This window comes from Myxocyprinus asiaticus, chromosome 9, assembly GCF_019703515.2.
Source record: "Myxocyprinus asiaticus isolate MX2 ecotype Aquarium Trade chromosome 9, UBuf_Myxa_2, whole genome shotgun sequence".
Taxonomy (NCBI): domain Eukaryota; kingdom Metazoa; phylum Chordata; class Actinopteri; order Cypriniformes; family Catostomidae; genus Myxocyprinus; species Myxocyprinus asiaticus.
Window position 1 is genome coordinate 6,210,485 of NC_059352.1, and position 204,035 is coordinate 6,414,519.

The 204,035-nt window shown below is 37.8% G+C and overlaps 7 protein-coding genes across 12 annotated transcripts in view; 4 read left to right on the forward strand and 3 right to left on the reverse strand.

Annotated features, from left to right (window-relative positions):
* The first annotated feature begins 36,380 nt into the window (after positions 1–36,380).
* LOC127446440 (14-3-3 protein beta/alpha-A-like) lies at positions 36,381–49,447 on the forward strand. The gene is made up of 6 exons (XM_051707344.1): positions 36,381–36,532; positions 39,286–39,586; positions 41,141–41,264; positions 42,847–43,010; positions 43,256–43,351; positions 47,667–49,447. Exons 2-6 carry the CDS (start codon positions 39,293–39,295, stop codon positions 47,721–47,723), a joined length of 735 nt encoding a protein of 244 aa, XP_051563304.1. The 5' UTR covers positions 36,381–36,532; positions 39,286–39,292; the 3' UTR covers positions 47,724–49,447.
* A 2,612-nt stretch (positions 49,448–52,059) lies between these two features.
* On the reverse strand, positions 52,060–66,305 carry LOC127446434 (mitochondrial import receptor subunit TOM34-like). The gene is made up of 8 exons (XM_051707336.1): positions 65,944–66,305; positions 65,224–65,360; positions 63,987–64,086; positions 63,686–63,838; positions 57,045–57,202; positions 54,250–54,394; positions 54,012–54,138; positions 52,060–53,852 (listed from the first exon to the last, which is right to left on the reverse strand). Exons 2-8 carry the CDS (start codon positions 65,351–65,353, stop codon positions 53,751–53,753), a joined length of 915 nt encoding a protein of 304 aa, XP_051563296.1. The 5' UTR covers positions 65,354–65,360; positions 65,944–66,305; the 3' UTR covers positions 52,060–53,750.
* A 362-nt stretch (positions 66,306–66,667) lies between these two features.
* LOC127446445 (cytochrome c oxidase subunit 6C-1) lies at positions 66,668–73,180 on the forward strand. Its single transcript, XM_051707350.1, has 4 exons — positions 66,668–66,762; positions 67,369–67,480; positions 72,722–72,876; positions 73,068–73,180. The coding sequence occupies exons 2-3, from the start codon at positions 67,376–67,378 to the stop codon at positions 72,845–72,847; spliced, it is 231 nt and encodes a 76-aa protein (XP_051563310.1). The 5' UTR covers positions 66,668–66,762; positions 67,369–67,375; the 3' UTR covers positions 72,848–72,876; positions 73,068–73,180.
* Positions 73,181–75,623: 2,443 nt separating this feature from the next.
* Positions 75,624–85,661, forward strand: LOC127446429 (zinc finger CCCH domain-containing protein 10-like). Of its 3 annotated transcripts, XR_007898212.1 has the most exons (4): positions 75,624–75,809; positions 78,028–79,335; positions 83,667–84,554; positions 84,686–85,661. XR_007898212.1 is itself a non-coding variant. In XM_051707330.1 (3 exons), the coding sequence occupies exons 2-3, from the start codon at positions 78,172–78,174 to the stop codon at positions 84,171–84,173; spliced, it is 1,671 nt and encodes a 556-aa protein (XP_051563290.1). In that variant the 5' UTR covers positions 75,624–75,809; positions 78,028–78,171; the 3' UTR covers positions 84,174–85,661. The 3 variants fall into 3 exon arrangements, 2 of the variants coding, with proteins under 2 accessions (XP_051563290.1, XP_051563291.1); XM_051707330.1 differs by having other exon boundaries at positions 83,667–85,661; XM_051707331.1 differs by lacking the exon at positions 75,624–75,809 and adding an exon at positions 75,839–76,113 and having other exon boundaries at positions 83,667–85,661.
* A 2,192-nt stretch (positions 85,662–87,853) lies between these two features.
* Positions 87,854–172,840, forward strand: LOC127446426 (uncharacterized). 4 transcript variants are annotated; one of them, XM_051707323.1, is made up of 88 exons: positions 87,855–88,500; positions 89,464–89,505; positions 99,015–99,149; positions 101,724–101,797; positions 103,043–103,115; positions 104,251–104,340; positions 105,809–105,864; positions 105,955–106,075; positions 108,047–108,223; positions 109,337–109,419; positions 110,982–111,030; positions 111,167–111,256; positions 111,562–111,657; positions 114,370–114,441; positions 114,561–114,647; positions 116,763–116,912; positions 117,040–117,156; positions 117,277–117,453; positions 121,403–121,488; positions 121,577–121,625; positions 121,896–121,985; positions 122,070–122,165; positions 122,851–122,922; positions 127,825–127,911; positions 128,209–128,355; positions 129,335–129,441; positions 130,404–130,566; positions 130,663–130,839; positions 131,138–131,220; positions 132,569–132,617; positions 132,849–132,938; positions 133,585–133,680; positions 133,793–133,864; positions 133,956–134,042; positions 134,146–134,292; positions 134,468–134,634; positions 134,729–134,846; positions 136,011–136,135; positions 136,279–136,387; positions 136,476–136,652; positions 136,949–137,031; positions 137,792–137,840; positions 138,065–138,154; positions 143,797–143,892; positions 144,005–144,076; positions 144,168–144,254; positions 144,358–144,504; positions 144,680–144,846; positions 144,941–145,058; positions 146,261–146,385; positions 146,529–146,637; positions 146,726–146,902; positions 147,199–147,281; positions 147,997–148,045; positions 148,275–148,364; positions 149,097–149,192; positions 149,305–149,376; positions 149,468–149,554; positions 149,658–149,804; positions 149,980–150,146; positions 150,241–150,358; positions 151,127–151,251; positions 151,395–151,503; positions 151,592–151,768; positions 152,067–152,149; positions 152,877–152,925; positions 159,300–159,389; positions 160,120–160,215; positions 160,328–160,399; positions 160,491–160,577; positions 160,681–160,827; positions 161,003–161,169; positions 161,264–161,399; positions 162,216–162,340; positions 162,470–162,578; positions 162,667–162,843; positions 163,138–163,220; positions 163,519–163,567; positions 163,687–163,776; positions 163,864–163,959; positions 165,517–165,588; positions 165,677–165,763; positions 166,007–166,153; positions 166,333–166,472; positions 169,060–169,191; positions 169,635–169,743; positions 170,382–170,431; positions 171,193–172,840. In XM_051707323.1, exons 1-88 carry the CDS (start codon positions 88,153–88,155, stop codon positions 171,218–171,220), a joined length of 9,492 nt encoding a protein of 3,163 aa, XP_051563283.1. In that variant the 5' UTR covers positions 87,855–88,152; the 3' UTR covers positions 171,221–172,840. The 4 variants fall into 4 exon arrangements, with proteins under 4 accessions (XP_051563284.1, XP_051563286.1, XP_051563285.1 ...); XM_051707324.1 differs by lacking the exons at positions 151,592–151,768; positions 152,067–152,149; positions 152,877–152,925; ... (7 more) ...; positions 162,216–162,340; positions 162,470–162,578 and having other exon boundaries at positions 87,854–88,500; XM_051707326.1 differs by lacking the exons at positions 151,395–151,503; positions 151,592–151,768; positions 152,067–152,149; ... (7 more) ...; positions 161,264–161,399; positions 162,216–162,340 and having other exon boundaries at positions 87,854–88,500.
* On the reverse strand, positions 172,830–179,349 carry LOC127446439 (eukaryotic translation initiation factor 6). The gene is made up of 7 exons (XM_051707343.1): positions 179,221–179,349; positions 178,448–178,579; positions 177,488–177,573; positions 177,100–177,275; positions 176,746–176,922; positions 173,330–173,511; positions 172,830–173,204 (listed from the first exon to the last, which is right to left on the reverse strand). The coding sequence occupies exons 2-7, from the start codon at positions 178,552–178,554 to the stop codon at positions 173,195–173,197; spliced, it is 738 nt and encodes a 245-aa protein (XP_051563303.1). The 5' UTR covers positions 178,555–178,579; positions 179,221–179,349; the 3' UTR covers positions 172,830–173,194.
* Positions 179,350–189,472: 10,123 nt separating this feature from the next.
* LOC127446427 (matrix metalloproteinase-24-like) overlaps positions 189,473–204,035 on the reverse strand; it is a 55,133-nt gene continuing 40,570 nt past the window's right edge. Inside the window, exons 6-9 of the mRNA XM_051707327.1 lie at positions 203,074–203,291; positions 202,440–202,578; positions 196,247–196,513; positions 189,473–190,246 (exon numbers count right to left, since the gene is read on the reverse strand). Of these exons, the coding sequence (XP_051563287.1) occupies positions 189,909–190,246; positions 196,247–196,513; positions 202,440–202,578; positions 203,074–203,291 (962 nt within the window). The 3' untranslated portion in view covers positions 189,473–189,908. The remainder of the gene's footprint in view (positions 190,247–196,246; positions 196,514–202,439; positions 202,579–203,073; positions 203,292–204,035) is intronic.

Consider the following 204,035-nt stretch of genomic DNA (forward strand, 5'->3'; position numbering starts at 1 on the left):
AGGGTCAGGAGGGCTAGGAGGCGGCCGCAGGGCCGAGACAGGGTCAGGAGGGCTGGGAGGCGGCCGCAGGGCTGAGACAGGGTCAGGAGGTGGCCGCAGGGCCGAGACAGGGTCAGGAGGCGGAGCCGCTGTAGGAGGAGTCTCTGGGGGAGCGGGCGGAGCTGCTGGGGAGAAGACTCTGGGGGCGGAGCCGTGGGAGGCTCGAGACAAAGAGTGCTGGATGAATGGGAAACGACCTCCTCCTTTGGATGGCCGAAGTTGGCAACGCAGGCTCTGGGATGGACGAGGCTGGCAACGCAGGCTCTGGGTTGGCCGTGGCAGGCATGGGCGTTGGCTCGTTGGCCATGGCAGGTGTGAGTACTGACAAGCTGTGAGGAAGGGTCTTCATGACCCTACGCACTGACATAATTGGTGGATAATTTAACTTGGAAACAAGGGCCGCGGGAGGCTTGACTGTGACATGGCGTGGAACAGACTCAGGCGTAGCTGTGACATGGCGTGGAACAGACTCAGGCGTAGCTGTGACATGGCGTGGAGCAGGCTGAGGTTTGACTGTGACATGGTATGGAGCAGGCTGAGGCGTGGAAGACTCGGAAACCGGAACCGGGATTGAGAGAGGAGGATCCTCTGAAGCGAATGTCTCTAATATTAACTCCACATATTCCTCCCACATATAATCTCCGGTCTCCGGCAATTCCCTCCACTTGTGAGCTATGAGTCCAATCTGATAGAGGGATTTCAGGTGGGAATCGGTAAATCCCGTGTATCTGGCGATGGTGCTAAACAGATGAGAGTATTCCCTAATTGGCAAGTTCACTCGGCTCAACTGGATAAAGAACCCTGCTAGATCCATTTCGGAGGGGTCAGTCTTTCTGTAACGAGTCAGGAGAGCATGTAGGATCTAAATGCAGCGTCTTTAATAAAACAAAAGTAAACCAGGTAACTCAGAACATTAAAAAAACAAAACACAGGGAACAACCGTACAGAGCATAGCATAATACATGTAAAGACTGACAAAGTAAACAGGGAAAACAAGGGCTTCAATACACAGGGGCAAACATGGGAATGAGGAACTCCTGTGGAAACAATCAGGGGAAACCAATCATAAAATGAAACTACAAAAGTACTACAAACTAACAGGAAACAGAAACATGGGAACTAAACAAGAATTTCAACATAAAAGTCAATACAAAAAACAGGGAATATGTGACAATGATTATTTACTGTACACCATAATGTCAAACATACAGACAAACAAAAAGCAGTTAATAAGTTGTAAACAGATGTGTCTTTTGTCACATTTTCACTTCATGAAACATAAACAGAATTAAAAAATAGCAAATGTTCCCAATTTAAAAGAGGCCAAATATAATGTCATATGATGCACAGATCTTAAAATAATCTTGGAGAAAATGCGTAGCTACCTCAGATATATTTTTATCATCCTGAGGGATGGTATCTGGTTACAAAGAGTACCAATCACAGCTTTTGTGGTCTGCATCGCCGCGGCGCTTTGTTACATTTTTAGAGAGGTGCACGTCAGGCTACGGCGTTTCAAAGTTTTGATGCCACTAACCGAGCAAAGATTGTCAAATCCAGCGATTTCCCCCAAAAAAGCTCTTCAGATCAACTCAGTAACTTGTAAACACATCAAACCTTTGTGCACAATAAACCTAGAGCTTGCCAGATCGAGAACATTCTAGTTTTGTGTGCAATATGCATCAGACATTCAGTGAACAGATTGTGGGTGTGCCATGTGAGGCTGAGCCTGTTGATTTCACAGACATAATCCCACAATCACAACCACTGTTGACTGATGTCCGTAAACATAGGACAAACTTACACAAGATGCAAGAGGCCAACCTCGTTAGACAGTTTCAGACTGTGAGGCATTTCAAGCTGTTAAGTTCAATGAGTCACATGTAATTTCAGGTGTTTAAAGTATGTATGCACTCAGCAGGAAGTGTGATGTCACAGACCAACTCAAGAACTAATTCTTGATTTGTGGTTTCTACATTTTTCAAAGGTATTTTAGCCAGTCTGACCAAGCATAATCTGCTAACTCAAAGACCAGCTACAGTACTTCAACAAAAATTCACATTTTTAATAACAAAAGTTTCACCCAAGGCATTTATTGTTAATGCTAGATGTTTTGTAAATTCCTCAAAACTCTATGCAACACATTTAATGCATTTTGACAACTTTCAGTGTAATTAATTGTAAATGGACTGCCATTAAAAATCGTCTTTGTGCTGTCAGCAGCTCCAGTGTCTTAATGGCTACAAACCCTTTCAGGCTGTCAGTTATAAAGACTAATTAGTTGTTTATGCCCCAGACTCAGTATATTATCTTATAGCTCTAAATTGGGGTGGCTGGGGCTAGTTGTCACACTTTTTACTGCAATGAATATTTTTAAGGCTAAGTTTACTTTTGAAAGTCAATTTTTGTTTAGGCACACAGCCTAAAGTCTTGGCTACAAAAAAAGCTATTGAAAATGTCCACTGTTACTGCCAAGAAAAAAAAGATACATTTCATTTTAAACATGTTGACCCCTATGGTGGGGCATGTTGACACAGACCAAGTTTTGGAACAGACCAGTATGTTGGCTTTGTGTTTTGAACTGTGTGTTCAAAACCAACATAGATAACCAGTGCTAGAGAAAATACACATTTGCAGAAGTGGACTTTTGACTAAAATCTTTATAATTACAGAGTTATGGTTACTTTTGACAACTTCCTTGTGTGAAAACAAGCCGCAGTCTCCTCTGTAGCAGAAAACCTGAAATGCATTTATGATTTCCCTTGCTCTTTATATGTGAGTTCTGTGTGTCTATCTTTATTTCTTAGTCCATTCAATTATTTTTTTGTACATTTTTCTAATACTTATATATATATACAGTATATACACTCACCAACCTCTTTATTAGATACTCTAACCAGCCTGTCTGGCACCAACGATCATAACACGGTCGAAATCACCGAGATCAAATTTCTTCCCCATTCTGAAGGTTAATGTGAACATTAACTGAATGTCCTAACCCGCATGATTTTATGCATTGCACTGTTGCCACACGATTGGCTGATTAGTTAATCGCATGAATAAGCAGGTGTACAGGTGTACCTAATAAAGTGGTCGGTGAAGGTATTTATTGTATATATAGTATATATGCACAGAAATGTTGTAGTAAAATCTGTAGATTTGTGGGGAAATGGTCATAGCATTTTGACATGTTCTGCCACAATGCTGAGCTATATCAAGCACTAATGCAAGGGCTCCAAAAATGGGCACAGACCACCTGTCTGTTTACATGTGAAATCAGTTTCATGCAGAGATACTCTGCTCCACATGATACTAGCAAGCTATTCACATCCTGTGGATAACAAATTTGTGAACCCAAGTGAAAAAAATAACAATATTCTTCCCCCTTTCATCATATTTCTGATCTGTTTAATCGCTTTTCTATCATATTAAGATGGTGTTTTTGGAATGCATGCCACCCACAATGCTATAACAGCATATTAAGAGTGTCATTGTACATTTATTCATTTGGCAGACACTTTAATCCAGAGTCATTTATGGCGCATTCACTGTATGCATTTGAACATTTGGGAATTGAACATTTGACCTTGGTGTTGTTAGCAGCATGCACTACCAGTCGAACTATAAGAACAGGGCAACAATGCACTACACCAAACTTACACCGTGCATATGTGCAAACGCTTATGAGTACATATACGCAAACGCTTGTCGCTACGCAATGTTCCTTTCACGCGACCTTGCTTTCTAAAATGGGTCAGAACATAATTCAGAATATAGTGCATCGTTAGGGGTGTATAGCGGGTATAAGCGTAAACTCTCTTTTCTCTTTCATATCAACTACTGTCATGGCAGAGTAACAGTTTGAAGAGGATCTTGCTGAGCAAATTTGTTAATTTAATTCCAATCCGAGGGAAAAGGGTTATTTTTCTTACCATATTTGCATATATATATATATATATTATTTATTTATTTATTTATTTATTTATTTTTTGCAAGTGTAAACCTAAGAAAAAAAATATTTTACAGTAATGTATTACTGGAATTACTGGAAAACAAGACAAAAATACTAATGCTAATGCTGATTTCTAATTTAATGCCAGAATAAAACAACGCAAAGTATTTAATAATAAAAGTGCATTGAATATTTGTTATATTCAAAATGAATATATAGTATTACAATTTTAATCAAATTAATTGCATGATGTGCCGATTAATTAATCACAATTAATCGCATATCATTATTTTCTTAGAATATCTAAAATAATTATAAATATATAATAAATATTATAATTCAGACAATTAAATTACATTATATCATACACATATATTGTGGCAACAGACGAGTACATACAAAAAGTAGCTTTTATTTCCATATCATTGAACATAATCCTATTATTGGCCTACTTCTGTCTGTGCTGTTTTTAATTGTTGGTCTATGTACTTATGCATGAGACGGACTCTTTTGGAATGTCTTACTTTGGTTGTGTCGCGTCTCACTTGTTTTCAGCGTCTCTAGTCACAAGCGCTGTGTTTTTAGAACATAAAGTTTAATGTAGTTTTAAACTTTGAAAAACGCATCACAAGATCGCTGCACACGTGTATAATTTTACTCTCTGCTAAATTAAATGCATCACAAATGCGTCATCACAGTCTGTAAAAAGGGTTTATTGAGGGAAGTACAGTATCTATTTTCCCTCCATCTTTGCCATTACCTTCCACATTCAAAGACGTCATCACCTCGCAATCAGGTAGTTTGCATGTATGCGTGTTTCTTGTCATCAAACAATGCAAAGCAATTAAACAGGTCAACCCAAGAGACACAATTCTTGGGCAGTACGATCTTTGTCGATTTTGTCCCTGTGACATCTGAGGTGGAATGGTGGAGGGAAGAGAATCAGAGAGACAGAGGTTTGGGTGCATCTGGCTGGTGAACAGTTGCTGATGTTGTGGGATTTGGGAGAGAGACTAACATAAATCATTCCAGTGTAATTTGTGCTTACACTCACTGTCTACAGTAAAGGTCGAGCTCTCTCTCTCTCTCTCTCTCTCTCTCTCTCTCTCTCTCTCTCTCTCTCCCTCCCTCCCTCCTTTATGGTATTATTTTAACTTTAAGCAAACACCTAGCAACCATCCAGTACACCCTTAAAAACCACCTAGTGCCCTGGGAATCACAAATAACACCATAACATCATGCTCATTTTTTTAAGATTTACTGTGGAAGTTGAATGCAGTAGAGCACATGAGCTTTGTGAGAGAGTTTTATTCGTTATTTGCAAGGCCAAATTAACCATATGGGCAACTGGGCTCGTGCCCAGGTGCACCACATCCAGTGGGGCACCGCGTGATGGGATTTCTAAAATTGTTTTAGGTCTGTTTTTATTTCAGTTTTTCAGTTTAGTTATTCAGGTGTAAAGTATTGTCCAAAGGTCTGGACCGCTAACGAAGCACTGCATAAATTGAGCTGTCACGTGGTTCCAGTTACTTTTCTGAGCGATGGCTTGGTTGGGCAAATCATAGTTGTTTATTATAACTGGATGACTATTTAAAGTAAAATGCTTCTGATGAGGCAGATTTCTGTTCACACTTATAAATCCTTTCAATTATCAGTTTTTATGAAAAAATTACTATCCAGTGTCAAAATGTCTCCAATAAGATATAAAACTTTCAGAGGATTTGGTTTTGTGAGCTGTCAAGCCTGCAGGAAGAAAACGTTGTGTCCCATAGGACACATTCAGTGGCTGACAACATTTGCAATTTCGGTCTGTTCCTCACACAAAACTATTCATCAACCATCAAAATGAGGAAAAAATGTGATCTCAGTGATTTCTACCATGGCAAGATTGTTAGTGCCGGACAGGCTGGTTTGAGTATTTCTGAAACAGCTGATCTCCTGGAATTTTCAAGCACAACATCTCAAGAGATTATTTATAATGGTGCCAAAAACAAAAATCATCCAGTGGGCAGCAGTTCCTGGGCACAGGCTCACCAAAACTGGACAGTTAAAGACTGGAAAAACATAGCATGATCTGATTAATCCCAATTTTTAGATAGTAGGGCCACTGCAGCCTCGGTTTTCTGTTCTTGGCTGACAGAAGTGGAACCCGAACTGGTCTTCTGCTGTTGTATCCCATCCGTCTCAAGGTTTGACGTGTTGTATATTCTGAGATGCTATTCTGCTCACTAGAATTGTGCAGAGTCCTTATCTGAGTTACCGTAGCCTTTCTGTCAGCTTGAACCAGTCTTGCCATTCTCCGTTGACAACCAGCCCATCTGGCACCAACAATCATGCCATAGTCGAAATCCCTGAGATCACATTTTTCCCCATTCTGATGGTTGATGTGAACATTAACTGAAGGTCCTAACTCGTATCTGCTTGATTTTATGTATTGCACTGCTGCCACATGATTGTCTGATCACATGAATAAGTAGGTGTACAGGTGTACCTAAGAAAGTGGTCGGTGAGTGTATCTCACCCTGGAAAATATGTAACACTGTTATAGAATATTATTTGTAACCATTAGTAATTTATAAGTAATTACTAAAGTAAAAATTGTTTATAAAATTTCTTGATATTATGTGGTCCTGTTTGCATTACTCCATGGCCCCATTTACACCTTGCATGAATGTGTTTTCAGTGATCGTTATCGGATAGCACTTGACCACATTAAATGACAGGTGTAAATGCACCCAAAACGCATTGTGATCGGATCGTAATCGTATCACTAAAACCACATTCGGAGGTGGTCAGGGTTACGCTACAGTCAGTTAAATTGTCGTGTTGTTGTTTGTGTACATATATGTTTATGTGTTCATGCCCAGGGGCACTAATGAGTCTTTTTCCGGCCCTTGCTGTTATTCCGCTGATAATTTATAGTGTATCTATAGTTTGTTTAGATGCAAAGAAAATATGGTCTTCTACAAATGACCATGTTCACAACGACTGAATTTGAACATAGGCTTACACACACATACACAGCACATCTCCACAGAATCATGCATCAGACTGACCTAGAAAACTAGAAAGCCATCGTCCTCCGCTGCCTCTACAAAGAGCGCACACAAATGTAGCAGCTACCTGCCCCTGACATAAGCAAAGCACATAGTGATTATACACTTCCATTAGTTCTGTCACTCCATTATGAATCTACACTTTCCCTCATATGCTTCTTTATACCCCAGGTTTGATTGGCCTCTTTCATTGTAGATATGACAGCTGGAATTATTTATTGTATTTCACATTAAGGCAAGATAAATGAAATATATTTTGAAACCATTTAGACTAAGAATAAACTAAAGCACTAATTCTGACAGTTTGTTTGCAAGCCATGTGCAAACAAAAGTTGGTATACGTTATTTAAAGATATAATTAATGTGACTTTTTTCTGGTTGTTATTTTCAAGTGTTTACAAGACTTAGGCTATGTTCAGAATGGAATACTAGCTTACTGCATACCATGTAGCATACACTATATTCTATGGATGGGACGATATGGTTATCTCACGATTCGGTTCGATATGTGATATGAGGTTCACGGTTCGAATCTAGAATCTAGAATCTCGATTCAATGTAATAACACTTAAATTACAAATATTACAGAAAATGTTCTGAAAAACTGTTTGAGCAAAACACACATTATAATTTCTCATCAAAATAAAGTTCTTTCAACTTTCTATATTCTATACACAATATAAATGCTCAAAGTTTAAATAATAAGAGTTGCTCATATACCTTTCTCTATAAGAAAAGATCACAAACAAATACATTTTCAAAAATAGTGGGATACATTCAGGCTGATCAGGTGCAGAACAAGCAATAGCACTGAACAGAACCTGTCATGAAAAAAATGATTTCATTTTTTAAATTATTTTTTTGACAACATTACTATAATCACATTTTGTCTTTGTAAAAAATACAAAAATTCTACATTCTATTAATATTATATCATGAAATGGTATATATAATAATGATATGAGCTATCACTGTTTGAAATAATGTGCACAAAATCAAAGTAAAAGCATTGAGTTTACATTCATTTGTATAAGAAATGCTAAAAAGGTTAGTCACTTTATTGCATATCGAACCGAATCGTGAGATAACCATATCGTTCCATCCCTAGAATATAGTGTATACTACACAGTATGCAGTAAGCGGCTCACAGTGTTCCGGTTCAGTAAACATCAGCGAGAATCTCGCGGTTTCTTTAGCACATCAATGAAAGTAGAGTGTGCCTAATTTTTGATGGACACACATATTATATGGAGGAAATGATCCGCTTTAATCTCAAGCACTTTTCATTTAAAAAAAAGGGTGATTTTCCAGGTATTCCAGTAGTTACATTTCTAAAAGCTAAATTCAAGCACTTTAAGCACTTCAAGGACCTCGTGTGATCCCTTTAAATGGCGCAGTAGTGGTAAAATCAAGCAATAGAGAGATTATGATGTTTGATGGGTCATTTCATTCATGATCACATGGACAGAAAACAGTGATGCAAATTTCGAAATATTGAGTTATGATGAACCATATCATGGCATATAATTTTTCTGGTTCACGATATATCGAATTTCCCATGCCTACAATATACTGCTTACTATTTTATATAGTGTGTAATAGTATGTGAAACAGAACACATTATGCAACAATACTCATTTCACACAACTGAATGCTAATGTTGTTGTCACATGACCTCACTACCTTGATCACATGGGAAACATGATCACATGGGAAATCAACATGTTGCTTCCTAATGTTCATATACCCTGAAATCAACCCAATTCTTTTAAATTACTGACAAGCGCCATGCCCATCAAATGTTATTGCATCATCTCAACCATGGTCACCTTTCACGAGAGCAACCTCAGAGAGATGGGTTCTGGTCCTGTGGGAACCAGGACGTAATTGCATTCACATAAACATTGGTGAGTGTGTATTGGAGGTTGCATTTTCGCTCTAAGATTACATTTTTACTTCACTGGCAGTTATGTGTAGGGCTGGGGTTTGGGTTAGGCCGGGAAGTTCAGAGTTTACTGTTGACTGTATTACATCATTTACAACTAGAAAATACAACTTGCTTTTAGTGCCACTCTGTGGACATTTCACCCTGAAACTGAACCTTACATGTGCCCATCCGTGCAACAACACTTCCTGCTTTGGCCACTGGAGGCAGTGATTTGAATTTCGATAAGCACAGACTGGTTTCAGTTATCAAGTTTCAACCTACTGTTGCCGAATTTGCAGTAAGATCAATCTGACCTTGCATGGTGAATGCGCCTTCTAGTTATTATCTTTTTTTAAAAAACTGTAATTTTGCCTCTTTTTTTTTATTCTTTTTTTTTAAAACAAAAATGACATATATTACAAAGAGACAGGAATAAAATGAGAAGAAAGAATGAGAGATGGAGAAGAAAATGCTTTGTGGAACAAGCTCTCACCTGTGTGTTATTCACAGCAGATGCTACATGTTTCACAAACACCTGCTAAAGCCACCCTGCCTTGTTCCTGTGGTAACCTCATTTGTTGGTGCCTTCTCACCTACTGGGTCGTTTTTGTGCGCATCCAAGGACACCGATGCATGCAGGCTGTCTCTATTTATCTATGACAACCCGTGCGAGAGAAGCAAATAACACAGCCAGCTGTTTACCCCCAAGGGCCCGCTACCTGGTGTAGTGTGAATTAATTTTACCAGGACATGCTGAGTAAGAAAGCAATTTACAGATGGCTTCCCACCACAATATATATATATATATATATATATATATATATCTCCAGTTGGCACTTCTTATGGGATAAGCATTGACGATTTAGACCAAAGATGGATATGAGCAAATAAATTCTCAATATTGCATTTGGGAGCTGCTGAATATTTCATTTCTTTAATCTAATAATCTTTTCACTGCAATATCAAAATTGTGGTTTTATTATCTAATGATTCTGAAGTAGTGTTTTAGATTTGTATGTGATACTGTTCTATTATTCCTATGTTTAATTTAGTTTTATCAAGTTAATATAAAGTATGTGAGAGGGCCTGCTACCATATTTATGGATGCCATGCAGTGAGTTGTATGCTTGCACCAAAGAATGAATAAAGAGCAAAACTACAAAATGTAGAAAATACAACAAAATCCAAGCTACCCAACAAACAGAACCACAGAACAGCCTGATCTCATGAAAATTACAACGTTTTTGCAAAAGGACATTACGTTGTTGATACACGTATTGTGGCAGTTGCCAGGTGAAATGTACACTGTGTGGTGCTAAACGCAAGTTACATTTTCTCCCGAACAGATGAGGTTTTTAAGGTTAACTCTGATCAAGTTTTAAATCAACAAAACCTACCTTCCTTCCCTAAACCTTAAACCTAACAGTGTCATAAAAGCAAATGTGAGATACAGTTGTGCTCAAAAGTTTGCATACCCTGGCAGAAATTGTGAAATTTTGGTATTGATTTTGAAAATATGACTGATCATGCAAAAAAACTGTCTTTTATTTAAGGATAGTGATCATATGAAGCCATTTATTATCACATAGTTGTTTGGCTCCTTTTTGAATCATAATGATAACAGAAATCACCCAAATGGCCCTGATCAAATGTTTACATACCCTTGAATGTTTGGCCGTGTTACAGACACACAAGGTGACACACAGGTTTAAATGGCAATTAAAGGTTAATTTCCCACACCTGTGGCTTTTAAAATTGCAATTAGTGTCTGTGTATAAATAGTCAATGAGTTTGTTAGCTCTCACGTGGATGCACTGAGCAGGCTAGATACTGAGCCATGGGGAACAGAAAAGAACTGTCAAAAGACCAAGTAACAAGGTAATGGATCTTTATAAAGATGGAAAAGGATATAAAAAGATATCCAAAGCCTTGAAAATGCCAGTCAGTACTGTTCAATCACTTATTAAGAAGTGGAAAATTTGGGGATCTCTTGATACCAAGCCAAGGTCAGGTAGACCAAGAAAGATTTCAGCCACAATTGCCAGAATAATTTTTCGGGATACAAAGAAAAACCCACAGGTAACCTCAGGAGAAATACCGGCTGTTCTGGAAAAAGACGGTGTGGTTGTTTCAAGGAGCACAATACGACGATACTTGAACAAAAATGAGCTGCATGGTCGAGTTGCCAGAAAGAAGCCTTTACTGCGCCAATGCCACAAAAAAGCCTGGTTACAATATGCCTGACAACACCTTGACACACCTCACAGCTTCTTGCACACTGTAATTTGGAGTGATGAGACCAAAATAGAGCTTTATGGTCACAACCATAAGTACTATGTTTGGAGAGGGGTCAACAAGGCCTATAGTGAAAAGAATACCATCCCCACTGTGAAGCATGGTGGTGGCTCACTGATGTTTTGGGGGTGTGTGAGCTCTAAAGGCATGGGGAATCTTTTGAAAATTGATGGCAAGATGAATGCAGCATGTTATCAGAAAATACTGGCAGACAATTTGCATTCTTCTGCACAAAAGCTGCGCATGGGACGCTTATGGACTTTCTAGCACGACAATGACCCTAAGCACAAGGCCATGTTGACCCTCCAGTGGTTACAGCAGAAAAAGGTGAAGGTTCTGGAGTGGCCATCACAGTCTCCTGACCTTAATATCATCAAGCCACTCTGGGGAGATCTCAAACGTGCGGTCCATGCAAGACGACCAAAGACTTTGCATGACCTGGAGGCATTTTGCCAAGATGAATGGGCAGCTATACCACCTGCAAGAATTTGGGGCCTCATAGACAACTATTACAAAAGACCGCATGCTGTCACTGATGCTAAAGGGGGCAATACACAGTATTAAGAACTAAGGGTATGCAGACTTTTGAACAGGGGTCATTTCATTGTTTTCTTTGTTGCCATGTTTTGTTTTATGATTGTGCCATTCTGTTATAACCTACAGTTGAATATTAATCCCATAAGAAATAAAAGAAATGTGTTTTGCCTGCTCACTCATGTTTTCTTTAAAAATGGTACATATATTACCAATTCTCCAAGGGTATGCAAACTTTTGAGCACAACTGTATAAAACCAACCACGTCATTTTGTGGTGCTTCTATTACAATTTTGGCTAACATGTCGACTTGCGTGCTCTTTGCTGCTTTGCTACTCCAGTCCTTCGCGTTGCACTTGCTACTTGCTTTGCACTTGAATATGCTTGTAAATATAGTTGGTTATGTAATGCAAACCCTAAAATGTGTCCTTACAGGTCATGCGCTATAGTAAAGTGTTTAGATAACTTTTAAAGATAGCATTCGTACAGAGCAAATATTCTGCCTTTTTACTCGTGATTTGTGTGAAAGTGAATAAAAGTCATTGTTGTTGTAGCATCTCTAGTGTTCATTTTACCAGGAAAGTGCCGCGATACATACAACGAGCCACATTCAAATAATTTAGCACAAATTTAGGTATAGTAATGTGATTCTAAGAGATTGGATTGCAAGTATGAAAGGTGTTTAGTAACGCTGCAACCAGTATAAATACATTAATAAAGGACAACATGTGAGTAGCCCTATTACAAAACATGAGGCTACTACTCATTAAAGAATATGAAGATAGACAGCATACTGGATGTTAAGTCATTCACTAAATAGGGAGCAAGGGAGCATCCAATAGCTTTCCTATGAAGCCAAGTGCGCTGGCGGGTCCAAAGGGGGGTGCTATATTATGAAAAAAGTTTACGCTTAAAACGTTAAAGTCTCCGTATACATAAGTCAGGCATATGAGGTATCATTTGAAAGCTTAGAATCTCAAATTCTGCATTTATGACTGCACTTAAAATAACACAATAAGGCCTCAAAACATTTGCGTTGAAAATTAGCATCCCCCCAGAGGTAATAGGGTAGAAATATTTTGATAAAAATAAAAGTCCTTCACATAGCACATAAATGGACAAGTCATATATCAATTGAAAGCACTCACTCTGACTGTACAGTTTATGTTGTTGTCCTAATACCGCAGATTGAAAGATTTTCAAAAGAATCACAAAGTGAAATATGATTTCTGTAAGTCATCAAATACAAACATCTCATTTATGTTCCAATAACTGCTGCTGTAAGCCCAAATAGCTAAAAACTTTATATCTGCTTTTACCTTAGGGAGTTCTCCAAAAAAATAGCCATTGTTTACTTGTCTGTGAGCTTGCTTGGCTGAATAATCCAATGTTATATCTTAGATGTCCAGAACAAAATATGCCATCCAGAAGGAAAAGCATGCTAAACAAATCATCAGAAAATATGTGAAAATTAGACTGAATGTCTGTGGATGAGCACATCTGTCTGGTCTAAAATGCGTTAGAACGCCTCCTACATTACAAATCTTTTTTTTTTTTTTTTTTCTAGTGCTTTCTGCTACCTAGTTGAATAAAATTAGACTTTTCAAAATGAGGTTGAGTGAACAGAGCCAGAATTGCATGTATACAAAGTTAGGACAAAAAAAAAAACGTTTTTTGTTTCCAAAAATTCCTGTATATCATAAGATTATAAACACATATAATATTATTTCTGAATAATGGCTTTTTTATTATTATTATTTGGGCAGTTCTCTGAAAAATTAGACCCATTTTTTGCAATTTGTCCAAAGTGTGAATGATGAGCTTTTAAATTTGTGTGTGAAAAATTGCGGGTGGCAGCCCAAAAATGCACCAGAGACAAACTTCATATCAAAAGTTCAGTTTCAGGCTGCAGATGATGTTTGAACCACTCAACATGTTTGGCTGACATGGGACAATGGTAATCAGTACATAGATTCAGAATTTATTATGTTCCATTTTATTTTAGCATGGTTGGCAGTGATTGGACGATGCTGACAATCACTTATATCAGAATTAATTATGCTTATTTCTGATTGGTAAAACGCTTCAGCACTGGCTATCACCAAAGTAGAAAAAAAACATTGTAACATAAAAGTCAAATCAAATACATTTGTAGAGCTTTTTATTTGTACTTTCCCAATACTCCAAAGCAGCTTTACAGAAAATCAGCTGTGATGTATGTAACGTCTCAAAAAATGGTTAACCAACACTCACTGAAAACATAAAGAATTTGTGAAAAAAGAAAATCTAATTGGTATTATTTTACAATTTCTCAACTTAGTCTTGCTGTCCATCAATCGACATAAATATTTAGGAAAACTATTTGCTCTGCTTTTTTTATTATTATTATTATTTTTTTTCATGTTTATTAGGTGTTACTAGTTACAAATCAAAAAGGGACATGGAAAATACATACAGCATGTTAATGCTTAAAGTTTTTTTCTGATACTCATTTATTATACATTATCATTAACTAGTATACAACTGCGAATACAACTGCATTTAGTATAAAGCTGACCACTGAATTTATTTACAGTCCCTTATGTACCTTTGTTTGTTGTTAGTGACGCCATTCTTATTTGTTCTTTTGTCAAATGGTTTAAACATTCAGTGTAAAATCCTTTGGACTGACACATTATTTAGCTTTTTTCCTCAATTGTATTGAGGAGTATTTTAAGATGCACATCCGATTCATACATCTGACATTTATAAACCCACCAGACTTATTATGCAATGACTTGTGCAGAAACACTCTATTTCTTCCTGCATGTGCCAAGCACAAGTCTTGGCACTCGTTTTAAGAGTGCCATCGGTTTCCTCCAGTACATATCAACCTAGATTACTGAAAATGGAGCAGCCTCCTGCCAGTTATTATTGAAATTAGGGCTTTGAGGATGATTTTATATCTGAGATCCTCTGCTAATCATGAAACACACTGAATGAAGAAGGACAAGCTACAACTAAGTGTGTCAAACATCGGTTTATGACATAAGACGGTGACTATAAACACAGAGGCAGGAAAAATGCTAGTGTTGGGGAGTAACTAACTAAAAGTAGTGAAATTTTTCATTAGCATGACAATAGTTCAGATGTTCCAAAATATGGTGTAGCTTTTACAGTAACATGTTACTTTTTCCAACAATTAGACCACGTCCACACTAATAGGATTTCGTTTGAAAATGCATTAATTTCGCTTTTCGAAAACACTCTCCCAAATGGAAAAATGCCATCTTCGCGTTGTAGTGTAGACAGGGAAAATGGAGATATTTGAAAACGATGATATATTTGTTGTCATGTGACGCAGTCATGTAATCCACTCAACCCAAAACAATCAAGATGGCGGCCCATGTTGTAATGGCATTGTTGTGCCTGTTATCAACTTTGATAGTGTTCTTAAAGGTGCAGTATGTAAGATTAAGAAACCCTTGTTATTAATGACACCTGTGGCCATTAAGTGCTACCTGTTGCTCGTGCTCGCGCTCGTGCACACACTCCATAGGGAGCATTGGCCAGAACAATGACGTAACATACAAAGAGACTGAACGTGATTCACCGGCATCATGCTGACAGATGAGGTAGCATAATTAAAATTAAACAGTTATGATTGTTTTACTACAAACTTTGAGACTAAACTAAAACTACTTATCAGCTAACATAGCATACTGATACACACATACAGCTACATACTACCGAACTATACCAGACAGTTTACTGTTGCACTGTACTGTTATGTTGTACTATTGTATGTTTTGTATGTTATTTGTTGTACTATGATCAAGAAACCAACGTATTTGCTTAAATTAATCCTGTACACCTGACTTTTAGTATAAAGAGAAGATTGTTGAAATTATTTGAAAGTTACGAAGCAAGGTAGCTTGCAATTCGTCAGCGTTAGCAGGTAAGATCAAGTTAGCTAAAATTACAAAGATCAATCCTTATGGCACTATATTTCACATGCTTTGCAGTTATGTAAGCTTACCTGTCCAAGGTAATTCAGGGTCAGTTTTGATCCCCAAAACCGGTTTTTATCCCCAAAACTGAACGTAGGTCCCTTCAGGAATCAAATGCCCTGCCAATGTTCACTCTAGTTTTTGCTCGACCACGATCACGTTCCCACTTAGCCAGACGGGATTCAGTAGATAAATGTTTTTTTCTTTTTTTTTTTTTTTGGCTTACTCTGAGTTTGTGTAGGAGTCGGTGTTGTGCTGGGAGCCGGACATTTGCTGGATTCCATTTCTAAAATAACGTTACCTAGTGTTGCAGACTGTCTCTTGACACTGATGAAAAGCGGAAGAGAAGCTATTACTGAGGCAAGGCTCTCGGGAGCGCACATAAACGTCACATCCATTGGATGTTCCCGGCAAAACTGACCCGCTTCATTCGCATGAAAATCAGTCTACAGGCTTTAATAGGCAACCTAGGAACCGGGAAAGGCTCATTTTTTAAGTTGCGTTACAAGCCGTTCACACACACACAAAAAAAGGTGAATATTACATGAAAATTGTTACATATTGCACCTTTAAAAATAAATGTTACTTTGTACAACCAACATTGCATTACTTCAAAGGTGACAGAAAGTTTACTCGTTATGTCTGGCGGTAGAACATGAGGACAATTGCGTTCCAGACCATACATGGAAATGACGCAGGGACAAGTTTTTTTCTGCATTCTCAGTAAGAGGATTTAAGCGTTTTCAGACGTTTCAGTGTGGACGAGCAACTTTAGTAAATGTTTGAAAACGGCAGTGTTGACAGAGAGCATTTTGAAAACAATTTGTCCGGATTAATGTGGACGAAGTCTAAATTTAACCGATTGTGTAAAAAAAAAATCATTAATTCAAGTCCTTTTGTTTTGTTCATTTATTGCGAAATATTTTTTTAAGTGCTGTTATCTTCACTATGTTTTTGACTGTAAACTGGGTGTTCACTAGTTTTTTAGTTGAAGTGTATTTAATGCATCAAATTTAACGAGTTCACCCTTATTGAGACTATTCATTTAAAACTGGATTCCTGGATTCTTGAGACTGCTGATGCAACGCGCTATCAGTAGCACTACAGGAAAAGGTACACATTTGAAATGATGCAAATATGTCTGATGCTACTTGAGATGCTGCTTGTCAGTAAGTCCCCGTTCCTGTGTGATCATGTTGTGAACATGTCGAATTCCTGTGTGATCACGGTGAAACCTGAAGTACAGTTCCATTACTTCAATAAAACAATAAATGCTTAGATGCTTAGAAAAAAAAAAAAAAAAAAACAGTTACTGAGAAACACTACAGGAGATGCTGTTAGGAAACCCATGAGATCAAACAGTAATGATTGCATTATTGCTAACGTGATCTTGCAGGCAAACAAAAAATATTGTTCAATACCTGTGGCCATTTATTGATCATTCTTAATTGTTTTTAAGGCAGTTCATCCATTTCAGCTGTTCAAAAGTGTTTCTTAGCCCCTCTTGTCCCCCATAATGGTGGAGTGCAACTAATGTGTGTATAGGCTTTGCAATCTGAATTTCTGTTCTTCCAAATGTAATAAATAAGGATTATTTCACAGGTATAAGTCAGAAAACAAAGCGGAATACACATTTCTGCTCATGCATATCTAGTTTACTTGTTACAAAAACATGATCACGCGGGAAGTTGGCATGTTGTTTCCGAGAGTTCCGGTACCCTTGGATCAGACGTATTAGTGCCATCTCCTTTCAGACATTTTTGCATCAGTTCCAGTATGTTTACCTTCCCTTGTGGTGCGACCGGAAGCATTTTGCATCATCGGCGTGGGAGACCCTGGTTCAGATCCCGCATTGAAACTAGGAAGTAATTGTGTTCTCATAATCAGTGATGAGCACGATTCGGAGGTTGCATCTTCCTTCTAACATTCAATTTTTTCTCCACTGATGCTTAGGTTTAGGTCTGGGTTTTGGGTTGGGGGGTTCATTTTATAAAATATGCATTCCTCTTCACTACAGCCTGTACAGCTGAAAACAGCTCGCTTCTGGTGCCCCTCTGTGGACATTTTACCTGGAAAATGAGAAGGATATACAGTGCATTCAGGAAGTATTTAGACCCCTTCATTTTTTTCACATTTTGTCATGTTGCAACTTTATGCTAAAATGATTTAAATTATTTATTTTTTCATATCAATCTACACTCCATACCACATAATGACAAAGCAAGAACCAGATTTTTGATAACTTTGCAAATTTCTAGTAAAGAAAAAATTGAAATAACACATTGACATAAGTATTCAGACCCTTAACTCAGAACTTAGTTGAAGCACCTTTGGCAGCGATTACAGCCTCAAGTCTTTTGGGGTATGATGCAACAAACTTTGCACACCTGGATTTGGGGATTTTTTGCCATTCTTGTCTGCAAATCCTCTCAAGCTCTGTCAAGTTGGATGGGGACTGTTGGTGGACAGCCATTTTCAGGACTCTCCAGAGATGTTCAATTGGGTTCAAGTCCGGGCTCTGGCTGGGCCACTCAAGGACATTCACAGAGTTGTCCCTAAGCCACTCTTGCTTTGTCTTGGCTGTGTGCTTAGGGTCATTGTCCTGTTGGAAGGTGAACCTTCAACCCAATCTGAGGTCCTGAGTGCTCTGGACCAGGTTTTCATAAAGGATATCTCTGCATTTTGCTGCGTTCAGCTTTCCTTCAACCCTGACCAATCCCCCAGTCTCTGTCGCTGAAAAACACCCCCACAGCATGACGCTACCACCACCATGCTTCACCGTTGGGATGGTATTGCGCAGGTGATGAGCGGTGCCTGGTTTCCTCCATACATGATGCTTGGAATTGAGGCCAAACAGTTTAATCTTCATTTCATCAGACCAGAGAATCTTGTTTCTCACAGTCTGAGAGTCCATTAAGTGCTTTTTTATGTGTCTTGCACTGAGGAGAGGATTCCGTCTGGCCACTCTGCCATAAAGCCCAGATCGGTGGAGTTTTGCAGTGATGGTTGTCCTTCTGCAAGTTTCTCCCATCTCCACACATGATCTCTGGTGCTCAAACAGAGTGACCATCGGTTTCTTGGTCACCTCTCTTACCAAGGCCCTTCTCCCCCGATTGCTCAGTTTGGTCAGACGGCCAGCTCTAGGAAGAGTCCTGGTTGTTCCAAACTTCTTCCATTTAAGAATTATGGAGGCCACTGTGCTCTTGGGAACCTTCAAAGCAGCCAAAAAAAAAATTTACTCTGCAGGCAGTTCCTTTGACCTCATGGCTTGGTTTTTGCTCTGATGTGCATTTTAAGCTGTGAGACCTTATATAGACAGGTGTGTGCCTTTCCAAATCATGTCCAATTAATTGAATTTGCCACAGGTGAACTCCAATCAAAGTGTAGAAACATCTCAAAGATGATCCAGAGAAATTGGATGCACCTGGGCTAAATTTCAAGTGTCATAGCAAAAAGTCTGAATACTTATGTCAGTGTGATATTTCAGTCTTTTTTTTTATAAATTTGCAAAGTTATCAAAAATCAGTTTTTTGCTTTGTCATTATGGGGCATGGAGTGTAGATTGATGTGAAATAAATAAATAATTTGAAACATTTTAGACCCCCCAAATGTGGGGGTCTTAATCAGGGGCCGAAATTACAACTCGCCAAGCACCAAATTCGGGTACATTTTCCATTTGGCTAGTTAATTTTGTGGTGTCATACTGTAGGCCTGCAGTCAGTAAGGTTACAGGTGTTTACATGGAACGTCTCTCATTAGCTAGTCCCGCTACTCATTGAAAGTCTCAGTTAAAAGTAGGGATACCTCGCTCATATACTTGTACTTGTAAAATGCCCTGATACCATCTGACATACGAATGTCATTCCGTAAGCATTCAGGACACAAATTAAAATCACGATATCTCCTAGTTTGATTATTAAACTACAAATACGGAGAGTAAATAACAGAAATATATATACAGTAGTTTGCATATTTTTATCTGTGTGCTCTTCAAATGTGAGCGCCTGTGAATGTGTGGAGTCGGTGTTGTGCTGACACGGGCTGCTCTCAAGCCTGGTTTATACTAGACGCAGCTGCTTGATCGCCTGGCCTCCACAAAGCTCAATTTCACGCAGTCGTGCACTGACAATTTTTTTAACATTTTGCGTGGTGCGTGCACACTTCTACAATCCCATTGGACGAATCTGAGGAAAGGGGCAGGGCAGATGTGCCTGTACTTTTGAGGCATAGTAAAACTGCCAAAATAATGTTAAAAGGACAATGTTTTCACAGCGGTATTACCTGTTGTAGCTCCTCAGGTGTTGTTGTTCAAAAAGACAAGTGAGCCTATTTATCTATTACCTTTTGCATACTGAATAAAAAGGTCTAAACAATACACTAAAGTTTGGTTTCATTAACTGAACAGCTCTTGTGCATTTTATATAGTGTAAAAATAATAGTGTAAATGTAATTGGAGTTTATACAATTATAAACTTATTTAACCACTGAAGGACAGTGTGAATAGCCTACTAATGGTTTCTAAGTGTTTTTTTTTTTTTGTTAACCTCTTGCATATGACCAGCGAACATGAACTATTATTTTAATAACTGGCTAGGTAAATGTAAAGCTCATCGAAACTCTTCTTCGCTGTGGTTTCCTGCTGGATTAGCTGATATTTTCTCTGCACTGACGTCTATCATTTGGAGAACAGTGCAGCTGCCGTGCGTGTCAGGTATCCACCTTTTTCCTGAACGCAGAAGTGTTCCACGATTCGACTATTTTCATTTTCTGGTCTCCAGTGTTTTCACCCAAATCAATGTATATTCTTAGAGGCTAATGTAATGTTTAAGGTATTCTATTTTTAAAAATTGTAAAAAAAATAAAAAAATAATACAAAAAACATGCCGATATTTCACAGAGTCGAGATGACCATTTTTTTATAGACAGTCCCTCACTTGAGTGTGTAGATGACATAAAACAATGGTCAGAGATAAGTTACGTTGATATCATTCATTATTCTGAGTTGTAATGACAGCCAACAATGGCACAAGTTGAGCCTGAAATTCATTTTCATTTCATGTTCTTCTCTGGATCGCTCATTTTGGCAGTTTTTACTTGGCGTCTCAAGACCAGAAATACAAAACAGGCAATTAGAATCGTCATGGCGTCGCCCAGTAGTTGCTCAGAAAAACTGTGGATAAGTGCCTGAAGCCGCCGAGAGCTGCACGTGCAAGATGCACTGCAGTGCCAGGCTAAAGTATAAATGAGGCTTTACGAGCTCCTTGGCTCACACTCGTGCGCTGTTTGTAGCAGATGACCGTGACAGAGCCATTCTTAAATGGAGCCGACAAGGTTAGCATCAAAACGCATAATGCAGTGGTACACTTGCAAGAAGACGGGGCCATTTATTTTATTTTTATGGATGTCTATGGAGGAGATGCTGTGCTGAATAAACTGCTTTTGTGAGGAAACAGCTCACCACTTATTGAAGTGACCGCCTGTCAGCTAACCTTCAACATGTTTTACACTAAAAATCCTTTTGAGATGAACTATGTGTGTTTACTATGATAAAATTGCTGTTTCATAAGAGTTGTCGGAGTAGGTAATGAAGCGACAGGTAGAACTCATTTATGTTGTTGCAGTTCAACTGGTTTTCCTGTTAATACCAGCCACAGATTCGTCGATTCCAAAAATCATGCTTCTGACTCAATATTTTTCTCTCCATTAAAGGTAAAATTACTACATGATGCTGGCATCATTGTGCAGATTAAAACAAGTGGTATTATTAGATCAAATGGCAGAAGTACGCAAGATTAAAAATAAAATAAATAATCAATGTAGGAGATTCGAACCTGGCCATCAATAATATGAACAGCACAACACTATAGTGCACTATTCATTTGAGCTACTAGACAGCAACAGTTTAAGTGGGCATCTTTGTGTTTACATGAGAGTGTGTTTGGTGTGAAATGGTGCATATAATCCAGCAGTGTGTCCATGTTAACTTGCGCCTCAGTTTACAAGCTGATGGTCTTGTCCGATTATGGCATTGTATGAAATATAAACGTCATTTTCTCGTCTAAACGCTACACCCAAATATTATGCGATATCATAAAATCAGTCAGTAATTGAGACAGTAGTCTCAAGCTCGCAAAAATTGCATTGATGAATTAAAATAAGTGTTTAGTATTAAAATACATTTTGTACATAATTGTACATTATCTAATAAAAACAAACATATTTTTATTTATTTTTTTCCTTTGGCTTTTAGGATTCAACAGTTAAATTAGACTTAAATAAATTGTAATGATTAATAGATTATATATGTAATTATATTAATGTAATGACTATTATGACTGCTGTGTGTACACTCGTTAAAAACGCAGAGGTTGTTATCTCTGTATAGAAGATCTCTGACCGCGAGCAGAGCGCTAATTCACTTTATACAGACTACATATTTATTTAATTACATAGCCGTTTGCAGTTTAATAATCACTTTGAGTCACGTAGCTTTTCCGGAGCAGAAAACTTACCTTAAAAACACACAGAAACGGAAAGGGCTTCAAAATAAAAGCTCTACTGCATAGTTAAGTTATATTCACTGCAATACTACTACTACTACTAATAATAAATCAATAGTAATTTTATAATATTTAAGCAATATCTCACACCTGTTACGCTCAACCTGTTATGTAGAACTTTATTTGACAAAAATAACTCCAGTGTTGTATTTTGGATTAAGCTGTGAGTTTCTGAATAAAAGCACTTAATTTGATTAAAAAATTACAATATTATGTTAATTAATTGTTCTATTTTAATCTGATTAAAGTTTAATTTATTCATTTATTAGGACACCATTTTGATGATAAAAATCAAATAAACTGAGAAGGATTTCTGAAAAAATAAAACAAACAAAAAACAGGTATCTGTATCGGCAAGTACTGAAAAGGAAGTTTCGGTACTCATTTATAAAAATAAAAAAAAATGGTATCGGGACATCCATAGTTAGCAGTAAATCTATGAGCCGGCTCTTTTTAGTGAATCAGAAAGACTTGTGAATCAGTTGGAGCTGACTGATTTAATTGACTAACTCCAAATAAACCACAAACTCTTACTGTGTTATGTGATACTTACGAGATTCATGAGAGTTACTTACTATTCTTTCATATGACAACATGTAGTTTAAAATACAAATTTAGTTTTGTTGTAAGTAAATAATCTGAAAAATAATTCTAAATGGACTATCTGGCTATTAAATATTTCATGAATAATAAAACAATACAATTCTTTAAAAAAGTAGTTCACTTTTAAACATGCGTACAGTATTGTTTATTTGTCTCTCATGTCTGTAAAATCCACTTGTCAAATGCAATAAAATTAATAAATAAATAAAAATGGCTGGTAAGAAATCTGACTGGCTTGTAAATTTTTTCATCTACCAGCCACCTTGGCTGGTGGGCTAAAAAGTTGATTTTGGACCCTGGTGTGAATACTTTCTGAATGCACTGTAGCTGCTGGCGGATCTCCAAAGAGGGGCGGGAGCTTCAAACTGCCAGCAAAGATATAGGCAGGGTTGGGGAGTAACGGAACACATGTAACAGGATTACGTATTTAAAATACAAAATATAAGTAACTGTATTCCACTACAGTTACAGTTTAAATCATTGGTAATTAGAATACAGTTACATTCAAAAAGTATTTTGCTGAAGAGATTACTTTTCATTTTATTGTCATTTGTTTCATTTAATATTTAGTCCTTTCAGATGGAAAACATTTATACATATAAATGAAGCGATCCAAAGTGCATTTGAACAGCGGTGAAACACTTTCTTATGATGTGTTACATTCATACGAGCAGACAGAGAAGTAAGTTTGAAGTAGGTTTGGAGCAGAAGAAATAGAAATAAACCTTGTGTAAATTGTCAGCTTTACGATAAGCTAAAATGCTTTTTCTAGCCATTTTACATGCACGTTACCAGGCACGAACATATTTTTTATCAAGAAAATTCACGTTGGATCATCATTTCTTTTTTCTAGTAAGACCTTTGATATTAGGACAAAAGTCATATTCTTGATAATAATGTTTGTATTGTTTTCCTGTAAAAATATCTAAAAAATCCTTAAAACAAGATAAATTTGATTGATCTTGTTTTAGAAACAACACTGCATAAGATGTTTAGGTTTTTCAGAGAATGTATTTTTAACATGTGTATTTTGTCTTACTGTACTGGCAGAGTTTTTATAGTCAAAACAAGTGAAAAAATCTACCAGTGCTGAAGAAGTAATCCAAAGTATTTAGATTACGTTACTGACCTTGAGTAATCTAACGGAATACGTTACAAATTACATTTTACAGCATGTATTCTGTAATCTGTAGTGGAATACATTTCAAAAGTAACCCTCCCAACCCTGGATATAGGGAGCCCCTAACCTAACCCTTTCCCTAACCCTAACTGTGTGTGGAAGTGACGCCCCCTTTTGGAGTTGGTGCAACACCCTTTTGGAGTAACCCCGTCCCTTCTGGTGTAACCCCGCCCTGTTTTGGAGATCCCGCCCACATTTGGTGATCTCCGGCTTGCAGTTATACCTACTTGGGGGAAATGGAGCTTACACATGCCCATACGCCCAACAACAGTCAACGCTTTGTCCACTGGGGGCTGTGTTTTGCATTTCGGTAAGCACAGACCAATTAAACTGTGAGATCATTCTGGTTACAAAGTGCCTCAAACAAAACTCAAAAATTTGACACAATAAACCTCGAAAACTTTGGTAAATCCAGTTATTAGTACGTCCTCAAAAGTGCTTGTTGTAGCAACGTGGTACCTTGTAAACACAACTGCTCAGATTTTCCTTAGTAAAAATCCAGTTTCTCATTCATATGTCATGCAGATATGTATGACATGCTGCTGTGATTTGATTCTTCCTTTTAATTGTTTGATTGTCAGTAATTTATGTACATTTCTATTCAGTAAATGATTAGGAGATAAAGATGACATGCTAACATAAAGACCATATCTTGTCATAGTAGTGTTCAGTCCCTTCTCTCAAAGCACAGTAAATCATTTCTACCCCTCTCTGTTATGTTGTTCCCTATTGTCCGACTCAAAAAGCAAAACAATTGTGTTAGCACTCCAACATTAGACAATGTGTCTTGTGAAGCTATGCCTTTTCTTAAATAACAAATGTATTTAATAGCTCTTGGCTGTTATTCAGTATGTCATTTTGAATGAAATCAAAAATATAAAAGCAGCTATTTCATATAACTTTTGTGCAGAGCTTACATTTATAAAAACAACAACAACAACAACACGCACCTTATGTCCTTAGTTTATATATACAGAGGCGGTGACCATGTCTTCATCAACACATGCTTCAATCGCTAAACAAATAAATCTGCTTGAACATGCCTTTAAGCAAGTCTGTATAGATTTCCCTGGAGACTTGCAGCTATACTAATCATTCTTAAATCCCTTTAGGGAACAAAGACCTGTCACAGTACAGCAGGCAGTCTTTCTTTAAAGGAACAGTTACGTAAAAAAAAAACAAAATGTCTGCCTCATTTTGTTCTGAGTCATACATGATATTGCTTTACTGAGAAAGCCCTAAATTGGTCTCAGAAACATCCTCTCAGATTTTAATATCCACTTAATCGAACAATTTCCTGAATATACCTTTGCAAATACTGGGAGAAAATACATCTGGTTATTCATGCACTAAATTTGTTTGCTGGTTTGTTGAATGAGCAGTTGAGTAAAATGGGGTACTGAGCCCGCGTCTTATGCTTTGTCATATGCAAGCAAAAATGACAAAAAGGACATGATTACTTGTGTATTTGCAATCCCTTGATTTACCTCCTGGAAGAATGTTTTGAAGACTTTAAAGGTCAAAAGGTCGCTCTGATCATTTTTAAGTATTGAAGTGGCTGTTAATGAATTACCTGATTGAAAATTGACTTTTGTGTATCAGATAATAAGAAAGGCATTGGTATTGTATATTGATTTAAGCTGCTTTTAAATCAAGGTCTTACATCTGCACATTGTGCTTCAAATTTTCCTTTGCAATTGTTTTATTTTTATTTCTTTTTTAAGAATTGTTCACACTATATGTAAAATTCTGTCTAACCTGTATGCTTTATTTTTTTCCGTTGAATAAAAAAGGAGATATTTTGAAGAATCTTCATGTAATGGCCATTCATAGTGACCATAAAAACACTATAAAAGTAGATGATGCAATTTGTGCATAACATTTACATTTTACTGATGCCATTCAATAGCTTTGTGTGAGGAACAGACTGAAATTTAAGTCATTATTCACTGAAAGTCTTCCCCTCTGTAGAAGCTCTAAAATCTTATGTGCGGATGAGTTCAGATTCATATGGGCTACTTTTATGGCGCATTTATAGTGTTTTGTTTAGCTTGAGATCTGTGGTGACTAACTATGAACTGTCATTGTCAAAAACCTGCATGTGCAATAGCATGAAAAAGGATACGAGTGCTGAAAAAAAAAAAACAGCATAAGAGCTTGGAATGACGGTAAGTAAATTTTGATTTTTCTTTTTTGGGTGAATTAATCCTAAAGTGAGAAGGTACTTGTGGACACACCCAGACACACAAAATTAGTGCATGAACAAGCTTAAATTCAAAAGATATTTGCATGCTTATTAGTTTATTTGAAGCTGAAATTTTACAATTGTTCTCTCAAAGGAGCATAATACCTGGGGACTTTCACACCAGACACAAGATAGAAAAAGCATCAGACTTGGTTGTTCAGTTTGATGCCTACATTAGAGCAAACCTGCTCTTTGAATGAACCTTGGTTAGGTCACTTTATGTTACTTGACATCATACTTTTTGTACAATTGACAAGATACAACAAATTTTATTTGCAATGAAGGAAACAGCAGCAGGCTAATTGAAATGAGAGTTCATCTGGAAAACAACAGTTTTGTACTTTTTCTAGGGGCAAATTGGTGATCAAAGAAGATTTTGATCTTTGTAACTCCTCCCATTTCAGAGTCCCTCCTATTTTGAGCTAAACCTGCTAATTCTATACTTATGGAGGACAGAATGTGACAATATTAAAAATAGATAAAATAAATATATTTGCAAAGAAATGTAAAAAATGAAAAAATTGTGCTTAGAAATAAATACATTTTAAAATTGTACAGAAATGAGTATTTATACATTTATATCCTTATTTATGCATTATTGTATTTATTTATTTCCACATTTATTAATTTATTTCCACATTTATTTATGTTTTTATTTCCATATTTATGTATTTCTATATTATTTTGTCCACATGGTAATAAGGGGCCGTGTTTTCTACTTCAGGCTCAGCAATCAAGTTCAGAGTGCTCCAGAGTGAAGCTTGTAGGCCGCAGTTATATCCTGTGGTTAGTCAAATAGGTCAAATAGGGAATGAGTGATCTCTATTGAATGAATGACTTAGAGCAGGGCTACTCAACTTTGGAAAGCTCAGTGGTCACAAAGCTGGATCCATGTAGCCTCGAGGGTCACACTATTAATTTTTATAGTAATTTATATATATATATACAGTTCTCTGGATTTACTATTTATAGGTATGTGTTTGAGTAAAATGAACATTTTTGTTTTATTCAATAAAGTACTGACAACATTTCTCCCAAATTCCAACTAATAATATTGTCATTTAGAGCATTTATTTGCAGAAAATGACAACTGGTCAAAATATCAAAAAAGATGCAGTGTTTTCAGACCTCGAATAATGCAAAGAAAACAAGTTCATATTCATTTTTTAACAGCACAATACTAATGTTTTAACTTAGGAAGAGTTCAGAAATCAATATTTGGTGGAATAACCCTGATTTTCAATCACAGCTTTCATGCATCTTGGCATGCTCTCTAACAGTCTTTCACATTGCTGTTGGGTGACATTATGCCACTCCTGGCGCAAAAATTCAAGCAGCTCGGCTTTGTTTGATGGCTTGTGGCCATCCATCTTCCTCTTGATCACATTCCAGAGGTTTCCAATGGGGTTGAGGTCTGGAGATTGGGCTGGCCATAATAGGGTCTTGATCTGGTGTTCCTCCATCCACACCTTGATTGACCTAGCTGTGTGGCATGGAATATTGTCCTGCTGGAAAACCAATCCTCAGAGTTGGGGAACATTGTCAGAGCAGAAGGAAGCAAGTTTTCTTCCAGAATAACCTTGTACGTGGCTTGTTTCATGCGTCCTTCACAAAGACAAATCTGCATGATTCCAGCCTTGCTGAAGCAATCCCAGATCATCACAATACCGACTGATATACACCGATCAGCCACAACATTAAAACCACCTGCCTAATATTGTGTAAGTCCCCCTCGTGCTGCCAAAACAGTGCCAACTAGTGTGTGTGTGTGTGTGTGTGTGTGTGCATGCATATGTATGTGTGTGAGCATGTGTAAGTGCGGGTGAGACAAGGGAGCGCGAAGGCTCTTTTTAACCGAAATTTTAATAAATGTAGGATATTTTAGACATTGTTTGACATTCTTAAACGATTTACTTTAACCAATTTCTTTGCACCTCTCTTTCTTTGCCCTATTGCCTCCCTCGCTGTGCTGCTGCCCTACGTACAAACTGGCCCTGAATAAACGCAAGCTTTTATCACCAACATCCAACACGTTTACATTCAATATAATTAATACTTGATAATTTCACGTTTGCTGCCTTTTGTCCATGTCAAAGTGTCTGTAATCAGTTCTGTTGAAGTTGCGGTTTCGTTCAAAGTGACTGTCAAGATTTTCAGCCAAATCCTGAATTGCTGAGGTTTCTAAAGAGTACATACCGGTATGGTCACCCTAGGTATATACAGTTACTGTGATAAAAGATTTTTGTCATATCACCCACCTCTTAAGTCATTCATTGAATTGAGATCATTCATTCTCTATTTGACCTATTTGACTCAACCACAAGATGTCACTGCGGCCTACAAGCTTCACTCTGGAGCACTCTGAGCTTGATTGCTATGCCTGAAGTAGGGATGGCACCGATCCAATACCTGGATCTGTATCAGGTCCGATACTGACGTTTTTACCCAGATCGGGTATCGGTCAGAGGAGCCTGATCCAAATCTGATACCACATGTTGGTCATTGAAGTTATTGTCAAGCTCAAAGAATGACATAATAACCTTCAAATCACCATTAAGTAGTCCATATAACTCATGCATTTTATTCAGGCTCTTACAGTCATCCAAAAGATTTGTGAATTGCAAAAGGCTGTGTTTAATAATAAATATACAGTCAGCATGCAGTAGTCACTGGCACCACGCTTTACTGAACGAGCGCCACTCTACCGACACACACACATAAACGTGTAGAGGCTTGTGATGTGTTGCTCAACTCAATATGTGGTCGCTCCAAACAAACTCCATCTCAGAAATAAATGATCAATAGTTCGGTCCGCTTATAACATGCATTAAGAACAGCACCGGACATGCATTTTACCAGATGTTGAATGAGAAGCATATTACACTACTGTGAATTAACCTCCGAACAAACACTCAAACTTCCTGGAGCGCTCAGCGCCGGACTTTCAAAATAAAAGCCTTAAGAAATTACAACTGAAATGTATTACCAATGTATAGTAAAATTATTATTATTATTAGAAATTACAATAAAAACAAATTGGGTTCCAAAAATTACTGTGTGATTGAAAAGTGGATTAATATACTTAATAAAACTCAATTAAATAAATAAATAAATAACAGAGAGAGAGAGAGAGAGAGAGAGAGAGAGAGAGAGAGAGATCTGAAACCATTTACAAGTCCAGATACAAGTTAAAATGTGTAAAGAGAACTGGCTTCTTTTCTACTGAAGACTTTCACTGGAATTATTGTTATTTTTGCAGCTGCATCCTGCAGACTAGTTAACAATAAAGTTTTGCACATGCTCTTAAGTAAAAAAAAAAATTCTATTTTATAATGAAATAATGTATTGTTAGTGGTTTTTGTTTCTTTACACAAAGAGTACCCCCAATCAGTTCCACACAGTGAATTATAGATGTTCTAAATTCATTAAGAAAAAAACAACACTGTCGATTCGGGATCGGCCAGTACTGATAGTTCAGGTACCGGAATCAGATCAGAAGAGAAAAAATGGTATCGTTCCATCCCTAGCCTGAAGTAGAAAACACACCCCTTATTACCTTGTGGACAAAGAAATGTAGAAATACATAAATGTGGAAATAAATAAATGTAGAAATAAATGAGAAAATAAATAAATATGGAAATAAAAACATGTATAGATAAATACATGTATAAATAAATGAGGAAATAAATAAATATGGAAATAAAAACATGTATAGATAAATAAATGTATAAATAAATGTGGAAATAAATAAATACAATATAGCATAAATAAGGAAAATAAATATATAAATACTAATTTATGTACAATTTAAACATTTATTTATTTATTTGTAAGTACACTTTTTTATTGTTTACATTTCTTTGCAGATATGTTTATTTATTTATTTATTTATTAATATTGTCACATTCTGTCATCCATATATACTGTCTATGAACGTTTTCAGTCATTTTAGGAAGTTGGGTAAAATCACAAAGGTTTGTTTGCTTTTGTCTATGACTGACCTGTTTGTGTAACTCTCCACTACACCCTACTGGTGACTTCTGTGTATCACAAGTGTTGGCAAGCTTGTTTAAACCTGTCCTGTCAACAGAGTACACGTAAAAAAACATCAACTAACATGACATTAAAATGTGTTAACAATGACTACATGCCTTATTCTATGAATAGAATCCACATGAGATCAGTAAAAGAAGCTGTTTCAACCACTCATTGATGACAGAAAGGAATATTTATGCAGTACATCAGTATTCAAGAGGCGGACTCTGGTTCCAGACCGAAGGACATTTCAGTCCAGACCGAGCTCTAAATCTTTGTGCTAGTTATCTGACACTTGGCTAAGTGATTGTGTAAGCATACTTGTACGTGACAATTACTGGCTTCTGTCACACACAACGGCTTCCTATCATGTTTACACACTCTACTGACTGGTTAGGTTTAGATAAGGGATTTGGTTAAGGGCATAATATTAATAAGCATGTCATTAATGCCTCATGCGCGAAACTTGCGCTTACTTCCGCGTTAGACATCCGGGAATTTGCACGTGATGAAATCGTACAAATTTATTTGAACGAACTCGTACGAAATCATACGAAATAGCCAACTAGTAAAATATGTACGAATTTTCATGAGACTGGGTTGCTGGAGCGGGAATAAAGCGTGTTCAGCGCTGGAGAGAAATATTTCTCTCTGGAGCGGGAATAAAGCACGTTCAGCGCTGCACGCTTTATTGCCGCTCAACCCGCATTGCCTTTCTCCCTGCTATAGACATGAGGCTCTGCATAAAGCCTTATTTACTGTACGTATGAGTTGCAGGTGTGGTTATTTTAACATACACAAACATTAACATCAATAACATTAATATCAAAAAATTTATCGTGGCGCCTTTAGACTATAAAGTTTTTTTTCCCCATCTAAATTTAGTTTTATTAATCAGCATGTTATGAGCTTTTCATAATAAACAAACAGATCATGGATGGCAAGGAAAGCCTATTTATACTTATTATGCAGACAGTATTTTAATGCTTCACTGTTGTTATGTAAATTGTTTGTTTGTTGTTAATAGATCCTCACTTTAAGGAAAATATAAAAATGGTCCATTCAGACTTTTTACATTTTTATAAATGTTCTCTCAGTGAGAACATGTTCCCTCTTTAGTGATTAAAGTCAACAGGGAATGGTGCACCCTTTTCTAAAGTGGTTATTTTCAATAAGTATATTAATTTGTTACTCAAAAAGCATCATGCTGTCTCAAAAGTTTTTGCATTTAAGGTTCAGAACAACCTTTTGTTATTATTTATTTTCACACAAATTATTGTTGCATAAATGTTCAATAATTATTATTATTTTTTTCAATCTTGATACACTTTGCGACCAGAAAAAAAGTACATTTTCCTTAATGGGCACCTTTAGACCCAATTTAACCTATTATCAATAGAATAGGTTTTTTGTTAAATTAAATTATTGGATTTTATGTTGTTAAATTATACAATGCACTACATACACACACACAAAAGATTAAAATATAATCTGGAAAAAAAAACGCAGTATGTTGTTTGCAAAATAAATTATTTTATTTTTATATTGTCATTGTACTAAAGGAAAAAATAAAAAAATATCAGGAAATTAAATTTACTACATATCTTTTTTTATATACCTACTATCAGAGTACTGTGGAAAAAAACATTTTCAGTTATGCCCATATACAGGTGCATCTCAATAAATTAGAATGTCGTGGAAAAGTTCATTTATTTCAGTAATTCAACTCAAATTGTGAAACTCGTGTATTAAATAAATTCAATGCACACAGACTGAAGTAGTTTAAGTCTTTGGTTCTTTTAATTGTGATGATTTTGCTCACATTTAACAAAAACCCACCAATTCACTATCTCAAAAAATTAGAATACATCATAAGACCAATAAAAAAAAACATTTTTAGTGAATTGTTGGCCTTCTGGAAAGTATGTTCATTTACTGTATATGTACTCAATACTTGGTAGGGGCTCCTTTTGCTTTAATTACTGCCTCAATTCGGCATGGCAGGGAGGTGATCAGTTTGTGGCACTGCTGAGGTGGTATGGAAGCCCAGGTTTCTTTGACAGTGGCCTTCAGCTCATCTGCATTTTTTGGTCTCTTGTTTCTCATTTTCCTCTTGACAATACCCCATAGATTCTCTATGGGGTTCAAGTCTGGTGAGTTTGCTGGCCAGTCAAGCACACCAACACCATGGTCATTTAACCAACTTTTGGTGCTTTTGGCAGTGTGGGCAGGTGCCAAATCCTGCTGGAAAATGAAATCAGCATCTATAAAAAGCTGGTCAGCAGAAGGAAGCATGAAGTGCTCCAAAATTTCTTGGTAAACGGGTGCAGTGACTTTGGTTTTCAAAAAACACAATGGACCAACACCAGCAGATGACATTGCACCCCAAATCATCACAGACTGTGGAAACTTAACACTGGACTTCAAGCAACTTGGGCTATGAGCTTCTCCACCCTTCCTCCAGACTCTAGGACCTTGGTTTCCAAATGAAATACAAACCTTGCTCTCATCTGAAAAGAGGACTTTGGACCACTGGGCAACAGTCCAGTTCTTCTTCTCCTTAGCCCAGGTAAGATGCCTCTGATGTTGTCTGTGGTTCAGGAGTGGCTTAACAAGAGTAATACGACAACTGTAGCCAAATTCCTTGACATGTCTGTGTGTGGTTGATGCCTTAACCCCAGCCTCAGTCCATTCCTTGTGAAGTTCACCCAAATTCTTGAATCGATTTTGCTTGACAATCCTCATAAGGTTGCGGTTCTTTCGGTTGGTTGTGCATCTTTTTCTTCCACACTTTTTCCTTCCACTCAACTTTCTGTTAACATGCTTGGATACAGCACTCTGTGAACAGCCAGCTTCTTTGGCAATGAATGTTTGTGGCTTACCCTCCTTGTGAAGGGTGTCAATGATTGTCTTCTGGACAACTGTCAGATCAGCAGTCTTCCCCATGATTGTGTAACCTAGTGAACCAAACTGAGAGACCATTTTGAAGGCTCAGAAAACCTTTGCAGGTGTTTTGAGTTGATTAGCTGATTGGCATGTCACCATATTCTAATTTTTTGAGATAGTGAATTGGTGGGTTTTTGTTAAATGTGAGCAAAATTATCACAATTAAAAGAACCAAAGACTTAAACTACTTCAGTCTGTGTGCATTGAATTTATTTAATACACGAGTTTCACAATTTGAGTTGAATTACTGAAATAAATGAACTTTTCCACGACATTCTAATTTATTGAGATGCACCTGTATATTCCCATATATCTATATCATTATAAGTGTAAAGGACTTTTTCAAAAGACTGATTTTTTTCATCAAAATAACCTTTTGTTATTATTTCTTTCACACAAATTATGTTGTTGAATAAATGTTCAATCATTTTGTATTTTTCATTTTTTTTACCAGAAAAAAAGCAAATTTTCCTTAATGGGCAACTTTAGCCACAATGTTCCCTATTATAAATAAAATATGTTGTTTGCTAAATTAAATTATTGGATTTTATTTGTTATATAATGCACTAAACCAAAACAAAATAAAAAATAAATAAAAAGATAAAAATACAATCTGGAAAATATTTGGCAATATGTTGTTTGCAAAATAAATTATTTGATTTTATACTGTCATTGTACTAAAGCAAAAAAAGAAAAAGAAAAAGAAGAAGAAAAAAATTCACTTAAAACAGAATGAACAGTAATAATGTAAAACTTAGTAAATGCTTATTTATTTATTTTTTATAGTGATGTTGTGCAATAGTTGCAGTGCAATATTTATCAGCTAATGCAAATCATTTTAAGACAGCAAGATGCTTTTTGAGTAACAAATGAAGATAACGCTTATTATAACTACTTCAGAAAAGTGTGCACAATTTCCTGTTAATTTCAAACACATTTGGCATTTTATAACATCTAAAGTATTCTATAAACAAATTAATCTCCATTGTGATTGGATCAGTCAAAATAAATTCAGAACAAATTATTGAACAAATTTGCATGTGTTTAGAAAAGTACTGTGGTAGTTTTTGTTGCTATTTAGTGTTTTGGGAGAAAATAAAATCAAAGGAGACTTTTACCGCGTTATACCATCTTTGTGTTTTTAATGCTATCACTTTCTTAATGTTTTCACATTCTGACTTATGAAGCACTTGGGCCTGCTTTTTACGTGTCAAATGTGCTATACAAAAACAAAGTATTATTATTTCTATTAAAAGAAAGCGAAAAAAGACACTAAAATTAATGTTACAAATGAGATGTGTCTCAAAAGGAAGGAATGACCAGGGGCCTTGTACATGCTTAAATGCTTTTATTATTATTATTATTATTATTACATCACAAGAAACATGCAACATTTACATAACATACTGGGGGATACGAAACAGATCTTCACATTTTCCATGGAAATTTTAGTGTGGCAAAAAAACTTTTTTATTGAGCAATTTACACCTTTTCTTTGTCATACAAAATTAAATCAAACAAATTACTTTTTTCAATAGAAGAGACGTTTTAGTTGATTTCTTATTACTGGTCTGCATTCACTGAGTCACAAAACATTTTCAAGTCTATACAAAATAATTAAAACAGGGCTTAATAGACATTGCCTTAGCTTTATGCAAATAAAATTTCCCAAGAAGACTTATTAATTTTAGAGTGTCATCAATTATGGGAGATCCAGTGTTACAGTCCATGGACAGAATCATGGTGTCCTCTATTGCAATTATTTTACTAAATGCATCAAATATTAGCATAGATACCTGGGTCCAGAAGTCTTTATACTTACAGGTGCAAAATAAATGTATAAAAGTTTCCAATTTAAGATGATAAAAAGAACATTGCGGTGAGATGTCTACCTTAAATTTATTAAGGAAAACCTTGCAGGGATAATATCTATGCAACACATTATAATGAATTTCCTTTACCTTATTGGGCAGTAAAAATCTATTAATCTCAGACCAAATCTTATCTGTGGAAAGCATGGGGAAAATGTGTTTCCACTTCGCAAGCTTTCAGGGAACAACTCAAATCTTGTGTGAGACACTTTCATATGTGAAAATTACTACATTTTATAAACCAAGATGTTAAAACATGCTTAAAGTTGCACTCAGTAACGTTTGTCTTTGTGTCATCTTGGACTTACACTGACACCTAGTGGCTTGGATGCAACATCATTTAAAATCAATAGTTTTCAGTTTCAGATGACTTTGTAGAAATGTATTATTCACAGTCCGCCGTGATTAATCAATGAGTGAAAGTGTCAAATAACAGGACGGTCACTGAGATTAAGCGAGTAGTATTGGGCTGGTCATGTGATTCTAACATGGCAGCCCCCATGTGCGGACCCTCTCCATGTAGAATAAAACAGCTTTTATAAGGTTACTGAGAAGACTGGAGTCTTTATTTTAACGTGAGCGGTCATGATTTTATCCATATATTGCAAAATTACAATTCATGTTTTACGGAGGTAAACTTTTTTTAATGAGGAAAAAATTACCAAGTGCACCTTTAACAGAAACCGAAAAAAGAGGTTTCAAGGAATGTTACAAATTACATTTGTCTCATATGGGAGTGACCAGGGCCTTGTCCATGCTTAAAGCATGCAATGAAGAGGAAGGAAGGTGACAATTATTATTTTTTTATAACTGTGATAAAGAACAGGACTAAGATTTGAGGTTGAAGTAAGGAAGTAGGCCGATATTCCTGTTTGCCTTGCCCAAAACGAAACATTCTCTCTTACAGTATGACGATAACGATGCATGATTAGACAGTTTTTCTCCTTCAGAGAGAGTAAACATGACTCATGGGCAGTATTATTATTTTCTTGTTGTTCTGCCAATTCGCATCCTGCAAGCCTCCAGCGCCTCCTGGCAACGGTTGCTATGGTGACTAACTACGTCATGCACGATTTGGTTAACATGGTCCATGTGACGTAAGCGACCCTGTAAAACAGTGTAGGAAACCCCGGGTAAATGTTACCATGGGTACTGACGGGGGGGGGGAGTTTAGAGGAAGCGGAAGTGTCAGCGCAAGCGGAAGTGGTACTGCCCTGAATACCCCGAGCAGCGAAACGGAGGACGGCTTGATACCCCCATCTTTAAGAGACAGAAATCAGGACTCGATATATATTTAAATGTGAGTTACATTGCCCATTAAAACTATTATGAATGCATTCTGCTGTGTTATAGCTCATATAAGCCCCACCTCATCATTGTCAATGGCGGAAGGTATCTATTGTGGTTTGGGGCTTGGGACAAGGACTTAGGCCGAGGCGGGGGATGAATAACGACTATTCCCGATTTCTTTCCGATTTTGTCCGATTTATGTTCGCAGCGCGCGCTTCCCGCTCGGTTATTATAGAACGGCGTAACCAGCTTGCCATAGCGTTAAACGAGCCTCATCGCTTCGGTAGGAAAGACAAGCGACTCCCGCGTCTATTCAATGCCCGGGCGTCGTGCAAGCTAACAGGCTAACCAGTGTAATAATAAAATATACTTCAGAAGTAAAACGCGGGCTCTCGCCGCGCGCGTGCCGATGAATTGCCACCAATAACCGCTAGAAATGAATTCGACTCGAATGTTCCGCGAGAGGCGGCGCGTCCGAGTAAATTCAACAAGGGAATGTTAGTGAGAGGGCGTTGCATTGGATGCTAACGCTGTTAGCATGGGCTAGTGTATATGCTGCAGTGTAGTATCTGCGAGGTTCGGTGCTATAAATGACTCCAATGAATAATTGAATGACATTTAAACTCATTTAATGACAATATAGTGGAGCTGGATAAGTAGAATTCGCGAATATCGTCGCCTTGTTGTCAGGACGCCCCGTGAGGGCCTGAAAGCTGTGTTTAGTCAGTGTGACACACCTTTTTAAGTAAATTTAATTCGACACCTGCTTATGTCATATACTAAAGTATCAAACTAAGACATTTGACTGTTACCCCAAGGCACTTTAGTCACATTAGGCAGCCGATTGGCTAGCTGACACAGATGTGCTTCGGTCTAGAGGAACCGAACGCGCTGTGTTGACTCGCCTGACACCGTTACCTGTGCTTCGGGCTCGGATAAGAGTTGGCTGGGCTCAGGCGGAGAGATCATGACACTTCATGTATCGATAGCTGGAAAGGTTAGCGAGAGTTAAGATTCCCAATACGGCTTCAGGGAATCCCGATTTCCTTAAAGCTGAGTTGCATTTGCATTTAATGACCTTGCTTGAGGGTAGGCGGACAAAATGAATACATCTAATATTAAACTATTAGAGCCTTATCTGTCTGTTTTGAGAACTTGGATTCAATTTGAATAAGATTGATGCGTCAGGCCTTTAGCTCTGTGTGTTTTAATGATAGGAGATACAGACTTTGACCGGTCACAATTTTCAGAGTTGGATAAGCTCATGGATGTTTTAAAAATAATAGATTTTGACCTACTTTTTAATTGGGTTGGTCTGTAGCACTCCAGAAATGACAAAACCACTGCATCACAATAGAACACGAGCTAAAAAATATGAGCTGAGTAATGACGTCATGTTTAACAAAGAACATTTGTGAAGTACTAGAGGGCAGGTTTGCCATTTTGATCACGTTTGCTGAACTCTTATTGCAATTTCAAATCGGATGAATCACGTGTCCTGTGTTTTCTGAATAGTTTGCATTTCGATCACTGAAATATTGAAATATGTTAAGTTTAACATTTGAGGTTAGAAGACATGTACAAATATAATTATGTATGGGTGAAGCTGGTTTATTACGCATAAAAGCACATGCATTGAATGCCAAAATAAGCACAAAATTCCAAAGAAAACTCATTTTAATTTTTTTTTTAATGTACTCTTAACATGCTAATTTAAGTGCTGTCAATTACCACTTAAGATAATTTAGCCTCGTCCCTCAGTTTGAAAAACCGAGCAAATATTGTGTTTACAAAAATGCACTTTCAATGGAAGTCTATGGGGCAAGACATCAGGATTAATGTTAAATACACGTCTTTTCGAAAGTATAGCCACAATACTTTAAAGTCAACATGAGGCTAGTGTGAAAATCACTGGCCAACGTTATCGGTGGAATTTTTTCAACATTTAAAGCCAGTAAACCTGTGAACTTTTGCATGAAATGCACAAGTATACCAAAAGGGATGAAAAATCCACTCACACAAGAATTACGCAGGTAACGCCTAACTAGAAGTTCAATTTGGACTGCTTCATCGCTCATAAAACACAGTTTTGTATGGACGAATTTAAAATAAGTGCTTAAACAAAGATACAAGCTGCGCTTTTTCCCATTTAAAGCCTCTCGAATGCTTTGCCCCATCGACTTCCATTGTAAGTGCGTTACTGCAAATACAATTTTAGATTGTGGTAATCGATAGCAATTCACAGATTTTGTTGATTGAGCTAAACTTCTTTTAAAGAGAGGATGATACTCGGGACTTGGGTGTTTTGGAGTCATGTTTTGTCTGCGTAATGCCTTCATTTAGGACTTGTTTAATTTTATACAGTGATTCTGTGATTAGTCGATGTAGATGAACAACCTCCTCATTGAATGACCTACACGAAGTGAACAATAGAATTCAAAAGGAAGAAAACATATGAATAAGCCTTTTCATTGGGCCTCTTTCGTGCGATTAGTCATTCATGAGAGCCCTGGCTAGCCTTTGGTATGACTTCAATCTTTGTAAGACCCAAATGTAATAATAGTATCTAGTGCAGGTCAAAGTAGGCCCCAACTTAAAGGTTGACCTCTTTACAACAAAAGGAGGTCAGCCAACCCCGCTAAGCGAAACCAAACTTGTCTTATATATTTTTATAGCGGCACCAGGGATTAAAGAATGTAGCAGATTAATGAAACTAGCAATTTGAAGTTTTCTAACTGTACACTCTTCCCTTTTCCAATGCAGTCGCATCATGGACAAGAGCGATCTAGTGCAGAAGGCTAAGCTCTCTGAGCAGGCCGAGCGTTACGATGACATGGCTGCTTCCATGAAGGCCGTCACGGAGGGAGGCGGTGAGCTTTCCAATGAAGAGCGCAACCTGCTCTCCGTGGCCTACAAGAACGTTGTGGGTGCCCGCCGGTCATCCTGGCGGGTGATCTCCAGCATCGAGCAGAAAACGGAGGGCAATGAGAAGAAACAGCAGATGGCGCGCGAATACCGCGTGAAGATCGAGGCCGAGCTTCAGGACATCTGCAACGATGTGCTGGTGAGAGACAGGACACGTGGGAATGAGAGATTGAAGGAGAAAATGTGTCAGGCCTGTTTGTCTCCCAGTTAGTGTTGAAAAATGAGTCGGCAATTACATACATGCAAGGGTTCCATAGCAGGGAGTTTTAAATTGGTGTTTTCCGATCCTGAAAAAGTAGAGCGAAATTTCTATAGTGAATATACATTTTACCAGTTCTGCTCTGCTCTTAAATGTTTCATCAACCAGAACATTGCTCTTGTGTAGAGGAAATGAATAGTTTTTTATAATCTCTGTCCATTTAATTACATTTCCTTTCCATTTATTTACTCACCAAGTATAAAATATATAAGTGACTTTTCTTGGTGCATTTGGAGACCGTACAGACAACAACAATAGCCACAACCAACACAGCAAAACATAAAAAAATAAAAAATAAAACGTTTTAATGGGATAGTTCAGCCAAAAATGAAAATTCTCTTCATTTACTCAGTCATACATATCTGGGATGGCATTTCTGCAGAATGCAAATTAAGATTTTTTTGAACTTTTCAGCTCTGTAGGTCCTTACAATGCAAGTGAATGGTGTCCAAAAAGCATATAAAGGCAGCACAAAAAAAATCCATAGAACTCCAGTGGATTAATTAATGTCTTCTGAAGAGAAACGCAAGGTGTGTAAGAAATGCATCAATGTTTAACTTTTTTTTATTTATTATTTTTTTTTTTTTACTAAAAATGTTCACTTCCGGCCAATATGTTGACAAGGGTGGAATTCAAACTGCCTCTTCACGTGACGTAAGCACTTAAGCCTCCTCTGTATAGATATTAATTTGAACGTACCTTATTAGCAGCTGTTTCTTTGGACCGCCGAGACCATGCAGCGGTGTGAGCAAGGAGGCATCTCCTCCCTTCACTTGCATTCAGACTGTTCCAAACAGCTCTCCTTGTTGACTGTTCCAAGATGGCGCCGCAGTTGACGTATCCAAACTAGCCGAATAAGGCATCTGTGTATGAATATCTGTACTCCTTATGTAAACAATGCAGCACTTCCGTATTATTTCACACATTAGTTCTCGCTTGTGTCACGCGAGAGGCTGCGTCACCTCGACTCTTTTTTTTTTTTTTTTCTTGTTGAAGTTTTAAATATCTATCTGTTCTTTACACACCTAGTATTTTGCTTCAGAAGACATTAATTAATCCACTGGAGTCATATGGATTGCTTTTATGATGGCTATATGTGCTTTTTGGAATTTAAAAATGTGGCACCCAATCAAATGCATTTTGTGGACCTACAAAGCTGAGATATTCTTCTAAAATCTATGTTTGTGTTCTGCTTAAGACAGAAAGTCATACACACATGGGATGGCTTGAGGGTGAGTAAATGATGAGAGAATTCTTTTTTTGGGTGAACTATCCCTTTAAGGCTCTATAAAGTGCACAGTCAGAGAATTGAGGGAAAACCAGTAGCAACTTAAGGCAATACTTACAAACAACTGGAAAGGTCTGTTTTATAAAGTTGATCTTGTAACTTTCTGTAACTGTAACTTGACGTCAGTTTTTTCTCTGTTCTCTTAGAATCTCCTTGACAAGTTCCTCATTCCTAATGCTAGCCAGGCAGAGAGCAAAGTCTTCTACCTGAAAATGAAAGGAGACTACTACAGATACCTGTCCGAGGTGGCATCTGGAGACTCAAAGAAAAGTGAGCTCATTTTATTTGTTAAGGGTGTGGGCATTCTCTTGTCATTGGCATTTTAGTGTTGGCACCAATCTTGTTTCATAGGTGTTTGGGTAACAGCCATGGGCTGTCATGTTTATGAAATTTGGCTGACGATTAATTGTCAAACAAATAATTGGGATTATGGCGATTCATTGTCTGTTTTAGGGCTTTCACGATTAATTGTAACATAAATTGTCATATTTCGTAAGGTGCATGTGTGCTTCATACAGCTTAAGAAGTCATTGTTACATATTTAACTTCAAATATATAAATCAAATAATAAAAAAATCTTTTAAAGGCTTTAAAAACTTCTGAATGACATGAACAATATTGTTTTAAAAATCAAAATATTTCTAAATATTAAATGTCTCTTTTTGGTCAACTTTAGTTTTGGTTGATTTTACACTATTGTTTTTGGAACTCATATATTTTATATTATACTTATTACATAAATAATAAAATATACATTTTTTTGTATATTATATTATGCAATAGTACAATATTGCTATCCTAATTTCTTAATTTTCACATGTTATTTTAATGCTCTTTGATTAAACCCACAAAGCCCTTATTTCTAATGAAGCAAAACCTTTGAGATTTCGTTTCATAATTATATCACTCCACAGAAATAAAGTGTGCGTCGTCTCCTTAGTCACTGCATGTATGAACCTGCTATGACCAGGAACATTTCCATTACACAATCATTAAATTAATGTGAAACTAGAGCGCTTTGCGTTATTAAAGTTTATATTTTCATGGGAGTTATGCGTGAGCCTCTACTGACTGCGCTCGCATCAGAGCGATTGAGAAGCACTTCACTCTCTTCTGGACAGTAGCTGCTCTGTTTGACATCCGTGGTGCAGATTAGTGACTCAAGGAGTTCAGTTGAATGACACACAAACGTGCCATTGATGGCATTTATATATATGGCCACTTATTTGGGCCATTAAAATGTGATTTGAATTTGAAGTGCACTATAATCGGTTATGTCAAATAACAACGATCAGATGATTATTTAATAATCGCAAAAGTCCTAGTAACAAGTGATTCAAGAGCTAAGTCTAGTCATTAGGGTGGAGGTCATTTAGTACAGTAAAGATCTGGGCTGCTAATACGGAAGTTTAAGGTCTTAAAGAGAAATGACATGAGCATTGCTGAGATCTTCTTCACGATTAGTGGTTGAAATGGTTTTTATAATGGCCAATGCCCAGATCAAGAGTGCAGGGTATAACATATAATGACAATATAAAACAATTTAACAAAAGTGACACGTACACATTTTTTTAAATTTAAACAAAATCATATTTTACACACAATTCACTTGAAAATATTTGAAAGTGCACAGAACCCATTAATGCTGTTGGGGAAATACCACTTCTCTAATCAGGCACAGTTCTCAGGCAATGCTGATAACCTCAAAATATTGTCCAGATATTGGTTGATTAATCTGCCATTTATCTATCATTCTTCACAATCACACAACAGTTTTATAATATTTCAAATATAGTATTTGTTTGATAGCAATAATGTTACATTCTTAAAATTGACTTTATCAAATCAACAGCCACAGTGGACAACTCTCAGCAGGCATACAAGGAAGCATTTGAGATCAGCAAGCAGGAAATGCAGCCAACACACCCCATCAGGCTGGGTCTAGCTCTCAACTTCTCCGTCTTCTACTATGAAATTCTCAACACCCCAGAGCAGGCCTGCAGTTTGGCAAAGACGGTTAGAGAATTATCTGTTCATCTCAAGCTAGTTTTGAGGATACATGATACTCTATTTTATTTTTCATCTGGGCTGATTTATGCAACATTCTGTGAATATCGTTAAAATTTGTTTTGGGAAAACTAAATCAGTTTATTCTACATACTACGATGAATATTTGAAGTGTGCTAGGGTTTCCAGTATACAAGAAGAAAAGAGGTCCTTTAAACAGAAGATGTGACCCTCTTGTTTTACCTTCACATCAGGCTTTCGATGAGGCAATTGCTGAGCTGGACACCTTGAACGAGGACTCTTACAAAGACAGCACTCTGATCATGCAGTTACTAAGGGACAACCTCACTGTAAGTTCCAGTTTTACTTTTTGTTAAATCTGGGCAAGTTTCTTGGGTCTAAAAAGGGTCCACAATTAACGCTTGCCAATGACTGATAACAATAACATTTACCATCAGAAGGTTATCTTGGATGCTTAAACATTTTTTTGTTTTTCTCCAAAACTACATATGATGTCTCATATGTGGAATATTCTACCAAACTGAATATGTTAGGAACAAAATCACGATGTGTCATGACGTATTCATCACGTGCAGTTTTTCAAAGAGACAAAGACTAGGTCATATTTGATATGTGACACATCGAGCCAGTCTGTTGGTTACTAATATGCAAAGGGGGGGAAAAAAAGCTAAATAATAGTGGTGAGGGGGGGAATTCAATTCACCAATGTATCGTGATTCTCAAATTATTCTGGATCAATTCACAGCAATTCAGAATTTTAAATGAATAATTATGTAAGAAAACAACAAACAAACAACTGGCCTCATACACTATATTTAAAGGGAATATTAAATGTATTTGCACAGGAGTGTTTTCCACAGAATTCCTTTTATAATTTTTATAAAATTCAAATATCATTAGTTTAACTACTGGTTGTGACAAGTTACACCACCAACTTTTTCACAAAACAGATATTGCTTCGTTTCAAATAGTTTGGAGCGATTCATTTAAAGAACTGTCTCATAAGAGTCACTTGTCTGACAAATTCTGATTCAAAGCAATAACATAAGTTAGTGAGTCGATTGGAGCGATTCATTAAGAACTGTCTCGAACTGGATTAAAACACAGCATTAGTCATGCTTTATGAACAGCAGGGCAGGAAACACTGTTACACAGGGATCACAATTGCAACACAACATGCTGCACACTTGAATGTTAATGATTCTCATGCACAGCCACAAAAAATAAATACAAATAGTAGAAATGCACTGATTGATGTTGAAAGTTTAAGGTCACTTTGATTTGGTTGCTTTTCATTTAAACCAAACAAAAGCCACTGATACTAGATTGTTATACCTGCTTATTTCTATTGTGTGTTCAGAGCACAGATGATGTATTGGAACAGATTCATGTTAAATCTTTACATTGAATTTAGCATAGAGTGAGCTTAACTCAAAGATTTGCACCCCTAGGCTTTAGGCGGAAGAATTGAGATGCATCAAGAACAGTTGATTTAGTTTTAGTCTTTTGATGAAAACGTCCTTTAAAATTTGTCAGTATGTATTACTCTGATGAAAATTACATATCATTTTAGTCAACGAAAACAATATATTTTATTTGATGTGCAAAATGGACAAAAAAAGTGTCAAACTGTAAAAGACAAAACTTTAATTAAATAATCAAACATTTAGAAAAAGAAATGTATGAACGTTTTCTAATGTGAACATGTATCAAACATGTAAATATAAATACTGTCCTTGTTGTGGAAAACCTGAGCTCCAGAAATAATGAATATACTGAACTATTAGCTACTTTTTAGAAGTTAGACCACTGTATTCTGAATTGTTCATTCTTAAGAGACTTTAATTTTCCGTGAAAAGATAATACTAGCACGTTTCTTACAGAATCAGTGTTTACGCTTCTCAAATTACGCATATTCTGACTAGTCTCATTTAGTTCAAGTTCACCTAGTTCGCTTCACTGTGCAGATGTTAGTTGTAATATTACATATGTTGCAAGTATAGTGATTAATCTCATGTATAAATAGGATGTGTTAGAGGTAATTAACCCATTTTACAGCGGTTCATTTTGCCGATGTTAGCGCGTTCAAGCGGCAAAATCCTCAACATACTAGATAATTGGATTAGATGAATCATATCTAATATATTCTTCTGTAAACAGATGTTTCTTTTGTTTGCACTTAATAATTTGCTGGATTTCATCATATTTTTGTCAACGGTATGCTTTAATAAAATAATTTAATTCTTTATGATGTGCCTTTTTCGTCTTGTCTTTGTTATTGTTGATTAAATAAAACCTTCGTCAACATACGTTTTCATCAGTGATTTCGTTGACTAGATTAACACTGATCGAGAATTATTTTGGAAGTGTGACTTGAATTGAATTAAATCACAAGGTTACCAATAAGGGGTGTAACAGTTTATCGCAGTACGTTATGATCGTGGTTAAATGTGATTTAACCACGATCATAACGTACTTTTTTTAAAATTGTTATTTTAGCGTCTGTTTTATCCACTATGCACAATGTCCTATGCCTACGTGAGGTGGGTATACAGTTGATGTCAGAAGTTTACATACACTTAGGCTGAAGTCATTAAAACTCATTTTTGAACCACTCACCAGATTTCATATTAGCAAACTAGTTTTGGCAAGTTGTTTAGGACATCTACTTTGTGCATGACACAATTTTTCCAACAATTGTTTACAGACAGATTGTTTCACTTTTAATTCACTATATCACAATTCCAGTGGGTCAAAAGTTAACTGTGCCTTTAAGCAGCTTAGAAAATTCCAGAAAGTGATGTCAAGTCTTTAGCCAGTTAGCTTCTGATAAGATGTGTACTGAATTATATGTGTACATATGGATATATTTTAAGGCCTACCTTCAAACTCAGTGCCTCTTTGCTTGACATCATGGGAAAATCAAAAGAAATCAACCAAGACCTCAGAAAAACAATTTTAGACCTCCACAAGACTGGTTCATCCTTGGGAGCAATTTCCAAACGCCTGAAAGTATAAACACCATGGGACCACAAAGCCTTCATACCGCTCAGGAAGGAGACGCAGCCTGTCACCTAGAGATGAATGTAGTTTGGTGTGAAAAGTGCAAATCAGTCCCAGAACAGAAGCAAAGGACATTGTGAAGATGTTGGAGGAAACAGGTAGACAAGTATCTATATCCACAGTAAAAGGAGTCCTATATTAAAAAAGCCAGTCTACAGTTTGTAAGTGCACATGGGGACAAAGATCTTACTTTTTGGAGAAATGTCCTCTGGTCTAATGAAACAAATATTGAACTGTTTGGCCATAATGACCATCGATATGTTTGGAGGAAAAAGGGTGAGGCTTTCAAATCGAAGAACACCATCCCAACCGTGAAGCATGGGGGTGGCAGCATCATGTTGTGGGGGTGTTTTTCTGCAGGAGGGACTGGTGCACTTCACAAAATAGATGGCATCCTGAAGAAGGAAAATTATGTGGATATATTGAAGCAACATCTCAAGACATCAGCCAGGAAGTTAATGCTCAGTCTCAAATGGGTCTTCCAAATGGACAGTGTCCCCAAGCATACCTCCAAAGTTGTGGCAAAATGGCTTAAGGACAACAAAGTCACGGTATTGAAGTGGCCATCACGAAGCCCTGACCTCAATCCGATAGAAAATTTGTGGGCAGAGCTGAAAAACCGAGTGCAAGCAAGGAGGCCTACAAACCTGACTCAGTTACACCAGTCCTGTCTGGTGGAATTTGCCAAAATTCCAGCAACTTATTGTGAGAAGCTTGTGGAAAGCTACACCAAAAAATTTACCCAAGTTAAACAATTTAAAGGCAATGCTACCAAATACTAACAAAGTGTATGTAAACTTCTGACCCACTGGGAATGTGATGAAAGAAATAAAAGCTGAAATAAATAATTCTCTCTACTATTATCCTGACATTTCACATTCTTAAAATAGTGATCCTAACTGACCTAAGACAGGGAATGTTTTTTACAATTAAATGTCAGGAACTGTAAAAAACTTAGTTTAAATATATTTGGCTAAGGTGTATGTAAACTTCTGACTTCAAGTGTATATGTATAATAATGCTATGAGGGAATATAATCCTAATGTCAAATGTTATGTCCAATTTGATTTCATCAGTAAATTATTATTTAACTGGATAAGCATGTACTGCCATTTAAATGTTTATTTTTGAAAAAAATATTTAGATGTAATCAGAAACAATATTATTTAAGAAAAATGAAATTTTAATTTAAAATATTTTAAATGTAATCAGTGACCGTGTGTAAGCAGCATTTGTTTCTAACATAATTCTGTATTTTCAGTAAGCAGAATTATTAGCTAATATTTCCATTTTGTGTCACCATTGTCCTGTTCTGGGCTGATTTTTAGTCCCAGTATATCTTTTAGGCTTAGTTAACCGAACCAAACCGTGAGTTCAGTATTGTGAATCGAATCGTGAGTTGAGTGAATTGTTACACTCATTGTACCAATAGATTCCTATGATATTTCTATTTTAAGCTAAATTTAATTTTGGACCCTGGGTCTAGATCAATTTTGATTATGAATTAGCAAACTTTTAATCAATTCTCCATGTTAGACTGATCATTGCATAAATATTTTTTTTTTCATATCTTTCCTGCAGCTGTGGACATCAGAAAACCAGGGTGACGAGGGGGATGCCGGCGAGGGAGAGAACTAAAGGCGTTGCACTTCACTGTTAAATCCACCTACACTCTCTTTATCTTTCACATATACAGCCCATAATTCCCTGCTCCATCCACCTCACCTCTATCCACCTTTCTGTATGACAAGCAGCATGAATTGTATCTGACCTACAAGTTTGTACCCCTCAAAGAGGCCTCGATCGACAGGGTAATGTTTGTTTTGTCAAAGGCTGAATTGTCTCAAACATGTTTGTTTGTGTATTTGTGGGGAAGCCCCCCAAAAAGAGTCAAATAGTGGTTTAAAAAAATCCATCTCCCCCTTCTAAATCCTCCTAACATTTTTAAAAGGTATGTCTTCTTCCTCTATAGTTCCCATCCCTTCTCTATCTCTATTCTCTCCAATAGTGTACTGGCAATTGCTGGTTTTATTCAAAAGGTTATTAAACTGTCCATTAATTTAACAAACACTGTGATGTTTAGTTTTTCCTCTTGGATAACCTGTGGTTAATGGAAATTGAACTTGAACTCCTTACGAATAGCAGTACAATTCTGTTGCGATCTCATACAGAAGGGATGATACAGGCTGTATTGTGACACTGACTAACATGCGTTAATATTATTGCTGTCGTGCGTTTTTATTTGGCATCCACGGCTAACAATGAAATAAAAGGGACCCTAGGTTTGCCATTCCATATCTTTAAAAGTAAAACATTCCATCAGTACGTAACATTTTACGATTCTAGACCTTTCGTGAACAAACTGGAGAGTTATCCTAATGTGCTGTCTCAGGGGCAGTCAACATAAAGGTGCTGTTTGACATCAGTAAACGATTTTCCTCGTTTGTTCCCCAAATGTTTTTGCGTAAGAATAACTCTCACCTCCATTTAATAAAGATGCAAAATTGTAAACCGTTTTAGAGGTGAATACAAATCTGTCTTGAAACTAAATGTTGTAAACCTGCTTGCAAAGACACACTTCACTTCACTATTATTCAACCCTTATATGAACGACCGGACTACAGGACGTCTCTAAGTCGATTCTTGTACTATAATTCGATTCATTTCTATGTGAATTACAACTTCACAAGAGTTCTTACCTGCTAAAGAGACGACTTTCAAGAAAGTTGCTGCAAAAGCTGAACAGTTCCATGGACATATTCTGGAAAGAACTTGAATTTTTGCGCAAGTGGAGGTTTTGAAGTCTGCGAAACACAAGCTGAGACTGAATATGGCAGAACAGTAATTTCATAAGGTGAAGATGGTAGTTGCTTTCGAAGGACAACGAATATTTACAGGGGTAGCTCCTCACTCAGTGTCACAATACCTTGTCACATCACCATAACATTCCACTTAAGTGTAGAACTCATCCGTCTCAAGCTGAAGACAATGTTCATGCACTGATGGCAAAATCTCTCTACTACAAATGGCAGTAATTCTACGCTTGATTACAAAAAATACTGTAGTGAATGTGGAGCCGAGCCTGTCTGTATATCTGGTATCTCCAATTGCTTTGTTTTTACTGACCAGTATTCTGCCTAAAGTTAGCTTCTGTGACGGTTTCATTGCTTAGCGCGCACGTGGTTGTGAAAATTTAGACTAGCTTAAGGAAAAAAAATGACAAAAAATATACAACCTGATTATTGACGTAATTCTAGATTTGTGTATGTCTTTTAAAACGGTTCTAGTTTCACCTTACATGTTATAATCAGGAAATTGTAAAAGACAATTTAAAGTGAAATAAAAGTTTTATCAGTTCCAAATTTCGCTGTATTGTTTTTGACAGTGGTGTATATTCAATCGAAAACATTGTCATGCTGTTTTTTTTTTTTTTTTAGGCATTGTGATATCACTTCACTACAAATTTTTAATGGTATAGACAAACTTTACTGCACAAGCTTTTAAAGGAATGTTCCAGGTTCAATACAAGTTTAGGTCAAAAGAAAATCATTTCAACTCATCCCTCGTTTATCTAAACAAATCGAGGTTACAGTAAAGCACTTACAATGGAGGTGAATGGCACTAGTCTGTAAACGTGTAAATACGCTGTTAAAAAAGTGAAGCCACAAGATGTAAACATTATACGTGTTAACATGATTGTAGTGTGAAAATCAGGGATTTAACGGCATTAAAGGAATGTTCCGGGTTCAAAACAAGTTGAGCTCAGTCGACAGCATCTTTGGCATAATATTTATTACCACAAACAAATTGACTCGTGCCTCCTTTTCTTTAAAAAAAAAATTAATAAAAAAAAGAAAATCTGGGTTCCAGTGAGGCACATACAATGGAGGTGAACGGGGCCAATTTTTTAGCATTAAAATACTCACTGTTTCATAAGTATAGCCACAAGACATAAAGGTTATGTGTGTAAAAATGATTTTAGTGTTATAAAAGCACTTACTAACCTTTCTGTGTAAAGTTATAGCCAATTTTACAGCTTTGTTACCATGACGATGTGATGTCAGCTAGGGCTGGGCGATTAATCAAATTTTATTTTCAATTATGATTTTGGCTTCCAACAATTATGAAAACAAGATAATCGAGATAAAACGATTGTGCCGCAATCCGTTTTGCAATGAAATACCCCGGTGTTATATCTTTAAAGCATTCTTTAAGTGAGGCACTTCCAATGTAAGTGAGTGGGGCCAAGACATAAAAATCATGTAAACATGATTTTAGTGTGATAAAATCCCTTATAAACCTTTTCTGTGTAAAGTTACAGCATGTAAAAATGACTGTTTAAACAGCTCCACAGCTCAAATAATACATGAGTTTTAACAGAAGAATTAATGCAAGTGCTTTTTATAAAAAGTATAAGCTTCACATTTCTGTGTTTAAACCCTCCAAAAATCGGCCCCATTCACTTCCATTGTAAGTGCCTCACTGTAACTCAGATTTGTGCTTTTTTAAAGAAAAGAAGGGACGAGTCTTTTTTTTTTTTTTTTTTTTTTTTTTTGTGGTAATCAACATTATGCCACAAATGCTGTCAACTGAGTTTAACTTGTATTGAACCTGGAACATTTCTTTAAAGCATTTACCAGGTTACAGGGTTTACCACTGTTATGTCATCATGAAGTTGTAAAATTGTATATAACTTTACACAGATAAGGTTAGTAAGCTACATTATGACACAAAGTCATGTTAACGTTCAAATTTAAGTGTGTATTTTACCGTTTTTGAACTGGCCATATTCACTTCCATTATAAGTATCTTACTGTAACTGCAATTTATTTTTTTATGCTTAAGTAAAAACAAACAAAAATGAGTGACGAGTCACTTTTTCTTTTCTTTTCTTTTTTTATGGTAATCAACATTTAAACATGCAGTCTGAAGCTGGAACGTTCCTTTAAGAACATTTAAATTTAAAGTAATTTTCCAGGTTCAATACAAGTTCAGTCGACTCAAAGGATGTTTACCGATTATCACAGGAAAATAATTTTCAGTTCATCCCAATTTGTGAAAACAAGCAAAAATGGTGTGTTCTGTAATGTATTAACAATGGAAGTCTACAAGGAAAGGCACTGGGAAGAAGCATTAAAATATACATGGTTTCCAAAGTATAGCCACTGATTTAAACATTTCGTTAACATGAAATTAGTGGGATAGAGTCACTTAGTAACCCCACTAATTCCCGTTATGACCATAGACAAATTTCCTCGTAAGTGGACAATAAAGATTCACTTTTGTATGGAACAATATGTGGGTTTTACAGGAATATTCCAGGTTCAATTCAAGTTAAGCTCAATCAACAGCATTTGTTGTGGCATAATACTGATTACCACAAATTTTTTTTTTGACTTGTTCATCCTTTTCTTAAAAAAAAAAAAAAAGAATCGAGGTTAAAATGAGGCACTTACAATGGAAATGAATGGGGCCAATTTGATAGGGTTTAAAGTTAGAAATGTGAAGCTTATAATTTTATAAAAGCACTTACATTAATTCTGTTAAAACTTGTGTAATATTTGAGCTGTAAAGTTGTTTAAATCATAATTTAAGGGTTTTAGGGTTTGTTGACATTACATTGTCATTGCAACATAGTTGTAAATTTGGCTGGAACTTTACACAGAAAAGTTTAGTTAGCAATTTTATCACACTAAAATCATGTTAACATGCTTATTGTTAGTCTTGGCCCCATTCACTTACATTGGAAGTGCCTCACTGTAACCCAGACTAAGTCAAAATTAATTTGTGTGGTAATAAATATTATCCCTGAAATGCTGTCTGTTGAGCTTAACTTGTATTGAACCTGGAATATTTCTTTAACATCAATACAAGCTGCACAGTTTTGCAACCGGACAATTCTTCAATAACTAAAAAGGAGGGTTTTTTCTACCTGTATGCACACAAGTTTCTCTTTAATATTCAAAAAATTACATTGTTTTGTTTTTGTAATGCTAACCCACACAAAGTATACAAAAATCACTGTCCATAGCATTACATCTCACAGTTTACAGGATGTAAAACACAAGATTTACTATTCATAAAGTTTCCTTTTATCAGATGCATATCAGAACATGGCTTTCCCCATTTGCATGCAAAATGGCATACAAAACACTGTGCACAGAAAACAGTAATAAATACAGATGTCAAGTCTTAACAGATTTACATTCAGGGGTTTGGACAGTAATTAATTGCAAATACCTTTGCTGACCAGTTTCTCTGGAAAAGACAAAGAAACAATTAGAAATCGCAATTGTAAATTGTATCATCATTCACCTGCCCTTATGTTGTTCCAAACCAGTTTGATTTTAAACAATGTTATCCTTAGTCAACATTCACTTTCATCTCATCTTTCTTCCAGACAATGAAAGTGAATGGTGGCTAAAACAAACATTCTGTTTAAAATCTCCTTTTGTGTTCCACTGAAGAAAGCAAGTCGCACTGGTTTGGGACAACATGAGGGTGAGTATATGATGACAGAATTTTCATTTTTGGGTGAACTACCCCTTTAAAAGCAGTTTTATGAAACAATCCTCAATGATGTAGAACATGGAGCACTGCCCTAAAGCCACAACTGTATCGGAGTATTTTATATAAATGGTAATGATAAGCTTGTACGAAATACAAATATTCTGAAATCTATTACTTGAGCTGAGGAATGATAATTGCATCCAAAGTACGAAGAAACTGCTGCCTAATTGCATTTCAGTATAAAGTGAAGTGGAAATAGTTTGACTTTTGTCTGAAAAATGTTATGAGTTTCAGAATATCTTGACATTGTAAATGTGTAATGTGTGTATGGCAAGCCGAATTAACTTTTAATCAAGTACAGGAAATTAATTATAGATTATTAATTTTTTCACTAGATAAAATGCCAATTCTTGATATCAAGAATGTAATTACTACTAGTGAAAGTGCTATATTTTGATATAAACATGATGTCATCGCTCACAATTACTGACGTCTATAATTTCTTACTAGTTGAAATTCCCTTTTCAAATATCTTGTACTTCTTACTAGTAAAAATGATACTTTATATCAGTAATTACATTGTTACTAGTACAAATAACCATTCCTGATATCAAGAATTGAACTAAAACTAAAGATCATTGTGAAAATTCAATTACAGATATCAAGATTTTGTGCAGTTACTGACATTAAAAATGAGCACTTTTACTAGTTTATTATTTATTTATTCTAAATCATGAAAATTCAATTGTGGACTTATATAATTCATATCCTGTATGTGATTAAATGCTGAAATGGCTTGCGATAATGTGCCGTGAGAAAGGCACATTAGATACTGCTAAATCAACATCACATCGATTAAATGAATAAATTCAACATACACAACCTGAACAAATGGGACAAAGATTGCAGATAGTGTGAATTCAATGAACTTGAACTTGAATAAATGACATGGAACACAAATGTTCAGGACAAAAATGCACCCAGTAGATTATTTCAAAATGTATCATCAAAAGTGCCTGTGTGAACCTGTAGGTTAAATTCTATCTCTCATTATGATAAATGATCATAAATGAAGGAAAGTAAATTTTGCAGCTTGGAGAGGCAAATAAACTCTAGACAATTGACTGAAAAGTCTCCTCATGTCCACAAGAATGGTTATTTCATCTTCTGCACTTCCAGAAGTAGTTTTTGTGCTGCCGTGTTGTTTGGCTCAATTTTGAGCAAGCTGTTGAGATCTTCCACACATAACTTTTTGTTCTAAGGGGAAAGAAGAAGAAAAAGTAAACTAGGATGACTGTTAATTAAAAAAAAAAAGATTACTTCGAGTTAAAAACCTAGTCATTATCTTCTACAATACATTTGACTCGATCCGAAATAGAAAAAGGGTTTTATACATCAAATATCTCTGTAACTTACTTTGAGTTCCTTATATGCCTGGGCACGTCGGTAAAAGGCCTTAATGTTGGCAGAATCCAATTTAAGAGCCTCATCACAATCGCTAATAACTTCTTTGTACATCTTTAATGAAAGGTAGCAGAGAGCCCTACAAGCAAAATAGATTCACACATATTTTGACTAACATCATCCAATATTTTGAATGATCTGAATTATGTTATTGTTGGTGTTGCACTGTATATTCTTTGTTAAATTTCACCTATTTGTGTAGGTTGTGACTTCTGTGGCTTGACTGAGTGACTGCGTGTACTTCTCCACTGCTTTCTTGTATTCGCCTTTCTTCACAAATGCATTGCCTTCCTCCTTTAGAGCTTTGGCCTTTTTAACAGCTTCAGGTCCTGGTACTTTAAAATAAAAGGTATGATCAGCAACCTGAAGTCCTGACATCAATTTTTTTATTATTGTTGCTCATGCTCAGTGCTCCACCTCTCTGAAGATAATACTTCTAGAATTAAAGTAGAGGGGTGATTCTCATGAAACCTGTCTAGAAAATATCCTGGTCATATTTAATCCCAAATTAATATTAAAAAATGTGAAATTATCTTTTTGCATAAAGAAAATGAAACCTACATTTTGGACCATTAAAATGTTTTGCATTGTGACATTTTTAGGACATTTAAGCACATTTGACATTTTAATAGTATTTAAAAAACAAACAAAAGAAAAAATACCATTGTACTATTATTTTTAATAAAATTATATATACATCACAATATAAACAAATGTTTCATTTTTGATTACCTTTATCGTAATGTGTGTAACTGACATGAATATATAATAATGTCACCTTTAAAAAAGAAAAGTGATACCACGTTACAATAAGGTTCCATTTGTTAACACAAGTTAACAACATTATTTTAACATACACTAACAATAAACAATACTTAAGCATTAATTAGTCTTAGGTAATGTTAATGTAATAATTAATTTCAACATATAGTAATACATTTTCAAAGTTGTATTTGTTAACATAAGTTAAGGCACTATTAACTAACCATGAACAATAGTATTTTTATTAACTAAAATTAACAATAAAAAAAAAATATTGTAATTGTTTGTTCATGACACCTAATGCATTAACTAATGTTAACAAACCTTATTGTAAAGTGTTACCCTTAAAAAAAAAAAAAAAAGGCTTCAGTTTCTACAGTTTAAGTCAGAAGTTTACATACACCTTAGCCAAATACATTTAAACTCAGTTTTTCATAATTCCTGACATTTAATCATAGAAAACATTCCCTGTCTTAAGTCAGTTAGGATCACTACTTTATTTTAAGAGTGTGAAATGTCAGGATAATAGTAGAGAGAATTATCTATTTCAGCTTTTATTTATTTCATCACGTTCCCAGTGGGTCAGAAGTTTACATACACTTTGTTTGTATTTGGTAGCATTGCTTTAAAATTGTTTAACTTTGGTCAAACGTTTTGTTTAGCCTTCCACAAGCTTCTTGCAATAAGGTGCTGGAATTTTGGCACATTCCTCCAGACAGGACTGGTGTAACTGAGTCAGGTTTGTAGGCCTCCTTGCTCCCACATGCTTTTTCAGTTCTGCCCACAAATTTTCTATCGGATTGAGGTCAGAGCTTTGTGATGGCCACTCCAATACCTTGACTTTGTTGTCCTTAAGCCATTTTGCCACAACTTTGGAGGTATGCTTGGGGTCATTGTCCATTTGGAAGACCCATTTGAGATTGAGCGTTAACTTCCTGGCCGATGTCTTGAGATGTTGCTTCAATATATCCACATAGTTTTCTTTCCTCATGATGCCATCTATTTTGTGAAGTGCACCAGTCCCTCCTGCAGCTTCACGGTTGGGATGGTGTTCTTCGGCTTGCAAGCCTCACCCTTTTTCCTCCAAACATAATGATGGTCATTATGGCCAAACAGTCCAAATTTTGTTTCATCAGACCAGAGGACATTTCTCCAAAAAGTAAGATCTTTGTCCCCATGTGCACTTGCAAACTGTAGTCTGGCTTTTTTATGGCGGTTTTGGAGCAGTGGCTTCTTCCTTGCTGAGCAGCCTTTCAGGTTAGTCCAATATAGGACTCAATTTACTGTGGATATAGATACTTGTCTATCTGTTTCCTCCAGCATCTTCACAAGGTCCTTTGCTGTTGTTCTGGGATTGATTTGCACTTTTCACACCAAACTACATTCATCCCTAGGTGACAGACTGCGTCTCCTTCCTGAGCGGTATGATGGCTGCGTGGTCCCATGGTGTTTATACTTGTGTACTATTGTTTGTACAGATGAACGTGGTACCTTCAGGTGTTTTGAAACCAGAATTTTGGAGGTCCACAATTGTTTTTATGAGGTCTTGGCTGATTTCTTTTGATTTTCCCATGATGTCAAGCAAAGAGGTACTGAGTTTGAAGGTAGGCCTTAAAATACATCCACATGTACACCTCCTATCAGAAGCTAATTGGCTAATTGTCTAAAGGCTTGACATTGTTTTCTGGAATTTTCCAAGCTGCTTAAAGGCACAGTTAACTTGGTGTATGTAAACGTCTGACCCACTGAAATTGTGATATAGTCAATGAAAAGTGAAACAATCTTTCTAAACAATTGTTGGAAAAATTACTTGTGTCATGCACAAAGTAGACATCCTAAACGACTTGCAAAAACTATAGATTGCTAATATGAAATCTGTGGAGTGGTTAAAAAATTAATTTGAATGACTTCAACCTAAGTGTATGTAAACTTCTGACTTCAACTGTATATGCAAAATATAATTTCATATTTGTTTTTTTTTTTTTTTGATTGGGGTAAAATAGGACCAGGACATTTTTAAGACAATCATCCAGATTGTATAAAGCTTTTAAATTGCATCTTTTAAAAGTAGATATGAGACCAGTGTTTAATATAGTTAAATATGAAATTTAACTATATTAAATATGAAAGTGCTGCAGGTGTATATTAAGTGACATTCCATCAGAATCTGCTGGAAAAAGGTAAATCAGCATACACACAGCATGAAGCACAGATCACCCTAACCTTTCTTCTTGTTTTCGATCATGCCGTTCTGTTGTGAGGTGGAGGCCAGGCTTGTGGATTGTGCTAGACTTTCTTTCACAGACATCGGAACTGTGGGGATCGGAGGGAGTTTCTCTCGCCAAGATGGCCCGTCTATATCGATCAAAACCTTGGTCATTCTAATGGAAAGAAATGTTTTGTTATAATACATTTAAAATGATAGTTCACCCAAAAATGAAAATTCTCATTTACTCACCCTCATGCCATCCCAGATATGCATGACTTTCTTCTACAGAACACAAACGAAGATTTTTAGAAGAATATTTCAGCTCTGTAGGTCCATACAATGCAAGTGAATGGTGACCAGAACTTTGAAGCTCCAAAAAAGCATACAAGGTAGTATAAAAGTAAATCATATGACTCCAGTGTTTTAATATATGTCTTCGGAAGCGATAAGATAGGTGAGGGTGAGAAACAGATCAATATTCAAGTCCTTTTTTACTATAAATCTCCACTTTCACTTCTACATTTAGCTTTTTTATGGCGGTTTTGGAGCAGTGGCTTTTTCCTTGCGGAGCAGCCTTTCAGGTTATATCGATATAGTAATTGCTTTACTGTGGATATAGATACTTATCTACCTGTTTCCTCCAGCATCTTCACAAGGTCCTTTGCTATTGTTCTGTGATTGATTTGCACTTTCACACCAAACTACGTTCATCTCTAGGAGACAGAATGCGTCTCCTTCCTGAGCGATATGATGGCTGCGTGGTCCCATTGTGTTTATACTTGTGTACTACTGTTTGTACAGATGAATGTGGTACCTTCAGGCATTTGGAAATACTTGGAATGTGGTTTCTAAATACAATTATTATATAATTATTTTTATACACACTTCATAATCGTATTTAATCAAACTACTCAATGATGACTAAGACTTTATAGATATTACGGTTTAATTTTCTGTTAATGCATGATTTTCTGTAAAGCTGCTTTTAAACGATATGTGTTGTGAAAGGCGCTATACAAATAAAAATGACTTGACTTTTGTTTTTGGTGATTTGCATTATTCATGCATATTGCCACCTACTGGCCAGGGAGGAGAATTTATAGTAAAAAAGGACTTAAATTTTGATCTGTTTCTCACCCACACCTATCATATCTCATCTGACGTTATGGATTTGTAAGGCTGGCACCAGAATGTCTACAACCAAAAGGCGCCATTTCCGGTAAAAGTCAAAGAACTCTGCGAGAATCAACGTCATAGAACTCTCTCACAAAAGCTGAAATCTACACCTGAATATCACCACGTGTGAAAGTGCAAATCGCCTTTTGCTGAAATCTACACCTGAATATCACCACAGTGTGATAAATTGCAAATCACCTTGCTGCCCCCCTTCTCTCTCCCCTTCTCCCCTTCAACAGCCCTGGACCAACACAAAGACATAAGATTTATATGTAAAAAAATATAACAAATAACATGAAAACAAAGAATGCAACTGTATGTGTTTGATATCATTTAAGAGGTCTCTGTGCGACTAGTATAGTGGTCTCTTTCCCATGTTGATAAAAACTAATGGTAACAAAGTTATAATGTCTTTACCAAATACTGCATAATTCTGGAGGTGGCTCCCCCTTCTTGACCTACAATTGAAATTATCTCCTGTATGTTAACAAGGTTAAACCGCAGGAAGTCAAGAACCCATTCACCCCCAAATCCTCATTGTTCAAAGGATAATACCATTTGGTACACAATGTTTATTCTGTCTGGATATTTAAGGAAAGTTGGCATGAAGTTCTGGGAATCTGTATACAGATCTCCCATGCTGTACCGCTGCATGTAGTTTTGTCAGGTATGTTTCTTTGACTTGTCTTTTATTTTTAGTAATGCTTGTTTATTCTGATCATGTGAAATTGGCTTTGATTTGAATTTCTGCAACAATGTTTTATATCCTACCTGACAAATAAATTGTTATTATTTGATTTATTCTGAATTCCTCTGAAATCATTACTGGAGCTTTAATATAGGAGGAACCATTTAAAGACTCTCAGTTTGAATTTAAACCACTCAGGACAACCAGGTAGGACAACCACCTAGGACAACCAGGTAGGACAACCACCTAGGACAGCCGGGTAGGATTTGAATTTCAACAGACCAGGGTAGACCATACTGGAGCTTTAATATAGGAGAAACCACTCAGGACAACCGGGTAGGAGAAAGCCATTTAAAGACTCAGTCACTGCTCACCGCCCGTCTTAGCAAGTTGTATGTACGTGACTAAGCGGCAATATCGTCTGGTTATGAGAAAAGCCAAACCAGACGATATTAGTTAACCCTACAACCGCTGACTAAGAACGGAACTGGCTATCCATTTTCAGGAGGTTTACGTAATTTAATAATGGCCGGCGTAAGTCTCCAAAGATCAAAAGGACAATGAATAGAAGAGGATTTAGAGTAATCAATAACCTAAAAATGTTAAATTAAAAGAATGATCAGAAATTAATTAGAGCTTACATATAAATTAGAGGTCAACTTAAAATTGGAGTCAGATTAATATAAAATTGGAGTCAGATAAAATGAATAACGGAATTAAATGTGTGAATTAACAATAATTGATTTACTTCAGCGCTCAGAAAAGACAGAACAACGCAGAGACCTTCAAGGGCAATTTATTGAAGTTCCGCTCCGGAACGGATATGAAAATTATTTATCCAGATTCCCTTCTTCTTTTTTACAGTGGTGACCCCGACGTGATCTCCAGCGAGCGAGTGATGTCTTTTCAGCGCGACATTCAGTTCCATTCCGCACAGGACATGAGGTTTGAGTTTCTACTTCTGTCTCCAGCTGCTGTGGTAAGTCCATTCTTTTTTGCCTTTTAGAAGTATTGAGGGAAAACACAGACGCACCCCATATAGACACATTTTGTAGAACGGGTCGGAATACCCACTGTTAGACCGGAGACCGAAAAATCCGGTGGGGCTAAAGATATTAGACAAAACCACATGTGTATCAGGGAAGTGGTAGCGGCAGTATAGGAGAAACGAAATCTCTTGCTCTGCAAATTAATGATCTCTTTGTTCGCCCAAGCGACGAGAGATCAAACTTAAACTGGAAAAAAAAAACATCATCCAAAATGTTATTCTGGTATTCAAGGGAGGATTGCAATTGGAACTTTATTTCTAAAATCAATGAACACCGTCGCTATTGTTTATTTAATTTGCTGCAACAAACTCGCAACATTTAAAAAAGAATGAGCGGGTAGCAACTGTAAACAACTAAAGTAGCGACTGAGATATAAACATTGCAAGTCGATGTGTTTGCATATGAAAAGCAAGGCTGGGAAAAACAGAGTGATGTGATAAAAAAAAAATAGTAACAAAAGAAATGTCACTAATTTATAAATCAGTAAAGAGTACTATAACAACCTATTTTTACATTTGCAACTATGCTAAACACTGTTGTTATCATAGAACACACGTGATGATAGTTGTTTGTGATACTGCATGTACACATAAGCTAATGCAGTTTATTTCTAAAAACACTTGACTGTTTCTGCTGTAAGTGTTACAAGAAACACTTAGGTTAGAGGTTGTAAATGCTTCGGGCATTCTAGACTTTTCCTCTTGAAAAAAACTGTAAAATAAGTTGAAATAACTGTAATCACGTTTCTCTTGAAATTGTTCATCCGTTTCAAGCTGAATGTGTGACTATGTCGGATATGTTTGTTTCTGATATGGCACACTGTGCTATTTACCATATAGCTGCAGTTAAACCATATGGAGTACAAAATTCCATGTGACTATCAGTAATTTTACACAATTACTAAACTCTCAGTAGTTTTACACAATTACCAAACTCTCAGTAGTTTTACACAATTACCAAACTCTCAGTAGTTTTACACAATTAGCATTAACCTTCAGTAACTTTAAAAAGACTGAAGAACTTCATTAAGTCTTTAAAATTCAAGAATACTCTTTGTGCCTTGCATCACCTCTGACTTTGCCCAGCCCCCTTTTCATATTCAAATAGATTCGCATGAGAATAAACCTAATGACATCTTAACTCAAGAAAATGAGAAAATTGCATTCAATTTCATATTGTAATCGCAAAAGCTCTGCAGCTTGAGCAGAAATTTGACCCATGTCATTGGGTGTTTACAGCAGCATGTCCAAAGGCTTTCAGCCTGACCTGTGCATACAATGCACATGATCCTGCATCTGATACAGGGCCAAATCAAAAGGCATGTATTCTCAAAAGAGCAGCGAGATGACAAATATCTCGTTCTAGAAAACCTCCAGAGACCAGTAATAAAATTATTTTAACTTATACTATTTTTAACATAATATAATTGTATTATAATCACATTATGATATGCATTATATTATAATGGCCAAGCATGGCCATGTATATTTGTAATGACACTGCCAACCGAACAACCTTACAGGCCTTGAAGAATCCTTACAGTTGGATTTCATTGGTCCACTCCCCAGTGCCAAAGGGGGATATCGTTATTGCTTAGTGATCATTGATAAATTCTCAAAGTGGGTGGAAGCAATTACCACCCGCAATAACACTGCAAACACTGTGGCATGGGTGATGGCCAACCAAATCATCCTGCTTTGGGGTGTGCCCGACCAAATCGAGTCTGATCAGGTAACCCATTTCACTGGGCAAATTATGAAAAACATGTGTAAAATACTAAACATCAGACAGAAATTTCACAACCCTGACAGACCACAGAGATCATAGATGATCAAACGTGTGAATATCACCCTTAGAAAATGTTAAGCAGACAACACATCACCAAAAAGAGGTGAACTGATTCTTTGACCACAGAGCTGTGTTGAGAACAATAAAAAAATAAATAAATAAAGCTATGGGCATCAGCTCATTTGAGCTAATGTAAGGAAGGGAATTGCTCACAACAGCAGACTCTGCAGGCTCAACTGCAAGAACAGCTTAAGGTGCTACACACTTCAAACTGCACTAAAATATCAGCAGTAATTCAGATCTCACCAAAGATGCTCAGTCTAATTTGATCTCTGAAACTAAATTTGCATTAGACATTGTAATGGTACATGTTTTTGTAAAGCAAAATGCATCTTCCCCCTGATGGCACAAGCCATAAAGTATGAGACTAAAGCTGTCTGTAACAGTTTGGCTGTGACCATCAGAGGAAAATAAAGAAAGTACCACATCTAAAGGCAAATTAATTAAAGGTTCAACATTAACTGTTTTCTCTCTGTGGTTGTTCCCATTTCAGGTTGCAATCTTGTGAGGGACAGATGCCAAGAGGTGTCCAGACCCAACTGCATCAAGCTGGGTCAACGAGTATTGTTCACACACACATTAGGATGCGGCAGATGGGTATGGAAATATACGAAGGGGCCATACACCTCTCAAATTCTTATTACACCCAAAGAAATAGTTACATGGCCTCCCGGAGTAGCACCGGAACAAAATTGCACACCACAAATCTGTTGTAAATTAGGTTCCACCCATCCCGCATACATAAACATGTCAACACACACACCAGCATGGCCATCCCAACACAATATCACTGTCTGGTATCAATTAAAATTATGTCCAGGAGCTAAAGAAGGTGGGATGTGCACTTAATATGAGAAAAACAATGATGTTTTAATTTAACCACTTGTGGGTATAGTAAACCAAAACAATGCCCAAAGCTATACCCAATTCCTCCTGGTGGACTTATCAAAGGGAACATTAATAAGACTTTGTTTCATGATGTAAATTTGGTGATGACTCATGTAACTTACAACATATCCAATATTCTATCTGCCTATACAAAACATTGTAATGATAATGATGACAAAACATATGCATGGCTACAGTCACGAATCAATGATTTAATTTCTGATTACAAAGACAGACTTGCTGTCAAAATACCATACACCCGTTCCAAACGAGATCTGCTAGGAAATATTGCAGGCCTCTTCGGTTCAGTCAATTCTATAGTCAACACCTTCAAAATAACTAAACAATCTCAATTTTCAACATGGATGGCAGACCAGGTGGCCACTGGTTTCCAACATATCACCAATAGCAATGAAAATATAATCAAGCGGTTAGATCCGAAGCGCAGGCGTTTCTGTTGGTCAGCCACGCATTGTTCAATCAGACCTGTACCATCGAACGTGACTTAGCCTGCAGATCATATGCACAAGACTTTAGAAAAGACAGAACAACGCAGAGACCTTCAAGGGCAATTTATTGAAGTTCCGCTCCGGAACGGATATGAAATTATTTATCCAGATTCCCTTCTTCTTTTTTACAGATTAAACCACTGGTGTCGTATGGATTACTTTTATGCTGCATTTATGTGCTTTTTGTAGCTTTAAAATGTTGGTACCCATTCACTTACATTGTAATGACCTACAGAGCGGAGATATTCTTCTAAAAATCTTTGTTTGTGTTCTGCAGAAGAAAGTCATACACATCAGGGATGACATGAGTGTGAGTAAATGAGAGAATTTAAATTTTTGGGGTTAATTTCTTTAAGGGTTAAGCTGAGATAGAAGTATTTTAACACTGAACAAGTTACATACTTCAGCTTTAATTTACTATTGCATCCTCTGTGAAATTGTAAAATAATAGTGAACTACTGCATATTACTAATCTGGATTATTTCATGAAAAATTACCTGTTGACACCATCGTGCGCAGATGGGATGTTGCAGTCTATCTGTAGAGCAGTTTTGTAGTCCACATAAGCCTGTCTGTATCTCTCCATGGCCTCATAAGCTGCAGCCCGGCGAAGGAGCGCTTTAAATCCAAAAGGAACCAAGTCAAGCGATCTGAAAGAAGATTTGACACTCTTATCCAACATCTGCTGGGCTTTTTCCCTTTTGGAGCTCTGTTCTGACCATTTTAGGCCAACTGAATGGGAAAAGTGAGCATTTATAAGGAATCTATATCACCTTCTTCTGTTTTTCTTGCACTTACACTGAGCAGTCTTTAATGCACTCGTTGCAGTTTCCATCTTTCAGGTAACTGGCTGCCCTGTTGGAGTACAAAATAGCCAGATCTTCCTTGTTGTTCTGACCTGTGAACAGAAATAGATGCACTGAGTACGTCTTCATTCAGGACACAATGCCTTCTCTAAATCTATTACAGACTGAGTTTATCATTTTTTATTTGAATATGGAGTGGTGGTGGCATAGTGGGCTAAAGCACAGAACGTGTAAGCAGAAGGTTGCCGGTTCGATCCCCACAGCCACCACCATTGTGTCCTTGAGCAAGGCACTTAATTCCAGGAGGATTGTCCCTGTAATAAGTGCAATGTAAGTCGCGTTGGATAAAAGCATCTGCCAAATGCATAAATGTAAATTTGAATTAAAGAGCATTCCATTGGCCTGTTTGAACATTCTGTCAATGTAAGTCTATGGGTTTTTTTTTTGAATTTGTGATTGTCTGCTGGGCAAAAACCATCATTCCGATCAGTTAGAAAAGATATATTGATGCAAGTCAGAACAGTCTCAAGGTCTGTGCCAAGTTTGGTGTTACAATTGATAATTTTGGTCTTGTAGATATCAGTATGTTGGCTTCGTCGAGCCAACATAATCATTGATTACCACAGTATTTATCAATGTACCTTGATATAACCATCACTGTACTTTCCAGTACTTTTTTGTAAGGGATTACTTTAGCAACTATGGTATTTAGGTGAAAACTATAGTTACCATGGTAAATATTTGTAAGGGGACAAGCAAAATTACTTAAAGGTGCACTCTTTTTGTAAAAGGTGTAACTTTTTTGTTAGTGTCTTTGAACTTACACTGACACCTAGCGCCGTGGATGCAGCAAAATTCAAAATCAATAGATTTCTGTTATAGTCAGATGCCACTGTATAAATTCACTATTCACATTCAGCCATGATTACTTTAATCAATGAGTGAAAGTGTCAAATAACAGGACGGTTACTGAGATTAGCGAGTAGTATTCAGCTGGTCATGTGATTCTAACATGGCAGCCCACATGTGCGGACCCTCTTCATGTAGAATAAAACAGCTTTTATAAGGTTACTGATATGACTACAGTCCTCATATCGAGTGAGTATTCATAATTTTATACATAGGTTTCAAAATTACAATTTCTTCTGGAGTAAAATATTTTTTTAATGAGGAAATTACTGCGTGCATCTTCAAACTTCCTCGTCCCTTGTATATTTTAGTTCTCTTACCAGACTTCTCCAGCCGCTCGATGGACTGACTGTAGAGAGTCACAGCTTCTCCATACTGTCCGGCTCTGAAACGCTCGTTACCGGCTTGTTTGAGCTCCGTCCACGACTGTGAGCGCCGTTTCCGAGGCATGATGACACTGCAACCACAAGAAGTATGAACTTACGCCTTTGTAATCAAATTTAGAGCTGTTATATTATAAATGGGATCACTGTGACACTATTATATTGACGAGTGTTGGGTGTAATGCATTACTAAGTAATGAATTACTGTAATTAAATTACATTTTCATTGGAAAAAAAAAGTAAAGGGATTACTCTTCATTTTTCAGTAATTTAATTACATTTACTTCTCATGTAATTGTGTTAAATGCTGTATAGACTATAGTGAATTTAAAATCTAAATTTAATGTCTAATGTTAAAATATATGTTTTCTAATTTAACGCTGCCCCCTTAAATTCTTTGGCCAGTTCATGAATAATTAATTTGATTTTATATTATTTATTTGAAAGAATTAAAAGAACAGTTTCATGTCTATTCTTGTATTTTTCTTCTGGTCCAGGTTGATCAGGGGTTTAGAAAGTAATTAGTAATAAGTAATGCAATTACTTTTCAGACAGAGTAATTAGAACAGTAATCTAATTACACTGTAGATGTAATTAGTAGTTAGTAATTCATTACTTTTTTTTAGAGTAACTTACCCAACACTGATATTGACTTACCTGGAAATGTACGCTGAATGTAAACGTTATCGATTACAAAAGTTGTTACGGTTTAACCACCGTCTAATGTTAAAGAGACCGGAAAGCAAACGTTGCAGCAACGTTGACGCTCCGTTTGTTTGAAGTTTCCAGTATCACAATCCACGTAAACAACAAGCCTGTGAACTTTAAATCGGACAACTAGATAGTTTCTGTTCTAGAAAATACTCAAAGAGGGTCTTCATACACGCCAGGCTGAGCACCACGTTTCGCCGACTCAGTCTCTCTGTATTTGTCAGAAGCGGGCGGTGTTGTATTTCAGTTTCCGTTCTCCGGTCAGAAGCGGCTGTCGAGCTCCGAGCTGCTATTTGAAGATCAGGATGGGCGACTGTAAAATCCCGAAGCGTTTGGTTGCCAGATGTTCCTGAAACCCTATGAAAATGTATTATTGTAAAAACATATTTTTTGTTGCCACAGTATAATAAGTGGATGCAATTTGTAAAATATAAAAACAAAAATGCAATCTAGATACCTAGCTACCAATACAAGTAGTCAAAAATGTGTTTTGTTTTATAGAAAATAAATTTCTAATACTATTTTAGGGCTATATAATTCGCATATTCAATGGGGCAAAAAATTATCCTATTTTTGGGAAGAATAACAATTACGGTGTTTACCTTATTCTTTGATGCAAATTTAGATTGCAATATTGTTGACATGAATGGCCCCCAGTTCGTTCCCATGCCTTTTGTCCTTTCGCAGTAGCCGTAGTTAGGCCTCTCATACACGCCATTGCATCAGACCCGGACGGTTTCACTGCTGAAGGTCGCAAATAAAACGGTAAATGTCGCGGAGTTTTCTCGTTTGTAATTTGAGCTTTGGGCTTAATGTTTTTTTTTTTAATTTATTTATTTTTTTATATTATAATATCGTTGAATAACATTTTTAAGAACACTTAATATAATTTTAGTATAATTTAAAAGAAAACGTGCTTCGTCTCTGTGTAGTGTAGCTTGCTGTTGGTCTTGTCATTTAGTTGGTCAGGTAGTTATGCATTTCTATATATATATATATATATATATATATATATATATATTAAACATAAACATTAAATGCCATGCTCTCTGTTTAAATATGCTTTATCAACTTAAGTGTGCAAGTTCGAGCTGGTAGCTAATCCGCTAAACTTAAACTTCAGCAGCACAAATGTACTCAGAAATGCAATTTCAATGTTCGTAAAATTATTTGTTTAAAATTTTGATTGAACCCTTCCCTTGAAAAAAACTGAAAGGTTAAAGTGCTTAGGTCATTAACTCGAAAGTCAGACATCCATTTGTGATGCTTAGAATAGCACGTAGCAGTACAAAATGGGGATCTAACTTATTATTAAAAGTTATATTTTTTACGTTTTGTTTATTGACATATAAATTGGATTTCTCTTTTCAGGAAGACAATGTCACTCCCAAAGCCAGTAATGAGAGGCCTCCTGGCCAAGCGTTTGAGGTTTCATTTGCCAATTGCATTCGGTCTTTCCCTGCTTGCTGCAGCCGCCTTCAAGGTTAGTTTTATTATACATATTATATTATGTATATGTTTCAGCCTAATTTTTTGTGTGTACACGTTTTGGGTGCGTATTCGCACTGCATGGCACCTTTTGTGGTAGGGCTGCAACTAACGATTATTTTGATAATCGATTAATCGAACGATTATTCGGCAATTTTTGCAACGATTAATCATTTGCTCTTAACCGATTATTCAGCTTGTGCCCGATTTAAAAGGTTGTATTAAACGTGCTTACTAACAATAAAGAGGACAAAATCATCTTTTAAAAATACCTCTAAATGACATTCACTGAATTAAAGGGAAAAAATACTTTTTGTTAAGTGTAATTCAGTAAAGAAATTAACTGCAAGATATCCTATTGTTATCAAGTGTTTTTGTCTTGTTTTCCATTTAAAATTGTCTAAAAATCCTTAAAACAAGTTACATTTACTTGAGAGCAACATATAAGATATTTAGACTTGCTTTAAGAGAATGTATCTTAAAAAGTGTATTTTGTATAAGTGTATTTTTTCACTTGGTTATATTTCTGCGAGTGCAGTAAAGACAAAATATACTTATATTCAAGATCTATTCTCTAAAAGCAAGTGTAAATATCTTATATGCTGCAATTTTAAAGGTTTTTAGATATTTAAAAATATTAGTATTTTTAATATTATATTCAACATTCTCAGATAAAAAAAAATGTATTCTGCAGTATAACTGCTAAAGTAAATGTACGTTGCTTTAAGGAGTTTTAGATATTTGTATTGGAAAAGTCAAAACAAATCAAAAACATATTTTGTTGCAATGTATAATGGGGTGAAGACTACGCTCTTTCACCTTTCTGTTCACTTCAATCCATCTTTAACTCACACACAAAAAAAACCTCTCTTAATAATAAAGCTGCATATTGCCAATTTTCTTCACGATAAGAAATGCACAGTGACACATTATGATTCAATAAGTCACGAGCCATCACGTTATAATCTAGTTGCATTAAGCGTGCGCTCGAGAGACGAGCGTCCCAGTGACAGAGTGTGCATCAGCCGGGTGCAGTTACAATCTCTTCCCCTCCTTAGATCGAGACATTCGCGCAACTCATAGAAGACGCACTAACCGCACAGAGAAATGCCAGTTTCGGAGTTTGTTGTTATTTACATGATCTGCTTTCATATTATTTAAACTTTAATAAAGCTGTAACTCATTAAATATAACTGAATTTAAGATGTTATGCCGGGGTGTTTCCTTTAAAGATCTCTGGTTCCGCTTTTTCCACAACGAGAGTGCTTCTGTATTTACTTATTTTGTATTTTTGCATTATAATTCCCTCATACTTTGTGATCTACTTCACCTGAAGCTGTTTGGAAAGTTTAGAGTGCATCTGGACTGTGAGCTGTATAATTCTTCCTCTCCTCAGTCAGGCGCGAACTGCAGTGCTGCTCTCGTGCGTCATTATTAGAGTTTAATGTGATCTCATGTTAAGTTAAATGAGATCAAACGACTATTCGACAATTACATTTTTTTGTCGATAATGTCCACTAATCGTTTCAGCCCTATTTTGTGGTCTTAATTGCTGTTTTATTGAAGTAAAAAGCCAAACCTAGAATTGGTTTCAGGTTCATTGACAAATAAGGTTGTCCGGGGTGATAAAAATTTGAAATCTTTCAAAAATCTAGTTTAAACATGTCACAGATTTTAAAAAAAAATTAAAGCATTTTCTACCTAAAAGAAAATATTTAATGACTTGTCATGTGGTGTAAACAAATAAAAGGTATTAAAATACTTTCCTTGCAACTTAAATACTTGAGAGAGCACGCAACTGAATTAATTTGAGAAAAATAATTTCTTTTTTCATGAATTTTTGAACTAGGAATATCAATAATTTTTCTCAGTGTTACACCACATGACCTGAACAAAATGTGATACTAAATGAACAAAATATTAATATTTAATAATATGACAATTTTCTTTTTAATTACATGCTGTCGAGGGCCACCTGATTTGAAGTGGCAAAAGTTTTGAAATATTAATCATGTTTTATTTATTTTTTTAATGTGAATTTGAATTTGTATTTTAAATTTTACTGTCTCCTAGGACTGGATAAATATATAGATTTGCCGATGCATTGCGATCTTCATTTGGGAATGATCACTAAATCGATTCTTAAATCCCAAGATTTATCTTTTACTATATGCGCAACTCTACAATGTGGTTAAATCACTTGCATATGACCAAATTTCATGCTATGCAAATAAAAATGTCTGTGGTTAGCCACGGGCTGGTAAATGTTCAGATTTCACTCACCAGTGATTGAGTAGTATAGTGGTGAAGAAGTTCAGCATCCCTTTCACTACGTGTTGTCAAAGTTTGATTTGACACATTCCATGTAATGTGAGTCCAAAGATGAGATCCACTTGTCATTGAATAATGTCTCTTTTAATACCCTTTCTGTTAATTACAGTCAATTATAATCATGAATAGCATAGATGAGGCTAAAAAGTCATTTGAGTTCTCTCCTTAATATGCTCTCATTTACAGACGCTTTTTACAGAACTGACGGTTTTCTTAAAGAGACAGTACCTATTCCAAATCAATGTAAATACTTGTAAATAGTAGAAATTATGCATTAAACAAACATTAAATATAATGTATGCAATATAATATCATCTTTGTTGATGGAGTACAGGTGCTGTGAAAGTATGATTTCTTGTTTTTCATACTAAATTGTTGTAGATCTTCAAACAAGATATAATGTTAAACAAAGGCAGCCTGAGTAAACACAAAATAGATTTTTCAAATACATATTTTTTTTATTGAAGCAAAAAATGTATCCAACACCTGTATCACCCATGTGAAAAACTAACTGCCCCTTTAAACTTAATAGCTGGTTGTGCCACCTTTAGCAGCAACAACTGCAACCAAACACTTCTAATAACTGGAGATCAGTCTTTCACAACACAGGTGGAATTTTGGCCCACTCTTCTTTGCAGAACTGCTTTAGTTCAGACACATTGGAGGGTTTGAGCATGAACTGCCCGTTTAAGGTCTTGCCACAGCATCTCAAACAGGTTCAAGTCAGGACTTTGACTAGGCCACTCCAAAACTTTAATTTTGCTTCTTTTGAGCCATTTAGAGGTGGACTTACTCCTATGCTTTGGATCATTGTCTTGAGGCGTAATCCAGTTGCGCTCCAGCTTCAACTCATGGACTGATGACCGGATGTTCTCCTTTAGGATTTTCTGGTAGAGAGCAGAATTCTTGTTTCCCTAAATTAAGTCACCCTGGCCCTGAAGCAGCAAAGCATCCCCACACCATCGCACTACCACCACCATGCTTGACCGTAGGTATGATGTTCTTTTTGTGGATTTCTGTGTTTGATTTATGCCAGATGTAACGGAACCCTTGTATTCCAAACAGTTCCACTTTTGACTCATCAGTCCACAGAGCATTCTCCCACAAGATTTGAGGATCATCAAGGTGTATTTTGGAAAAATTCTGGGTTAGTGGTTTTCGCCTCACCACTCCTCCATGGATGCCATTTTTGGCCAGTGTCTTTCTGATAGTGGAGTCATGAACAGTGACCATTATTGATGCGAGAGAGGCCTGCAGTTTCTTGGATGTTGTCCTTGGCTTTTTGTGTCTTCCTGGATGAGTCGTCGTTGGAGGATCAGCCACTTCTGGGAAGGTTCACTACTGTGCCAAGTGTTCTACATTTAGAGATAATGGCTCTTACTGTGGCTCTTTGGAGTCCCAGAACCTTTGAAAAAGCTTTGTAACCCTTCCCAGACTGATGTATTTCAATAATCTTTTTCCTCATCATTTCTTGAATTTCTTTCGCCTTTGGCATAGTGTGCTACTGGGTGAGACCTTTTGGCCAACTTCATGCTCCTGAAAAAGTTGTATTTAGGTGTTGATTTGATTGAACAGTGCTGGCAGTAATCAGGCCTGGGTGTGTCTCGTCCAGCTGAACCCCATTATGAATGCAGTTTCCTAGATTTGGGGATTTAGTAACTAAGGGGGCAAATACTTTTTCACACAGGCCCAGTTGGTATTGAATAACTTTTTTGCTTTAATAAATAACATTATCATTATGCGTTAGCGATAAGAGTTGTTTGTAATTTTTCCAGAGTTGCTGCAGATGCTCAATCCAGCGCGTTGGTGGCGCTAATCAACTGGCAAACACGGCATTGGACATGCAGCTGATTTTGAAAGTCTGCTTATGGTGTTTTGTCTTAATATGCATTATTCAGTATATCACTGTGCCTGTTATATTCTCCTAGCAGTGAGGTACGGAAATTCGTTTGCACTGATCGTGTAGTAAAATATACTCTTTACATGCTATTTTTTACTGTAGACAAACGAATTGCAGCACCACACTATTTTTATTCCAACGATAATATAACACAGTATTGCAATAATTTAAATAAAGACTGTGAGCCAGTGTTTAACTTTATTATTTTAATATTATGCATCATATTTTGAATTATACCTGTTATTCTTAATGTACATTATTTCACGTGCATTTATATCACTGTACCTTGTGTTATATTATCCAGACATTATAAAAAGAGAATGTTTCGTGAGTCCGTTTGGAATATACATGTGCAAATAAATATGCAACAGCGCTCTGTACTCACTCGCACAAAAAACAGATTATTTACTCCTTGATTTATCAGCACCTTGGAAAGAACAATATGAAGCAGTTATGCCAAATTAGGAAAATATATGTATCAAAATGACTTCAAAATCAGTAAAAAACATGTTCATCATAGAAGAGGTGTATTCAAAATAAATTGTGAATTTTTTAATAATTTTATAAATGTGGACCAAAAAAAAGAGCATCATGCCATTGACCCTTATGTGAACCTTGTATCTGGTACTTGCATGTGCAGAAATGGTCAAATACATTTAAAAATACATCTATAAATTCAGAACCAAATGGTAAATGATGTAATTTATTACATAATTGAAAATGTATTTTTTTATTTATTTATTTATTTATTTTTAAGTATCTTTCATTAGGGCACAACCACTGTAGACAATGAGGGGGACGCCCCACCCTCAATAGGCTGTTCTAATTAGTGGTTTATCTTTAGGGATTTTTCAATAGAAGATTCTGTAAATTTCACCTTTGGAATTTTAAACATTTGGTTACACCCTTGTCTTATCACACTTTGGGGCACACAAGTTAAATAACCAGGGATTCTGTTTTGCATTTTTTATGAATTCTGAAATTTCTTTGTGCATCTTTCTGCAGTACACAGTAACAGAGCCCAGGAAACAGGCATATGCTGACTTCTACAAACAGTACGATGCCATGAAGGAGTTCAATGCCATGAGGGAAGCTGGTGTCTTTGAAAGTGTCAGGCCCTCAGGAGAATAAAATGATATCATGTGAATGACCCTCTAAATGTAAGCTCTTAATGCACAATGCCACTTTAACATTAAATGACCCTGATACAAATTGTCTGACACAAAGCATGATCTAATCCTGGATATAATCGTAAATGGGAAAACCTTTTTAAATGCTGCTAAACTTTATTCAGCCAATTATGCTGTACTCAGTTGTAAAATAAAAATAAAATTGTTCTTTCTTTTTACAGGTTTTGTTTCCCCCCTGCATTCCTGGTCTACAACTGTATCTTTATAAGATTACCAGATATGAACTTTGATGTCTGATGTTCTCATGAATATACAAATAAACTATTGACAACTATCACAATCTAGGGTTTTTTTTTTTTTATCCATACAGGAAATGTTGAAACCTTAGAGATGTTGTCAATGTCCCTCCCATATCCAATATTTTGATTAAAAACTCTTAATATTTGGTGGTAAAGAGACTTGAATGTTTTTTAACTATTTTGTCTGAGCAACTGAGCATCTCCCTGACGAAGACAACCCTCATTTAACCACCCAAAAATGAAAATTCTCTCATCATTTTCTCACCCTCATGCCATCCCAGATGTGTATGACTTTCTTCTGCAGGACACAAACGAAGATTTTTAGAAGAATATTTCAGTTCTCTAGGTCCATACAATGTAAGTGGATGGTAATCAGTACTTTGAAGCTCCAAAAAGGAGATAAAGTCATCATCAACCTAATCTGTAAGACTCCAATGGTTTAATCAATGTCTTCTAAAGCGATTCAGACCAAAATGTAACACATTTTTCACTATAAACTTTGACATCAGCAGTCTCCTTGGCGATCATAATTTTAAGCTCGATTACACTTCCTATGTCGCCATCTAGTGCTCTGCACTTGCGTCAACAACTAGAAAGTGTAACCGAGCTTGAAATCATGATCGTGCCTAGAGACAGCACATGTCAAGATTTATAGTGGAAAAGGAGTTACATTTTGGTCTGTTCTCACCCAAAACCAATTAGATCGCTTCAGAAATGGATTAAACCACTGGAGTCTTATGGATTACATTTATGTGCTTTGAGGAACTTCAAAGTTTTGGTCACCATTCACTTGCATCATATGGACATACAGAGCTGAGATTTTCATCTAAAAATCTTGTGTTATGCAGAAGAAAGTCATTCACATCTAGGATAGCATGAGAGTGCGTAAATGACGAGAGAATTTTATTTTTTGGGTAAATTATCCCTTTAAGCTTTAAACTGTGAATTTAACCCTAATTCAATCCTAACTCATTTTGTTATGTGCTGTAATCCTTTAGATTTTTAGTAGCTTAAATTTTCCAGGCATTTATGGACCACCTAATGATCATCCAAATAAAGTTACATAATGGTTTCACTTAGTCATTTAGCTTTTTCATCATAAAGGTGCTCTATGGGTCATCTAAACGATGGGCAACCAAGTAATTGTATAACATACGGAGTATTTTTGTTTTAGAGTGGTGAATGTTCTTCATTGTTTTTTAAATTACACTTTTTAAATATTTTTTTATGCTTAAATAAGTGCCTGCATACCCATGTTTGCTACACCTGCTAGTCTTACTTTTTCTCTCCTTTATAAGATGGAACTAGTGAGGTAGACTTGCAATCTCTTAAAATGATTGTGCTGTATGTTTTAGATTGCATCTAATTTTGACAACTATTTTGAACTGATTTTTCTAAACCAAGTTAAACTACAGTACAACCCATTGAAGACACGAAGTCAACACAGTCTTGTTTTCACTCCTGTCAAAAATCAAAAATGGTGTTTCTTTAAAGATCTGTTTCAACACTTGTGAGACCTTTGGGACATTTTTGTCTTTTTCATTTTTTTTTTTCGATCATTTTGGCTGTGTTAATGCCAACGGCATACATTTTGCCAAAGGTGTGTATTTTTGGGGGAATTTTGATATTTCAACCTCAGTTCCTATAATACATCTATAATACACTGTGTACACAAAATAGTTACACTCAGGACCTTCAGGAAAAAATGTCCCCATTGAAACCCATTAAAACTGCAATATTAGATCCCAGTGCCATTAAAGCATAAAATCATGAATTCTACGATATTATGTTTTCATTCCGGAGCCCTGGCACCATTTTTCTCATGTTTAGCCTATGGAGCAAATACATTTTTTTCCCCCTATTTTCTGTTTGCTGTATTATAGAGCACTGCAGGCCAATTTATTAAATGATGCAGCTAAATGTGTGTGGGTGTGTTGGTATGGATGTCAGAGTGTGTTTTGTGTGTGTGTAAAAAAAACAGGAGTGGCATTATGTAAAAAAACTGGCATTTAAAGGGTTAAAATCCTGAAAATGAATATTTGGTAGTTATGATCAGGACTGTTTTTGGTTAAAACTCATTGAAAGTGGAAAATAATATTAATATATAATATTTGTATGGCTGTTTTTTGACGTGGACATTTTTGTCCTCTAAGGACCTCTGAGTAACTTTTTTAAATTGATTTAATATCTTAAAATAGTTATATTTATTATGTATTGCCACAAACAGTACCTGCAAAAAAAAGTGCCATGGTATTATAAATGGGTTTTAGTTATTATTATTATCGGACATTTACCATTGCAATATCGTGTTTTGGACATGTACCATGGTAATAATGCCATGGTCTTCTTTGAAAGAATTGTAAGTCCCATTGTATCATTGTATTATATTATACTATCACGGTACATTCTTGTACATTTATTTTGGTTGTATAGGAAACCACTGTGAGCTCGAGGTCTTTTAACTTGACGTGCATTTTCCCAATACTGCACTGTACCGGAAGTGCTTCGAGCAAGAACAGCGGAAGTTGTTATTAATGGTCCAACATGTTTAGCTAAATGTTGGAAGCGTTATCACGGCCAATTCCAACTTGATTTGTATAATTAGCAATGTTGCGACAAAACAGCTGCTTTCATTTCGCTGATTCGACTCATTGTGTTCGCTGGGTAAGTTGTTTACTAGTTTCGGTTTAGGTTGTTATCATTAGCTCGCTACATTGCATTCCCTCCACGCATGTTGTCGAAGGCCTTTGTGCCAGAGACCCCGAAATAGTGAGAACAGAATGCTGTATATAATGTGGCTTGGATTAAATATCGACGATTAATCTAGTTAGAGTACGAGAAGAAGAAAAACTAGCCAACAACATCTGATGACTTGTGAAGGCTCTTTAGGGAACGTACACGTGACGTCACGGTTTTTGAGAATGTAGTCGACACCCACAAAATTGGTGAGGTCTTTGCCCCGTTTGAGGTAACCAAACTCACGCACTTTACAGTAGTACAGTTATAGAATTGTTACATATTTAACTTAAGGTTGATAATTAGAATTAATAGTTTATTTGAACTGTATATAATATAATATTAATTGTTGCTTTACATTTTTATTGTAAGTATAATATGGGATTTTATTGGAAAATATGGTAATAATAAATAATACATATCAATTTTACAATAAGTACTCTAATTAGATGGTATCGCAATGGCACTGAATTATTATTATTTTTATATTAATGTACCATGGTATTTATTTGGTAATTTAGGATGCCTTGGAGAAAACCATTTAATTGTCGTGGTAAAAAAATAAAAATATAAACAAATAGTATTACCACGGAAACAGTCATGTCAAAAACATGTTATTATCATGGTACCCTTTGTTAGTGTTAATTGCATAAAATAAGATTAGCATATAATACTAAAACTAAATTTAATAAAATATAAGTTCTTGCAAGGAAGTTAAAGGGTAAGTTTAAGTGTAAGGCCGGTGAAAATTAAATGCAACATCAGGCTTGCCTTGTCGTTTTATGACATGCAGTTGTTATGAAGAAAAGCTTTTAATTTTAAGAAGCATAAAGGCTTGCGATTTAACGCATTAATTTTGTGATATTTAATTATATATAAAAATAACGTAATTAACATATACATGCTATTTGTAATTCAAGATGGCACTGTTGTGTTAGTGATTGACTTGATTTACATTTGACATTGCTATTTGATGAAGAAACAACATGGAAGTAAACCATAGCAAGTGTAACACATGAACAGTATAATATGACTATTGTCATTTGGGTGTACTACTGCAATTATGTATGTTGTCCATCTATGTAGACTCAATAAGTGCCTGTGAAAATACTTGTGCATAGCTCATTATTTGCCAGTTGTGTCTCATGAAATTTCAGTGTGAAATTTATGAATCCTGTTCTAGATTTATCCTGATTTGTTGCATTATCTCTTTGATATATGAAAAATAAAGCATCAAAATATATTTTTATTCTTTTATTATTGTATTTGCATTTTGTAGATCCAACTTTGATAGATATTTGTGCCGGGTCTTTAAAGACCTGAATATATAAGAATGTTTGGTGACATTCCCATGCATTTAAGAGTTAAACATACATTGATGAGTCAAAACATTATGACCACTCACAGGTGAAGTTAATAACGTTGATCATCTTCTAACAAGGCCACATGTCAAGGTCTGGGTAAATTAGATGGGAAGCGAACAATAAGTTCTTGTAGTCAACGTGTTGAAGGCAGTGCCCTGATGGCAGTGACCTCTTTCAGCAGGATAATGCGCCCTGCCACACTGCACACATTGTTCAGGAATGGTTTGAGGAACATGATGAAGAGTTAAAGGTATATTAAACAGGTGGTTATAATGTTTTGAATCACTGGTATATAAAAGGCACGTCGGATGCGGCATTTCATTTTCCCCCATTTGTTTTCCCTCGGTTTTACCCATTAACACAATTATTTTGATCGTGATGTGTAGATTTAATTATACCTTAATTGGGGAGGGTTCTCGGCGAATGGATATATGCAATTCATTTGTTTTATTAATCAGCACATTATGTAATAAAATTCAAAATTTTGCCCTAGTATAAAGTTGGTATAAAACAAAAATGGCACAACTGAAATTATGTACAAAAAAAAGTTTGAATTGAGTCCATGTTAAAAGGTTCGAGCTGTATTATTGTAGTAGAAAATTGAGAAGCTGAATAAAAATAGAATGATTGAGGAATATCAGTAATACAGTGTTGCCTTGAAAGAACTGTAATGAGACATTCTTTTTCATTTAAATTTGTAGTTTATAAGCTTTCTAAGCTGTATTTGATACTAGTTTTATGTTCTTAGAAGAAATAATATTGTATCTGTATCATGTTCTCAGGTTCCTCAATGAAGCTGCAAACAGCATCAGTCTAACGTCTAAATTCGTCTCTTCTGTAAACCTACAACTTCGTACACTTTGAAGACTATCATCTCCCTGGCACCCACATGAGCGCAGTGTTCTATTCCCGCTGGGCCAAGCGCCATGCCTGACCGGGATAGCACCTTCCTGGCAGGTGGCAGTGGGGGTGGAAGTGGGACCGGGGTGGGCACTGGGGTTGGGGAGGAAGGCGGGTCAGGGTCAGGTTTGGGTGGAGGGGTAGGAGAGGGACGAGTGACGGTGGGGGGCAGTTCAGCGGGTTGTGGAGGAGGTAACGGGGGTCCTGGGGCGATGGGAGGCGGCGGAGCATTAGGAAACGGGAATAGCTGCAGTGGTTTCGGCTCCGGTTTGGCACTTGACGGCGTTTGCCGGGACTTTTTGCGGAATGTGTGCAAGCGTGGCAAGCGTTGCCGTTTCCGCCATCCGGACTTCAATGAGGTTCCCGATTTGGGAGTGCAGAAGAATGAATTCATCTTCTGTCATGACTATCAAAACAAAGAGTGCGTGCGCACAAATTGCCGATTCGTTCACGGATCTAAAGAGGATGAGGATTATTATAAGAAAACCGGAGAGTTGCCCTTGCGACTAAGGGGGAAGGTGGCTGCTGGATTGGGACTGTCCCCTACCGATCTTCCTTTGAGCCGTGGTGAAGTCCCCATTTGCAGAGACTACCTGAAGGGTGAATGCCAGAGGGGCAACAAGTGCAAATTCCGCCACGTACGGAAAGATTACGACTATGAGGCTTCGTCGAGGGTGGGGGTTGGTTGTATGATGGGCATTCCAGGTGGGGTTAGTGGGATGGTAAACGCAGGTGGAGGAGGGACAGTTGCCGTTGGTGGTGCCTGTGGTGGGATGTCTGGACTTGTTGGGGGTGGTGTTGGTAATTACTTGGGGATGGGATGTCCCAACATGGGCGCATGCAGAGACCAAGGACTGTCGGTTGGAGGGGGAGGCGGGGGTTCAATGAGTGGCTGCATGTCAATAGGCACTGCCGGTCATCGGCGGTACGAAAGGGGCCCGTGCTCTGTTTATGACCCCTTATTTGAAAATGGCTTGTTTGAAGCAGGGCCAGTGGAAGCTCCTGTTGACCACACGGCTTTCCAGCTGAAGAGACGGCGATTAGAAGGGCTACGATTGGCTGATGGTCCCGGTGGAGGACATTATGACCTGGGGATTCAGGCCACTCTGCCAACACGGCCATTAGAATACCGCTTTCTTGAAGAGGAGAATGCCTTATTGAGGAAAAGAGTGGAGGAGCTTAAGAAACAGGTAAGCAAGTGATGTAGGACTAACTGGAAGTTATCGCACATGTGCAGTTGATAGGGATGCTTCGATCGATTGGCCACCGATCGGTATCGGCTGATATTCACGTCTTATGACTCGATCTGTGATTGGTAATTTGGCTGATCGCTCATGTCGCAAAAGACAAGTGGTTACTTTAAGACTTTAGCAACATTGTCATGGAGTGTGGGTAATACTGGCATAGTGTTGTAAGACAACAAACTTTATACAGCAGTTAAGAACGATACAGTGGGAGAGGTATGGCGAATATGAAAATTTTGTGTATTGTAAATGTGGTGTTTCACACAGGACAAGTAAAGGGAAAACAGTGCAAGCTGTGAAACGGTCCTTATTATCGTTCATGGCAGCAGCATCTCAGTCTCCGCCGGGCATAGGCATCTCAGTAATAATGTGAGTTACAAGATATGGTATAATTCAAACATAATTCAAAAATTCCAATAAAACTGCATTAACAATAGTAGCACCCGAAGAGTCCAGAAACATGTGCTCGTTCATGGCTATCTATCTAAATGTAGAGAATATTTTGTTAGTCTTTACTTGTTTTAAAGCTTTTTTTAATAAGCCTTTTAAACTTTTTTTTTTTGTCTGCAAAAACTAGGCAAAGTGATATTACTGGGAAGAGGAAAATTCAATTAATAGTGACAATGTGCAGAAAGTTTACATAGAGCCAGTTATGACGGAGATCCTGATAAAAGGTGAAATGATCGGGATCGGTATTGTCCGATCAGGTGAGAAGATCGGTATCGGCTGTAAAAATCCTGATCGGAGCATCCCTAGCAGTCAAGTTAAAATTTGTCATCGCATATCATAATTTTAGTTGCAAATGCTAGCAAAACGTTTGGGTGGGTTTGTAACGGCAGTAGTGAGTAAGCTCCCCATTTGCTCCCAATGGAGGTAGTCAAAAAGGCATGTGACCACAGCGCATTTGAGGTAGAAACACGTTTTAAATTTTGCCGGTTTGATGCAGTTTTAAAAGTAAATAACCATTTTATGAGAATTTTAAAAAGCGCATAAATATTAGGGGTGTAAAACTGTATCGTATTGTATCGTACAATGTAACACTCTCGGTTCGATATATGTATTGTACGATAAATAAATAAGTGTGATTAAAACAAAGCAGTGCAACATTGAGAGCTGCAAAACAGGAAAACGGAGCAACTAGTCTACATAGGCGAGATGAGAGCACGATGATTGATGACAAACAGCAAGTAGATTTTAGTGTTAGCTTGTCGAATTTGCCAGACAATGCTGTCATGTCCCGGTGCTGCAGTAGCCTACATCAAATATGTCGTTTTATTTTCACTGACAAGATTTACGAGGCAGAAACAGCAGCAATTACCAGCCAGCTTCTCCCAGCCAACACCGAGCGTGATCACATGCACAGCAAGATGCTCATTACTATCAACTAACCAGTTTATTCAAAAAGATGACAACGTAAGAAACCCGCGATTACATAAGACTTATTATTCTCTGCTTTTGACGTTGAAATGTAAACGGCTATGGGCACAACACTTGCGTGCGTTGGACAAAGCTGCTTTGAAACAATGTGCATTGTGAAAGGTGCTATTCAAATTGAAATGACTTGAATGTAGACAAACTAATTTTTCTCAAGAAAAACATACAAATTGTGAGTTTTTCTCATAACAATCTGCTGATAAATGCAGTGCTGTTGTTTGTTACTTTATTATAGAGCTCTGCTTTATGTTGCCAATTTCAGACACTGTTGTGTCACTAAAGATTTAAAATACATTTATGTCAAATCCTTGAATAAGTTTAAGCGGAAAAATGTTATGGATGCTTTTTTTTTCTTCGTATCATATAGTGAGGCTTCTGCATCGTATTGTATTGTGAAATTTTTGTATCGTTACATGCCTAATAAATATACATCCATGAGATCGTCAGTGTGTCTGATATTACATTTTGCCGGTTCGATGCAGTTTTAAAAGTAAATAAACATTTGATGAGAATTTTAAAAAGCGCATAAATATTCGGGGTGTAAAAATGTATCGTATTGTATCGTATGATATAACACTCTCGGTTCGATATCATATCGTTACATGCCTAATAAATATACATGCATGAGATCGTCAGTGTGTCTGATATTAACATGCAGGGACACAGATGAAAAGCACACTCATCTGAAGCTCAGATAATATACAGTTGTGCTCAAAATTTGCATACCCTTGGAGAATTGGTAATATATGAACCATTTTTAAAGATAACATGAGTGAGCAGGCAAAACACATTTGTTTTATTTCTTATGGGATTCATATTCAACTGTAGGTTATAACAAAATGGCACAATAATAAAACACAACATGGCAACAAAGAAAAAAATTAAATGAGTCTGCATACCCTTAGTTCTTAATACTGTGTATTGCCCCCTTTAGCATCAATGACAGCATGCAGTCTTTTGTAATAGTTGTCTATGAGGCCCCAAATTCTTGCAGGTGGTATAGCTGCCCATTCATCTTGGCAAAATGCCTCCAGGTCATGCAAAGTCTTTGGTTGTCTTGCATGGACCGCACGTTTGAGATCTCCCCAGAGTGGCTTGACTATATAAAGGTCAGGAGACTGTGATGGCCACTCCAGAACCTTCACCTTTTTCTGCTGTAACCACTTGAGGGTCAACTTGGCCTTGTGCTTAGGGTCATTGTCGTGCTGGAAAATCCAAGAGCGTCCCATGTGCAGCGTTCGTGCAGAAGAATGCAAATTGTCTGCCAGTATTTTCTGATAACATGCTGCATTTATCTTGCCATCAATTTTCACAAGATTCCCCGTGCCTATAGAGCTCACACACCCCCAAAAAAATCAGTGAGCCACCATCATGCTTCACAGTGGGGATGGTATTCTTTTCACTATAGGCCTTGTTGACCCCTCTCCAAACATAGCGCTTATGGTTGTGACCATAAAGCTCTATTTTGGTCTCGTCACTCCAAATTACAGCATGCCAGAATCTGTGAGGTGTGTCAAGGTGTTGTTGACCGGGCTTTTTTGTGGCATTGGCACAGTAAAGGCTTCTTTCTGGCAACTCGACCATGCAGCAAATTTTTGTTCAAGTATCGTCGTGTTGTGCTCCTTGAAACAACCACACCATCTTTTTCCAGAGCAGCCTGTATTTCTCCTGAGGTTACCTGTGGGTTTTTCTTTGTATCCCGAACAATTCTTCTGGCAGTTGTGGCTGAAATCTTTCTTGGTCTGCCTGACCTTGGCTTGGTATCAAGAGATCCCCAAATTTTCCACTTCTTAATAAGTGATTGAACAGTACTGACTGGCATTTTCAAGGCTTTGGATATCTTTTTATATCCTTTTCCATCTTTATAAAGTTCCATTACCTTGTTACGCTGGTCTTTTGACAGTTCTTTTCTGCTCCTCATGGCTCAGTATCTAGCCTGCTCAGTGCATCCACGTGAGAGCTAACAAACTCATTGACTATTTATACACAGACAATAATTACAATTTAAAAAGACACAGGTGTGGGAAATTAACCTTTAATTGCCATTTAAACCTGTGTGTGTCTCCTTGTGTGTCTGTAACAAGGCCAAACATTCAAGGGTATGTAAACTTTTGATCAGGGCCATTTGGGTGATTTCTGTTACCATTATGATTTAAAAAGGAGCCAAACAACTATGTGATAATAAATGGCTTCATATGATCACTATCCTTAAATAAAAGACAGTTTTTTTTGCATGATCAGTTATATTTTCAAAATCAATACCAAAATTTCACAATTTCTGCCAGGGTATGCAAACTTTTGAGCACAACTGTATGTACTGCACTAAAATAACAGAGAAATCTGCTCGAAGTGTTGCGTTTGTGCTTAGAATAAATTTCAACTGCACTGAATCAATCACAACTGTATTTTTTTCACACTTTCTTTATGACGTTCTTGCATTTTATTATTATGCAGTAACACTGATATAGTGATTGATGTGTCATCATGAAATCAGAGTCCTTCCCCTTAAAATCTGAAAACAAACGCATTTGAGCGACCAGGTGTAAACAGCAATGTTTTTTGCCTGACCACATGTGATCGGGAAAGATTCTCTTTAGTCATTTAGAAGAGCTATGCAATGAAGTTTGGTTTTTAATACTTCAGAAGAGCTATTCAGTGGAGAACATCACAAAACACTCACATCAACTCCAAATTATAACTATTTGACACTTGTATATGAACATAAATCAGTATTTTTGTGGATTTTAATGACAGGTTTTATTTTAAATATATGACATTTGTGACAACAGTGAGTACCTCAATTATATTGTCAAAATAATTTTTCATTTCACATTTCCCCCAAGGTGTCCAATCTCATAGCCACCAACGAGGTGCTCTTGGAGCAGAACGCTCAGTTCAGAAGTCAAGCTAAAGTGATGACTCTATCCTCCACCCCTGCACCGTCCGAGCAGAGTATGGCGCCCCCTGTTGGTTCCGTGAGCTCCTACAACCACGGCATCGCCCAGACGCACACCACTCTAAGTAGCGCTGGTCTGCAGCCCCGGCCCGTAACGCAACAAGATTTGGTGGCCCCAGCAGGCACACCAACCGCTCCTCCAACTAATGCAGCACCCCCCACCGCACCCCCTCCACATCTGAACCCTGACCCCATCTCAGCTGCACTGGCTCAGACTATCGCCCAGGGAATGGCGCCACCTGTTTCCATGGCCCCTGTAGCGGTTTCAGTGGCGCCAGTTGCTGTGTCTATGGCACAGCCATTGGCGGGCATCACAATGAGCCATGCCACAACACCGATGGTGACGTACCCCATCGCAAGTCAAAGTATGAGGATCACGACTTTGCCTCATTAGCATGGGCTGATCACTTAAAGAATAGTTCACCCAAAAATAAAAATTCTGTCATTTACTCATCCTCCTGTCATTTCAAACCTGATTTCTTCCATGGAACACAAAAGGAAATGTTTGGCAAAATGACGGCCTCAGTCACCATTCACATTCATTGTATGGAAAAAATATTCAATGAAAGTAAATGGTGACTGAGGCTAATATACTGCCTAACATCTCCTTTTGTGTTCGACTGAAGAAAGTTATGTTCCAGGTTTGGAACAACATGAGGGTAAGTAAATGATGACAGAATTAAATTTTTGGGGTGCACTTACCCCTTTAAGCAACAAATATATGCTTGACCTAAACATCGCTAATGCCCTTTTGTTTAACCTGCATGTCACACTGGTAAGTTTATCAGGTTAAAGGACTATTTTGATTAAACATTCAGATTTCTGTAGAAAAAAATACAGAGATTTACTTGTAAATGTACAAAACATGATTCAGTTTTATTTTTTATTTTTTTCATCATGCTTTAGTGGACGATTGCCTTTAACCGAGCTACAAAGACTCCTTTGAGGTTGGCATCAAAAATGTCTGCTTTCCAGGCTTTGCACATGGACTAACACCAACTCATGTGAACTCATTTTTGGAAGATATAAATATTTAACAACTCATCACTACAGATGGATTGTGAATTTACTTGTTAGCTGTCAGTTTGGGTTTGACTCCTCCTTTAATTGTTTGTTTTGTGAATTGCTTTCTTGTGAACTGATTATTGGTCTTTTGCACACATTTCATGAAAAAAAAAAAAAAATCAGACACCTTTTAAGCGCCATTTATAAATTCTTGTCATGTTTTATGCAAAAAAAAAAAAAGTATTCATAATTTGTATTATGTTGTTCCTATGGAAACTAAACGCATTGTACAGTGATAATACTGATCGAGGCCCCTTCAGGTCAGGTGCGTACCTTTATAAAATGTGTGTTGATGAAAAATGATTTTGCATAATACCACATGTCTGTTAAAATTTCAATCATAGTCTTTTTCATTATTTAGATGGTGTTATTTTACAGAATAACCCTCATGACCTTTTGAGGTTGAGTTCCTGGTTGTTTTGGGGTCACAGGGACCCCTATGTGATGTGTATTAAAAAAGAAAAATAGATTTTTTTTTTTCCCCCTTCAAATTTGTAAGCTTTTTTTACTCCGACCAAATTAAAGCAAAGTAGACGAATATTTATTAAGCTTTAGCGCTCTTTGTTGTGCCAAAGTAGGCATGCACTTTGCAGAAAGGATATTTGTTATCCAAAATAGTTGCAAAACCACATTGCTGAAAAAATAAAATAAGAAATTGTAATAGCTTTCAGGATTGTACTCCAATCATAAATGTGTTGCATTTTTGTAATGAATAAGATTAATTGCATATGTTTTATACCAACAGTGTTTTTATGACCAAAAACATGCTTCTCATGGAAAACTTAAATCTTAAATTGCATAAATCATGAACTGTCAACCTGAGTATTCAGTGTCATTATAGAATTTTTTTAAGCTAGTAAATAGGATTTGGGGTCTCTTAAGTCCCATACAGCATGGATTTTCAATGTATTTATTCTATGCCAAGGACCTCCAAATATGAAGACCTTGCAAGTGACCCCACCCCCTCCTAAAATAAATAAAGGTTACTATATATCTTTATGTATAAAGACCCATTTAAACTGTGAGAAATGTTATGAATTAGATTTTTTATTGTACTAAAGCCAAAAGAAATGATCTGTAAAACATTTATCCTACTTTGTATGTAGTTGACCGTATCTTTTGTTTCAATCCAATATTTGAATAATGTTAAATGTACTGTATAAACATGAAGATAAACATTTTGATTCAAGGAATAATTCACCCAAAAAATGAACACAAATGAAGATTTTTAGAAGAATATCTCGGCTCCGTAGGACCATACAGTGCAAGTGAATGGTGACCAAAACTTTGAAGCTCCAAAAAGTACATAAAGGCAGCATAACAGTAATCCATAAAACTCCAGTGGTTTAACCAATGTCTTCAGAAGCGGTCCAGTTGATTTTGGGTGAGAACAGACCAAAATAATAACTCCTTTTTTACTGTACATCTTGCCATTGTAGTCTCTAGGCACAATCACGATTTCAAGTTTGCTTACACTTCCTAGTGCTTGACGCAGAGCTTGAGTTTGAAATCATGATCACCAAGGAGACTGCAGATGTCAAGATTTAGTGAAAAATTTGATATTTTGGTCTGTTCTCACCCTAAATTGATTTAGATCACTTCAGAAAACATGGATTAAACCACTGGAGTCTTAGGGATTACTTTTATGCTGCCTTTATTTGCTTTTTAAAGCTTCAAAGTTTTAGTCACTGTTCACTTGTATTGTATGGACCTACAGAGCTGAGATATTCTTCTAAAAAAATCTTTGCGTTCAGCAGAAGAAGAAAGTCGTGCACATCTGGGATGACATGAGGGTGAATAAATGATGAGAGATTTAAAAAAAAAAATAATCATACAGAACATGAGGATTAAGAGGAAGGAGACTTACTAAAATCGTTACATGAAAAGTATTCATTTTCACTGTGTTGTTAGCTGTTTTAGAAATATGTGAAATTGACAAGACAATGTGACCACTTCCTGAGTTTACATTTTCAGAAGAGCCACCAGCCTTGTACACTGAGAAAAAGAAAAGAAAAAAAAAACGAGTAAAATTTACTTAATTTTTACTCTGCAAGTTTTTGCACACAGTTTTTCTAAGTAAACTTTAATGATATAAAATTAAGTAAAATCTACTTAATTTCATGACATCATATTGAGTGAGTGAGAGGGCAAATTTACCTTAACCATTCTAACTTTTACTTACGAATCTAATAATGAACATTTTAAATTTCAACATTTTGAACTCATTATTAACATGTTTCACATAAGATATGAAAGCGTTCCCTGGGAAAGCTCCATTCAAAAAGTTAAGTAAACTGTACTTATTTTGTATACCAGTGAAATTTACTCAAGGTTTTCTACTTTAGGATTTATACATAATGACACACTGTAAAGATAACAAACAATCATAAATATTTACCTATACGCTTGAGCATTCATTTTAATATGTTTGAACTGAGCACAAATTTAAAATGTACTTAATATTTTCAAGTTCACGCTTTAACTTATTCAACGTAGAAAGTACTTAATCTTGTCTGCTATATTTCACTACAAAATCATTTTATTTCAATGTAGGCCTGCAGAACATAAGCAATAAATGGAATAAAGGAATTTTCTATCAATTTGGAATCAATCCCAATGAAACAAGTTTGTCTATGGAATCTCGTTTGGTCAGTAGAGGATTCTTTAAGGATTGTTGGTTGCTCCCATTCGGATTGATTATGATTATGATCTAATTCCTTTAGAAAGGTTTTTTTTTTTTTTTTTTTGTATCTCCCACCTGGGATAATGACTAGTCAAAATGACTCTGTAGATAGGCCTATCTTTCATGCTAACTAGTACTAGTCAAAATTGCATTCCAGATATCTTAAATGTGAGTTTTGACAAGTCAAAACTGTTTTGAGCCCTGTAAAGCTTGGGGCATTAAAAGATACAGCTGCCTGCTGCAGCTTCAAACCATGCTTTTGCCCCTTTTCGCACAACTGCGACGTTTTTGGTGGGCGTGGATCTGCCCAAGTAACGGTGCAGGCCACACATCAGGGGTTAAAGACAGAACAGAAGTACTGCGAGAAAGGAAAAGGAGTGTCATGCCAAAACGGTAAAAGCGTCGAGCTGGGCGATTTCCCTTCCAGTCTTTTCTTGCGCGTTGACTTTATTGATCCGCAGTGATCAGGCACATTTCCGTGCACATTAGTCCATGCGCGAATACAACGTGGACTGAGTTGTAACTTTGCATCTACAGTAGAGGTTTTATTTGAGTTGCAAATCGCAACGCACAGTCGCTGGATAATCATATCAGATTTTTTACATCAGAAAATCAACGTGCTACAATGTCACACATTGATCCAGGGCCGACAAATGACTCGGACTCGGAAAAGAAGACTGAATCAGACCGGGACAGTGCACCAGGGGACATTGAGGCCCCCCAAACGAAATTATTTGATGCCAAGGCAATCTTGTGGACTTTTGGGAAATGTCTCACCGCCTTGCTACCCATCTACCTGGCTGGTTACTATCGCATGAGCACTAGTTTGGTGGTGTTCGGGATGATGGTTTACTCAGGATGGAAGCACACTCGTGAGGCGAAGGAAGCGAGACTGAGGTCTGCAATACTCAACGATGAACAAGAATGCGTATCCTCTAAATCATTTCGAAGTAGACGAGACCTGCCGTCTTGGGTAAGAACGCAAAATGTGCATTTGGATATCTCAAAGAGAATGACTTCATACTACTAACGCAGATGCATGCAAACATACACACTCATATTCACGCTATCAGTGACATGACTAGTAGTTTCTTATAAAGCAACAGCTGAATCGCTGCGAATAACAAAAAAGATTAGGGATGTCCGAATGTGCGAACGAATTGTTCTTTTGAATCGGTTCGTTTTAATGAATCGTTCGAACCGACTCGCTCAGCGCTTGACATCACTGTGAGGGAGTAGCAAGGTCGCCGGTGATGACATGTTGTAACTGTAAACAACACAGTAGACAAGTAATAAACATCAGGATTTATACGCTGATGACTCGAAAGAATTGGCGAATCGGTTCGTTCGGGGAACTGTCCGAAAGAACCGACTCGCTTAAATGAATCAGACTCTGCGGATTTTGGAGAGAGTTTTTTTGGCCTGTTGGTGGCGCTGTATCAGTGGCATTCTCACAGCATAGTAGAAACCGCATAGATGGAAAATCCCCAACGTCCAAATCTGCCTGTTTGCTTCGTCATCCCATTAAAAAGAGTTTATTCTATATATGGTCATGTCTCCTGGCATTCATGAGGTGAAATAAGATATGAGGTTAACAACGAAATATAAAGCCACATAACTTTTTTAATCAGTTAATTTTATTCTATTTATTTTATCCGTAGGGGTGTATCTCTATTCTTTCATTTAAAACGTGTTGGCTCAAATGGCATTTGAAAAGCAGCCCTTAATAGCTTGATAGCTAAGTCAGAATGGAAGAAAAACATCTATGATACACTGAGGTGGTTGGCATATGTTCTTTGTTGTTCATCTTTAAAACCACATCCTCTTCTTAAGTTCTTTATGAATTTAAAAACCCCTTGTACACAGAGAGCGAGACACGCTTTAAAACGCATATGCCCTGTATAAGTCTGTTTTTACTCTTTCTATATAATTTCAGGTACATTTTCCAGATGTGGAGAAGGTTGAATGGCTGAACAAGGTAAATCCATCAAAATTATGATTTATTGAGATGCTATATGTAAAATCAAACCTGTAATCCCATCTTTTGCCCATCCATGACTTTCCATACTGCCCCGCCCTTCATAAAACCCCTCCCTTATGTCACAGCAGATGGTGGTGCCCACCCACACACATGGTGAAGAAAAGCCTTGAGTGATACTATTATGTTGGCTTGACAAAGCCAAAATACTGTTAAAATATTCTACGGACTTTGTAAACCAAGACAAAATATCAATTGCAACTCCTCCCACAGCTTTCAAGCTACATCTACCAAACTTGGCACAGACCTTCAGATTGTTCTGACTCGCGTCGATGTATCTTTTCTAACTGATCGGAATGATGGTTTTCACTCAGCTATCAAAAATTCGAAAAACCCCATAGACTTACATTGATAGAATGTCCAAACGGGCCAATGGAATGCTCGTTAATTCAAACTCAAACTGTGAAAACAAAATCAAATGTAAATAAACACACACAAGGCCTGCCATATCATGGCTTTAGGTTACAATATAAAATCTATCTATGGCAAAAATTAAGTGTGTGAACCCCTTGGAATTAGCTGGTTTTCTGCATTAATTGCTCATAAAATGTGATCTCATCTTCATTAAAGTCACAAGTATAGACAGAGCACAATGTGCTTAAGCTAACAACCCACAAACAATTATAATATGTCATGACTTTATTGAACACATCTCATTAAACATTAACAGTGCTGTGGAAAAAGTAAGTGAATCCCTTGGCTAAAGATGACAAAAAAAAAGCTAATTAGAGTCAGGAGTTGGCAAACCTGGCATCCAATTAATAAAACGAGATTGGAGGTGTGGGTTAGAGCTACTTTCACTTATAAAAAGCACTTAAATATTTTGAGTTTGCTATTCACAAGAAGCATCTGCTGACGTGGACCATGCCTTGCAAAAAAGAGATTTCAGAAGACCTACGATCACAAATTGTTGAAGAGTGATCTTGAAGAGCTTAGATATTCATCTGTCCACAGTTAGACAAATCTTCTATAAATGGAGATGACTTAGTACTAGTGGTCGACCGATATGGGTTTTTTAATGGCCGATGTGATATCCAGAGAGCAGGGTGGCCAATAGGCCGATACAATGCCGAAATATCACACAAGTTAATATAGTAAATAACATAAACAAAAAATTGCTAAAAAACAAACAAACTCTTATTTAGCACTATATTTACTCAATTTCACACAAAATTTTGAAAAAAGAATCTAAAAAATTATATTGTATTTTAAATGGTAGATAGCAGTTTCTTCTGATTTCTGATTAGTCATCGAATTTTAGTAATTTATTTGCACATGAAGAAATTGTTAATATATTAAGAAGAAGGAAATAACAGTACACACAGTAGTCCAACAACCATGGATTGCATGTCCATGTTAGCAATCGCATTTACTCCAAAAATACAGAATCAAACCAATTGTACATTGTGGCAGTGGGGGCATGGTCGTCAAGCGTTCATCCGAAGAGGGAGACAGTGGTAAGGGTGCATACACCTGAGCCAGATAATGACTAACACCTGTTTCCAATTGAGGCGTGGTATTCCGCTGCTGAAGCCGGCCCCCATTCGCGGGGGTTTGTCCCCCTCCCGGCGACTTCAGTGCCTCACTGCTCTCCCCCTCAGGTTGATGTGCCCGCCGACGCAGGTGCAGGCGTAGCACCTGGGCCAGCTTGCTGGAGTTGCGGGGATCCGGGGCACTTCGGGGATGGGCACTGCCCTGTGATGGAGCTGGGAACTGTGGTCTGGATCCCCGACACTCCACGGGCTGCCCCCGATTGGGTTGGAGCGTACAGGATACCGGTAAGTGACAAGGGGAGTACTCGTCAAGCCTTGGTGGACACAGGTTGCAACCAGACCTCTATCCACCAATGCTTGGTTCAACATGAGGCATTAGGTACAACCAAAAGGGTGAGGGTGAAGTGTGTGCATGGGGATATTCACAACTACCCTGTAGAGACCCTCATTATTACATTTTGGGGAACAAAACATAGAGTGGAGGCGGCGGTTAGTTCCCGCCTCACCTATCCGCTAATTCTGGGAACTAATTGACCCGAGTTAAAAAATCTGTTGAAGGGAATATGTGTGGATGGGTCCTGCAAGAAGGCTGTTAGATGTGAAATGTGCGATGCTTAGGCAGGGGAGGCAGAGCCGGGGCCATCTTCGTCAGCTCCACGTCAGCATGACATGAGGGAGGGGGAGGCTTCAGCCCCTCCCGCCATTCGGGGATTCCCCGAAAGGGATTTCCCTCTAGAGCAGTCGAGAGACGAGACCCTCAGGCATGCCCTTGAGCAAGTGAATGTCATTGATGGTCAACGTCACCAGCCAAACGTCGCACTTTCATATCCTTATTTTGCGCTAATAAAAGAGTGGTTGTATCGGGTGACGCAGGACGCCCAAACAAAAGGATACAAACCAGCCCACAAGAACATTGTGGGCTGTTAATACCACAGAGCCACCGGGAAATGTTATTCCAGGCGGCTCACTATAATCCGATGGCGGGTCACTTAGGGGAGATGAAAATACTGAACCGATTAATGGCCCGTTTTTATTGGCCGGGCATTTGAGGGGATGTCCGCAGGTGGTGTGTGGCATTCCATGAATGTCAGCTGGTTAATCCACCGGCAACCCCAAGAGTATCATTGCGCCCCCTTCCACTGATCAAGGTCCCCTTTCGAAATAATTGGCATGGACCTCGTCGGGCCAATAGAGTGGTCAGCACGTGGACACCGCTTTGTATTAGTGCTGGTGGACTATGCAATGCGATATCCAGAAGCAGTGCCTCTGCGCAACATCTCAGCACGCAGTATTGCGGAGGCACTCTTCAAAATGATCTCCCGGGTGGGGATTCTGAAAGAAATCCTCACTGATCAGGGCACTACATTTATGTCACGGGCACTCCGCGAGCTTTATGAATTGTTAGGTATTAAGTTGATCCGCACCAGTGTTTACCATCCACAAATGGATGGGTTGGTGGAGCAATTTAATAAAACCCTAAAAAATATGATTCGTAAGTTTATGCAAGAGGATGCTAGAAATTGGGATAAATGGCTCGATCCCCTGTTATTCGCAGTGCAAAATGTCCTGCAAGCCTCCACAGGGTTTTCCCCATTCGAGCTGCTGTATGGGTGGCACCCGCGCGGCATGCTCGATGTCAAACGGGAAGCTTGGGAGGAGGGTCCTTCAAACAGTAAAAACGAAATTCTATACGTTCTTGATCTTAGAGCAAAACTCCACACTTTGGGGCAACTAACACAGGAGAATTTGCTCCAAGCTCAGGAACGTCAAAGCCGACTGTATAACAGGGGAACATGGCTACAGGAATTTGCACTGGGAGACAAAGTGCTTGTATTAACACATCAAGCTCCAAATTACTCGCTAAGTGGAAGGGCCCTTTGAGGTCACACGACGAGTGGCGGATCTCGATTATGAGGTGAAACAAACCGATAGAGGGGGCGCACGTCAAATATACCACCTCAACCTCCTGAAATTATGGAGGGAGGCGGTCCCTGTAACGTTGGCTATGGTGGTTCCGGAGAGGGCAGAGCTCAGACCGGAGGTGATCTCAAAGCCCAATCATATCACCCCGGTCACTTGTGGAGACCACCTCTCACCCTATCAAGTCACAGAGGGGTGGCGAAGATGCAGAAAGAATTTGCAGATGTGTTTTCTCCTCTGCTGGGTCGTACAAACCTCATACAGCACCATATTGAGACCAAGCCGGGGGTAGTGTTACATAGCCATCCCTACCGACTACCCGAGCACAAGAAAAAAGTGGTCCGGGAGGAATTAGACGCAATGCTCGAAATGGGAGTAATAGAGGAATCCCACAGCGATTGGTCCAGCCCAGTTGATCTGGTTCCTAAGAGTGACGGGTCTGGTACGGCTCTGTGTGGATTATAGAAAAGTCAACGTGGTGTCTAAATTTGACGCATACCCAATGCCTCGTATTGATGAGTTGCTCGATCGGTTGGGCACTGCTCGGTTTTATTCGACACTGGATTTGACAAGTGTTATTGGCAGATCCCCTTGACACCAATATCCTGTGAAAAAAAACAGCCTTCTCCACACCGTTTGGATAACACCAATTCGTGACGCTTCAGTTTGGTTTGTTTGGGGCCCCCGGCTACATTTCAGCATCCTCATGGACCGAATCCTCAGACCGCATTCGGCTTATGCCGCTGCCTATCTAGACGATATCATAATTTACAGTAATGATTGGCAGCAGCACATGCAGCATCTGAGGGCGGTTCTGAGATCGCTGCGACAGGCGGGACTCACAGCAAACCCCAAGAAGTGCATAATTGGATGGGTGGAGGTACGGTATCTGGGGTTCCACTTGGGCCATGGGCAGGTGCGTCCCCAAATTGATAAAACTGTGGCGATTGCGACTTGCCCGAGACCCAAGACCAAAAAGGGGTGAGACATTTCCTGGGGCAGGCTGGCTATTATTGGAGGTTTGTGCCTAATTATTTGGATGTCACCAGCCCGCTGACTGATCTCACTAAAAAGGTAGCTCCAGACCCGGTCCAGTGGACGGAGCAGTGTCAACAGGCATTTACGCAAGTTAAAGCTGCACTTTGTGGGGGGCCGCTTTTACATTCACCCGATTTCTCTGTCCCTTTTGTGATACAGACGGACACTTCAGACAGAGGGCTGGGGCAGTACTCTCGCAGGTGGTGGAGGGGGAGGAGCACCCGGTGCTGAACATTAGTTGCAAGCTTTCGCTGAGGGAGACTAAGTACAGCTCCGTTGAAAAGGAGTGTCTTGCCATCAAGTGGGCAAGACAAAACTCTCTGCTCAGATCATGCCCCACTCCAATGGTTCCACCGCATGTAAGATACCAACGCACGGCTCACCCGTTGGTATCTGGCTCTTCAGCCGTTTAAGTTCAAGGTGGTCCGCAGACCGGGAGCGCAGATGGCTGTTGCCGACTTCCTTTCCAGAAATGGGGGGGGGAGTGGTGGACAAGCGGTGGACAAGCCAGATGTCTCCCCGGCCTGAGTCGGGCGGTGGGGATATGTAGCAGCGGGGGCGTGGTCGAGCATTCATCCGGAGAGGGAGAAAGCGGTAAGGGTGCATACACCTGTGCCAGATAATGACTAACACCTGTTTCCAATTGCAGTGAGCTTGGGGAGAGCGGTATAAAAGAGTGACCATGCCAGAAACGAGAGAGAGAGCTACTGGTCTGAAAGAGACTGTGTGTCTACCCAGAGACTGAATGTGTTTATGTGTAGCTGAAAAGCCATTTAAGTTTGTTTATTATTAAAGTCATATCTTTGAGTTGAGAAACCCTGTTCCCTGTGTTCTCCTTGCCCTCCCAAACCTGAGTCTTACAAACATACAGTGATGGTGAATAAGACATTTACTTATAGCACACGTGAAGAGCTTTTACCTTGAAATCTTTTCACCTGTCAATCAACTTGAGAATGCGCAAGCACCTTAGCTATAAAAGCTGGGAAAATTGTGTTTTTTAGCGTAATCTGAGGTAAAGAAGCACCATTTATGATAACAGTGTTGTCAGATTTTACTGCTGACTTGAAATATGTACTTTGGTCGAAATCTTGACCAACTGTTTTGGAGATTTCGGTCTTTCCCCATTCAAGTAGATAGGAGCTGCACTGTCATGAGCATTCCAAACATTCCAAACTTACTAGAAAGACTTTGGTTGCACTCATGCTCTCGTGTGGATCCAGCGAGCAGCAGCAATCTCCTGAATAGCATGAATCACCTGCTTGGATTGTGACCACTGACCATCATGATTTGTAAATCAGAGGAACTTTTGATCCTGATCCTGAAGTTTCAGAGGAAGATATAAGATGATAGAAGCTTTATTGATATTTGCCTTTTATCATTAGAAAAGGAAGTTAAAAGTGACAGGGAACTGCTGAGGAGAGGCTGTTAGAATCAATAAATGAGCGCTCCACAGGATGCTGGATCTGCTCAAGTTTTGTGAGGTTTATTTATTACATCTTTTTAAACGAGATATGTGCATATTAGCAGACAGTATATATGATATTATTTTTATTGATATTTGCCTTTTTATCATTAGACAAGACAGTTAAAAGTTACAGGGAATTGTTGAGGTGAGAGAGGGAGAATGAAACAGACGAGCAACATTATGAGCTCAAACGCATTTGCCGGCTCTAAAATGTGGACAGTTTAAATTACACTGTGTTGCACACTGGACTATTATTGTAGTAACACGATGCACGTAACAACAAAACAAACTGTGACTGGCCATTTACATGTCTCAGTCGCTTCACATGCAAGCAGGTGATTTTCGGCGCCCTCAAGAAAAAAATCGGCCAAACAGGAAAATTTATTGGCAGATGCCGCTAATGAAAAAAGTCAGAATATTGACCGATTTATCGGCCTCGGCGATATATCGATCAACCACTACTTAGTACTGTGGCTACTCTCCCTAGAAGTGGCCATCCAGCTAAGATGACTCAAAGGGCACACCACAGAATGCTCAATGAGGTAAAAAAGGACAATGACCCTAAACATTGAATTTTGAATGGCTTAAAAAAAAAAAAAGAAAATCCACCTTTTGGAGTGGCCCAGTCAGAGTCCAGACCTTAACCCAATAGAGATGCCGTGGAATGACCTCAAGAGAGCCGTTCACACCAGACATCCTAAGAATATGGCTGAGCTGAAGCAGTTCTGTAAGGAACAATGGTCCAAAATCCCTTCTGAACGTTGTGCATGTCTAATTCACAGCTACCGGAAACACTTTGTTGAGGTTAATGCTGCCAAAGGAGGATCGGCCAGTTATTAAATCCAAGGTTTCCTTTACTTTTTCCACAGCACTGTGAATATTTAATGAGATGTGTTCAATAAAGACATGAAAGATTATAATTATTTGTGTGTTGTTAGCTTCAGCACATGGCGCTTTGTGTATACTTGTGACTTGAGATCACATTTTATGAGCAATTAATGCAGAAAAACAGCTAATTCCAAAGGGATCACATATTTGTTCTTACCACTGTATATTTCTAGGTTCCTGACTATCTATCTATCTATCTATCTATCGTCTCTTTTTAAAACTTTCAGTCAAAGGCTTTGTCAAGCCAACATCAAAGTTTGTCTAGTTACACATTGAAAAACTTAGACTCATTCACAGTCTGTTTCCACTATTTTAAAAGCTCATAATTCATGCATGTTAATCAATATCTGTCCCTTATCTTTGAATTATTTTTTGCCAGTATGTTTATGTTTTTCCAGGAATTTTGAACTTTAAAATCGTTAGCTTCTGTAACCTGGTAGTCTTCTGTTTGCTTTTTAGGAGAGTCTAGAAATGGCTCACTGCAAAGCACCCTGTAAACCAGTCTTTATTTACATGCACTCTGGAGTGATTTACACAGAAGTCCGGTTCATTTTTCACCCTGGAAAAATGAAGGAGAACAAAATTATTTTCAGAATCATGAAGATTTTGTATTGTGACATTTTTTTCATTACAATTAAGCACATTTTACACCCTTCCCCTAATTATCATTGCAAAAATGCTATATTATTTACATTATTAAGTATTTATACATCATGGTAGTATTTGTTATGGAATGTAATTCATGAACAGTTAGTGTTACAGTAATTTTACCTTTACATACAATGTTGCAGCAGTTGAATAAAAATGAGATTTTTGCTAATTACATTAATAAGCATTAGGTTGGGAAGTGTGCAAAAAGTCTCAGTGGTCCCAAAATAGGCAAAAACAATTTAATACAAAATCTCTGTTTTATTTTTTTATTTTATATTTATTTTTATTATTTTGCTTTTTGGGTGAATTATGACTTGAACATTACTTTGAGAGAATCACCCTCTGTGTTTTTGGTTTGTTTTGGTTTTGTTTTTGTTCAGAGAATGGTAGTACTATGACTGTAATAACAGTGTAACCCATCGTGAGACACCCATATATTCAGGCCTGAAGTTCTTTATCAGTGACTCACAAGGCAGACATTTCACGCTGGCAGTTATCCCAGCCAAGCCGAAAATGCAGAGACTGTACCTTTGTCTTACCCAGCATCATGTGTTTTATGGTTGACCCAAAATCCTATTTAAGAAATGCCATAGCTTCTGTTATCAGCTCTAAAATGATGCAAACAACAACAGCAGGTCTCTATAGTAACAAGGCAAACACAAATGGCACAGTGTAAACAGCTGTAGGAGGAGCAGAGAATAGGCATGGGTGAAAGTAAGGAACTAGGTTAGATCTGTGTTTATATAGTCCCCCAAACTCACATATAACATGACAGGACACATAAAAAATGCTCTTTATCTACTATATCTATATTTTACTTAGAGAAAATGACCAAAAAGTGCCATCATATGACAGTTATTCTGTTGTTTCGATATGGAACCATGGTAATACCATGGTATTCTTTAAAGTACCTTGGAATATTATATATAACAAAGTACTAAAAGTAACCAAATAATGTCTGATATTTCAGAGAACAAACCTCTGTATACATAAAGAGCAACTTTCATTCCCAAATTGTTAGTCAACATGAAATCAGAATTGACCCTGTTTACTTTCTTAAAGCTGCACTACATAATTTTGTGCTCTCTAGTGACAGCTGTGGTGGAAAGTTAAAATTGCAAGTAATTTGCGGAAGAACACATTACGTCAGTCGTGTTTCAGCACTGCTCTTCTGGCAGATGAATCTCATGATTTGAGCTTACCTGGACACTGCCTGTGTGTGATCATGAGATATTCCGAGATATTCTGAGCCGGAGTCATAACGTGCTATTTTCATGTTGATCTTATGTTATACAATTAAACATTTAAAATGGAAATATTACTTGCTTTGATGAAGATAAAAAACACTCCTATTTACATATTTTGAATGAATGAATTTTTCACTTATAGTGCTTTTCTGACAATACTCAAAGCGCTTTTACATAGAGAACAGGGGACTCAATCACCTACCAGTATATTTTAATATGATTTTTCAACTTTTTATCTACTATTAATGCTTGTATTGTACTACACTTATCAATTTAAGAGTTGAAACTTGCAATATGGCTGATACGAGTTCAATATAAGACTATTATTTTTAGATTATATTGTACTTGCCTCAGTTGATAATGCAAGTGAACCGTAATACTACAATAGTATATTCTATTTTAAAACATAAGATGAGGATTCAATAATGATGGGGATAAAATATACTTTATTGACCATGAAAATAATATGCTTAAATATGCATTATATTTCAAGTATCTGCCATTTAGAGACCACTTTTTACAATTCAGTCAATTCCCAGTGGATAAAATCAAGTCCCTCCATCACATTATGACAATAAAATGGGTTACAAACACTGTTTAGCAGGTTTTGTAGACAATAAGGAAACACAACATGGCAACGAATGAAGGCAGAATCATCTTAACACAAAGTTATTTTTTGATTAATCACAGGAGCATAAGCTCATCTTCATATCACAGCAACAGGACTCACTTCCTTCTAATTTTCAGGTTATCCAGCAGGCCTGGCCATTTATTGGTCAATATTTGGAGAAGTTGCTCACAGAAACCATTGCTCCATCAATCCGTGGCTCCAGCCCTCATCTACAGACGCTCAGCTTCACGAAGATAGACTTTGGTGACAAGGTCATACAAAGACACTCACACACTGCTAGTGCACACACTGCTTAGGCTCTTAACCTCTACACTAAATTTCAGTAGATTGGTTCTAAAAAGTGTTAGAACCAGTGAAGCATTCTGTTAGAATAAACGTTCTTGTGAAAACATCTGATGTCGAGGTTGATAATATTAACAAAAACGTCTATTCAAAGAATAAAAATGCTGTCATTATTTACTCACACTAATGTTGTTCCAAACCTGTATGCTATTGTTTTGTTTGTTTTTTCCCTGTGGAACACACTAGGGGAATTTTGACAAATCTTTACATAGATCTTTTCTGACAATTAATAGTGACCACAAGCTATCAAGCTCCAAAAAAGGAGGGAAAAAAGCGCTATTAAAGCTCCAGCTGCAGCGGATTATCAGGGAATAATGACTTAACCCTTCCTTGGTCTTGGCAGTCAAGTAACACTTTCACTTTCAAATTGACCCAACATGTTAAATCACAGTTAAACAGTCACAATTTGCACATTTTCTCCCCAGAAACTGTTTTATCAGTTTTTATATTCAATAAAAATTGTATATACAGTAAATGCTCCATATTTACATTAGAATATACAGTATGTTTGTACAGTATGCATTTATGTATGTATCTATGTTTGTGTGTGTGTTTACAATTATGAGTATGACTGTACTCCTAACATTTTGGACTGCTCTACCATTTTACATCTTTCTTTCATGTTTTTATTATGAACCGGGTCAAATTGACCCGTGAGTACTTCTTAGGTACTTTTTTATAGCGTTGTTTATAAATGCATGAAATTTATAATTATAACATTGTCAGATCCAAATCACCTCTTTCATCCTTTTCACACCCTTCTAGGATGAAAAGTTAAGTTGATGTGTATTAGTGTTAAAAGTTCAAATGGGTCAAATTGACCCGTAAGTCCATTCAGGGGTCAAAATTCAGTCTGTCAAATGGCTTCAGAAGACTGAATATAGTGCACAAGTTGTATCAACTACTTTTTATGATGCTTTTATGATGCTTTTTGTCCTTTGGGTTTGGAACAATATGAGAGTGAGTAAATAAAAACCAAATTTTTTTAGGTGAACTTTTCCTTTAAGGCAAGATCAAGGCAGAACTAGAATAGCCACATACAGTCTTGGTAACTAAAAAAGATTCAGCTCATTGAACACACGTTGATCTTTTGTGAAAACCTGCCCCTGACCTGACTCATGAAAAATACCTTTGTCCTAAGAACACATTTAAACATTTCAGTAGAAATCTGCCTTCATAATATAGTTGACTCTTGTCTAAATGTATGCCACTGTAGGTTGATTATGTTCACTTGTTTACCCAAGAGCTAAAACGAAAATACGATGATAGTGAAAACTTACTTTAGATGGTAGAATTCACTAAATATATTCTAATTTAAGAGGGTTTTATACTAGGTGTTTGAAACCAACATACAAAACCTTTGTTAGAGAAAACACATATTTGCACAATTGGACTTTTGACTCCAAATCTAACTGTTACATATATATAGATTGCCCTTGAGACAACTGCCCCTTGTGGCAAATAGCCCCAGTCTCCCCTATATTACATAAACTGTTAACAGGGTTGGGGAGTAACGGAACACATGTAACGGGATTACGTATTTAAAAAACAAAATATAAGTAACTGTATTCCACTACAGTTACAATTTAAATCATTGGTAATTAGAATACAGTTACATTCAAAAATTATTTTGATTACTGAAGAGATTACTTTGCATTTTATTGTCATTTGTTCCATTTAATATTTAGTCTATTCAGTTGGAAAACATTTATACATATAAATGATGTGATCCAAAGTGCATTTGAACAGCGGTGAAACACTTTCTTATGATGTGTTACATTCATACGAGCAGACAGAGAAGTAAGTTTGAAGTAAGTTTGGAGCAGAAGAAATAGAAATAAACCTTGTGTAAATTGTCAGCTTTACGATAATCTAAAATGCTATTTCTAGCCATTTTACATGCACGTTACCAGGCACGATCATATTTTTTATAAAGAAAATCCATGTTAGATCATATTTTTTTTTCTCTTGTAAGACCTTTAATAATATTCTTGATAATAATTTTTGTATTGTTTTTCTGTAAAAATATCTACAAATCCTTAAAACAAGATCAATTTGATTGATCTTGTTTTAGAAACAACACTGCATATGATATTTAGGTTTTTCAGAGAATGTATTTTTAACGTGTATTTTGTCTTATTGTACTGGCAGAGTTTTTATAGTCAAAACACGTGAAAAAAATCTACCAGTGCTGAAGAAGTAATCCAAAGTATTTAGAATACATTACTGACCTTGAGTAATCTAACAGAATATGTTAAAAATTACATTTCTCAATATGTATTCTATAATCTGTAGTGGAATACATATCAAAAGTTCCCAACCCTGACTGTTACTGTCGTGCAGTATTGTAGAACCTTGATAGCTAGCTAATAAGGTCAAAAAAGCATTGACTGGTTTGCCAGATGCTATGGTCTTGCACATTTTTATGCTTGATGGAATCTCTTTGGTTACTACAACAGAACTTTTGTGTTTGTATTTCACAGGCTATGAAGGTAGTAGGAGTGAAGACTCATTCAGAAAACCAAAAAGGTCAAATTCTGCTTGACGTTTACATCAGGTGACTTATAAATCTATTTACATTTTTACAAATTTATTTCATTTAAGATTCTCATCAATTTTTAAAAAAAAAATTTTTTATTCCCAATTCTCCCAATTTGGAATGCCCAATTCCCACTACTTAGTAGGTCCTCGTGGTGGCGCGGTTACTCACCTCAATCTGGGTGACGGAGGACAAGTCTCAGTTGCCTCCGCTTCTGAGACCGTCAATCTGCACATCTTATCACGTGGCTCGTTGTGCATGACACCGCGGAGACTCACAGCATGTGGAGGCTCATGCTACTCTCCACAATCCACACACAACTTACCACACACCTCATTGAGAGCGAGAACCCCTAATTGCGACCACAAGGGTTTACCCCATGTGACTCTACCCTCCCTAGCAACCGGGCCAATTTGGTTGCTTAGGAGACCTGGCTGGAGTCACTCAGCACACCCTGGATTCAAACTCACGACTCCAGGGTTGGTAGTCAGCGTCAATACTCGCTGAGCTACCCAGGCCCCGATTCTCATCAATATTGACTTGAACAACATGAGGGCCTATAATGAGTGTACTGCCTATAGTGAACACTCTGAAAAGAAGGAGTGCTCCAAAAGCCCTCTGTTCTCAGTATTGTGTCTGTATTTCACAAACCAACAAAACAAATCTAGACAAACAAAATTAATCTGAAGCCAGATATATATATATATATATATATATATATATATATATATATATATATGTTTTTTTAATTACCCCATAAAATCAAAGTTGTGTGGCATTTGGTCCATGTCTGTTAGCTTTGAGGTGCAAAAGTACTTCAACAAGTTGACAAAAGAAACTTTTAGTAGATATACACGTTTAAAATGTACAGTCTTTCTCTTCCGAGAAAATGAACCAAAAATATTGATGACTCATCTTACAATTTTTTCTCCAATAAAATTATCTCCTTCTAAACATTCGTGGTTTTGCTGGGCTATAACATAAAATAAAGGCTATTTGCTATTTAATAAAAAGGACAAGGCCTTCAATATGTCCCATGCCAACTTTCTGTTTCAATAGGAAATACATCAATACAGTAAAGAAAATTGCATTCGTCAACCCATTTTACAGAATTTTTAAACATGTGACGTCAAGTGAATGAATTATATATATTATTGTTTTGGGACAAATTCAGCTGAATCATTGAAAGTCCTTAAGATATGTTGTTTTTTTGTGTGTTGTTGAGATATTGAGATTGAGTCTGTTTCCTCTTTGTCTTTCCAGTTACGTGGGGAATGCTGAGATAAATGTGGAAGTGAAACGGTATTTCTGCAAAGCTGGTGTGAAGGGAATACAGGTGGGTTTAGGTGTCTGTCAGGGTGAGTTTAGGATAACATACAGTCAGCCGGTCGTTATTGCAAAATAAACCCAGACATGGTGTAGGACCCCGACATGAAGATACAGGTCTTGTATCACCCTGAAAGGGGTTTATTTTGTGACATTGACTGGCTGACTGTACGTCATCGTGCTTATTACATGGCTACTTACTAAATGAATAATTATTAATACCAAATAAATAAATAAATAATTGAATTAATTACGTTATTATGTGAAAAGAAAGAGACCGCTTAGTCTCCAATAACAGCTGAATTTAACCTCCGGTTTGCGTGAACTTCTGTTGGTGTTTATATTACGAAAATAACAGTGTGACTGCTCATTATCCCAGCTATTACAAGCCGAGGTGCCAAATAAATAATTAATTTGATATGATTTGAGTTGAAATTAAGTTATTATGTGAGAAGAAAGAGAACGCGTAGTCTCAAGAAACACCTGAATTCAACCTCCGGTTTGCGTCAAAGTTATTGAAGATGTTTATATTGTGAAAATGACCGTTTGACTGCTCATTATCCTGCTTATTACACAACGAGTTACCAAATAAACAGTTAAATAGACATGAAATAATCTGAGATGAAATTACGTTGTTATGTGAGAAGAGACTGGCGTAGTCTCCAGAAACAGCTGAATTCAATCTCTGATTTCCACCGAAGTTCTCTTGAGATGTTTATATTGCGTTAAATTACCACCTGACTTCCCATTATCCCGCTTATTATACGATGAGTTGCCAAATAAATAATTAAATAGACATGAAATGCTTTGTGTTGAAATTGTTTTATCATGTGAGAAGAGACAGCAGAGTCTCTAGAAATAAATAAATAAATAAATGGATTTGAAATATTGATTTGCGTTCAAATTAGAGATTGCAGAGTGATACGAGTAGCAGGATAGATGGCTCATAATACCTGGATGACCCATGAAATATCACTATATCCCAAGATGTACAGTCGATATTTAGAAATATTTGACTGCTGTATGGCGCAATTGACCAATCAGAATAGAGTATTCCAGAGAGCCGTGAAAAATACAGTAGAACTGATAGACAGTCCTGCTAAGAAATGAAATTATATGAATATTTCTATTTCTCAATCTCACAGCTCCATGGAATGATGCGTGTGATTTTGGAGCCTTTGATTGGAAATGTCCCGATCGTGGGCGCTGTGACCATGTTCTTTATTCAAAGGCCAGTAAGTATCTCAAACCATATTCTACACTCATTAAAATAAAGTTTCTTAAGGTTCTGCACCTTAAGTTCAGCAAAGAACAATATATACAGTTGTGCTCAAAAGTTTGCATACCCTGGCAGAAATTGTGAAATTTTGGCATGATTTAGAAAATATTACTGATCATGTCTTTTATTTAAGGATAGTGATCATATGAAGCCATTTATCATCACATAGTTGTTTGGCTCCTTTGTAAATCATAATGGTAACAGAAATCACCCAAATGGCCCTGATCAAATGTTTACATACCCTTGAATGTTTGGCCGTGTTACAGACACACAAGGTGACACACAGGTTTAAATGGCAATTAAAGGTTAATTTCCCACACCTGTGGCTTTTAAAATTGCAGTTAGTGTCTGTGTATAAATAGTCAATGAGTTTGTTAGCTCTCACGTGGATGCACGGAGCAGGCTAGATACTGAGCCTTGGGGAGCAGAAAAGAACTGTCAAAAGACCTGCGTAACAAGGTAATGGAACTTTATAAAGAGGAAAAGGATATAAAAAGATATCCAAAGCCTTGAAAATGCCAGTCAGTACTGTTCAATCACTTATTAAGAAGTGGAAAATTTGGGGATCTCTTGATACCAAGCCAAGGTCAGGTAGACCAAGAAAGATTTCAGCCAAAACTGCCAGAAGAATTGTTCGGGATACAAAGAAAAACCCACAGGTAACCTCAGGAGAAACACAGGCTGCTCTGGAAAAAGACAGTGTGGTTGTTTCAAGGAGCATGATACTTGTTGACCCCTCTCCAAACATAGCACTTATGGTTGTGACCATAAAGCTCTATTTTGGTCTCGTCACTCCAAGTTACAGTGTGCCAGAAGCTGTGAGGCGTGTCAAGGTGTTGTCGGGCATATTGTAACCGGGCTTTTTTGTGGCATTGGCTTCTGTACCCTTGTGTGTCTGTAACAAGGCCATACATTCAAGGGTATGTAAACTTTTGATCAGGGCCATTTGGGTGATTTCTGTTATCATTATAATTTAAAAAGGAGCCAAACAACTATGTGATAATAAATGGCTTCATATGATCACCATCCTTAAATAAACACAGTTTTTTTGCATGATCAGTCATATTTTCAAAATCAATGCCAAAATTTCACAATTTCTGCCAGGGTATGCAAACTTTTGAGCACAACTGTGTATATTTTTAAAGGCACTTAATGAACTTAATAAAGTTGCTAAATAAAATAATATTTAAAGAAAATTTGTGTGCTTAATCTTTTTATTATGTAGTAATAATAAGCAATAATTTGTTTTCAGCTAAAAGCGATGGATGAAACCTTTACTTAAAAGCTTTTTGAGAACGTTTATTTTAAAGAGTGTACTGAAGTAAACTCTTTAGTAGTGAACAAATAAAGATATTTGTTTTATTTTAATCATGTTATGCTTTGCCTCTTGTCCTTTCTCCATCCACTCTCTTCTTCCTCGTTAGACACTGAACATTAATTGGACGGGTTTGACCAACTTGCTGGACATTCCAGGACTCAAGTGAGTTACAGTCATTAGAGATACACAAAACTCTTTTATTCAGTTCATTAACAGCCTGTCTCACTGTGATTCTCTGTTTTTGTGTGTTAGTATGATGTCAGATACTATGATCATGGATGCGATTGCCTCATTCCTGGTGTTGCCCAATCGTCTCACTGTTCCTCTTGTGCCAGACCTGCAAGTGGCACAACTGCGCTGCCCTCTGCCCAGGGTATTACACACACACACACACACACACACACAAACACACACACACATTTTCTGTCATGGTGGAGACTTTCAATAAGCTTACCCTACCTCTAAACCTAACACTTTGCACTTTTAGATTTTTATTAAGACATTAGTTAATTTATAGTTAGTATAATATAGTATTTTAGTTTTAGTTTTATTAAGACGTTATTTTATTTTATTTTATTTTAGTATGCCATTTTTCTTTCTTTCTTTCTTTCTTTCTTTCTTTCTTTCTTTCTTTCTTCCTTCCTTCCTTCCTTCCTTCCTTCCTTCCTGTGAAATTCCACACGTGTTAAGTTTGTTAGCTCAGAGTCTTTCTGACAAACAGGAAGAGCTTGCACACAGTGACAAAAGGCTTTTTGATCATTTAGAAGTCATCAGGTAGTTGTTTGACACTGACTTGTAGTCTTTACAAATTTAGTTTAAAACACACATGTCAAGTTCATAGAAATGTAATCTTTGTGTCTAATTTGGTTTCATACATTTTTTATAAACATTTATAAATTTCAGTTGTCATGTGGTGTAACCATGAAGTAAAAGGTATTGAAAAACTTTCCATGCACCATGAATACGTATGCATTTAAATGATTTAATCATTCATTTCAATAGTAATCAAAGTTTTTAAACATATTTTTCAAGGTCAAAAATATTTTTTACAAATATCATGAATTTTGATATCTAGTTTTCGGAGTTTCTCCATATGATCTGAACAAAATGAGCCTTTTCATAAAAATGTCAAAACAAAACTTCACACACAATCAGTAAGGTTTGGGTGTGTGTGTGTGTGCGTGTGTGTGTGGGCGGGTTTGGGTGTGTGTGTGTGTCATGACATGTTGGTAACGCCATCTGACTTTGATTTGATTTGGTGGACAAAAGTTTTTCAAATATTCATCATATTTTAAAACAAAATGGTTTCACTGCTTTTTTTAAAAGAAATAATAATAAAAGATTATTTGTGTGTGTGTGTGTGGGCGGGTTTGGGTGTGTGTGTGTGTGGGCGGGTTTGGGTGTGTGTCGGCGGGTTTGGGTGTGTGTGTGTGTGTGTGTGTGTGGGCAGGTTTGGATGTGTGTGTGTGTGTGTGTGTGTGTGTGTGTGTGTGGGCGGGTTTGGGTGTGTGTGTGAGTGGGCGGGTTTGAATGTGTGTGTGTGTGTGTGTGGGCAGGTTTGGGTGTGTGTGTGTGGGTGGGTTTGAGTGTGTGTGTGTGTGTGTGTGTGTGTGGGTGGGTTTGGATGTGTGTGTGGGTGGGCTTGGATGTGTGTGTGTGTGTGTGTGTGTGTGTGGGCGGGTTTGGGTGTGTGTGTGAGTGGGCGGGTTTGGATGTGTGTGTGTGTGTGGGTGGGTTTGGGTGTGTGTGTGTGTGTGTGTGTGGGTGGGTGGGTTTGAGTGTGTGTGTGTCATGACATGTTGGTAACGCCATCTGACTTTGATTTGATTTGGTTGACAAAAGTTTTTCAAATATTCATCATATTTTAAAACAAAATGGTTTCACTGCTTTTTTTAAAATAAATAATAATAAAAGATTATTTGCTCTACTCATTGCAATAATTCTTTTTTCAAGAATTTCAGCTTTAAATGAGACTTTTGTTTTTTGATTTATCTCCGGACAGTTACACCTCATGACATTTTTAACTTTTAAGCCCCAGAAAAAAAAATATCAAAATGATTTTGAACTCAGAAATTGAAAACTTTTTCATCATAGAAGTGGTGTAGTCAAATAACTGTTTTGTGTAAATTGTATTTTTAATGTATTTTTGAATAACATAATGATCCTCACTTGTCACTGACCCGTAAACCAAAAAAAGTTCTGTAATTTTTGATTGTACCTCACGCACCTTGTGTTTGCCCTCTTGATGGCCTATAAATAACAAATGCAGGATTGTGTGCCTGTTCATTCAGTTTGGGTGCACTTCTAATGTGTCTTTCTTTATTTCTCTCTCATCCTCTATAAGGGAGTTGTTCGTATTCACCTGCTAGAGGCCGATGGTCTGGCTGCGAAAGATAACTATGTGAAGGGTGTGATAGTGGGTATGTCTGACCCGTATGCTCTGCTCAGAGTGGGGCCACAGACCTTCAAATCACGCCATCAGGACAACACCCTAAATCCCAAATGGGATGAAATGTATGAGGTGGGTGGAACACAAGCACACCTGAACGTATTTACACACTCGCACAATTACACACTCAGCAAACACACACCTCCCTTCACCTCTGTCTGAAAGAAGCAGAGATAGATGAAATGGGATAGTATGGTGTAAAATTCCCCCACTTCAGCACTTCTTATGCTCATTTGCACATTATATTAATATATTAATCTAATTCAAAACCTTTGAAGACTGGTTGCTGAATTAAGGTTTAAAGGATTCAAGATTTAAAGGGATAGTTCACCCAAAAATGAAAATTCTCTCATCATTTACTCACCCTCATTCCATACCAGATGTTTGACTTTCTTTCTTCTGTAGAACACAAATTAAGATTTTTTTAGAAGAATATCTAAGCTCTGTAAGTCCATACAGTGCAAGTGAATGGGTACCAAAACATTGAAGCTACTAACCCTTTCAACTTGTTTTTTATTAGCCATTTGTAAAAGTGAGCAGAATATCAGTCAGGCTGATTAACTGGTAAATATTTGGCCATTTTGAGATTATCGGCATCGTCCGATTAAGTGTTAGTTCCTGTTTTGTCAGTCCCAAAATCTACTGACTGTTGTAAGATATTTTGGAGTAAATGATTTAAGCAATTGAGAGAATTTTTAGAGTAAATACTGTGTAAAATGTGGTAAATTTTATGTACATCCCTTTTGCTTTCATTAAATTCTGTGTCAAATTTCAATATTTTATCGGACATCAGCCACCTGTCATTGAAAAATTCTTATCGGTCAACTTCTCATTTGTAAAACGTCCATATTCTGTTTTCTGAGTTTCCATCGGGACAGTAAACAGATGTAAATGTTTTATAAGTAGTCAATTCATTGTGCTGTTACAACTGGAATCATTGCATTTAAATTAGTTTTTAAAAACAACTAAAAATAGTCATAACATAAAAATAGAACCAGGTCAAGTTTTATGCAAATTGCTACTACGAATGTCATAAAATCATACTGAATGTATCTTTGTGTGTCCTTTTGTCTTTCCGTTTTATACAATTTATAACCATGTTATGCCACATTTCGTCATTTATTACCCATGCTGTTAATGTAGGGTGTGTGTTTGGTGTTACATGCATGTGTGTGTGTCTGTCAGGTCATCGTTCATGAGGTGCCTGGTCAGGAGCTTGAGGTGGAAGTGTTAGACAAAGATCCAGATCAGGATGATTTACTGGGCAGGTAGTACCATATCTGTCTCCATTCCATCTCTCATTCAGTCCTTTTAAGGGGTCATATCTTGCATTTTCCTGAAATCCCTTTTCTCCCCAATTTGGAATGCCCAGTTCCCAATGTGCTCTAAGTCCTCGTGGTGGTATAATGACTCGCCTCAATCGGGGTGGCGGAGGACGAATCTCAGTTGCCTCCGCGTCTGAGACCGTCAATCGGCGCATCTTATCATGTGGCTTGTTGAGCGCGTTACCGTTGAGACTTCACGCTATTCTGCATGACATCAACGCACAACTCATCACACGCCCCACCGAGAGCGAGAACCACATTATAACGACCACGAGGAGGTTTCCCCATGTGACTCTACCCTCCCTAGCAACCGGGCCAATTTGGTTGCTTAGGATACCTGACTGGAGTCACTCAGCATGCTCTGGGATTCAGACTCGTGACTCCAGGGGTGGTAGTGAGCGTCTTTACTCACTGAGTTACCCAGGCCCCTCTGGACTGGGGAGAGAATTTTAAGTTCTGAACTTTATAATATGTTTAGCTACATAGTAGGGCTGCAACAACTAATCGATAAAATCGATTATTATCGATAATGAAAATCATCGACAACAAATTTCATTATCGATTAGTTGGATATTTGCGGCGAACACGGAGAAGCTCCATCAGTGATGTCACTTTACAGCCCAGTGAATAGTGTGTTGCATGATAACTCTTTTGACAAACGACGGAGACAAGTTGAAGCGGAAAAAACACGACCCAAGATACCCATTGCATGAGAGCACTTTATAAACACTTCAAAGAAGATCATAATAAGCATACAGCTTATATTGGAGCAGTTGCTGCATCATGTGCGTTAAAAGAGGGCTTGTGCCGTTGTGCTTAAGACTATGAATTCAAAATCAGGCGGTTATTTCCATTTCGCTAAACCATTTGTCTTTACCACAAGCGAGTCTCCATTAAACTTTACCGAGCACGCGAGCGCGCGCATCCACGCCAATCAAACCGATTGCTATGGAGAAAGGGAGCGCAATCACGTTGATTAAACTGTACAACATCATTCCACGATTTGAGTTTCAATATAATCAATTATGCAGCTTTTATGGATGTCACAATGTCTCAGAGGTCCAAGTGTGCTGGCTTTTAAACTGTTATAGATGGTTTCTTCTCATCATGTAAGCACAGGTAATACAATGAGCTTAGGATGTCTAGACAAAAAAAAGGCTAGGATGAGACTTCTCAGCACGAGAGTGAATCTGATGATTGTACTACTGTATATAAACTGTATGCTGAATATGATGTATAATAATGCAAATGGTCCTGATATTTCATAGTCCTAATAATGCCAAATGTAATGTCTAATTTCTACGTAATGTAAATGTATACTATGCCAAACATTATTATAATCGATTAATCGATTATCAAAATAATCTTTATTTCAAAAGATCAAAAAATGTTGACCCTCCAGACATCAGTTCATTCTGCTTTTTGCGTATTTGTGTTTTTTATTGTTTGCTGATCTCACTCTTGATCGCATCTCTTCTGTATTTCTCTCTTTCTCTTACGTTCAGGACAAAGTTAGACTTGGGAGTTGTGAAGAAATCTAAAATTGTTGATGAGGTGAGAGCCTTTGCTTCTTTTGCTTATTTATTGAACATTGGTGTCTTTTCTTCTTTATTTAATTACATCAATATCTGTTGTAGCATTTCTCATTGGTGATTGTTTGTTTCTATGCGATTTAATGTCCCCTCTGTAGTGGTTCACTTTGAAGGACACTCGTACAGGACGTGTTCACCTCAGACTTGAGTGGCTGACACTAGAAGACAACACAGAGAGACTGGAAGAGGTCAGGCATTACACAAACATACACACACAACATACAAGGTGTTTTGGTACAGAGCCTGTGTTCCCTTCTCCACTCATGCAAACAGTGTGGCCGTCCACTCCACCTTTTTAACAAATCACGGATTAACTTCAAACATGGAGTTCTAGAGATAGCAAGCTTACTTTACACACTCAATAGTGTCAAACAGAACAAATGCACACAAATGATTTCTTACAGATTGCACCACCCTCAGTCACTGATATGAACTGCTTTGCCCTCATTTCTCTCTCTCTCTCTCTCTCTCTCACTCTCTCTCTCACTCTCAGGTTCTGAGGAGAAATGAAACTGTGGTGAGTAAAACAGCTAAACCACCATCAGCAGCCATCTTGGCAGTGTATCTGGACAAGGCTGAGGCACTTCCTGTGAGTAATACTTTTGCTTCCTGTTTCTGCCGCGCTCTTTTGTTCATTGTGTGTGTTAGTTTGTGTGTGTGTGTGTGTGTGTGTGTATGTGCATGTTCATGTGTGTGTTGTAGTTTGGGGACAAAATTCTCCCCAAAAGTGAGCTACATCTCATTGGGGAAAAACTATTTTTTTTATTATAAAATGCAAAATGTTATCTTTTAGGGTGAGGATTTGGGTTAAGGTTATTATATACTATATGTAGTTTATATAATTTAGCTTTTTACAAAAACAGAAAAATAGAAGTATACACACACAATTTTCCAGTAAAACTATCTAAGCATTCTTAAAACAAGATAAATTTACTTGAGAAGCAAAATGACATGACATTTGGTCTTGTTTTCAGAGAAATCTATCAAAAAAACCTATTTGCCAATTGGGTAAGAAAACAAAAACTTGATTAATTATTATTTTAATAATTATTATTTTATTTACTCTTATGTTGAGATAAATGACAGATTATTTTAATAAAGTAAAAGTGACAGAAATTATTATATTGTTACGGATATTTTAAAATGAGAATGTGCTAAATATAAGCAACTTGTGTTTGATTAAAATTTTGAATATTATTTTATTGAAAACCCCCCTTTGAAATCCATGTATCAAATATGATACAACAGGCTTTTGAGGAATATGAAAATTCTACTATATACTTTTTATAATATATATTTAAAGTGTGAACTAATATTTCTGTGTATTTTCATGTATGCAGCCTGCTCTGTCAGTATATAATTATTTTACATTACAAGCTATTATGTCATCTTACCATAAGTTCCTGAGACCCAGCAACATTTTTACAATTTCCCTTTTTTAAATGTCAATATAGTGTTTGGTGCATAAAATACTCATGATTAAAAATTGTTTATTGAAAAAAGAATATTTTATTCATATTGTATTTGATGTGCTGAATTGAACTGTGATACATTTCAGTCCATATTTATAGACCAATGATAGGAAGTTGATTCATAATTACAATAAATAATGTTATTTGTTGATTCTAAAACTAGAAAAAACTAGAAATTCGGGGTAGGGTTAGGGTGTGAGTTAGGGTTAGAGCTTTTTATGAAAATAGTAGAAGTACACAACACATTTCTTTTTCTTAAGAAGCATTTGGTCTTGTTTTTAGAGAAATCTAGCAAAATTTTGATTGATTCATAAAAATAATAAATAATGTTCTTTGTTCATTCTAAAACTGGACAAAAATCTTTTTGGGTTAGGGTGTGGGCTAGGGTTAGTTTGCAGTATTTATAATTAGCTTTATATAACAATAATTGAAGTCAATGGTGTGCCATCATTTAGAAAGCTAAGGCCCATTTAGTCCTGGTATTAAAATGCATTTTGAGCAATGAGTTTGAAACACGATGAAGCTAAAGACAGGTGTAAAAGGGGTTTAAGATTTGTCTACTGTAACAAAATTCTGAGATTCGGTCAATTGTTGTTGAAAACGCATGTGACCACATTGGACTTGCAATTTGAACAGCTGTGAAGCATCACCTACTCACTTTTTAATCAACCGCTGTGCTACAACAAGAGTTTTAAATTGTGCCGGTTACGTATGGCTTTGAAAAGAAATGTGTGCGTGTGTGTGTCTGTGAGAGAAAGAGAGAGAGGGAAAGAGTGCTTCTGGTTTCCCTTAATCCCTTTTATGTTTGGCAGCAGACTGGCTGACGCCCACTTTGAAGCACAGTCAAAGGAGGACTATGTCTTTACAATAAACAGTTAAATGTATCATTAGCTCTTACTCTCTCCACTTATTCAGCTCATAGTTAAATAGCACAGATAAGCCACTCTTCCCGAATTTCCTTGCTATCTAGAATATTTGACTGAAAGTGCAAGGTGCATAAGACTTTACCTAGAGACTCATCCTGACACTTAAAACTCTCTGAACAAGTACACACTTGCGTCAAGCGAACATGATCGCACAAGCAGTGCTCAGCCTCAAAACTGTGGTCTGAAGGATTTCAAGAAATGTTCTGAGTTCAAAACAAGTTAGGCTTGACAGAATCTGTGACTATGTTGTTGATTGCCACAGAGAATAATTTCGAATCATTCCTCAGTTTGTAAAAACAAGCAAAAGTTGTGTATTCAGTAATGCACTTACAGTGGAATGTCTATGGGGCAAAAATTGCATCGGAATAAACATTAAAATATACTATTTCCAAAGTATAGCCGCAAGACTTTATACATTATGCTTGTTAACATGGAACCGGTGTGACAAAATCACTTTTATGTGTTTCATTGTCCTAAAAAAAACCTGCAAAAAGTACAAATTTTATTTAATTATGTGTATTTAGGATATCTAAAATGTTAGCTATGAAATTAGCCTTTGAAAGAAAAAGGGGTCGGCGATTTTATTTCAGAAACGTTAAAAATGTCATTTTCATCAGCGTCATTTCCAGCACAGAATTCTGTAAAATACAATACAGAATTTGAGATATGCTGGAAATGACACTGTGGTAGGAAATATCATGACTTTCAGAAAACTGACAAAAATCACATAAATCTCCTGAGATGCATGTACATACACTGTTGGATATTGTTAGTAGACATGTTTTAAAAAACTAGTGAGAGTTTGAATTTTTTTTAACAAGACTTTAAGTGTCCAAAGTGGAAAAAATGCCCGTCTATGTTTATGTTTTTAAGTGCATGTGTACATATTCCTTATGTTTTCAGATGAAGAAAGGCAATAAGGAACCCAATCCGATCGTGCAACTCTCAGTACAAGACGTTACTCGTGAGAGCCGGGTAAAACACACATTTACCATCCATGCCAACAATGCCAGGGTCCACACATCAAACCTTTCCATGTGACCCATTCTGCTCTCTCACTTCCTCTGTTCTCTCTCTCTCTTTCTCTCTCTTAGATTTGCTGGAATACGGTGAACCCTCAATGGGAGGACGCTTTCACTTTCTTCATCAGAGATCCAAACAAACAGGACATTAACGTCCAGGTATGCTTGCATAATTTGCCCCAACCCACCTACTAAAGATGTATCTTTTATCAAAAAGTAAGAACTTGCTCCCCACTTTTGTTTTTCAATCCCTTGATCCACCCTTGATTCTGGTATCTAACGCCCAACTTTCACAATCCAATTAAATCTTGATGGATAAAATCAAGTCAATTTTCTTTTTCAATTTTTCGCTCGGACATATGTCACATTTTGGAAGCAAAACAAGGTGCAGACGTTGTTTCATGTTAAACATCCGTCTCGGGTGATCCGATGTCCGACCACAAGTGGACACCACTAAATGTGGTCCAATTTGTCTTGTGATCCACTTTTTGAGGTAGTCAGTGATGCATGTGGCCACATCGCATTTATAGTGTAAACACTAATGGGCCTAATGCGACGCGGACAACAGCGAAGGACCGCCTACTAACCGGCATGGCTTTAAACAAAACAAATGTCTAATGGAAACATTTGGAAATGCACAAGACTTTATGGAATATGTTTGATATCAACATGCAGCGACACAGGTCATTGAAGCACATCAAAAGGTCCTTTAATACAGGTGTTTAACTAAAATAACAATGAGCAATCCACTCAAAATGTCACTTTGATGAAATTTAAAGTATACACTGGAAAAAATTTGGAGTGGTATTTACTTCTAAAAAAAAAAAAAAACGTTGGAAACAATTTCTAAGCAGAAAATTGTAGTAAATATAAAGAAATATTCCGGGTTCAATACAAGTTAAGCTCAAATGACAGCAGTTGTGGCATAATGTTGATTACCACAAAAATATGTATTTCGACTCAAACATCCTTTTCTTAAAAAAAAGCAAAAATCAAGCTTACAGTGAGGCACTCCAATGTTTGGAGGGTTTAAAGGCAGAAATGTGAAGCTCATAATTTTATAAAAGCAATTACATTAATTATTCTGTTAAAACTCATGTATTATTTGAGCTGTAAAGTTGTTTAAATCGTAATATTTACAGTCATTTTAGCGTTTTAAGGTTTGTTGACATTACATCGTTGTAAAGTTGTAAAATTAGATATAACTTTTTATGTTAAATATAATTAGATATAAATTGTTTATGTCTTGTAGCTATACATTTGAAACAGTGAGTATTTTAACATTTACAGATTGGCCCCATTGACTTCCATTGTAAGTGCCTCAATGCAACTCAGATTTTTGCTTTTTTTTTTTTTTTTTTTTTTTGAAGAGAAGGACTCTGTTTCAAGTAAATTGTACTCACTCTTTGTACATTTTACTTAAGCCTTTCTTTTAAAAATGTACTAGAATTGCAAAGCTTTTTCAGCATACTTAAACATGTACCACATGACACACGGAAGTCTTCCACAGTGAAGTTTAATGCATGCTATGTAGTCTATTAGACCTGAACACTTGGCGCACAAAACACGATGACGGTAACAATCAACAGATAATTTATTTTATCATGAACGCATAATTTTGAGTAGAAAATGAACTTCAGACTTCATAAAACAAGAAGCTAGCAAATGTAACAACAAAATCATCTATAAAAACGGCTTAAATCAACTTGCAAAGAGTGAAACCGTGCAAGCTCATTAATTATTCAAGCTCGGTGCATGCTGGGAACACTAGCTTCAAAAAGTTAAGTAAAATTTGCTTATTTTATTTACCTGTGAAATTTACTCAAATTAGCGAATTAAAATGACAAGGTTTTCTTCTTTAGGATTCATACACGATGACGCATTGTAAAGATAACAATCATAAATAATAGCATACATTTTTACATGTTTGAATCGAATACAAAAGTAGAACTTAATATTTTCAAGTTCACTCTGAAACTAAAATATTCATTGTAGAAAGTACTATTTACTTCACCACAAAATAATCTTTACAGTGTTTTTGAGATTAACAGAGTGGCAATTTTTTGTGCTTTATCAACGTACAGTAAAGTGACAATGGATTTGCTAGTCCTTTGTTAGTTCATTATACCTAATGTATATACTTATGTTAACAAATAGAACCTTATTATAAAGTGTCCTATATTATATATTCAAAAACGTGATTTGAGTTGGCTTCATTTGGTTCTACTTAAGTTACGTTTCTATTGACTTAATCTCTCCTTCTCTGTCTCTCAGGTGAAGGATAATGATCGTGTTCAGGTTTTGGGAAATCTGTCCATCCCTGTTTCTCGTCTTCTGTCTTGTCCTGATCTGACTCTAGATCAGTGCTTTAATCTGGACAACTCTGGCCCAGAGAGCCGCATCCACATCAACACAGTGCTCAGGGTAAATGAGTCAGTCACACGATGGTGTACCCAATGCATTACATACATTAGATTTAGATTTCATACTCTTTATATTTGGATATGGACTTTCTGTTAGTCAGTTTATGTGTTCATTTCATCTCTTACAGGTGCTCTGGTTGGATGAAGACGCTGTTGCTTCCCATCTTCTTTCCAGTGACCCTCTTTCAAAAAGTTCTGCCTCACGCCCGCAGAAGACCTCGCCCCATCCTAGCTTTGCCACTGAGGTATGCACATCAATGTCTCTTTATACCATTAAAGGGATAGTTCACCCAAAATTGAAAATTCTGTCATAGTTTACTCACCCTCATGTTGTTGCAAACCCGTATGCCCTGTTTTTCCTGTAGGGGGTGCTGCGTGTCCACCTTGTGGAGGCTCAGGATCTGGTTGCTAAGGACAACTTGGTGGGTGGAATGGTGAAGGGAAAGAGTGATCCCTATGTCAAGATCCAGATTGGAGGTGAAACCTTTAAGAGTAATGTGATCAAGGAAAATCTAAACCCCACCTGGAACGAGATGTACGAGGTAGGAATGTTTGGAAATGTAGTTCTAAACCTGCAAGCTTAGATATATTGTACAGGTGCTTCTCAATAAATTAGAATGTCATGGAAAAGTTCATTTATTTCAGTAATTCAACTCAAATTGTGAAACTCGTGTATTAAATAAATTAAATGCACACAGACTGAAGTAGTTTATGTCTTTGGTTCTTTTAATTGTGATGATTTTGGCTCACATTTAACAAAAACCCACCAATTCACTCTCTCAACAAATTAGAATACATCATAAGACCAATAAAAAAAACATTTTTAGTGAATTGTTGGCCTTCTGGAAAGTATGTTCATTTACTGTATATGTACTCAATACTTGGTAGGGGCTCCTTTTGCTTTAATTACTGCCTCAATTCGGCGTGGCATGGAGGTGATCAGTTTGTGGCACTGCTGAGGTGGTATGGAAGCCCAGGTTTCTTTGACAGTGGCCTTCAGCTCATCTGCATTTTTTGGTCTCTTGTTTCTCATTTTCCTCTTGACAATACCATACCATAGATTCTCTATGGGGTTCAGGTCTGGTGAGTTTGCTGGCCAGTCAAGCACACCAACACCATGGTCATTCAACCAACTTTTGGTGCTTTTGGCAGTGTGGGCAGGTGCCAAATCCTGCTGGAAAATGAAATCAGCATCTTTAAAAAGCTGGTCAGCAGAAGGAAGCATGAAGTGCTCCAAAATTTCTTGGTAAACGGGTGCAGTGACTTTGGTTTTCAAAAAACACAATGGACCAACACCAGCAGATGACATTGCACCCCAAATCATCACAGACTGTGGAAACTTAACACTGGACTTCAAGCAACTTGGGCTATGAGCTTCTCCACCCTTCCTCCAGACTCTAGGACCTTGGTTTCCAAATGAAATACAAAACTTGCTCTCATCTGAAAAGAGGACTTTGGACCATTGGGCAACAGTCCAGTTCTTCTTCTCCTTAGCCCAGGTAAGACGCCTCTGACGTTGTCTGTGGTTCAGGAGTGGCTTAACAAGAGGAATACGACAACTGTAGCCAAATTCCTTGACACGTCTGTGTGTGGTGGCTCTTGATGCCTTGACCCCAGCCTCAGTCCATTCCTTGTGAAGTTCACCCAAATTCTTGAATTGATTTTGCTTGACAATCATAAGGCTGCGGTTCTCTCGGTTGGTTGTGCATCTTTTTCTTCCACACTTTTTCCTTCCACTCAACTTTCTGTTAACATGCTTGGATACAGCACTCTGTGAACAGCCAGCTTCTTTGGCAATGAATGTTTGTGGCTTACCCTCCTTGTGAAGGGTGTCAATGATTGTCTTCTGGACAACTGTCAGATCAGCAGTCTTCCCCATGATTGTGTAGATAGTGAACCAAACTGAGAGACCATTTTGAAGGCTCAGGAAATCTTTGCAGGTGTTTTGAGTTGATTAGCTGATTGGCATGTCACCATATTCTAATCTGTTGAGATAGTGAATTGGTGGGTTTTTGTTAAATGTGAGCCAAAATCATCACAATTAAAAGAACCAAAGACTTAAACTACTTCAGTCTGTGTGCACTGAATTTATTTAATACACGAGATTCACAATTTGAGTTGAATTACTGAAATAGATGAACTTTTCCACGACATTCTAATTTATTGAGATGCACCTGTATTATCATATTATATTATTTATTTCCAAGGTGACAATTGGACACCATTTACTGAATTTAAAATGCATTGTAATAAGGTCATGTGACAACAATGTAGCATACTACTGTTTGAAAACGTTGAAATGTGCATACTGCATACTTTATCACATACTTAAAAAAATAAATAAGGCATGAAGAAGCAGTACGCTAGTATTCTGTTCAAAACACTGTGGTATGAATTCAGTAAACAGTTTTATGCATGGTATTTTAGCGCATGAACCTGCGTCTTATTCACTATCTACCTAGTTAAAGCAGGCACAATCATTGCTGAAATAGCGCTGCGTCTTAAGTAGTGATGGGATGATATATAAAATTTCGATATATCACGAACCAAAAAAGATTACGAACCATATCGTGGCATAACTCGATATTTAGAAATTTGCAGCATTATTTTCTGTCCATCTGATCATAAATGAAATAAACCATCAAACATCATAATCTCTCTGTTGATTGATTTGACCCCTACTGCACTTTTGGGTTCACACAAGGTCCTTAAAGTGCTTGAATTTAGCTTTTAGAAATGTAAGCACTGGAATACCTGGAAAATCGCCCTGTTTTGATGAAAAGTGCTTGAGATTAAAGCGGATCGTTTCCTCCGTGTAATGTGTGTCCATCAAAGATGAGGCGCACTCCACTTTCATTGAATAATCTGTCTCATTATCCTTTCTGTTCTTTACAGTCAGATAAAAAAGTAAAAAGAAATATTAATTTTAATCTCACACAGCATGGATGCGCTAAAGAAACCGAGAGATGGCTGTTGATGTTCACTGAACTGGAACACTGTGAAGCGCTTGTTCATCTCTTAAAGTGACAGTACCATTTTAGTGTTTCATATACACATGAATGTAAACTCAATGTTTTTACTTGTAAATTGTGCACATTATTTCAGACAGTGATAGCTCATATCATTATTAAATATACAATTTCATGATATAATAATTAATATAATATAGAATATTTGTATTTTTACAAAGTTAAATTTTGATTGTAATAATGATGACAAACAAATTATTAAAATATAAATATACACATTCACATACTATTTTCAGGACAGGTTTTGTTCAGTTCTATTGCTTGTTCTGCACCTGATCAACATGAATGTAACCTACTATTTTTGAAATCTTATTTGTGATCTTTTCTTGCAGAGAAAGGTGAATGAGCAACTCTTATTTAAACTTTGAGCATTTATATTGTGTATTAAAGAACTTTATTTGGATGAGAAATTATAATGTGGATTTTGCTCGAACATTTTCTGTAATATTTTGTCATTTAAGTGTTATAATATAGAATTGAGATTATATCGAATCGTGAACCTCATATCGTTTATCGAACCGAATTTTAAGATAACCACATCATCCCATCCCTAGTCTTAAGTATTAAATTAAATAAATATTGTGGGTTCAATACAAGTTAAGCTCAATCGACAGCATTTCAACTACTGCAAAAATACATTTCGATTTCTTTAAAAAAAGCAAACATCTGGATTCCACTGAGACACTTACAATGGAAGTGAATGGGACCAATCCGTAAACGTTGAAATACTCACTGTTTCAAAAGTATAGCCTTAAGACATAAACAATTTGTGTATTAACATGATTTTAGTGTGATAAAATCACTTACTAACCTTTTCTGTGTAGTTATATCCAGTTTTACAACTTTGTTGCCATGACGACGTAATGCCGTAAGCCCTAAAATCCTAAAACGACCACAAAAATCACAATATAAATGACTTTACAGCTCAAATAATTTACAAGTTTTAACAGAATAATTAATATAAGTACTTTTATAAATTATAAGCTTCACATTTCTGCCTTTTAACCCTCCAAATATTGGCCCCATTCACTTCCATTGTCTGTGCCTCACTGAAACCTCGATTTTTGCTTTTTTTTTTTTTAAGAAATTGAGAAGTGAGTCTAAAGTCAATTTTGTGGTAATCAACATTATGCCACAAATGCTGTCGATTGAGTTTAACTTGTATTATAACCTGGCATCTATGCAAGCCCTCAAGATCAGAATCGCACTGTGTAAAGTGCGTTCAGCAAAGATTTTGGGGGTGCGTTTGCATCGTTGCCTGATCTGAATAATTCCTTTAGTGAATCAGGCGGTAAATCAGCGCAGACAACACATGGAATTAACTGGCTGCGATTCATTCTTAGTGAATTCCCCCTGTATATGCAAGACATCACCACATTTTTGTCTAAGAGTTCCACATCTAAGCTATGGAATTTTTAGAGTATGACTATGTAATATGCTTTATTCCTGCTTTATTTTTCAGGTGGTTTTGACACCGCTTCCTGGTCAGGAGTTGACCCTAGAGGTCTTTGATAAGGACATGGACATGAAAGATGACTTTATGGGCAGGTATAATTGCTGAGGTCAATATGTCTCATAATAGCTTTTAGCATTGTTTTGTCATCTGCATTATTTAGGTGTTTTGTTTTTCTATTAGACTGAAGATCAATCTAAGTGACATAATCAGCTCTCAGTACATTAACAAGGTGAGTTTATGTTTTCTGATATTAATAAGTACAAACATAAGCTGCATGAAATAAAAAAAAGGAAGTACTCCATAGGCAGATGGAAAGCAGATTGCATTTCCCTTCTAGATTCTAGATTAAGATTTATCTTAATGTTAGCCAGTTGTAGGTTTTCCTCTGTGACACCTCAAAAATTGCTCTGTTTGTTTGAGCGGCACGACATATCAACTTCCACAATGTGTTTATATGAATTGTGTGATGTGACCATATATCCTCTTATGTCTGTGTTAGTGGTTTTCTCTGAATGATGTCAAACGTGGTCGTGTTCATTTGGCTCTGGAATGGCTGCCTACAGTAACACAACCAGAAAAACTGCAGCAGGTGAACAAAACTGTCTCTCTCGATCATTCTGTGTCTGTGCTGAAAAATGAATTGATGAAGTGAACTAGTTGGTTTGTTTCACAGGTGTTGTCGTACCAGTCAAAGAGCTCTTTTCTGAACAGGACTTTGCCAGCTGCCGCTCTGTTGTTTGTGTACGTTGAGCGTGCCCATGAACTCCCTGTGAGTACTACATTGGTATTACACAAATGCAGTCTATGTAATATCTCAATTATTTCTACTAAACAGCAATGAGATTAAATTGACAGAAAATAGAGACTACAGTGCTTCTCATTTTTTATCAACAATGCCTCAAACTGGCCTCAGATTTCCCAAAATACCAAATCTACAACCAAAAGTCAGAGATTTCAATATGAACTCATTAAATTCGTCAAAAATCAAGATCTGAGCTATTCTTTTCACATATATTATATATATTACTTTATGTCAACAATTGTTTCTATTTGTGTTTCTCCTAAAGAATATTGGGGGGGGCAAAAACATCTCAGACAAAGTAGATATTTCAATGAAACATACTTGAGAACTTCTGAGCTCTAAAAAGAGCAATAAGTAATTAATCATTTTACTGTGGAGTTGCATGAAATGTCTTAATAGACAGTAACATGTTCTATTGTTATGCAGAATTTTAAAAGTTTATTCACAAATCTCTCTGAAACAATTTATCATATTCTCACGTTTCTCCGATAAGGACATAATGAAATAAAACTCAAGTTGTTAACCAACCACATATCGATGACAAATCCAGAGCATGCCACAGAATGTGATTTTATTATCTAAAATTTGACCACAGTGCTCTTTGAAATGTCAAGTAAACAATTAATTAACTGTATTTTCTCTGTTTATTTAGCTAAAGAAAAGTGGCAAGGAACCGAAAGTTGGAGCTGAGCTGATTTTAAGAGGAACATCTCACAGAACCACAGTGGGTAACTCTAAAATTGCACTAAAATGCACTGTGCATTATTGTTTGTTACAACTGACATGATTTATTAAAGGGATAGCTCACCCAAAAATTAAAATTATCTCATCATTTACTCACCCTGATGCCATCCCAGTTGTGTATGACTTTCTTTCTTCTGGTGAACACAAATTAAGATTTTTAGAAGAATATTTCAGCTCTGTAGGTTCATACATTGCAAGTAAATGGTAACCAAACCTTTTAAGCTCCAAAAATCATATAAAGGCAGCATAAAATTAATTAATAAGACTCCAGTGGTTTATTAAATGTCTTCTGAAGCTATGCAATCACTTTGAGTGAGAAACAGATCACTATTTAAGTCCTTTTTTACTATAAATCTCCACTTTCACTTTCTGAATGCCAAGCACAGTAACAACTTGCCACATTAATATACACTGTAAAAAATTGCCAGGATTTGACAAGATTTAACAGTAATTTCTTACAATTATGTACTGTTTTCAATATTTTACTGTAAAATCAATGCAGGCTAGGTCATGTTCTGTCACACAAATTAATGTGAAAAAAGACATTTGAAATGTCATTATGTGAAAATAGTATTTTGTTTGAAGTCACCATTATGGTTGTCGTGTTGGGTTTTTGTCTGACAGGACCATGACATCATCGCCCCATGTTCTGTCTTATGTTTCGTGTCCTGTCTTTGTGTTGAGCGCACGGGTCCAGCTTGTTTTTTCGTGCCTATTTTAATCCCCTTGTGTGTCATGTTCTTTGCTGAATGTAGTTGAATGTTATCTGTTTGGTTGCCTGTCTCTGCCCATGTGTCGTGTGAGTTTGCCTTCCAGTTTGCTGTGCGCGTGTTCTCTAAGCTCACGAATCTTCAATGGAGGATTCCTCGTCTCTGCCCGCGTGTCGGGAGTGTGGTTGCCTTCCAGTTTGCTGCGTGTCAACTGCTCTTCAGCGGAGGTTTCTTCGCGGCTCTGCTCCTCGCCGTCACGGCACATGCGATCACCTGCGGGAGCGCTCATCATGGAGGATTCCTCATTACTCTGCTGCAGTTATTATTTTGAACTGTAAATAAATCCTTTTAACTGTTCTTCTGCTCTTGGGTCTCTTTGTCTCGCTTTCGCTTTGTGTCAGAACAATCCAGCCATGATGGACCCAGCGGAGGAATCTACTCTTCGCTCCACCCTGTCTCATCAGGGAGCTTTACTGGGACGTCAGCAGGATCAAATCTACACAGCTCGCTGAGCTCACCTCAGTCATCCAACAACTCCGCCAGTCTCCCGATACCGGCTTCACCCAGAAAGCACCCTCACCGGCTCTAGCGATTCCCCACATTTCTGGACGCATTGAGCCCTGCCCTAATCCTCCAGCCCCGTTCTCAGGTGAGGCGGACACTTGTTGCACCTTCCTTAAACAATGCTCCGTGTACTTCTTGTAGGCCGCTGTTTGGGGAACCGGCATGTGGGACAACGGACTTCCCTGTTGCACATCATTCCTAGCATTCGCCACGGAGCTCTGCCGAGTGTTCGATCAGGCCCTGCTGCAGAGTGGATCAGCCAGTCACGCTGTTTCCGCATTGGGGGATTCCAGAGCTGAAGGGAACGTTATGGATGTCGATGTGGTCTCCAAGTGGCAAGGTCCGATTGTCCAGTTTGGCGAACCTGTCACCGCCAGGACGAGGAGCCAGGCGCCTGCTCCTCAGTCGCTGCCAGCATCCACAGCCATGGAGGCCGTTCCCCAACAGGCTAACAATGTCCACGGCCATGGAGGCCGTTTCCCTGCCACTGTTAGCGTCCATGACCATGAAGACTGTTCCCCTGCTGCTGCCAGCATCCACTGCCATGGAGTCCCTTCCCTTGCCAGTGTCCACGGCCACGGAGGCCATTTCCCTGCCACTGTCAGCATCCACGGCAATGGAGGCCGTTTCCCTGCTGCTGCCAGCGTCCACGGCCTTGGAGGCCATTCTCCTGCCGCTGTCAGCGTTCATGGCCACGGAGGCCGTTTCCCCTTCCCTATCTGTGCTCACGACCACAGAGGTCGTTCCCTTGTCACTGTCTGTGCCACGGCCACAGAGGCAGTTTCCCTCTGCCTAAGCTCACGACCACGGAGGTCGTTTCCCTGTCACTTCCAGTGCCCATGACTATGGAGGTCATTCCCTTGACACTGTCTGTGCCCACAGCCACAGAGGCAGTTTCCCCATTCCCTGTCTGTACTCACGACCACGGAGGTCGTTTCCCTGTCACTGCCAGTGCCCACGGCCATGGTGGTCGTTCCCTTGACACTGTCTATCCCTACGTCCACAGAAGCCATTCCCCTGCTGCCAGTGTCCACGGCCATGGAGGCCATTCTCCTGCCGCTGTGAGTGCTCACGGCCATGGAGGCCGTTTCCCCTTCCCTGTCTGTGCTCACAATCACGGAGGTCATTCCCTTGTCACTGTCTGTGCCCACGGCCATGGAGGCAGTTTCCTCTTCCCTGCCTGTGCTCGTGACCACGGAGGTTGTTTCCCCTTCCCTGCCTGTGCTCGTGACCACGGAGGTTGTTTCCCCTTCTCTGCCTGTGCTCCCGACCATGGAGGTCGTTTCCCTGTCACTGCCAGTGCCCACGACCATGGAGGTCATTCCCCTGTCAATGCCTGTGCTCTCAGCCTCTGAGGCTGTTCCCCTGTCACTACCTGTGATCACAGCCACGGAGGCTGTTGACCTGCCAGTGCCCACGACCAAGGAGGTTGTTCCCCGTTCACTGCCTGTTCCCCAGTCCATGTCATTCTTCATAGCCACGGAGGCATGTAATGGCCTCCATGTCCATGGATACTGGTCAAGGAAGGGACTCACATGCCAGCGGAGGCTGTTCCACGGCAGGTGCACATGCTCCATGGTGCTCACAGCCACGGAAGCTGTTCCCCTGTCACAACCTGTGCTCACAGCCAGTGAGGCCTCTCCCCAGTTGCAGCTGCCAGTGCTCATGTCCACAGAGGCCATTCCCCAGTCTCTGTCGGTGCCCATGGCCAGAGAGGCTGCTCCCCAGTTGCAGCTGTCTGTGCTCACAGCCATAGAAGCCGTTCCCCTGCTGCGACCAGTGCCCACATCTGAGCTTACCATGGCTCTGCCCACTGATCCTTCCACAGTTCCGCCCCTGAGCCGCTCCCGCCTGACCCCTGTCCAGCGGCCGCCGCCCAGTACTTCAACCCCTGTCCAGTGGCCACCGCCGTGTACTCTGTCCCCTCTGCCCTGAGGCCGCCTCCCAGGCCTCCGGACCACGCCCCTTTCCTTAAACTCCCTCCCTGATTTCCCTCCCTTTCTGTTGTGTTTTCTGTCCTTTGTTAGAGCTCATTTTGTTTGTCTTGTTTTTTGTTTGTTTTCATTTGGGACGCCACAAGGCATAATGTCACAGTCCTGCCACTCTGTCAGGTTGGGGTTTTGTCTGACAGGACCATGGCATCATCATCCCATGTCTTGTGTTTCGTGTACATTCTTTGTGTGAGCGCACGGGTCCGGTTGTGAGTTACCGCTGTGCGCTCTTCGATCAGTCTTGTTTCATGTCCGGAGCATGGTGTCTGGATCCTGACTTCCTGTATGGTTTGGTTTCGGTCTGTGTCGGGATCCGGACACTCATGCTCCATGTTCTGTTTGTTTTGGTCTAATTGTGTTGACGTTTTCTCCCTCATGTGTTTCAGGTGCCGCTGGCATGCGGAATCAGCATTTCCATGGAAACCCTGATTGTTTCCATGGGAGCACTGATCGTGCCAACTTTCAGCTGGTGAAAGGCACCTGTCCCTTGTTTGTTTCTGCCTATTTTAATCCCCTCATGTGTCATGTGCTTTGCTGAATGTAGTTGAATGTAGTCTGTAGTGACTGTTGTGTGTTACCATTATAGAAAGCTTTTTGGTGTGAAGTAACTTACCTCACTTTCTCTGCCTAGATGGTCCTGTCACGTGTATCTGTTGGTTGCCCGTCTCTGCCCACGTGTCTCTTTGTCTCACTCTTGCTCTCTGACAGTTTAGTGTTCCCTTTGGATGGGACCTTATCTTATTTATTTCTAATTAAATTTCTCCCAGTTGGTGCAATTGTGTTTAAGAACACTATTTTTTTTTTTGTACAGTAAGGTATGGAGAAAATAGTAAATTTAGTGCTTTACTTTATGTCGGCCCATGGTGTGTAAACTACACCATATGATGCATTTGAAAGTAAATAAATAGTATAATTTTAAATTAACAATAAGGAAGGGATGTTTGCAAAGCTAGGCTATAATATGGTTGGTTTTATCGCTCATGAACTTTTTATCATGACTTGCCAATCAGGCACGCATAATATCAACAATCACCATACAAATCTCAAATGGTAAATGGTCTGCACTTATATAGTGCTTTTTTTAACCTTAGTGGTTCCAAACACACTCACACACCAATGATGGCAGAGCTGCCATGCAAGGTGCTAGTCTGCCATTGGGAGCAACTTGGGGTTCGGTGTCTTGCCCAAGGACACTTTGGCATGTGGAGTCATGTGGGCCAGGAAACTAACTGCCAACCCTGTGATTAGTGGCCAACCCGCTCTACCACCTGAGCCACAGCCAACCCTGGTTGGTGGTGACAATTAACAGACACTGTATATAAAAAATATACAGATGATCATTGTGATTCTACAACACAGCATTGCTACATTACAGTACTTTATTAGTCCTGTTCACTGTGAAGTCACAGTATACAGTTGTCTTTTATTTGTAATAAATTGTAGAAATACTACTGTAAAATATACTGTGAAAGTAATGCAACTAGTAGCCAGGAATTTACTGTAAACTCACACTACAATTTTTTTACAGTGTAGTTGATATCAGTTTTGAACGTGGCTCATATATTCAGAACTTTATAAATGTCATATTATCTTTGCCTGACACTTTATGCTGTATAGGTCTGTGATTGTACCAGCTCTCCACAGTGGGACGAGGCATTTCATTTCCTGGTTCAAAACCCATTAAAGGAAGACCTCGTTGTGAAGGTAAGAAATGGCAAAAGTTTGTGCATAAACTATGCAACAATAACATAACTGTTCTATTATAGAACTTTTGTACTTTTAGTATTATAAGTACTAAAAGATGTACTTGCAACGGATTAGATCATAGTGCAATTTCCTAGATCACATTGTGTTTGCGCTTTTTGTTTTTTCAATCAATGATTGCAGTTCTAATGGAATCGTCTGCTCTTCCCTCCATCTCAACTTTCTGTCCATATACAGTACACATCAATCTGTTTTATTTTACTGTCTGGCCTCACTACCTCATTCACTTCTGTCTAGTTGTCCCACAGTTGGGATTTCTCTATAGGATCTGTGGTGATTCCAGTCAAAGAGCTGCTCTCTGAGCCAGATCTACTACTGGATCAGTGGCTCAATCTGGAAGGAGCTTCACCTCAGAGTCAGATTCTGCTCAGAGCTCAACTGAAGGTAAATATACATACTTTCTTTTTTTAGGGGTGGAACAAAAAAAAAAAGGAGTTAGCTGGCAGAATGTGCAGGCTGCTCTTATTGCATACAGTGAAAGTGAATGGTAACTGTTGCTGCCAAGCATACGACTTGTGTGCTGTATTTCAGTGCTGTTTCCCAAATTACACACTTTACACTATGCACTTACAATATACACTATGCACTCATCAAAGTAGTGTATGAGTTTTCAAAGTGTAGTATCGTCCCAAATGAAACACTTATTGTTTTTTTTACTATACAGGAGCATTTGCCGTTTAACAGCTGTCAGAAGTGACGTTTCAAATGCATACAATGTGTTGCTGCTAGCTTTAGTGCATTAGCCAGCCTTATTTCAACACTTGTATCTCAAACAACATACATATTTACACAGTTTTCACTCAAGTTGCGCTAGTTGCAACATTCTGCACTATTTACAATTGTTTTGTCAGACCAGCAATGCAGCCAGATAACTCCCCCATTCCACTACGTACGGCAAGCTGCGAGCGCTGAGTGCATGAAGTGTGTAACATTCCACACTCCGTTTTGATGGTTGAAGAAGTGCATCATCCGGGTACTCACAGTTCACTTCTATTTGTTGCTGTGATATTTGAGAGCTAGATCAAGGCAATTTTTTCAATGAATAGAGATTTAAATTTCATTCTTTTATTCACACAAAGCTACCATATGGCTTGAAAAAATCGTGCATAAATGGTATGGACAACTTTTATGGTTTATTAGTGGTGCTTTTTCATCCTTTTTGGAGCTTAACAGCCCTACAGCCCTTGGTCACCATCTACTTTCATTGTATGGAAAAGAGCAGCTTGGACATTCTGCATAAGATCTACTTTTGTGACAAAATGGTTGATTGGAGTAGAAGATTAGTTGATGATGACAGAATTTTTATTTTTAGTATGGGGTACTCATTTAATGCAATGTTATTATTATTTTTTTGTTGTTGCAGATTCTTTGCCCTAAAGTGACAGAGAGTTCTGTAGAGCAGGATGAACAGTCTAAACATCCAGAATCATCCATCATCACAAGACAACAAGAGGTGGAGAAAGAGCAGAAGTGAGAGGAGATTATTTGAATTTCACATTCTACAAAGCTCTTGCATATTCATCCAAACAAGTCTTATCAAAACCATAACCAATGTCTAATAAATAGCATATTAAAATAATATTTAAAGGGATAGTTCACCCAAAAATGAAAATTCTCTCATCATTTACTCACCCTCATGCCATCACAGATGTGTATGACTTTCTTCTGCTGAACACAAAAGAAGATTTTTAGAAGAATATCTCAGCTCTGTAGGTCAATACATTGCAAGTGAATGGTGACCAAAACTTTGAAGCTACAGAAAGTATATAAAGGCAGCATAAAAGTAATCCATATGACTCCAGTGGTTTAATCCAAGTCTTCAGAAGTTAAATGATAGGTGTGGGTGAGAAACAGATCAATATTTAAGTCCTTTTTTTACTTTAAATTCTCCTCACTCCCAGTAGGTGGCGATAGGCACAGAGAATGTGAATTGCCAAAAACAAAAGAAGAATGTGAAAGTGAAATTGGAGATTTATAGTGAAAAAGACTTAAATATTGATCTGTTTCTCACCCACACCTATCATATCGCTGCTGAAGACATGGATTTAACCACTGGAGTTGAATGGATTACTTTTATGCTGCATTTATATGCATTTTGGACCTTCAAAGTTCTGGCCACCATTAACTTGCATTGTAAGGGCCTACAGAACTGAGATATTATTCTAACAATCTTCTAACAGTCTTAGTTTATGTTCAGCAGAAGAAATAAGAGTTGACATGAGGGTGAGAAAATAATGAGAGAATTTAAATTTTTGGGTGAACTATCCCTTTAATATTAGTTTAATAGAATATGTATTTGGCATAATATAATGTCTTATTATTTAATCCAACATTGCTAAAACACCAGATATTTAACTTCTAAAAATGAATTTTGTCTTTATCATTTTACATGTGTTATTGTCATAATATTGTTTGTTTGTGGGGGTTTCTAGGTCTAGTGCCGAGGTGGTCCCAGAATCTCCTGTCACTGTTACCTCCTCTGTCTCAGTCACAGAAGAGGAGAGTAGTGGAAAAGTCCCACAGGTCATAGAAGTATCCAGCTCAGATGATCTTCGACCCCTATGCACCAGCCCTGACCCCAGCTTTGGTACTGAGGTGAGAAAAGTGAAAAGTGATGTGTTATTTTTTAATGTAAAAGATTTTGATTGTTTTCAATACTTCAATACTAATTAAGCCTTTTATTTTTTTTAGGGATTGCTCCGTCTCCACCTGCTTGAGGCTCAAAATTTGGTTGCCAAGGACAACACGATGGGTGGAATGGTGAAGGGAAAAAGTGACCCCTATGTTAACATCCAAATCGGAGACAAAACCTTTAAAAGCCATGTGATCAAGGAAAACCTCAACCCCACCTGGAACGAGATGTATGAGGTAGGTTAAGGCTCCCAAAGGTCAGATTTTTAGTTTTAGGCCATGTCAACACTAATATGTTCTCCATTTCCTAAAGTATGCAGTATTAGAGAGCATTTTCCAAAGTCTCCATTTTGGGTGGAGGAAAACCCTGTTCCATTGTGGATGAGAGATGTAAACGTAGCAAAATCAGTGCGTTTTTAACCGAAAGTGTATTAGTGTGGGTGTCCCCTTAGTTGTCTACTCATGTTAAAGTGTTTTCAGAACAATAAATATACCTGTTTCAAATGTAATGGCATGTGATCAATGCTTTTCACAGCTGGTTTTGGCCTCAAACTCGACCCCAGATGTTCTTGTGGAGGTCTTTGATAAAGACATGGACAAAGATGACTTTTTAGGAAGGTATGTGGACCAAAGTATCAGTTGCACTCACCCTGATGCTAATTGCAGGACACCAGTGTGCATTTTTACTAGAGGTAGACCGATATATCGGTTTTACCGATTAATCGGTGCCAATAGATGCTTTTTTGAACTATCGGTTATCTGCAAAAATCTATGCTGATAGTTGCCTATAGTTTTTTTTTTATTTCTCTGTTTTTGTTTGTGGCAGACACTAGAGGATTCTACAGTTAGAACGGCTTGATTCTACAGTTTAACAGCGGCCTCTAGAGGTGAAATGTAAACAATCACGTGGGGATTTGCTAGATTTAAATCTTTCATCATTGACAGTATTGATCCATATTTTTATCCTCATTTCGATACATATTTTGTAAATGCAATTGTAATGGAGCTAAGTCACCATCATTTCAAAATAAGAGTTTCTTGTGTGTTTTGGCCTTGTTTTTAGTTAAAAGTCCTGCATTATGCACCAAATCTTATTAGTTATTAATTGTTATTGGAATTTTGGTTGAACAATTAACTGCATCTGGGATTTTATTTATTTAGGACTAGTAAGGAAAGATTAAGACTAACTAGCAGCCATATCACCCTGTTGCTGTAAACTGGTTGCCCACTGAAGCTAAGCAGGGTTGAGCCTTGTTAGTACCTGGATGGAAGACCTCCTGGGGAAAACTATGGTTGCTGCTGGATGAGTTGTTAGTGAGGCCAGCAGGAGGTGCTCATCCAGCTTTCTATGTGGGCCCTAATGCCCCAGTATAGTGATGGGGTCAGCATACTGTAAAAAGGCACCGTCCTTCGGATGAGATGTTAAACTTAGGTCCTGACTCTCTGTGGTCGTTAAAAACCCCAAGGCACTTCTCGCAAAGAGTAGGGGTGTAACCCCGGTGTCCTGGCCAAATTCCCCCCATGGGCCCTTATCAGTCATGGCCTCCAAATAATCCCCATCCATGAATTGGCTCTATCACTCTACCCTCTCCTCTCCACCAATATCTGGTGTGTGGTGAGCGTACTGGTGCACTATGGCTGCCGTCGCATCATCCAGGTGGATGCTGCACACTGGTTGTGGTTGAGGAGAGTCCCCCTATACTACGTAAAGCGCTTTGAGTGTCTTGAAAGCACTATATAAATTTAACGTTCATTCATTCATTCATTCATAAGAAAACGTTTTAGCATTCTATAAATGAATTTTGAAAACTATCGGCCGATTAATCGGTTATTGGCCTTTTCCAACACCTTAGTTATCAGTATCTGCTAAGTCAACTATCGGTCGACCTCTAATTTTTACATTTAGCAATTTCATGGGATTTTACTTGTCAAAACTCAGTAAAATATGTGCTGGATGTTTACATAGGATCAAGATCAGCTTACAGGAAATCATTCAATCTCAGTTTATGGACCAGGTGAGTATTTCATTATTGATTTCTTTCTTCTTTCAATTTTAATGAGTGTTTTTTGAACCGTTTATACATGATTGTTGAAAAGGGGCATTTACTGAGGATTGTCTTTTATGTACTAGTAAAGTGAAAATGATTTAGTGATATTGAATTGATTATTGATTTCTGAATATATAATGTTGTGTAATGTTCTGAATGTAGTATTTGTTTCATTTGTTTTCTCTTCTTCTGTGTCAGTGGTTTTCTCTGAGTGATGTCAAACATGGTCGTCTTCATTTAGTTCTTGAGTGGCTTCCCACAGTAACACAACCTGACAAACTGCAAAAGGTTAGCGTTATTAAATGTTAAATATTTAACATGTATTTTTTTATGTTTGTTGTTTTTAATATTATATAACAGTTAATATAGAATTATCAGGAAATCAAGGCAGAGATATCTTTACATGTATTGCTAAAACGGTTTTTTTTTCTTTGTACATGAAAAATACTTTAATAATTTTAATTAAATACACATTTCCAATCCTTTTTTGTCTGCTGAACCCTTATGAACCAAATTTATTTACTTTAAATCCCCCTGAGATTACAAACAATATTCTAACCTTTCAATAAATATATAAAAATGAATCCTAAATTTGTAGGGCTAATTTTGAATGTAAGAGCAAAGTTAAATTAGTTATAACTTAATTATATAAAGTTATATATTGTTTTTACTTTACACATTTTTTTAAATGTAAAAAAAAAATATGATAATTTACATTTATATTATTTTATTTTTACTTTAGATTATTTTTATTACTTTTATCTTGTCATTAGCATTTCTGTTACAATCTCCTGAATGCCCTGCATTTCATTATGAACTTCTAGTGGATAACAATTCTCAGTTGGGAAACCCTAGCATAGACAATCAGTTAGTTTACTCACTACTGAATAGATTGTGTTTATTTTTTTGATCAAATCATTCTGTGATTGTCCAGGCTCTGCGGTTACAGTCCTTACACTCGTACCAGAACAAATCTGTGCCGTCAGCAGCTCTACTCTACATCCTCATAGAAAGAGCACATGACCTGCCGGTACATCTGAAAAACACATACAGTACACATGCAAATGTGACACAAATACAGAGTTGCATTATATTAAATGGAATTGTCAAAATCATGTTCATATGTGTGTTCATGTGTGCAGCTTAAGAAGAGTGGAAAGGAGCCTAAAGCTGCTGCAGAGCTGGTTCTTGGTGACATTTCTCATAAAACCAAGGTGAGATTTAGTGCTTTTTACAAAACTCAGTAGTTTGGTACCACTTCTGGCCTATAAGAATAAGCAAAGCTCTTTTCTGGTCTCTTTAAAGGTGTGCGAGCGTTCTGCATCTCCTCAGTGGAGTGAAGCTTTTCACTTCCTTGTTCACAACCCGAGAGAGGAGATTCTTATTATCAAGGTAAAAACAGAGGGAGTTTACATCACTGTTGATACTGTATATGATAATTACGAACATTGAAAATAGATAATGCCTATTTAATGCTTTTCTTTCACCCTCATAGCTTTCCAGTGCATGGGAACAGCCCTTGGGCTCTTTGATTCTACCAATCAGAGAGCTGCTTTCAAAACCAGAGCTACTGATGGACCAATGGTTGGGTTTAGATGGAGCAGGTCCTGACAGTCAAATTCTGCTGAGGGCACAACTTAAGGTGAAGCACACATGCGTGCACAAATTAATCCCTTACGTTACTTAATTACAGTAAAAGTAATCAGAGTACAGTAACTTGTTACCCCAAGTTGGGATAGGAGTAAGTATTTTAACATCAAAAAGATCACACACAATACCTTGGCTGAAGTGTTCTTCTCAAATTGATCATATTTCAGATTTTGGACTCAAGGATAGATGCAAGTGTCTTTGAAAGTAAGAAGTCTGTTATAGATGAAGATCATTCTGTGGTAGGACACCATGAGGTGAAAAAGCCAGCTGTTATTGAGCATTCACAGGCTGCTGTCAGTAAGGAATCTGAGAAGAAAACCCTACCAACAAAAGGGTTAGTTTGTTGTGTTATAAATCTACTTATTTTATTGCAAAGCCATATGATTTTATTGGAACTGAAGAAGATTGTGTGTGCTGGTGACCAACAGGGTGACTTTACCTGTCTCTGTATCACTGCCTGAAGAACATAAAAAACAAACAGCCGCTCATGTCACTGATGATCATCATCTTACACCATCCACTCCTAAAACACAGCTTGAAACCAAGGTTAGTTTTTACATGTATCTACTGTATCAAAAGTCACAGAGACATTTTGCCATTTTTTATTTTATTTAATGCATGTTTTTTTATTTATAGTAATATTTTATTTAATGTTATTTTATTTACATTTAAAAACTGCTTGAAACCAAAGTTAGTTTTTGCATGTGACCATATCAAAAGTCACTTAAAGACATTTATATATTTTTTATTCTTTATTTATTTGCTTGTTTAATATTATTATTTAATGTGTGTTTTCATTTATTTTTATTTATTGTCATTTTTTTATTTAATTGTATTATATTTATACATTTTCTTTTATTATATAAAATTTAAACACTACTTGAAACCAAAGTGAATTTTGCATGTCACTTAAAGGCTAGCTTTTGTTTATTTTATTATTTTATTTTTATTATTATTATTATTATTATTTAATGTATGTTTTTATTTTATTTTTTTATTTATAGTAATTTTTAACTTTATTTTTTTGTAAAAACTTCTTGAAATCAAAGTTAGTTTTTGCATGTGACTATATTAAAATTCACTTAAAGACTGTCATGTGTATTTTGTTGATTCTTGTATTTCATGTCTTTTATTTTGAAAATTCTAGTTCCTGTTTTATGTCATGTGATCCCCTTGTCATGTGATGTCATGTTTTCCCTTCATGTTCATGTGTCTTGTTTTCATTGGTTGATTGTCTTGTTATCTTGATTAGAGTTCTGTTTGTTCATTGGTTTGTTCTCCCATGTCCATGTATGTATACCCTCATGTTTTCCATTGTCCTTGGTCAAGTATTGTATGTGTTTAGCAACATGCCATGCCATGCCATGCCATGCCATGCCATGCCATGCCATGCCATGCCATGCCATGCCATGCCATGCTGTTTATGTTTATTATGTTTGGGATACACGTTTTGGATTTCACGTATGTAAATAAATGCACTTGGGTTCATCTTTATCACGTCTTCATCGTCTTCGTCATTGCCAGTGCCAGCAGCTACATTACAAAGACATTTAGCTATTTTTTATTTTCTTCTTTGTAATTTATTCATTGTTATTATTATTATTATTATTTAATGCATGTTTTTATATAATTTTTATTTATTGTAATATTTCATTTTATTTAACTTAAATATATGTGGTTTTGCTAAACATATTTTTTTTTCATTTACAGGATGTCAGCAAAGTCCCTGATTCCACTTCCCCTGTAGGTGGATCTGGTCATGCAATGGCACCAAATAAAACATCCGAATCAAAGTCAGCAGCCAATGAACAAGACACCGATAAACCAGTAGAACAGTGAGTTACAACATCATACGGCTTGATATGCTTTTGGTTATCCAGATGTAACTTGATTCATTAGGAAAATCACAGTAATCATGGGCCATGACCATAAAAAGATTGATTTATGTCTGTCTTTATGTGTTTTTCATGTTAAACAGGTCTTCTAAAAAGGCTTCTCTTAGTGTTTCTGTGGAGGAGTCAAAGGTCACTAGTTCTAAAGACGTTCGGCCTCAGAAGACTAGCCATGACCCCAGCTTTGGCACTAAGGTGAGACTATCTTTACATTGCCTTTAAGTACCGTATTCTCTTGACCTTTCAGTGCCCTAGTTGTTATTCTTCACCATCTCTCCAATAGGGTGTGCTGCGTATCCTTCTTTTGGAGGCTCAGGATCTGGTTGCCAAGGACAACATGATGGGTGGAATGGTGAAAGGAAAAAGTGACCCCTATGTTAACATCCAAATCGGAGACAAAACCTTTAAAAGCCATGTGATCAAGGAAAACCTCAACCCCACCTGGAATGAGATGTATGAGGTAGGTTAAGGCTCCCAAAGGTCAGATTTTTAGTTTTAGGCCATGTCCACACTAATATGTTCTCCATTTCCTAAAGTATGCAGTATTAGAGTGTTTTCAAAAGTCTCCATTTTGGGTGGAGGAAAACCCTGTTCCATTGTGGATGAGAGATTTAAACATAGCAAAATCAGTGCGTTTTTAACCGAAAGTGTATTAGTGTGGGTATCCCCTTAGTTGTCTACTCATGTTAAAGTGTTTTCAGAACAATAAATATACCTGTTTCAAATGTAATGGCATGTGATCAATGCTTTTCACAGCTGGTTTTGACCTCAAACTCGACCCCAGATGTTCTTGTGGAGGTCTTTGATAAAGACATGGACAAAGATGACTTTTTAGGAAGGTATGTGGACCAAAATATCAGTTGCACTCACCCTGATGCTAATTGCAGGACACCAGTGTGCATTTTTACTAGAGGTAGACCGATATATCGGTTTTACCGATTAATCGGTGCTGATAGTTGCTTTTTTGAACTATCGGTTAACTGCAAAAATCTATGCCAATAGTTGCCAATAGTTTTTTTTTTTTTATTTCTCTGTTTTTGTTTGTGGCAGACGCTAGAGGATTTTACAATTAGAACGGCTTGATTCTACAGTTTAACAGCGGCCTCTAGAGGTGAAATGTAAACAATCATGTGGGGATTTGCTAGATTTAAATCTTTCATCATTGACAGTATTGATCCATATTTTTATCCTTATTTCCATACATATTTTGTAAATGCAATTGTAATGGAGCTAAGTCACCATCATTTCAAAATAAGAGTTTCTTGTGTGTTTTGGCCTTGTTTTTAGTTAAAAGTCCTGCATTATGCACCACATCTTACTAGTTATTCATTATTTTGGGGATTTTGGTTGAACTATTAACTGCATCTGGGATTTTATGTCTTTTGGACTAGTAAAGAAAGACTAAGAAATCTTTTTAGCATTCTATAAATGAATTTTGAAGACTATCGGCCGATTAATCGGTTATCGACCTTTTCCAACACCTTAGTTATTGGTATCTGCTAAATCAACTATCGGTCGACCTCTAATTTTTACATTTAGCAATTTCATGGGATTTTACTTGTCAAAACTCAGTAAAATATGTGCTGGATGTTTACATAGGATCAAGATCAGCTTACAGGAAATCATTCAATCTCAGTTTATGGACCAGGTGAGTATTTCATTATTGATTTCTTTCTTCATTCAATTTTAATGAGTGTTTTTTGAACCGTTTATACATGATTGTTGAAAAGGGGCATTTACTGAGGATTGTCTTTTATGTACTAGTAAAGTGAAAATGATTTAGTGATATTGAATTGATTATTGATTTCTGAATATATAATGTTGTGTAATGTTCTGAATGTAGTATTTGTTTCATTTGTTTTCTCCTGTCAGTGGTTTTCTCTGAGTGATGTCAAACATGGTCGTCTTCATTTAGTTCTTGAGTGGCTTCCCACAGTAACACAACCTGACAAACTGCAAAAGGTTAGTGTTATTAAATGTTAAATATTTAACATGTATTTTTTTATGTTTGTTGTTTTTAATATTATATAACAGTTAATATAGAATTATCAGGAAATCAAGGCAGAGATATCTTTGCATGAAATGCTAAAACATTTCTTTGTACAGGAAAAATACTTTCTAATAAGTTGACTTTAAATTAAATTAAATACAAGATTTACCCAGACTATAAAAATTATACAACATTAAATTAAATTAAGATCTACCCAGACCTGGGTTCCCTATCTGTCACTCACTCGACGTTGTGTCGATGTAGTGACGCTAGGGGTCACTCTTGGGAGCCCGAGACACCTCTGGTCTTTGATAAAAGGCCAATGAAAATTGGCGAGTGGTATTTGCATGCCACTCCCCCGGACATACGGGTATAAAAGGAGCTGGTATGCAACCACTCATTCAGATTTTCTCTTCGGAGCCGAACGGTCATGCTCATTGAGCTGAATACTACTGTTCATTCACCTCTGCTGGATCTGATGGCGCATTTCAGCGGCATCTCCCTCCTCTGCACTGGTGCACGGCAGTGAATGCCCCTTGGTGCTTCGGCAGAAAAACAAGAGAGTATATTTTCTGAAAGAGCTTTTCCTCCTCTAAAAGAGTATATATTTCTCTAAAAGAGCGGCACACACGGAACGTCTTTTTAAAGACGCGTCTTTTTAAAGATGCCTTTTCTGTTGTGTGTTATTCCTGGTTGCGGTCATTATCTCTCAACTTCGGATGGTCATGATCGCTGTCTTTTGTGTCTGGGCGCGACCCTCATGGAGGCAGCATTTGTGGATGGTTCATGTTCTTACTGCGAGAACATGACCATGGCAACGTTGCGGTCGCGGCTTACTTTTGTAAGAAAGCAAGCCACCCCAGCGGCTCCCCGCCTCGGTCCTTCTACCTACAGGTATGAGGCCAGCGCGGCTAGCACTGGGGGCGATTTGGGGACCCCAATGGGATCGTCTCCGCCGGGTATCCCCCTGCGGACCTCCCATTCCCCAGCATGCTCATCTGCCCCAGTCGGGCTTCCAGATGAGTTTGCCGGCTCGTCTCATGGCGAGTCTGGCTTCTTGTTCGGAGCCCACGAAGATGATGAGCTCTCGAGCGCAGCATCAGAGAGCGGCTTGTCCAGTCGGACACAGAAGCCTCAGCTGGGCTTCCCCCTTCGGGGAGGATTGCCCAGTCACAGGCCAATGCCGAAATTATGGACATGCTTTCCCGGGCGGCCGCGAGCGTCAGGTTAGAGCGGAACCGTCCGCTCTCCCCTGAACCCTCGCGGCTTGATGATTGGTTTCTGGGCTCGCGGCGCCGCTCAAAGCAGCCACGCCTCGCTCCAGTGCCATTCTTCTCGGAAGTGCACAAGGAGCTGACGAAGTCGTGGGAGGCACCTTTTACTGCCCGGCCCCGATTCCGCAGGTCCCCCGCTCTCACTACCCTCGATGGCGGGGCGGCCAGGGGCTATACGGCGATTTTCCCTGGTGGATAAGGCACTCGCGGTGCACCTATGCCCGCAGAGCGCCGCCACCTGGCGCGGACGCCCTAAGCTCCCGTCCAAGCCCTGTAGGCTCACGTCGTCCCTGACGGCTAAAGCCTACAGCGCTGCTGGACAAGCCGCCTCTACCCTGCACGCCATGGCTCTCCTGCAGGTCCACCAAGTCAAGTTGCTGAAAGAACTGCACGAGGGTAGTTCCGCCCCAGACTTGATGCAGGAACTGCGCTCGGTGACCGACCTCGCTCTCCGAGCGACGAAGGTCACGGCGCGGTCTCTTGGGCGGACTATGGCCACACTAGTGGTCCAGGAGCGGCACCTTTGTCTCAACCTGGTCGAGATGGGCGAGGCCGACAAGACACGGTTCCTTGCTGCCCCCATTTCCCAGGCGGGCCTATTCGGCGACACCATCGAGGACTTTGCCCAGCAGTTCTCCTCGCGTCTTTACGAAGATCACAGAGGCTGCCTTTACCCCGTTAAGGGAGGTGGGCATTCGCATTCTCAACTATCTCGACGACTGACTAATCCTAGCTCACTCTCGAGACATGTTGTGCGCACACAGGGACCTGGTGCTCTCACACCTCAGCCGACTAGGGCTTCGGGTCAACTGGGAAAAAAGCAAGCTCCTCCCGGTTCACAGCATCTCTTTTCTCGGTTTGGAGTTGGACTCAGTCTCCTTGACGGTGCGCCTTACGAATGAGCGTGCCCAGTCAGTGCTGGCCTGTTTGAAGGCGTTCAAACAGAAAACAGTGGTTCCACTGAAACTTTTTCAGAGGCTCCTGGGGCATATGGCGTCTTCGGCGGTGGCCACCCCACTCGGGTTGATGCATATGAGGCCGCTTCAGCACTGGCTCCAGACTCAAGTCCCGAGATGGGCATGGCGCCACGGGACACATCGCGTGGCCATCACACCGGTCTGTCACTGTCTTTTCAGCCCTTGGACCGACCTCTCGTTTCTACGAGCAGGTTTTCCTTTAGAACTGGTCTCCAGGCGCGTCGTGGTCACGACAGATGCCTTCAAAACGGGCTGGGGCGCTGTTTGCAATGAGCATGCAGCCGCCGGCCTCTGGACTGCATTGGCACATCAACTGCCTCGAGTTATTGGCAATTCTGCTCACCCTGCGGAGGTTCCGGCCGTTGATCCAGGGCAAGCACGTGATAGTTCGGACAGACAGCATGGCAACGGTAGCATATGTCAACCGCCAAGGCGGTCTGCACTCTCGTTGTATGTCACAACTCGCCCGCCGTCTCCTCCTCTGGAGTCAGAAGCACTTCAAGTCGCTGCGAGCCACTCACATCCCGGGCAAACTCAACACGACAGCGGACACGCTGTCATGGCAGGTTACCCTCAGGGGAGAGTGGAGACTCCACCCTCAGGTGGTCCATCTGATTTGGAGTCGATTCGGACAGGCACAGGTGGATCTGTTCGCCTCCCAAGAATCCTCCCACTGCCTGCCCTGGTACGCCCTCACCGAGGCTCCCCTCGGCATAGACGCACTGGCACACAGCTGGCCCCCTTGCCTACGCAAATATGCGTTTCCCCCAGTGAGCCTGCTTGCACAGACCCTGTGCAAGGTCAGGGAGGACGAGGAGCAGGTCGTCCTGGTAGCACCCTACTGGCCCACCCAGACATGGTTCTTGGACCTCACGCTCCTCACGACAGCTCCCCCCTGGCGAATTCCCCTGAGGAAGGACCTTCTTTCTCAGGGATGGGGCACCCTCTGGCACCCGTGCCCAGACCTCTGGAATCTCCACGTCTGGCCCCTGGACGGGACGCGGAAGACCTAAGCGGTCTACCACCCACGGTGATAGACACGATTACTCAGGCCAGGGCCCGCTCTACGAGGCGCCTGTATGCCTTGAAGTGGGGTCTGTTCGCTAAGTGGTGTTCTTCCCGACGCGAAGACCCCCAGAGATGCGCAGTCGGATCGGTGCTTTCCTTCCTGCAGGAGAGGTTGGAAGGGAGGCTGTCCCCTTCCATCTTGAAGGTGTACGTTGCCGCCATAGCAGCACACCACGATGCAGTCGACTGTAAGTCCTTGGGGAAGCACGACCTGATCATCAGGTTCCTAAGAGGCGCCAGGAGGCTGAATCCCTCCAGACCATGCCTTGTTCCCTCATGGGACCTCTCTGTAGTCCTTCAGGGTCTACAGAGAGCCCCCTTTGAGCATTTGCAGTCAGCCGAGCTTAAGGCACTCTCCTTGAAGACTGCCCTCCTGACTGCGCTCACTTCCATCAAGAGGGTAGGTGACCTGCAAGCGTTCTCTGTCAGCGAAACGTACCTGGAGTTCAGTCCGGGTTACACTCACATGATCCTGAGACCCCGACCGGGCTATGTGCCCAAGGTTCCCACCACCCCTTTTAGGGACCAGGTGGTGAACCTGCAAGCGCTGCCCCAGGGGGAGGCAGACCCAGCCCTGTCGTTGCTGTGTCTGGTGCGCGCTTTACGCATCTATTTGGATTGCACGCAGAGCTTTAGAATCTCTGAGCAGCTCTTTGTCTGCTTTGGTGCACAGCGGAAAGGAAACGCTGTCTTCAAGCAGAGGATCGCCCACTGGCTCATTGACGCCATAACTATGGCATATCTCGCCCAGGACATGCCGCCCCCGGTAGGGCTACGAGCCCATTCTACCAGGGGTGTAGCGGCTTCCTGGGCCCTGGCCAGAGGTGCCTCTCTAACAGACATTTGCAGAGCAGCGGGCTGGGCAACACCCAACACCTTTGCAAGGTTCTACAACCTCCGGGTGGAACCAGTTTCGTCCCAGGTAGTGGCACGCAACACAAGCGGATAAGCCCGGAATAGCTGGCCGGGTGTATCGCTTGCACATAGTGCTTTCCACCTCCTTTTGAGCTGAAGACATGTGCCATTAATTCCCAGTAGTGTTCACAAACTTTGTTCCCTGGTTGACTTCCTCCGAGCCCTGTGGCAGTCGAGTTTTCGGAGAGACTCGCTGCCGGCCCAGTACACGTGCTAACTAAGAGTCCTGTTTTGGGGTAGGTGCTCCGCATGTGGCGGTTCCCTGTAAGGCTAACCCTATGTGATATATATCTTCCGCTAGTTCATTTCCCTGTTGGCAAACTGCGTCTTCCTAGGGCAGAGCCCCTCTGCCCCAGTCTCCATGTTTGTAGTAACTCTTCCCCCGTTGGGTAGGATCTAACTTGAAGACTCTCCACATGGTCTGCTGGCTATGAGGCACACAGTAGTCTGCCCACCACACACCGCCAGTTCACGTAACACAGTTCAGCCAATTGTGGTGTTTCGAATAGGGACCACTAGTGTCACTACATCGACACAACGTCGAGTGAGTGACAGATAGGGAATGTCATGGTTACTTGTGTAACCTCCATTCCCGTATGGAGGGAACGAGACGTTGTGTCCCTCCTGCCACAACGCTGAACTACCCGCTGAAATGGCCGGACCTTATATCGGCTCCTCAGCATAAAACCTGCATGAGTGGTTGCATACCAGCTCCTTTTATACCCGTATGTCCGGGGGAGTGGCATGCAAATACCACTCGCTAATTTTCATTGGCCTTTTATCAAAGACCAGAGGTGTCTCGGGCTCCCAAGAGTGACCCCTAGTGTCACTACATCGACACAACATCTCGTTCCCTCCATCAGGGAACGGAGGTTACACAAGTAACCATGACATTTTCCAATGCTTTTTTGTTTGCTGAACCCTTATTAAACCACATTTATTAATTCGAAGCCACCCTGAGATTCCAAACAATATTATAAACTTTCAATAAAGTTATGAATATTAATTATGCATTTCATTGATAATTTTGTATGTAAGAGCAAAGTTAAATTAGTTATAACTTAATTATAACTAATTAAATTAGTATATAACTATTAAGTTATATATTGTTTTTTTACTTTACACATTTTTTTAAATGTAAAAAAAATATTTATAATAATTTACATTTTAAATTATTTTATTTTTACTTCATATTATTTTTATTACTTTTATCTTGTCATTAGCATTTCTGTTACAATCTCCTGAATGCCCTGCATTTCATTATGAACTTCTAGTGGATAACAATTCTCAGTTGGGAAACCCTAGCATAGACAATCAGTTTACTCACTACTGAATAGATTGTGTTTATTTTTTTGATCAAATCATTCTGTGATTGTCCAGGCTCTGCAGTTACAGTCCATACACTCGTACCAGAACAAATCTGTGCCGTCAGCAGCTCTACTCTACATCCTCATAGAAAGAGCACATGACCTGCCGGTACATCTGAAAAACACATACAGTACACATGCAAATGTGACACAAATACAGAGTTGCATTATATTAAATGGAATTGTCAAAATCATGTTCATATGTGTGTTCATGTGTGCAGCTTAAGAAGAGTGGAAAGGAGCCTAAAGCTGCTGCAGAGCTGGTTCTTGGTGAAATTTCTCATAAAACCAAGGTGAGATTTAGTGCTTTTTACAAAACTCAGCAGTTTGGTACCACTTCTGGCCTATAAGAATAAGCAAAGCTCTTTTCTGGTCTCTTTAAAGGTGTGCGAGCGTTCTGCATCTCCTCAGTGGAGTGAAGCTTTTCACTTCCTTGTTCACAACCCGAGAGAGGAGATTCTTATTATCAAGGTAAAAACAGAGGGACTTTACATCTCTGTTGATACTGTATATGATAATTACGAACATTGAAAATAGATAATGCCTATTTAATGCTTTTCTTTCACCCTCATAGCTTTCCAGTGCATGGGAACAGCCCTTGGGCTCTTTGATTCTACCAATCAGAGAGCTGCTTTCAAAACCAGAGCTACTGATGGACCAATGGTTGGGTTTAGATGGAGCAGGTCCTGACAGTCAAATTCTGCTGAGGGCACAACTCAAGGTGAAGCACACATGCGCGCACAAAGTAATCCCTTACGTTACTTAATTACAGTAAAAGTAATCAGAGTACAGTAACTTGTTACCCCAAGTTGGGATAGGAGTAAGTATTTTAACATCAAAAAGATCACACACAATACCTTGGCTGAAGTGTTCTTCTCAAATTGATCATATTTCAGATTTTGGACTCAAGGATAGATGCAAGTGTCTTTGAAAGTAAGAAGTCTGTTATAGATGAAGATCATTCTGTGGTAGGACACCATGAGGTGAAAAAGCCAGCTGTTATTGAACATTCACAGGCTGCTGTCAGTAAGGAATCTGAGAAGAAAACCCTACCAACAAAAGGGTTAGTTTGTTGTGTTATAAATCTACTTATTTTATTGCAAAGCCATATGATTTTATTGGAACTGAAGAAGATTGTGTGTGCTGGTGACCAACAGGGAGGCTTTACCTGTCTCTGTATCACTGCCTGAAGAACATAAAAAACAAACAGCCGCTCATGTCACTGATCATCATCATCTTACACCATCCACTCCTAAAACACAGCTTGAAACCAAGGTTAGTTTTTACATGTATCTATTGTATCAAAAGTCACATTTGCCATTTTTCATTTTATTTTAAAAAATTATTATTTTATTTAATGCATGTTTTTTATTTATAGTAATATTTTATTTAATGTTATTTTATTTAGATTTAAAAACTGCTTGAAACCAAAGTTAGTTTTTGCATGTGACCATATCAAAAGTCACAAAGACATTTATCTATTTTTTATTCTTTATTTATTTGCTTGTTTAATATTATTATTTAATGTATGTTTTCATTTATTTTTATTTATTGTCATTTTTTATTTAATTGTATTATATTTATACATTTTCTTTTATTATATCAAATTTAAACACTACTTGAAACCAAAGTGAATTTTGCATGTCACTTAAAGGCTAGCTTTTGTTTATTTTATTATTTTATTTTTATTATTATTATTATTATTATTATTATTATTATTTAATGTATGTTTTTATTTTTTTATTTATAGTAATTTTTAACTTTAATTTTTTTGTAAAAACTTCTTGAAATCAAAGTTAGTTTTTGCATGTGACTATATTAAAAGTCACTTAAAGACTGTCATGTGTATTTTGTTGATTCTTGTATTTCATGTTTTTTATTTTGAAAATTCTAGTTCCTGTTTTATGTCATGTGATTCCCTTGTCATGTGATGTCATGTTTTCCCTTCATGTTCATGTGTCTTGTTTTCATTGGCTGATTGTCTTGTTATCTTGATTAGAGTTCTGTTTGTTCATTGGTTTGTTCTCCCATGTCCATGTATGTATACCCTCATGTTTTCCATTGTCCTTGGTCAAGTATTGTATGTGTTTAGCAATATGCCATGCCATGCCATGCCATGCCATGCCATGCCATGCCATGCCATGCCATGCCATGCCATGCTATGCTATGCTGTTTGTTTATTATGTTTGGGATACACATTTTGGATTTCACGTATGTAAATAAATTGCACTTGGGTTCATCTTTATCACGTCTTCATCGTCTTCGTCATTGCCAGTGCCAGCAGCTACATTACAAAGACATTTAGCTATTTTTTATTTTCTTCTTTGTAATTTATTCATTGTTGTTTATTATTATTATTATTATTATTATTATTATTTAATGCATGTTTTTATATAATTTTTATTTATTGTAATATTTCATTTTATTTAACTTAAATGTATGTGGTTTTGCTAAACATTTATTTTTTTCATTTACAGGATGTCAGCAAAGTCCCTGATTCCACTTCCCCTGTGGGTGGATCTAGTCATGCAATGGCACCAAATAAAACATCTGAATCAAAGTCAACAGCCAATGAACAAGACACCGATAAACCAGTAGAACAGTGAGTTACAACATCATACGGCTTGATATGCTTTTGGTTATCCAGATGTAACTTGATTCATTAGGAAAATCACAGTAATCATGGGCCATGACCATAAAAAGATTGATTTATGTCTGTCTTTGTGTGTTTTTCATGTTAAACAGGTCTTCTAAAAAGGCTTCTCTTAGTGTTTCTGTGGAGGAGTCAAAGGTCACTAGTTCTAAAGACGTTCGGCCTCAAAAGACTAGCCATGACCCCAGCTTTGGCACTAAGGTGAGACTATCTTTACATTGCCTTTAAGTGCCATATTCTCTTGACCTTTCAGTGCCCTAATTGTTATACTTCACCATCTCTCCAACAGGGTGTGCTGCGTATCCTTCTTTTGGAGGCTCAGGATCTGGTTGCCAAGGACAACATGATGGGTGGAATGGTGAAAGGAAAAAGTGACCCCTATGTTAACATCCAAATCGGAGACAAAACCTTTAAAAGCCATGTGATCAAGGAAAACCTCAACCCCACCTGGAATGAGATGTATGAGGTAGGTTAAGGCTCCCAAAGGTCAGATTTTTAGTTTTAGGCCATGTCCACACTAATATGTTCTCCATTTCCTAAAGTATGCAGTATTAGAGTGTTTTCAAAAGTCTCCATTTTGGGTGGAGAAAAACCCTGTTCCATTGTGGATGAGAGATTTAAACATAGCAAAATCAGTGCGTTTTTAACCGAAAGCGTATTAGTGTGGGTGTCCTCTTAGTTGTCTACTCATGTTAAAGTGTTTTCAGAACAATAAATATACCTGTTTCAAATGTAATGGCATGTGATCAATGCTTTTCACAGCTGGTTTTGACCTCAAACTCGACCCCAGATGTTCTTGTGGAGGTCTTTGATAAAGACATGGACAAAGATGACTTTTTAGGAAGGTATGTGGACCAAAGTATCAGTTGCACTCATCCCTGATGCTAATTGCAGTACACCAGTGTGCATTTTTACTAGAGGTAGACCGATATATCGGTTTTACCGATTAATCGGTGCCGATAGTTGCCTATAGTTTTTATTTTTTTATTTCTCTGTTTTTGTTTGTGGCAGACGCTAGAGGATTTTACAATTAGAACGGCTTGATTCTACAGTTTAACAGCGGCCTCTAGAGGTGAAATGTAAACAATCATGTGGGGATTTGCTAGATTTAAATCTTTCATCATTGACAGTATTGATCCATATTTTTATCCTCATTTCGATACATATTTTGTAAATGAAATTGTAATGGAGCCAAGTCGCCATCATTTCAAAATAAGAGTTTCTTGTGTGTTTTGGCCTTGTTTTTAGTTAAAAGTCCTGCATTATGCACCACATCTTACTAGTTATTCATTATTTTGGGGATTTTTGTTGAACAATTAACTACATCTGGGATTTTACATCTTTTGGACTAGTAAAGAAAGACTAAGAAATCTTTTTAGCATTCTATAAATGAATTTTGAAGACTATCGGCCGATTAATCGGTTATCGGCCTTTTCCAACACCTTAGTTATCGGTATCTGCTAAATCAACTATCGGTCGACCTCTAATTTTTACATTTAGTGATTTCATGGGATTTTACTTGTCAAAACTCAGTAAAATATATGCTGGATGTTTACATAGGATCAAGATCAGCTTACAGGAAATCATTCAATCTCAGTTTATGGACCAGGTGAGTATTTCATTATTGATTTCTTTCTTCTTTCAATTTTAATGAGTTTTTTGAACCGTTTATACATGATTGTTGAAAAGGGGCATTTACTGAGGATTGTCTTTTATGTACTAGTAAAGTGAAAATGATTTAGTGATATTGAATTGATTATTGATTTCTGAATATATAATGTTGTGTAATGTTCTGAATGTAGTATTTGTTTCATTTGTTTTCTCTTCTTCTGTGTCAGTGGTTTTCTCTGAGTGATGTCAAACATGGTCTTCTTCATTTAGTTCTTGAGTGGCTTCCCACAGTAACACAACCTGACAAACTGCAAAAGGTTAGTGTTATTAAATGTTAAATATTTAACATGTATTTTTTAATGTTTGTTGTTTTTAATATTATATAACAGTTAATATAGAATTATCAGGAAATCAAGGCAGAGATATCTTTGCATGAAATGCTTAAACATTTCTTTGTACAGGAAAAATACTTTCTAATAAGTTGACTTTAAATTAAATTAAATACAAGATTTACCCAGACTATAAAAATTATACAACATTAAATTAAATTGAATTAAATTAAATTTAAGATCTACCCAGACCTGGGTTTTCCAAAGGGTTTTTTGTTTGCTGAACCCTTATTAAACCACATTTATTAATTCGAAGCCACCCTGAGATTCCAAACAATATTATAAACTTTCAATAAAGTTATGAATATTAATTATGCATTTCAGTGATAATTTTGTATGTAAGAGCAAAGTTAAATTAGTTATAACTTAATTATATAAAGTTATAATTTTTTTTTTACTTTACACATTTTTTAAATGTAAAAAATGTATATGATAATTTACATTTATATTATTTTATTTTTACTTTAGATTATTTTTATTACTTTTATCTTGTCATTAGCATTTCTGTTACAATCTCCTGAATGCCCTGCATTTCATTATGAACTTCTAGTGGATAACAATTCTCAGTTGGGATACCCTAGCATAGACAATCAGTTAGTTTACTCACTACTGAATAGATTGTGTTTATTTTTTTGATCAAATCATTCTGTGATTGTCCAGGCTCTGCAGTTACAGTCCATACACTCGTACCAGAACAAATCTGTGCCGTCAGCAGCTCTACTCTACATCCTCATAGAAAGAGCACATGACCTGCCGGTACATCTGAAAAACACATACAGTACACATGCAAATGTGACACAAATACAGAGTTGCATTATATTAAATGGAATTGTCAAAATCATGTTCATATGTGTGTTCATGTGTGCAGCTTAAGAAGAGTGGAAAGGAGCCTAAAGCTGCTGCAGAGCTGGTTCTTGGTGACATTTCTCATAAAACCAAGGTGAGATTTGGTGCTTTTAACAAAACTCAGTAGTTTGGTACCACTTCTGGCCTATAAGAATAAGCAAAGCTCTTTTCTGGTCTCTTTAAAGGTGTGCGAGCGTTCTGCATCTCCTCAGTGGAGTGAAGCTTTTCACTTCCTTGTTCACAACCCGAGAGAGGAGATTCTTATTATCAAGGTAAAAACAGAGGGACTTTACATCTCTGTTGATACTGTATATGATAATTACGAACATTGAAAATAGATAATGCCTGTTTAATGCTTTTCTTTCACCCTCATAGCTTTCCAGTGCATGGGAACAGCCCTTGGGCTCTTTGATTCTACCAATCAGAGAGCTGCTTTCAAAACCAGAGCTACTGATGGACCAATGGTTGGGTTTAGATGGAGCAGGTCCTGACAGTCAAATTCTGCTGAGGGCACAACTTAAGGTGAAGCACACATGCGTGCACAAAGTAATCCCTTACGTTACTTAATTACAGTAAAAGTAATCAGAGTACAGTAACTTGTTACCCCAAGTTGGGATAGGAGTAAGTATTTTAACATCAAAAAGATCACACACAATACCTTGGCTGAAGTGTTCTTCTCAAATTGATCATATTTCAGATTTTGGACTCAAGGATAGATGCAAGTGTCTTTGAAAGTAAGAAGTCTGTTATAGATGAAGATCATTCTGTGGTAGGACACCATGAGGTGAAAAAGCCAGCTGTTATTGAACATTCACAGGCTGCTGTCAGTAAGGAATCTGAGAAGAAAACCCTACCAACAAAAGGGTTAGTTTGTTGTGTTATAAATCTACTTATTTTATTGCAAAGCCATATGATTTTATTGGAACTGAAGAAGATTGTGTGTGCTGGTGACCAACAGGGAGACTTTACCTGTCTCTGTATCACTGCCTGAAGAACATAAAAAACAATCAGCCGCTCATGTCACTGATCATCATCATCTTACACCATCCACTCCTAAAACACAGCTTGAAACCAAGGTTAGTTTTTACATGTATCTATTGTATCAAAAGTCACAGAGACATTTTGTCATTTTTTTATTTTATTTAAAAACAAAAAAAATATATTATTTAATGCATGTTTTTTATTTAAATTTAAAAACTGCCTGAAACCAAATTTAGTTTTTGCATGTGACCATATCAAAAGTCATTTAAATACATTTATCTATTTTTTTATTCTTTATTTATTTGCTTGTTTAATATTATTATTTAATGTATGTTTTCATTTATTTTTATTTATTGTCATTTCTTATTTAATTGTATTATATTTATACATTTTCTTTTATTATATAAAATTTAAACACTACTTGAAACCAAAGTGAATTTTGCATGTCACTTAAAGGCTAGCTTTTGTTTATTTTATTATTTTATTTTAATTATTAGTATTATTATTTAATGTATGTTTTTATTTTTATTATTATTATGTAATATATGTTTTTATGTTCTTTATTATTATTGTTATTATTATTATTTAATGTATGTTTTTTTTATAGTAATTTTTAACTTTCCTTTTTATGTAAACACTTCTTGAAATCAAAGTTAGTTTTTGCATGTGACTATATTAAAAGTCACTTAAAGACATTTATTTATTTTTTATTTTCTTCTTTTCTTGTAATTTATTCATTGTTATTATTATTATTATTATTATTTAATGCATGTTTTTATATAATTTTTATTTATTGTAATATTTCATTTTATTTAACTTAAATATATGTGGTTTTGCTAAACATATTTTTTTTTCATTTACAGGATGTCAGCAAAGTCCCTGATTCCACTTCCCCTGTAGGTGGATCTGGTCATGCAATGGCACCAAATAAAACATCTGAATCAAAGTCAACAGCCAATGAACAAGACACCGATAAACCAGTAGAACAGTGAGTTACAACATCATACGGCTTGATATGCTTTTGGTTATCCAGCTGTAACTTGATTCATTAGGAAAATCACAGTAATCATGGGCCATGACCATAAAAAGATTGATTTATGTCTGTCTTTGTGTGTTTTTCATGTTAAACAGGTCTTCTAAAAAGGCTTCTCTTAGTGTTTCTGTGGAGGAGTCAAAGGTCACTAGTTCTACAGACGTTCGGCCTCAAAAGACTAGCCATGACCCCAGCTTTGGCACTAAGGTGAGACTATCTTTACATTGCCTTTAAGTGCCATATTCTCTTGACCTTTCAGTGCCCTAATTGTTATACTTCACCATCTCTCCAACAGGGTGTGCTGCGTATCCTTCTTTTGGAGGCTCAGGATCTGGTTGCCAAGGACAACATGATGGGTGGAATGGTGAAAGGAAAAAGTGACCCCTATGTTAACATCCAAATCGGAGACAAAACCTTTAAAAGCCATGTGATCAAGGAAAACCTCAACCCCACCTGGAACGAGATGTATGAGGTAGGTTAAGGCTCCCAAAGGTCAGATTTTTAGTTTTAGGCCATGTCCACACTAATATGTTCTCCATTTCCTAAAGTATGCAGTACTAGAGAGCATTTTCAAAAGCCTCCATTTTGGGTGGAGGAAAACCCTGTTCCATTGTGGATGAGAGATGTAAATGTAGCAAAATCAGTGCGTTTTTAACCGAAAGTGTATTAGTGTGGGTGTCCCCTTAGTTGTCTACTCATGTTAAAGTGTTTTCAGAACAATAAATATACCTGTTTCAAATGTAATGGCATGTGATCAATGCTTTTCACAGCTGGTTTTGGCCTCAAACTCGACCCCAGATGTTCTTGTGGAGGTCTTTGATAAAGACATGGACAAAGATGACTTTTTAGGAAGGTATGTGGACCAAAGTATCAGTTGCACTCACCCTGATGCTAATTGCAGGACACCAGTGTGCATTTTTACTAGAGGTAGACGATAGTTGCTTTTTTTTAACTATCGGTTATCTGCAAAAATCTATGCCGATAGTTGCCTATATTTTTTTTTTTTTTATTTCTCTGTTTTTGTTTGTGGCAGACGCTAGAGGATTTTACAATTAGAACGGCTTGATTCTACAGTTTAACAGCGGCCTCTAGAGGTGAAATGTAAACAATCATGTGGGGATTTGCTAGATTTAAATCTTTCATCATTGACAGTATTGATCCATATTTTTATCCTCATTTCGATACATATTTTGTAAATGAAATTGTAATGGAGCTAAGTCTCCATCATTTCAAAATAAGAGTTTCTTGTGTGTTTTGGCCTTGTTTTTAGTTAAAAGTCCTGCATTATGCACCACATCTTATTAGTTATTCATTATTTTGGGGATTTTGGTTGAACAATTAACTGCATCTGGGATTTTGTGTCTTTTGGACTAGTAAGGAAAGATTAAGAACTTTTTAACATTCTATAAATGAATTTTGAAAACTATTGGCTGATTAATCGGTTATTGGCCTTTTCCAACACCTTAGTTATCGGTATCTTCTAAATCAACTATCGGTCGACCTCTAATTTTTACATTTAATGATTTCATGGGATTTTACTTGTCAAAACTCAGTAAAATATATGCTGGATGTTTACATAGGATCAAGATCAGCTTACAGGAAATCATTCAATCTCAGTTTATGGACCAGGTGAGTATATCATTATTGATTTCTTTCTTCTTTCTGTCACTCACTCGACGTTGGTATCGATGCAGTGACACTAGGGGTCACTATTGCCGAACAGTCATGCTCATTGAGCTGAATACTACTGTTCATTCACCTCTGCTGGATCTGACAGCGCATTTCAGCGGCTTCTCCCCCCTCTGTACTGGTGCACTGCAGAGAATGCCCCTGGGTGCTTCGGCAGAAAAACTAGAGAGTATATTTTCTGAAAGAGCATTTTTCCCCTCTAAAAGAGTATATATTTCTCTAAAAGAGCGCACACATGGAACGTCTTTTTAAAGACGCGTCTTTTTAAAGATGCTTTTCCGATTGTGTGTTATTCCTGGTTGTGCTCGTTATCTCTAGCCTTCTAACGGTCACGATCACTGTCTTTCGTGTCTAGGCACTGCTCACGCGGAGACAGCGTTCCTGGATGGTCATGTTCTCATTGCGAGAATATGTCCATGGCAACGTTGCGGTCGCGGCTCTCCTTCATAAGAAAGCGAGCCACCCCAGAGGCTCCCGCCTTGGTCCTTTTACCCACGGGTATGAGGCCAGCGCGGCTAGCACTGGGGGCGATTTGGGGACCCCAATGGGACCACCTCTGCTGGGTATCCCCCCGCGGACCTCCCATTCCCCAGCACGCTCGTTTGCCCCAATCGGGCTTCCGGGTGAGTCCACCGGCTCGTCTCACGGCGAGTTCGACCTCTTATTCGGAGCTCGTGAAAGTGATGAGCTCTCGAGCCTTCGGGGTTGATTGCCCAGTCACAGGCTGACGCGGAGATGACGACATGCTTTCCCGGGCAGCCGCGAGCGTCGGTTAAGAGTGGATTTCACTGCTCTTCCCTGAACCCTCGCGGCTCGGTGATTGGTTCCTGGGCTCGCAGCGCCGCTCAAAGCCACGCCCTGCCCCCGTTCCTTTCTTCCCGGAAGTGCATGATCTTTTCTGCTTCCCCGCCCTCACTACCCTCGATGGTGGGGTGGCCAAGGGCTATTCGGCAATCCCCCAGTGGATAAAGGTGCTCGCGGTGCACCTATGGCCGCAGAGCGCCGCCGCCTGGCGCAGGTGCCCAAAGCCCCCATAAAAGGCCTGTAGGTTTACGTCGTCTATGACGGCCAAGGCCTACGGTGCCGCTGGACAAGCCGCCTCCACCCTGCACGCCATGGCTTTCCTGCAAGTCCGCCAAGGCGCTAAAGGAACTGCACGAGGGTAGTTCCGCCCCGGGATTGATGCAGGAACTGCGCTCGGCGACCGACCTCACTCTCCGAGCGACGGAGGTCACGGCGCGGTGTCCCGGGCGGACGATGGCCACACTAGTGGTCCAGGAGCACCACCTTTGGCTCAACCTGGTCGAGATGGGTGAGGCCGACAAGACACGATTCCTTGCTGCCCCCATTTCCCAGTCGGGCCTATTCGGCGACACCGAGGACTTTGCCCAGCAGTTCTCGATGGTAGAGCAGTAGATGGATGCTAGCCGGCATATCCTGCCCCGGCACGGCTCAAGATCCCGCACCCCGTCTACTCATTGCCAAGGGCGTCCCCCTGCGGTGACTGCACCGGCTTCGCCGCAGCCCGCCCCTTCGTCCCGGCCCCGGTGTGGAGCCCACCGCAGGAAGCAGATGCCATCCGTCTCACGGCCGCCCAGAACCCGTGAAAGGCTTCAAAGCGCCCTTGAGACGGGCGACCCAGGGACAACGAAACCCGCTGCTCTGGAGCTGGTAAGCAGATCTTCATCTTTTTGTTACCTTTTGCATTTAATTGTGCTGCATGCCCAAGTGGCTGCAGTACTCAAGAGCTCAGCAAGAGCGTTTTCCTTGTTCCCTGGGTCACGTGTCCGGTGTGTACGGCCGTCATCACGACCACCGTCCACCACTCCATTTGGCAGGTTTGGCGCTCCAGCTGCGGTCTCCCGCCCCTGAGCGCCCAGCTGTGGCACAAATCCACCCCCTGATGTGACAGTCTCCACGGGTCACGAGGACAGGCCTCTTCCTCCCCCGTCCCAGGCTGTTCCGGGGGTGGTCACAACGAGCCAGGTAAGTGCTTCGATGTCCCTAGATACAGCACGGCCACGATGTGGTGTGGCACCTCGAGCTCCACCCCGCCGTGAGGCCCCACCTGCCGGTACATCCGATGACGTTGTCCCTTTGGTCCCCCTTGCTCGGAACTTGGACGCATGGCTTGCGCTTTCCAATCCATCACGAGGGCTGGCCCGGACCGTCCGACTCGGCTGCGCGACTCACTTCACCGGGCATCCGCCCAGGTTCAGCGGTGTCCACTTCACCTTGGTGAAAGATGAAAACGCTGCTATCTTGCGCAGAGATTGCTACCCTCCTACGGAAGGGTGCGATAGAACCTGTCCCTCCAGCTGAGATGAAGAAGGGGTTTTTTCAGCCCCTACTTCATCGTACCGAAAAAAGACGGTGGGTTGAGGCCAATCTTGGACCTGTGAGTTCTGGACTATGCTTTACACAGACTCCCGTTCAAGATGCTGACGCGAAAACGCATTCTGGCGAGGGTCCGGCATCAAGATTGGTTCGCGGCGGTAGACCTGAAGGATGCGTACTTCCACGCCTCGATCCTTCCTCGACACAGACCCTTCCTGTGGTTCGCATTCGAGGGTCAGGCGTATCAGTACAAAGTCCTCCCTTTCGGCCTGTCCCTATCTCCTCGCGTCTTTACGAAGGTCGCCGAGGCTGCCCTTGCCCCGTGAAGGGAGGTGGGCATTCGCGTTCTCAACTATCTCGACGACTGGCTAATCCTAGCTCACTCTTGAGACGTGTTGTGCGCACACAGGGACCTGGTGCTCTCACACCTCAGCCGACTAGGGCTTCGGGTCAACTGGGAAAAGAGCAAGCTCCTCCCGGTTCAGAGCATCTCTTTTCTCGGTTTGGAGTTGGACTCAGTCTCCTTGACGGCGCGCCTTACAAACGAGCGCGCCCAGTCAGTGCTGGCCTGTTTGAAGGCGTTCAAACAGGGAACAGCGGTTCCACTGAAACTTCTTCAGAGGCTCCTGGGGCATATGGCATCCTCGGCGGTGGCCACCCCGCTCGGGTTGATGCATATGAGGCCGCTTCAGCACTGGCTCCAGACTCGAGTCCCGAGACGGCCATGGCGCCACGGGACACACCGCGTGGCCATCACGTTGGTCTGTCACCGTTTTTTCAGCCCTTGGACCGACCTCTCATTCCTACGGGCAGGTGTTCCTCTAGATCTGGTCCCCAGGCGCGTCGTGGTCACGACAGATGCCTCCAAAACGGGCTGGGGTGCCGTTTGCAACGGGCACGCAGCCGCTGGCCTCTGGACGGGTATGCGACTGCATTGGCACATCAACTGCCTCGAGTTTTTGGCAATTCTGCTCACCCTGCGGAGGTTTCGGCCGTTGATCCAGGGCAAGCACGTGTTGGTTCAGACAACACGACAACGGTAGCATATGTCAACCGCCAAGGTGGTTTGCGCTCTCGTATGTCACAACTCGCCCGCCGTCTCCTCCTCTGGAGTCAGCAGCACCTCAAGTTGCTGCAAGCCACTCACATCCCGGGCAACCTCAACACTACGGCGGACGCGCCGTCACAACAGGTTACCCTCAGGGGAGAGTGGAGACTCCACCTTCAGGTGGTCCAGCTGATTTGGAGTCGATTCGACAGGCACAGGTGCACCTGTTCGCCTCCCAAGAATCCTCCCCACTGCCCGCTCTGGTACGCCCTGACCGAGGCCTCCCTCGGCATAGACGTGCTGGCACACAGCTGGCCCCCTAGCATTCGAAAATATGCATTTCCCCCAGTGAGCCTGCTTGCACAGACCCTGTGCAAGGTCAGGGAGGATGAGGAGCAGGTCGTCCTGGTAGCACCCTACTGGCCTGCCTAGACATAGTGCTCGGACCTCACGCTCCTCGCGACAGCTCCCCCCTGGCAAATTCCCCTGAGGAAGGACCTTCTTTCTCAGGGAAGGGGCACCATCCGGCACCCGCGCCCAGACCTCTGGAATCTCCATGTCTGGCCCCTGGACGGGACGCGGAAGACCTAAGCTGTCTCCCACCTGCGATGGTAGACACGATCACTCAGGCTAGGGCCCCCTCTACGAGGCGCCTGTATGCCTTTAAGTGGCGTCTATTCGCTAAGTGGTGTTCTTCCCGTCGGGAAGACCCCCAGAGATGCGCAGTCGGATCAGTGCTTTCCTTCCTGCAAGAGAGGTTGGAAGGGAGGCTGTCCCCTTCCACCTTGAAGGTGTACGTTGCTGCCATAGCAGCACACCACGACGCAGTCGACGGTAAGTCCTTAGGGAAGCACGACCTGATCATCAGGTTCCTAAGAGGCGCCAGGAGGCTGAATCCCTCCAGGCCACACCTCGTTCCCTCATCGGACCTCTGTAGTTCTTCAGGGTCTACAGAGAGTCCCCTTTGAACCTTTGCAGTCAGCCGAGCTTAAGGCACTCTCCTTGAAGACTGCCCTCCTGACTGCGCTCACTTCCGTCAAGTTGGTAGTTGACCTGCAAGCGTTCTCTGTCAGCGAAATGTGCCTGGAGTTCGGTCCAGGTTACTCTCACGTGATCCTGAGACCCTGACCGGGCTATGTGCCCAAGCTTCCCACCGCCCCTTTAGGGACTAGGTGGTGAACCTGCAAGTGATGCCCCAGGGGGAGGCAGACCCAGCCCTGTCGTCGCTGTGTCTGGTGCGTGCTTTACGCATCTATTTGGATCACACGCAGAGCTTTAGAATCTCTGAGCAGCTCTTTGTCTGCTTTTGGTGCACAGCGGAAAGGAAGCGCTGTCTCCAAGCAGAGGATCGCCCACTGGCTCGTTGACGCCATAACTATGGCATATCTTGCCCAAAACATGCCACCCCTGGTAGGGCTACGAGCCCATTCTACCCGTGGTGTAGCAGCTTCTTGGGCCTTGGCCAGAGGTGCCTCTCTAACAGACATTGCAGAGCAGCGGGCTGGGCAACACCCAACACCTTTGCAAGGTTCTACAACCTCCGGGTGGAACCGGTTTCATCCCAGGTAGTGGCACGCAACACAAGCGGATAAGCCCGGGATAGCTGGCCGGGTGTATCGCTTGCACATAGCACCTTCCACCTCCTTTTGAGCTGAAGTCGTGCGCCGTTAATTCCCAGTAGTGTTCACAAACTTTGTTCCCTGGTTGACTTCCTCCGAGCCCTGTGGCAGTCGGAGTTTTCAGAGAGACTCGCTGCCGGCCCAGTACACGCGCTAACTAAGAGCCCGGTTCTAGGGTAGGTGCTCCGCATGTGGCGGTTCCCTGTAAGGCTAACCCCATGCGATCTATATCTTACGCTAATTCGTTTCCCTGCTGGCAAACTGCGTCTTCCTTGGGCAGAGCCCCTCTGCCCCAGTCTCCATGTTTGTAGTAACTCCTCCCCCATTGGGCAGGATCTACCTTGAAGGCTCTCCACATGGTTGGAAAGATCATGTGATGTATTCTTCCACTTAAATATCCCCCCCTCTCTTGGGGCGAGGTGTGGTCTCCGCGGTGTCCTCCCCTTGGGAGGGACACCCCCCGACTAGACCTGGCGGCCCAGTCGGATAATTCCCCTTCTTTTTTAGGGAGTGGAAAAAGAGAAGGGGAAAAGAGGCCACGACTGGGTTAAGCCTGTCTCTATCTTTGGGCAGTCGACTTGTCCCCAAAAAGGGCCATTCGACACTCATAACTGTGTTGGGGGAGGTTACGTGTCGACCTGGTGTGCTGGCTATGAGGCACACAGCAAGTCTGCCCACCACACACCGCCAGTTCACGTAACACAGTTCAGCCTTGTGGCGTTTTGTATAGGGACCCCTAGTGTCACTACATCAACACCAACGTCGAGTGAGTGACAGACAGGGAATGTCATGGTTACTGGTGTAACCTCCGTTCCCTGATGAAGGGAACGAGACATTGGTCCCTCCTGCCACAACGCTGAACTACCCGCTGAAATGGCCGGACCTTATATCGGCTCCTCAGCGTAAAACCTGAATGAGTGGTTGCATACCAGCTCCTTTTATACCCGTATGTCCGGGGGAGTGGCAAGCAAATACCACTCGCCAATTTTCATTGGCCTTTTATCAAAGACCAGAGGTGTCTCGGGCTCCCAAGAGTGACCCCTAGTGTCACTACATCGACACCAACGTCTCGTTCCCTCCATCAGGGAACTGAGGTTACACCAGTAACCATGATGTTTTAATGAGTGTTTTTTGAACCGTTTATACATGATTGTTGAAAAGGGGCATTTACTGAGGATTGTCTTTTATGTACTAGTAAAGTGAAAATGATTTAGTGATATTGAATTGATTATTGATTTCTGAATATATAATGTTGTGTAATGTTCTGAATGTAGTATTTGTTTCATTTGTTTTCTCTTCTTCTGTGTCAGTGGTTTTCTCTGAGTGATGTCAAACATGGTCTTCTTCATTTAGTTCTTGAGTGGCTTCCCACAGTAACACAACCTGACAAACTGCAAAAGGTTAGCGTTATTAAATGCTAAATATTTAACATGTTTTTTTAATGTTTGTTGTTTTTAATATTATATAACAGTTAATATAGAATTATCAGGAAATCAAGGCAGAGATATCTTTGCATGAAATGCTAAAACATTTCTTTGTACAGGAAAAATACTTTCTAATAAGTTGACTTTAAATTAAATTGAATACAAGATTTACCCAGACTATAAAAATTATACAACATTAAATTAAATTGAATTAAATTAAATTTAAGATCTACCCAGACCTGGGTTTTCCAATGGTTTTTTTGTTTGCTGAACCCTTATTAAACCACATTTATTAATTCGAAGCCACCCTGAGATTCCAAACAATATTATAAACTTTCAATAAAGTTATGAATATTAATTATGCATTTCAGTGATAATGTTGTATGTAAGAGCAAAGTTAAATTAGTTATAACTTAATTATATAAATTCATATATTGTTTTATACTTAAAAAAAATTTTTTACATTTTAAAAAAATATTTATGATTTACATTTACATTTATATTTTATTTTTTCTTTATTTTTATTACTTTTATCTTGTCATTAGCATTTCTGTTATAATCTCCTGAATGCCCTGCATTTCATTATGAACTTCTAGTGGATAACAATTCTCAGTTGGGAAACCCTAGCATAGACAGTCAGTTAGTTTACTCACTACTGAATAGATTGTGTTTATTTTTTTGATCAAATCATTCTGTGATTGTCCAGGCTCTGCAGTTACAGTCCATACACTCGTACCAGAACAAATCTGTGCCGTCAGCAGCTCTACTCTACATCCTCATAGAAAGAGCACATGACCTGCCGGTACATCTGAAAAACATATACAGTACACATGCAAATGTGACACAAATACAGAGTTGCATTATATTAAATGGAATTGTCAAAATCATGTTCATATGTGTGTTCGTGTGTGCAGCTTAAGAAGAGTGGAAAGGAGCCTAAAGCTGCTGCAGAGCTGGTTCTTGGTGAAATTTCTCATAAAACCAAGGTGAGATTTAGTGCTTTTTACAAAACTCAGCAGTTTGGTACCACTTCTGGCCTATAAGAATAAGCAAAGCTCTTTTCTGGTCTCTTTAAAGGTGTGCGAGCGTTCTGCATCTCCTCAGTGGAGTGAAGCTTTTCACTTCCTTGTTCACAACCCGAGAGAGGAGATTCTTATTATCAAGGTAAAAACAGATGGAGTTTACGTCACTGTTGATACTGTATATGATAATTATGAACATTGAAAATAGATAATGCCTATTTAATGCTTTTCTTTCACCCTCATAGCTTTCCAGTGCATGGGAACAGCCCTTGGGCTCTTTGATTCTACCAATCAGAGAGCTGCTTTCAAAACCAGAGCTACTGATGGACCAATGGTTGGGTTTAGATGGAGCAGGTCCTGACAGTCAAATTCTGCTGAGGGCACAACTTAAGGTGAAGCACACATGCGCGCACAAAGTAATCCCTTACGTTACTTAATTACAGTAAAAGTAATCAGAGTACAGTAACTTGTTACCCCAAGTTGGGATAGGAGTAAGTATTTTAACATCAAAAAGATCACACACAATACCTTGGCTGAAGTGTTCTTCTCAAATTGATCATATTTCAGATTTTGGACTCAAGGATAGATGCAAGTGTCTTTGAAAGTAAGAAGTCTGTTATAGATGAAGATCATTCTGTGGTAGGACACCATGAGGTGAAAAAGCCAGCTGTTATTGAACATTCACAGGCTGCTGTCAGTAAGGAATCTGAGAAGAAAACCCTACCAACAAAAGGGTTAGTTTGTTGTGTTATAAATCTACTTATTTTATTGCAAAGCCATATGATTTTATTGGAACTGAAGAAGATTGTGTTTGCTGGTGACCAACAGGGTGAGTGAACTGGCAGCCTTCACTTTACCTGTCTCTGTATCACTGCCTGAAGAACATAAAAAACAAACAGCCGCTCATGTCACTGATCATCATCATCTTACACCATCCACTCCTAAAACACAGCTTGAAACCAAGGTTAGTTTTTACATGTATCTATTGTATCAAAAGTCACAGAGACATTTTGTCATTTTTTTATTTTATTTAAAAACAAAAAAAATATATTATTTAATGCATGTTTTTTATTTATAGTAATATTTTATTTAATGTTATTTTATTTAAATTTAAAAACTGCTTGAAACCAAAGTTTTTGCATTTGACCATATCAAAAGTCACTTAAAGACATTTATCTATTTTTTATTATTTATTTATTTGATTGTTTTTTATTATTATTTAATGTTAATGTTTTAATTTATTTTTAGTTATTGTAATTTTTGTATTTAATTGTATTATATTTATACATTTTCTGTTATTATATAAAATTTAAACACTACTTGAAACCAAAGTGAATTTTGCATGTCACTTAAAGGCTAGCTTTTGTTTATTTTATTATTTTCTTTTAATTATTAGTATTATTATTATTATTATTATTATTATTAATGTATGTTTTTATTTTATTTTTTTAAATTGTTATTGTTATTATTATTATGTAATGTATGTTTTTATATTCTTTATTATTATTATTATTTAATGTATGTTTTTATTTATTTATTAGTCATTTTTAACTATTTTTTTATGTAAACACTTCTTGAAATCAAAGTTAGTTTTTGCATGTGACTATATTAAAAGTCACAAAGATATTTAGCTATTTTTTATGTTCTTCTTTTCTTGTAATTTATTTATTGTTATTTTTATTTAATGCATGTTTTTATATAATTTTTATTTATTGTAATATTTCATTTTATTTCATTTAAATGTATGTGGTTTTGCTAAACATTAATTTTGCATTTACAGGATGTCAGCAAAGTCCCTGATTCCACTTCCCCTGTAGGTGGATCTAGTCATGCAATGGCACCAAATAAAACATCTGAATCAAAGTCAACAGCCAATGAACAAGACACCGATAAACCAGTAGAACAGTGAGTTACAACATCATACGGCTTGATATGCTTTTGGTTATCCAGCTGTAACTTGATTCATTAGGAAAATCACAGTAATCATGGGCCATGACCATAAAAAGATTGATTTATGTTTTTCATGTTAAACAGGTCTTCTAAAAAGGCTTCTCTTAGTGTTTCTGTGGAGGAGTCAAAGGTCACTAGTTCTAAAGACGTTCGGCCTCAAAAGACTAGCCATGACCCCAGCTTTGGCACTAAGGTGAGACTATCTTTACATTGCCTTTAAGTGCCATATTCTCTTGACCTTTCAGTGCCCTAATTGTTATACTTCACCATCTCTCCAACAGGGTGTGCTGCGTATCCTTCTTTTGGAGGCTCAGGATCTGGTTGCCAAGGACAACATGATGGGTGGAATGGTGAAGGGCAAGAGTGATCCCTATGTCAAGATCCATATCGGTGACAAAACCTTTAAAAGCCATGTGATCAAGGAGAATCTCAACCCCACCTGGAATGAGATGTATGAGGTAGGCATTCAGGGAAGAATAGTTTAGTCTAAAGGGTCTAAATGTATGAGGTCATTACACACATAACTGCTTTGTTTAAAGGTGCACTAAGTAATTGTTTATTTCATTCAAGCAATAAGGTATGAGAGGCTGTGCTCTATTGTTAATATAGTTTTCGGCTGAAGTGCCGAAGGATCTCATGGTTTAGAAACACAAAACATCCACTTAAAGCGGATAGAAACAATACAGTATCATCTAGCAATACTTTCAAACTGTAAAAGAGCTTATTGGGTACATGTTTTTCTCTTTTATTAGATGATTCTGAGTCCTGACAACAATCTAGAGGTGAAGTTTGAGGTTTATGATAAAGATGTTGACACTGATGATTTCCTCGGAAGGTTAGTACAACAGCAACTTTAATATGTTTTGAGGGGAAATGTGTTTAATTGACATGAAAATAACATCATAATGCAAACATGTAATGTTCCTAAAAATAGGCTTCATTTTCTTTATGCTAAATGTATTAGTATTTATTTATTTATTTTATTTGGGGTGAAGTATAACCCAGAATTTTCATGAAACTCACCCTAACAGAAAAAAATATAACATTTCTGTAATGTATTTCTATATAGACTGTAATATAGCATTATAGTCAACATTAAAGGTATTTTACTATATATTCCTGTATGCGTCCAGGTTCACCCTCAAACTTGGACATATTATCAGCTCCCAATACAATGATGAAGTGAGTACTACATTAAAAACTACTTTATTTGTTTGTAGTACATAGTACCATGCATGATAGTACAACACAAAAAATATGAGCTGTTTCTCATGTTAACCTGTCTCCACTGACTTTTGCAGTGGTTTACCTTGAAAGATATTAAACATGGTCGAGTCCATTTGGTTCTGGAATGGCTGCCTGTCGTAACACAACGGGATAAATTGGAACAAGTCAGTTTTAAATCAGTATGCATGCCGCTGTTCTTTATTGTGTTACTTTATCGACTTGCTACTAAAATAGTGTTTTTTTTCTATCAGGTACTGCAGATGCAAAATGCTCTGACTTACCAGAACAAGTCCATACCTTCAGCAGGGCTGTTGTTTCTTCTGTTAGAAAGAGCACATGACCTGCCCGTGAGTCATACCCTCAAATAATTTTAGTAATTTGCATAAATATATTTCTTTGATAAAGTGTTCCCACAATCATGGAAAACCTGGGCTCCTGGGTAGCTCAGCAAGTAAAGATGCTGACTACTACACCTGGAGTCACAAGTTCGAATCCAGGGCGTGCTGAGTGACTCCAGTCAGGCTTCCTAAGCAACCAGTTGGCCCGGTTGCTAGGGTGGGTAGAGTCACGTTGGGGTAACCTCCTCGTGGTCGCTATAATGTGGTTCTCGCTCTCGGTGGGGCACATGGTGAGTGGTGCGTGGATGCCGCAGAGAATAGCGTGAAGCCTCCACATGCGCTGGGTCTCCACGGTAATGCGCACAACAAGCCACGTGATAAGATGCACAGATTGACGGTCTCAGACGCGAAGGCAGCTGAGATTTGTCCTACGCCACCACGAGGACTTAGAGCACATTGGGAATTGGGCATTCCGAAATGGGGAGAAAATTAAAAAAAAAATAGAAATCGAAGAATATTTTAAACTGATGGAAAAGTCATGGAAATTAAAAAATGTATTTTAAATAAAAAATGTCATGGAGATTTCTACAGTTATTGTAAATGTTTTTAGTTATTCACTGCTCATAAATATTTAATTTAAGAATATTTTTAAAAATATTTAATAAAATTGCTCTTCGTGAGTGCAGTCTCTATAAAAATTATTAAATTCTGTAACGCTTTACAATAATATTGTATTCGATAACGTCTATTTTTCACAATATTTACAATAAACTAACAATGAAAAATATTTTTACAGCATTTATAAATATTGGTTAATGGTAATTTCTATGTATACAGTATTAATAAATTTTTTTATATTTTGTATTCATTAGAATTCGTTAACACAGTAAACAAACTAACAATGAAAAATACTTTTACAGTATTTATAAATCTTGGTTACTGTTAATTTTGATATACTAATATTTTTTTTTAAATATTTTGTAAACGTTAACATCAGTTAACACAGTAGTTATATGAACTATCAATAAAAATTACTTTTACAGCATTTATAAATCTTTGTTAATGTTAATTTCCACATATACTAATAATTTGTATATATTGTACTCATTAGTATCCATTAACACAGTAGTTAACATTAACAAACAATGAAAAAAATTATAAATATTGCTAAATGTTAATTTCTACATATACTAATAATTTGTATGTATTGTATTCATTAACATAAGTTAACGCAATATTTAACATGAACTAACATTGGAAAATACTTTTACAGCATTTATAAATCTTTGTTAATATTAATTTGTACATATACATACTAATACATTTATACACTTTATACTGCATTATGAAATAACATGAACAAACAATGAGAAATATTGTTTTGATAAATGAACATTTACTAATTTTCTAATGTTAACAAATACAACATTAATGTAAAGTGTTACTAAAGATTCTTATGGAGTAATTACAAACAACTGGAAAAGTTATGTTCATTCATTGGTCACTGGGCGGGGGAACACTGTTGTTAACTCTGTGTGAATTAATAATTGTTCTCTGTGTGTCTAGTTGAAGAAAAGTGGAAAGGAACCCAAAGCTGCAGCTGAACTTGTGCTTGGAGGAGTGTCTTATAAAACCAAGGCGAGAGACTCATTTTACAACACAATAACAATACTGCAGTACTTAAATAAGCTGTATGTTCAAAGAGTAATTCTTTCTCTCTTTAAAGGTATGTGATCGTTCAACATCTCCTCAGTGGAATGAAACATTTCAAATGCTGGTTCATGACCCTAAGAAGGAAATACTTGTCATTAAGGTAAGGACTTGTGTTCTGTCAAAAATATAACAAATACTATTTTGCAACAAATATTTGCAGGTAAATTGTCATTCAACAAGTTTAAAACTTAGTTTAGTGGTTTATTAAAATCTCTAACCCCAAGTATGCGCAATAGTAATTAAAAACACTACTAAATATGATACAGCTTATTATTGTACACACAGTGCAGGTCCTGGTGTAATTTTATCAGGGTTATACGTATATGTTGTTTCCTCCCAACAGCTCTCCAGTGCCTGGGACCAACCGATGGGCTCTTTGGTTCTACCAATCAGAGAGCTGCTTTCAAAATCAGAGCTGCTGATGGACCAATGGCTCAATCTGGATGGAGCTCTCCCACAGAGTCAGATTCTACTCAGGGCACAACTGAAGGTTCGAACTGAAGTGATTTTGAGACTTTTTTTCTAGAACAAACTTGTACAAAAAATTCCTTTAAACAGTAAAGAAGTTAAGAATCTCAAAGGTGTTTGAGAAACAATAGTATACTGTGAGAAAAGTTAAAATGCTTCATATTTTACCGTTATGACCGACATGATATCTGTTTTATCCAGATTTTGGATTCCAAGATGGCAGCTTTAGTAGCCATGGGTTCAGGCCCAGTGTTGAGTAATAAACAGACAGCCACCACTGGACAAATCAAGATTTCCATCTCCTTCCAGAAAAAGCTCATTGTGGTCATTCATGCATGCAGGTCTGCTTACTCATTGTACTGTCCTGTGTTTAGTCTTGGTATTATTTTAAAGTAATATTCTGGATTTAATACAACATAAGGGGTTGCTTCACCCAGAATTAAAATTGATTTATTCATCCTCATGTCTTTTCCAAATTCACTCAGATTTTTTCCATACAGTGAAAGCTGATAGTGGGACATAGCAAAGAAGCTCTAAACATGATGAAAAAGCAACATAAAAGTAGCATAAAAGTAGTCAATACTGCTTGTGCTGTAGTACAAGTCTAACGTTTAAACATTACAAGTGTTAGCATGAGTGTTGTAATAGTATCACTCACCAGCCCTATCTGTACAAAGTTACATTTATATCCAATCAAATATATCTATACATCCAATAAATCCAAACTCTCTTGAGGACACAGAGGGGATGTGATGTAACTAAGCACATTTCTGCTTTAAATCTGTTTAACCTTTAAAGCTCAGATGGGCCCGTGAAAAAAAAAAAAATCATATTTGTAATGTTATAACTTTTGATTGCTTTGTCGTATCAACACAACATTTTTCCTCAGATACAGTTGACATGATTGGGAACAAAACAAAATCTTTGTTTTTCAGAGCCACCTTATTTACACGCCAAATTCATAAAAAACCTATTCTGGTGAAATATTTACAGTATACATCCATTTTTATATATATATATATATATATATAAATAAACACGTGTCAAGTTCGTAGACATGTAATTGTTATGTTCATGTTGTTTTTACACATTTATGAAAAACATTTTTACAGCATTTTCGGCAAAACAATTTATTTAATGACTTAAAAAATGTCATGTGGTGTAACCATCAAGTAAAAGGTATTAAAATAGTTTCCTTGTAGATTTAATACATGAGAGTCTATGCAACTTAATCATTAATATCAAAAACGTTTTTAAACATGTTTCAAGATTATTGTTATTTATTTATTTTTTTTATTTATTTCTTTTACAAATATCATGAATTTCTAAGTCAAGAATATCAAGAAGTTTTCTCATGGTTACACCAAATGAACTGAACCAAATGTGCAATTTCATAAAAATGTCAAACTATTGATATTTAATGATATGAAAAAATATTGATTTGTTTTTAGAACTTCACACTCAGTCTTGAGGGTCTAAAGAGGTCTTCTCTGTTTTATGATTTTTGTCACATGACGACAAAATTGCTCCCTACATGTTGGTTACACCACATGACTTTGATTTGGTGGATGAATGTTTTTCAAATATTAATCAAATTTAAAAATAAAATGGTTTCACTGCTTCTTTTTTTTTTTTTAGAAATAATAATAATAGATTATTAATAGATTATATACTCATACATGTTTATTTTTTTTAAGAATTTCAGCTTTAAATGAGACTTTTTTTTTTTTTTCTGTATGGTTACACCACATGACATTTTTTACTTTTAAGCCCCAGAAAAAAATATAAAAATGACTTTGAACTCAGTTATTGAAAACATGTTCATCATAGGAGAGGTGTATTCAAGTTATTGTTTTGTGTGAATTGCATTTATGTATTTTTTTTTTTTATTATTATTATTATCCCCTTTTCTCCCAATTTGGAATGCCCAATTCCCACTACTTAGTAGGTCCTCGTGGTGGCGCGGTTACTCACCTCAATCCGGGTGGCGGAGGACAAGTCTCAGTTGCCTCCGCTTCTGAGACTGTCAATCCGTGCATCTTATCACGTGGCCCGTTGTGCATGACACCGCAGAGACTCACAGCATGTGGAGGCTCATGTTACTCTCCGCGATCCATGCACGACTTACCATGTGCCCCATTGAGAGCGAGAACCACTAATCACGAGGTGGTTACCCCATGTGACTCTACCCTCCCTAGCAACCGGGCCAGTTTGGTTGCTTAGGAGACTTGGCTGGAGTCACTCAGCACACCCTGGAGTCAGCATCAATACTCGCTGAGCTACCCAGGCCCCGCGTTTAAGTATTTTTGAACAATTTATTAGACATGGACAACAAAATTAACATCATGTCATTGACTAATATATATATATATATATATATATATATATATATATATATATATATATATATATATATATATATATATATATATGTCAATGACGTGACGCACATTTTTTTGAAATAAGTGTATTTCTTGTTCATAGTTAAAAGTCCCGCTTTATGCACCAGATCTTAATTTTTCCGGTTATTTTTGGGATTTTGGTTGCATAATTAACTGCATCTGAGGTTTTGTTAATTTTTGGCCTTTTAGCCTCTATGTATGTGCCCATCATAGTAAGGAAGGACTAAGAAAATGCAATTCAATAAATAGATTCTATAAATATCGGCCGATTAATTGGTTATCAGCCTTTATCACCACCTTAGTTATTGATATCGGCAAAATAATCGGTCGACCTCTAATTGTAAGTGCATTACTATAAATTTGTTTCCCTTTAATTTTTACAATCAACAGTATGCCACAGTTGAGTTTAAGTTGCACTGAACCTAGAATATTCCTTAAATGTCTGGACAAGTGATCATGTTTTTTCCAGTATCTGCAGTTTGAGGTGAAGTGAGGACTCTGTTGAATGCTGTTTTTGTGTGTTTAGGCATCTGGTTACATCATCTAAGGACGGCTTGGACACCTACATCTCACTTATTCTGCAGCCAGATAAAAGCAAGGTCACGAAACGAAAGACGAGTGTGAAGAAGAAAAACCTGAACCCAGAGTACAATGAAAGGTGTGAAGACGTGTGTGTTTAAAGTTAGAACAGGGTTGAATAGAACTGTAATCTGTACTGCACAAACAACAAAGGCCAATCATTGTAATATCATGTTTGTTTGGACACACAATGGAATTCTTTGAAGTACCTTAAATTAAAGTATCATGTAAATAAATACCTTTGTAAATGAATATAGTAATCATTCTGTAATCTGTACCATAGTATATATCGCAGTTACCATCTGATACCATCAGTGTAACAGAGTACTGCCGCAGTATTTTTTGTCCATTTATATATTTGTAGTTCAGATATATTTTCTATCATTTAAATGTCATATTTATTTTGTGTTTTGATTGTATGTCCTCAGATCCATTGTTTTTTGCATATTCTATCTCGGGTGTGAAGTATTTTACAGCTCTTGGCTCAGTGTGCATGTGTCATACTGTAATGTTCTTGTGTAGGTTTGAGTTTGATATGAGTGTGGAGGAGGCGCAGAGACGAGAGCTCAGTGTGTGTGTGAAAAACGCATCGTCGTCCTTCATGCATCGAGACAAAGACGTGATTGGCCAGGTCAGTTCAGCTGTACTAAAATATCCTGTAACTCTATAGCACTAAACAAAATTCACGTTATTGTTATATGTTAAAATGAGTGACCCTAGAAATCTTTGTATTTGGTAGAAACCAGGTTATATTTCACCCCAAAATCAAAACAAATCCATTTGGTTTTTAATAGGAATTTTATTTGCTTATACAAAAACCAGCTTGTAGGACCATTAGGATTTTCTGCATTTTTAGTTTTAATGACAGTTGAGCACCCCCACCCCACAAATTCTCATTACTGTAATGCAAAAAAGTCTCATTCTGATTGCTGTAATGCAAAAAAACAGCATGATATAATATTTGAATTGTCAAGTATAGATTATATACATCATGGTAGTATTTGTTTCAATGTCTTTAATTTATGCTGATTTTTATTGAGAAAAATCTTACAGTATTTCTTACTGTAAAACAATTTAAAAAAGTGATTACAGTTATGTCATGAGAATCGCCATTGAGAATAATTGCCACAATGCAAAAAACAAACATTTTTCTAATTATATTATTTCTTATATTTTATTTTATTATTTTGGGGTAAAATGTGACCTGGACATATCTTATTTCTGTGTTTAATGTAATATTAATGTTGGTTTATTTATGTATACTTGTAGGTGCAAATAGACCTTGGGCATGTTGACTTACTCTCTGGAGTCACAGAATGGTAAGATCTGTAATACAATATACAAACATACCAATATTTTCTGAAAGCAGCAATTTTACATAGAATAAATCATATATGTTGATGTTTGATTCATTCTGATATCTGGTTGTGCAAGATGATTAAAATGAGAAATCTAGTGTACACAACTTAATTTTTAAATTCAAAGAGGTTTTAAAACATGTTGTTCAAGGTAAAAACTTTATATACTGTATATTTAAGTATTTTATTTATTTATTGAAATATCATGAATTTTAAGTCACAAATATCAAGAAGTTTTCTTTGGGTTACTTCATTTGACCTGAACAAAATTGAGCCTTTTCTAATAAAAGTGTCAAAATATCTGATATTTGTAAATATATATATATATATATTTGGTGGACAACAGTTTTTAAAAAATTAACATTTTAAACAACTGTTTCACTGCTTTTTCTTTACTTTTTTTATTTTAAGAAATAATAAAAGATTATTCCAAACTACTTATGCCAACATTTATTCTTTCAAGAATTTCAGCTTTTTATTAAACTTTTTTAAATAATTTTTCCAGACGATTACACCACATTTTGAAGCCATATTGTACCTTAACCCCCAGAAAACAATATCAAAATGACTTTGAGAAATTGAAAACTTGTTCATCATAACAGAGGTTTATTCAAGTAATTGTATGTGTGAATTGCAGTTTTTGTGTATATAAAAATGGGGGGTCATGTCAATAACCCATTTGTGTTCAACTTCCTTAAATACTTATTTACTTTCTCTGTCAGGTTTGACCTTAAAGAAGAGAACAACTGAACACTTGGCATCCAACCCTAAACCTCTTCCTGAAGTTCAACAGGTCAACATCGCTGCCATGTATTGCTGCCAATGCTTTTTTTCCTCAAATCATACAATCATGTATTTCTTTACATACATCTTTAAGAACAGATGGTTTTTGAATGATCATATTGTTGCGATAATGACACGTCAAGAGTATTTACATTGAACAGTATTATATCAAAATTTATATATATACTGAAGTGGTAATATCTGTATAAATCAGTATCAGAGCATTGAATGTTGATCTCTGACGTATTTACAGAGAAAAAATATTATGCAGGTGTGTGGAAAGGTTTTCATCAATTTACATTTGTTTAATATGGAAAAGTATGTTGTAGAGTGAGTTTCACGTGTAAAATGAAATAATGACTTTTTTTTTTTTTTTATAATAGTGAGGGAAATTTTGTTTAAGTTGTAAGTGAGTGATAGGGATTCATGGACAAGTTGACACCAAAAGGGACAACATGGTAAAATGAACCACTCGTTTTTGCAAAGAATTGTGCAAAGATGTTTTATTTAAACTTAGAAAGTCTGTGTATCACCAACAACAATTGTATATGTTGTCACCTTGCATAGTCATATTTGTGCAAAACAGCTGCTGTCTACACACATATCAAACTTGTGTAGCTTCTGTAGCCCAATGTGATGCCAAACATATTCACCTTTTTTAGTTGTTGATCTGAAACTATGATATTGAAGCCAGCTGGCATGTTACATTTTAGGCCTTAAAATAGTAATACTGAGTAGAAACACTTTCAAGCTATTTGACAGCTTTTTTTTTTAATGCATTTTATTTAGGGTTTAGTCTTATTTTGTGTTGCCAAGAGTTGCTCTGTACTACACAGATCTAAACCACACACAAAATGCCTTTAAAAATATGCCTTAGTGTTTTTTGTTTGTAATTTTTTTTCTGTTTTGTTTCTTCGAGTTCTAAGTGGAGAGATTGTACTGTGCTGCATTCCTTTTGTAACATTAATTTTGTCATTTCACTTTGTGTGCATGTTTTTTTTTTTACACATTACAAAATGCTTTTAACAGGGTTCCCACGGCCATGGAAAACCTGGAAATATTAATGAAATAAATGTGTTTTCCAGGCCTGAAATGGTCACTGGATTTAATGAAATAAAGTGAATACAAAACATTCTATTTTGAAAATACCTAAAATATTTATTCGGCTAGATATTACTCTTAAAACTAGCAAAACTTATGCCATACTGATTTGTGCACAAATTGTTCTTTTTTTCAGTGCATCAGCCAAACTGATTCATAACTTGGTCTGAATGATTCATTAACAATGATTGAATTTGAATGAGTTTTAAAAAATCTCAAATTAAGTTATCACTGGAAAGATTATGGAAAACTCAAGGAAATTTTTTGGTCAAAAAGGGTGGAAACCCTGTTTAACTGGTGTGTTGAGATTTATACACTGTTTAAACACCAAAGAATCAAAACCACCATGTTCTACTGCGCTATGCAATATTCATACCGTCACATTTCTGAATGTACTGCCATATATTCACAGCTCTTCATAATTAAGGTTGTATAGCCATAGTTACATACAACATAAATCAAGAATAAAAAGATCTTTCTGCTGAAGTTAAATGATCTGATTTTTTATTTAAAAAAGCAATGTCAGTGTTACTCCATGCACAGTAATGCACAAGGAAACAATACAAATAATGTACATTTCCATGTCTGTGAAGTAATTGATGATTTGGTTAAAATCAGGCATCATTTGACACACTGAAGCTTTCTTCTGAACAGTTTCACAAAAAGACAAACCACTTCATACATGAATATTACAATGACAACGTTTCCTTATGGTATGAAGTAGAGTGCATTTTCTCTTTAAAGAGACATATTCAGGCTTCAAACCATTGGATTTCGACTTGAAGGTCCTCTGCAGGTCTTTCCCTGCAAATCTCCAAACCATTCAGAACCATTTGAGTTTTATGTGAGGCTGGAAAAGAGAGTACATAATGTTAATAACCTGCCTTGAACCAATGCTCAGCAGACATGGCTTTAGTCTGAGATTAATTCATCCCTGTAAAGCTATTATATCATATTTGGAAACACCGTGTTTACCTGTCAATGAGCGAATCTCTCATAGTAGTTGCTATGGCACTGGGCTGCGTCTCACTTAATCTGAAGACGCTCTCGATGACGGACAGCTCAGTGCTCGTGGTGTCCAGTCCACAGAATGCACACCAGTCGTTCACCACCATTCCTGCAGCGATCACCTCACTACCGCGATTCACAGTTCCAGCCTTGAGAAGGAACAACACAAATTATGACAGTTTCAATTCACAGCAGTACAGAGTCCCATCACAAATTTACCATATTATTCTAAGAGTAAATCTTTGGTAATTTTGTATTAGCCACCACTGTCATGAAAGAAATGTAAATGTGTTTTATGGACAGTAGTAACAACTGTCGCAAATACTGTATTTAAGTGGTAAGCATTGGGTTTCAACATCTCGGAATGAATTAGATTTTTTAAGCCATTTTAGGGAAGCAGCAGCATTCTGCGATACAAATACATTTAGAAGGATTGTAAGATAAAAAGAGAACGTTGTATTTTTAGTATTATTTTTGTTTACTTTTAAAATCAAAACTTTTCAATCCTACAGAGCTCCTTAGAGGAGAGGCCAGAAATTTAGTAACTGAAATACTTAGATTATAGGTTTTGCAATTCATTGCAATGCTTTTATCAATCCTTTACTAAAATTACAGTTTTACTACAGTTTTTTTGTGGTACAAGTATGGTTTTTAAAACCATAGATTCCTCCAAAAAAGCATGCCCTTATTAAAATTAACCATGGTTTCACTATAGAAACCATGATTGAAGTAACCATTTCTGTGTTAAAATCCATGGTTTTAAAAATCATGGTACATGTACTACAAATTAACCATGGTGATACTATAGTGAAATTAGAAATTTAGATTACTAAACTAAAAAGAAAGGAAGAAGGCAAGAAATGAAGGAAAGGACAGAGCATAATAAATGCCTTGTGTGTGGGTTTGTTTATATAAAAAATTTTGACTGTTGGAGTTTGAATTAATGAGCACTTCGTTGACCCTATGGGATTTTGGGGTATTTTTGATCGCCTGGTTCAGGAAAACCGCAAGTTTTGAGCAGTTAGTTAAAGAAATAGCACACTAAAGGCTATATACTTCATACGAAATCGAAGAATAAATAGGTGTGATGTCATTTAGAACAAAACCTGGCCAAAAAGGTGTTTTTACTTTCATTTTGGTGGTTCGTAACAGCTCGCCTGGGCAAACTCAAAGTCTTTCTAGCAAGACAGTCCACTGTCGTTCCATCTTTGGAATGCTCTCGGGAGGCTATTTCCAGTCATGCCAGTGCAGCTCTTATTTACTTGAATGGAAAAAGACCAAAATCTAAAAAACAGTTGGTCAAGATTACTATCAAAGAACATATTTCAAATCATCAATAAAATCTGACAATACTGGAATCATAAATTGTGAACCTCCTATTAAGCTAAAAAATTCAATTTTGAATAATACAGCTAATGCGCATGCACGTTCTAGAGTTGATTGACCGGTGATGTCTGTATCTAAAAGGTCATTGGCTCTTTTACCTGTAAGGTGGGACTTTCTACATCCGTTGACCATTGGGCACTCAGAGCTTCTTGTCCCATTCAATTTTATTTTATCCCCCAATTTTTATTTAATGCCCAATTCCCACTACTTAGTAGGTCCTCGTGTTGGAGCGGTTACCTCAATCCGGGTGGCGGAGGACAAGTCTCAGTTGCCTCTGCTTCTGAGACCGTCAATCCGCGCATCTTATCACATGGCTCGCTGTGCATGACATCACAGAGACTCACAGCATGTGGAGGCTCATGATACTCTCCACGATCCACGCACAACTTACCATGTGCCCCATTGAGAGCGAGAACCACTTAATCACAACCACGAGGAGGTTACCCCATGTGACTACCCTCCCTAGCAACCGGGCCAATTTGGTTGCTTAGGAGACCTGGCTGGAGTCACTCAGCACACCCTGGATTCGAAATCGCGACTCCAGGGGTGGTAGTCAGCATCAATACTTGCTGAGCTACCCAGGCCCCCTCGCGTTCTAAGGTTGATGGACAGGTGATGTCTGTTTCTAAAAGGTGATTGGCTCTTTTAACTGTAAGGTGGGACTTCCTCCTGCCTTCCTCGGTTGGACATTCCAATTTCTCCCATTAATTTTAATAGAAGTGGCCCGTCGCTGCTAAATAATCTCTGGTGAACTTTTAGGAAAAATTCTTACTGGCAGCTAAACACATTTTTACTGCCACTGGTCCATGTCATCGGTAGGTGTGACCTGGAGCTCCACCTATTTTGAAGCCGACAGCTAATTTTGTTTACGTTGTTGAGTCAGTCAAAATCAGTAAACATGAACACACTGGTGTGCAGAGTTATTGGCGAGCTGGTGCAAATTTACCAGTACATTTGTACGATCGTTCGTTTAAAGACATTTCCTAAGAATATATGCAATTTTTTTATTTTATTTAACAAGTCTACAAAAGGAATAAAATCTTCTCAAATACTCTTAAGTGCCCATTCACTTTGTAGTTTGATATGCTGTTTCACACACGTGCTGTCTGCAGCGAAAGCCATTCACACATCTGCCCAAAATAAGATATACTTCTATCATCATTCTTTTGTCTTTATTCTGCACATTAACACTTTTATACACTCATCTTTGCAACAGTATAAGTGTAATCATAAAATGTAACCGACACATATGGCCGCATATAGCATGTTATAGAACATTTTCTACTGCATATATATTACTATAACAGTATGTCTGCTTTGTCAAGCAAACATGTACAGTTACTGTGGTAAAACCATTGTAAAGTTTGTGCTTACTATGGTGTGACAAGGAAGAGGGCGTGGCTGGGCCGAGCCGGATGCGGCAGTTCGAGAGAGAGCCACACGTAGCTGCCATGTGTGTTTATGTTTGTGTCTTTTTAAGTTTTCATTAAACATTATTTTGATGGTTCGTCCGGTTCCCGCCGCCTCCTTTCCCATTTCAACTTACCTTGTTACATATGGTTTTACTACAAATACCATAGTTCAACTATAGTTACTGAAGTAAAATCATCATTCATTTTCATAAGGGATGGATCCCAAAATTCCCTCCTGGTCCTCTTATAATACTTTTAATTAAACATGAAATCAAAAATGACCATATTTACTTAATGCATGTCCCCGGACATGTTGTAAATGATTCATCAGTGCACATTATTCCAAAGGAAAAAAATGTTTGTCCATGTATCAAAATGTAATATCACCCCTTCAACTACTTGACTCCATTCTGGTTTATAACATGCACTTTTATTGTTATTTTTTAGCTCCAATCTATTCTCAATGGGAAACTAATATTTGTTTCTCACTAAATAGTCTGTTTCAGAAAAAACAATATGCATTTCTTAAAACTACTTTACATTACAGAAGTACTTTTAAACTGACTTGAAACAAAAGTCACTCACCACTAAAGGCACTTGCAGGAGTGATGAAAGTTCATCTTGATCTTCTATAGATGTTTTGGGGTGAACAAGACCTCCCTGGTTACTGAAGGCACAGTAACTACCCACAAGCACCTGCTCTGCAATCGTCTGCCGGAACACTTCCACCTTTAGAGTGTCTGCTAAGATTTCTTCAGTTTCCTGTATAACAATAATTCACTAAAATGAGTAAAGAAAACACTGATTTGCAGCATAACAAATCCAAACTTGAAATAGGCTGATAAAATGGCAAAGCCCACCATATGAACTTTTCATGAAAGAGAAATACATTTAGAAGAGGTTAGATTTAACATAGTATTCCATGAGGGGTTTTCTTACTCTGTCAAGATCAGGATGGACTAAAGCAACATAGTCATTACAAGCAATGACGTTCCCCAGTGCAGAAAGTCGCTCTTCAACCCTCTGAATGCGCACTGACTCTGGCAGGCAGTTCCTGATGTGCTGTAACTCTTGATCTGTTGTGTTATTGGGCACCATGAGACCATGACGATTTCCTGCGAAATAAAGACGTCATTAAGCGTTAGTGTCCCTAGACAGCCTGCATACATATGAAACATCTATTAAGCATTATGTACAAGAGCGTTTCACTAAATAAAGTAACGAGACCTAATCTGACCCCGCAAGACATTAACAATATATCTTTCAAAGGAAAGCGTTCTTGCAGTCAACACTAGTGTATCTCAAAGTGAGTTAGATATTGTCGTACCCACACACATTCTGCCAATAATTCGACATCCTGCTATGGAGGCGTGAACAACCGGTACTGTTTCTGAAAGTTCACCTTCAAAGACACTGAAAAATTAAAATCATAGCATAGGTTATTTATTTCAGTTTGAACTCAAGCAAAATACTAAAATTAGGATTATTAGAAGGTCTCCATCAGAGAAGTGATGAGTTTAAATGGATAGTTCACCCTAAAATGAAAATTCTCTTGTCATTTACTCACCCTCATGCCATCCCAGATGTGACTTACTTTCTTCTGCTGAACACAAAAAAAAAGATTTTTAGAAGAATATCTCAGCTCTGTAGGTCCATACAATGCAAATGAATGGTGACCAAAACTTTGAAGCTCCAAAAAGCACATTAAAGGCAGCATGAAAATAACCCATACGACTCCATAGTTTAAATCAATAATATCTTCAGAGGCGATATGATACGTGTAGGTGAGAAACAAATATTCCAAACAAATAAGTCTTTTTTTTTTTTTTTACTAAACATTCTCCTCCTTTCCCAGTAGGTGGCGGTATGCACGAAGAATGCGAATCACCAAAAACAAAAGAAAAATGTGGAAGTGAAAGTGGAGATTTATTGTAAAAAAGGATTTAAATATTGATCAGTTTCTCACCCACACCTATCATATCGCTTCTGAAGACATGGATTTAACCACTGGAGTTGTATGGATTACTGTTATTCTGCCTTTATATGCTTTTTGAATCTTCAAAGTTTGGGTCACCATTCACTTGCATTGTATGGACCTACAGAGCTGAGATATTCTTCTAAAAATCATCGTTTGTGTTCTGCAGAAGAAAGAAAGTCACACACATCTCGGATGGCATGAGGGTGAGTAAATGATGAGAGAATTTTCTTTTTGGGTGAACTATCACTTCAAGAGATGACAATAATTCAGAAGTTAAGCAAGTATATATTCATTTAATTTCAGACTTACCTGTAAAAGTTTTCTGACCCGCCAATTGCAACCAGGCAGTATGTGTTGGTGAGCTTGGCAAAGCAGCCAATTTCATTATTCTTTTCGAATGATGCACGGACTGCCATTTTTCTACTAATGAACTTTCCAAAACTGTTGGGAAACAAAATTCATATTGAGATCCATAAAACTTCAAACTCCAAACGTCTGATTATAAACAAAATGCCATCTTGATAACTTTCTTCAAATGTCCTCCATAACAAGTATCAGGTCTACTTATGTTTGGGGGTTTCCAGATATAAAACATGAAATTCACGTACTGCTGTATATACACTATAGAATACTACACTCCAGCCAGCTGTTTATTTGTATACGTTTCATTGTATTTCTCTGCAATGTGTTTTTGCTAAGAGCCAAACTGACCCAAAACAGAAACATTATTACTGGGGATTATTTTCACATATCTCAAACGTACCTACTTTGTCATACAACAGGCGGGTTAAAGCTTCAATAATATCTACTGCTGGGTTGTGATAAGTTCGGAGGAACATTTTACATTGTTTTATATAACATATAAACCAACATTAATGTTAAACGCGTTATAAATAACTTTCAATTAGACAGCAATGTCGTTAGCAGCCGGCTACATGAAGTTAACAAGTACTCCGGGCATTATTTGCTAACAATTCTGTGGCTTAAAATGGCAATTTACATCAAAAAATCATATTGAAGTCTAAATCTAACGGTTTTCTATACTGTTATTGTAATTAAATATAATATAATCTTATATTTACCGATTTCCAATCTCTCGAGGAGCGTGGATACCCGTGTCCCACGTGTTCACTTCACTTCCTATGCGTGCTGATGTCAACGCGTTATCATACGTGCTACGTCATTCGATGCTGGTCACGTGAAACCTGCGTGAAACAATGCTGCGTTTTGTTTTGATTCTCAGCTATTAAGTTCTCAGATCCTTATTTTTTGAAGAATGTATTTTAATATATATATATATGATTTTTGCATATGGTAAAGACAGCGTTTAAGTAAATAACATTACTGTACACACCTTTTAAAGATAGATAGACAGACCGATCAACAGACAGACAGATAGACCGATCGACAGACAGACAGATAGATCGATAGACAGACAGATAGATATATCGACAGACAGACCGATTGATCGATCGACCCACAGATAGATAGACAGACAGACCAATCGATCGACAGATAGACAGACAGACAGATTGATAGGCAGGCAGACAGATAGATAGATAGACAAACAGACAGATAGATTGATAGACAGATAGATAGACAGACAGAAAGACCAATCGACAGACAGATAGATCGATAGACAGATAGACCGACTGATGACAGATAGATAGATAGATCAGTCGGCCAACAAACAGACCGATCGACAAACAGATCGATCAGCAGACAGATAGATAGACAGAAAGATAGACTGACTGACGACAGATAGATAGATAGATAGAAAGATCGATCGACCGACAAACAGACCGATCGACAGACACACAGACCAATCGATCGACGGACAGACCGATTGATCGATCATCAAACAGATAGACTGACTGACGACAGATCGCTAGAAAGATCAATCGGCCAACAAACAGACCGATGGACAAACAGATCGATCGACAGACAGACAGACAGATAGACTGACTGACGACAGACAGATAGATAGAAAGATCGATCGACCGACAAACAGACCGATCGACAGACAGACAGACAGACCAATCGATCGACAGACAGACCGATTGATCAATCGTCAAACAGACAGACAGATCGATTGACAGACAGACAGACAGATAGATCGATAGACAGATAGACTGACTGACGACAGATCGATAGAAAGATCAATCGGCCACCAAACAGACCGATCGACAGATAGACAGATATATAGACTGGCTGATGACAGGTAGATAGATAGATATATAGAAAGATCGATCAACCGACAGACCAATCGACAGACAGACCAATCGATCGACAGACAGACCGATTGATCGATCGTCAAACAGACAGATAGATAGACAGACTGACCGATCAACAGACAGACAAATAGATAGACAGACAGATAGATCAATAGACAGACAGACCAATCAACAGACAGACAGACCGATAGACAGACAGATCGATCAATAGACAGACAGACACAGATAGATAGATAGTGAATCAATTTAAGATTAAGTAAATAAACAACAACAATAAAGGTTAGGTGAGAATACAAAGGAAATACATGTATAAATGAAGAATAAATAACTAATGAATAATAAATCTTTAAAAAGATATTCAAATGTCTTTGGTAATAAATGTCTTTGTAAAATTCACAAATACTTAGTGTACTGGCTAATTCCACTTATTAGCATAAAAATAAATACAAAAAAATACAATTATTTAAAAACTTATATTTTGCTTAGAACATTTATTGTTGTTGTCCAAATCGCTTATATGACTGACGTCGACTGCAAACCTGCATAGCAACCGGCCACACCTCTCCTGGCACAGTGGATTTGTGAGCCAATCACGGTTGAGTTTTATCGTGACGTCGTGTTTGTTGACACTTCCATTAGCCGGTCATCTGCGACACGTCACTGCTGCAGCGCGCGCCTGTGACCCGCAGACGTCCACCCTGCGTTTTCTGCCTGGAAACATAATACGAGCTGATCGGAGCTGTGAAAACGCAAGACTCCGGGGTCTGGAGCTGTCGTTGGGTAAAGTCTTACCGTGCCTCGGCTCGTTCACGCAATACTATTGATCTGTTTTTGTCCCAGCCACGGTGACAAATGCTCCATAAGTGCATGCTGTGTATGAAGGTCTAACAGTGGTCTCAACACATTACTGTCCTGCTAGTTTAAAATAGGGCACTGTTGTAGTCAAGCCGAAACGCTCTGACAGACAGCTGCTGGATATTGTCATTAACATCTTATTGAACAATTAAGGACACTAAAATGTAAGTTCCAAAAAGTACCATAGTGCTACCATAGTTTTTGAACATGTACCATGGCAATACTACTGTGTTTTGGCCACAAACCATGGTCATAGCAAGCTTATTTGGACTTGAACCTTGTTTTTGGCCACGTAAAATAGTAGTGCCATGTTTTTGGATATGTACTATGGCAATACTACTGTGTTTTGGCCACGTACCATGGTAATACCATGTTTTTTGGACATAGACCATGTTTTGGACACGTACAATGGCAATTCCTTGGTGTTTTGGCCATGTACAATGGTAATACCATGTTTTTTAGACATGTACCATGTTTTTGGACATGTACTATGGCAATTCCTTGGTGTTTTGTCTTTGTACAATGGTAATACCATGTTTTTTGGACATCTACCATGTTTTTTAGACATGTACCATGTTTTTGGACATGTACTATGGCAATACCTTGGTGTTTTGGCCATGTACAATGGTAATACCATGTTTTTTAGACATGTACCATGTTTTTGGACATGTACTATGGCAATGCCTTGGTGTTTTGGCTTCGTACAATGGCAAAACCATAGTGTTTTGGCCAAATACCAAGGTTATACCATTATTGTTTGTACATCTACCATGTTTTTGTTTTGTTTTTTTGGACGTATTACGGCAATACCATGGTGTTTTTTTCACATACCATGGTAATACTATGTTTTTTGGATATATGCCATTGTAATAACATGTTGTTTTAGTAATGTACCATGGAAATACCGTGGGTGTTTTGCCATGCACCGTGGTAATACCATGGTGTTTTAGGCGTGCACTATAGCAATACTATGGTGATTTGGCCATGTACAATGGTAATACTATGTTTTTTGGATATATACCATTGTAATAACATGGTGTTTTAGTAGTGTACAATGGAAATACCATGGTGTTTTGGACATGGACCATGGCAATACCATAGTGTTTTGTTTTTTGTTTTGTTTTTTGCATGTACCATGATAATACTATGTTTTTTATTTTATTTATACATATACCATGTTTTTGGACATGTACTATGGCAATACCATGGTGTTTTGGCAACATACCATGGTAATACCATTTTGTTTTTTGGATATATGCCGTTGTAATAACATGGTGTTTTAGAAATGTACCATGGAAATACCATTGTGTTTTGGACATGTACCATGGCAATAACATGTGTTTATTTAGATCTACCATGATAGTACCATATTAAATTCCAATGTACCTTGGATTGCCATGTAAAAAACATGGTACATTGATGTGGTAATCACTCAGTACCATTGTATATATCATAGTTCCATGATACTGTTACTGTACTTTTTTGAAAGGGTTGATACTGTATAAAACAATTAAACCCAGGTTATTTAGAATGCACTTCAAATTCATTAACAGAATAAAAATCTATATTTTCACTAAAACATCTTTTTGTAACTGAATGTTAAATACTTAAGTGACTGAAACCGATTATCCACAATGGGAATACAACTCTAAACAAAGTCTGTTGTACTTTATTAAAGAAATGGGTTTGGAGAACAGTACCAATTCAGCCGCTGACCAACGACAGAGGGATCAAGACAATCTTCCATCCCAAGGTGAGGTATCTTCATCCAGTGTCCACAATGATACTACTGGTCCTGACCCTGGAGACCATCTGCATTCAGAGACTGAACTGCCCCAATGCAGAATGGGCACCAGAAATGTAGACGACATGAGTTTTATGATCTCATGCACAAACTGGTACTAGAGATCGGAGCTGTTGCACCATGAAAGAACCTCGGTGCCTGGTGAACGTTTCCATGAGTGCTATATTCAGCATGGGACAACATAAGGCAAGACATCGCTGGCTAAGATGTAATGTTGTTTAAATGAGTTTTATGTAATTTATCAGTAATACATTGTGCAATGTGTTTTGGCTTAGGTTTGTATTTCATGTAATGTTAAACATATGGTGACTCAAACACAACAGCTGTTCTGCTCAACAGCTGTGCACTTACCTATTTACTGCGTGATATCAGACACATGCATTGTTACATACTGTAGTTGATATTCACCTATACTATTTGCACAGTGAAATATGTATGCACAAATATTATGGAATTAATCGTCATATTATATTGTAAACATCCATCCAGTAATTATTAGACACGTGATATTTCTGTAATTTTATTTTATTGACATTTCTTTAAACATGGTAATATCAGATTACACAGTGTATAACTGTATACTCAAAGCCGAAAATAAAATTACTAATTGTTTATAGAATTAAAAACAGAATTTAACATATAAAATTTAAATTATATTTAATATTAGTCAATTTAAAATCACTCTCATTCTTAAGAATGATAACATTATGCATGACAATGTGAAATCATAGGCTACTGTTAGAGTGAAAGAAAAATACAAAAGGTTTAACTTTGATACGTTTCTTAAGTAAATGTCTGTATTTACATGGCTGTTAAAACCTGGACAAAAGATGAGCAGACAGCAACATTTGACCTGTAAATCATTAGAAAATATCAAAATTTTACAGACAGAATCAGAATTGGTTGGTTTAAATTCTGTCAAATGGGAATAAAAACAATTATATACACCAATACAGTTTAAATTCCCCTGTGGTCAGTCAAGAAAAATTACTCAACAAAAAACTTTAAAGCTATCTCGGATAAAACCTCCATTAAAATTAACCTTCTGTAATCAAAAGCATAAATACAGTGGGTTCCTTGACTACCTCTGATATGTTTGTCCTATTGTTAGTCTCATAAAAGGACCATTAAAAAACAAAAGGCAACAGCAGCTCAGGTTAAAAGTGACTGTTGTCAAAAGCCACAATCATACCCATTAAAAAAAGAGGCAAGTTACCAGAGAATTCCTATTTCTGTATCTCCCTGTACAGTTCTGTTAATTATTTTTTGTGCAACTAATGTGGTTATAGGCATGGCTTCACCTTGATTTCAAACTAAACTGTGTAGAATACCCTTATGTCCCCATTAATGATAAATAAATAACTTTTCATATGATACGCCTCTATCAGTACAAAGCTTTCACATTAACCTATACGATAAACATTTCTAAAGATATCCACCTGTAATAAATACACTTTAATTCTTTAAAAGTTTCACTTCTCACATTAGGTTTGCTGAATGTTAAATGTGTTAATATATACACATAATACTGGCTTGCTTAATGCTTTTCAGAATTCCATATGAAATTGGCATGGTCCATAACCTGAACGTCCTGTTTCTACAAAAATGTGTGAATAAAATAGTGCAGATTCAAACAAATAGAAACTATGTCTCTGGACTTCATTCTGAGAGTTTATTAAACGTGTATATTGCAATTTCAACAATCCAAATCTTAAAATAGCCTAGTTAGACTACTTAAACCAGCACTGCCACATGATTTTGCTTCCATCACAAGACATCCTTATACTAAGGAATATACTTTAACACTAATAGGGATGCACCACTATAGTGTATGTAAAGCCGAGCATTTAAACTGCTATATATGTAGTCACAGACATGTAAAATAAACACATAAAGCCTCTTAAGCATGGAACACACTCTTTTGTGCCACATTGTCCAAATCAGTCCACGTCTTAGAGCAAATCATTACGCGGTTCATCTCTTACACTAACGCCAGCTCATCAGACAGTTCAGATTTGAGGAAGACAATTGCTGAAGCACAGTGTGTTCCATTTAAAATACTCCCACCCAGAACGTCCTGTACCCGAGACATTAGACGACTTGCCACATTGCTTGTTGGAACGAGCAAGTGCTCTAGATTCGGAGTAGTTGACAAATAAAAATGCCTATTTGAAAGACAATAACACAGAGTCTTTCCCAAGCAGGCACAAACATGTAAAATCTGCTCTAGTTTCATGCCATTTCTCTACCCACGACCAATCTGCTTACACAACAGATCCAAAAACTGATATGAAAATTAGGGCAACAAAAATAAATGGTAACGCAGTGTTTTCAGTTAAAGGCATTGATTGATGTCAAAGGATGCACAATTCATGAAACATCTCCCCATAGACGTGGAAATCAATGTAGATAAGCAGTGTTCTGTGTGCCATAGTGGACTTTTAGACAAGGCACGATGTCTTAAAGGGGTACAGTCGCATAACCCCACCGCAAATCTTCCAAAAAACGGCATTACAGTTTTAAAAAATGTTCCACAATTTTATGACAGTCAATGCAAAGCAACGACAAACACCAGCATCCTTACACCAAACATTCTTAAGACCACACTAACGAAAAAATACTAAAAGGTACCATGGCATTACATAAAGTACCTTGACGTTCATTGAAGAACCTTGGAGTACACGTAAATGCCAAGGTATTTGGGTCAATGACAAATAAGGTTGTAAGAGGTGATAAAAATTAGACATCTTTAAAAAAAAAACATGCAAAGTCATTGTAATTATTGTGTCCATTTTGGATTAATACATTTTGAAAAATATGTATAGCATTTAATACAAAGAATGTACTTTATAAAATGTAAAAAAAATGTAAAGTGGTGTAACATCAAGTAAAAGGTATTAACCTCCTAAGACCCCACGTCAAATGTGTGGACATTATGTTTTGGCTTCGCTATAGGATTTGCATAATTTAATTTCATTTAAACTGACTGATCTCAGTTCAGGACACTCTTGGCTGACATAAAAGGGTTAAACTTTTGACGCAAAGAGTCATGTGACAAAACAACATGGTGCCGATCTCAGCGGAGTTTGTCTCTGGGAGAAACGGCAACAAACCTACATCTGGTAAGAAACCTCATTATGTTTTTACATTAAAACCTGTTTGAGTCAAAAGAGTAGTCTCTAGTTTAATCCGATACGCCTTTTTAAAAATGTCATCGATTTATCGCGAAACAGCGTGCTGTTAACCACAATGACCACATATTTAGACTATAGGCTCATTTTTCTTAGAATATCACATTAAGAAACATTGGGTGCATCCAAAAGCTTTATATGGAGTTCTAATGAAAATTAGGTGCATTTTTAAACTTTTCTGAGACCAGTGCAGACAGACAGCACACTGGAGGTTAAGTCATTCCCTAATTAGGGAGCAAGGGAGCATCCTATAGCTTTCCTATGCAGCCAAGTGCATTCACTTCTAACATCTGGTCAAAAGTTCAATTTTTGGCTGCAGATGATGTTTGGACCATTCAACATGTTTGGCAGACATGGGACAATGGTAATCAGTACATAGATTCAGAATTTATAATGCATAATTTTATTTTAACATTGTTGGCAGTGACTGGATGATGCTGGACATTATTTGAATCCAAATTATTTATGCTAATTTCTAAATGTAATGTCTGTAACTTCTCAAAAACATGAATGACCAAAATTCTTGGAAACATAAACAATTTGATAAAAAAAAAATAATAATCTGATTTTCTATAGTTTGGTATTATTTTAAATTTCACAACTTAGTTCCTCTATCCACATATCTGGACATAATTATTAGGAAAACTGTAGCTAATTTTTATTTATTTATTTATTTCCATGTTTCTTTGGGGCTAATAGTTACAAATCAAAAAGGGGAATAAAAAATGCACACAGCAGTCACGCTCGGGTCTCAGAAGGTTAAAATACTTTCCTTGCACCTCGAATACATGTTAGTGTACATAACTTAATTACAAGGTAAAAAGTAGTTTTTATAATATAGAGTTTTATAATAACTTATTTGACATGAACAAAATGTTCCTTAAAAAAACAAATCTAAATATCTGTATTCAAGTAATTGTCTTGTGAATTGCATTTTTAATATATTTGTGAATAACTTAATAGATCCGGACAGAAAATGAGCATCACTTCATTGACCTAATTATCAAAGTACAATGGTTTAACGTAATGGTGGTACCACCACGTCACTTTATTTTGTGAGGGCAGTAGTTTTCATTAGTGTGTTGCCTTATGAATGACTGGCTGTAGACAGTAGATCAAATTCTAATAATGACTATTAATTTCTCAAAAATCGCCATTGTGTTTATAATCGCATTGCACAGACAGCTCTAGTTTGACTTTCAAATCAGTGGCTATGTGATGGTTCCCCTTTAAAGAAGGCCCAAAAGCTTTTAAAGAAACATTCACACAAACACAAGAAAGTGAAATGTCCCTTTGGAAGACAAGAGTTTAGAGAAAACACCTTTTTTTTTCTTATCCAACAAGTACTACAAAACCTCAGAGTACCAAAAAGTTCACTCAACAGACAACAAGACTATTCAGAAAACATTCATGTTGTTTTAAATGTATTAACAGAATTGGATGATCTGCAAGTGGTTGATCTGTTGGGCCACTATAGTTTTCACGTCCTTACAGACGTATATGGCTAACTACAGAAGTGACGTAGTGTCACAAATACCACGCCAATGAAGCCAGCTCAATTAAAAAATATGGTAAAGCTTGACACTCTGGCATTTTTTGGAGCATTATAGATCCATGCTCCAGTGAACTGTGAATACAATATGTACACTATTCTCTGTGGAATAAACAAAATTGAGTTGCTTTATTGTAACTAAAAGTGTCTTCTTACATGCAACCTTAATGTGTTAAGGCAAAAATGTAAATGTAAGACAACTCAAATGATAAACTTTGTGGTAAGTGAAACCTTACACTTTCGCCAAATCTACCATCTTAATATGCTGAATAAGATGCTACAAACATTTAAAAAACCTGATATGCCTGAAGCTTTATCAAGTTAATTAGAAAATTTCCATTTAAAATTCCAAAAGCATCAATTATATCTCAGCTCCTTCCAATGTGCAATGTATAAGATCCATTCCCACAAGAGATGAACGCAAACAGATGTGTAAATATGGGATGGCCAGACACACTTCACTGTTAACTGTTCACTGTAGTCACAGCTGAACCAATAAACGCTTCCGACAGACATTATGGGCTAAGCTTTAGACAATCCACACCGAACACGTGAAGTCACTTTAATGTAAAATGTACAGCGTATTATGTTCATTCAAAGAGGATGGATGAACCGTTGATAGATCATCTCCTGTAGGAACATATTCAGATTTGTTACTTGTTTAATAACATGTTCCTGGCTGGCACCAGTGTTTAAAATATTACATTTAGTGATAAATTAAGGTTATAACAGTAAACTGTAAAATAAGACTATTTAAAAAAAAGCAAAATATTGTTGATAATATGTGGAGATCGTAGAAAAAGTCGTAATCAATCGTAATCGCAGAGCACTTAAGACTTTGCAGAAAAGGCCCATTTTAAAGTCACCATGAAGTCAACATGGAAATGACCCTACTTACTTTCTTAATACACATTCTTGCCTTGTGAACAACTCATTGAAATGTAATAACTTGCACCGCCTTTGAACCAACTTTCCTTTTCAGTTGATGTCATCAAGCCCTCTTAGTTTTCAACCAACTCCAACTACTTGTCATGTAGAGACCACTTTTCACAATCCAATCAATTCCTGATTGATAAAGTCAAGTCTGACCCAACATATTTTTCTCATTGGATTTCCTGAAATATGTAGTATTATGGAAGTAAAATGGTTTTCAAATGCTGTTTCGTGTTGACTCTCCTATTTGTCCCAAACAACCGTTTATAAATTACTCTTCTAGAAACACGTAATGCGCAAAAGAGAGATCCTCCTTTGTTACGACTGATAAAAACAGCAAAAGAAGAAAAGAAATCAAAGCGGAGTATAGTAAAAAAAAACAGTAGGAGTAGGTGTCGAGATTGCCCTAGTTATTATAAATCAAGTTCTTCCTACTCTGGAAATGGGTAGGCAGGTGAGAAAAGAAAAAATATAACTTGCAAATAAACATTCAGATTGATGCTATGAAGAGTCAGAATAATTTTAAAAAAATCCCCCCCCTAAAAAATGTGTTGAAGTCTTCAAGGAGTGCTAGTGGTGAGCCTTTCACCTCATAAATGAAAGAAAAAAAACAACAACTGCATGATCCGCAGAATTCATTGATATTCTTGTCTATGGCCTTTCTACCTACAATGTTTTTCAAGTCTTGAATAATTATTTTTTTGTTGTTGTTGTTTTGCTCATTTAATTTGTTTGATAATACTTGAAATTCATTTACAAGTTCATGTTGAGAACAAAGAAAGGATTTGCTGACGTCTTGCAAGCCCTCGAACTCTCCTGGAGAAGAGAATGTGATGGTCTCATCAAAGCTGGAGTGTTGGTTCCTTAACCGTAAATTTACCTGGTAAGAATGTAGGGTTCTAGGGAGACCAACATTAGCATAAGGCCAGGGCAACATCAAATTCAAACTGCTTTCCATCACACTCCTCAACAACAATCCCAAAAGTTCAGACCTTTTGGATCGTGCTAAAAAAATTGCAATATTTGTTTCACCATTTGTCTCAAGTGGGAGGGAGTGGATACTCCCTTGCCTCGTCTTTACCGGTGTACTGGGACAAAGTTTTCGAAAAACAGGCACTGGTCACATATGCTTCTAAACCTCAGCATAGTAGCCCTCACTGATGTTCTCAAGCGTTTGGGGTCCATAGCGCCCCCTAGTCCGTCATACCCATTCCTGCACTGGGTGTTTGTAGTAGGTCACATGCTGTTGGACATTTTTGTTCTTGAACTGGAAGATAGTATATACGAGGACCAGAATGCACAGTGAGAGAATGCACGGGATGACCACAGCAATTGCATTGACAGTGGTTGGTACATCATTAATGGCCACCATGATATCGACGTCGTCGTGAGGGAGGTGTCGGTCCTTGTTTTTGTCCACTTCCGATTGGTCGCAGCCCATCCAGTCTTTGAGGACTGATTTGGGGTAGCCTGGCTCCACTGTTAACTTCTGGTTGTCGAACTTCCAGTAATCCTTTCCTTTGTAGAAGTAGGTATAAACTAGAGAAATTTACAGAGAAACAAAATATGGTATTAGCACATTACCCTAACTGCAATAATTTTCATCATATTTTAAAGGTGGTGTATTTTTTTCCATGTTTACATTTGAGAAAATTATAAGTAAGCCATTCATAAGTTGATTTCCTGGAGTGTAAAGACACTTGTGGCTTTTTCAAAATTTCTCTGTTTGTTTTAGTGGTCCGATACAACAATGTTGGCTCAACCAATATTTGGCAGGGGATTTCCTGTTAGCCTGACTGATGGAACTAGGGTTGACAACTTTTCGGCATGCTAATGCGGGACACTTGAGCATTTTGAGCGTTTCAATGCGGGACGGGGTCCCACTCTAGTGTTTGGCCGCTACAGTACAGTACAAGTATATATACAGTATATAGGATGAATGCCTAAGTTGTTAACATAAACAGATCATAAACAGTGCCTATTAAAATAATTGTTTGCCTTTACATGCAGGCAGAGATGCATGACCTTTACAGAAAATTCACTTCATATTCATGATCACATAAATAGCTGTCCTTGCGAAGATTCAATGACACAGTATTTCGAAAAGTTCCAGTGTTACACAATCCCTCAGAGAGCTGCCAGTCTGAATGCCAATGCCAGATAAACAGATGCATCTGAGACACACAAAGTGAACCCATATACAAGCACAGACCCAAACATGGATATGCACTAATATATATATATACACTGATAAGCCACAACATTAAAACCACCTGCCTAATATTATGTAGGTCCCCCTCGTGCTGCCAAAACAGCGTCAACCCACATCTCAGAATAGCATTCTGAGATACTATTCTTCTCACCACAATTATACAGAGCGGTTATTTGAGTTACCGTAGACTTTGTCAGTTCGAACCAGTCTGGCCATTCTCTGTTGACCTCTCTCATCAACAAGGCATTTCCGTCCACAGAACTGCCGCTCACTGGATGTTTTTTGTTTTTGGTACCATCTTGAGTAAGTTCTAGAGATCTCAGGAGATCAGCAGTTACAGAAATACTCAAACCAGCCCATCTGGCACCAACAATCATGCCACAGTCCACTGAGATCACATTTTTCCCCATTATGATGGTTAATGTGAACATTAACTGAAGCTCCTGACCCATATCTGCATGATTTTATGCACTGCACTGCTGCCACACGATTGGCTGATTAGATAATCGCATGGATGATTACTGGTGCCAGACGGGCTGGTTTGAGTATTTCTGTAACTGCTGATCTCCTGGGATTTTCACGCATCTAGTCCAACTTTTAAAAACCTGTCTTGAGATTCCTGCAATCGGTTTCATTTCGTTGCAATCATCTAGCTGTTTTTGAACACAAGAATGCATCAAATGTAAACGTCTGATCAGGGTCAAGTTAACCTGAAACAAGCCTAATTACACTATGTAACACAATTTTTCTTCCTGGGTAGTAAATGTTATTTCCTAACTGCTTATGCCTCAAAAGTATAGAAAATGGCTATTATTCCCCACAAACTTTGCTTTTGTGACCAGGACAGTGATATTTTTAAATTGACCTATTTCCAATGAGAAAACAGGCGAATTTGTTTCTATTCGTTCACATAAAGTCAGAAAAAAAAACAACATATGAATCCAAATTAACATGTATTTATACTAAAGTAATACTTTAGACTACAAAAGATTTAGAAGTGAGTCATTTTTCGAGATTTACGATTATACTGTAAATCACTTTCACGAATCAGCCCCCAAATGTAGTCTCCCATCATGTTCTCGCTATACTGCCCTTGTTAGTGGCGTTCAAAGTCCAGTATATCCTGATGGAAGCGCTCGCCTTGCTCCTCCGAGTATGCTCCCATGTTCTCCTTGAATTTATCAAGATAAGCATCAAGGATATGGACTTTGAGGGACATCCTACACCCCATTGTGCTGTAGTTCTTCACCAGAGTCTCAATCAGCTCCACATAGTTTTTCGGCCTTGTGATTGCCCAGGAAGCCCCGAACCACTGCGACAAAGCTGGTCCAAGCCGCTTTCTCCTTACTAGTGAGCTTCTTGGGGAATTCATTGCACTTCAGGATCTTCTTTATCTGTGGTCCGACGAAGACACTGGCTTTGACCTTTGCCTCAGACAGCTTAGGGAAGAAGTCTTGAAGGTACTTGAAGGCTGCTGACTCCTTATCTAGAGCTCTGTCAAATTGTTTCATAAGGCCCAATCTGATGTGCAGTGGTGGCATCAGCACCTTCCAGGGGTCCACCGGTGGCTCCCACTTGACGTTGTTCCTCCCCACAGAGAACTTGGTCCGCTGTGGCCAGTCCCGCCTGTGGTAGTGCGCCTTGGTGTCCCTGCTGTCCCAAAGGCAAAGAAAGCAGGGAAACTTGGTGAAACCACTTTGGAGACCCATTAGGAATGCCACCATTTTGAAGTCTCCTATGACCTCCCAGCTGTACTCATCATACTTCAAGGCATCCAGCAAGGTCTTGATGCTGTTGTAACCACCTATGAGGTGCACCAAGTGAGCCAGGGGAAGAGACGGGTATTTGTTACCATTATGGAGCAGCACGGCTTTGAGGCTCCTGGATGAGCTGTCAATGAAGAGGCACCACTCATTCTGGTTACAGATTGCCTTGAACAGACTGGTCACATTGTGGCAGAAGCAGAGCCCATCTTGACAGGTGAAGAAGCTGGAAAATGTTTGGTGATGCTTCCTCTGATCTGCGACTTGTACACTTTCATCCAACAAGTTCCACCGCTTAAGCCTATATGTCAAAAGCTCAGCATTGGACTTGGTGAGACCAAGATCTCTAATCAAGTTGTTGAGGTCTTTTTGGTTGGGGTAGTATGGGTTTCTCTCCACAGCTCCACCTCTGAAATTGTCATCTGGATCTACAATGTCTTCCTCGCTCTCTGACTTGCTGCTCTCTTCTAAAGAAGGCTGCTCTCTCTTCGGAGGAGTGTGTCCGGGAGCTCATGGCAGTGTGGCACCGGGGCGATGGATGAAGGAAGGTCCGGATACGTGATAGCAGGTGCATTCTTGCCAGTTCGACGTTTGGAAGGGTCCAACATGCAGAAGAAGCAGTTGCTTGAGTGGTCAGTGGGTTCCCACCAAATTCTTCGGATAGCGAACTTCATGGCTCTCTTTTCCCCTCTGTACCATCCTACAAAAATACAACAAGAGATTCCCGCAACATTTTTCATATATGATGTTTTTTCAATAACATTGAAAATTGTAAAACATTTAAAAATTAAAAACTTTTACAATTTTAAAAATTAAAACATTTTATCACATAAAATTCCGAGCAACATTTGTCCATCTTACCTTCCAGAGTTCTTTTGCAGTGCTTGCAGGTGAAATGAGATGCCCAGGGTTTATCTTGATCCCCGACAGGCATGCCGAAATATGCCTTGTAGGCCTCACACATCTTAGCAGATGCTTCCACGGAGTACTTTTTTGCTCTTGTCTTGATAAATTGGCCGCAGACATAGCAAAATGCGTCTGCCGGATGCTTGCAGCCTCTTGATGCCATCACAGAAAAATGCAGATATGTATCCACTTAGGCAGCTGGAACTAAACTGAACTGGTGGGCTTAAGGCCCCTGTATTTATACTACTATTTATATTACTGGAAAGTTCTAGAAAGTTCTAGAAGTTACTCCAAGTTTACTCAGCACTGAATCTATCTGGAATGTTCTGGAAAATAGGTACATTTCAAAATATCACTGTCCTGGTCACAAAAGCAAAGTGTGTGGGGAATAATAGCCATTTTCTATACTTTTGAGGCATAAGCAATTAGGAAATAACACTTACTACCCAGGAACCAAAAAAATAAAATAAAAAATGTGTTACACAGTGTTCTACAGGGCTGATTAATCTGTGCATTCAGGCAACCCCCCTAGTTGATTTTGAAAATAATGTACGTAGTTTTGCACATTCCAAATATGTGCACACATAACTACAGCGAAAGGGTTTTCAACAGAAACCCCTGAAAGTGTGACTGATGAAGCATCCCTCCTCTTGCTCATTCTCTATTTTGCCAAGCAAGACCCGAAATCTCTCTTGAAAAATCTGAGTGACAGAAAAATTACGAGCTAAATGCAGAAACAGGCAGACCAAACAGTCCGAATAACCCTCTTGGTGTCTCTGTCTTGTGCCCTGGCCCATGTTGAGATGGAGGTTATGACATGGCTAGATGTAAATATGATCATTCCTTCACTGCAGATACTCTAGAGAGAAGAATCTGCAATTGTATGCTGCCACAGAAAATATCATATTTGAGTCTTGTAAGCTCACAATGGCTTGTGTATTGGGGTGGGCAGTGTGATGGTTTATACCATCCGACAGTATAATATTAGGTTTTATAATATTAGTTTAACAGTTTTGAGTTTTGTTTTTAATAAGGCTGTAAATCCATAAACAATTTAATCTAATTAATTACATTAATTGAATTAATCGCAATTAATCACAATTAATCACATATATAAATATTTGCCTAGAAAGCATATATAAATATTTGCTGAGAAAGCCCCTGAAATAACAATAATTAAATATATAAAGATTTAATAATTTTAAATTGTTTTATTTAAATAATTGTAAAATAATCTATATTATAAAAATAATAATTCAGATGATTAAAATGCATTACATTATTGTGGCAGACTAGTAAAACATTGATAAGACAATACAAAAACTGACTTTAGAAGGCAATATATTTTTTATTTCCATATTATTCCATATTAAGCCAGTCATTGGCCTACGGATCACAGCAATCCATTTGCAATTGAATTTGTCAATCTTTGAAATATATTTGTTTTAAGGGCTTTTCTAAGGACGTGTCAGTGCACACCTGCATCAGACGGACATTTTTAGGCATCTCACTTAGGCTGCATCGCATCATAAACAGTGTTTTTAGGTTGCTGTGTCAAGTTAAACGTAGTGCCATCTAGCACGTTTACATAGAAAAACAATAATAAAAAAACCCATCACAGGTGGATGCAAAAATGCATTTAGTGTGAAAAGCCTCTAAGGAGTGTTCTCAGGTATGACACAGCAACTTTTATAAAATGGTGGCAACAACAATGTAATAAAATATGCCAATGAGTGCATTTCCATGCACAATCTTTCACTGATTATGCTTAGAATCCGACAACATGTGTGATCATGTAAACTCTTTGAAAGTTTTTTTTTTTATCGGGGGTAACAGTTTAAGCAAAAGCTGATCGACACATTTAGATTTTTGCCCATGACCCTGATTTTGTATTGCATGAAAACACCTTTACTGCCGTTTTTTTCCGCTTATCCAATGTGCGCAAGTGTTGTGTGCATGCCTGTTTACACTTTTCCACTTAATTGGTTATCGGTTCTTTAATATCGGGTATACCGATAAACTTGGACACAAAAAACTTTAAATTTGAATTAGGCTTAGTGAGGGGCTTTGAACAAGTGTATAATGCAACTAAAACTAGTCAGATTAATTCTTTGTGGACCTTGTGCAATATTAGTTTTGTAAACCAGTTCATCAGAGGTTAGTGATAAATAATTAAGCTGTTCATGTGCCTAAAATCAGAAATAAAACAAGAATTAAAAATCGGTTATGCATATTGGTTATTGAACACATAAACACAATAATAATCAGTATTATATCGGTCATTAAAAACCGATATCGGTCAATCTTTAATTGAATGATTTCAAATCTCATGTAAACATGGTTTTCTTGCATTGCTCGGCAATGGTAACCGGTTAGCCCGATGGTGAAAAGCGGCTTTAGAGTCATAACTATCTGTTTTATAAAGCTTTACTGTTTCTTTTTTTCGATCTAGTTTTGTTGCATTGCATTATGCAGCTCACTTGCATTGTAGACTGGGTGCAAGCGATTAAGTCTGTATTACACAGTAATAAATTCACCGACTTCAACTTCACAAGCGGTTTTCAAATGAACTTTAAGCCAGACAGAGGAAATGCCTACTGACCTCATGGCTGATTGTGCATTAAAAATTGATTGGTTATTGGAATCTCAATAACTCACATCCTTCTCGGCTAACAAATGCTCCTTGTGGTGCATCAGGAATGCCCTTCCATACACTGATGGGTTTGGGGTAGCCTGGGTCAACGGTGCGCTTCTCCTCGTTGTAACGCCAGTACTGGTCGCCCTTGAAGAAGTAGGTTTTGCCCACAGGTTCCCAGCGTAAGGCTGTGTCAATGCCATCGCGGGGCAGACAGTTGCCCAACTCTACCAGACTGTGGGGGTACCCTGGCTCTGCTGTAACCTCCTTGAAGACCCAGTATTTGTCCCCTACAAGACAAGAGGCAGAGAAAGTGAGAAGGGCAGATGAAGACAAAATTGAAAGGGACTTATTAAAAAATGAACACAAAACAATTCCTCCAGGATTTTCAACCCCTCTCCACATTATTTGCATTAGCTTGTGCTTAATATACATGTGCTCTTCAGGAGTATGGTATTTATGTGTGTATTTCTTTTTTTTATTTGCTTGCTAGCTGAATGTTCAGTTGTTATGCACTAAAACGATTACAGGCAATTGCACTTATACCATCATTGACACGCATTACACAAGTATACTATGATTATTTGTGGGTTTCACCTTCAAAACAATACAAAAATGCTGCAAATGGCTTTGCACTTTTTGAGGAAAACAATAATCAGGAAAAACTGCTGCAAAATCCTGGTGGGTTTGGACAAAGAGGAGATACAGGCAATTGCCTGGCCAAAAAAAAATTTGCTGTTTGGATTTAAATAAGCAGTCACTTCAGAGCATATGACTGAATAAAATCGACTGGCTATGCTTAATAGTGAAAGTAAGAGCATTTCCACACACACACAGTGCGACAAGAACTTACAGGGTTGGGACAGCTGTGTGGCCACAAGAAAGCCACTTGTTAGTGAGGCTAATGTAAAAAACAACTTCAGTTTGCTAGGGAGCATAAAGATTGGACTGTGAAGCAATGGAAAAAGGTCATGTGGTCTGATGAGTCCAGATTTACAATATTCCAAATCAATGGGTGCAACAGGGCAAGAAGGGAAGCGCATTAAGCGATGCACCCATCATGTATAGTGCCCACTGTTTTATGATCCAGGGTTGCTTCAATTGGTCAGGTCTAGGATCAGCAACGGCAATAAAATGTCAGCTGACTACCTGAATGTACTGAATGACCAGGTTATCCCATCAATGGATTTTATGACGGCACAGGCATATTCCAGGATGACGATGCCAAGGTTCATCGGGCTGAAAGTGGTTCAGGGAGCGTGAGGAATCATTTTCACACATGAATTGGCCACCACAGAGTCCTGACCTTAACCCCTTTGAAAGTCTTTGGGATGTACTGGAGAAGACTTTATGGTGTGGTTCGACTCTCCCATCATCAGTACAAGATCTCGGCCAAAAATGTATCCAAGTCTGGGCGGAAATAAATGTTGCATAAGGTTGTCGAAACAATGCCACGACAAATGCGCACCGTAATCAAAGCTAAAGGCGGTCAAACGAAATATTAGAGTATGCAACTTGTTTTTGGCAAGGCAGTGTATTACGCAGAATGTCCAGGCAGCTGTGCCCCTGGTCACCATTCACTTTAATGGAATGGAGAAGAATGACAATAAAATTGAATGTTGACAAAAGCTAGGTCATCTTGAACATTATGCTACACTGCAGAAAAGTACAGTCTTGCATTCCAGTAAAAATATCTAAACATCTTTAAAACAAGATAAATGTCTTAAGTCTAATTTTCAAATAAATCAAACAAAACTTAGCAAGGTTTGTGCTTAAAACAAGAAGAAAAAAAAATCTATTTGCCAATGAGGTAAGAAAAATATACTTGTTTTCCATTTTTATCAAGTTTCTTTCTTTCCCCATAGTCAGATTTAAACATAAACCTAGCAGAATTTTGTTGGATTTCTCTGAAAACTTGACTTACATCTTATGTCATTTTGCTTCTCAATTAAAGTAATCTTGTTGTAAGGATGTTTAGAAAATTTTACTAGAAAACAAAACAAAAATAATTATTTTTGCAGTGGAGATATCTCCCTTTGTGTCCCATTACTGTTCAGAACGAATAATTTTTGCAGCTTAGTTTCAATAATGCTGCATTTGAACTGGGGACAAGAATGTTTACAAAGTACACCAAGCTCTTTTATCTCAAAAGATCAAGGGAAATTTGATTCCTCATTATATAACCTCATTAAGTGATATGGAGTTATTGCATTATCTATAAATACTAATGCGCATTCTCTGAGATAACCATGGGGCATCCTGCAAGCTTGTTTCTCATGAAACATCACAGAGCAGGAGACTCGGGCTATAAATATCTCACCCAGCCTCTCCGGGCTAATTTAATGAGTGAGAGAGAAAGAGAAATAGAGAGCATTTAAGAGCAAGAGAGGAACTGATAGAATAATAAAGTATTGAATGGATTCAGTAAGCACACCAGACACAATGGAGGATAAACATTGAGGATAAATGCAGACCTATCCTGAGATTAACCCACAATCATGCATTATTGTCTCACTGGACCTATGCTTGTATCAAAAAGGGTATCTAAATGTAAGATAATGATCTACAATTAGTCTGCTCTAGAATTACTCACCCTCATATCATTCCAAACTAATATACTGCTGTTATTTTTTCCACGGAATGCAGCAGGAGAAATTTTGAAGAATGTTCATGTTTCTCTTTTTCATATAAGTTCATAGTTACCACAGTTGTTAAACTCCAAAAAAAAAAAAAAAAAAAACATAAAAACAGTCCATATGACTTATGCGATCTTCCAAGTTTTCTGAAGCTATACAATAGCTTTATGTGAGGAACAGATCAAAATTCAAGCTGTTATTCACTGAAAATCTTCTCCTCCGCTGCAGCTCTAAAAAGTTATCCATCAGAGCACATGTTATCCAATGTAGTGCATAAGTCATATGGACTACTTTTATGGTGTTTTTTGGAGTTTGACAGTACCTAGTCATAAGATACTGATGGAAAAGAGGAGTGTGTACCTAAAAAAATATTCTTTTGGTGTTGCACAGAAAGACTAATAGCATACAGGTTTGGAATCACAGGAGGGTGAGTAAATAATGACAGAATTTAAATTTTTTGGTGAACTATCCCCATTAGTTAAAACTAAACAACAGATGTTTAATTGATATAATTTCATATATCAATTAAAACAGCTCAAAATTACCATTCAGGTGTTTAAATGTAGGGTCATTTTTCACAATCCATTCTGTATCACTACACTAAAGACACAAGGCATTAAACAATCAGACCTTTACCAATCACTGAACATTTTAAAATTTGCCTATGGCTGTACTTTTTATATCAAGCATTAATGTACTGTTGCATTCCCTCGCAATAAGTTTTTCATTCCCTCTCAATAGTTCACGTTCTCTCTCAATAAGTTCTGCGTTCCCTCGCAATAAATTTGCGTGCACTCGCAATAGTTATGCGTTCCCTCGCAATAAGATTTGCGTGCCCTCACAACAGTTGTGCTCCCTCGCAATAAGTTTTCAGTTCCCTCGCAATAGTTTTGTGTTCCCTCGCAATAGTTTTTATTCCCTCACAATAAGTTTTGCGTTCCCTCACTACAGTTTTTGTTCCCTTGCAATAATTTGCGTTCCCTCGCAATAAGTGTTGCATGCCCTCGCAATTGTTTTGCGTTCCCTCGCAATAAGTTTTGCGTGTACTCACAATAGTTTTGCATTCCCTCGCAATAAGTTTTGCATGCCCTCGCAATAGTTTGCGTTCCTTCGCAATAAGTTTTGCGTGCCTTCGCAATAGTTTTGGGTTCTCACAATAAGTTATGCGTGCCCTCGCAACAGTTTGTGTTCCCTCACAATAGTTTGTGTTCCCTCACAATAAGTTTTGCATGCCCTCGCAATAACTTTTGAGTTCCCTCGCAATAAATTTCATTCAGGTGTTCAAATGAAAGGTCATTGTCACAATCCATTCTGTATCAATACACTAAAGACACAAGGCATTAAACAATCAAACCTTTACCAATCACTGAACATTTTAAAATTTGCCAATGGCGGTACTTTTTATATCAGCCATTAATGTAACGTTTTGCATGCCCTCGCAATAGTTTTGCATTCCCTCTCAATAAGTTTTGTGTTCCCTCGCAATAGTTTGCATTCCCTCGCAATAAGTTTGCATGCCCTCGCAATAGTTTGCATTTCCTCGCAATAAGTTTTGCGTGCCTTCGCAATAGTTTTGCATTCCCTCACAATAAGATTTGCGTTCCCTTGCATTAAGTTTTGTGTGCTCTCGCAATATTTTTGTGTTCCCTCGCAATAGTTTACATTCCCTCGCAATAAGTTTGCGTGCCCTTGCAATAGTTTTGTGTTCCCTCACAATAGTTGTTCCCTTGCAAAAAGTTTTTCATTCCCTCGCAATAGTTTTGTGTTCCCTCACAATAGTTTTCATACCCTCACAATAAGTTTTGCGTTCCCTCACAACAGTTTTCGTTCCCTCACAATAAGTTTTGCATACCCTTGCAATAGTTTGCATTTCCTCGCATTAAGTTTTAGGTGCCCTTGCAATAGTTTTGCGTCCCCTCGCAATAAGTTTGCATGCCCTCGCAATAGTTTGCATTTCCTCGCAATAAGTTTTGCGTGTCTTCGCAATAGTTTTGCGTTCCCTCACAATAAGATTTGCGTTCCCTCGCATTAAGTTTTGCGTGCTCTCGCAATAGTTTTGTGTTCCCTCACAATAGTTTTCATACTCTCACAATAAGTTTTGCGTTCCCTCACAACAGTTTTCGTTCCCTCGCATTAAGTTCTGCATACCCTTGCAATAGTTTGCATTTCCTCGCATTAAGTTTTAGGTGCCCTTGCAATAGTTTTGCGTCCCCTCGCAATAAGTTTTGTGTGCCCTCGCAACAGTTTGTGTTCCCTCGCAATAAGTTTTGCGTTCCTTAGCAATACATTTTGCGTGCCCTCGCAATAAGTTTTGTGTTCCCTCTCAATAGTTTTGCGTTCCCTCTCAATAGTTTTGCGTTCCCTCGCAATAAGTTTTGCATGCCCTCACAATAAGTTTTGCGTTCCCTCGAAATAGTTTGCGTTCCTTTGCAATAACTTTTGCGTTCCCTCGCAATAAGTTTTGCGTGCCCTCACAATAAGTTTTGCATCCCCTCGAAATAGTTTGCGTTCCTTTGCAATAACTTTTGCGTTCCCTCGCAATAAGTTTTGCGTTCCCTCGCAATAATTTGCGTTCCTTCTCAATAGTTTTGCATTCCCTTGCAATAACTTTTGCGTTCTCTCGCAATAAGTTTTGCATTCCCTCGCAATAAGTTTTGCGTACCCTCGCAACAGTTTGCATTCCCTTGCAATAGTTTTGTGTTCCCTCACAATAGTTGTTCCCTTGCAAAAAGTTTTTCATTCCCTCGCAATAGTTTTGTGTTCCCTCACAATAGTTTTCATACCCTCACAATAAGTTTTGCGTTCCCTCACAACAGTTTTCGTTCCCTCGCAATAAGTTTTGCATACCCTTGCAATAGTTTGCATTTCCTCGCATTAAGTTTTAGGTGCCCTTGCAATAGTTTTGCGTCCCCTCGCAATAAGTTTTGCGTTCCCTCGCAATAGTTTGCATTCCCTCTCAATAGTTTTGCGTTCCCTCGCAATAAGTTTTGCGTTTCCTCGCAATAAGTTTTGCATGCCCTCACAATAAGTTTTGCGTTCCCTCGAAATAGTTTGCGTTCCTTTGCAATAACTTTTGCGTTCCCTCGCAATAAGTTTTGCGTTCCCTCGCAATAAGTTTTGCATGCCCTCACAATAAGTTTTGCGTTCCCTCGAAATAGTTTGCGTTCCTTTGCAATAACTTTTGCGTTCCCTCGCAATAAGTTTTGCGTTCCCTCGCAATAATTTGCGTTCCTTCTCAATAGTTTTGCATTTCCTCGCAATAACTTTTGCGTTCCCTCGCAATAAGTTTTGCATTCCCTCGCAATAAATTTTGCGTTCCCTCGCAATAAGTTTTGCGTACCCTCGCAACAGTTTGCATTCCCTCACAATAAGTTTTGCATGCCCTCGCAATAAATTTATTAATATAAAAAAATTTATATAAAAAAAACATAGTAACCTTGATATTTATAATAAATGTCAAAAATGAAAACAATAGTAATAAAAATCCCTGTCCTCTAAGGGGCTCCTTACATTTATAATCAATGTTATTTAATACTGTATCTATTGCACAGATAAGAAACCAAATGACATGCACACATACCTTTGAAGAACACAAATTTGCCATCTGATCTCTCGTAAGCAGCGTCGATGCGAGGAGGTAGACCTTTCCAGAACTGTTCTATCAGCATGGGATAGCCTTCCTGGACTTTGTTGTTACGCAAACGCCAGAACCAGCGATCCTATTATGAGAAAAAGAGGTAATATACATCAATTCTAGAATTTAGATTTTTTTGTATATATTTTCAATTATGTAATTATTAAATGTACATTCTTTACATTATTCTTTGTGTTATATTACCATGGCATTAATACAAAAATTTTTTTTTTTTAATTGTGACAGGGTTTCAAATATAGCAGCTGAAAGAGTTACATTAAATTTGGCATCTTGGCTGGTAAATTTGGTCCATTCAACTTTTTAATCACATATACACACAGATATAGCATATTTAAAAGCATTAATGTAAAACTTGTTCAACATTAGACATACTCTGAGTAATTACTTTAAAATATAAATTTTATTTTAACATTTAACACAACAAACGCCTATATATGACAGTCTTCAACAGTTCCAGATGTACTTTACCATCACACTTTGTGTACTGAAGCAGAACCATTGTCAATACCATTTATCGAGTGTAAACTTTATACATATTTGCAAAAACGCAGCCACTCACCTTGAAAACAAACATCTCCCGTCGAAAGAAGGCCACGGTGTTGAAGTTGCCGTCACAGATGTGAGGTTTTCCATTACCAGGAGAGGACGGGCGGTCTCCAGAGGGTGGGCGAGCGGGACGGGACTGACGATCATGCTTTCTCTCTGAGGTGGAGTGTGTTCGCCGTGCAGGTAGAGTAGGAAGAGGTCGTGTTGGCTCCAGCATGGCTGTAGGTATACCTGTAGGAGGGATTGTATTGAACGTTGCAGTAAACCAGAATATCCTTAATCCATGAAAGAAAGAAATGTCCTGGTCCATTTGAACTCCAAAATCAAAATAAGAAATTATATTTTGCATTTAGAAAATGAAGCGTACATTATTTTTAGGGTTATACAGATTTTTACATTGTGACATTATTTTCATGACAATTACGCACATTTTATCCCCCAGTTTTCATTACCGCATTGTGAAAAAAATTATATATTACTTAAATTCTAAAGTATTCATACATCATAGTAGTCCTCCCTTTGTACTGCCTTTCATTTTCGCTGATTTTAATTAAATATAATCATTGTACAACAATTACATTTTGTACTTTAATATCGTAAAGAATTACTGTGTCACAATAATGAGAATCATCATTGAAAACAACGGGAAAAGTAAAAGTAAAACAACCAGACGTGTTATGGTAATGAGAACTTGGGGGTAAAATGTACTTAAGTGTCCTTTAAATACTGTCACAATCTTAATGGTCATAAATTTAAATTTTATTTTATTTATGAAAATATAATTTAATTGTTTGTTTGTTTTTTGTACTGAAATTGGGTTAAATATGACCAGGACATTTTCTTTACAGGTAGTGTTGGGTACAATTTAATTAAAAAGTAATGAATTACTGTAATCTAATTACTTTTTTAAGTAAAAAATAAATAAATAAATAAAAAAAAGTAGTGTAGTGCACTACATTTCAAATTCTTGTAATC

What these genes read in the sequence shown, in the direction of transcription:
- LOC127446440 (XM_051707344.1), top strand. Translation starts at nt 39,293, where the DNA reads ATGGACAAGAGCGATCTAGTGCAGAAGGCTAAGCTCTCTGAGCAGGCC. An exon ending in ACATCTGCAACGATGTGCTG is followed by an intron (nt 39,587 to 41,140) that starts GTGAGAGACAGG and finishes CTGTTCTCTTAG; the next exon opens with AATCTCCTTGACAAGTTCCT. An exon ending in ATCTGGAGACTCAAAGAAAA is followed by an intron (nt 41,265 to 42,846) that starts GTGAGCTCATTT and finishes TCAAATCAACAG; the next exon opens with CCACAGTGGACAACTCTCAG.
- LOC127446434 (XM_051707336.1), bottom strand. Translation starts at nt 65,353, where the DNA reads ATGCCTCGGAAACGGCGCTCACAGTCGTGGACGGAGCTCAAACAAGCC. An exon ending in GATCGAAAACAAGAAGAAAG is followed by an intron (nt 54,395 to 57,044) that starts GTTAGGGTGATC and finishes TTTATTTTAAAG; the next exon opens with TACCAGGACCTGAAGCTGTT. An exon ending in GTCACAACCTACACAAATAG is followed by an intron (nt 54,139 to 54,249) that starts GTGAAATTTAAC and finishes TTTTGCTTGTAG; the next exon opens with GGCTCTCTGCTACCTTTCAT.
- LOC127446445 (XM_051707350.1), top strand. Translation starts at nt 67,376, where the DNA reads ATGTCACTCCCAAAGCCAGTAATGAGAGGCCTCCTGGCCAAGCGTTTG. An exon ending in TTGCTGCAGCCGCCTTCAAG is followed by an intron (nt 67,481 to 72,721) that starts GTTAGTTTTATT and finishes ATCTTTCTGCAG; the next exon opens with TACACAGTAACAGAGCCCAG.
- LOC127446429 (XM_051707330.1), top strand. Translation starts at nt 78,172, where the DNA reads ATGCCTGACCGGGATAGCACCTTCCTGGCAGGTGGCAGTGGGGGTGGA. An exon ending in TGGAGGAGCTTAAGAAACAG is followed by an intron (nt 79,336 to 83,666) that starts GTAAGCAAGTGA and finishes ATTTCCCCCAAG; the next exon opens with GTGTCCAATCTCATAGCCAC.
- LOC127446426 (XM_051707323.1), top strand. Translation starts at nt 88,153, where the DNA reads ATGTCACACATTGATCCAGGGCCGACAAATGACTCGGACTCGGAAAAG. An exon ending in ACCCCAGCTTTGGTACTGAG is followed by an intron (nt 130,567 to 130,662) that starts GTGAGAAAAGTG and finishes TATTTTTTTTAG; the next exon opens with GGATTGCTCCGTCTCCACCT. An exon ending in AGGAGATTCTTATTATCAAG is followed by an intron (nt 144,255 to 144,357) that starts GTAAAAACAGAG and finishes TCACCCTCATAG; the next exon opens with CTTTCCAGTGCATGGGAACA.
- LOC127446439 (XM_051707343.1), bottom strand. Translation starts at nt 178,554, where the DNA reads ATGGCAGTCCGTGCATCATTCGAAAAGAATAATGAAATTGGCTGCTTT. An exon ending in GGGTCAGAAAACTTTTACAG is followed by an intron (nt 177,574 to 178,447) that starts GTAAGTCTGAAA and finishes TTAATTTTTCAG; the next exon opens with TGTCTTTGAAGGTGAACTTT. An exon ending in TATTGGCAGAATGTGTGTGG is followed by an intron (nt 177,276 to 177,487) that starts GTACGACAATAT and finishes TTTATTTCGCAG; the next exon opens with GAAATCGTCATGGTCTCATG.